The sequence below is a fragment of the Pelobates fuscus genome, chromosome 3 (assembly GCF_036172605.1).
Source record: "Pelobates fuscus isolate aPelFus1 chromosome 3, aPelFus1.pri, whole genome shotgun sequence".
Lineage (NCBI taxonomy): Eukaryota > Metazoa > Chordata > Amphibia > Anura > Pelobatidae > Pelobates > Pelobates fuscus.
In genome coordinates this window covers 155,488,144-155,697,100 of record NC_086319.1, presented here as the reverse complement: position 1 = coordinate 155,697,100, position 208,957 = coordinate 155,488,144, and the positions used below count along the sequence as shown (strand labels likewise).

At 43.2% G+C, this 208,957-nt stretch overlaps 1 protein-coding gene across 3 annotated transcripts; it reads left to right on the top strand.

The window, feature by feature from the left end:
- The first annotated feature begins 70,538 nt into the window (after window positions 1-70,538).
- On the top strand, window positions 70,539-208,157 carry LOC134600914 (solute carrier family 23 member 2-like). Of its 3 annotated transcripts, none has more exons than XM_063445295.1 (12): window positions 70,539-70,661; window positions 164,034-164,198; window positions 184,896-185,053; window positions 189,633-189,792; window positions 191,406-191,587; window positions 194,939-195,059; window positions 196,040-196,196; window positions 198,502-198,755; window positions 202,296-202,460; window positions 205,619-205,727; window positions 205,899-205,994; window positions 207,751-208,157. In XM_063445295.1, exons 1-12 carry the CDS (start codon window positions 70,611-70,613, stop codon window positions 207,978-207,980), a joined length of 1,848 nt encoding a protein of 615 aa, XP_063301365.1. In that variant the 5' UTR covers window positions 70,539-70,610; the 3' UTR covers window positions 207,981-208,157. The 3 variants fall into 3 exon arrangements, with proteins under 3 accessions (XP_063301365.1, XP_063301366.1, XP_063301367.1); XM_063445296.1 differs by lacking the exon at window positions 70,539-70,661 and adding an exon at window positions 106,948-107,119; XM_063445297.1 differs by lacking the exon at window positions 70,539-70,661 and adding an exon at window positions 113,771-113,830.
- The last annotated feature ends 800 nt before the right edge of the window (window positions 208,158-208,957 follow it).

Genomic DNA, 208,957 nt, shown 5'->3' with positions numbered 1-208,957 from the left:
TGGAGCAGGGCCCACATCTTAAATGCCTTGGGAGACGTGACCACATGCCTCGACTTCGCGGCTGACATTTGCCGCAGGATACGGGACAGTGACTGAACCTGCCATACTTTTTCGGGCTGCAAGGATGGCCAGATGTATATCACCCGCTCAAGTACTTTACTGACTACTGTTTTTGTTTTCGTTCCCTGACGTGTGCTCTCTCGCATATCGAGAAAGGGTTCATACTTTTGTGTATATTTTATGTTTGTACTATTGCTGATTATGTTCAGGCACACCTCCTGCCACATCCCTGCTAGGGCTGCACTCTTCCCGCACTCCCAATGTGGATCCGCAGTGCTCTTAATCGTTGCCTTACTGGGTGAAGCAATATACAGAATGGGGCACCTTGAATCTCTCATCTCGCCCAATGCTGTTTACGGCAGATAGGTAAATGGGGCGATAGCCCTCTCCTTTAAGTCAGAACGCATACAACAGTTTCAAGTAACCTCGCCACGTCACCTGCCCTATGCAAACTGCATTTAATTATACCTAACTAGTTCTAAATTTCAGACCCTCACACCTACCCTAATGCAATATTTAAGCCGATAAGCGGCCTCGCGCCAAGCATTCATGACGGAAAGTGAAAACAATGATAGGGTTGTTTGACCGCTCCACTTAGCCATTAGCCATACACCACACGAGAGCACTGCAGTACACCGCTCCATGAGGCGTTTAAAACACAGCCCGAATATACGTGTATGAATGTCCTATTAAAGGCCAGAACGTTTCATTTTTCGAAGCTACCCTTCATATATAACTGTTGGCAAATCCTGTTATTTTGCATTTCTAACTATCCGAGTTACCACTATATATCCGTAGAACCATAACCTTGTTCTGCATCTTTGATCATTGTACGATGTTTTTCCCAAGAGTCCCCTACAACAAACATAAAATGAGCACTGTACTTCTATGTTATGCCACACAGCAATGTTGCTTACTGCTGTATAGCGGGTGCCTGCCGTTGGGGCAAGGCACACGCAAATGTTTGTTAAATCGTCTTGACTTTTAACTAAAAGAAGAATCTGCATAGGTGTAACAAAGTCAAAATTGTTAACGTTTGCCACCCCCAGACCTGCAATGCCATAGACATAATTTTAACAATTAATTTAAAACTTAACTGTCATTACCCAGACAATTCCTAGGCTTGTATAGCATAGTGTGTCTACATTTATTTACTACTGTCATAATGCCAGATACTTGCATGTTTGTTTCCTAAAAAAAAAAAAAAAAAAGTGCTGTTTCATCTGCCACAATTTAACTTGTTATAATGCTATGAAAAGCCTGCAGCTGCTATCGTGGCCCTGCACGCCTGTTGTTATCTCATGCACAATGAAAATAAAGAATTAAAAAAAAAAAAAAAGAAATATGTAGTGAAAAAATAACTTAGCTTTTATTCAGCAACCGCCACAAAATATCAACATTTCAGTTCTTGTGCAGAACTTTCGTCAGGATAAGGTGCAAAACATAAACCAACACATATATAACAATAAATTACAAATTACATATGTACATTGTATTGAATACAGGTGGTGCTTACCCCTCTCCCATTGGAGTTCCCATGGAGATTCTCAGAAAAAACGCGGTTAAAATTAACCTCTGTATGTGTATTCTGCAGCTGGATCAGCTTTGCAGTCTGACCTCGCGTTCCAGTGGGTGCGTGGTCGTCAGCTGGAACGCGGTAGGGTTTGGTGACATGTTGCCATAGCAACATGTTGCTCGTGTCTGGCTGGGCGGGGACAATCAGTGCATATTCAGTGTAAGCAGGGAGCTAAAACGGATATTAATGGCAAAATAACCCATAGTGCTAAGCATAGCACATGAAGGGTTGTTTATGAAGAGTACAAAAAAAGGGCTCTAAGCTCCTAATGTAATAAAGGAGTCCAGAATTCATCAGAAGTCTGAATACTATGATGTATTCGTGCTAACTAATGTAGAGGTGAATGTATTAAGATGGAGGGAGACAAAGGATTCACAGTGTTTACTGACGGTGCTAATTGTATCTGTACTGTGAGGTAAAAGCAAAGACAGGCTCTATGTGTAAAACGCTGGATAAGCAGTGTATACTTGCAAAAGTGAATTATAGTATATCTTGCATATGTCCGAGTATACAGATTTGGAGGAAAATATATATAGATAATAGATGTTACTATAATACACATGCTTGTCCCCTCCCAAGAGTCCTATTACTTAGTCTCTGTGCCTAATCATGCTATGTCATACATATTATATCCAATGCTTAGTTAGTCAAAAACAAATAATGTCCATATGTGTAAACTGAATATATGCATATATTGTAGAATGCAGTACATATAAATACTGTTCACATGACAGTATATGTAAAAAAATGAAGAGGTCTAAGTTGCATTACTGACCAATGCTACAAAGAGTTCAATAGCCAAATATAATTAGTTACTAGGGAGGAATAATGTTAATATACATTAATGCCAAGAAAATAGATATAGTAAATATATACAATAACGTCCTGATTACTAGAGCTCATAGATAATATCCAAAGTCAAGGAATAATATCGCTCTCTGGGGCCGTCCAATCAAAGAAAGATACCCAATGTGTATTTTTCATTAAAGCGGCACTGTCATGCCGAACTTACCTTTCCTCAATCTCTTCCTCTTCTCTCCCTCTCTCAGGATCTGTTCTTTTCTTCCTGTCTTCTTTAGTTTTCTTTAAAATCATAAGACAAAGTAGGGACTCTTTGTCTTATGGAGGATTTCTCCGCTTGACCAGCTCAGACCAGCGGAGGAGCAAAGTGTGCTTCATTTCCGCTGGTCAGAGCAATTTTCCCATGATCCCTAGCTTTCCTCCCTGTTCCCACAATGCTTACTGTCAGTATTGCCGAACGTCCTGTCACTTAGACAAAACGCCGGCAAAACTGCCGAATTGCATCCTAACAGAATGAGAAGAGTTTCTCCATTGGTGTTAGGATGCAATTCGGTACTTTGATCGTATCGGAATTTCATTCTAATGAATGAAACTCCGATCCTATTCATTGCCGCGGCTGCATCTTGCAGCCGCTTAGTAGATAGCTCCCTGATACCGTGGGAATTAGGGAGCTATCTACTAAAAGGCTGAAAGACCTAAATTGGTCTTTCAGCCAACTTTACTAATACTAAGTAAAGATTACTTAGTATTAGTAAATAATATGCCACTACTCGCTATACCGCGAGTAGGGGCATGTCTAGTAAGCAGTGAGCAGCCTGTGGCTGCTCGCTGTAAAAAAAAAAAAAAAAAAAAAAAAAAAAAAAACCTAATAAACCCCCCCCCCCCCCCGCGCGGGGGTTAAAGATGGGGGGGACCTACTGTACTCCCCCCTGGCCCCCACCCCTGTGCGGTGGGTGGGGGCCCTAATAAAACAATAAGGGGGGGGGACCTACTGTCCTCCCCCCTGGCCCCCACCCCTGAGCGGTGGGTGGGGGCCCTAATAAAACAATAAGGGGGGGACCTATTGTCCTCCCCCCCCCGGCCCCACCCCTGCGCGGTGGGTGGGGGCCCTAATAAAACAATAAGGGGGGGGACCTATTGTCCTCCCCCCCCCGGCCCCACCCCTGCGCGGTGGGTGGGGGCCTTAATAAAACAATAAGGGGGGGGACCTATTGTCCTCCCCCCGGCCCCCACCCCTGCGCGGTGGGTGGGGGCCCTAATAAAACAATTAAGGGGGGGGGGAACCTATTGTCCTCCTCCCCGGCCCCCACCCCTGCGCGGTGGGTGGGGGCCCTAAATGAATTCCCCCCCCCCCCATCAAGGTGACTAGGGGTCCCAAGCCCCTAGTCACCCCCCCCACCCAAAACATTCTACCCCCTACCTACCCCCCTCACCCTAAAAATAGTGAGGGGGGAATAAAATAACTAACCTGTAAAAAAAAAAAAAAAAAAAATTAAACTTACCATTTGACGTCTTCTTTTTTCTAAATTCTTCTTTCTTCAGCCCCCCAAAAGGCCAAATAAAAATCCATCATACCCATCGCACTTTAAAAAAAAAAAAAAAAAAGAGCGCAAACAAAAATTAATCCATGTTCACCCATGGAGGGCACGCCGCGTACTGAACTCCACAGGGCGGGTCAAGGCTTATAAAGCCTAATTGCTAGCCACAGGCTGCTCACTGTTTAGTGGACATGCCCCTACTCGCGGTGTACCGAGTAGGGGCATTGGGGAGATTTTAATCTCCCTTGTGCTATTATGGGGGTCATATTGACCCCCATAGAGTGAGGGGGGGGACCTGGGGGGCTTATGAAGTGGTGGGGAGCTCTGCTCCCTGCCGCTTCTATAGTTACATATTACAAGGAGGGAGCTGCACGCCGGTAGCTCCCTCCTTGTAATAAACTGAACGAACAAACGTTCTATTCATTCATTCGTCTGTCTGATGAATGAATGAATAGGTGAAATTCCCGTTCGCATGTCCAGGTGTTTCACTGGGCATGTGCGGGAATCTCACAGTCTGTGTAGTGTGGGTAGATGACGTGTCCCACAGGGACTTCACCTACCCACACAAAGATGGCGGCGCCCTGAATATAGATCGGGGCAGAAGATAAAGAATAAAAAATAGGTAATGTGGGGGGCTTAGGGGCATTTGGGGGTGACTAGGGGGTTGATTGGATGTAGTGGAGGCGGGAGGGGGGGTTAAAAAAAAAAAAAAACGGGATTCGGCATGACAGTGCCGCTTTAAGTCCTTTGGGTTGAACTGTGTCAATCGTTCTAATCCAAAATAGTTCTCTTTGTAACAGGAGCTTCTTACGGTTCCCACCCCGTGGAGGTTGTGTGATATGGTCAATTGCCAGGAATTTCATTGTAGGAAGAGGATGGTTATGTTCCAGAAAATGTTTCGCAACTGGCAGTTCTGAGCCCTTGTCTCTATACGCAATACGGATACTTGATCGATGGTTGCGTATCCGCTCGCGTAGTGGTAAATCGGTCTTTCCCACGTATGTCAAACCACAGGGACAACTCAACTTGTAAACGACAAAGTCACTTGTGCAGGTTAGTCTGTGCCTTATTAAGTATTTCTTGCCTGTGTGTGGGTGAGTAAATGATTTACTAGGGATCATGTGGCTGCATGTTACGCAGCCCAGGCATCTGTAGCACCCCAGGTTTTGGTGGGTGTATGGCTGGTTATAACAATGCGTAGGGTCGGTTTTGACCAAAAGGTCCCTCAAATTGCTGCCTCTTCAATAGCACATCATTGGGCGCTGTTGGAATGCTGGTGTTAGGTTGGTGTCGTTCTGCAAAATTCTCCAATTTCGATCTACCGATTGTTTAAAGTCGTTGGATATGGTGGTATAGGTTATGGGGAAGACTAGTCTTTCAATCTTTTCTGTACGTTGTGTTGGTGCTTCATAGCATCTGTCCAGTGCTTCTGATATTTTTCTAGGGTTATACCCCCGTGCCAGGAATTTGTCCCACATATTTTGTAGTTGGAGTTGTGTATTTGCTTGGTTTGAGTTGTTTCGTATTACCCTCATAAATTGTGACTGCGGGAGTGAGCTAATTAGATGTTTTGGATGGTGACTTCCAGCATTTAGGAGGGTGTTCCAGTCAGTCGGTTTAGTGTATAAAGTATATGCTATTCTGCCTCCTTCTTTGTACAGACGAACATCTAAGAAGTCAATCTGTTCCATGCTTGTAGTCATTGTCAGGCGGACTGGTGTGTCTAGGCTGTTGATGGTGTCAAGCATTTGTTCTGGGATGGGCCCCAAGTTTTTCCAGATGATTATAATGTCGTCGATAAATCGGCGGTAGAGTAGAATGCTGTCGTGAAATGGCATGAGTATGTGGTCTTGTTCAAAAATGTACATATAGCCGTTAGCGTACATCGGGGCCATAGCTGCTCCCATTGAAGTTCCTGCTATTTGTTTGTACCAAGTGTTTTCGAACCTGAAGTAATTCTGACTGAGTACTAGGTGTAGCAGTTCCATCGTGTACTCCACCGGTGGTCCCACATACGATGGTGATGACACCAAGATCCTCCTCATGGCCTCTACACCCTGGTCATGTGGGATAACTGTATCAGCACGTTACAAATGTTGTCTCTGTTACCAATCCAGTGAATTGTTCTAATAATTTAAGCAGACATGGGGTATCCTTAATACAGGTGGAAAGCTCCTCAACAGGTTTTTTGAACAGATAATCCAGCCATTTGGAAGAGCTCCCCCAATGGGTCTGCCTGGTGGTGAATTGGGTTTTTTGTGTATTTTCGGTAGTGTATAGATCACTGGCGTCCTTGGATTCTTTTGCAATAGGAATTCATAAAGATCCTGGGTGATGTAGGAAGCTTCCAATCCTCGTTGTAGGATCTGTTGGATACTTTGCATAATTGTTGTAGTGGGGTCTTTGTTTAATTTCAAATAAGTAGTCTCGTCACCCAGTTGTGTAAGAATCTAGTGTCTATAATCAGTATAATTTTGAACTGTTTAGAACTGATGGTTCTGCAAGCTGTTAGACATAGCCCCAATGAAAAATGCATAATTAAATGCATGCATGTTTTCATTGAGGATACATCTTCTAAACAGTGATTTGTTTTGTTTTATTTGGGCAGTGGAGTGCCCCTTTAATGCTGTTCAGCATTATTTGTGTACTCACCAGAACTTGGTTGAGATGTGCTTGAAGCTGATCCACACCAGATGAAGTTGATGGACCTTGGAAGGAAAAAAAAAAAGGAAAGCAAAAAGTAAGTTCACACTTGTAATAGTGCAGTATAGTGAGCTTCAAAACAACGTCATCATCATTATAATGTAATGATGAAATTCATTTTACTCACAGAGAGTCTGATTTGTAAGCTTTTAAGACCACGTTGCATGCATTAATGAGGCCAAAACAAAATTCATAACAAATAATCAGATTTAACAGCTTTGAGAGAGAGAGGGAAAAAAAAGTGGGGGATTAAAGAGAAATCTGTTTGGAGAACATTTCTGTCAAACATGGACACAGTATCCAGGATGTGAAGTGTTTGGCACTCTTTTGGGGGGGGGGGGGGAGGGGGGGGGGGGGATCATTCAGCACCCAGAGGGAGAGAAAAATATGGGAGGTCAAGCCAATATGCCAGTTTAAGGCCTTAAGAGAGACAGTGAATTTATTTCACAATATAACTTTACTAATTAATAATCTTTCTACAAGCCCTGGATTACTGCAGTGAATTGATTTCAAATGGCAAACATTTGACACTTTCCTGTATCTGGCATGTGTCTAATTGTTTTATTGTGCCCCTAACCAGGGAGTGGAGTGATCATGGATGCTCTGACCAAACTGATTTTATCTGTTGGATCTCTGTAGAACTGGCTACTTTAATGCAGAGAACATTCTTTAATACCCTGTGTCTTTCATGCCTCCCTATCCCCCTTCCTTGTTTTCTCTCTCAAAGTCGTTAAAGGACCACTCTAGGCACCCAGACCACTTCAGCTTAATGAGGTGGTCTGGGTGCCAGGTCCCTCTAGGATTAACCCTTTTTTTTTTATAAACATAGCAGTTTTAGAGAAACTGCTATGTTTATACTGAGGGTTAATCCAGCCTCCAAATCCTCTAGTGGCTGTCTCATTGACAAGGTAAGTTTAACCACTTCCTCCCCCCAGAGCCCGGCGGGAGTGGGTCCCTGAGGGTGGGGGCACCCTCAGGGCACTCTAGTGCCAGGAAAACGAGTAGGTTTTCCTGGCACTAGAGTGGTCCTTTAACTATGATTTGTTATTAGGAATTGTGTTTTAGTGGTAGAATTTTAACTCTACTTGTTTCCTGTTTTTCAACGGCTAACATGGTACTATTTTAACTATTTTACTCACCAGCTCGCTGCTGCACAGCTGGCTCTTCCATATCCACAGCACCAAGACTCAGGACAGCCTCTGAAAGGAGCCCGTCTTTGAGACGAGTCTGCCACTCATTGAATCCCACAGCGGACTGCGACATCTTTTTCACCGCCGCCTTGCAATCATAGTACCTGTAAAAAACAGCATTAGTTATGACGTACATAAGAAATTGACAAAACGTTAACAATAACCTCTTATTAAAAACATGATGGCTTGCTTCCACTATCAGGTTAGCCTTCACACTGACTGGGGAGTATAAGATTATATAATAATCTGGGTAGAATTTTTCAATAACATTTCTTTTTAAAAAGTCTAGGTTTTTAAAGACTGACATTAGAAGTTGCATTGAAAACTGATACAAAGAGCATGTTTATTCTACATTAAACCTAGGCAGACATTAATTTACATTTAACCAAAATGAGCTTTCAAAATTTTTTTTTCAAAACACTCCTTGCACCATGACCACTACAGCATGGTTTGACTACCCTCACTGGGGCAGATTTAGGGAACGCCTTGTACAATAACCAGTGTTCTGTTTTGGTAACGGTTCTCGCAGTATTCTTTTAAACACAGTTGCATCATATCCACTGTGTGGCTGAATCTGGAGTTTAAAATCTTAGAAGAGCTCCTGTGTTGTCTTTGAGAGAGAGGGGGGGGGGGGGGGGGAACAAAAACAAAAAAACACCACAACCACCTCGTCAAATTGCATTAATTTTCCACAGAGTCTTTATTACAATCTTAATTTTCCAAGCAAGAAGATATAGGCTCACAACCGTGATCATCAGTTGAGACGAAGGTTAATATAATTTCTGTGTGTAATGTAGTAAATCCAAAAGTGCTTTAATGACACACCCATCTATATCTAGAGTGATAAAAATTTGACATTACAAGAACATGCAACCCCTCCCTACCATTACCGAAGAGGTAAATGTAAAAAAACACAAATGAAAATTAGTGAAGCCACTTCAAAAAGGTCACACAATATGTGCACCCAGTTTTAAATAGTGCAGCTATACATAACACACGTGGGGGGGGGGAACCAAAATGTGTGTTTGAAAGTGTTAAATATGTTGAGTGGTAATCTTATTACAAAAAATAAAAAGTAACTGACAGAAAAGGGTTTTTAAAAGAGTCAAAATTGTGCTGTAGGCAAGACACTTTAAACTGATCTTTAGAGTAATTATGTGTCTGAACATCAACACTAGTGCTAGTGATTTAACCTAATCAGGAGGTGCCATGAAAATATGCAAGAACAAAAAATAAAACCCCAAACATTACATGAAAGGAAAGCTCCAGTGCAACAATCCGTTTTCCTGGCACTGGAGGTTCCCTCTCCCTCCCACCCCCCAATCCCCAGTTGCTGAAGGGGTGAAAACCCCTTCAGTCACTTACCTGAGGCAGCGACGATGTCACTCGTCGCTGCCTCCTCCGCGCCGCTCCTCCTACCGATTCCCGTCGGCCGGTGGGCGAGACTGATCCCGCCCATCGGCCGAGGAGACCTAATGCGCATACGCGGCATTACGCAGCATTAGCGCTCCTCATAGGAAAGCATTGAAAAAGATTTTCAATGCTTTCCTATGAGGAAATGAGCGACGCTGGAGGTTCTCACACAGCGTGAGGACGTCCAGCAACGCTCTAGCACAGATAATCTTTGCTATGAGTCAGGAAGTTCCCTCTAGTGGCTGTCTAGTAGACAGCCACTAGAGGTGAAGTTAACCCTGCAAGGTAATTATTGCAGTTTATAAAAAACTGCAATAATTACACTTGCAGGGTTAGGAGTAGTGGGAGTTGGCACCCAGGCCATTAGAATGGGCAGAAGTGGTCTGGGTTCCTGGAGTGTCCCTTTAAAGTGTCAAGTGGCAAGTCAATTATTGATTTAGTGTAAGTTGGGGTGGGGGCACCCTCAGGGCACTAAAGTGCCAGGAAAACAAGTTTGTTTTCCTGGCACTATAGTGGTCCTTTAAGTAGTCATTTTCTTGATTAAGTACATACGTTTCTTCTTTTACAGAGTGTGGAAAGTAAATCTGAGCACTTGACTTTCTTAAATTCCATTTTTTACGCAGCTTTGAATTCTTCCTATTGGGTGTAGAGGAAAACACTGCTGTACAATCCACATGTTTGTGCAGCTTTTTAGGCAGCTACTGACCAGCCGGAGTCTTGAAGGCATGTACAGTCCCACCATATGTTGGATATAGCTCCATGTAGCTTGGTTCCTTTTCCTTGAAAACATCTTCAGAATTCAGAAGCAACTTTTCAATACCACACTGTTCATCTGGTTCTCTTAAAGCCCAATCATTGACCTAACTTGATGTCGTACTATTAGCAAGGCTTCTGGAAAGATGAAGGTCATAACTGTCCCAGATAATACTTTGCTTTGGCTCTACATATTCATGCTTATGGAATGTGCCATAGAGAGAAGAATCATGTTGTGTCGTATAGAGATCAGGAATATTTGATGGCTGGTTATCAGTTTGAACACTGCAGTGATGGCAATTAATGGAATTCTTAAGACCATCTCTGGAAACTGATTTTGTATGGATCTGGACCATGACATAGGTTTGTTGGAGTAAAGAGTAGGTTTAGCAGTGTCCTCTTTTTCATGATCGGTTGTCTGCATATGATGACATGGCATGGTTTTTGCCAAATTAAGTGGCAAGCTAAAAACAGAACTCTGTACTATTCGAAGAATATAGAGTAGCATTGTTTAAGACAGGCTTTGGAGGCAGATTTAAACACTCATGTTCTAGATTTGTACAAGGTAAGCATTCCTGTAAAATTTCAATTTGAAGAGTTAGTGGACTCCAGTTTCTAAAAGCATCTTCCCGAGCAGGTTTATGTTGAGGAGTCTCCAGTTGAGGAACGGAGCCAAACTCGTGAAGCGTTAACGTAGCAGAAGAGTTTTCTTGCAAGTTTGTTATGGAACATTGTCCAATGGGCCCGTTTACTATGTAGTTTTGAGGTTCTGAAAACTTGGGTCCTTCAATGGTGTGTAGAGAGGTTAAGCATATAGGCTTTGGTGGACAAGGTTGATTTGACAGACTAGACAGCCAATCAAAGTCATTCACATTCTTAAAGGAACTTTAAGTTATTTAGGTCATACTTGAAGTTACCAAGTGAATCAGAAGTAAAGAGGCTTTGGTCAATACAACTGGTTAGCTCAAATACGATTGCTTTTAATAGCTTGCCTGATGAGCGCTTCTTCTGAATTCCCACAGCTCTAAGAGATTCATAACAGTAAGTCATCTCACAGCAGATATTGAACAATTCCAATCAACTGCATCCAGGCTTCGACTGACACTATCCAGACTCCCCACACCGGCTACAACTTACAGGGAATGAGGCAGCTTGGACTAAGGTTGCACCAGTATAAGATTTTAAACACCACATGTAAACTGTCATTTGCTTATTAGATTGTAATTGCTAGCTACATGATAATAAGTTATTATTTTATGTCATTTAACTATTAATTAACCAATACATTTACTAATATAGCATATGTATATACAAATAAATAACATATTACAATATTTGCATTTATTATTGTCTGCTGTTAATGTGCTAAGTTAATAAATATTTTTTGGAACAAATAATATTGTGTGCCCATATGTTTTTTTGTTTTTTTTGTTTGTTTTTTACATTTAAAGGACCACTATAGGCACCCAGACCACTTCAGCTTAATGAAGTGGTCTGGGTGCCAGGTCCATCCAGGATTAACCCTTTCTGTTGTAAACATAGCAGTTTCAGAGAAACTGCTATGTTTACCTATGGGTTAATCAAGCCTCTAGTGGCTGTCTCATTGACAGCTGCTAGAGGCGCTTCTCACTGTGATTTTTACAGTGAGAAGACTCCAGCGTCCATAGGAAAGCATTGAGAATGCTTTCCTGTGGACTGGCTGAATGCGCGCGTGGCTCATGCCGCGCATGCGCATTCAGCAGATGATGAGGAAAGGAGGAGGATAGTCTCCAGCACTGAGGGAGCCCAGTGCTGGAGAAAGAGGTAAGTTTTAACCCCTTCCTCCCCTTAGAGCCCGGCAGGAGGGGGACCCTGAGGGTGGGGGGGACCTAGAGACCCTATAGTGCCAGGAAAACGAGTATGTTTTCCTGGCACTATAGTGGTCCTTTAAGAGAGTCTAATGACTAAAAAAGAATAATGGGGAATTTGCAATAACATTTCTATTCAGCTCTTCATCTAGAAAATAAACATTGGCATAGTTTTTATAATTCCCCTGCAAATTCAACTACATTTTTTATTGGTGACTGACTATATAAAGAATAATTTTGTCATATTAGTTACCTGTGCCTCACACAGTTGATGGACCTGCACTCCTCTCCAATAGAGTTTACAGCGTCCCTTATCCTGGTCCAGGCAGCCTTCTTCCCCGATGATCTGGCAGAAAAGAGTATGTATTTTTCCTGGATGACGGCAGCCACCAGCGCACAGTTTTCATTATAGCTGAAAGGGGGGCCCCGTGATATTCCTCCAAGAGGTGCCTCCTCAGTTGAGGAGTCTGTACTGCTACAGATGAGGGGGCTCCCAGGCAAATCCTGCCCAACAACCTTCCTTCTACCCTCCTCCCTGGGAGCCCCTTCCCTGCCTCTAGAACGCCTACCTTCCCTCCCACCATCCTGCCTGGGCAAACCCTCCCCAACTCCACCCCCCTCCCCTAGTATGCCTACCTTTCATCGCACCACCCTCCCTGCCCCTAGAATGCCTAGCTTCCCTGGCACCACCCTCCCTGCCCCTAAAACATCAACGTCTCCCATCACCCTCCCTGGGCAAATCCCCTACAACTACCCCACTACCACCACTCTCCCTGAGGGACTCCCTGCCAGTGCCAGCCACAACCACCCCACTACCACCACTCTCCCTGGGGGACTCCCTGCCAGCCACAACCACCCCACTACCACCACTCTCCCTGGGGGACCCTACACTGCTCTCCCTACCAGACATAATTTGCACTCTCTCACACACTCACTTGCTTGTTCACACACAAATTGCTTACTCTCTGCTCACACTCTCTCTGCTCCTAAACTCTCCACAAAGATGGTGTCACAGGGGTGGGTTTATATAGTGTGCAGAATGTTGCATGCTGGTAGTGCTCCCTGATTGGATACACTAGCCAGTAGTGCTCCCTGATTGGCTGCACTATCTGTGCAGTGAAAATCAAAATATCATCCATTTTGTAAACTGTACAATATATATTACACTAACACTACACTACTAAGTATTAGCAATTATTAACTAAACCCAAACCCCTTCTTTAACCCCTTAAGGACCAAACTTCTGGAATTAAAGTGAATCATGACAAGCCACGTGTCCTTAACCCCTTAAGGTCACATGACATGTGTGACATGTCATGATTCCCTTTTATTCCAGAAGTTTGGTCCTTAAGGGGTGAGGATTAAGTGGTCTGGGTGTTGCTGTGGTCCACTAGCAGTGTAAACATTGCGGTTAAAAAAAAAAAAAAAACACAAACCACACACACAGACGCTTATTTTTCCAAAGTGGCCGAAGTGTTGTACGATCAGATTACACACGTGTCAACTTGCCCAAATTCAATGCCGCCAACATATTTCTTCCGTTGTCACAAACCACTTTGCCGATCTCCAGTTGGTGCGGACTCAGCCACTGATCCACCTGTGCGTTCAGGGCGGACAGGAGTGCTGGTCCGGTGGGACTCTCTGCTTTCAGGCAAGTCAACCCCAAGACAGCATGACACTGCCGTATCCGGGATGTGGAATAGTACCTGGGGAGCTGGGGGGGTGCCGTTGATGTGGAGCAAGACGCAGCAGCAGAAGAGGACTCAGCCGAGGAGGTTATGGAAGAGGATGGAGTAGAGGAGGTGGCAGCAGGCCTGCCTGCAAGTTATTGCAGTGTCACCAACTCCTCTGCAGAGCCACGCATTCCATGCTTGGCAGCAGTCAGCACATCTACCCAATGTGCAGTGTAGGTGATATACCTGCCCTGACCATGCTTTGCAAACCAGGCATCAGTGGTCAGATGGACCCTTGCCCCAACACTATGTGCCAGACATGCCATTACTTCCTTTTGCACAATCGAGTACAGGTTGGGGATTGCCTTTTGTGCAAATAAATTTCGGCGGGGAACCTTCCACTGCGGTGTCCCAATAGCTACAAGTTTTTTTGAACGCCTCAGACTCCACCAGCTTGTATGGTAAAAGCTGGCGGGCTAAGAGTTCAGACAAGCCAGCTGTCAGACGCTGGGCAAGGGGGTGACTTTGTGACATTGGTTTCTTACGCTCAAACATGTCCTTGACAGACACCAGACTGTGGGCAGATGAGCAGAAACTGATCAAGGCGAGAGACGGAGTGGTGGATGGTTGAGAGGGGGCAAGGAGGACAGCAGTGGTTGACGTGGCTGAAGATGCTGGACCAGGAGGAGGATGGCGGCTTTGAGTTTGTGTGCTGCTTGTACTCATGTGTTGATCCCATAGGCGTTTGTGATGTGCGATCATGTGCCTTCGCAAAGCAGTTGTACCTAGGTGGGTGTTGGACTTCCCACGACTCAGTTTCTTTTGGCACAGGTTGCAAATGGCATCGCTGTTGTCAGAGGCAGACACACAAAAAAAATGCCACACTGCTGAGCTCTTCAATGACGGCATTCTGGTGGTGGCAACAGCATGCGTTGATTGGCGTGCTGTCTGGCTGACCCCGGGTGCCGATGCATGCTGTCTGACTGTGCCACTAGCTCCTTGCGACGACCTCCCCCTGCTTCCAACTCGTCTCCTCCTCCTCCTCTCTGTCTCCCCATCTGAACTTTCCCCCTGTTCTTCTTCTCTTCTAGCGGGCACCCACGTGACATCCACGGATGCACCGTCATCATCAACCGCTTCACTTGTATCTGACAACTCAGCAAAGGAAGCAGCAGCGGGTACAACATCATCATCATCACACCATACGTCCATGTGTGTAATGCTGCCTGCCTGAGACATATCCCTGTTATCTACATCCTCTGGCAATAATGCTTGCGCATCACTCATTTCTACCAACTGATGTGTAAATAACTCCTCTGACAGATCAAGTGAAGCGGCTGTGGTGCTACTGTGGGTGGTGGCGGCAGGCGGGCGAGTGGTAACTTGAGAGGTGCCCGAAGCTAAGCTGGAGGAGGATGGTGCGTCAAGGTTCCGAGCAGAAGCTGTAGAAGATTGGGTGTCCGGTGTTAGCCAGTCAAATATGTCCTCAGAACTTTTCGAGTTCAGGGTACGTGGCCTCTGAACACTGGGCATTATTCTAGGGCCAAAGGGAATCACAGCACCACGACCACGACGGCCCCTGCGGGGTAGCCTGCCTCTGCCTGTCATTTTTTTTTTCGATTAGTGGTACTATGCGTGCAAGCTACTGTGACAACAGATATGAGTGGCACTGTGCACTGGCAGAAGTTGGCAGAGTAGACGCTGTAGGCCTGACACACACACGCTTGCAGACCACTAACTGCTATTCATTCAATCTATTACAGTCAAAATTGTATTTTGTTTTTTAAATGTACACTACTGTTACACCAGATATGAGTTGCACTGGTGTGACACTGTGCCCTGGCAGGCCCTGAAACGCACACGTGTGAAGGAAACTGACTGCTATTATATTACAGTCAAAAAAGGTTGGTTTTTTTGTGTGTGTTTTTCTAAATGCAAGCTATTGTGACACCAGTGAGTGAGTGGTGGCACTGGGCAAGTGGGCACAGTATACGCTGTGAGCCTGACACACACGCTGGCAGGCAGGAAACTGCAATTAGATTACACAGGAAAAAAAAAAAAAGCAGACTGATGTTCTAGCCCTAAAAAGGGCTTTTTGGGGGTGCTGTCCTTACAGCAGAGATCAGATGAGTCCTTCAGGACTGTAGTGGACACTGAATACACTAGCCTAGCGATCAATTTCCCTATTAAATAAGCAGCAGCTACACTGTCCATCCTCTCACTAAGGATGCAGCTTCAGAATGAATCTAAAATGAATGCTGTCCAGGAGGTGGGAGGGTCTGCTGCTGATTGGCTGGAATGTGTCTGCTGACTGTGAGGTACAGGGTCAAAGTTTCCTCAATGATGACGAATAGGGGGCTGACCAAACATCGCATATGATCGCCATCAGTGGCGAACAAGTCAGGAACTATTCGCCAGCGAACCGTTCGGGACATCACTACCCTCAACCCCTCTGTTCCTGTGTGTCCAACTTGTCTGGTTACAACTACATGTCTGTTTGTCCACCCATTGTAAAGCGCTTCGTAATTTGAGGGCGCTATATAAATAACATAATAATAATAATAATAATTTAAATGAACAATCCAGGCACAATATTCACTACAGCTTTATGTAGTAAAGTAGTGCTGTGGTTCCCTCCCAGAATAAGTTGTCAAACCGTTATTTCCCTCTCTCCTCCCCCCCTCCCCCCCTCCTCCACTCCTTCTCGCTTTTCTTGCTCTGCTCTCTTGCACTCCCTGCTGTGATGCCGGGAGCTGGGTATAATGTCACTCCGGTACTGGCATCACTTAAAGGTATGAGGAGCAGCAGAGAAAGAAGAGCTTGAAAATTACAGGATAACAGTAGCTCCACTGGGCCCAAGGAGAAAGATTTACTCCAGTTCTCCTAAAAGTAGGGAGACTGGGTGGACATAAACTCAAATAAAATAAAACAAATAATTTGTGAGTGTGTAAAAAAAAATGTGTGTTTTTGTCAGTGAATGTGTGTGTGTCTGTTAGTGAGTGTAGTAAAAAAGGGGGGTTAGTGAGTGTGTCTGTTTAAGTGACCAGCTCCCCTCTGATCGCATGGGAAGGGTGATTTTACTCACCTTTTTTTCCCGTGCCAGTCTCCCGAGGCTTAATGATCTCAACCAATCCAATGCTTTCTCATAGGAAAGCACTGGAAGGCAATTGCACATGCACAGCAAAACACCACAGTACATAAATCAGCATCTCCTCATCAGAGGCGTAACAAGAAACCACTGGTCCCCAGTGCAAAAATTGTCCTGGGCCCCCAGGATGGGGGTTCATTCCCCACCAGCCCCTCCATGTGTCTCATTCTCCCCCCAAGCCCCTCTATGTGTCTCATTCCGATGAAGGGGGCCCGCCGACCAGCTATTCTGTGCGCAATCCTTGTGCCCATCGCTGCTTACCCGGGAGGGAGCCACAGCAGCCCGCCCGGATTTTAAGATAGCCGCAAGGCTAACAAGACATTTGCCCTGGGCATTTGGGGGTGGCTTTTTTTGCCGCCCCCTGGAAAATGCCGCCCAAGGCAAATGCCTTGTTTGCCTCACGGCTAATACGTCCCTGCATACTGCCTAAGACATGCATCCATACACACATACTACCTAATACATACATTGTACTTTGAATACATAGTTTATCGCTGTGATAAATGATGTACTTAATGCACTTGGTAAATTTTATTAATGATAAGACTAGCACAGACCAGCACACTCACTGACTGACAGACAAACTCACTCACTGACAGACACTCACTAACACATACTCATTGACAGACACACATGCAGACAGACCCTCACTGACATACATACACTAACTTACAGACAGACAGACACTCACAGACATACATACAATCACTCAATGATAGACACACACACAGACACACCACACTGACATACATACACTCACTTACTTGCAGACACTCACTGACATACATACACTCAGTGACAGATACACACTCACTGACAGTCAAACACTTACACACTCACTGACACACAGACTCACACAATTTAATTTTTTGATGCCCATCCAGCCTCCCTACCTCCCTGGTGTCCAGTGTGGGGTAGCTTCTCACTCGTCCCGTCCGCTGTTTAGTATGCCGGGGCCAGAATCAAGTCATATTCCGGCTCCCGGCATCACAGAGGGTGCGCGAGGGAGGAGTGGAAAGCTGCAAGAAGAGCCTCCCTCGCGGCCCAAACTGCCGCAGCCTGCCTCCTCTCCTCCGGCATTTATTGGCAGACCAGGCACCTGCCATCAAGGTAAGCGGGTGCCTGCTCTGCCATTCCTTTAAAGGACAGCTTCGGGGGACCCCTAAGGTGGCCAGATGGCCACCTGCGACAGGGCTCCTAACAGTTGCACCAGCCCTGGTGCTCTCCTTTTCTGCAGATGCTTGTTACCAATTCAGTGGATTTGGTTATGGAGCCTGTATAGCACCCTCTTTTGGTAGCAACAGCTATATGCACTACCTGAATAACAATGCCATGGTTCTGATCAGGTCAGATGAGATACTTATGCCGGGGTTGACTTTAGGTTCTTTATTGGAAATCTTTGACATGTTTTGACTTAAGTGTAGCAAGACTTAACCCCTTGAGGACGCAGGACGGTTCAGGACCGTCATCGGCATTTTTGCGTTGCCGACCGACGACGGTCCTGAACCGTCCTAAATTTAAAATGTACTTACCCGATCGCCGTCGTTCCCCCGGCGGCGATCGGCGGTGCTCCCGTTGTGGGGAGACTGCCTGCAGCCCAGACAGTCTCCCCATGGCGGTTTAGGACCCCTGGGGCCATGTGATTGCCCAACAGGGCGACCACATGGTCACAATAGGTGTCCTAGACTCTGCCTGCAGGGGGACTGTCTGTGCTGACAGGCAGTCTCCCTGCAACTGTAAAATCAAAAAAAAATTTAAAGTTATAGTTAATAAAAAAAAAATATATTATTATATATGTGTATATATATAATATATAGACATATATTATACCTATATAATATATGTCTATATATCATATATATAATGTCATGCTAAGTGTATTTTTATATTAATATGTACATATATTAATATAAAAATACACTTATAATTAATTTGCACACGTATATATATAATATATATAATAACTATATATATTGTATATATATATTATTATAAAATACGAATAATAAATAATTTAAATTAAATTAAAAAAATTAAAAATAATAATAAAAAATTGAAAAAAAATTATATATCTATACGAAATTTTATTCTAACTGTATTTTGATATTAATATATATATATATTTATATCAAAATACACTTAGAATGAAATTGTATATATATCTATGTATATTTAAATACATAAAAAGAATGCAAACTATTCATATGTCGATATACAAAATTACATAAATAATTATATAAATATACACGTAGACTTTAAATATATAAATATGCATATATATTTAAATTCTACGTGCGTATTTATGTAATATTTTTACATAATTAAGTTATTTTATTGATTGCAATTTAAGGGACCTGCCTGCCAACCCAGGCCGAAAGACCAGAGAATTTAATTTGCTATCACTGTATTTTACCCTGTAACGTTCTACGACACCCTAAAACCTGTACATGGGGGGTACTGTTTTACTCGGGAGACTTCGCTGAACACAAATATTAGTGATTCAAAACAGTAAAACATATCACAGCGATGATATTGTCAGTGAAAGTGACTTTTTTTGCATTTTTCACACACAAACAGCACTTTTACTGATGATATAATTGTTGTGATACATTTTCCAGTTTTGAAACACTAATATTTGTGTTCAGCAAAGTCTCCTGAGTAGAACAGTACCCCCCATGTACAGGTTTTATAGCGTTTTTGACAGTTACAGGGTCAAATATATAGGTCAAATATTTTTACATTGAAAATGGCCAGGTTGGTTACGTTGCCTTTGAGAGCGTATGGTAGCCCAGGAATGAGAATTACCCCCATGATGGCATACCATTTGCAAAAGAAGACAACCCAAGGTATTGCAAATGGGGTAAGTCCAGTCGTTTTTAGTAACCACTTAGTCACAAACACTGGCCAAAATAAGCGTTCAATTTAGTTTTTTACTTTTTTCACACACAAACAAATATGAACGCTAACTTTGGCCAGTGTTTGCGACTAAGTGGCTACTAAAAAAGTCTGGACATACCCCATATTGAATACCCTGGGTTGTCTACTTTTAAAAAAATATGTACATGTGGGGTGTTATTTAGCAATTTATGACAGATAATAGTGTTACAATGTCACTATTGATACATTTTAAAAATGTATGTTTTGAAACCGCAATATCCTACTTGTACTTATAGCCCTATAACATGCAAAAAAAAAGCAAAAAGCATGTAAACACTGGGTATTTTTGAACTCAGGACAACATTTTGAATCTATTTAGCAGTTTTTTTCATTCGCTTTTGTAGATGAGTAAAAGATTTTTCACATAAAATTCAAAAAACGTGTATTTTTTTCAATTTTTCATCATATTTTTTCATTTTTTTTAAATTAAATTAGATGAGATTATATAAATAATGGTATGTAAAGAAAGCCCCTTTTGTCCTGAAAAAAACAATATATAATTTGTATGGGAACAGTAAATGAGAGAGCGGAAAATTACAGCTAAACACAAACACCACAAAAGTGTCAAAAAGATGCCTGGTCGCAAATGTACAACATCGCAAAAAAAGTCCAGTCCTTAAGGGGTTAAAGGGAACTGGAAATAATATAGACAAAAAGGAGGGATAGCAGAACTTATAAACGAGATTACAGGTAAGTATAATGAGAGTTATAAAATAAAGAGTTTAGGCAGTAAGCCCCAGACAGGTTATAAAGAAACAGGGAAATCTATAAGAGAGATCACAGGCAAAAGCAAGATAAGGAAAACCTATAAGTGAAATTATAGGTTACAGGCAAATATAATATAAATAAACAGATTATAAAGGAATAAGGACTCAGGTTAGATAGACTTTTAGGTGATCAGTCTCTTGTTTGAAAGCAATAATGCAATTATCAGATAGTTCTAACAGGGTTATTTAGGATATATGCAAATAATAGGAAAGTTTGTTTTATCCAGGTCGGTTGTGTTGATTCCAATAGTTGTAAAATAGGTTTGCAACAAGGTAGAAAGCTAACAAAGTCCAGGATGGAATAAAGCAGGTTGGTATTGATCAGATTTTGTTGTTAAAGGAACACTACAGGGTCAGGAACACAAACATGTTTTCCTGACCCTATAGTGTTAACCCACCATTTAGTGTTAACCCCCCCTGCCCCCCTCCCCCCCTTAACCCGCTTAACCCCTTAAGGACACATGACATGTGTGACATGTCATGATTCCCTTTTATTCCAGCAGTTTGGTCCTTAAGGGGTTAAAATGAATTTAAAAAAAAAACTCACCTTATTTCAAGTGCCGCGCGTGTGTGCTGGCGCTGCTCCTGCCCCCTTGGTGACATCAGAATTGCAGATTTCTAACCTGCGCAGCGCTGGAAATAAGGTGAGTGCATGAAAATGCAGTGTTTGCATGAAAATGCCTTCATACAATGATTATACTCACCATAACAACTACATTAAACTGTAGTTGTTCTGTTTACTATAGTGTGCCTTTAAACTTCTTGGAAAAGAGTAGACTGGAAACAAAGCAGGTTGGTAGGATAAATGAGGATGGTTCAATGGTATAGCAGGAGCCAGGATCAGAAGTCTTGTCAGCCTCAGAACACAAACTAACTTCTATCAGTGTAAAGGCAAATTGTGAAGTAGGGTGTGGCCTCTTACAGCATATTTAGATTATCATGCTATGCAGGTGAGAAAAATGTGGATAGACTAGTGGCTAGGGAGGCCACTAGTGGTGGAAACTGGTAAATATAGAAATATAACAGAATAAAATAAAACAATATTTTGGTCCGGATAGCAAGGCTTGTTAATTTGCATTTTCAGGTAGATTTGCATATTGCTAATTCTGCAGGCAGGAGAAATATTTTGTGTTAATTATTGTCTTCACTGCCCCTTTATAAATGTATCATTGTGTTATAATAAAGTGTTGTATGTTGTTTGCTATGTTTTGGTTGTTTGTATTTTATTGAAGTTGTCACAGTAATCTAAGTGTAATGAGGCACATGGGCCAGTTCCAAGTAAAAATAAAGCTGTGTATATTCGTTCCTTTTGGAACTTTGTGTTCAGTGTGGATTTTTAGGGATGCCATCCACAGATTGTCGTACCTGTAGAGATGTCGCGAACATAAAATTTTCCGTTCGCAATTGTTCGCGAAGGGGGCGAACCGCCACACTTCAATAGGCAGGCGAATTTTAAAACCCACAGGGACTCTTTCTGGCCACAATAGTGATGGAAAAGTTGTTTCAAGGGGACTAACACCTGGACTGTGGCATGCCGGAGGGGGATCCATGGCAAAACTCCCATGGAAAATTACATAGTTGATGCAGAGTCTGGTTTTAATCCATAAAGGGCATAAATCACCTAACATTCCTAAATTGTTTGGAATAACGTGCTTTAAAACATCAGGTATGATGTTGTATCGATCAGGTAGTGTAAGGGTTACGCCCGCTTCACAGTGACAGACCAAACTCCCCGTTTAACGCACCGCAAACAACCGCAAACAGTCCATTTGCACAACCGCAAACTCCCCATTTGCACAAGGTTGGATACCAAGCTAGCCATGTCCCGTTCCTTGTCCTCACTGATGTCATTGAAGGTGTCTTCCTCCACCCAGCCACGTACAACACCAAGGGTCCCCGAAAGGTGACAACAAGCCCCCTGTATTTTTTTTTTAAATGTACACTACTGTTACACCAGATATGAGTTGCACTGGTGTGACACTGTGCCCTGGCAGGCCCTGAAACGCACACGTGTGAAGGAAACTGACTGCTATTATATTACTTTAGTGTATTAGCATGTTATATATTCACAAATGGCTCTCATACATTGTAGTAAAATAGAACTTCTCTTTACTTCAGTACACGCCCATAATGACATAACACAAGAGAGACTAAACACAACAGAACAAGTGCATAACTTCACTATGCTGCCATCTACTGGAAGGTGGACTGCATAAACCTCAATACATAGCACTCCTCCCCCCTAGACCTCAAAGTCTTTGAGATAACTGGGAGGCTTAATATTTCGTCTTGGGCGCCCCAAAACCGTGTTTGGAACTGCCTCACCTGGACCTTCAGTTGTGCCCATCCCTTCTTCCTGTGCTCTGTCAGATGGACCACACAGAACTGGTTCTTCAATAACAACTCCTGGAGAACTGAGACCTGTATCATCCAGTGGTTCCACATCAGTTGGTATCACAGAAAACCCAGTATGACTGGGACCGGCAGCAGGCACAATCTCATCACTCCGTTCCCGAATCTGATCGACATGCCTTCGTAATATTCTACCATCAGGAATTCGTACTTTGTATGACAAAGGTCCTGTGGCCATAAGTACTTTTGCAGGTATCCATTTAGGCCCAGAAACATAGTTCCTGACATAGACATCACTGTCAGGTGCAAATACTCTGACAGTAGAAGCATTATAGTTCTTATTGAATTGCAATTCTTGTTTCTCTTGTAACTCAGTTGTCAAATCAGGATGTAAACGATCCAAACAAGTTTTTTCATAAGGAGCTCTGCTGGACTACTACCGGTGCTTGAGCAAGGTGTCACATGTTGTTGCAGAAGGAAATTTGCAAGTCTACGATTCCAATCTCCTTCAATAATTCTCTTTAATGAGTCTTTGGTAGTCTGAACCATACGCTCAGCTTGACCATTTGATGATGGGTGAAATGGTGCAATAGTAACATGTCGAATAAGATTACTTGCCATGAACATCTTGAATTCTGATGAGGTAAATTGTGTTCCATTATCAGACACAATTGTATCTGGCAACCCATGTGTAGCAAACAACCTCCTTAGAATCTTTATGACTGTGACTGAGGTAGCAGATGTAACTGGAACAACTTCTAACCATTTTGAAAAGGAGTCAACAACTAAAAAAAACATCTGTCCGTGAAAAGGGCCAGCAAAATCTATATGTAAACGGGACCAAGGTGACCTAGTCACTTCCCAAGGATGTACTGAGGCTTTAGGTGGAGCATGACGAGTAGATTGGCATGGTACACAGTTCTTCACCCACTTTTCAATAACTTCATCCATTTTAGGCCACCAAACATAACTTCTGGCTAAAGCTTTCTGTAACGGATCACCTGGCACCCCGACTGAGTACCTCCGTTAATGGATGCTCCTAGCGCTTCCTGAGGACTCCAAGCACTCTGGCAGACACCATAATCACCGAATCCGAGAAACCTTTAAATTCTCCCAAGCGTATGAATGCTGTAGACCATTGAATAGGAACCATACGAATAGGCTTGTACTCCTAGCAGTCAACTGGAACAGCATACATTAAATCCTTCCCCCAATAATGAGACGACACATCACTTTGAGGGTAAAACAGGAACTCTGGACTGGCTCATCCAGCCTGGCTTTTATTTCCAACTCACACATACAGGCCACACCCAGGGGGAGGCATAAAATAACCAATGACATAGATGGTTCAGCCCACACATCCCCTCCCCTCAGATAACATTAAACTCAATTATCCGGTACACTTTTTCAGCCAAGTTCTGGATGTACCCCAAAACCCGGGGGTACACCTTTAAATCCAGCATCGCTGGATAGCCCTTATTCAGGGGGACAACATATCCAAAATTCAAGTAATTCGGATGAATGGTTCGTGAGATATGGGGTTCCAAAGATTTGACCGACCGCATGGGTAAAGTATCCGAAAACAGTTCCATGCATTTTGGCCCTGCGGTCGGTCACAAACAAGGGAATGAAAACAGGCGAATTGCCTGTGTTATAGAGCCTGGAGAGGGTTTGAATGAATTCCCTTGTTTATGGGGTTCTTTCTACCGAACGGCGGGTCATTCGGTAGTTTCCATACGAATTTCTGGAAGTATGGAGGTCTCAGCGGTGTTTGCCTAGTCAAGTGTCCGATTTTAGTTCCAGACACTCGACGGCAAAACACCGCTGTTCGGTAGTTTAAGATGGCCGCCGCCACGTGTTTGTTTCCCGAATGGCGGCCACCCAGAGGACAAAGAATACATTACACTGATTGCCAATTACCCGTTTGCAACATTGTTGCAAACTGTAATTGGAGGCACACTTATTCCTGGGTGGTCTGGTTGTTCGGTAGTTTCACTCAATATAATAAATGGAGTGATTCTACCGAACAATCAGATGAATGCTGCATACATATCCCAGGTTAAACTTAACACACAAATACACATATAATATTACAGGCAGTACACTAGAATATGTATCACAGTCTTAAAGGGACAGTAGTCCCAAAAGTCCCAATATGTCCATAGATGCTGTTAAAAGGGCCAGTAGCAGCAATATACAGTACAATATGCCCCAAATAACCCAGGGGCCATAGTCAGCAGGTAGGAGGCTAGCAAACAGGCTTCTCCAGGGCCCAGTGGCGAGGTTGGTTTCGCCACACTTTCATGCGAACTATTCCAGGATGTCCTTCATGAAGAGCATGCAATACTCGAGCTTGTCCTGCATTTGGAATTACCACTCTGTTTCCCCATAATAGGCACCCTTTATAGGCAGATAGTTCATGTTGGCGCACTACAAATGGTTTGAACTTGTCTTCCACTTTTGATTTTGGCCACCCCCTCCAAACCCAGTTGAGCACACGGGACAGCAAAGGATCCTTGGCAGACATACAAGCAATGTCACTTGCATGTAACGGAGGGTTTGGAATGGATTCCAACATGAGGACCTCAGACATAGGAGGAACAAGGAAGTCAGGAGAAGGCAAAGGTAATCGGCTTAATCCATCAGCATGTGTGATATCCTTGCCAGGACGATACTTGAACTCACAATCATAGGCATTCAGCAGAAGGGACCACCTGAGCATGCGTGGTGAAATTATTTGAGGAGTGGGAGTATTGCTGGTGAACAGACCCAGTAAAGGTTTATGATCTGTTATAATAGTAAACCTCCGCCCATACAAATAGTCATGAAACTTTTTTACACCGGACACAATAGCTAAAGCCTCCTTGTCAATTTGGGCGTAATTCCTCTCTGTAGTAGATAAAGTCCGTGAATAAAATGCAATAGGAGCCTCAACCCCATTTCTCAAAGTGTGGCTCAATACAGCCCCTATGCCATACGGAGAAGCATCGCAGGTGAGGTTGAGCGGTTTCTCCAAATCATAGTGTACAAGCAAACTGTCAGAAGACAACAGTTTTTAGCAGCGCTGAAAGCGGTAGTATGAACGTCAGTCCACTTCCATGGAGCATCTTTATCTAGTAGACGATGCAGAGGTTCAGCAACAGTGGCTTTATCAGGCAGAAAAGAATGGTAAAAATTAAGCAACCCTAGGAAAGCTTGCAGTTCTTGTTTGTTTGTTGGAACCGGAGCTCTATGGATAGCTTCAACCTTAGAATCAGTTGGATGAATGCCCTGTGCGTCAACTCGGTAACCAAGGAAATCCACGCTGCTTACACCAAAAACACACTTTTCTTTTTTAAGTTTTAGACCAGCATCAAGAAAACGTTGTAAAACAAGTTGTAGCTGTGCAGCCAATGACTGTATAGAATCTGCTCCAATAAGAACGTCATCAAAATAAGGCACTACACCTGGAAGTCCAGATAAGAGGTCCTCCATTAAATTCTGGAATATGCCAGGAGCAATGGAAACTCCAAACTGCAAACATCTTGCTCGGAAAGCTCCTTTGTGTGTTATTATCGTTTGTGCATCAGCAGCCTCATCATCCACAGGTAACTGCTGGTAGGCTTGAGCCATATCCAACTTGGCAAATACTTTTCCTTTTGCCAAAGTAGTAAGAATTTGATTAACAGCTGGAATTTGATAGGGATGCTCTTGCAACGCTTTATTTATTGTACATTCGTAGTCAGCACAGATTCTGACATCCCCATTTGGTTTCATGACCGGAACTATGGGTGTACACCACTTGGGTTATGTGTTATGGGTTCAAGTATGCCTTGTTCCACAAGACGTGTAATCTCAGCATCTATTTTTGGTCTGAGAGCTAATGCAATTTTGCGAGGCTTCATACGAATTGGGGGTACTTTTGAATCTAATACAAAATAAACAGGAGGGCCTTTAAACATGCCAAGACCTTCTTCAAAAACTGCACTAAATTTATCAATCACATTCTGTAGAATATCTGTGGATACATTATTAACTCCAGTTAATGAAATTCCTAAGGGTTCAAACCACTCTCTACCTAGCAAACTTGCTCTTTGTCCCTTAGTAATTATTAAACGTAAATGTCCTCTGAATTTACCATATTTTACTGGTATAAAACAAACCCCTTTAACATCCACAGCCTGTTTGTTGTAGTCCACGAGATGAATATCACAAGGTACTATTGAAGGAGAATTATGAGGCCATAACAATGTAAATGTCTCTTCTGAAATCAAAGAATATGCGCACCCAGAATCTACTTCCATTTTGCACAGAACATCTTGAAGCACAATTTCAGTGTAAATCTTCAGTCCTGATGGTGAATTTTCCACTTTATTCACATAGTCATTTGAGTAAACACCTGTAGTCATTTCACTATCTGAAACGGTTTGTGGAGTATTAAAAGAGTGCGCTGTGGTTTGTATTTTATTCACATTCTTATATTTGGTCTGAATTCCACTGGCTTGACTTTGGCAAACTGTCTGTATGTGACCTGTACGTTTACATGTGTGGCAAACTGCATTTCGAAAACGACATGTATTACGCCTGTGTTTTCCACCGCAACTATAACAAGTTCCTTTAAATGGAGCTGTGACATCAGTGTATGGTGAACAGTGTTTTGATTTAACATCAGTCTTCTTCACTAGATTTACTTCAGGTGAGTTATCTTTGCTGGAGAATTGTATCTCTTTTGAATGGACATATGCAGCCTCATTTGCGAGCGCTTCCTCTTGTGCAATAATAAAAGTTAAATTCTGTCTTGCAAGCAGTCTCCTCTGCAGTGCTTCATCTTGCACCCCACACACAAGCCTGTCCCTTAACAAGGATTCTAAGCTGGTACCAAAATTGCAATTTTCAGACAGCCTGCGCAGTCCTGCAATGTATGCTGCAATGCTTTCACCTGGTTTCTGATTTCTTCTATTGAAATGGAAACGCCTCACTGTTTCAGATGGGGTCGGTGCTAAATTATGTTTTAACAGTGCCAGTATTTCTTCAAATGAGTAGTCTTGTGGTTTAGCAGGAGATATCAGTGAGTGGACAATATCAAATGTTTTGGATCCAATAACACTCAGTAACACAGCTCTCTTCTGAATAGCATCCACCACCTTATTAGCTTCCAGGAAAAAACACTAACCTGTCAGCATATGAGTCCCATGAGGCTGGATTAGCCCGATCAAATTCCTCCATGTGTCCCAGAGAAGCCATGCTGGAAATATTTGTAGATAAAAGAATTCCAAAAAAAAAGTTTTACTTCCTCACTCAGGCTGATTTCATTTCCTTTATATATATTCTGCAGTGTCCATTTATTATAATCCCATCCTCGTCGCCAGTTTAGTGTATTAGCATGTTATATATTCACAAATGGCTCTCAGACATTGTAGTAAAATAGAACTTCTCTTTACTTCAGTACACGCACATAATGACATAACACAAGAGAGACTAAACACAACAGAACAAGTGCATAACTTCACTATGCTGCCATCTACTGGAAGGTGGACTGCATAAACCTCAATACATAACAATTACAGTCAAAAAAGTTTTTGTTTTTTTAAATGCAAGCTATTGTGACACCAGATATGAGTGGTGGCACTGGGAAAGTGGGCACAGTATACGCTGGCAGGCAGGCAACTGCAATTAGATTACACTGGCAGGCCCTGAAACGCACACGTGTGAAGGAAACTGACTGCTATTATATTACAGTCAAAAAAGTTTTGTTTTTTTTAAATGCAAGCTATTGTGACACCAGATATGAGTGGTGGCACTGGGCAAGTGGGCACAGTATACGCTGGCAGGCAGGCAACTGCAATTAGATTACACAAAAAAAAAAGCAGACTGATGTTCTAGCCCTAAAAAGGGCTTTTTGGGGTGCTGTCCTTACAGGAGAGATCAGATGAGTCCTTCAGGACTGTAGTGGACACTGAATACACTAGCCTAGCTATCGATTTCCCTATTAAATCAGCAGCAGCTACACTGTCCCTCCTCTCACTAAGAATGCAGCTTCCGGGGGCGGGGCCTAGCTGTCATGGAGGAAAGACGCACTTTGTGTGAGCTCCCTCAATATCTCACTTTAAGCAGCTATCAACAAGCGAATTTCACCCCAGAAGGGGATGACCCAGCAATGTTGCTCCTACCTGACCGACCCGACATGCCGGTCAGCAACTCGACAGAGTCTTACTTACCTCCGCGTGGCAAGTGTGGCCTGGTGCTCACCGGGCGGCCAGGAGCAGCTACTTCCCGGCAGGAGCTCCGTTACCCCCCCCCCTCGGACCGGTGGGGGTTATCCCGGTCCACCCCTGAGAGGCTGTCTGGAGCTAATGGACGCACAGAACAGCCGCCCAGGCTGACATACTCATCTGCGACTCTCCCAATATGGCGGCAGCCGCGTGTCCTCCTGGTACCAGCAAAGCATGGCAGGATATTGAGTCTAACCTGGACAGACTCTTTAATCAATTTTGGAAGCAAATAACAAGCAGGAAGCCCCAACAAGCTCCACCACAGCCCCAACAGCTAAGCGAAGCAGTCCCCATTAAAATCCACCAACACAAAAGGCATCGAAGACGGGACCGGAGGCACAAACAGAAATGCAGAGCCTGCCCCACGTCAAGCACTCGCCTCCACCTTAAGCTACCACAATCCCGCACCGGACGTGAAGCAGCACCGGGACAAATCCAACCACCCGACAAAACAAGCTTCCACCACCTCAAGCCGCGAACCCGGCACTCAGCCAGAGACTTGCCTTTGTTGTTCCAGGTATCTGCACCTGGCGCCCAGAAGGGATTGGATGAGCACAAGCAGTAAACAGCAGCCTGCCAAGCATGTCCCACTATAGCCGATCCTCCACACCATGCCTTTGATCACATGAACTGCTCTCTGCACATTAACTAATCGTAAAGTAGCAAGCGTGTAAACATGTCATGATTTCACCTCCTAAAGAGTTTATTGTCGTAGTTCCTTACATGCCTTTACCTTAACCGTTCATGTATTATGTTATTCACTAGTCTCATCTCATGGGGCGACTCACCCTTGATTTATAACTAGTGGTGGAGCTGCTGATATAAATACACAGTTGATAACATGCAAGCTACACCCTAAACATGACAGCCATCTTTCACAACAATTTACTGCTATATACTCATACCCTCAGTGCAACTAGCCATGATATACGCACGTTCAGCCTAGCATGCTCTAATATAACACACTTCTGTCTAAAAAAAAAAGAATACAAAAAAAAAAGAATGCAGCTTCAGAATTAATCTCAATTTCAAGCTGTCTAGGAGGTGGTTGGGCCTGGGAGGGAGGGTCTGCTGCTGATTGGCTGGAATGTATCTGCTGACTGTGAGGTACAGGGTCAAAGTTTACTCAATGATGACGAATAGGGGGCGGACCGAACATCGCATATGTTCGCCATCTGTGGCGAACGCGAACAAGCTATTCGCCAGCAAACTGTTCCGGACATCACTACGTACCTGTTGGCTGCCTGCACGATTTCTCTAAGCCTGAGAGCCGCAAGTGTCCTTATGAAGAGAAGAACAAATACATTGTAGTCAGAGCTGAATTCCTACCTGGAATAAGTTAAGCAGCGGAATAGACAGAGGGGATGATACCTGCATGCAGTAGCTACCTACCATGGTTGCAGGGGGCGCAGCTGCGACCGGGCCTGTCACTGCAGGGGACCGCATGTGACCGTGGGCCACCACAACTTCAGAGCCAGTGCGGCAGTGGGCCTCGCGGTCACTGGGTGACCGGCGGGAGGGCGCACTGTGTTGTGCTGCTCCCCTTCTGCCGGTCTCTCTGTGTGTAGCCACACTACACACAGACATAAGGTACAGGGGAAGAGTGGGGACAGAGGGATTGAGTGCTGGATGGGGGGAGTGAGAGGGCTTAATGAGGACTGGAAAGGGTGGTGAGAGAGTGAGGGCTGAATGTGGGGCTGAGAGAGGGAGTAAGGGCTGGATGGGGGGTTAAGTGCTGGATGGGGGGCTAATGAAGGTTAGATTGGGGGGATGGGGGGTTATGAGGGCTGGATGGAGGGTGAGGGGATTAATGAGGACTGGAAGGAGGATAAGGGGGGTTAATGATGGCTGAATGTTGGGTGAGAGATGGAATGAGAACTGGATGTGGGTTGAGGGGGATAATGCGGGCCGGATGGGAAGTGAGGGGGTTAATGAGGGCTGGGTTGGGGGCAAAGAGGTGGAGAAATTAGACAAATGGAGCAGCTTGGGGGGAGCGGGGAAATGAGCCATGGAGTAGCGGAGAGGGAGAGAATGAGACTCGTAGAGGGGCTGGGGGTAGGAAAGGAGACACATGGGGGGCGGTGGAAGGAAATTAGACACATGGAGGTAATGAAACACATGTGTGGGGGGTGAGGGAGCGGGACAATTGTGGCACCGGGGGCCCGGTGGTTTCTAGTTACACCTCTGCCTTCGTGTAAGGATAGCTGCAGCCTCATCGAGTGGAAAAGCTCTAGAGAGACTCCAGTCAAGCCTGGGGTTGTAGCGCTCCAGGGTACCTCCCCAACGGCTAAGAATTGGGTGGAGGTACTCGGTCGGAGTACAGGAGCTCAGTCACAATATCCTTTGTGAATTTCACTACTTTTGCCTGCAGCTAAATTATTACAAGTTTGGCAGTTTTGATGCATGTATGATTTTTTATAATATTGTTTTTTATTTAATTTTAATTTTTAATTCTTATCCATATATTCATCCAATTTTTTACACTATTGAATACATTTTTATTTGAAGTTGTTATACTCGCATTATGTAGTCATAACAATATTTTATGGAGTTCATCTTTGTATTAATTATTATTTTTATTCTTTTTTCTAGATAGTAGGTGATCCTCTTTTTTTCTTACACTTACATATTATCACGAATTAGACAGTTAGTGTAGATCTTTTTATGTAAACTCTTTTACTTGAATAAGTTTGTCATAGTCTATATAGTTTACATATTCATCCAGTTTCTCACTTTTATTATTATTATGGTATATATGGTGTCTCTCTTTCATTTACCATTTTTATTACAATGTTAATTTTTTCTTGATAGTTTATGTCCAGTTCTATTATATTTCTATTATACTTACATATTATTATGGATTAGACAATAGGTCTAGATCTTTTTATGTATAGGTCCTGAGGAGGCAGGCTAAAAGCTTGCTGGACAAGAAACATGTGTAAGTGTGGGGAAGTGTAGGTGTAATATGGGGGGAGTGGTAAAATAGGGGAAGAAGGGGCTGGACTATATATATATAGGCTGGCATTTGGCTTTCTTACTTTAGCCATCTTAAAATAATGGCTTGGTAAATGATTCCTGTTTGCCATTCCTGTTACTTGCTGTTTCCAGTGTTTTGGACAGCCAGGGCATGGACATTGGCTCAGTCCTTGCTGCCGTCAGGGCTGAGGCCCTCCTGGATGGTGGCCGGCACCTGCAGGCTCAGGTGGAGTGTCTGCAGTGTCTGCTGTGGTTGCCGCCTCCCCAGCCGTTTTATTCCATCTCCAGAGGACCGGGCTAGGGGGTGTAGCAGGAACCCTGTTTCAGGCTCATGGGCTGGCCGCAAGCCTTGGCTTGCCTCCCAGCAGTGTTCCAGCCTCCCAGCTCACACACTCACCAGGGCCAGGCGCCTTGCGGCCATGAGTATTACTGGGACTGGGGGGCGGAGCAGGACCCCAGTGTCGGGTTCGCAGCCCGGGAGCCACGAGGCCGTGAGCTGTGGGGAGACTGCATCACAAAGTCACAGACCAATGACAAAGTTGTTTAAATACATGACACTCCCATATATAAGCATACAATCCCTTCCCTCTGCCTGGGAGATAATTGGATCAGTAACTGTACTAATTCTAATCCAATTATCTCCAAGCACAGAAAAAACATACTTTTTCAAAACACCCCAAATATACCCTAAATACATAAAACCCCAAAACTGTTACATCCCCTGATAGCCCTGGTCTGGGTGACCAACATATCCAAAAATCACCCATATCAGTTGAGGGGTTCAGGAATTTCCTGGAAATCATTTATTTGACCGACCGCAGTCATGGTCCCATGCCCAAAACAGTTTCAGAGAAGCAGGGCCTTGGAGCTTGCTCCCCTTATCCAGACGAATGATTTCACTGAACAGTGCCCTTCTAAGTTGTATAGAAACGAATGCAGGCGATGATGGAAGTCCATCAGTGTTCAGGAGTTTTTGTGTCCAATTTTAGTTCCAAGATTCATGCTAAAACACCGCTGCCTGCGTTCATGTGGACAACATGTCTGCCACCTCATGGTTGTCCATAGGAATTGCAGCCACCCAGACGAACAATTAGACCACTGTGGTGAGAAACGTTCCAAGTTGTTAATAGGTGTTAACAAGCTCCAGGGTGGTCTCTGGTTCATGCGGTTGTTCGGTAACTGAACTATATAATCCCAATTGCACAAACGGAGACTTTAACATTATATTTCACAGGGTCCATAGTCTGTGGGCAGGAGGCTGGCAAGAAGGCTACTCCAGGAGCTCGCGGCAAACTCATTTAAAAAGGGGAGTTTGTCACAGTTGGGATCTCACTTACCTTTGCTGTCTTCACACGACCCTCCTGAGCAGCTGCTCCTCCGGTCTTCAACGATTTCAACTGGTGCTGTCCATCCTGCAGTTTCGGTTCCCATGGATACGGTTCAGCCTGTCGGCCCGGACTTGGCTTCACTGCTGCCCGCTACTCCTGCAACCATCGGTGAGTATTCCGCTGCATGGGGGAGGGTGGGGGAGGGTAGCGGGGCTGCAGGCGCTGGTGGGACACTGGAGTGGGGTAACTTAGTTAGGAGCATGAGTGGGTTCTTGGGAGTGTAACACTAAGTGGCGGCGCTGCTGCCCAAGTCTGTGGATAGCCAGATACGGGTGGGCTGGGTGGGTGGTACCCCTGGGGTCATTGTATTGTCTCTCTCAACCGGGGGGTGCCCGTTTCGGGCCTGGCTCCTGCGTTACAGGTCGTTCCACCTGTGCTTCCGGTGGTGGTCACTGAACAGCCTGTTGCTGCTGTGTCAGCCTCCGGCAGTGAGGTAGCCCAGGCCGCCCATGGAGCAGTATAGATATGTTAGTCAGGCCCACTGGGCCTGCACTTGAAGCCGGAAGTAAGGGAAAAAATTTGGAAGGGGTAGTTTGTGGAAATGTCTTTCATCTTCCCCCTGGAGGACCTACCCCCGGCAGGGAAGTTTAGACTGATTCATCATTTATCACATCCTCATGGGGGTTCGGTCAATTATGATATTGCAGCGGAGCTGTGTAGGGTGTCCTATGCTTAATTTGATGCGGCGGTGCGGGCGGCGCGTCCGGGGGTGTTGATGGCGAAAACTGATGTGGTGTCATCTCCTTCCAGTTCACCTGGAGTGTCATCACCTCCTGGGTTATAATTTTGAGGGGCAATACTCAGGTGCCTGACTCCTGTTGGCCAGTCTCTGGGGTATTATTGTTGGGTATTGTGTTGGTTCCCCCTCGGTGTGCTTTTTTCGGATTTCGAGGTGTGGTTGTTCCAGGTGGCATTCACATTTGCCTTCTTTGGGGCTATAGGTGAACTAGTTAGTCCCAATAAACGTGCTCCGGGTGGCATTCTCTTCGCGGATTTTTCATGTACGGATGGTGTGATCTGATTCCTCTTGTGGGACTCTAAAACCTATGTCCTCGGTCGTGGGGCTTGGGTTACCATTGAGGCGGTTCCTGGGTCCAGTGTGTGCCTGGTATCCTGCTTCCAGGAGTATTGTGCTGTTCGCCCACAGTCTATGGGCCCTTTGTTAATCCATGGGGATGGGAGTTATTTGTCCAGGTTTCAATTTATTAGGGTCTTTCGGATGGCGCCGGAATTACTTGACATCCCAGGGAAGGAATTTGGGAGTCAGTGGCCGATCGGGCTGATTGCGTTTTTCCCTGTTCTTTCTCTGCAGGGTCCAGCCGATGGGTCTGGTTAGTCAGGCATTCCTATGTTTATTGGGCCCATCTCTCTGCTGGGGATCAACCTGGTGGGACTCGTCTCGGCCTGTCTCCAGAGTCGGCGGCCTCAGATGTTTGGGACTCAGGGGATGCGATGGGTACAGCTGCTTCCGGAAATAGTTCACCTTGCGAGTCAATTGGGTGTCCTGGACCTTTTGGTGATACACCTTGGGAGTAACGATTTGGGTGCCATGCCAGTATGGAGGCTAGGGGATATGATCAAGCAAGACTTGGCGCGCTTAATAGTTCGGTTTCCAAAGGTTTGTTTAGTGTGGTCTGAGGAGGTGCGCACGCGATCAGAAGGCTATTGAGCGCTGCAGGATTAAATTTAACTAGGGGAAATTGTGTGAAGTGTTCTTGCCTCCACCTGTAGTTTACAACTGGAGTGGGCAGAGTAACTGGGTGGAGTGGCTTAAGTAACGTTTGTGTGGTTGGAGTGGCTGGAGTAACTGTGGAAAGGTTCGACTGGGCAGAGTAATTGTGTGGAGTGGGCAGAGTAACTGTGTGGAGTGTTTGGAGTGAGTAAAGATAGTAAACATTACACTAACCAATTGATTGATCAAATTGGAAAGGTTGGACTGGGCAGAGTAACTTTATGGAGTGGGCAGAGTAACTGTGTGGAGTGTTTGGAGCAGGGCTCGAGTCCTGCAGGAACGCGTGGGAACGGCGTTCCTGCACTTTTTTCACAGCAGGAACACTCAGGGGGCGGCATTTTTTGCCCTGTGTTTCCCCTGTCATGGGGGGGCCACCTGATTGCGCCCCCCCCCCCCCCCCGGCGGGCTGCTCTCTCCCTGTCACACGTGGCGAGGGAGCTGTGTCCTCTCTGCTCCCTCTCGCCGCGCGCCGTTTTCTGATGCAGGGAGCCGGAATATGATGTCATATTCCGGCTCCCTGCATCAGCAGACAACCCACGCGGCGAGAGACAGGGACAGGGAGGGAACCCCTCGCCGCGTGTGACAGGGAGAGAGCAGCCCGCCTCACTGCAGCCCCACTGGACCCCAGGGACCCATCCATGCCAGCTTTCCTAAAAGGTAGGGAGGCTGGGTGGGTGGGCAATGTTAATTTTAATAATTTGTATATATGTATGTCTGTTAGTGTATGTGTATATGTCTGTTAGTGTATGTCTGTTAGTCTATGTATGTGTGTGTATGTCTGTTAGTGTATGTGTGTATGTCTGTTAGTGTATGTCTGTTAGTGTATGTGTGTATGTCTGTTAGTGTATGAGTGTATGTCTGTTAGTGTATGTGTGTATGTCTGTTAGTGTATGTCTGTTAGTGTATGTGTATGTCTGTTAGTGTATGTCTGTTAGTCTATGTATGTGTGTGTATGTCTGTTAGTGTATGTCTGTTAGTGTATGTGTATGTATGTGTGTGTGTATGTCTGTTAGTGTATGTGTGTATGTCTGTTAGTCTATTTATGTGTGTGTATGTCTGTTAGTTTATGTCTGTTAGTGTATGTGTGTATGTCTGTTAGTGTATGTGTGTGTGTGTCTGTTAGTGTATGTGTGTGTGTGTGTGTCTGTTAGTGTGTGTGTGTATGTCTGTTAGTCTATGTATGTGTGTGTATGTTAGTTTGTGTCTGTTAGTGTATGTGTGTGTGTGTGTGTGTATGAGTGTATTTACGTCTGTTAGCATATGTACGTGTGTGTGTATGAGTGTATGTGCTTCTGTTAGTGTATGCATGTTTGGGTGTATGTGCTTCTGTTAGTGTATGCACGTGTGTGTGCATATGAGTGTATGTGCTTCTGTTAGTGTATGCACATGTTTGCGTGTATGTGCTTCTGTTAGTGTATGTTTGTAAGTGTCTGTCAAATCAGTGAGAGTCTGTTTGTCATTTAGTGTGTGTGTGACTATTAGTGTGTGTCTGTCAGTGTGTTTGTGTGTGTCTCTCTGTCAATGAATGAGTGTGTGTCAGTGAATATGTGTGTGTGTCAAATCAGTGACGTCTGTGTGTTTGTCACTGAGTGTGTGTGTTACTGTCAGTGTGTATCTGCCAGTGTGGGTGTCTGTCAGAGAGTGTGCTTAGAGGGACACTATAGGCACCCAGACAACTTCAGCTCATTGAAATGGTCTAGGTGCAGTGTCCCAGTCCCCTTAAACCTGCAAGTGTAATTATTGCGGTTTCTCAGAAACTGCAATAATTACCTTGAGGGGTAACTCCACCTCTAGTGGCTGTCTACCAGACAGCCACTAGATGGACTTTCAGGTGGTTAGGTGACCAAAAGTCGCCTAACTGATGCTGGACGTCCTCACCCTGTGCATGAGGACATCCAGCATCTGCTAAATACCCATAGGATTTTAACCCCATCAGTGTCGAGTGGGGGAGGGGAGGACATGAGGGAGGGGGGGGCACTATAGGGAATTATAGTGCCAGGAAAACAGCTTTGTTTTCCTGGCACTATAGTATTTCTTTAAAAGGAGCAGGAAAAGGTGGAGTCTAAAGAGGATTAGGGGGGGGTTCTTAATCAGGAAGCGGTGCGCCCTTGACAGGAAGGGGTGGTAAATTTAGATTAGGGGTTGCTCAGGTATAGTCATGCCTAGGGCAGCACAAAATTAAAATACACCACTGTGTGAGTGTCTGAGTATGTGTGTCTGTGAGTGTCTGAGTGCATGTGTGTGTCTGTGAGTGTATGTGTGTGCACGCGTTTATATATGCATATGAGTGTTTTGGTTTTTTTTGGGGGGGGGGAGGGGGGGAGTTCCAACACTTTTTTCCCCAGGACTTGACCCCTGGTTTGGAGTGAGTAAAGATAGTAAACATTACACTAACCAATTGATTGATCAAATTTAAAAAGTGCACATGGCAAACCTGATAGGGTGAGAAATGCATTTCAACTTTTATTTATTTATATAGCACATTTAATTGCAACATTGTTGCCCAAAGTGCTTCACAGTTACATTAAAACATACATTTATAAAAACATTAGCAGGTGTACAAAAGGTCCTGTCAATGGCATCACTTGCTGCTCCAGCCTGGCACAGGTCAGAGTATTTTGGCGGTTGCCATCTTCAACCGGTCGTATTTTAAAAACATCCTACAGCGAAGAGCTTTATATTGTGAGAATCACAAGACCTACATTTTGATGCATAGTATGTCTCTGAAGTATTAAAAATGAAGGCACAGTCGCAGTTTAGAAATTGCCCTTCAAGTTTGAGCTGGCTAGAGTGGAGTTTTAATGAATGTCAATGGACGGCGTGAGTTGCAAACAAATGGTCATATTGTGAAAACTATCTGGACTATGGCTTAGCCGTGGACATTTCTAGTGGCAGCAGAGATAGCTGAACGTTTTCATATAAGATTTGTGTAGGTGGGCTTGAAAATGAGGTGTTGAGTGCTGACAGTTTAGAAATCATGTCCTGATTTTTCAGCTTTTGTCAGTTCCCACTCTAGTTTTGAACATTTTGTCATTCATTCCTATGGGACCAATTTCGTCACAACAACGATGATATTCCGTGAACCATTCGGCGAAACGTTCCACAAAGTAATAGCACACCAATCGGGAACAATCCGCACGTTTCGGTAAATTACTGTCTATCTAGTGTAAAAAATGTGGGAGGAGTTAGGGTGGTAAATTTGGCTATAATAGGAATAATATATATTTGTGTTCGGGGCATTCTCATATGATATATAATAAGATGGTTGTAGCGATGTAGCTTTAGGAATAATCGGTTGAGGTGTGCCGAAACCGACGTATGCTGTAGGCCGGTAAAAAGTGGGCTTACATAGAGGAAATATGAACAATGGGAGTGAAGGGTGGGGCTATTCGTCTGACCCACAAAGGTAAGTAGGGAAAGGGGGGAGTCCCTTTTGTAGGTCTATAGCCCCTCCCACAACTTCAGGCCATGCCTTCCAATATGTGAGATAATATGAAGTGGTCTTGCTATGCAAGAACACTTAATAATATATATGTGAGATAACATTAAGTGGTCTTGCTATGCAAGAACACTTAATAAGAGGGTTACAAAGTTTGTACTGCGTACTGGGGGTCTCTCGGTGCGGCACAGCATTTTTGAATGGGAGGCGGCGGTCTATATTCACTCTGACGGGGTCCACCTTAACGATGTGGGCCTTGATTTACTTAATTTAGTGTTACAGGACGTTTTAGAGCAGGCTATAACATGGTTGGGGGGGTCGCGCCAGCTGATTCAGGGGTAAAGCAGCAGGGCTATTGGCAGGTAAGGTCCTTGCCAATCCGTGTTGGAGCAAGAGTATAGGTGGAAACAGGGCTCGAGTCCTGCAGGAACGCGTGGGAACGGCGTTCCTGCACTTTTTTTAATGCAGGAACGCCGTTCCCGTTTATGGTCCTGCAGGCACTCGGGGGCGGCAAAAAATGCCGCCCCCAAATGTCCCTGTGTTCCCCCTGTCATGGGGGGCCCAAGAGGTGGCCTAATGGCCACCTGAAGGATCCCCCCCCGGCCGGCTCTTGTCTCGCTGTCAGCCGCGGCGAGGGAGCTGTGTCCTCTCTGCTCCCTCTCGCCGCGCCATTTGCTGATGCTGGGAGCCGGAATATGACGTCATTTCCGGCTCCCGGCATCAGCAGACAGCCCGCGCGGCGAGAGAGAGCAGAGAGGACACAGCTCCCTCGCCGTGGCTGACAGCGAGACAAGAGCCGGCCGCACTGAAGCCCCACTGGACCCCAGGGACAGGTCCACGCCAGCTCTCCAGGTAGGGAGGCTGGGTGGACATTTTTAAATTAAAAAGAATATATACAAATATTTTTTGTGTATGTGAGTGTGTGTGTCTGTGTGTGAGTCTGTGATTGGATGTGTGTGTGTCTGTGAGTGTGTGTATGTGTCTGTGTATGTGTCTGGGAGTGTGTCTGTGTGTGTGTGTGTGTGTGTGTGTGTGTCTGGGAGTGTATGTGTGTGTCTGTGAGTGTATGTGTGTGTGTCTGTGTGTGTATGTCTGTGAGTGTGTGTGTGTGTAGGTGTCTGTGAGTGTGTGTGTGTATATGTGTGTGTCTGTGAGTGTGTGTATGTGTCTGTGTGTGTGTCTGTGAGTGTATGTGTGTGTGTCTGTGAGTGTGTGTGTATGTGTCTGAGTGTATGTGTGTCTGTGTGTGTGTGTGTCTGTGAGTGGATGTGTGTGTGAGTGTGTATGTGTCTGTGAGTGTGTGTGTATGTGTCTGTGAGGGTATGTGTGTGTGTGTGTGTGTCTGGGAGTGTGTGTGTGTATGTATGTGTCTGGGAGTGTGTCTGTGAGTGTATGTGTCTGGGAGTGTGTCTGGGAGTGTATGTGTCTGGGAGTGTGTGTGTATGTTTTTGTGTGTGTACGTGTGTGTCTGTGAGTCTGTGAGTCTGTCTGTGTGTCTTTGAGTCTGTGAGTGTGTGTACATGTTTATATATGCATGCAAGTTTTTTTTTTTTTTTCTGGTGGTGGGGTGAGGGTGGAACTCGAGTGAGTTCCCACACTTTATTCCCCAGGACTTGACCCCTGGGTGGAAAGAAGGAAGGTTGGGGCGGCTGATCCTTCCCCTCTGGTAAATGGTTGTCAAACAGACGTGCCCACTGAGCCAAAGGCTGGCTAGTGGTTGGCATTGTGGTAAGGTGAGGCCAAGTGGTGGTTAGGACAAGGGGGCAGGTGCCCAGGAGTACTCGTGTTTGGTGCTAGAATGGGTTGGCAAGGACAAGTCTGCGGTTAAATTGTATATCATGTTGATATTGTTAGTAAATGGTTATCTATTGGTTAAATATATTTGTTAAATTATAAATAAAGCTGTGGCCTGTTTTATACCAAATATGTCTCAGGTTTTTATTGGGGGGAGAATGGATGGTAAAAGAAGGTTGGGCGCACTACACGGAAACCACTACCTGCACACAAGTATATACTAAGCAGCTCTTATTTTATACATACAGTTGCAAGAAAAAGTATGTGAACCCTTTGGAATGATATGGATTTCTGCACAAATTGGTCCTAAAATGTGATCTGATCATCATCTAAGTCACAACAATAGACAATCACAGTCTGCTTAAACTAATAACACACAAAGAATGAAATGTTGCCATGTTTTTATTGAACACACCATGTAAACATTCACAGTGCAGGTGGAAAAAGTATGTGAACCCTTGGATTTAATAACTGGTTGAACCTCCTTTGGCAGCAATAACTTCAACCAAACGTTTCCTGTAGTTGCAGATCAGACGTGCACAACGGTCAGGAGTAATTCTTGACCATTCATCTTTACAGAACTGTTTCAGTTCAGCAATATTCTTGGGATGTCTGGTGTGTATCACTTTCTTGAGGCATCTCAATTGGGTTGAGGTCAGGACTCTGACTGGGCCACTTCAGAAGGCGTCTTTTCTTCTGTTTAAGCCATTCTGTTGTTGATTTACTTCTATGCTTTGGGTCATTGTCCTTTTGCAACACCCATCTTCTGTTGAGCTTCAGTTGGTAGACAGATGGCCTTAAGTTCTCCTGCAAAATGTCTTGATAAACTTGGGAATTCATTTTTCCTTCGATGATGGCAATCCGTCCAGGACCTGACGCAGCCAAGCAGCCCCAAACCATGATGCCCCCACTACCATACTTCACAGTTGGGATGAGGTTTTGATGTTTGATAAATATTTTTATGAACTTTAAATGTACTCAATGTGTTTTAGGAATGTAGAAATATTATAAGTTATTATTCTAAGCATATCCAGACATTAAGGGGTCATACATAGGCATATATATTACAAACATACTGTAATTTATACACATATGGCTCTAGTCAAGAATGATGGATGGAGACTTGTGGACCCTGTTGATAATAACCTTTGACCTAGCCTTGAAAGCCTGAATTCCTTTGAAGACTCACATTTCTACAGGCAATTATTCATTACATCATGTATATAGAAGTCTTTGTGTGTGTAATTTACCAAAATAATATAACGTATGGCTTTAATCAGAGATTTGGGTTACCACCTTTCTTTCTCAGATAACCAATTATTTTAAAGAAGGCAAACCTTATGTCTTTGTGTATACGCCCTATGTAACTGAATTTAAACATATAAAAAACCTTTTGCAGATAGAATTTTTACCAATACTTTTACCATCAAGCTTGGATAAGATCTAGAAGTGAATATACATTGTTTATTGGTCCATATGATTTTAAAAACAGACTGTTGTTATTTTCCGGATGAAATGTATATTGGAATAAATATACGGTTTTAACTGCAAGATACTCTGATTCGATTTCTTCAGAAACTGGTGTGAAAAACAAAGATCTCACGGAATGCCAATTTCCTACATTTAATGGTGGAGAATGCGGGCAACAACACCAACAACAACAACAACTTTGATTTAAGTCTGAATTATTACTGACTTAATATTTAGGTGTTCTGCTACAAGCTACAAGAAGACAAGAAGATAAGAAAATCACTGAAGAAAAGCTGAAATTGTAACTTGAAGAAAAAGCTGTACTACCCGGCTTGAAACAGGAAGAAATACAAGTGATTGAAACAGCAGGAGGGCATCCCAAAGACTTTTTTAAACATCCCAGATCTGATGCGAAGACAGAGGTGAAGCAGGGGAGAAGACGTTCGAACGCGGCTAATGTGTATTTCCAGCGCTGGAGGAAAATAAAAATATATATATATATATATATATATATATATGAAGATAAATAATTGAGATGGACAATTTGGATCCTTTTTATCCACACTTTATTAAGTAATTTGTGACGACTTGCAGATCGAAGATTGCATTTCGGAGGATTCTCAAGAAATAACTACATACTCCAGAAAGTATTTTTCTATCAGAAAGTGGCCATATCTGTGGAGCCGAAATACTTAATGGGTATGTGTCTGTTTTAAATCATATGTAAAAAGTGCTCTCACATATATATTGTTTTGTTAAACAAATAGTTTTAACTGTTTAAGTTAATTATGGAGTGGTTGCAAAAGATTGCTGCCAAGTCTAATAGTGATCTTTCTGTAAAAGGGGTTAATCCTGAAAATATTTGGGATGATTGTTTATTGAAATTGTTAGACGGATTAAGTGAGATTGAGCACAGCAATGTATTTAAGAAGGAAAGTCAAAAAGTTGCATTACTGGCAAAGAGCTTTTTGGAAACTAATGATGCAATGAATGAATGGTGTCAACTTAAAAAGACCAGTAATTGTTATGTGTGTAGTACAACAAAACAAAAAAGAGATGTTTTGTTAAAACAACTGAAAAATGTATGTGTTGTCACAAGGACTAGTTATTTCCCTAGCCCCCCCAGCAAAACTGTGAAATCTCCTCAAAAGCTGTTAACAGAAGGGAGATTGCCCCCAAGGCTTTCTTTTGATAGTGACTTAGACTCCACGTTAACTGAAGCAAAAACTCAAATAGAAGATTCTCGGCGATTGTTGAAAAGATTTAGTGAGGATGAAGTAAGTGAAGATATTACTATAATGAAAGAGATGCTTAGGAATCAGACTGATCTGTTAGATAGAACTCACCAAACCCTGTCTCACATGTCTAAAGAGTTAGACATAAATGTTACTAATTTTGACAAATTGCAGAGACAAATTACTAATCTGGGGAATGCTACAGATATTTTGTGGAAAGCTACAAATCAGAAAGATTTGGATTTTACTTTGAAAGAGGAAAGTGAAAATGAAATAGCTCAAAGGTTAAGTTGTGAAAACGGGCAGGCGAGAAGTGAAATAGAAAATAAATTGGGAAATGTACAAGGAAAGGGTCAGTTGGATATTCTCAAATTAGCTAAATTGATTAAGGATTTGCCTAAATATGATGAGAAGAGAGGACCTTTTTACAATATGAGTGTTTTTGAAGGTGAAATGAATAAAAGACAATTTGATGATGTGGTAGCCACAAGAGGTCTTTTGATCTGGCTGCCAACCTCATTAAGTGAATGGGTTAAAGTTAAACTCATTGATATGTTGGAAGGGAAGTCAAGTGAAAAGCCCAGAGTTGAATTGGAAGAATTGTTTCCAAATAATACACAAAGATTGCTAATGGTGGTACAGTGTGCAACTGGTGTGGAGAATTTTCAATTTTCTACTCTTGATTCATTTAAAATGGAGAAAAATGATGATATACGTGTTTGTGCTAATTTGTGGAATAAGGCATGGAATTTAATTACTGATACAGAACCGTCTGCTATGTCTAAAGAACAACATAAGCAGAGTGTTACTGAATTTGTCTCTAGAATAGCAGGGTTGCCAAATGAGATAAAATTAAGAGCTTTTGATTCACCCACAGTTGATTTTGCTGCTACTGAAATAATGAAATCTTTGCAATTGTTGCAAAAGAAAAACACAGAAACAGCTAAGATTTTTGCTTTCACAGACACACTCTTCTCTAGGGATACTTCAGCAGGTCTGGCCCCTATTAACTATGTGTCTCGTGAAGAAGGTAGAGGAAGATATGAAAATGATAATAGGAATGGTAATTTTAGAGGGAGGTCTATGAGTAAACCACAAAATTACCAAGGTACTAGAAATTATTCGGCCCCATCCCATGATAGATACTATAGGGTTAATCAGAGTAATCCTATGGTATGCTATAAATGTAACCAAGAAGGTCATGTTAAAAGATATTGTCCTAAAAATGAAGAAAAATCTTACCCAGTGAAAGGTAGAGAAAATGGCATTGTGCCAGGCTATAAGAATCAACTGAGAGTGGCAGCTGTAGAACCCGAAAATACATCTTCAAAACCCCCTCATATAGCAAATCCATATGAAGAGTGTAGACGGATGTTAAATGCCATTGAAAAGAAGGTGGAAGCAGTTACAAGTCCAGAAGTGAATTCTGCTTACCACACCTATAAATAGGGATGTGTAACCCCTAGTTGTTCTCTGGTCTATCTTACTGATATTACTCTGGGTGAAGATGGACGGCCATATATTTATGGAACACTAGAGGGGAATATAACAGAGTTTTTAGTAGACACAGGAGCTGCAGTGTCTCTAACCAACAAAAGCTTGCCTTTAAAAATTGAAGCACCAACAATTTCCCTTCTAAGCTTTAATGGAGCTCAAGCACACGCAATTCTATCCATTGATAATGACATTGAATTTGAAGGAGGTAAAATAAATTGTGACTTATGGGTCGACCTCTCCTCCCACTGTACTATTATGGGAATGGATGTTATCAATGAAAAAAAGTTGTATGTGGATTTATTGAATTTGGTTTTGTGGCAAGCTCCAGGTGAGAGCAAATCAGGTGGAGTTGTTAAACCTAATGATTTAGGATGGTATAGTCATGTCATGGCTGTAAAACAGAGTGAAGTGCCACCTTCTATACAACAAGATGATGAGTTTGTAACCTATCTTAAAGAAAAATACCCCACAGTGTGGTCTAAGTCTAAACAAGATTGTGGGAGAATGAATTTACAAGTTGTCATTGAAGGTCCAGACCCCCCTGCAGTAAAACAATATAAAATTCCAAAAGAATCAGAAGAAGGTGTGAGTCAGGTGATAGAGGCATTGGTATCTCAAGGAGTGCTGAGAGTGGGTAATTCCAAATGTAATTCCCCCATTTGGCCAATAATCAAGCCAGATGGCTCTTATCGTTTAATTGTGGACATGCGAGTGGTGAATAAGTATACCCCACCAGCAGCCCATATAGTGGCCTCCTCACCAGATATCATGGCACAAGTAGACGGCAATGCTAAGTATTTTTCTGTCCTGGATATAGCCAATGGGTTTTTCTCAATACCAGTACACCCAGATAGTCAGTATCGTTTTGCTTTTACCTTTAAAAATCATCAATATCTGTTCCAGGTGCTGCCACAGGGCTTCCACTCCTCGCCAGCTTATTTTCATAAAGCATTGGCTCAAGTATTGGAACCCCTGGGGTATGGGAGCAAGATTTTGCAATATGTTGATGATTTATTGGTTCAAACAGTTACAAGGAAAGAGCATGAGAAGATACTGTGTGATATCTGTCAAGCACTGGCAGATAATGGGTTAAAACTGAACACATTTAAAGTGCAGATCTTGAAAGAAAGTGTGGCTTTCCTAGGAGTAAATATAGATCCAGAAGGTAAAACCCCACGAACAGCAAGGGTTAAAGCGTTACAGCAATTGCCAAGGCCAATGACAGTGTCTGACCTAAGGAAATTTTTAGGTTTGGTAAATTTTAGCAGAGAATTCATCTATGATATGGCAGGGATAGCAAAACCCTTGTACAATATGCTAAAAGATAGTGCCAATACAGATAAGCTACTCTGGACAGAGGAAGCTGAAAAGAGTTGGAATCTGTTAAAAGATGCTCTTACACAAGCGCCTGTGCTAGCTGCTCCCATTGAAACAGTACCATATATTGTTCAATGTTACGCAGGTGTCTCTTCATTAATAGCAGTTTTGATGCAAAGGCAACATGGCTCCTTACGAATACTGGGATATTTTTCTAAAATCATGTCTCCAGTGGAAAGGGGAATGTTTTCCTGTGTAAAGCAGCTCATGGCTGTATTTTGGGCTTTAGAAGCCACACAACACATTGTAGGATTTGGACAGATAATTTTACAAACCCCCCATACGCCTTTAAAACTGTTACAAAATTGTCCAGATTTAGGAGTACATAGCCAGAGAGTAGCTCATTGGATATTGAAGTTACAAGATAAACCACTCAGAGTAGAAAGCAGTAAAAGATATGTTATTCCTGAATTGATAGAAATACATGGAACGCCACATGATTGTCAGAAGGAATTGGAAATTGAATCCAAATCTCCTTTTGAGAAACAAGCAATACAAGGGGCTCCTTGTTTGTATGTGGATGGTACGAGATTTTATGCTGATGGATCACATCACACAGGTTATGCCATATATGACGATCAAACAAAAGAAATGCAAAGATTTAAATTGCCAGGCCATATGTCTGCTCAGAGAGCTGAGTTAGAGGCTGTAAGGAAAGCTCTTGAAATAACAGTATATGACCCAGTGAATATAATCAGTGACAGCAGCTATGTAGTTAAAGCTTTAACACTTCATCTCCCAATATGGAGAAAACGGGGGATGGTAGATTCTCAAGACAAAGCTTTAAAACATGCAGGTATTTTGACAGAACTGTTTGACTATGCAGAAAAAAAAGGTTTAACTTGTGCTATTTTGAAAGTTCAAGCACATCAAAACAGGAAAAATGGGGATGAAATGGCAGAAGGAAACAGACTTGTAGATCAGGGAGCAAAGGAAGCTGCTTTAATAGGAACGTTGCAATATTCAGAAAATATAATGATTGCAACTGTGAGTAAAAGACCAATAGCAGATCCCTTACAAGATCTGAAAGAAAATCAGAGTAAAGATGTAGCTTTCAGTAGAGAAACAATGGATTTAGATACTGAAACTGGCTTGTACGGGGTTAAACATGAGGAAACACAAACTTTTGTACCATTTGTACCGAGTGATTTATTGCAGGAGTTGATTGTATTCAATCATCGTACACTGGGGCATTTGGGTACAGAAAACTTGTTTAAGGTCCTGCAAAATAAATTTTATCATCCTAATTTGAAACAATGGTGTATAAATATAGTGCAGGAATGTCTCATATGTGCTCAATTTAATCCCAGACCTAAAGGTCAGAAACCAAAATTGCAGAGAGTGCCTTTGGCAAAAGGACCATGGGACTCTATACAAATTGATTTTATTGGACCATTACCTATAGCTCCAGGAGGTCTAAAGTACGGATTGGTAATTGTTGATATATTCTCCAAATGGGTAGATTGTATAGCACTTACCAATTGTACGGCGTTATCAACAAGTAAAGCGCTGTGGAAATATGTATTTTCTGTATGGGGTTTTCCCAGAATCATTGAATCTGACAATGGTCCACACTTCATTGGAGAAGTACTTAAAGAAACGTGTAGATTGTTGGGGATCCAACAAAGATTTCATGTCCCATATCATCCACAGTCGGCTGGCATAGTGGAAAGAATGAATAGGACATTGAAATCTAGATTGAAAAAAAATGCTTGAGGATAAAGGGAGTAGTTGGGTAACACACTTACCAGGAGTTTTAATGTCTATTCGTGCAACTCCAAACTCTAAAACGCAAGTGTCACCTCATGAGTTAATGACAGGCAGAACCATGCCAATTACTTTCCCCAATGAACCTTTTGTTCCAAGTACTTTCAAAGTTGCTGCAGAACATGCTGAATGGTTGAAAATATTACAAGAACAGCTGCAGTCAGTTTTGAAGTTTGCTGCTTTGAATATGGCCCCTTCTGGCAAACAATGGGTTAAAGATGTAACTCAGGGGAATTATGCAGATAAATTTAAACCAGGATACAAGGTGATGGTAAAATCATTTAGAACACCAGGTCCCTGGAAAGCAGGTTGGGAAGGTCCTTATGTTATTCTAAAGAAATTAGGACAAACTGTGTTACAGGTTCAAAGAGCAAAAGTTGGTAGGAAATGTAATAAAGCAATTCTTGTGCATATTGATCAATGTAAACTCACAAATGTATAAGAATAGTAAACTGCCATCTGTTTTTCATTACAGAACCAATAATGTTTGTTCATGGACAAAGACTGTTTAATTTTAAAAAGGACAAACTGTGTGGACTTTTAAAAGACACTATGGACAAAAAGACTGCTCTCATTGATGCGATTGGAGAAGACATTACTTCATGGACTAAATCAAACCGATTGGGGTTTCTTGTAAATGTAATACTGTTATTAATCATGATAATGTTAGGTACAATCAATGCCCAAGATACAGGTACTCCAGATTGTGAAAGCAGAGATACCTTTACTAAATGTACAGCATTTCCATATGATTGTAAAGTGAGATATTGTAAGACTCCTGATGTTGATTATTGTGGATGCATTAATGCAGACACATCTGAGGATGCAATATCTGGTATGCTCATGTTTCATGATAACCAGGAACCATGTATGACATATCTATCAGTTGACGGACGAATTGATTTAATCATTAATATTACCAAGGATCGGACATATATAAGGCAAAATAATACTGAGAGTAGGTGTGTGGTACCTACTGGTATAGACAACACCCTTACCCTTACTATGTTTAATGTGAGAAGTATTAATGATGATGGGTTAAATTGCTACATGTACTTAATAGATACACTTGTTAATCCTTACACAAACGCTAAAGTAAAAGTACTCGAACAAACACAAGACAGCTCATTTACTTATCAAAACCCAGCTAAATGTGCAGGCCAAATCACAATGTGGCCTTGGCATCCAAAATCTAGAAAACCTACATGGTTATGGACACCTATTTTTGTTATGAGACATACAATAAATAGGAATGGACACACTGTTTCGCTGTCATATGCATTCACGATCATGACATTTCATGATAATTGGGCTCCAGAACAAAAAATAACAGATGATTGTAATATTGTAGAACAGGAAGGGAAAGATCCCATTAGAATATACAAAGATGATGACCACAAAGTATTATTTGGAGCTTCATTTAGTATATACACATATTCATTGAACATGTCAGAATGGGACATTACACGTACATTCCCACAATGTCAGGAATATACAGTAGGAATACAGCAAGATTTCTATTATTGGTTAAAACAAGACACCACTTTCTCGAGACCAGTGAATACACGAAGAAAACGTGAGTGGTATAACACAGTATTAGGTGGTTTAGGTGTAGGAGCAAGTATGTTAAATGGAGTAAATATAGAATCGTTAGCAGCTAGAATGAGTACACTAGCAGCTGCAGGTAGCAAATCGCAGGATGCTTCATTGTTATTATCTAAGATACAGATGCAAACAGTTGTCAACAACTACAGAACAGATATTTCCATTATTAAGAATCTCATTAATAAGAAGTATAATATCAGTGTAGGAATGGAAAAGATTGCAACGGATACCTCTTTAGCTTTAGGCTGTATAGCTTTACAAATGGACATCAATACAAATGCAAAAATATTCTTGCAAGCTCTTTTTAACCATCAATGGCCTTATGAAGTCCCACTTGAAGTGCCTAAATTAAGTTTTTACTACAGAGCTTTTTGGCATACACAATGGTTAGGATGTCTGGAAGACACAATAGAAAATTGTGCTTTTGCTATTTTTCTCCCTACTAGAGGATTTAATTACAACAGATTTAAATATATTGATTTGGGTAAAATAGTGAATTCCAAATGGATAAAAATGGATAATAAGCAAAATGATAAAATCCTAGTGGGAGTAAAAACTGTAGAGTACATGCTTAATATAGAAAATTGTTTGCTAAATGATGGTGATTATGTCTGCCCTTATGGTGTTAATGTTCTAGAAGAGGTATCATGGTGCTGGGAAAATAATGACACATGTCAAATGAAATTAAATAAAATACCAATTCAGCCTGCATGGACATACAATAAAGGCATGGTATGTTGGCATCAAATAGAAGGAAAAACAGAAATACATGAGAAAAATTGTTCTGAGACAGTAAGCTTAGCACCGGGAAGTTACTGTACAAAGAGACCTGCTTTGTCAGTAACTACCAAGGATATAAGGGGTAAATATTATGATATAATACCGCCCATACTAAAAAGGACTGATTCTATTATGAGGTATGATCAACGAACTTTGTATAATGTAAGCATAGGTTACGGAGCTGATTTCTATAAGCAGTTAAAGAACAATGAAGAGTTAATACAAGTTATTGATAAAGCTGCGACTGGAGTACATAACACTTTAGTACAAATACATACAGTGCAAGGTATGATTAAAAGCATTAAACAAGACTATATTGAAGAAACCACATCCTGGTGGCAACGGTGGTTTGGGGGACAAAAGACAGGATTAGTTATGGGTATGACACACTTCATAACTCATCCTTTGGTAATATTGATAATTATCATTATGGTTTTATTCTTATTTAGTTGTTATATGTCTAAAAGAATTAATCATATGCGATCTCAACTGATGGATGTTGAATACAGATGTAAATTTCTGACCACAAAATTAAAGTCTTACAAGGAATTGGAGTAAATTATGATGCATTATATGTACATAAAGCATCAAAGGGGATCTTGATAAATATTTTTATGAACTTTAAATGTACTCAATGTGTTTTAGGAATGTAGAAATATTATAAGTTATTATTCTAAGCATATCCAGACATTAAGGGGTCATACATAGGCATATATATTACAAACATACTGTAATTTATACACATATGGCTCTAGTCAAGAATGATGGATGGAGACTTGTGGACCCTGTTGATAATAACCTTTGACCTAGCCTTGAAAGCCTGAATTCCTTTGAAGACTCACATTTCTACAGGCAATTATTCATTACATCATGTATATAGAAGTCTTTGTGTGTGTAATTTACCAAAATAATATAACGTATGGCTTTAATCAGAGATTTGGGTTACCACCTTTCTTTCTCAGATAACCAATTATTTTAAAGAAGGCAAACCTTATGTCTTTGTGTATACGCCCTATGTAACTGAATTTAAACATATAAAAAACCTTTTGCAGATAGAATTTTTACCAATACTTTTACCATCAAGCTTGGATAAGATCTAGAAGTGAATATACATTGTTTATTGGTCCATATGATTTTAAAAACAGACTGTTGTTATTTTCCGGATGAAATGTATATTGGAATAAATATACGGTTTTAACTGCAAGATACTCTGATTCGATTTCTTCAGAAACTGGTGTGAAAAACAAAGATCTCACGGAATGCCAATTTCCTACAATGTTGGTGTGCTGTGCCTCTTTTTCGCCACACATAGTGTTGTGTGTTTCTTCCAAACAACTCAACTTTGGTTTCATCTGTCCACAGAATATTTTGCCAGTTCTGCTGTGGAACATCCAGGTGCTCTTGTGCAAACTGTAAACGTGCAGAAATGTTTTGTTTGGACAGCAGTGGCTTCCTCTGTGGTATCCTCCCATGAAATCCATTCTTGTTTAGTGTTTTACGTATTGTAGATTCGCTAACAGGGATGTTAGCATTTGCCAGTGACTTTTGTAAGTCTTTAGCTGACACTCTAGGATTCTTCTTCACCTCATTGAGCAGTCTGCGCTGTGCTCTTGCAGTCATCTTTACAGGACGGCCACTCCTAGGGGGAGTAGCAGTAGTGCTGAACTTTCTCCATTTATAGACAATTTGTCTTACCGTGGACTGATGAACAGCAAGGCTTTTGGGGATACTTGTATAACCCTTTCCAGCTTTATGCAAGTCAACAATTCTTAATCGTAGGTCTTCTGAGAGCTCTATTGTGCGAGGCATCATTCACATCAGGCAATGCTTCTTGTGAAAAGCAAACCCAGAGCTGGTGTGTGTTTCTATAGGGCAGGGAAGCTGTAAACAACACCTCCAATCTCCTCTCATTGATTGGATTCCAGTTGGCTGACATCTCACTCCGATTAGCTCTTGGAGATGTCATTAGTCTAGGGGGTTCACATACTTTTTCCACCTGCACTGTGAATGTTTACATGGTGTGTTCAATAAAAGCATGACAACATTTAGAGGGCGTGGCCTGGACACGGAGTGAGCTGGATGCGTTCGCCTAGAGCTCCGCTCCGACCACACCATAGAAAGCTAATAAAAGCGTGCAAAAATCCCTCAAAACAACTAAAATCGACAATTACTGGTGCCTGGAAGAATGGAGAAACGGCCAGCTAAGAAACAGCCGAAGAAGGGCACAGAACCGGGTTCATCCGTGGCGGAGTACTTTGCAGCCCCACATGTCGGACCCGCGGGCCCACAAGATGGCGGAGAAGCAGAAACTGAAACCACAAGTACCAACACCCAAGCAGCAACTGGGGGTACCACACAAGCAGCGGACACAGCGCAGATCCTTCAGACCCTGGCAGAAGTTAAGACTTACCTGGCGGGGGTCTTGCACGACGAAATCTGAGCCATCAGAGACCGCACCACGTAGTTAGAATCACGACTAGAAGCCACGACATCAGCACATAATACGGCAATACTGCAAGTGAACCGCTTGACGACCAGGTTAGCAGCAGCCGAGTTGGCCATTGAAGATATGGCATATAGGTCACGGCGTAACAATTTGCGCCTCAGAGGCCTACCCGAAAACTCGGGGGAAGGCCCGGTGGCAGAGGTGGTGACCGCAATACTCAAGCCCCTAGTGCCTGGCCTGCCAGACCAGATGTGGCATATTGAGAGGGCGTACCTGGGGACCAGATGCAAACGTATTGCGGGATATCATAATCAGATTCCTGCATTTTCAAACTAAAGAGGCTCAACTCCAGAGGGGCAGAGAAGGCCCTATCAAGTTCCAAGACCTAGCCCCGGCTACTTTACAACGTCGGAGGGAATGGCGGCCGATCACGGAGGCGCTACGAGCAGCAAACATGCGCTATGCTTGGGGATACCCCTTTAAATTGCTGACCTTCCACAATGGCAGGACCCACATCCTACAACCCGGAGACAATGCCGCTGCGTTATTCGCATACCTGGTGATCCAGGCACCGCCGAAACTCCCACCGACATTGCAGCAGATTTGCAGCAGATTTGCTCAGCAGATTTGCAACCCCTACCTGGAGAATGGCAAACCATCGGGGAATGAGGTACTGGGGACGCATGGTACAGGGTTTTATTTCATTTTATTTGTTTTTTTCTTATGAGAGCTGACCCAACAGATGGAAGGCCGCTGGGTCTACCAAGTTGCGGGAGGGGAGCCTGAAAATAGGGTGGGGGCAACGGGAGAGTCCACATCAACGGGAAAGGTGTCTAGAGGCTACACAAGTTCACCCCCAAGGCATAGTTTGGGAGGCCGTTCTACTACGAACTTTCTATAACACCACAAAGCGGCCACCTTGGTGCCGGGGGCTTGGGTGAGGGATCTGGGGATGGAGGTGGGGTTACGAAGCTGCACACATTGGCGGGCCACTCTACATAATACGAGACACTATGACATGTTTGGGTCCTGGGGACGGGCTGTAAACTGTTAGAGCCCACGATAAAGTTATAGCTCTCCATATTGCAGAACAGGACCACATGTTGTACCTTCGGAGTATCGGGACTGTGGTATTGGATGTTCCAAGACTGGTTTATAGTAGCTATCCCCCCAAAAAAACGCAAGTAATGAGGTTAACGTTGTGATGTAATGTAATGTCTATGTACTTATGCATCTAGTTGGCGCTGATGGTAACGTCTAGAGGCAGTTTGAAACGGGAACCGGAGGAGGGGTGACAAGTGTTGACACCAGTGGGCACCCAAAAGGTGGGATCAGTCTTGTAACCCCAAGCTCAGAGGGTATTTGCCCGAAGAGGCATAATGACATGAGGGCCCCGTAATGATCCCACGAGACACCACATAACCCACGGCCTAGGCGGGGATAGACAAGAAGGATGACCCCTGTCAGTGATCCACAAGAACCCCACCGGGTCCATCAACCCCCCCCTCCCAGATGCTGAGGTAACAGCCCTCTGGCTGTAACATAATATATATTCATTCCTCACAGCCATGTTTTAGGTGACAAGAGGCTCAATAGCAGTCCCCCCACAACAAGCAACAATTGGGACACGGACATAAATCATAGTATTGCCCCCGGTATGTAATCATAGGCCCGAGGGGAGGTGGACACTGTGGACCAAACATGGTAATGGGGCATGTTTTATTCTCTGAGGCTACATAAAGAAGAGAGAAGGATTGCTTAAATGTGTCCAAAATTATAGTATGACTGTGTATATAATGTATGGTGTGTAGATCAGGGATTGGGGGCAGTATCACTGCTATGCTCAGTCAATGACAAGGAAGATGCGTTAGCACGTAGTGCACACACCAAACGCCTTTGGGAGGGAGTAACTTCCTTGACCGTGTGAACAGACCCAACAGACCCCGCATTGCCAACGTACCCCGGAGCGGACCATTCTTACCCTCCCCCTGGGAACTGACTATTACTCAGCCCTGAGTAAATGACACAGTGCAGCCAGCCCCTCACCTCCCCCTCTTTACCCCCCATTATGACCGCTTACCGCCCCCCCCCCACCCTATCCCCGGACAGAGCGATCCCCTCAGGCCCGATCGACCCCATTTCCAGCTAGCCTTGTATATATTCCCACATGGGGGTCACCAGGGAGCGCGACCGGGCGCAAAACTAAACCCATTCCCCACAAGCCGGTACAATTACTGGATTTAGCACTTATAAGCGACCTTTATTTTTAACGGTGTGGTCACCCCCACGGTACAGGTACCCGAATACCACATCCCCTATTGTTTAGGGAAAATGGATCCTGGAGCCTCGCCCCGCACCGGACTGGCGGTTAGTAAGACCAGTCAAAACTCACAGCATTCTTATTCATTTTTCTTCTCTCTCTCTCTTTTCCCCCCTACTCTCCCCTCCCCCTCCTCCTCATACGTCAGGACTGACAAGTGGTAGTAGCCTTTAACGGAGGTCACATGGACTTTCCGAGGGAGCCCTTGACACTCGGGATGAGGGACTTCTAGACAATGGTAGGCACACTAAACGACTGCAGAGATGTCCATGAAACTGACATCCTTAAACGTTAGGGTTGAATGCCCCCCAAAAAAGGCACTTGATGTTCAGGGAACTTAAGAGGCTAGGCTCAGATGTAGCTTTCGTACAAGAGATGCACATATCTAAAAACACAACATTCCAATTAAGGAACCGCACTTACTCCACCTCATATGAAGCTAGATCAAACCGCAAAGGTAATAGAGTAGCCATACTCATACACAATAACTGCCCGATCCAGATCCAGACTTCAGAACTGGACGAGGAGGGGAAATACATTGTCCTGACGGGTACGCTCTATTCCCACCCGATTCACTTGATTAACGTGTACGCCCCAAACACACCTGATGCCACCTTTTGGGGGATCCTCACAACAAAAATTAGGGCCCTATCATACGGAATGCTCATAGTGGGAGGTGACCTCAATGCCGCACCGTGCCCTGCCGCGGACAGGAGCACTAAAGTGGGTCAACAGAGATCGCAGGGTAGGGGGAGCCAAGACAAATTACTACACAAATTTATCCGGACTTGGTGGATGTATGGCGGGCTCAACACCCCAGCGACCGTGACTACACATTCTATTCAGTCCCTCACGGGACATACTCCAGGATCGATTGCTTTCTAGTAAACAACACTAGCATGGCGAGGGCGGTGGAGTCGAGGATAGGATCTATTACATTATCAGACCATGCAGACATAGCCCTAACCCTGGGGAACCTCTGTACGGCTACACCATGGAATTGGAGACTAAGCCCCGGCTTGCTACGAGACAAAGGCACCCAGGCGACGATACGTGAGGACATCCGGGCATACTTTCTCGCAAACGGACATGTCCCCAAGCATCATATGGGCGTCCCACAAGGCGGTGATCAGGGGCACTTGCATCAAACTAGCAACAAGAAAAAAGGCACAAAAGATGAAGACACTAAAACAACTCCTAGATGTATTAAGACAGACAGAACAGAAACACAAGACAGCTCCTACACCAGAACTACTTGAACAGCTGAGAGAGACCAGGAGCTCTATAACAGAACTGCTGCTGGACGACCCCGCTAAAGCTATGGCATGGACAAAGAGGACCTACTATAAGAAATCCAATAAAATTGACACATTACTAGCCAGAACCCTACGGCCAAGACAGAATCGAACCCCCATCACTACAATCAGACATGCAGACGGCTCCATTAAATCTGGTCCAACTGATATAGCCAAGGTATTTACAGATTACTATACAAAGCGGTACAACCACACACCCAGGAACTTAAATGCACAGGAAGACGCATTGAAAATCATGCAGGAATTCCTACGAGACCTGGATTTACCGAAACTCCCGACGGCTGCGGCATCACTCCTGAATGAGCCCATCACAACCGAGGATATAGATAAGGCAATAACGGGACTCAAGGGCAACAAAGCCCCCGGACCTGATGGCTTTGATGGAACGTATTATAAAACATTCAAAGAAGACCTCTCGCCAAGATTGGAAAAGCTCTTCAATTACCTCATCGATGGTGGAACCACAGATGGCGAGATGTCCAGGGCCAACATAATTCTCCTGCAGAAACCGGGAAAAGACCCTCTACTGCCTGACAATTACAGACCTATCTCCTTGATCAATCAAGACATCAAGATCCTGGCAAAAAGTTTAGCGGACCGACTCAACCCCAGCTTGTAGACGCTGATACACCCTGACCAAGTGGGATTCATAACTGATAGACAACTTTTCGAGAACACCAGAAGGAACATTGACCTCATCTGGAGACAAAAAACTATCAACACACCAACTTTACTGGTCTCAATAGATGCTGAAAAGGCCTTCGACAGGGTCGAATGGCCTTATCTATTCAACCTTCTGGAATATCTTTGTTTCTTCGACAGATATGTTACATCGATCAAAGCAATGTACAACCACGCAACCGCACAGGTCAAGATTGCAGGGACAGGGCCCAAGCCATTCAAACTGGGAAATGGAACCCGGCAGGGATGCCCCTATCCCCACTCCTATTTGTGCTCACATTAGAACCACTTCTGCAAGCCATGCGACAACATCCTCGCATCAAGGGGATACTGGTGGGAGGTCAGGAGTTCCTCGTCTCCGCATATGCGGACGACGTCTTGCTGACCCTTACGACACCTGAGGAGTCCATAGAGGCACTGCAAGAACTTACCCGTTTCTGCGCATTCTCAGGGTAAAAGGCAAATTTAAACAAATCCAGCGCTCTCTCGATGGGCATGTCCGCGGAGGACGCAGCGGCTTTGGGGGACACCTATAACATTCCTATAGTGAGGGACCACCTGATATACCTTGGGGTACACCTGCCAAGGGATCCGAAAAAACTTTACCAACTAAACTACGCTCCACTTATTTGTACCCTAATAAGAGACATGAAAAAATGGCAATATAGACCCATATCTTGGATCGGACGCATACACACAGTGAAAATGAATGTCCTCCCCAGGATCTTATTCCTCTTCCAAGCACTACCAATAAAAATCCTAAAATCCGACCTAGCTCACTTACAAAAAAACCATAGGAAATTTCATATGGCAGAATCGTCGCCATAGAATATCCAGAAATTTCCTATACAGAAATAAGCAAAGGGGGGGACTGGGTCTGCCAAATTTGTACTATTATTATCTAGCGGCGCAACTAGCACAGGTGGCTATGTGGCACGCACCATTGGAAGTGAAGAGATGGGTGGACCTGGAGTCCCTCCTAACCGGAGCGGACCTCCCGCAATACCACATGTGGGTCCCCAGGGAAGATAGGCCCATCCTAAGAACGACGTGCCCAGCTATATTGAAATCTCTGAGAGTCTGGGATGCCTCCGCACCTAAATACAAACTGGCCTCCTTCCCATCCACCACTGACTCCCCTCTTGAGAAACAGAGCATTTCCCCCGGGTATGGCAGCGAGGGATTTCACGAACATAGAAAGGGTGGGAATGCAACGGATTTGTCAAATGTTTGACAAAGGTCAGTTGATCACGTTTGATCAATTACAACAACTAGCGCATCTTACCCCAGCCGATTTTTTCAGGTATATGCAAATTTGAGACTATGTACAACAACCAGTAGTGCAACAGGCCGCTAAAACACCACAGACCTTTTTTGAGAGGGTGTGCATTAAAGAAACCGCACAACGAGGCCTAATATCCAGCCTATACACGCACGTAAGTTCAGAAACAGAGGAATGGAGATCCCTAGCGTACACAGAAGATCTAGGGGAGGTACTAGAGGGAATAGAATGGAGAGAAATCTGGGAAGCTAACAGCTCAGTGTCCATTTGCGTATCCCTTCAAGAACAGGCATATAAAACTATGTTTAGATGGTACACCACACCGACTAAACTGCACTGCATGAAACAAACACCTACTGACACCTGTTGGAGGGGATGCGGTCATAGAGGCACATACATTCACATGTGGTGGGAATGCCCCCAAGCACAATCCTATTGGACAAGGATATACAATATGATTAAAATAATTTTTCATAGAGCGCCCGACTTAAATCCCTGGACATATTTGCTTAGCAGATCTATAGATGATTGGACAAGGAGGGAACAGAAGCTGTTCCATAAGATCACTCTAGCCGCCAGGAGAGCGATAGCGCAGACCTGCCTACAAACACAAATGCCACCGACTCGGAGGGTCTTATCCAACATAAAAGAGGTATATTTAATGGACGACTTAAACGCCCAACTAAAAGGGACCATGACCAACTTCGACAAACTGTGGGAACCTTGGCAGAATAGTGACCTCTCCAACGAAATGACATCCTCCCGACCCCCGTGAAATAGGGACAGTAGCTAATTGAGGACCCCCCAGAGGACTCGGACATACACTACGGAACCCTGCACAATGCCATACTACACGGGACTGACGTACCCCCCCCCCCTTCCTTTCCCGCTAACTCTTTACCTTCTTTCTATTCTATGTTCTGTTACCTTTTTCTCGTTTTCATTTTACCATACCATAATTTTAGCCACAAAGTACTACATAATGTACGACACCACGCGCTACTGCACAGTGAGATAAATAATAATAGCGAAAAGTGCACCGTCCTGGTGGAAACAGAGCCTGCCCTATCGAAGGGGGTAACTACAAGAACAACCTAGTTACATTAGGCACCCCTACCGCACTGTACCAATGGGGAAAGGTTGTCAAAGAGACGAACACACAGGACGGGTGGCATACTACAGTTTAGCATATACTCTGTTAGTATATCTTTTGTTAAGATTAATAAATGGAAAAAAAAACCTTGACGGTTAACTAGACAAGCCTACTACTACTGTTAAGTTGAATATGCTATGAGTTGTCAAATGTTTCACAGTGTTTAAATATGTCGCAAATTTTTAGGCTTTTGCACAAGCCATGTTGCTTATGTTATAAAACTATCCTTGTCAAGATAAAAAGAAAAGAAAAGAAAAAAAAACATGACATTTCATTCTTTGTGTGTTATTAGTTTAATCAGACTGTGATTGTCTATTGTTGTGACTTAGATGATGATCAGATCACATTTTATGACCAATTTGTGCAGAAATCCATATCATTCCAAAGGGTTCACATACTTTTTCTTGCAACTGCATTTCTTTATATATTGTTATTTTTTTTTTGTGCATTTATTTATTTTTCCATTTCACACATTTAGCAGATATTCCCCTCTGTATTCTCATTTTATGTCTCTTTTATATATCTAATATTAGAGATTTGGACTATACCAATTGTGGACATTTATATGTAGTGGATATTTTCCTCTGTATCCACGATGTTATGCCTTTTTCATAAGAGACTTTTACAATATAAAGAAGTTCAGACACATATCCAATAGTCTGTGGATTTTTATCTCTTACGCCCACATTTGTTGGTTCAAATTAAGATTTCGGACATTTGGAAGGCGGATCTGAGGAAGCCGAGTCATCGGCGTAATGCGTCATTGTGCCTCACGTCATTACGTCTGCACGCTTGGTCGGAAGCCCCACCTCCCGGATTAGCTTAGTACACAGTACCCGGTCTTCGGAGTTCCATAGAAGCCGGCAACGGACCCGCTTTCCCGGCAAAACTCTGTGAGGACTAGCTATATACAACAAGAGGTTTTACCTGCCAGCCTGCGTGTTGTTTTAAAGAGAAGCTGAATAAAGTATTTTATTACACCACGGTCGTCTCTCTGGTCACATTGAGGAGCCTTTACAGTTAGAGCAGGCTTTTCTGCTCTACACTTAAGTTTTATTATCTCCCCCCTCCCCTATTTATATAATCATTTGTAATACCCTTTATTTTTTTGTTTATTTTTTTCATGAGATATCCCTGAAGTGATTATTCAGTGCTGATTAGACGCAGTGTTTCCCAACCCAGTCCTCAAGGCACACCTACCAGTCCAGGATTTAAGGATTACCCAGTTTTGTCTAAGGTGTTTTTAGAAAAAAAAGAAAAAACACCTTAGACAAAACTGGGTAATCCTTAAATCCTGGACTGGTAGGTGTGCCTTGAGGACTGGGTTGGGAAACACTGGATTAGAGTATGTATACAGTGTTCTTATTTAGACACTATTTTTAAGCCATATCTTCTACCAAATTTTTTTGCACACTATTGTTTTTGGTTAAACAGTGCACTTTATTGTATTTAAAGTACACTTTAGTGCCAGGAAAAAATACTTGTTTCCTGGCACTATAGTATTAATAGGTCCCCCCCTCCCGCCGGGCTGGATGTAGAGGAAGGGGTTGAACACTTACCTTTCTCCAGCACCGGGCTCCTTCGGTGCTGGAGACTCTCCTCCTCCTTTCCCCGTCATCGGCTGAATGCGCATGCGCGCACGCATTCAGCCAGTCTCATAGGAAAGCATTCTCAATGCTTACCTATGGACGCTGGCGTCTTCTCACTGTGAAAATCACAGTGGAAAGCGCGGAAGCGCCTCTAGCGGCTGTCAATGAGACAGCCACTAGAGGCTGGATTAACCCATTTGTAAACATAGCAGTTTCTCTGAAACTGCTATGTTTACAGCAGAAAGGGTTAATCCTAGGTGGACCTGGCACCCAGACCACTTCATTAAGCTGTAGTGGTCTGGGTGCCTATAGTGGTCCTTTAATTGCACAGTGCACTTTTACAAGTTTTTCAGTGATTCCCTTTGTATTCACCAGGATACCAATATATGTATGCAGTTTATTATTGAGTGAAATCACTATTCACTTTGCAATATTTTAAAGATACAGCACACTTTATTTATATCTTTTTTGATTAGTTATGTGTTTTTTGAGTGTTTCCATTATGAAAGTGGCCCATACAACCGAACCGTACCGCACCATTCATGGTCGTCCTTCAGATGTAGGGCCATAGGAAATGGTACGGTACTGTTCTTGCAGAGCTACTAGCGTCACACTATACAATCCATTGATTGGCGGACAGGAAAACGTCAATGCTCACGACAAATTACACGCTATGCATTTTTTTCTAAACCCCGCATGGCCCCTGGTGGTCCGACTTGCAGTGGAAACGCTCACCTGAATAGGCTGGACCATTCTAAACCTTCCAAACTATACTGACCCGAACCGTTCCGCTCAGTGGAAACGAGGCATAATTTAGTTACTACTATTTATAGGTTACAATTCATCTTAATAAGCTAAACTTGTAATTTTTCATGACAGGTGCCTGCTACGAGTGTGTATGTACATACAGTACATTGTTTGTCCTATAAATATTTCTTTCTGTGCTTATACAAGATATTTTTCCATATTAGGGAAGATATTATGGGTTCAAAAAAAGTTTTCTAATTAGCTGCAACCCTGCAATGAATGAGAGGCACATGGCACATGGCTGCATAATTTACTCACTCAGCAAGTCACATGCTGTATGGAAGGCTGCAACCACCAGTCTGTGATTAAACAGATTTCAACTTAACCCCTGTATATACTATATTTGACCAGACATTCTTTAAATGGGTTAGAATTATTGAATATATAGAAGAGGTGGCAGCAAATCAGTTAGTCTACATACCTTTTTTTTTTCTTTAACTTTTAATTCTGTTAATTTTACTTACGTTTGCCCTATAGCCTTTACTGAAATCTTACCTTACCAGTTGATTTATTCCTTGTTATACCAGTCGGCAATAAAAAAATAAATGTTAAACGGCCTACCTCTGCTGCTTATAAACAGGGACCAGTATCAGGGCAGTCTGACCAATGCTCTGTTATAGGGCTACAATTAATGTTAAGTACAATTTGTGCCTTTTAAATGGCAATTCTGATTTTATAGTAAATATCATTTTGGCATAAATGTCAGATTAATTAAATTTTATCTCAACAAAGAAAAAAAAACTGAATCTCTATATCACACTAGATCTTTAACCCTTTCCCAAACAGTAGTCAGGAATTTGCTAGAGACTCCATTCTTGGACACAATTTCTACAGACTGATGGGCTTTACATGAAAATTACTGCCTTGAATTATGTAAACTGAATCAATTCATTACTCAAAAAGTAATCCCATAGAAATGTCTGTGTTTTAATGAACCAATATCCCTCCTACAATTTATAAAAGCTACTAAAGGACAGCAGTATTCATATGCTGCCAACTGGCATTAAGAATCAATACTACTCCAGGAAAATGCGGTCGATCTGTCAACCCAAATCTCACCCCAGGTTCAGAACCCAAGTTAGTGTGCTTCCAATTTCAGTATAACAGTACTGAATGATGGAATGATAGTTATGTTTTTGTTTCTGCTGATTGTATGGCACTTGCGTAACACTGGATTAAGTCTGCTCTGATCTGTTTCTTACTCCTATACCACTTCTCAGAGTAAGAGTGGCTTCATTGGTTCACAACTAGCATATTTCCTGTTGGCAATATTTTGCTGTCCTATATCTAATCACATACTTCCAAAATCCTTTATTCTAAAGCCAAAGGTTCCAAAGGGTCCTAAAGACCTAGGTTTTATAATCTATTACATAGCTTTAGAATGGATGGAGCTCATTTAGATAAATGCAAACAATGTCATATTTATATTCTAGCTCTATTACTCAAAACACCACACTGTTCTTAGCAGCTGGAACCACCACAGTCAGGGGTGTAACTAAAAATGTTGTTCAGTGAATACTCACAGACTCACTGAATAAACATCAGGACCTTGAGGGAGCACTTGGTAACTTTAAAGTAAAATCTTACTTTTGTTCAAGTTTGTAGCTGCTGGCTCTGCTCCTGATCTGCCTGTTTGCCTGACATCATCACAAGTGTTGTTCTGAGCCAATCACAATGATTTTCCACAGGATTGGCGTTCTGCTATTTCCCACGTTGGTGCCTAAAAACGCAGGGATAGGCTCCCTTAATTACTTACCCGTTCGTGAAATTTACGCTGTTCGTGTACTTCTGCATTCGTGCGGCTAACATCCGACTGCAGAGTACACACGCTTTTGTTTGCTTTCGTTTAAATTACATTTACCGACCGCTCATACTTACCTACGTTCGCCTGTTCTTTCGTATGTTCGTACAGTCGAACACGTACAAACGGCTTTTTTCGTGCAGTTTTTCGTTTGTTTCCACTTAAACAGACTGCAGGTGGTCTTTTATGTTATATTCCTCCCGCACGTTTGTTTAGTCAAACGCGAGAGGTTTAAGTATGTATTTTCAATATAGGTTATGTATGTACCTCATTATGGCATTTTACTGTAACAGAAGCACTCATCCCCTTTTCTCTTTATTTCTTTTTATCAATTATGTGTAGTATATGGTTCTCCCCTACGTATTTGTGGCACTATTTCACCGCCGACTGTCACATTAAATTATGAACACATTTTTCCCAGGGCAATCCTCTTAACCCCTTAAGGACCAAACTTCTGGAATAAAAGGGAATCATGACATGTCACACATGTCATGTGTCCTTAAGGGGTTAAAGAAACAGTTGGCCTCTTTACACTTTTATATTGGTAGGCTAACCCACCATCAAGCCTCTAATTTTTAACCCAGCTGTAACTTAGTCCACCACCCCCCCCCCCTTTTTCCAAGGCTCATTTCCGATCATTAGCTCATTGCAAAATCTCTGTTTCTTAAATAAAACCTTATACTCTGGTTCCTTATACTTAGAATGCATATGTTTTAGGTTCTATTACTCTTCTTCAAACAAATCTTCAGGAAGTGGTATCCAGTATCCCGTTTCACGGTTTACGTTTTTCCTGAGGCCTCATTCAGCCTCCATGGCCTTATGCAGCCCCCCCCTCTCCCCACCTCCCAAAGTGGGTTCTAAAATGTAAACACACCAGGTCTAAGACGCTTCACTAAGATGCCAACAAAAATCTCATAAACCTACTCAACCGTGTTACTATTCTATTAACGTGTCATTTCCTGTTTATCGTTTCTACATATCATTACTTAGACCTGCGCCATTTTCGCAGTTTCGCTACGCAATCATCAACCAACAGGCTACCTGGTCAGCGGCATTTCAGTACCAGGTATTGTTAATCTTACTCAATACGTTTATGTTTCTCATCAAGGCCTAACTTCGCCTTCGTACCATTCAATAAATTCACATTTGGGGAACCCAGAGGCTTGTCTCTAATTATGGACTAATTCAGGCCCCTTAGCTTACACAGGCACTTACGTTACAGTATCTCTGATACACACCTACCCATACGTTCAACATTTTCACACTTGGCATACCAGTGGCACGCCTCAGGGCCACTAGCATCTTTTTACCCTTAGGTTTCTGGACTAATCCCGTTTCCTGCAGAAGCAAATATAGATACATATATTGAAGTCCCCCTGTGCTTTGTCCAAACAAACAGGACTAATACTTAAGGTTAGTATTTACATACGTGCAAATACATCATTCCAAGAGACAAGCCCCATTAGTTTAGAGAACTGGCTTTTAGGGTTAGGTGCTGGCCTTAGCTATCAATGTTAATACCCGGTCCCGCGAGGTCTACACCCCACCTCACACACGGAGGTTCTGCCCCATGACCAAATCATAGTTAGCCACCTCGCTCGCCCTTCCTAGGGCTTCCCAAGTCACGGCCACACGTCTTCAATCTCTTTACAGTCACCGATAGGCCAACACCCTGCCACCACGTGCTCGTGGCCACAAAATCCCCTAGGCCCAAACCATAGGTAGAGCCTCTCTCCGCCACTTGGCACTAGCAGGACCTCACCTGTCACTTGGTTCTAGGTAAACTCTTTGCCTCGGCACTAGCTAGCAGGCCAGTTCTCCGGAGGTCTCACCCCCACCTCCTACTTATCCAAATCATTATTCCTTTTTCAGATGTCACAAGAACCGATCATCAATCTACCGTCAAACAAAATACCAAGCTCGCTAGTCAGGCCGGGGTCTCCGGAGAAATCCCTCACCCCTTCTACCCACCGGTCCCTGAGATACTGGACGATTCCAAAAATCTCAGCGGAGCTCAGACTCAGGGTATCCCCTTTTCTGCCACTACCAGGAATTCCGAACTATACAGGCTTATGACCACACAGGCCAACATCCCCAGGCCCGGCTGTAGTTCACTAAGGCTTCCAGCTCACACTTCGGATTCCACACGAGACACCCTGGTCGCTATACTGGCCAGCCTCCAAACGATCAATCACAGGCTGGCGAAAGTTTAATCGGCTATAGCCACACCAGGTGTCTCGTTGGGCTCGGCAGACCTTCCCCTGGCAGTCTCTGTCATATCCACTCTAGGCCCACTCTGTCCCAGATTCCATAAAAAAGGAAATTTGAGGGTAAAGACGTTAATTTGATGTCACTACTCCTGACCTCCCAAGCAACGCTAGAGACCAAAAGTTATGTACATGAGGACCTTTCAGTAGTCCTAAAAGACAGAGACACACGACTTAACTCTAAGCTTTCTATTGCTCAGTTTGTAATTGCCTTTGGCATTTATTGGGATGTTATCTGCATGGTGTATCCACATAGGAGGGAAGAGCTTGATTCTTACTTACACAAGGTGGTTGACTTGGGTATCAGGTACGGAGAGTCCTCATTTTATGATTTACATAAATCAGTTTCGGCCAAGGCAGCTTTCCATCTGGCACGGTTCAACATCAGAATCGACTGGTGCCAGATGGACACAGAACTGTTCTTCCGTCACTTTGCTGGTTTGAGGCCCCCGTCCAGTGCCGCTCGTAGCTCCTCTTCTCACTTCCCTGACTTGGGCACAAGCAAGACAGACACTTCCACTTCTCACCACTCCCTCACCCAACACACTATTCAGGGAGGCGGGCAGAGACACACGCTGGACAGTCCCATTACATTTCTGGGAATGGCTCGGGTGTGCAGTGACTTTAATGCCGGGGTCTGTAATTTCACGGCATGCAGGGCACTGCACATCTGCTCCATCTGCTTCAGAGCCCACACCAAGTCCACTTGCCCAGCCCGTCTGTCACCTAAGAAACGCCTGACCGAAGTTAACATTGACATCCTGGAATACTATCTTCAGTCACATCCAGCTAGGCATCTGGTGTATTATCTGGTACGGGTTTCGCACCAGGGTTTCACACGGGCCTTATCGCCATCCCCACAGGTACACTCAAATGCCCTAACCTTTTATCCGCTTCCACTGACCCACTTATGGTGGACCAACTTCTGTCCACAGAAATCACTGCTGCTTTCATGATCAGCCCTTTCCTGTCTTCACCTTTCTCATCTTGGCGTACCAATCCCATCGGGGTAGCCACTCACAAATACTCCAACAAAAAAACTTTGATTATAGACCTCTCCGCACCACACTCTTCCTCCACTCCCAGTATCAACTCCCTCATTCCCGCCAAGGAGTTCTCACTACATTACACTAAAATTGATGATGCCATGCAAGCAATCATATTAGCAGGTAGTAAGACTTGGTTGACCAAAACAGATATATCTAATGCCTTTAAACTACTACCTATTCACCCTTCACTATGGCACTTACACGGTGTTAAATGGAAGAACAAGTAATTTTTCACCACCCGACTCACTTTTGGCTCTAGGAGCAGCCCTAAGTTATTCGATATCTTCGCAGAAACCCTCTGCTCGTTGCTCCTAAATATAATCAGGTGTCCCTCAGTCATCCACTATCTAGATGATTTTTTATTGATAGAACCAGGTTCACAGTCACCTCACAGTATACACTCCACCACAGCTCTTTTCACAACACTCGGGGTCCCTTTGTCACCAAGCAAAACACTCGGTCCCTCTACCAGGCTTGTTTTCTTGGGCATAGAATTGGACACCACTACCTTCCATGCAATCTACCACCAGACAAACTGTCCCACATTAGGAACGAGATTGTCCTGTTCCTGCGGAGTGTTACGTGCACTAGGAGGGGTCTCCAGTCCTTATTGTACCCCAAAGCCACCGAATCTGTCTGTTTCGGGCGCCTTTGAGAAAGGCTCAACGACCCCTGAAATTGAAAGATCCACTAAAGCTAAAACTTATAGCCAAACATAGGCTAAAGCTTATTTTAATATGCCCTGTTAATAAAGCACCTGCCTAATATCGTGTAGTTTCTCCTCATCCTGCCAAAACAGCTTTGATGTGTTGAGGAAGACCTGTGAATGTTTCCTGTCACCAAGACATTAGCAGCAATATCTTTTAAGTCTTTCAAGGTGCTAGGTGGGGCCTCCATGGATCAGATTATTTTTTTCCAACACATCCAATAGATGCTCAATCAGATTGAGATCTTAGAAATTTGGAGGCCATGGCAACACTTTGAACACTTTGTCATGTTCCTCAAACCTTACTTGAACATTTTTAGCTGTGTGAAAGCAGCGCTGTCTTTATTATTGTTTGGACCCTGGATTTGCTTTGGCCTCCTGGACCATGCACCCCACTAGATACAAACAGTGACACACAAGCAGATACACAGGGGCACACACTGACACACATGCAGATACATAGAAAAACATACAGAAACAAATGCAGATAGATAGATACACATGCAGACACACACAGACACACAAATATACCGACACATAGATATACATAGGCACACAGAAACACACAGATACACAAAGATACACATATAGACACACAAGTAGATACACATACAGACATACATAGACAAACAGATACACAGATATACAGACAAACAGATACACAGACACACATGCATGCACACAGATAGATACACATACAGACAAACAGATACACAGACACACATACATGTAACTGTTTTAGCCACCCTCGTTTCTTACTTTTTGGGTGCAGGAGGGTGGCTTCCCTGTGGTCCAGTCGGCTTGCTGATGTTGTTGTCAGAGGCTCTCTCAGTCTGCACTCTGCTCTTCTCTGCCTCTCTGTGATAGAAGGGAGGAAGTGACCGGCTGTCACTTCTTCCCAGCGTTGACATCATGAAAAGGACCCTGTCGTGCTATTAAAGGGGTGCAGTTCTGACCAGGTCCATGAGGACACGTTGCCATTGGGTGGCCCCAAATGTATGGGCCACCAGATAGGCTCCCTCTGTGTGAGCGCCCCGGAGCGGCTACCCTATATGCTCCATGTTAAAGATGGCCCTGTGTGGTAAGGTGCATTATCCTGCTGATAGAGGCCACTGAGATGAAGTGGTCTTAATGCCCACTATCAATGCATAAAAAATTATTTTCAATATTTTTTTTCACCATTTTCAAATTTGCAGCTTTCTGTGACAGGCAAGCAGTCTTCACATAAAAAAAATAAAAAATAAATAAAAATTCCTTCAGTTTGCAAATGCATCTATTTTTTCTAGTAATATTAATCATTTGTCTTTAGATTGTAATCAGTGGTAAAAGCATAAAAGAAAGAGAATAAAATCTGAAAGACGAATACAAAATTTGGTACAATATAGAAAAGACAGAACAATTGTCCCTAATGTATAAAGGTGGAAGTAACAATGTTGTAGACAAGAAAATGGGGCATTTTCCCAAAACCAGAGCAAACATGAAAGCAAAAGTGACCATGTATAAATATAACCTCCACTTTCTGTACTCCTTTTAGTCCTGTTCATCTGTTTTAAAAGTCAAACACAAAAGACGTATCTATTGTAGTCAGAAACTGTTGGCTGAAGCTCTAAGTGACCCTGAACAACCCTGGTTCTGATTCCCTGAAATATTGCAAGAGAAATAATGCACTCAGCCATACAATTTTTGACAGTGTCACTTCAAATTTGGAGTTAATCATACAGTATATGGGAGAAGGTATAATGCTGTTAGATAACGGCTAATGCGAAAGCAGGGCTCATACAGCATGGTATGTGGTTTATAAATATAATGTAACGGACCTACGGTAGCCCGACTGGTTACTTACCTCCACTAAACTCTCCTCTCAGCCAAAAATGGAACCTTCATTGAATAGAGCTCTGTTCCCCCAGTTACTAGACGACACATAGTTCTGATTTTATTGTTCCAAATGCAGCCTTTTATGCACAGATCCCCAGCATGGGGTCTCCAATTAATACATACAGATTCCGCCCAGGCACCTCTGTGACTGGGAGATAATTGTGCCAATGCTTGCTAAACTAATCTCCCGGATACAGAGAGCCCAATACATTTAAAACAGAATAATAACATTTCCGAACCCCGACATGTTATACATCCTCAGATAGCTCTTGCTGGAGTGCCCAATCTGGCCAAACAGCATCCTGTTCTGTGGAGGTTTGCAGAAAAACCTTCCCATTGAAATTTTGACCGGCTGGTAGTATGCTTCTAGCCAAAAATTAATTCCAGGCGGTTACGGTAATTTGCTGGTACTTTAACAGGGTCTCTGACCAGTTGAGGAAGGGGGGATACCCCGGGCTCATAAGTAGCGATTGTCCCTTTTGATGTACTGTAACTCCCCTAAAAGAGTGCTCCCATTGGGCATTGGTAAAGGGGTGAAAACCGTGATGAAAGGTAACCAGTTCAAGGTGATACTTGTAGACGAGGCCCAGGGGATACACAGATAAGTTCCACTGACGCGTTCAGGATATTCCGGCTCATGATAGGAGCTGAAAATAGGGTAGAGATAGGCGCTTGCTGGTTCCATGTAGAGGGAAGAAGGAACAGAGAGCCAGGATAGTGTTAAATTAATTTAGTGGGGTTTTGGTGGTATCCGCCACATTTAAGTTTATAAAATACTCTGAATTCATTCAGAGATTTGGTGTCCTAATGTGATACAGAGTAAATATAATAGTTTAGGTTTGGATATTAAATAGGGTTTTGGAAGTCAATATACCTACGAGGGACCATAAGATTTACTGTTAGGCTTGATGCCTCTAATCTATTATTCCCCTAACAACACCCCTATTTCTTGATGCAACTGCTATAGCCTGCAAGAATGTTAATCTGTCTTGAATACACCATTGTAGAAAATAAAAAGAAAACATTTTTCATCAGTGATTCCTTACGATGGCAATTAGTATAAAAGCGGATATGCTTTTAGTAAATTAAACAAGGAAAGTAGTAATTGTGCTCACGTGAGACCCAGCTATTTAACAGACTGATCAACCATAGGAGGGTCCCATTCAAAATTCTCTTATGTAGCGTGAGGCGTGGAGGAACAGCCAGTATTAGATAAGAGGACATAGCAGGCACATCAGCTGATTGGAAAATGAGTGAAATGGGTAAAACTTGCAATGGATTTGAACATACAATGTTTAAGGTAAGTTTTTAAAAGACATTCTATAGCATAGCACATTCTGTATCAAAATAAATGTATTAAGCTGATAAAACAAAAAAAATACCATGCTCGTTTAAATTTTACTGTTCAAATTAGTGAATAGAACTCTAAAGTAGTAATGTGAATTTTATTTTCTTAATACAAACTTTTTAGTTACATTACAAATATTAGGGCAACTTTGATTACAACCTGGAGACATCACTGTATAAAATTTGTAGTAATGTTTATGATATAATGGGTCATATAAGTAAAATGACATTTTGGGCAATATTCCAATAATGGAGCAACCATCAAGAAAATCTAATGGGTGACAAGTTAGAGTGTTATTACTTTGAAGGAAAAATGAGGATATCCGTTTTGAGAATATAACAGTAGTTTTCAAATCTTAATAATTATTCCTTTTATAGACAGGCATGAATTGAAAGGATATCAGTTCATTATGTATAAGACAATTCACTGAACACTGGATTGTGTCCGAGTGTGCAAAATTCTGTGAAAATGCAGGAATTCCAGAATGGCAATTCTCACATTTACTAACAGCAATTCCAGCCAAAACTCAGTTGCTCCGACAAAATTTGTGTCATTTGTTCTGAAGCATTCTGTGTCATGTTTAAAATTAGTACCGTAATTTTCATATCGAAAACCTTGTACCATGTATATGATTTAGGCTATGTACTATTTTTTCAACTCAATCAGGATCCAAATGCATGCAGCAGGATTCATGTTCACAAATGATCTTTCACTTGCTTTTTGCAAGTCAATTATAATTTGAAGTACTATTTTACAGTTGGAAACTAGCAGAAAAATATATTTTTAAAAAACTTGGTGGCTTTCTAGCCAGCCAGCACATTAATTGTTACTATAAGCAGGGCCAGATTAAGAGCCCAGTGGGCCTGGTGCTGACAATTATGATGGGGCCTAATTCAGTGGTGTATCTTGGTTTTGTGCTGCCCTAGGCAGGACAAAACTCAGACACCCCCCCTCCTCCCGCGCGCGCGCGCCACCCCCACCCAACCCTTCCCCCCTGCCCCGCCTTCTAAATACACACACATTCACTGAGAGATACGCATACACTAGCTAACACACACACAGTCAGACACACACAGTCGGACACACACACACACTAACAAACACACACAGTCGGACACACACACTAACAAACACACACAGTCGGACACACACACACTAACAAACACACACAGTCGGACACACACACACACTAACAGACACACACTAACAAACACACACAGTCTGACACACACACTAACAAACACACACAGTCGGACACACACACACACTAACAAACACACACAGTCGGACACACACACTAACAAACACACACAGTCGGACACACACACACTAACAAACACACACAGTCGGACACACACACACACTAACAGACACACACTAACAAACACACACAGTCTGACACACACTAACAAACACACACAGTCGGACACACACACACTAACAGACACACACTGTCGGACACACAGTCAGACACACACACTAACAGACACACACACAAACTAACAGACACACACATACACACTAACACACACACACACTAACAGACACACACACACTATCAGACACACACACACTATCAGACACACACAGTCAGAGACACACACTCACATTAACACATTTTTTTTTTTTTATTTACCCCCCCCCTACCTTTGGGAATGCTGGGGGTGGGGGGGTTCTCCCATTCCCTGGTGGTCCAGTGGCTGCAGGACGGCACTGGCCGGCAGGCTGGGCGGCCGGCGAGGGAGCTCTTCCCCTGAGCTCTCTGCTCAGCTCCCTCGCGCGCCGCCCGCAGAGTGAGGCTGGGAGGCGGAGCCGGAATATGACGTCATATTCCGGCTCCCAGTCTCACTCTGCGGGCGGCGCGCGAGGGAGCTGAGCAGAGAGCTCAGGGGAAGAGCTCCCTCGCCGCCCGCCCGCCCGCCCAGCAACCAGCCCAGCATGTCTGTTAGCCGCAAGGCTAACAAGACATTTGCCTTGGGCATTTGGGGGCGGCGTTTTTTGCCGCCCCCTGGAAAATGCCGCCCAAGGCAAATGCCTTGTTTGCCTCGCGGCTAATACGCCCCTGGCCTAATTACAGAAACGTATCAACCAAAAACACTAAAACAGTCATACCTCTTAAGAGTCATGTATCTGATGGAGTTGGTGTTGGAGGAAAACTCAAAGGATGCAGCTATAAGAAAACATACTCTATGCTAATCTCTTTATCTAATAAACGTTTTCATCTTTCAAGTAAATCCATACCCCATAACAGCAGTGTCCAGGGGCGGGGTAAAAGGGTGCACCACTGACACGGATCACGTAACCAGAACTGCCAAAAGGGGTGAACATGCCCAAAAAGGGGCATGTCTGTCCAAAGAATTTGAAGGCCAGCCTGACATCAGTGTCCCCAATTTGCCCAGTCCCCTAGTCTCCTAGTGTCTGTGTCCCCATTTCTCCCAGTGTCCCCATGTCTCAGTGTGTCCCGTGTCACTAGGATACTAGGGGACACTGAGACACATGGGGACACTGAGATACCTGGGGACACTGAGAGACATGGGGGCACTGGGAGACATGGGGGCACTTGTGAATACAGACATGGGGACACTGGGAGACATGAGGACACAGACATTTGGGGACACTGGGAGAAATGAGGAGACAGACACTAGGGACACAGACATGGGACACATACACTAGGAGACATGGGGACACAGACACTAGGGACACTGGCTGGGAGGCATGGGGCACTTGTGGACATAGACATGGGGACACTGGGAGGCATGGGGACACATCGGGACACTAAGTTCACAGAGACATGGGGACCCAGACACTGGGTGACATGGGGACACTGAGACACTAGGGACACTGGCTGGGAGACATAGGGATACTGGGAGACATGGGGGCACTGAGACACTAGCTGGGAGTCATGGGGACACTGAGAGACATGGGGACATTGAGAGACATGGGGACACAGAGACATGGGGACACAGACACTTGGAGACATGGGACACTTGTGGACATAGACATAGGGACACTGAGACATTTGGGAACACTGGGAGACATGGGGACACTAAGGACATAGAGACATGGGGACACAGACACTGGGAGACATGGGGACACTGGCTGGGAGTCATGGGGACATTGAGAGACATGGTGACACAAAGACATGGGGACACAGATACTGGGAGACTAGAGGACACAGACATTTGGGGAAACTAAGACACTAGGGACACTGAGAGACATAGGGACACAGACACTAGGGACACTGGCTGGGAGGCATGGGGACACAGACACTTGGGGACACTGGGAGACATGGGGCACTTGTGGACATAGACATGGGACACTGGGAGACATGGGGACACTAAGGACACAGAGACATGGGGACACGGACACTGGGAGACATGGGGACACTGAGACATTGACTGGGAGACATAGGGACACTGGGAGACATGGGGACACTGAGACACTGGCTGGGAGTCATGGGGACACTGGGAGACATGGGGACACTGAGAGACATGGGACACTGAGAGACATGTGTCCCCATGTCTCCCTGCTGCCTTTCCCCCCATCCTTCACATACCTGAGCTGTAGTCTGTCTCTGCAGGCTGGGAGCTGCTGTCTGGACTCTCTGTGCTGTGTAGCTGCTCCCCCGTGGATCAGTGAGTAGAGAGAGGCAGGGAGATGCCGTAACTTCCTATCCCTGCCTCTCTCCACACACAGTGACCCCTACTGGCCGGTGCTGGTATTGCAGAGTAATCTCCATTTATACGGAGAAAAATATTTGCATTTGTATTGCTGGTATTACTTCATTACCGTCATGGCCAGGCAGTCTCCAATACCAGCTGTGCCTTAAAAAAACAGTCAGGTGGTAAACCTAATAGTCTCCAAAAAAAAAAGGAAAAAATTGTATTTTTTATTTTTTACAATGGGCCTATTCTATGGGCCTGGGCCTGGAGCTGCAGCTCCATCAGCCCCTATGTTAATCCGGCCATGACTATAAGGGAGATTTTTAACCTCCCTCATGCCTCCCCTGCCATGCCCCTAGTGGGAGCATATCTACTAAACATTGGCTGCTTCCTTGTTGTAAGTAAAAGCTAGGGAGATGGCAGCCATTGCCACCAAATAGCTAAAAAGGCCACATTCCATGCGGATTGGGCCTGTAAAATAATAGGGGTGGGGGTTTAAAATTAAATAATGGGCATGAACAAATCACGGTCCACATCTAGGATTTTTTTAAAGACTTTTTTATGTGGCACCTAACTAGCAAATATGTAATTAACCCTTGCACCCCCTAGGTTTATTTTTTTAATTTTTTTTTTGCCGCTGGCTGCTAATGCTGCCACCAGGTTAATAGTTCAGATTTTTAAAATCGGGGTCTGGATTTCTGCCACCGGAAGCTTAAGATCCGGCTCAAATTCAGGTTTATTTGGAGACTGCTCTGCAAAATACAGAGATTGTTAAATGGTGTGAACAATGTCTGGATTTTGCAGTTCAAATAGTTTTACCCCATCCAATATGGCACCATTCTGACTTTACCGGATAACTCTAATAGTAAGAAAGCAGAATGAAAAAATGGCTCTCTGTTCATAAAATTGGTATATCCATAGCAACATTAATTGTTTATAATATACAAACATTTAATAAATCTTTAAAGTAATCTTTAGCGTGGGATTAAGGGCAGCAATGAGATCATGTATTTTAACATCCCAATGTAAAGGGGAAATACTGTCAGATTACGGTACTTTGAAATAATACTATATATATATATATATATATAATATGGCATTCTAATGGAGAACTGTCACTTGTCTGGAATATATAGCATTGAAGAAAACATTGAAAATCATCCAGAACTTGTGGGGTTTTTGTTTTTGGTTTCTTTCAAATTTATATTAATGATTTAGCGAATGACACCATAATCCTCAGATTTTACTATTAACATAATGTAAAGTCATGATTTTATTAAAGAGGTGGCGGCAGGTATTATGATTTTTTCTTTCTATATTTCCCTCAGCAGCAAAAAAATAAGAAAAATCATATAAAAATTAAAAACTAAATCTGCATAAAAACACTTAGCCAATCCCAATAGAGTATGCTCCATAAAAGGTGAGTCTCCAACTAACCCCTCCTCTTTCTTGAGGGAAAAAAGCTAAGAACAAGACAACAGATCACTGGAAACATCCAAAAATAGAAAATAGTCAACCGAACCAACGTCAATGAAGATGATTCAAGCTTGAAAAAAGAAATATGCTAATATCTTGAGTCCACAACTATCTAAAGAACAATTTCATAACGACAATTAAACAATGCAATAAGATGAACATATCAAATCAAGATAGCACATCAGCGTAAAAATATATCAAGAACAACATTAGAAAAGAAAATATTTTACCTAAAAATAGGCTAAAATACAGGTAGTTTGGCGCTGAGTAATATAGTAGCAACTACCCCCAGTGTCTAAAAAAAAAATCACTCAAAAGACACTACATATATAATACAACCAAGAACAAAGTGAGGGGGTGCAAAACAAAAAATGGTTAATACTTAGAGTTGAGGGACCTCTTGATTATTCTGTGAATGACAGTAAACATCTACACTGCCGGGAAAGTCAGACTCCTCCTCCACAGACGCTTGGACGTCATCTACGTAATTATGTCAGAATGCGGAAGTGAATACAGAATGCCGGGAAAACCAATTTCTGGATTAACAGATTAAAAACGAAAGCCGTAATTGTATTTTCTTACAGTCCTTATTACTGTTTTTATTTTGTATTGTTTCTATTTGGAAGTAAAACATTTTTAACTCATCCATCTGACCATTGATATTTACCTGGGAAAGGTGATCACTGCAATATCGCTCTGATAGCCAGAATAAGATGATTATTCAACTGCTGATACAGCTAGAGCCTGCTTTTATAGGCTCTACAGAGTGTGAGTGACCCCCATTACTATTGTATAATTCATTTTATATACAGTATTATGCTATGTGTATCTGTTTACTGTCATTCACAGCATAATCAAGAGGTCCTACAACTCTAAGTATTAACCATTTGTGTTTTGCACCTCCCTCACTTTGTTCTTGGTTATATCAAGAACAACATCTACATATCGTGAAAAAAAAAAAGTAGAATTGCCTAAATTCATAATTATAAATAGGGAAGGTGGGTGGGAATAATACTAGTCTCCTTGTCTTTAAGAAAATCATGACTTTACATCATGTTAATAGTAAAATCTGGGAATTTTATGAAAAGACTCGGAAGCTTCTATTAGGATTGTTCAAAGCTAAGCAATAACTTTGCTTAGAGAAGTGAGTTGAGAAGTGATGAATGGGTCAAAAATGTAAATCTCGAAAGGTTTATTCAGCCGACTAATCAGCTGGGAAAATCAGTCAGGAAAAATTTGAATCCTTTAAAAAGTCTGCAGATAAAAAGGATGACATCAAATGGAAGAACCATCAAAGCCTTAATGGCCCACTGAATAGCCGATCTATAGAGGTTGATAGTACAATAAGATCTACCAGCTTTAAATAGATTGCTAGGGAAATGTAGGACAGTATTCAGAGGAGCCATTAGTAGACCATGCTCTTCACGTTGCCCATTAGGATCACCTAGTGCCCAGGCATCTGCAAGGACATAGAGTCATTTGTGAAACACCATTGTCCATGGTCCCCAGAAATCAGCCAACTAAAAGACAAAAGGAGTCCCTGATTGTTTAAGTCATGAAACGTCCTGTCCAGATCAAGCAGAAGAGAAGACATGTCCCGTAGCAGTTGAGGAAAATTTATCAACATTTCCAGTAGTTGTGGAAACCACTGTACCCCTGGGAAGACAGAGGTGAGCTGGGACCCATGATATAAGGTTGAACGGAGGAAAGAATAATTCCTTGTCGAAGACCAATCCTGTAAAAATGTGTCAATAGCTATGGCTGCTGGGTCCAGTCACGAGGGAGATAAGCGTTTAGTCAGAAAGCAAAGCAATCAATGTCCAGAGGCCATCCCACAGATGATAGAGTTTCTGAAATATCAATTGATGAAGGTGCCAATCCCCTGAATCTCAGAAATGATTAAAGGGACACTATAGTCACCTGAACAACTACAGCTTAATGTAGTTGTTCAGGTGAGATCTATAGCTCCCTGCAGGCAATCTAATGTAAACACTGTATTTTCAATGTGTTTACATTGATTGATAGGAATACTTCCAGTGGCCGTCACTCAGACGGCCACCAGAGGGATTTCCTATCATGTATGGCCCTATGTATGGCCCTATGTAACATGTAAGGCCATGTACACATCAGACGTATTAAATTACGTCTGACGTGTGCAGGAGAGAGAAGGCACTGTGTGTGCGCCTTCTCTCTCCTGCCTGTCAGCAGAGGAGAGGGGGTGGGCAAAGACTGCGAGCTGAGCTGTCAGTCAGCTCAGCTCGCGGCCACGCACACCGCGCACATGAATGCCGCCCTATGAAGTGTGTGCGCATGTGTGGCAAAGCCGCGCATGCCGCAAGGGAGCAATGACGCTTCCAAATGGAAGCGTCTGATTGCTTCCTGCTCGCGCCCGCCTATTTTGGCATTTTGACGAAATAGGGGGCGCGGCTTCACGAGGCTCCCGGCGCTGGAACCAGGCGAGTAAAAACGGCTGCCTGGAGAGTCCCTTTAAATACTCCAATCTACTGTGGAATTGTCGAGATCCGGAATGCATTCTGCTATAATGGAGATATTGTGTCGAAGGCAATAATGCTAAAAATCTCAAACCATAACCGCTAGGACCTTTGTTTTTATTCCACCTAGATGGTTTATATATTAGACAGATGACACATTTTCCATCTTGAGCAGAATTGAACAGGATATGCCCTTGGGGAAAATACCGCGGATGGCAAAGGAGCCCACTAGTAATTCCAGACAAACGATGTCCTATCGCCACCAGTAGGAGACGGCCAAGATGGGAAGAATGGAGTGCGCTTATACTCCGTGTGTCATGTTTTTTCTTTAACAAATGCCCCCCCAAAAAAGAACCACTCACTTTTTATTTTGAGGTAGTTTCAGCACGGCAAACTAGTGTGGCAGCAAAGCAGAGAGATAAACTGACAGTCCTTGAAAATAGAAGTTTAGGTGATGTGTCCAGGGTTAGTCCATAAGCAATGTCCTTTATCCAGTCTGAGGTCGTTCAATAGAAGATCAAGCATTATTGAAGGAAATTCCAAAAGCAGAGTTAAGGCCAGTCGGAATTAGTTAACCAGGTAATCCAAGATATAGGGGTATGAAGAGGAGATTCAGAAGGCGTCTGGTGATGGAACACACGGTCTCTCTAGGAGTGATCCAAATGATTAGCAAGTAGGTTGATACAATCAGGCAGATTAACACATTAATTGTGCCCTAAGGTATTGGAGATTGGAGTTAAAATAACCAAAGGGGTGTGTACTTCCATGCCGTCTTAAAGGGTCAGTAATAAACGAATACAATTCCTGACACCGTGGCAGGTTAGTGTGTATTGAAGATGTCTTGTTCACTCGATATGAACCACGGGTACTATGGCCGGATAGATGGCTCCTAGCTCTTCCGGCCCCTTTAAAAACTTGGGTGAGAACACATATTTCATAGAACTTTGTTCTTTGGCCAATCTTTTGTGAAGGTCTTACATCAAACTTTTAACTGATTTAGATAAACAACAGGCTTTAAGAAGATTTACCTGCCTCATTGACTGCAGTGTTAACCAGCTTTGGCTCTATTTTCAACAGTATTGCCAAAAGGCATTCTCAACTAGCTGAGTTTGCATTACACAAAAGGAAGACCAACTGTAGCCAGATCTTAGCTACTTCAAAATCAAGTTTATCTGACTGAGCAGAGTAAATAAGCTCACACAGTTTTGTCACAGGGCCCAAAGTGTCCAAGAGCTTATCCTGACAATTTTAGTCAGAAATTGAGAAATCTGGGGATCAACTTCAGGGGTTTGTGCATACCATGTCTGGAACAATAGATCACAGACATTCCACTCAAAGTTTATGGCCGCCTTCTTTAGACAATAGTTTACTCACCCATAATTCCAGATATTGAGTAAAATGCTCACTCTGGGGAAAGGATGGTGTAAATCATCCAGGAAGAACAAAGGTACACCTTGAGGATCCTTGAGATTGACATGCACATTCACATCTGTTGTGTCTGAACTAATGTGGGAACAGGTTTTTCCTATGATTCATTAGAGTCAGTATCACTCTCGCCATGGGAGTCAAAATATGGTTCCTCTGATCCTTCATGCTAACTCAAGTCTGTATCAGAAATATCTGTTTGATTTTGCCTGGCCCGTGGCTCATTTGTGCGGTGGGAGCATGCCATCTGGAACAGCATTGTGCTTGTCAATTGTGACGGGGTTTTCTGTTCCGATGCAAGTAAGGCAATGTGATTTAGCGTTGCATGTGCCTTGTGACTTGAAGGTGCAGACTTACGAGTATTTACAGTGGAAGCATGACTAGTTTGTGGAGTAATGCGCCTGCATAAAAGCATGGGTGATAGATTGCGTTATAGAGGATGACATGACTCCCATGGCCAAAGATAAGGTCTATTTTGATGGAGTTAACCATTGTAGAATCGAATAGTGTCTGAAATTCCTTTGATGCCATAAAGTTTGTGTCATCGCTGGAACTTGTGGGGAAGAACATGTCAAAGGGAAGGAAGGTTCATGGTTAAATGTAAAGTAAGTAGATAATACAGGCAGAACGGATGGCACTGACAGACCAGCACCAGTGACCAAAAAAAATAGTAAGCACCAGCAAGTGGTGATAATTTCACTCCACTCCTGTATTATGATCTTGCCCATTTGCCATGTTGGACTGTGTCCACCTAAAGGAATATTGTCAACTTTAGTATAATGACGCTGTTTTAGTGTATAATTCATGCCCTTTAGTCTCACTTGTCAATTATCTGCCATTTAGGAGTTAAAGCACTTTTGTTTTTGCAGCTCTAGCCACACCACCCCTGACTGTCATTGACACATTTGATTTAAAAAAAAATATATATAAAACCTTCTTTATACCCTCACTATTGCCCCATCCCCGCACAGCTCCTCCCACAACATCTGCCCCTCTCCCCCAACACAGAACCAATCTCTCATTACCCTTTACCCACTAAAGTCCCTATAACCCCTTGCACCCACTACAGTCCATATGACCCCCTGCACCTATTACAGCCCCTATTGACCTATGCCCCCATTAAAGCCTGTTACTTCCCACACCCACTACAGCCTCTATCCCACTGTATCCATTGAAGCCCCTATCATCATATACACTGACTACAGCACTTATTAACCCTTTCACCCACTACAACTAGGGTTAGATTTCTTGTTCAGTCGTCTAACTTGGATTCGATCCTGGGAGGCGCTCACACCACTGCAAGTCTGAGGTAGTCTTGGAAGATTTCAGAAATCAATATTATACACAATAACATACTTCACTTGTATTTCCTGTTACAAGTAATACATTTTGGTTGCTTGGTAGAAAATTATAATTAGCATCATCCATTTCAGGGAATTGAGTGGAATAATAACCAGAACCAGTAATTGTATTTCGATATAGACGTATTATTTTATTTTTATTTATAAAATTGAGGCTTAGTTTTTGCTTCCCTAGAAGTGTTTGTTTTCTGCATAACACATGCCCTGGCACTTTACAGCAGCACTCCCAGTTAATTTATGAATGAAGTTGTTCCAGCAGCAGGAAATTTAGGGGTAGATCATGCCAGTCTTTTAGAAAAAGGTTGTGTGAGGGGCAAATAAGGCCATATAGGGAGTGTACAAAGAGTAGCACAGTATAGGAAGAGAGAAGTTGAGGTGTGCCGGAACCGAGGACGCAGTAGGCCTGTAATAAAGGGCCCACCCATGAGGTGTAATGAAAAGTATAGATAGAGGGAGTGGAGGATGGGAACATGCGAATCGCTAAAGCACGTACGGGATGGAGCGACTGAAGGCCAAGCCTTCGCATTTATCAAACCTTTTGAATGGGTAAGGCAGTGGTTGAGTGACAGGCAACATAGAACTGTAGTCAATGGAGTATATTCAAAGCATGTTCTTATCACCAGTGGGATACCTCAGGGATCTGTACTTCTTTGGAATTTTCCCACGCTGTGTAATTTGACTCATAACAACACTCTGATTGGTTAGTTGAAAGTAACCAATCAGAGCGTTATGAGTCAAATTACACAGCGTGGGGAATTTTCAAAGAACTTTCCTACGCTGTGTAAAATGACAGAGCACTCTGATTGGCTGGATTTCAAGCTAACCAATCAGAGTGCTGTGACAGGTAAATGTAGAGACTTACCTGTCAGTCTCTTCATTTACCCGTCAGAGCACTCTGATTGGATGGCTTAAACCAACCAAGCAGAGTGCTCTAAACCTAATTGCTAGGAGGGGGAAGGCTTATAAAGGGGTTAATTCATTTTTTGGGAGGGGGTGACTAGGGGTTTGGGGACCCCTAGTCACTTAGGGGGTTATATTTTTATTTAGGGCCCCCACCCGCTGCTAAGGGGTGAGGGCCAGGGGGGAGGACAATAGGTGTCCCCCATTATTCTAATTAGGGTCCCCAGGAGTGGGGGCCAGGGACGAGGACAATTGGTCCGAATGTCCGACTTACCTGAAAATTGACATTCGGAACGAAACAAATTGCACATCTAGGGCTGATGTTCCAGGAGGGATAAGCCAAATGGCAAATTATTTAGGTAAACTGGAAAAATAGTCAGAGCTGTCGCAGTTGACATTTAATGTGGATAAGTGCAAGATAATGCATCTTGGACTTAAAAACCCAAGGGCAGAGTACACCTCTGAGGAAAGGGATTTAGGGGTAATTATTTCAGATGACTTAAAGGTAGGCAGACAATGTAATAGAGCAGCAGGAAATGCTATCAGAATGCTTGGTTGTATAGGGAGAGGTATTAGGAGAAGAAAGAGGGAAGTGCTCATGCCATTGTACAGAACACTGGTGAGACTTTACTTGGAGTATTGTATGCAGTACTGGAGACCGTATCTCCAGAAGGATATTGATACTTTAGAGAGAGTTCAGAGAAGGGCTACTAAATTGGTTCAAGGATTGCAGGATAAAACTTACAAGGAAAGGTTAAAGGATCTTAACAAGTATAGCTTGAAGGAAAGACGAGACAGGGGGGAATATGATAGAAACATTTAAATACATAAAGGGAATCAACACAGTAAAGGAGGAGACTATATTTAAAATAAGGAAAACTACCACAACAAGAGGACATAGGCTTAAATTAGAGGGGCAAAGGTTTAAACATAATAACAGGAAGTATTTCTTTACTGAGAGGGTAGTAGATGCATGGAAAAGCCTTCCAGCTGAGGTGGTAGAGGTTAACACAATGAAGGAGTTTAAGCATGTGTGGGATAGGTATAGGGCTATAAGATAAGGCCAGGGACTAATGAAAGTATTTAGAAACGTTGGCAGACTAGATGGGGCGAATGTTTTTTATCTGCCGTCACATTCTATGTTTCAAATTCTTTTTATATTATTTACAAAACTGTCCATAAATCATTTCAAGATTGTAATAGAAGCTTCCCCACCTTTCAATGGTTGCCCAATGGAAATACACTCCCATATCATTGAATGCCAGCTAAACAGTGACTATATGGCTTGTGGCGAAGCTTGGAAGCAGCCTCCTTCCTAAATGGAAGTATAAGGTTAGGCCCGAACTGGCCATCGGGCAAATCCCCATTGGACTGTAATGGCCATGGACTGAGGCTGACAGTGGAGATAAGATTCCCCTGCCAGATCATTCATATTGGAGTATGGAGGCATGATAAAGCATAGCATCATCCATTTCAGGGAATTAAGTGGCTAGTTTCTTAGTGAGGTACCAGTTTCTCGATGAGCCCTCAATTTGATTTCTGTGTGGACTTTAAGGCTTAAGGAATTTAGAGAGGAGGTCACAGAGAGGCCTTCATGATATCACTGCATAGTCACCTGACTTTGCACAACTTCCTCCGCATCATCTGCTGACAGGTCTACACTACCCATTACCAATGGCCCAACAGTAGAACAGAGGACACACAATGATTGTTAGCACTTGTGACTGATTTCACTCCTTCATCAGGGTGCTGCAGACACTTGTATTGTCATGATTCTGAGCAGGTCAGAGAGGAGACTTATGTCGGGGTTGACTTCAGGTACTTGGAATTATTAGACATGGTTTGACAAGAAATAATAAGAGTAGAAAGGCAAGAGGGAGAATGGAATAATACATATAGAGAAATGGAGAAAGTAGAACGAATAAACGGAGTTACAGGTAAGAATATTAAGGGATAACAAAAAACAAGAGTTAGGCAATATGCCCCAAGCAGGATATCAGGTAACCGGGATACAATTAGATAAAACTAAACAGGAACATAAAGGATAAAGTAAAACAGGTTAAGGTAGCAATTGAGGTGATCAGCCTCTTTGGTTTGAAATCAGAACTGCAGTTTCAGGGTCTTTTAGGATACTTGCAAATAATATGAAAGCAGGTAGGTTTGAACAAAATCAATATAAAAAGTTCAGTATAGAAATAAAGCAGGTTTGAATTGGAGATTGGGTTGGAATAAATCAGGATGATTCAAGGTAAGTAAGATTAGAGCAGGTTTTCTTTAGTAAGAGGCAGGAGCAGAAGACTTGTCAGGTTCAGAACACAACTTCTCTCAATGTAAAGGCAACTTGGTTTTGTCGGGTGTGGCCTTTTATAGCAGATTTGGATTATTATGCTATACAGGTGAGAGTGAGGTTTGTCTAGTAGTGGTTAGGGAGGCCACTAGTGACAAAACATAATTAATGCAGAAACTTGTTTTAAATAAACAGAAAAAGTAATGTATGTCTTAGTTGTCAGGATAGGATCCTGTCATGTATGGTTGAAGATGATTTCCATCTACATCAATTAATTTTAATTCCTAATTTTAGTTTTGTTTTTGTTTTTTTAATACTTCCCCTTTAAACCCACACACACTTCAGCTCAGGCGTATTATTCACTAGGGATGTGCATGGGCAAAACATTTGGTTCAGTTTGGAAATTCGGGTAAGTAAAAAAATTTGTCTGCTTCTGCAATTCAGACCAATGGCATGTGGCATTCGGTTTGGCACATCGGCAATTCGGAACTTCGGTAATTCGGACCCTAACCACTTGTTTTGCCACTTCAGAACTTGCGCAATTAGGAACTTCGGACATTCGTAAGCATCCGAATGTCCAAATTGCAGGAAATTAATCCGAATGTACATTTGGAACGAAACAAATTGTACGGCTTTCGTTGTTAATCTCAGGATTTGATGCCATAGGTACCTATTGAGTTTATGGCTATTCCTATCGGCTGTTTTGACTGATTGTTCATGAGAAATGGCAGTGGAAACTCCACACATTACCACAGCTTGTCAAAACAGGTATTACATAGTTGTCTAGTTGAAAAAAAACACTAAAAGTCCATTAAGTTTAAACTTGAAACCTATTCTTTTATAAAGTTAATCCAAATGAAGGCCAAAAAAAAACAAATGTAAAATTTTGTAAAAAAAAAAAAAAAAAAAAAGAGGGAAAAACCCCATAATGACAGATTTCCCCTTGGATTAGCAACCTGTTCCCATGCATATCAATTATATATTTGGATATTCTGTTTTTGAAGAAAAGCAGCCAATCCCTATTTAAAGATAGGGAGTGTTGCTATAAGTGTTGCTTTGTCTAACATACAGTGATAGGCTGAGTGTGTCACCTGAACTTACTAATAGTAAAACGGCTGAGGATAATCAATGCAACAAGCACTAGTGGAACGTTGGTGCTAAACTGTTCCAAAATAGTTTTTAACACTGCAAGATAAGATGGCACATAGGGCTAAAATGGTCCTTGAATAGGTTCAATAATTTTTTTATTTATTTTTTAATAAATATTTTATTAGATTTTTCCGATAACAATACAAAAATACGCAATTTACAGACATAAATACACAAACACAGGATGATTATCGCATATCATCCAGTGTCACATGTATAACATAAAAACATACAAACACAATTTCCTTTTTATATCAAAACAGCATTTTAAGAGGTTGGCTTATCAAGCCCAGTTTGCCAACCATGTGAAACTTCCTTGTTTGGCACTCCAAAGGGTTAAATCTTTGACAAGGCAGGAAGCTGCCATTTGCCACATGTGAGCAGCAGAGAATCTTAGCTTTGTAGTGGGAGCTGACTGAGAAGACATGGGGCTTATCTGTTTGATTAGTTATACATGCCTGTAAAGGCATATTAGAGTGTAAAAAGGTTAACATGGTTATGCACTAAAGTAAGAATTTAAAATCAACGGTCAAAATAGTAAAAAAAAATGTAAAAAAAATGCTTTAAATTTGGCTACTCTGGCTTAAATGTGAAATTCACATTGAATTCTCACTTTAGTGAATAACATTGTCATGCCAGCCAGGACACCAGCAAAATGTATTATACTAGATGCTACTAGATGTACGGCTATACCCAACCAGATATCCTGGATCAGATGACAACAAGAGTATTATACACAGTGTAGTCACACACTGAGCTTCAAAGCATCTACACTTTCGCCAGTGCTAGAACCAGCATTTCCTTTCTTACGGATTAGATCCAATTATTTACACATTAAAAATAAGAGCTCTTGTTGTGACAGAGCACCTTTAACTATTTGATCTTCATATATCTTTTTTCAGCTTCTTTTATACAGGCTCCAAAAATGTAAATCTGATTTGTCACGGTGGGAAAAAAGTCTTCATGTAATATCAGTTATATAATGTCATTTTTTTAAATTCTGTGTTACTACTTTATTTCTATCATCTGTGATAGGCAGTATGGGATTTCGAGCAACAGAGCCTTTGAATGTATATGCTGGGCTCCTATATACATAAACTGCTAAATTAAGGATAACAATAACATAACTGTGACTATAGTGGATTTGGATACTTTTTGCAGATCACCTCTGTTTGATTAAAATGTTGCCATTCAAGTTGCAATTCATTAGAATGTGCAGTGTAGTGGACAAACCTCTCAGTTACGCCATTCTAATTCTGTATGTGACCCAATTTCACTGCCAGGTCAGCATGAATTATCCATGGAATTTATAAATAATTTTCTGGAAACATTCCTTAGAGAGTTTGCTGGTCTATATTGATGTGATAGCATGACGCAGCTAAATGAGCTATGATTGCATTGAGATCTAGTGATTGTGGAGGCCATTCGAGTACACTGAACTCATTGTCATATTCATGGAACCAGGCCTGACGTGACGTGTGCTTTGTAAACTGTACCCGTAAAAGGAAACACATAATCATCAACTATTTTCAAGGATGCTGTCGCATTTAAAAGATGTTCAGATGGTATAAAAGGTCCTAAAACGTGGCAAGGTAATATTCACCTTTTCCAGGGCTCAAGTCCTGCAAGAATTTGGGGGAAAGGTGTTCTTGTACTTTTTCCTAACATGAATGCTGTTAATGTTTTCGCAGGGCTACAGCTCCTATATACACACAGTGCAAGCTCAATATACACACATAAACACACACACACACAATGCAACCCCAATATACATACACTCACAAACTGCGCCCCCTAGATGCACATGAACACACTCTAGAGGGCCCTATACACACACAGACACTATAGACACTACTCATGCGCACACACTATAGTTCCTAGCTACACCTAGTAAACCACAGACAAACCAATTTCTTTACACACACTACACCACTAACAATCCTATACACCAAGAATGTCAAACTCAAAGGCTAACATGGGCCAAACGAACAAGGTTTAAATTTATGTGGGCCGCAAAAAAAAAAACCTTCAGTTTTTTATAGAAACGTAGGTTTATTTAAAAAGTACAGTATAAAAAAAACTCCTCAGATGGCTCCTAGAGATCCTTCCTGGGTCCTGGCTGCCTAAAATGCATCCACACATTCAGTGTCTCCTCCCTCTGCATGCAGACACTGAACTTTCCTCATAGAGATTCATTGATTCAATTCGTCTCTATGAGGAGATGCTCTGCCCCTGATTGCCTCTTTGTCAGTCTCAGCCAATCCTATGGAGAAGCATTGTGATTGGATCAGGCCACCACTTCTGATGATGTCAGCAGACAGCTTGTTTTTCTGAGGCAAACAACATGCAGAGCTACAGTTTCAGTAAGATTGAATTCAAGTAAGATTTTGCTATATTTATGGAGGCATGATGGGCCCAGGGGGCCTAGATGGTGGTTTTAACACTATATTGTCAGAAATATATGTTTGTGTTCCTGATCCTATAGTGATCCTTTAAGGAGACGTGCATTTGCATATAACCAATGTTTCAGTCCAACTACCTTGACATATTAAGAAATGTTTGGTAATAGGAGTGAAATGGTGAATGTATACTGTTGCACAACTGTAAAACTTTAAATGACGTTATCTTGATTTTGAAGTCCTATGAATGTGTTATTAATTTTGGCTGAGATCATCAAACCATAGGAAAGCATTGGGAGGTTATTGTGAGGTAAAAAGCTGCGCTGCCAATCAGCATCTCCATGGGGAGTGTACAGTGCCTTCATGCAGACTCAATCTAATACACTGCTCCTTTCCCCCATTCTAATACATTGTCCCCCCAATTCAATACACTGCCCCCCTCCCTCAACTTTAATGGAATACACTGTCTCCCACTTCTAAAACTCTAATTTAATACACTCCCCTCCCCCCAATTTAATACACTGACCCCTTCACTCCCCAAATTAATACACTGCCCCATCACTCCCTCAAATTAATACACTGCCCCCTCCCTCCCTCAAATTAATATACTGGCCCCCTCCCTCTCCCCAAATTAATACACTGCCCCCTCCCTCCCTCAAATTTATACACTGCCCCCCCCTCGCTTTTAGCCCCCCCCCAAATTAATACACTGGCACCCTCCCTCAACTTAATACACTGGCCCTCTCCCCCCCTCCCCCTAAATTAATACACTGGCCCTGCCCTCCCCCAAATTAAAACACTGACCCCTTCCACCAATTGAATACACTGGCCCCCTACCTCCCTAAAATGAATACAGTGCCCCCTATCCCTCCCAGCTCTGCTCTTCTCTGCTCAAGCAGGCCAGATGCTCCTCTGGCACTGCGAGCAGGAGGGAAGGGGAAGTGGCTGGCCTGCTCTGCAGACAGACAGACACTCTTGTGCACTGTAGTCAGGACCAGTGCAAGGATTTTTGCCGTCCTAGGCAAAATAAAAATCTGCCGCCCCCCATGTGACATCACAATGCCCCACCCATATGATCTGCCATATGAACTAATGTGAAATAAATTAGAGATTAGTGTCACGAATAATATTCTAGATTGCCTACTTACAACCAGATGAGGATGGTGATGGGCTCTGGATGCAGTTTGGCTCCACTGGTCTGGTGTAGAACAGGATCTCTGGAGGCTGTTTGTAACTGTGGTCACAAAATTCAATGTTCTGGGAGAACGGGAAGCAGCTCCATTTTTTGGGGCCCCTTACACAGCACAAGGTCTGGGCCCCAGGGCCTGACGGTGAGTATGCCCATAAGGCCCACCCATAAGTCCACCTATATGTTCCACCCATGAGTTCGCTCACAGGGAGTGGAGTCTGTAGGGGATGCTATGTGTTATTGTAGAGGATCTAATGTGTGTGTTTATGGAATGTAGTGTATAGGGATACCAGTTTGTGTAGGTGATGCAGTGTGTTTGTCACATATTCACCGCTTATAAAATGTGGTTAATGGCATTTACTGTCCACACAGGAAAAGTTGTGCCGAGCAGCAACCAAATCCACAGAAAGGTTAATGCTGAGCAGCAATTATGCAAATGAGAACTTGGTAACTGCCTTTGGGGTCAAAGGCCGGTTGCAGCCTATAAGATCTAGAGGAGGGGTATTTAGGCCCAGTTCTCATCCTGCTCAGTGCCCTGTCGTGGTTTCCCTTGTGGTTGTCTGAGAGCACGTTCCTGATTCAAGTTTCTTCTGTTTTTTTACTTTGGCTTTGTTTTTGACTTCCCTGTATTTTGTATCTCTTATCGTTGTGTCTCTTTCTGTATCCCCTGACCTCGGCAAGTATCCTGACTATTCTTTGGTACGTTAATTCTAAGGCCCGGTAATACGTTACCTATTAGTCATCTGTGTGACACAATTCTACGTGCTGGATCAACTAGTAATCCTGACAGTGTTTATGTGTAGTGGAAGCAGTGTGTGTTTGTGTATAAGGGATGTATTGTGTGTTTCTGGTTGTGTGCAAGGGATGCATTGTGTGTGTCTGTAAGTGTGTGCATTGAGTGTGTGTAAGAAATGCATTGTGTTTCTGTGTGTATGTAAGAGAAGCAGTGTGTGTGTTTGCATGTGTGTGTAAGGGATGCATTGTGTGTTTCTGTGTATGTGTGCAAATGGAGCATTGTCTTTGTGTGTAAGGGTTGCATTGTGTGTGTGTGTGTGTGTAATGGATGCATTGTGTGTTTCTCTGTGTGTAAGGGAAGCATGTTGTGTTTCTGTGTATGTATAGGGATGCATTGTGTGTGTGTGCGCGTATTGTGAAAGAGCTCATTGTCCTGCCCCCTGCCCTTTAGAGCTCTCCCTTCTGTCCCTTAGAGCTCTCCCCTGCCCCTTAGTGGTCTCTCCTCTCCCCGCACCCTCCCCTAGCGGTCCCTTCTCACACCCACCCAACCACCCTCCCTGTGTTCTTCTCACACCCACCCCCTCTCCCTGTTTTCTCCTCACCTCCCATTCTCCTCACCCCCTCTCCCATGTTCCTCTCACCCCCCCCCCCACCCTCCCTGTGTTCTTCTCACTCCCCCCACTGTGTTCTACACATACATAAATGGCCAAGATGTATGCAGCCCACCACTTCGTCAAAGTACTCCAAAGTACTTAGGTGGGTCCTAACTGCCTAGATATGCATGTCTAAATAAACAATAATAAAACACACACAGCACTTACCTACAAAGAAAGGAGCAGAGGTAATGAAAACACTGCCTGCAGGACCAGACTGAAACAAAAAGGATTAATAGGAAAGGCACGGGTGTGGACACAAAAAACAAACATTTAAAGGAATCCAAGAGCCTGGGAATTCCAGGAACGGAATAAAGGAATGAACTCAGAAAACCCAGCATAAAGAAAGCCAGACATAGAATAGAAAACCAGAAAAACAAAGAAACACTAAACAAGAACTGTAAAAAGAGTACTGGATACCAGAAGCCATTGCCAGAAAGGATCCACAGCAGTAACAGGAAGTGACAATTGACTGCTCTCTCAAATGGGCTCCACAATCTTATTTTAAATGGTACCATTGTTTATTCCAGAATTGACAGATACTTACTTATGCATATTTTGGTGGCTGCCAAAAACAATTTAGCAAGATATTGAAATACTCAAGCCCCAAACTCTTTTTAACCTGTCCTGGATTGCATCAACTCAACCTGTAACTATGAGGAGATGTCGGACACGTACAGACTCATGAGGTTCACCGCAAGATTTCAGGGTGTCTGGAGTGATTTGATCAATAATAAATGCAAACTCAGCACAATCATTGCTAATTCATTAATAACTACACTTTCTGGTAGGTATGTGCATGTGGAAAATTTTCGGTTCGGTTCGGCATTCCAAAATTCGGCAATTCGGAACTTCAGATTTTCGGGCCTTAGGTTCAGTTAGGCACTTCGGCACTTTGGAATTTCGGGACTTCTCTTGCAGCCGCTTAGTAGATAACTCCCTAATTCCCACGATATTAAGTAGTTATCTACCAAAAGGCTGAAAGACCTAAGTAAAGATTACTTAGTATTAGCAAATTCTGCCCCTACTCTCTATACTGAAAGTAGGGGCATGTCTATTAACCAGTAAAATAAGGGGCGACCTATTGTCCTCCCCCCCTGTCCCCCACCCCTGAGCGGTGGGTAGGGGCCCTAAATGACTTCAAGAGGGGACCAATTGTCCTCCCCCCACCCACCCCTGAGTGGCGGGTAGGGGCCCTAAAATAAAATAATGGGGGGAGGACCTATTGACCTCGCCCCCGGCCCCCACCCCTGAGCGGCAGGTGGGGGCCCTAAATTAGAATAGGGGGGGGACCTATTGTCCTCCCCCTGGGCCCCCACCCCTGAGCGGTGGGTGGGGGCCCTAAATTAGAATAAGGGGGGACCTATTGTCCTCCCCCATGGCTCCCACGCCTGAGCGGCGGGTGGGGGCCCTAAATAAAAATTTAACCCCCCTAGGGTCACTAGGGGTCCCCAAATCCCTAGTCACCCCCTCCCAACAAAATGAACCCCTACCTACCAACCTCATCCTAAAATTAGTTAGGGGGGACCAATAACTAGGTACCTGTAAAATTTGTTATAAAACTTACCATTTGATGTCTTCTTTTTTCTAAAATCTTATTTTTTCAGCCCCAAAAAAGGCCAAATAAAAATCCATAATAACCGTTGCACTTTAAAAAAAAAACTAAAAAACAGAGCGCAAAAAATATCCAAAATCCATCTTCACCAATGGAGGGCAGTGCGCAGACTGAGCTCTGCAGGGTGGAGAAAGGCTTATAAAGCCTTGCCCCGCCCTGCAATTAGGCTCAGAGTACTCTGGTTGGTTGGTTTAAGCCATCCAATCAGAGTGCTCTGACAGGCAAATGAAGAGACTGACAGGTAAGTCTCTACATTTACCTGTCACAGCACTCTGATTGGTTAGCTTAAAATCCAGACAATCAGAGTGTTCTGTTTCATTTTTACACAGCTTGGGAAAGTTCTTTGGACTTACCCACCGATCCCATGATTTTTTGTCCTGATGAATGCTCCATGTGGGAGCTGAAACGTTGACTTTTTAAATGGATTGAATAAAAGTTACATTTTATTTGAAAATCTCTACAAAGTCCTTGGAGTGCGGTCATTTCTGCTATGTCTACATGATTCTTGCCAGACCAGCATCGGGCACCACAGGATTACACCAGGAGTGCAAGCCCTCGCTATTTATATATATATATATATATATATATATATATATATATATATATATATATACATATATACATATAGCCAAAGGAAAATCAGCACTCCCAGGGTTTATCCAAAATGAAATGCTATTTCTTTATTCCAACAGTCAACATTTCAGTTCCACTTGGGAACTTTCATCAGGACAGAATACAAATATAAATCAAAATCAAACTGGTTAAATAAGAATAGTAATCACATTTACTCACAGTTTGTCAGGGTACCTGTGGTCTCTACCTCCGAAAGAGGTAGAGACTTAGCTGTTCCTCCATCCAGACGGCCTGATGGCTCCCTTCCCCACGGTCTATCCGGTCATGCAAGGCCGGCCGCGAGGGAGTGACTGCCTTTTACAGCATCTAGGCAGGAAGTTGTCATCAGGACACTCCTCCGGAACGACCTGTCACTCAATTGCTGCAGGACCAATCAGGACGCCTTGGAGGCGTGGTTACTGCTCTGAACAGGGTATTTAACAGAGCTTCTTTCATTAGCTCATTGCCCTGTCGTGGTTCTAGCTTGTTCTAGTCACTCAGTGCTTGTGTATTCTATTATCCCTTTTGGTTTTGACCCGGCTTGTTTACCTTACTCTGCTTATCTCTGTTACCCTTGATTCGGCTTGTCTCTCGCTTACCTGTCTTCTGTTACCCTCGACCTCGGCTTGTCTTTGACCATTCTATACTGTACTACTTACGTTAGTCCGGCCATTCTAAGGTCCGGTATACGTATCTGGCTACTGTTTGTACTCTGCGTGTTGGATCCCTGTCCCGATCCTGACATTACGACAGGGCCAATGGATCCTGCAAGTACAAACAGTCAGCTGGCTTCTCCTGATCCTAGGTTTGAAGCCATGGATCACAGAATGGATCAGATGGCGCTTGCGCTACAGGCTCTATTATCTCGTGCCAATAACCCACCAGAGGAGATGCGTAATACCCCTGTTTCTCCTGTCGGTTCAGGTCTAGAGGTAGCCACAGTGGGTGCTTCTTCTGGCATTACCCCCCCAGTACGCTATGGTGGGCCTCCTGAGAAGTGTCGTGGTTTCTTAAACCAAATTAGTATCCACTTTGAATTGCAACCTCGCTCTTATCCTACAGATAGGGCAAAGGTAGGATTTATTATCACCCTACTTATTGAGAAAGCTCTGAGATGGGCCAACCCATTATGGGAGAACGATAACCCATTAGTTTATAACTATAACGCCTTTGTAGCTGCTTTTAGAAGAACATTTGACCCTCCAGGTAGAAAGGTTAATGCAGCCAGATTACTGTTGCTTCTGAGACAGGAGAACCAAACACTGGTGGATTATGCACTAGAGTTCAGGTCTCTGGCGTCAGAGGTCAAGTGGAATGAGCAGGCGTATATGGATGTATTTTTTAATGGCTTATCTGAAGTAATCCTTGATGAGGTTGCTACCAGAGAACTCCCTGAGAATTTAGAGGATTTAATTTCGTTCATCTCTCGTATAGATGAACGTTTAAGAGAGAGACAGAACACTCGAGAGAGGAACCGGAGACCTTCTTTTAGGTTAGCTCCCGCTTTTCCAAGTCCTGACTCCACGGTATCTTTGCTTCCTGAACCTATGCAGATAGGGTATACCCGCCTCTCTGAGGAGGAAAAACAGTGCAGGAGAAGAGAGGGTTTGTGTATGTATTGTGGAGCTAAGGGTCATTTACTCTCGAACTGTTCTAACCGCCCGGGAAACGCTCGCACCTAAGTCTCTCTAGAGGACAGGCCTTGGGTGTTTCTATTTTGTCCTCTACTCCTAATTATAAAGATCACAGGCTTCTGCTACCAGTTTCCTTAACTTGCGGGGGGGAAGTAGTAAGGGCTATGGCTTTGATAGATTCTGGTGCTGCTGAGAATTTTATCGACCAAGCCTTTGCTAGTAAAAACAATTTCCCATCCCAGCTAAGGGAGACACCCTTGGCCGTTGAGGCCATAGATGGTAGACCACTACTAGACCCTGTTATCTTTCGTGAGACCATACCCATTGAGTTAAATGTTGGTATCCTACACGTGGAGAATTTATCTCTTCTGCTCATTTCGTCTCCTTCCGTTCCCATAGTTCTGGGGTACCCATGGTTGAAAGAACATAACCCTATTATCGATTGGGAATTAGGGGAGATACTCTCGTGGGGCCAGGGCTGCCAGGATCGGTGTTTGTGCAAGGTTTCTCCATTAGCTAATATTAACATACAGGAGAACCCTACTCAGGCCACAGAAAGACAAATACCAGACCTTTACCTAGACTTAAGGGCAGTGTTTGACAAGAAGAATGCTGATTCTTTGCCGCCACACAGGTCATTTGACTGTAAAATTAAGCTTCTACCCGGGACTATGCCTCCGAGGGGCCATGTATATCCTTTGTCTGTTCAGGAAAACTCGGTTCTAGAGGAGTATATTCAGGAGAATTTAGAAAAGGGATTCATCAGGAGGTCTTCTTCTCCGACCGGGGCGGGGTTCTTTTTCATTAAGAAGAAGGATGGTACACTGAGACCGTGTATCGATTACCGAGGCTTGAATAAAATAACTGTCAGAAATGCCTATCCTATCCCACTGATTACCGAGTTATTTGATCGTCTTAAGGGCTCCAAAATCTTCACCAAGTTAGATCTCAGAAGGGCTTACAATTTGGTGAGAATCCAGCAAGGTCACGAGTGGATGACGGCATTCAATACCCGGTATGGCCATTACGAATACACTGTTATGCCATTTGGACTATGCAATGCTCCTGCAGTATTTCAAGAGTTGATTAATGAGGTACTTAGGGAGTTTCAGAATGATTGTGTTATTGTTTACCTGGACGACATACTAATACACTCTAAGGAGATTGAGACTCACCATAGACAGGTCAGAAAGGTGTTACACAAACTTCTGCAACATGGTCTATACTGCAAATTGGAGAAGTGCAGTTTTGATCAGTCTCAGGTAGACTTTCTTGGGTACGTGATTTCTGGGGAAGGTTTTAAAATGGATCCTGGTAAACTCCAATCTATTTTAGACTGGCCTTTGCCCAAAGGACTCAAGGCTATCCAAAGGTTTATTGGTTTTTCCAACTACTATAGGCGCTTCATTAAGGGTTACTCCTCTATCATTGCGCCTATTACCAATATGACCAAACAAGGGGCTGATACTAAGTTCTGGTCTGAGGAAGCTCTTGTTGCTTTTAAGACTCTCAAGGAACTTTTTGCCTCAGCTCCCATTCTAGTTCATCCTGATACGACTCTGCCTTTCTTGCTCGAGGTCGATGCTTCTGAGACAGGAGTTGGGGCTGTTCTGTCTCAAAGGTTAGGGGTGGATAAACCGTTACACCCTTGTGGTTTCTTCTCTAAAAAAATTTCTGGGCCTGAGAGCAGATATGACATCGGGGAGAGGGAACTGTTAGCGGTCATTAAGGCTTTAAAGGAGTGGAGACATTTACTGGAAGGGACACTACACCCTGTTACTATTCTAACGGATCATAAGAACTTGTCTTATATTGGGGAGGCTAAGCGCTTGTCCGCCAGGCAGGCTCGCTGGGCTTTGTTCCTCACTCACTTTAATTATGTTCTTACGTATAGACCTGGTTCTAAGAACTCTAAAGCCGATGCTTTGTCTCGTCAATATGAACCATCCACTATAACTGAACCACTTCTGTCCTCCATAGTTCCTAAGGGGAATATCATCGCGAACACGAATCTCAGGATTCACTCTCCATTGCTTTCTGAGATCATGAAGTTTCAGCATTTGGCACCCAAACAGACTCCTGGGGATCGACACTTCGTTCCTGCCGCTCTCCAACTGGAGGTGCTACGCTGTCTCCATAACAGCAAGGTGGCTGGGCATCCTGGAATCCGCAAGACTTATGCGCTGGTCTCTAAAGATTTTTGGTGGCCTGACTTACGTAAGGATATTAAAGAATTCATCGGGGCATGTGAAGTTTGTACCAAGACCAAGCTACCCCATTCGCTTCCATGCGGATTTCTGCACCCTTTAGAGGTTCCTGAAAAGCCTTGGTCCTGCCTGGCAATGGACTTCATTGTTGATTTGCCTATTTCTAAAAAGCAGACTGTCATCCTCACTGTGGTAGACAGATTTACTAAAATGGCTCACTTCATTCCCTTACCTAAACTCCCATCTTCGCCCGAATTAGCGGAGATATTCGCCAGGGAGATTTTCCGTTTGCATGGGATACCTTCCCAAATTGTCTCTGACAGAGGCTCCCAATTTGTTTCCCGTTTTTGGAGATCATTCTGCTCCCAACTAGGCATCAAATTGAATTTCTCCTCTGCCTATCATCCTCAGTCCAATGGAGCTGCTGAACGCACTAACCAAAAAGTTGAACAATATTTACGTTGTTTCGTTTCAGAACACCAGGACGATTGGGTCGGTTTGATTCCTTGGGCGGAGTTTGCACATAACAATCTCATTTGTGATTCTACGCATTCTAGCCCTTTTTTCTTGAATTATGGCTTTCATCCTTCCATCCTTCCTTCGGAGTCTTCTTCTCAAGGGATACCGTCTGTGGATGTTCATGTTGCCAATTTAAGAAAGTTGTGGGATCAAACTCGACAAATCCTTCTGCACAATTCTACGCTGGTTAAAAGACACGCTGACGGGGGCGGAGTCTGACCGCCATGCCGAACAGTCGCACGGGGTGAGAGCTCCTGGCGGGCAAGTGAAACGGTGGACAAAAACGGAGGCTATACAGCCCAAAAACGTCCCGAAGTGTGCTACCCACTCCGGGGGTACACTGAGGTCCCGGGGGATACCCTTTGGGAGCCCGTCGGGGCATTCTGAGCGGGGTGAATAATCTGAGGCCTACAGGAGCGGGAGCCGGAGAGAGGCGGCCGCTCTCTCCGAAACCGCACACTCCAGCAACTACAGCTAACCTCCTAACCCCCCCCCTTTGGACCGGTGGGGGTCATCCCAGTCCCCGTGAGACAAGCGGATAAACGGGGATAGCAATTGAGCTGTACTTTACACACATAAACGGACGACAAGCGGTCGGAGAGCATCCAAGATGGCCGCCCGCCAGCAGTCACAGAGAGGGACCACGAACAGCAGACATAAGCCTACCTCCATAGAGACCCTTGATCGTCTCTGCTCGGCCTTCCACGAGTTGCTATGCAAGCGGGGTATGCCCTGCCATCAAGCGGCCCGGAAAGTGGCCTCGTGGATCCGCCCGACGACCCGCCGAAGCTACTACAGTGTCCCACAGCAGATATTTCAGGCGGGCGTCCGACAGAACGAACGCAGGCAAACACGCAGGCGGGAGACAGACCGCGCAAAACCGGGCACAGGTACCTTCACTAGAGGTGACCAAACCCACGGACACTCCCAGGGCCCCAGCAGTATATTAAAACGCAGCACCTCAAACACGGGTCCACTACGGAGACTCTGGAACCGGAGCGCACAGAGGGCACTACCCAGCGGCAGTCAGACAATGATGGCGGACAAGCACACCCAAAGACCTGCAGGACCACCAGCCCACCACCAGACAAGCCAAGCGGCACCCAAGACCGCCACGGTCATGTCGGATGATCACCCCAGAAAAGCACCTCCAACGTCCAGACAGGGCGTAGGTTGACCTATACCAACGGTAGACTCACAGAGACTGTAAGGCTACACCGAACTGAGACTTTGGCTGACAGTGCTAAGCTACCCTGAGCAAGGTCATAGTGCCTTATCCCACCCAGAACTTGCAGCTATGTAAAAGCGTGGCCGCAGCCAGTTAATTTTGAATCAGTTCAATTTGCATGCACTATTGTTCTCTGGTGTCGCCACATAGTCCTGTGTTTTTCTGTCTTTGTTTTATTTTTAAGTTTTGCAACCTTTTATTGCACACTCTCTCCTCCTGCAAAAATTACCAAATACATGTCTGCCAATACTCTCTAGAGTCAACCCGAATGCCCAGCGATATCACTCATATAGCATAACACAAGCAATTTGTGTCACTGCAGTCAAGTATCTGCTTGTTTTGTCTGTGTGTTTCCTTCACTGCTTAATGATTTCTCCATTACGCAACAACGGCACCCATCTTCACAACTAGCCCATCTCGCTTCATAGTCAAGCAACCTATTCTCTTTTTGCCGCCTCATAGCCGAGACAGCGTACATCCACATACCTGATGGGGCGCACTTGTCTACCGACACAAACCCGCAGCCCTATCATGTCTCACCGCCTTAGTCATAACTATTTAGAGGGTTTCACGTTTCAAACTACATGTTGACCACGCTTTATGTCCCTATGAAACTGCTTATATCTTGTTATTTCCATGTTCTCAAACGTACCGACCATAGTGACTTACTCCTATATATATAAAACTGTGCACTGTTTATTATGCTACATTATTGTCACGGCATGTTTCTCATATGCTTGCACTAGCTGTTGTGGCAATGCAAAGCTGAATGTTAATTATATGCACAAATAAAATAAAGAATTAAAAAAAAAAAAAAAGACACGCTGACAAACGTAGAAGGGCAGCACCGGTGTTTGTTCCAGGCGATAGAGTATGGTTAAGTACTAGAAACATTCGGTTAAAAGTGCCGTCTATGAAGTTTGCTCCTCGATATATTGGACCTTACAGGGTACTGTCTCAAATTAACCCAGTTGCGTATCGTTTAGCGTTGCCTAATGCCTTACGCATTCCTAATTCATTTCATGTTTCCTTGCTAAAACCATTAATATGTAACAGGTTCTCCTCCACGATCGCCCCTCCCCGCTCAGTTCAGGTGGAGGGTCAGGAGGAGTATGAGGTCAATTCCATCGTTGATTCTCGAATCTCCCGGGGGAGACTGCAATATCTGGTCGATTGGAAGGGTTATGGTCCTGAGGAGAGAAGTTGGGTACCTCAGGAGGAGGTGCATGCTCCCCGTCTCCGCAGGGCGTTTCACTCTAGATTCCCTTCTCGCCCTGGTGTATTCCGCCCGGTGGGCGTATCTGAGAGGGGGGGTACTGTCAGGGTACCTGTGGTCTCTACCTCCGAAAGAGGTAGAGACTTAGCTGTTCCTCCATCCAGACGGCCTGATGGCTCCCTTCCCCACGGTCTATCCGGTCATGCAAGGCCGGCCGCGAGGGAGTGACTGCCTTTTACAGCATCTAGGCAGGAAGTTGTCATCAGGACACTCCTCCGGAACGACCTGTCACTCAATTGCTGCAGGACCAATCAGGACGCCTTGGAGGCGTGGTTACTGCTCTGAACAGGGTATTTAACAGAGCTTCTTTCATTAGCTCATTGCCCTGTCGTGGTTCTAGCTTGTTCTAGTCACTCAGTGCTTGTGTATTCTATTATCCCTTTTGGTTTTGACCCGGCTTGTTTACCTTACTCTGCTTATCTCTGTTACCCTTGATTCGGCTTGTCTCTCGCTTACCTGTCTTCTGTTACCCTCGACCTCGGCTTGTCTTTGACCATTCTATACTGTACTACTTACGTTAGTCCGGCCATTCTAAGGTCCGGTATACGTATCTGGCTACTGTTTGTACTCTGCGTGTTGGATCCCTGTCCCGAACCTGACACAGTTCAAATGTGTAGGAGATCAATCATCCTATCCTCCGAGCGTATGGGCGGGTGCAGAGCGCTTCCGTAATGCTAAACGCGTGCTCAGTCTACTTCCTGGTTGCCCGCGTCCTCCATCACCATGGAGATGTCGGGTGCATGCGCGATTTGTCAACACAAAATATATGAAAAGTATGTGAACAAGTGAATAAATAAAGTGCTAGTTGCATCATAACTTAAAGTGCTACTGCACCATATTTCAAAGAAATTAACAATATGTGAAATTCGTTAATGTACATGTTCTCATATAAGGCTACTACAAACTCCTATAAATAGGCATACAATGTTAGAAATTATGCTTACCCTATTCAAAAAAGAGGGGGAAAGCGGAAAAGCTTATTGTGAATGGGAACTCTCACCAGATGTCTCCTCTAAACGCTCTTCATCCAAACTTTGGATATTTATATACATATGTATTTAAATTCTACATATATATTTATATTATATTTTTACATGATTAAGTCATTTAATTAATTAAATTTTTAACATATTCATCCCATAGGCGTGCGCAGCCTATTGCATTAGGGTGTGCACCCTCAAGCACAAGCGGCGTGTGTGTGTGTATATATATATATATATATATATATATATATACACACACATATATATATATATATATATACACATATATACACACACACACAAAGCTGTGTGTGTGCTGTGTGAGGGTGCTGTTAGTGTGATGTGTGTGTGCTGGTAGTGTACTATGTGGGTGAGGGTGTTTGTGTGTGCGTGCTTGTGAGGGTGCTGTGAATGTACTGTGTGTCAGGGTGCTGTTTGTGTGTGTGTGTGTGCACTTGTGAGGGTGCTGTAAATGTACTGTGTGTCAGGGTGCTGTTTGTGTGTGAGGGTACTGGTAGTGTTTTGTGTGTTTGTGACGGTGCTGTGTGTGTGGGTGCTGTATGTGTGTGTGGGTGCTGTATGTGTGTGTGGGTGCTGTGTGTGTGGGTGCTGTGTGTGGGTGCTGTGTGTCTGTGGGTGCTGTGTGTCTGTGGGTGCTGTATGTGTGTGGGTGCTGTGTGTGTGTGGATGCTGTGTGTGTGTGGGTGCTGTGTGTCTGTCGGTGCTGTGTGTCTGTGGGTGCTGTGTGTCTGTGGGTGCTGTATGTGTGTAGGTGCTGTATGTGTGTAGGTGCTGTATGTCTGTGGGTGCTGTGTATGTCTGTGGGTGCTGTGTATGTCTGTGGGTGCTGTGTATGTATGTGGGTGCTGTGTATGTCTGTGGGTGTGCTGTGTATGTCTGTGGGTGTGCTGTGTATGTCTGTGGGTGTGCTGTGTATGTCTGTGGGTGTGCTGTGTATGTCTGTGGGTGTGCTGTGTATGTCTGTGGGTGTGCTGTGTGTGGGTGCTGTGTATGTGTGTGGGTGCTGTGTATGTCTGTGGGTGCTGTGTATGTGTGTGGGTGCTGTGTATGCCTGTGGGTGCTGTGTATGTCTGTGGGTGCTGTGTATGTCTGTGGGTGCTGTGTATGTCTGTGGGTGCTGTGTATGTCTGTGGGTGCTGTGTATGTGTGTGTGTGTGCTGTGTATGTGTGTGTGTGTGTGCTGTGTATGTGTGTGGGTGATTGTGGGGGGTGGAGGTGGGGGTACATTATTTAATATCCCCCCTCCCTTCTTACTTTATGTGGGGAGGGGGGATTCTTGTTCCTTGTCCCTGGTGGTCCAGTGGAGGTGGGGGCAGATCAGTTATCCCCCCTCCCTTGTTACCTTATGCCTGGGAGGGGGGATCCTGCTGCCATCCTTCCCTGGTGGTCCAGAGGAGAGTGAACTCTAGCCCCGCAGGGCTAGAGTTCACTCACGCGAGATCTGAGCGTTGCCGCGGCAACGCTCAGATAACCCGGCGGAGCTGCTGGCAATAGCTCCGCCGGTCCTCTCCTGCCTCCCTCCCTGCATGTGAGCCGGGGAGGGGAGGCTGAGAGCAGAGCCGGCGCTCGGATAGCGCCGGCTCTGCATGAGCCGGCAGGGGGGATCCTGAGATCTCCCCTGCCGGTCTCAATACATAGGCATGCCGTGGAGATTAGGGTGTGCCCAGGCACACCCGGCACACCCCGTGCGCACGCCTATGATTCATCCTCACCTTGCGGTGTCTGCACTCAGCAGCCATGCGTCAGTGTACCTGACTCCTGCAAGATGTTGGTGGATGCTGGCCACTGCGGTTCCACGCCAAATTATAGCCCCATGTCCGCCCATGGTGATGACGACGTAGGCGTGCGTGTAATGTCACGCGGAAGACAAAGGCCGATTTCGTCCAATCAGATTTGTAAAACGCTTATTTTTTATTTCCCCTCATTGCCCTGTCGTGGTATCCCTGAGTGGTTGTCCGAAAGTGTGTTTCTGAGCATTTATTTCTGGTTATTGACTTTGGCTTCGTTTGACTTTCCTGTATTCTGGTATCCCTGACTTTTGGCTTTCCCTCATCGTTGTGTCTCATTCTGTGTCCCCGACCTTGGCAAGTATTCTGACTATTCTCTGGTACGTTAAATCTGGCCATTCTAAGGCCCGGTAAGACGTTACCATTTAGTCCTAGGTGTGATACAGTTCTAAGTGCTGGATCAACTAGTAATCCTGACACAATTTGAGGGACTTGCCTGACAACGCAGGCAGAAAGTCCAGAGAATATGGTTCGCAAGCCCTATATTTTACCCTGTAACTTTCCAAGACACTATAAAAACCTGTACATAGGGGGTACTGTTTTACTCAGGAGACTTCGCTGAACACAAATATTAGTGTTTCAAAACCATAAAACATATCACAACAATGATATTGTCTGTGAAAGTGCATTTTTTTTTGCATTTTTCACACACAAACGGCACTTTAATTGACAATATAATTGTTATGATAAACTGTAATGTTTAGAAACACTCTCTCGAGTATAACAATACCCACCATGTACAGGTCTTATGGTGTTTTCAAAAGTTACAGAGTGTAATATAAGACTTGCATTTCCATTTTTTCACATTAAAATTCGCCAGATTGGTTATGTTGCCTTTGAGACCGTATAGTAGCCTAGAAATGAGAATTACCCCCATGATGGAATACCATTTGCATAGGTAGACAACCCAAAGGAATTGCAAATGGGGTATGTCCAGTCTTTTTTAGTAGCCGCTTAGTCACAAATATATATATTTAAATTCTACGGGTATACTTATGTAAATATATATATATATATATATATATATATATATATATATGCAGTTATTTGTATTTTATATATAAATAGATATATAAAGAATGTCATTCTAAGTGTATTTTGTTACCAATATATATATATATATAATTCACGCTGGGTCCCGCACTCCATGTGGACTCGTGTATGTGGGCAAAACGTCTAATGATCTCCATGAGAGAATGAGGGGACACCGTTCAACTATACGGACAGCGTTGGCAAACAAATGTGCAAGTACTCCAGTGGCACGTAATTTTTTATAAATCGGACACTCTTTGCCCTCATTGAGATTTATGGGGATAGATCATGTCCCAGAACTGTCTAGGGGTGGCAACCGTGAGATGCGATTGCTACAAAAGGAGGCATTTGGGATTTTTACATTGGACACTAAGTCTCCCAATGGACTAAATGAAATGAATTCACTTCAATGCTTTCTACCACGAAGATAGTTTGTGATTGTGATATGTGTTCCACGGCATAACATGTATTCTATATATTTAGTGATATTTAGTTGAACTACCCGGTTTCTAGGATCCGTTTTATTAATGATTATTGGCATTATGCCGACTAGATTATGGATAGTGGATTTGTTAATATTATTTGGCTGGTTATGAATGAGCTACATTATTAAAGGGACACTCCAGGCACCCAGACCACTTCTGCTCATTGAAGTGGTCTGGGTGCCAACTCCCACTACCCTTAACCCTGCAAGTGTAATTATTGTAGTTTTTCATAAACTGCAATAATTACATTGCAGGGTTAACTCCACCTCTAGTGGCTGTCTACTAGACAGCCACTAGAGGTCACTTCCTGGGTTCTAGCACAGGAAACCTGTGCTAGAGCGTCGCTGGACGTCCTCACGCTGTGTGAGGACCTCCAGCGTCGCTCAAAACCCCATAGGAAAGCATTGAAATGATTTTTCAATGCTTTCCTATGGGGAGACGTAATGTGCATGCGCGGCATTTCCGCGCATGCGCATTAGGTCTCCTTGGCCGGTGGGCGAGATCAGTCTCGCCCACCGGGCGACGCAATCACTGGGAGGAGCGTCGCGGAGGCGGAGACAGCGGTGAGGGACATCTCCGCTGTCCCAGGTAAGGGACTGAAGGGGTTTTCACCCCTTCAGTAACCGGGGATTGGTGGGTGGGAGGGAGAGGGACCCTCCAGTGCCAGAAAAACGGATCGTTTTTCTGGCACTGGAGTTTCCCTTTAAGTTAAGATCCAAATCCAGTTCCATAATCGACTAGTAATGTCTGATATGAGCGTTTGTAAATACTTTACTTTATTTTGTTGCTATTTTGCAGTAAGATTTTGTTGATAATTTAGTGCACCTTGTGGCCATATATTATAGTTTATACTGCTCTTATCGTTTGGCTTTTTACGAATGAGTTGTATAATCGAGTTAAGATTCAAACCTATTTCTATAATTGACTAGTTATGTCTGATAGGAGTTCCTGCAAATACGAGACTGAACCTTGTTGTTATCCTACAGTGAGAATGTACTTAATGCATTTTGTGGTTAAATATCAGAGTTTATACTGCTTTTATGTGTAGATTTCCCCCATGCTGATACATGCTTGGACCTGGGGTAGTAGGAATTAACAGCTGTCTCTAAGAGTGAAACTCTGTATCTCGGTTAGTATGTGATACCACTTTGATTGTATACCGATCGCTGTGGTCCAGTATGTATTCTCTGCTTGGGGAAAACATTTTGTCATGTTTTGTATATATGTATATAGTTGAGTTCATGTTCAATGGTTTTATTGAATACTGTATATATAATTAGTTAAACACTTTAGTAATTGGTACCATATGTTATACTCACGATGCACGTGATGTAATTGAACCTCATTAGTGTTCCTTTACCCTCCAATCAACAGTTCACAATGTTTATTTAAGTGCAATGAGTCCCATTGTTAGATTGTCTTGAAAAAAGTCCCTAGTGGACTGAAACGTCAACACTATGTAATCAACTTTTGAAGCTTGAAAAATGGCAAATTTTTGGCAACAGTATCGAGTCCTGTGAGTGCACTTCCAATGAGGTATTTCATATATATATATATATATATATATATATATATATATAGGGGACCAGATTTGCCGGGGAGGGCTGCCTGGGCTGTCAGGCAGTCCTCCCGAAGAGGATTGCGGTGGAGGTTAGTACCGCGGAGCTCCTGGGGGCTTAAGCCGTTACGTCATTGTATGCTACCGCAACGGCTTTAAAGCCCATTATAATGGGGACGGTATAGAACACCGTAACGGCATTAAGGGGTTAAAGGGTCACCCAGACCACTTAATCTCATTGAAGTGGTCTGGGTGCACTGTAGCTGTTCCCCTTAGTCCTGCAATGTTAAAAAGGAAAGCATTGGATTGGCTGAGATCATCAATTCTGATTGTCAGCCAAGGAGGCGGATCAGGGGCGGCGCTGGAAATAAGGTGCACCTATTTAGGAGGGGCAACGGGGGGGGGGAGGGGAGAGGTAAGTAGGCTAAATAGTGTTTTGAACACTATATGGTCAGGAATACACATTTGTATTCCTGACCTATAGTGTCCCTTTAAGTATCTTAAGAGGACACCCAAGAGTGTTCTGGTTAACACACAGCATTAGAGAACATTGGGGCAACAGAGGTACACTAGGTACAAACGAAGCCACAAGTCCACTAGTGTAGGTGACCTGAGAGGTGTAAGAAGAATAGAAGTATCATAAGAGAGCATATAAACAGTATTGAAGAAAGCATGCAGATGAGTGAGAAAACTATAATTAGGGGCTAAAGTTTAATACAATGGGATTTGTGTGGACTGCTGGAGTGTAGAAAACTAGACGAAAAGGAATTGAGTCACGTTTCTAGGAATTTGCATAACTGGTCAGCTTATAACACATGTATTGGTATGTTTTTGTCAACAGTGTCCACCACTTGTCCCTTGTAGACCTTGAAAAATACAATGCCACCTGTGTCTACGGAGGCATGTACTTCCCAAATGAAATGTACAATTGTACAAAAAAAATTGGCTTGCTACAATCAAACATCTGATCTCAAAAGCAAAATCTGTGCATCCGCCTGTCTATTGTTGTTATAATTACCAGACAGAACAAGAAACATCTTGTTGAACAACATGGGTGTCAACGTTGCAATAAGCCTCTTCTACTAAGACATTTAAATAGGCTTTATAAAATGAAAAAAAAAAAAATCCTAGGGACTTATTCACTAAATATCAAATTGTAATGCAATGATAATTGCCACATTTAAAGCCATTAAATCTAAAGTGATAAAGTTCTCCAACTCACCCATAGTCATAGCTTGGCTATTTTTTTCCTTGACTTTGAATATGATTTTCAGTTTACTACAGTACGCTGTTTAGTGAACAAACACCACAAAGTGTACATACCAACCACCTCTCCAAACAATGAATTCATTCAGACTTCTTGTACTCACAATAAGCAAAACATTGCACAGTTCAAGCCTAAGAGGAAGATATCCAACTAAATATTGTCTTATGTCTGTTACTTATTGACTTGGCTTGGGTTGGGAAATCCTTTGGAGTAAGCAGGAATTAATAATTTCAAAGCAAAAGTGTGGATATTTTTTTTGGCACTCACACTCATGTGAGCTCTGGGACTGGCTGGGAATAAGTCTCATCTTGTACTTTCATGCACTTGCTGCTGAGTTATTACAAGAGTTTTGCAGATTTTTTTGAAGTGTGATTTGTGTGGGCTTTTTTGGACTATCTGCTTTTACACCTGCAGACATGATCCAGGAGATTGGTGGACAAGATAATCCAACATTTGAGGTGAGTGTTTTTTATTTTTATATTTGAGGTTATTAGTGCCCCTTCTTTGAGAACAGTAATCTGCCCCTGTTGTAAGTACATGGGATTTGCCTAGTTGTGTTCCTGAAGGGGCTAAAAGTAAATGCAGAATTTTAAACTACTTTTGAAAATGCAGATGTGATCATAATTTTATTTTCTAATCTTCATTTAATAGATCAGAAATCTGCTTCTGTATGTAAATATACCTGTATTATTAAAGGAGCACTAAATGCAGAGTACTTCATATCAATAGGAGGGCAGTGATCTAAATAGGTATCAGGACACTATTGTGTTGGGTATATAGGTTTGTATTCCTAATGCTATAATGTTCCTCTAAGTGATGGATTTTAATTTAAAACCTGAATGCCCTCTGGGGGCATTTGGACATCATGGTTAGTCAGGTCATTAATTGCAAGATTATGTGGAACGGCTGCAAATGCACTAAAATCTGGAAGCTAATATGTATCTATATAATAATTGAACACCATATTTGGCCACTATCTAATTGCAAATTCAGTACACGTTTATATAAATTGAGTGGACTACATTTGCAGGTTTATAATGGCCAGGCACCTGGTGGAATAAAATGTTATGTGCGTCTTCAGATGAGAGAACTGAATTTCAATCAAATTTGCCTTTTAGTACATATGCTAATTGGGTTGTTTTAATTGAGGTTTCGTTAGCTGGCTTGTATTTGCTTCTTAAGTGAATTACCCTGTTAATGTTTCTCAGAAACATGCTCATTAGTGACTTTAAATTGCGTTTGAGGCTGTCTCTTGAGATGCACAAATGTTGAATCACTGACAAGCTCACCTGTGATAAAGCAGGGTTCTCTTAAAAGCTGAAAAAGGACCACTTCACACCCATATAGCACTTACCATTTTAATTACATTTGATAAACCAAATGATTTATATGCGAAATCAGCACTTTTATAACTCAATTATGAAACCATTCCCTGGCTGTCAGACAGCCGTGGAGATTTTATTCCTCTTGGCTATAACATCTGCCCTCACCCATAACTGCCATCAAGGGGGTCCTGATGGGGCCCTATATTACCAATGTGCATACATATGTAGCAAGTATTGTGACAGTGAGCCTGTGAGTGTTCATGTTATTTCATTATACTTAGTCCTCTCTATGGGCGGCTGCTTCATCCCTTGTCCCCCTCAGTGTGTGGGTGAGAATCAGAGAGAGATCTTTTTACAAGCTTTTTTTTTTTTTTTTTTTTTTTTTTTTTTTTAGATAAGCCTCCAATGAGAACATACTGCAAAAAATGCATGCATGTTTTTGTTGTGGGTATATCTACTAAATAGTGGTTCTCCACCCCGTTTTAGAGTGAAATGTTTTTTTTTTTTTTTTTTAAATTGTGGAGTTAGAGAACACTGTCCAAAGTATACAGTAATTTAAAATCCAAATATCAAGTTTTGAAGAAACCCTATAGTGTCACAAATACAAACTTGTATTCCTGCCACTATATTTTAAAAAACACATTTTACTGTACTGGTATACTGTGAAATTTCCCGTGGGACGTCGGCACCTGGGGCTGGGGAGACACCTGGCTAACCTGGGGCGGCAGGGGGAGCTGGCTCTTCTGGCGGCCGCAGGGGAGCTGGCTCTTCTGGCTCTGCTCCCCCGCCCTTGCACGCTACTAGATGGCTGGAAACGAGAACCTCTTTTCCTTAAAGATATGGCGATACCTACCAAACAGGAACCTATACGCTGCATAGCAACGTTTGATTCTGGTTGGGATCAATCTAAACGAATACTAGGCAGGTTCTGGCCACTGATCTCCCAAGATCCCCAACTTAAGGGAGTTGTGACTCCTTTTGTCTCTCTTACTGCAAGAAGAGGCAAAAATGTAAAAGAGGTTCTCGTTTCCAGCCATCTGTCCTCCAAATGTGCCACCACAAATTGGCTCTCAGTACAGGGCACCTACCAATGTGGCAGGTGTGTGGCCTGCCAATATATAATGAAAGACTCAAAAGTCCTTCCAAACCTGATTGATAACTCAGTACGTCATGTTACACACTTCTTTAACTGCAACACGAAGGGCATCATTTACTTGCTGACCTGTACCTGTGGACTTAGGTATGTGGGGAAAACTATTCGCCCCTTTAAGAGACTAATCATGGAACACATACATTCAGTCAGAAACCTTTATTGGATGTGAGACAAAGATGCTGTCACTTTAAGACTCACAAGTAAATAGGCTATGTTTATTTATTTTTTTCAGTTCAATGAATATCACATCATAACTTTGTCAGCATGAGACATGATTTATTAATGGACTTTGATCCATTTAGCTACAGTCATTCCTTTTGAGGTTATTGATGTGCAAGGAGATCTTTTTAATTGATTTCCATGACACTTAGCTCATTTCCAGTTGAGCGTTTAGGTGATGAAACACTAGGGATGAATTTACATGCCCTGTCAATCATTGAGTGACTCATCCAGGGGGGCGGTACTACTTTGAACGCCGTTTTTCGGCGCGCACGGGTCCGCCACTCCCACTTAATTCTGCCGGCTCGTCACATATAAAAGAGCCGGCTAGGGGTTAGACATACAATTTACCTCTGACGAAGGCGCAATTAAGCGCTGAAACGCGCGTTAGGAAGTTTAGCTAGGTGCTGCTCCACTCATGGAGATCTTAGTCAGTCTAGTTTTCTATACTAGCTCTGGGACTCTGGTGGTTTATTAGGAGGGGATTTTTGATTCATTTAGTAATCTGGGCGATAGATTTAGCCGAGTTTGGTTCTGAACAGATATATTTCTATGTGGGTGGTCTCCTCCATCTATACTTCTGGGGGGGTCGCTTGATTAATCATCCTAGTATTGGAGTGCATTCAGTTACAAGTGCAACTTTGTTGCCCTATGCACCAGATATTCTGTTACCTCTAGGCTGATAGCCTAGGATTTGTTCTCAGTGACCTAGAGGATTACCCAGGCTGTTTCCTCTTTCCCCTCCCCATCTAGTCACCAGCTGTGACGTTTTGATCTCTGTATATAGGTGGTTCTATTGGAAAGTTTATGCTTTTTCTTTACTATTTTCACTGTCCATATCCACACATTTTTTTTGGTAGCACTCCTATTTTCCATTTTTTGTTTAATATTTTTTTTCATTTTGTGTTTACATTGTTTTATGCCATTATCATTAAAGGTTAAGTTTTAGCATTACATCTAGGACGGGGTTTCCTTGATAGGTTTATCCTACATAAGGGTGTGGAGTTTCTCCATTACTCTTTGGATTTTCCTTTTCTCTTTTTCTTTCTACACGTATGTAAGGGTTACCCCCTTTTATGATTCCCCAGACACACTTACAGGCTGGTTGCCTTTGGCCAATGGCTTTTCTTCTTGTCTGTGTCATTGTGTGTGTGTGTGTGTGTGTATTTCTGTCTGTGTCATGGTGTCTGTCTGTGTCATGGTGTGTGTGTGTGTCTGTGTCATTGTGTGTGTTTCTGTCTGTGTCATGGTGTGTGTCTGTGTCATTGTGTGTGTGTGTGTTTCTGTCTGTCATGGTGTGTGTGTGTCTGTCTGTCTGTGTCATGGTGTGGGTGTGTGTGTGTCTGTCTGTCATGGTGTGGGTGTGTGTGTGTCTGTCTGTCATGGTGTGGGTGTGTGTGTGTCTGTGTCATGGTGTGTGTGTGTGTGTCTGTCATGGTGTGTGTGTTTCTGTCTGTCATGGTGTGTGTGTTTCTGTCTGTCATGGTGTGTGTGTTTCTGTCTGTCATGGTGTGTGTGTTTCTGTCTGTGTCATGGTGTGTGTGTTTCTGTCTGTGTCATGGTGTGTGTGTTTCTGTCTGTGTCATGGTGTGTGTTTCTGTCTGTGTCATGGTGTGTGTGTTTCTGTCTGTGTCATGGTGTGTGTGTTTCTGTCTGTGTCATGGTGTGTGTGTTTCTGTCTGTGTCATGGTGTGTGTGTTTCTGTCTGTGTCATGGTGTGTGTGTTTCTGTCTGTGTCATGGTGTGTGTGTTTCTGTCTGTGCCATGGTGTGTGTGTTTCTGTCTGTGCCATGGTGTGTGTGTTTCTGTCTGTGCCATGGTGTGTGTGTTTCTGTCTGTGTCATGGTGTGTGTGTTTCTGTCTGTGTCATGGTGTGTGTTTCTGTCTGTGTCATGGTGTGTGTTTCTATCTGTCATGGTGTGTGTTTCTATCTGTCATGGTGTGTGTCTGTGTCATTGTGTGTGTGTGTGTGTGTGTGTGTGTGTGTTTCTGTCTGTGTCATTGTGTGTGTGTTTCTGTCTGTGTCATTGTGTGTGTGTGTTTCTGTCTGTGTCATTGTGTGTGTGTGTTTCTGTCTGTGTCATTGTGTGTGTGTTTCTGTCTGTGTCATTGTGTGTGTGTTTCTGTCTGTGTCATGGTGTGTGTGTGTTTCTGTCTGTGTCATGGTGTGTGTGTGTTTCTGTCTGTGTCATTGTGTGTGTGTGTTTCTGTCTGTGTCAGTGTGTGTGTGTGTTTCTGTCTGTGTCATTGTGTGTGTGGGTGTGTGTTTCTGTCTGTGTCATGGTGTGTGTTTCTATCTGTCATGGTGTGTGTCTGTGTCATTGTGTGTGTGTGTTTCTGTCTGTGTCATGGTGTGTGTGTGTGTGTGTTTCTGTCTGTGTCATGGTGTGTGGGTGTGTGTGTTTCTGTCTGTGTCATGGTGTGTGTGTGTTTCTGTCTGTGTCATGGTGTGTGTCTGTGTCATTGTGTGTGTGTATTTCTGTCTGTGTCATGGTGTGTTTCTGTCTGTGTCGTGTGTGTGTTTCTGTCTGTGTCATGGGGTGTGTGTGTTTCTGTCTGTGTCATGGGATGTGTGTGTGTTTTTAAAAATAGTGTTTTTACCCCCCCTTTTTTTTCCACATCGTGCTGGTCACCCCTCAACTGGTCCTACCTCTATGGCTGAGGTCATCAAGCTTGATGATCTCAAGCAAACCGCACTGACACAGGAAGCACCTCTAGTGAGTGTCTGTCACTAGGAAGCAATGTAAACACTGCCTTTTCTCTGAAAAGTCAGTTTTTACATAGAAAAGCCTGCAGGGACAGGCTATAGACACCGGAACCACTACATTAGGCTGTGTGTGTGTGCGCGCCTGCTAATGAGTGGGCTTGCTTGCGTGTGTGTGTGTGTGTGTGTGTGTGCCCCCTAGTGAGTGAGCTTGTATTTTTATGTCAATGAGCTTATGTATATCCGTGAGATTGTTTGTCTATGAGGCTGTGTATCAATGAGCTTGTCTGTGTCTGCATGTAAGTATGCTTACTGTATAATTAAACATTTTACTCTGAAAGGACCAATATTTTATATCAGAAAAAGCAATATATATAACTCAATCATCTGGGGTGGCAAGGCATAGCCTTACATATTACATGCGAAAATATATGGCGCAATGACTTATGGGACTAGCATAGATTTCGAGGGCTGCTTTGTATCCGCAGTCCGACCCTGGCTCTGGTGCGGTACAGAGGCTGTAGCGGAAGGGGAAAAGGTAGGTATAGAGGTTCTAGTGAGGGATAGGGGCAGTGGTGCTGTAGATAGGGACTGTGGTGGGGAAACAGTGGTTGTAATTGTAGGGGGAAATGGTGTATAGGGGCTGTAGTGGGGCAGGGAAAGGGTGGAGTAGAGAGAAATGGAGGGGCTGCAGGGGTGAGGAGAGAGAAAGGTAGGAGTTGTAGGGAAGGGGGGATAGAAATGGAGTGGCTGCAGGGGAATGAAGGGGAATTAGAGAAATGGAGGGGCTGCATGGTAAGTGGGAAAGAGAAACAGAGGGAAAGCAGGGAGGGAGACATATTGAGGGGCAAGATTGGTGGGGGTAGAATGAGACACATGGAGGGGCTTTGGGGGGAGGGGTGTGAGACACATGGAAAGGCTGGGGGGAGCAAATGAGACACATGGATAGTCAACAGTGGTGGGGGGAGAAAGACACATGGAGGTGCTTGGGGGAATGAGACACATGGAGGTGCTTGGGGGAATGAGACACATGGAGGTGCTTGGGGGAATGAGACACATGGAGGTGCTTGGGGGAATGAGACACATGGAGGTGCTTTAGGGGGATGAGACATATGGAGGGGCCAGGGGGAGCAAATGAGACACATGAATGGGCAAGACTGGTGGGAGGTAGAAAGACTATTGAAGAGGAATGATACATGTGGAGGGGCTTGGGGGAAATAATGAGACATCGAGGGGCTGGGCGGTAATTTTCCCACCAGGGCCCCATGGTTTCTAGTTATGCCTCTGGTTACAACAATAGGTAGGAATTGTACTGCCCCATTTTAATATAACAAAAGCTTGTATGAAGCTCTATTACATGTGAGTGCTTATTTGTTGGATCTGTCTTTTTCTGTGATTTCATCCATACAGAGGATTTTTGTCGTCTCTGTTTGCTTGTATTTCATATCATTCCTTCGGATTTCAAAATCAAATAAGGATCAAGATAACTCTGTGATGATTTGGACATTTATTATCATGGAATATTTGCATGTATGTTAATGATATCACAGTGTATTACCTGGTTTTATTTGATTTGCTATTGGGATTTCTCTTTGGGATATAGAAGGGACAAATGTTTTTTTCAGTTTGTGCTGGCCTTATTACAGATTTGTAGCACTTTATCCATCCTGTATTTTCTGTCTGTCTTTCAAGGAACAGACTCCCCTATGAATAGACTGACACTTTGATAACTGTTGCTTACCTGGAAACCAATCACACAGCCTTTGAGGTAAAAGGAATGGGAAACAATGTTTCCTCTTGGAGATTCTGGATGAATAGTAATAGCCATATGTTGTATAATAAAATACAAGAAAACAGGTTGCGCCAAAAGGTGTAAAATAATATAATAATATTTTTTTTTTTTTTTAAAGTCCAAATAATCACAGTCCAAATATTGCAATCCCAGCTGTTTCTGGATTCTTGGGGAATGTTGGTGCTTGCAAATATATGTAGGGACACACAAAGTGACAAATAATAGTGCAGACTGTTTGGCAGGAAAATAGGACTCACAACAGTGGTATGAGGTAGCACTCACATGTTATGGAGCTTAAACTAGCTCTAATTAAGATTGCTTGCAATGGTACAATCTCCATTGGTGGATATAACTTATGATCTGAATATCTCGATATGCAGGTACATATATGAAAGAAAGAGAAAATATACAATAGTGCTCACTGTAAACATAAATATGTGATGCAGTACAAAAATGTATTCTATTTACATTTGATAGAGCCTTAGGTCGCTCAAATATCAGCACATGGGTGGTATAATCCCCATCAGGGATATGTTGGTAAATAGTTGTCCAGATCTGAAGGTGTGCCAGTAACAAATAAAATTTAAAATTGCATAAAAAGTGTAATAAATGGTCTATTACAAGAAAGTGAATTAAAACCAAAAATACTTTTATGCTTAAAAGACATAAGACATAAATGTTACAATATTACACAACATGTTTCCCCAATAAAGGCCTTTTCAAGTGTAAACAGATTTATCTGGCATATAGGGGTAAGGGCAATTAAAAATGGCTATTTTGGCGCCAAAAATACATCCTCTGACCTTTGACCTCTTCTGGTCACATGTTATGTATAATATTTGATTGTGAAAAAACATTCTTAATATAATTCGTAGTGGATACATTTGATTTGTTAATATGATAATGGAACAGTAGTAGTAGTAGTAGTAGTAGTATGTTTTGGAGGTCAAAAAATCCTTCCACAGGAAGTGGTGAATCGGCCATTTTGGATATGGGTAATTGCAATATGGGAGTTATTATAGCTGTAAAACTGCTAGTTTTGGTAATCTAGCAATAAGAGGTAGAAAAGGGTCAGCATCTGAGTGGGCAGGGATTGTTTTTTTTTTATAATAAATATGCTCATATCTGAGCAGTGCTTAAATTAATAGATCAGGCAGTACTGGAAGTGAGCCACAGCCATTATGGATGTGGGCAATACTAGAGAGTTTAGGGTGAAACTAAGGCAAACCTAATAATAGATCCAAAATACATACTGCACTTGCATAAATAGGCTTCTAAATGAAGAATAATAGATGCATAGGAGGGAGAGAGGGCATAAAATACACTTGGGAATGAAATATATGATGGTGTTAAACAACTTTACCAGGAGTGAAAATATATATAGTGATTCCACATTACTGGTATTAAAAATACAAATTGAATGGGTAAGTGTATAAGAGGGAAAATATGACTAAGAAATGGTACTAGTATTAGTGACATTGAATAAAATATTATTGTTGTGTGTAATATAAATATATGATTTATACATTTCTAAATTAAAATATATGCTTTACAAATGGATAAATACATATAGTGAGGATACATACAAAATATATAATACATTGTTAAAAAATATTTAAATCTAGTAATTAGGCATGTAAAAAATAAACTACACAAAAAAGGAAAAGGGTGGCGCTATTTAACAGAAATATTGTAGCATGCAGCAAAAACACCTAAGTGTACAGTCACTCTGTAACACTTACATATACACAAGAAAATGGAAGGAAAGGTGATTGAGCAATGTTTGTATAATACCCAGATTTTGTAGATAATCTCTAGGCTCTGTAAATACAGAAAACCAACATAGGGTAATGCGTTTTAACACTAAGTAATGTAAGTGAGAGACTTAGAAAAACTCACAATCTTTAGAGCATTTCTGAGTTTGCTCAGTCTAAACTATGAAGGCAGGGTACATCAATCAGACGCGCAGGCATCTGCACTCGGTCCCCCCAGGAGGCGCCCGCAATACCCCGCGGAGCGAACCAGGTAACCAGATAAAATGAAAGTAAAATACTGCTAGGAGGGGGAAGTTGACTTCTCTATAGTAACAGGAGGTGAGCCAAATTTCCGGCTCACCTCCTGTTACTATAGATAAGTCAACTTCCCCCTCCGAGTGCAGATGCCTGCGCGTCTGATTGATGTACCCTGCCTTCATAGTTTAGAGCAAACTCAGAAATGCTCTAAAGATTGTGAGTTTTTCTAAGTCTCTCACTTACATTACTTAGTGTTAAAACTAATTACCCTATGTTGGTTTTCTGTATTCACAGAGCCTAGAAATTATCCACAAAATCTGGGTATTATAAAAAATAAACTATACAAGTCTAGGTGGAATATTTTTGTTTGACATTAGGTAAAATTAAATATAGGATGTTATACAAGTCAAATTCTGCATTCAGACTGTAGGGTTCTAAAGTTTTATATGGATATACCCAGCTCATCTCCATTTTTCCTAATAAAGTTTTCATGTTTCCACCTCTTTATGGGAGTTTGCACGACATGCACATCGTCGTCCCTCATGGCATATTCCTGATGTTACCCAAATAACTTCATTAAATAAGTACAAACACAATCATTTTTTGGCAAAATTATTCCACGGCTTTATTAAGATACAAATTAACTTAATAAGGTCATTGTCAACAAACATTTAATATGACATGACCCAATCAAAATTAACAGTAATACATCCATATAACATAAACCGTTATCACAGCCACCAAGGGCATCCATTTCCAACGGTAGGGGCATACCAAGACACCCCTACACTCCCAGGTTCAGAGCTACTGACGAGCTTGAACTTACCAAACCAAATCCAAACATAAGTATTCCTCCTAAACTATCCCCTCTTCCAAAGCCGACCTACCTCCCAATTATCCTATCCATCCCCCGCCGCCATGACCAAACGAAAGGGCAAACCAAACATTCCACTGAAAATTCCAATCCAACATGGGGGGTGGGTGGGACAGCTACAAGAAGGTAAGAATTTAAAATGGATCCCAACTTAAAATGTCCGTTATTTATATGAAGATTCCTTAGGCCACGCCCCTTATTTTAAATCCTCCACTCACAAACCCCCTTTCTATATGCCTGCCTCCTATCTCATATCTCATTCTATTTGCCTGCCTCCTATCCTATGTCATGGACCATTCCACCTAGCTTTGCTGCTCCATGGGCTTCATTTTTGAATCCCAATTACTTTTAAAATTCTGGGATCATTATTGTGCATACTAAAATGGTTAGACACCCTGTGGTTTTTAAAACCTTTATTAATGTTTCTGCAGTGTTCTGCTAGTCTAGTTTTCAGACATCTAGTCGTCATGCCGATATTCCAGTAAGTATGCAATATTTTTTGTTACATTATTTTATAGTTTTTTTTTTCGTTTGATTAGATTTAAGTTCAATAGTTTTGTTAGTTTTGAAGTTCATTGTTTTGCATGCTATGCATCTATTACATTTTATAAAAACCAGCACAATTACCAAAGGTGCTATTTGTAGTTTTACTTGTCTTAGTATAATTTTTTTTTGTGATGTAATAATTCGTGTTTAGTGCTCCTCTAAAAATTATTTTAGGAGTATTAGGGATAAAATCCTTACGTACATCACCTTGTTGTGAGATGTGCCCGTGTCTTTTTACAATATTTTTTATGTATTTGTTTTTATTGTTAAAATCAAATATTAAAGTTGTGGGGCATCTTTGTTTCTGATTTTATATTGTAAAGGTAAGGTTAGATCTCTATTGCTGTTGTACTTCTGCTATTGATTGATCTAGACCCAGGATAGTTTTTATCTAAAAACTTTTTTTTTTTTTTTTTAAACTGAGATTGCTCATTAAAATCTTCTAGCAGAGTACAATTCCTCCTGATTCTTAGGAATTGGCTCTTGGGGATACTATTTAGCCAGGGGCTATAGTGACAGCTACCCTGATCAATAATATAATTTGAATGAACTTTTTTGAAAAACATTTGTCTTCTAATAACATGCATGGAAAACTGGTTGGAAGGAGAACTGCTGGAGGGATGTAAGCTATTGTTGCTTTTGCTGGGTGGTGTAAAATGCAACTGACAGCTTTCATTGAGCAGGGCCCTCAACCCCTCTGTTCCTATGTGTCCAACTTGACTGGTTACAACTACATGTCTGTTTGTCCACCCATTGTAAAGCGCTGCGGAAATTGATGGCGCTATATAAATAATAACATAATGATGATAATAATAATTATCACACTGTTATCAAGTAGATGACCCCAAGTTGTGAAACAGGTCACATACACAGAAAGCTTTATACAGTATTGCAGTTTTGCATATCAATTTCTTACATAGTTACATAGCTGAAAAGAGACTTGTGTCCATCAAGTTCAGCCTTCTTCACATATGTTTTTGCTGTTGATCCAAAAGAAGGCAAAAAACTCAGTTTGAAGCGCTTCCAATTTTGCAACAAACTAGGAAACAATTCCTTCTTGACCCCAAAATAGCAGTCAGATGTCTCCTTGGATCAAGCAGCTATTACCCCACTAATTAGAAATTATATCCCTGTATGTTATGTTTTTGCAAGTATTTATCCAATTTCAGTTTAAACATCTGTATAGACTCTGACAAAACCACCTCTTCAGGCAAAGAATTCCATATTCTTATTGCTCTTACTGTAAAAAAAACCTTTTCTTTGCCTTAGATGAAATCTCATTTCTTCCAGCCTAAATGTGTGACCTAGTGTCCTATGTATAGCCCTGTTTATGAATAGATTTCCAGATAATGGTTTGTACTGGCCCCGAATATATTTGTATAATGTTATCATAACCCCTCTTAGGCGCCGTTTTTCCAAACTAAAGAGATTTAAATTTTTTAACCTTTCTTCATAACTAAAATGCTCCATTCCTTTTATCAATTTTGTAGCTTGTCTCTGCACGTTTTCTAGTGCCATGATATCTTTCTTTAGAACAGGTGCCCAAAATTGCACAGCATATTCAAGGTGTGGTCTTACCAGCGATTTAAAGAGGCAAAATTATATTTTCCTGGCATATGGTGGCAGTACAATAGTACTCTAATAATACTCTTCCCATAGGCAAGCATCTGAAAGAAATCATCAATTAACATAAAAAGTTCCTCCCCTACAAGGTATAAGAGACCCTACAGCCTAAGGAACTCAGTTCTCTTTCTTGTTCCAACTGGAAGATGGAGAGCAGTGGTGAGGCACATGGGTTGCTGCCAGGGGGATCCGGCCTGATAGCCTCCCGGGTGGAGCGCTGAACGTCCATTGGACATACTGCAGTTATGGAGGCAGGTATGAAAGCCTGCTTTTATGCAGTGTGAGGTCACCGGCTAAGCAAGGAGGCGGTCCTTTAGGGCAGCGAATCCCTGTCCGTCGGAGGAGCATGCGCACAGCGGTGGAACGCACGCCCGGGTGATTGTGCATTCCACCAGAGTTCCGACCGCGCTATCGCGCATGTGCGGTCTGAACTCCCCCAAAAATTGTGCCACATTTGAAATACGCTGCCTATAATGCTGTGCAGATCTGTCTGTCAGCATGGATGCTTGGCATTGAAGATCTCCCGTGTCACCAGCTCCCCCACACGGGTCAGAGGTTTTAGAGGTAGGATCCTGATGGCTTCTATTCTTTAAAACTTTCTAGATAGATTGACTAAGTCGAAAATTCAAATATTGTTTAAATTTTGTGTATTACAGATATGTCTAGCCCTGTTTCTATGGACAATATGGATAAAGACAAGGTTCCTACTCCTCTTTCTAAAAAAGCCAGTTCCAAGTCTAAACATCTCTGTTGTAGTGAATGCTCCACTCCTTTGCCAGATGGGTTCAAAAGGAAAATCTGTAATAATTGCTCCTCATTATCGCTAGAAAAATCCAAGCAACAAGAAATGAAGTCTTTTTTGTCTTGGTTTCAGGATAATCTAGCCCAGACCTTTGAGTCTTTTAAAGAAACAGCTCAGACTTCTCCTGTTATAACTAATAAGCAGAGAGCTAAAAGGAAGAGGACACCATCTGGTTCAGAACTCTCTTCTGGGGAATGTTCCTTTTCAGATTCAGAATCCTCTAGCGAATGTTCTGATAATGAAGTGGGGTTTCCTCGTGACGAGCTGAGGAAATTTATTAAAGAGGTTACTATGGTCCTTGCTGATGAGACAGCTGATAAAACCAGGAGTAGATTTTTTCCAATCCAACAAAAGATGCTGGATTTAATTTTCAGGGAATGGAAGAAGCCAGAAAAAAGGGCCTTTATCTCCAGTCATTTTAAAAGTATTGTTAAAATACAGGAGGATGATAAATGGGAGGATTTACCAGTAGTTGATGTACAAGTTGCGCAATTGTCTAAAAAAACGACTTTACCTATTGGGGAGATTTCGGGTCTGAAAGACCCTATGGATAAGAGAGCTGAAACTTCCAGCAGACGGCCTTATCAGGCAGCAGGTTTTCAGGCAAAAGCTGCATTAGCCGGGGCTTCAGTGGCAAGAGCTCAGAATCTTTGGTTGATTACCTTGGAAGAAGGTCTGGGTGATACCCAGGACAAAGGCCTCTCCCTCCTACTCCAAAATTTGAGGTTGTCAAATGAATATCTTATGGATATTGTTGCGGAGGTGATTAAACTATCAGCTCGTATCATGGGTTTGTCATCTGTAACCCGAAGGGCACTGTGGCTTAAGGCCTGGGCAGCAGACACTGCTTCAAAAGCTGCATTATGTGAACTTCCCTTGGAGAAGAAAAAGTTGTTCGGGTCTCCCCTAGAAGAATTGGTATGACAAATTTCAGAAACTAAGAAGGCCTTACCCCAAGACAGAAAGTATTCCTGGAACCCAGGTACAGAAATTTCCAATTCAGGCACCAGAGGGGTTTTCAAGATAAACCCAGGGGTTTTCGTCAACAAAAGAGATATCAGAAGTTTGACACTCAAAAAGACAAATCTGACAGAAACAAACGTTTCTGACGCCATCAGAGTAGGAGGAAGATTACAGAGTTTCGTTCACAAATGGAAAGAAACAACTACAAATCCATGGGTTTTGAATATAATCCAAAATGGTTACCAAATAGAATTCTTGGTTCTCCAAGGTCGAAATTCCTTGTCTCCTCCTACCAGTCAAAATTAAAAAACCAAGCCCTTTTTAACGCCACTGTTTACCTTTTAAGAAAAGGTGTTATAGAAAGGGTTCCAAATTCTCAAGTTTATCAAGGGGTATACTCCCGCTTGTTCCTTGTTCCAAAACCAGACATGTATTTTCGCCTAATTTTAGATCTAAAATCCCTAAACAAACTTGTTTCTTATCAACATTTCAGAATGGAAACAATAGAGTCTGTCACTCATATCCTTCGAAGAGGAGATTTTATGGCCACCTTGGATCTAAAGGATGCCTATCTGCATGTTCCTATGGATGTGAGCTCAAGAAGATACCTCAGGTTTGCTATAAAGAAAGGAAAGTGTATCCATCATTTCCAGTTCAGGGCTTTCCCGTTCGGGCTAGCCTCAGCACCCAGGATTTTTACAAAGATCCGCACGCCAATCACTGCACTTTTAAGGCTACAAGGTATCACAATCGTACCCTATTTGGACGACTGGTGGATAAAAGCAGATACAAGAACCACGCTGAATTCAGATGTGGCCTACACTCTAAAAACCCTGGAAGAACATGGGTGGATTATAAATCTAGAAAAGTCACATCTTACCCCTTCAAAGGCCATCCTATTTTTAGGGTTTTTGATCAAGTCGGATACCCTGTCAATTCATCTTTCAAGCAAGAAGAAGACAAAGATAAAGAGGTTGATAACGAAACTTCTTCAGGTATCAGAATGTTTCGTAAGAAAACCCATGCAGGTTTTGGGTCATCTGACCTCTGCGATTCCAGCAGTAAAATGGGCCAGAGCGGAATCAAGGCCCTTGCAATGGGAAATACTTACGCAGTGGTCGAAAAAGGAAGAAGACTTGGATGCAATCATGTGTATATCAAACCATACAAAATAAAGAATCTCTTGGTGGCTGCAGGAAAAATTCCTTACAAAAGGCCGGTCCTTTCACCTAAGATCCTGGGTAGTAATTTCAACAGATGCATCAAAAACAGGTTGGGGAGCTCACCTAGGTTATCACTTAAGACAGGGTGTTTGGTCAAAAGACGAAACAAAGGAATCATCAAATTTCAGAGAAATGCTAGCAGTCTTCTACGCCCTTCAACAGTTCGAAGTTTTCATTTTCGGGAAAGCTGTAAAGATCCAGTCAGACAATCAGACTACTGTGTCCTACCTGAACAAACAAGGCGGTACAAAAGTTAAAAAATTGTATCTTCTTTGCTCTCGAATTATGTCCTGGGCTCAGTACCATCTGGAAGACATTTCAGCCGTTCACATTCGGGGGGTAGACAACATTGTTGCAGATGATTTGAGCAGATCAAAATGGTCCCATAACGAGTGGTCACTCAATCAAGTAGTCTTTGCTCAGCTGGTGGGGAGATTCGGCCTTCCAGTTATAGACCTTATGGCAAGAAGATCCAATGCAAAAGTAAGAACGTTTGCCTCCCTTTTCAGGGTAGACAGGACTCTGGTAATAGACGGTCTTTCAATCCGGTGGGAATTTCCCCTTGCTTACATTTTTCCCCCGGTAAGCTTAATACCGAGAATTCTACACAAAGTGTAATCGGATCAGGCACGTCTCCTGGCCATACTGCCATGCTGGCCAAATCGCAGCTGGTTCTCGGGTTTGAGGAATATGACTTTAAAGTACTGGACTCTTCCGGTTACGCCGGATCTTCTGAAAACGCGGATGTCCCAGTGGAAGTATTAGAGATGTTCAAATTGACAGCTTGGCTGCTGCAAGGCTGATTCTGCATCATACGGGTATTAAGAAAGAGGGGTTTCAATTGCTTTTAAACTCCACTAAGAGCTCTACCTCTTCTATATACTTGAAGATTTGGACAAGATTTCTTCACTGGTGCATTACTAAAGATTGCATTAGATCCCATCCGTCTGCTGACACAATCCTTCCTTTTTTTGCAAGATGGTCTTGAACAGGGTTTTAGTCGGTCTACCCTCAAGGTCCAAGTTTCTGCTCTTAGTCATTTTTTGGTAAAGAATTGGGCTTCTAATCCTCTCATTAGGAGATTTTTTTAAAGCAGTGCGGATTTTAAGGCCTCCTATAAAAGTCTGGTTTCCCTCTTGGGATTTGTCCTTAGTTTTGAAATGTCTTTTGTTCTCAACCTTTTGAGCCGCTAGAAAACGAAAAGGGAATTTACGGTGAGTAAAATTGCAGTTTTTCATCTCGTGAATTTATGCCCCTATTTATACATGACAAAACCTTACTGGCCTTAGCAACGGCAGATTGACATTGAGATTGACAAATATACAAGTGAAATACAGGAAGAGGAAACTATTATGATGGGTTGTGTTCCAGCTCTTACAAAGAAAACCGGAAGTACGTCAGACGCGCATAGACGTTGCGTCCCAACATGGAACGCAAAACCGGAACAGGAAGCAAACCCCCAAAATTCAGGACACCTGGAAACGGCGGGCATCCAATGATTTAAAAGGACAGAATATAGATCAAACTACAGTAACTTGGGAAGCCTCCCAGAGGGGCAAATCGCATTTTGCACATTTCAAGGACTTACTAAAACTGTAAGAACTTTTTATTCAAAATGTTATTGTTTTTACACGTTTATGATAAATAAAGCACTTAAATCAATCATTGAATTGTTGACTACTATTAATAAGCTGAAGTTACTGCAGCACACAGAAGAGGGAGTGGGACCCTACAAAATCCCACCACGCTGATATCTTGAGCCGAGAATTTACTGGCTCTTTATTTGTGAGAGTAATAGCATATTTTTATCCACTCCAACTTTTTTATTCAGACAATATTGCGCTAGTGTTTTTTTCTCTCTTCCATTTTTATAGGATTACACTTCTTAAGGATTCAACCTACTAAATGTTTTCAAAACTGTATGTAAGATACTCCACCTTGTGTATATTTGTATTTGTTGGTGTGGGTTAAGGGGACCCCACTTAGTATCAAATATCGTTTGTCAGACTCACTAGGGTTTAGTATTTTTATAGTTTTGAACAGAAATGAGCGTGTTTATTATTTAAAAAAAAAAAAAAAAACATCCCCTGGCCACTCATATACTGCTACCTCATACACCACTGTTGTGAGTCCTATTTTCCTGCCAAAACAGTGTGCACTATTATTTGTCACTTTGTGTCTCCCTACATATATTTGCGAGCATCTTAACCAAGAACCAACATTCCCCAAGAATCCAGAAACAGCTGGGATTGCGATATTTGGACTGTGAATATTTTGACTTTTTTTATTAAATATATATTTTTTTTATTGGCATATTATTTTATCGTTTTACACCTTTTGGTGCAACCTGTTTTCTTGTATTTTATGCTGTCTATTTTTAGGGTTTGCTGCCTAAGTCTAGCCAGTTGTTTCCTTAGTGCATATCCATTTTTGTGTTTTCCTATATATTGTATAATTCCTGTCTCAATATACTCTGACAACAGCCATGGTTTCATAAGCATTTGCTTTCTATTTGTGTTGGATAAGTGGTTGTTAAAGTTCATTCATCAGAGCACTGTAATCTTTTTTTACAGTGTAGATAAGTACATATTTGAATTGAATTAGATTTCATTTTATGGCTCCCTATTATAAGGGTTTACATTTTATGGTACACTGCTCTTCTTGTATAATGGCCAGTTTGTGCTCCCAGGTAAATTTTTGTATTTCATAGTATATAAATACACCTATTTTTTCTGAATTAACCCATCAAGGAAGGTTTGCTATGGAAGCAGGAGGTATCACTTAACTACAAGTGCCTTTCTCACACAGTACCAAAGAGAAAGGAGTGAGAGGATTGCTTGATAGACCCTCCACTGCACCAATATGGATATCACCAACAGCATATGGATGTATTTACTCCCCCCCCCCCACCCCTATTATTTCAAGAGTTATGCCTGCATAATGCTCATGTAGAGGGATAACCTAGTGAGACACAAAAAGAGGAACAGAGCAGCATCATGAGTTATTATAAAAAAAAAAAAAATCAGGGCAGAACTGCCATATAGCCCACCAGAATGAGGTGGTCCTTCAGGAATAATCTAGTGAGCTGACAATTCTAATTCCAAAAATCACTCTTGCACTGGGTCCATTTGTTCATTATGTCCACCGCTAATGTAAAACTATGAAGCGGGCTGGAAAAATCTGACTATTCCAAAGCAATAGGTAGCACAAATGAAAACGGCAAACCTCTTTACAGTTTAGTATTGTATTTATGTTGTCAACAATCAATTGGTGCTGACCCCTACTTCTTTGTCAAACCTTTTAGAAACAGTTTGATGAAAATAGGGCTATATCTAGTGGAGCTCCTATATCCTGGCTGGATAGCTCTGCTGGAATTCCCTCTTAGTTGGAAGAAGTGCTGGTCAGTAAATGATTAGACGCTTTTTCCCAGTCATCAGATGACACTATTCTAGAAGTACAACTGGTTTCATTGAAAACCATGCTGTCTTTTATACATGGAGCCCAGCATCGGGTCTCTATTCAATACATAGGTGATCCCGTCCTGGTGTGTCTGGAAAAAGATTGAGTTATCTATCGCTAAACTAATTATCTCCCGGACATAGAAAGCACAACACAAATTACCTACAACATTAAAATAAAACAGCACCTATGTTGGGGGGGGGGGGGGGGCTGAGCAATAATGCGGCTAGACGCATTTCACTTGAGCTTCAAGCATGAACTTCTCCTTGAGCCACCTAATCGACAGATATCACCCCCAAAAGCTCTACTACCGAGACTCGCCAAGCCTAGACATCGTCCGGGGTCCGTCGGTGTACTCCCGTGTCTAGAATCTCCTGTAATCCCCGACAGTGCGAGTGGGGCCTAGTGCTCACATTGGTCTGGCGAGGCGGGCGATCGCCGGAACTGAGTGGCACTGAGCCCCCGTGGGGTGTAAAGCAGCATGTCTTCCCCCCACCCCCTTTGGACCGGCGGGGGATATCCCGGTCCACACCTCAGAGGTCCCACTCTGACGAGATTGACTTGGGAGGATGCTGGGCAAGCCTGAAGGAGCCTACCCCAAAATGGCGGACGCCATGCGCCCCTTACTGTCTCGCCTAGATGACCTCCTTGCCAACTTCTGGCTGAAGCTGACCCAACGACAGCAGTACCTTACACAGCAGGAGTCACACGTCTCACACCGGAGACCACCAGCACAACACCAGCTCACTGCATGGGTACCAGCCCCAAGATGGGTCCGTAGAAGGCAGAGGGAAGTGCCTCATCGCTACACAGGATACACCCCAGTACTGACCGGACCCGAGCAGAGCACCAGCGACCTGCCGGGTACGACAAGAAAACGGCGGAGTGCAGCTATCCTGGACCCCGCAAAACGCTATACAAGCTGGCCTCCCACAACATCTGCCTCACAACAACTCGGAGCACAGAGGGTTGGTCCGTGCGGACCCTGCGGTAATTACACCACGACAGCTATTGTTTTCAGATGCCTCAAAGCCTATTGAAAAGCCTACCATGAAGGGACATTGGTATACCTCAGCAGGGCATCGGCTGAAAGGTGTCCGGGACTGTACATATGGCATAGGGCCTGTCTACCAAGCATAATTCCTGCTAAGTATTCGTTTCCTCCTTCTTTTATTTTTCATGCCTGCTGCCCACTTACCTTGTCCCTGATGCCTCTACGATGTCACATAGCTAATTGAAAATTACGTGGCTGGCTAGATAGCTGACATGGAAATTTATCACTGATAGGTTGTATAAACCCTTGTTTCCCCTCTTCTTTTTTTGTTTTCTTTTTTGCTACTTCATCCAGTGCAGCGAGTCAGTAATGCACACCATTTCAGTAGCACAGGCATATAGTTATCACACACAGCTAGAAAGCTTCAGTTCTTGCATTAACTAGCTTGTTAAACCATCTTGATTTTGTATTATAAAATGTGCAATGTTTTCTCATGACATTTTCAACTATGCTGCGTCATAGACCGTTGAATATCCCTCATGAAATGTCTTCCTAAACCTGTATGTCTCACAAAGCACGCAAAAATAACGAATATTAAAAAATAAATAAAAAAAAGCTGTAACAGATCCTTACAAGTCCCTGGTGGCTGTGAAGCAAGCAAGGGAATTACAGTTTAAACCTCTATTCGTTTCATTTTCCTCTGTTCGCATGGTTTAAGTGAATCCACGGTGTAAAATATAGGAGGATTCGGTAGTAAAAACCGTTCGTATGATTCAGTACGAATTCCGTGTGTAAAATATAGGTGGCTGCCATTTCGGGACTTTACACGTGTTTGCGGCCATCTTGCGCACGAACAGCGGTGTTTGCCTGTAACCGCATGGAACTAAAAATGGATACGCAAACAGGCGAACAGTGCTGAGTCCTCCAGACCTCCGTAAATTCGTACTGAAACTACCGAACGTCCCACCATTCGGTAGTTATGCTTAATCATCTATGGGGATTTCAGCGAACACCGAGATTCGAATGGATGGCCAGAATTTCGTGTCTTTTACCGTGCGAACGGAGACCGACCGCAAGGCCAAAACTCATGGAACTATTTTCGGCTAGTTGGTCTGTGCGGTCGGTCAAAACTTTGGAACTCTGTATCTCCCGAACTATTCATCCGAATGGGCTGATTTTTGGACGTATTGTTCCCCTGAATGAGAGCTATCAAGCGATACCGGATTTAAAGCTGTACCCCCTGTTTTTGGGGTACATCCAGAACTTGGGTAAAATATTGTACGTGATAATTATGTTATGTGTTTATCTGAGGGGAGGAGACGTGGGGGTGTTACCATACGTATGATTGGTTGTATTCATCCTCCCCCTGGGAGTGTCCTGTGTGTATCTGTTCCTAATAAAAAGCAGGCTGGGTGTTCCAGTCCTCAGTTCATCTTGACCCTTCAAAACGTAACCTCGTCTCGTTCTTGGAAGGGGATTATTTGGGAATGTTATTCTGCTCCTGTTACAGCTGAACCTGACTCTCGCTCTGGATATCGTGGATGGGATTATACCAGCTTTACTTCTCCACAGCAACTTGCAGGGAAAAGGACGTCTCCAACGGCAGATACCTCTCTCTACCTGGGTAGCCGTTATATTGGTGGCAGCGGTGGGATGGTCCTTTTATCCAAGGAGCAAGTGCTGAATGGAGTCTCAGTATGCCAAGCTGAAAAGACCCACACTGAAAGATCTATTGGAGAATCGTGGTAGGAGTGCCAGTAACAGACCAAGGAGAGAGCTGATAGCTGACCTACTGGAGCTGGACGAAATGGATAGGTCCATGGAGGTAACTGAACCTATTGCACCGGTCAGCGAGGAAGATGTACTCACTGCTATTGTACAGCGGAGATTAGCCTTGTATCCAGAAACAACCACGGAACTAATAGACAGGCTGTTCAAGGACGCAAAAGAGGAGATCGAGACTAAGAGGAGACAAGAAACAGAACATGTATTAGCTAAACAAGCCAGTACACATACAGTTCCTACTCCTCCACCCACTGCTGCAGAAAAGAAAATACCATTTACTGCATTTAAAGATTTTGCAGAAAATGAGGAAGAAATTGACGGATATTTGGCAGATTTTGAGCGGCAGTGTTCACAACCAGACCAATGGGTCACTATTCTGGCTGGGAAGCTATCAGGAAAAGCAAATGAGGCGTTTCGAGCACTTACTACGGAAGAGATTGCACAGTATCAAAAGGTAAAAGAGGCACTGCTTCACAGGTACGCTGTAACCCCAGAGACATACCGTCGCCGCTTCCGGGAGTCCAAAAAGAAAGCTGTGGACTCCCACATGGAATGGGCTAATGGGTTACAGCGAGTGGCATCACACTGGATGCAACGCTAGCACGGGAGAAGAAATATTACAACTATTTTTATTAGAACACTTCTTCCAAGGTGTATCGGCTGACTTGCAGGATTGGGTAAGGGACAGACGTCCTAGCAACTTAAAAGAGGCAGCTCGGCTGGCAGACGAGTACACCGAAAGCAGGAGAGTAAGCCAAAATACTCCAAGGCCGGCTATCAAAGTGGAGCAACGTTCCCCAGCTGCCTCCTCCCGACCAGAGTTCCGGGCTCCCATACCACCAGGGCCAGCTCGCCCTCAAGGACACAACAACTACCCCCGAGACTCGCCTAGGATCACTTGCCACCGGTGCCACAACCCTGGACATATCGCAAGGTATTGCCCGCTAGTGCCGGCCGCTAATAATAATTGGAGGCGCAACCCCACAGAGAACAACACACGTACCTCTGCTGCCCACTGTATAGAGGCCGAGATGGGCCCCGAGGAATGCTTGGGCATCTTGTATGAGGCGGATCCGATACAGGCCGCCTCCCCAGATAATCGCCAGCACCATAGACAGGAGGTACGCGTGAATGGACAAATAGCCCAAGGATTGAGAGATACGGGGGCTACCATCACTTTGGTGCAGCGACACTTGGTAAAACCAGAGCATTTGGCCAAACACACCGTTGCTGTCCGTGTTGCAGGGGGGCTGTATTTCGTTTACCCACGGCCCGGGTGCACTTGGACTGGGGGGTTGGGTCAGGAAAGACCACGGTGGGCATCATGGATAATTTACCCGCTGAGGTCATATTGGGCAACGATATTGGCCCTCTGACTTCAGCCTACTTGCCCACCACAGATGCAGCTTGCCCCGTAACCACCCGAGCCCAGAGCAGGCTTGCCGATGACGCCACCACAGACCGGGAGACCCAGGTAAGCAACACACAGACACGTAGGTCACACATAAGAGAGAGGCCATTAAATTGGGACACCCCAGAAGAGTTTGGGAGGGAGACTAGAGAGGACCCCACCCTACAGACGTAAAGGGAGATAGCCGATAGTGGGGGGGATGAGCATGAACGTTTTGTATGGGAACATGACAGGTTATACCGACTGACTGTAAGTAGGAAGAAGGGCTGTGCCCCTTCACAGAAACGCCAACTAGTGGTACCCAGAAAGTATCGGTTGGAGCTTCTCCGAATTGGCCATGATATTCCCCTAGCAGGACATTTGGGGGGTAACCGCACAACCTATCGGATCGCCCAGACCTTCCTCTGCCCGGGAATTTCCAAGGATGTGCGGCGCTACTGCAGTACATGCAACATATGCCAGCGGGTAGGGAAGAGAGGGGACCACCCTAAAGCTCGACTGTCACCTATGCCCATAATCGAGGAACCGTTTAGCCGGGTGGCAGTCGACCTGGTAGGACCTCTACCTAACCCCAGTCCATCCGGTAAGAAATATATACTTACTGTGGTGGACTACGCTACCCGCTACCCGGAAGCCGTCGCCCTGGCAAATATCCAGGCTGACACTGTCGCCAGTGCCCTAGTGGGGATATTCACTAGAGTAGGCTTTCCCCGAGAAATACTGTCTGACAGAGGGACTCAATTAACCCAGATCTGACCCAACAGTTATGGAAGGTCTGCGGTATTCAAAACCTCCTCAGCTCACCCTACCACCCCCAGACGAACGGTCTCTGTGAACGCTTTAATGGTACCCTGAAGCAGTTGCTGAGGACCTTTACCGCGGAATACAGAGACTGGGAGCGGTTCTTGCCGCACCTTTTGTTTGCATACCGAGAGGTGCCGCAGGAATCCACTGGGTTCTCCCCGTTCAAACTGCTTTACGGAAGAAGGGTACGAGGTCCCCTCGACCTCATCCGGGAGCATTGGGAAGGGGAGATGGAATATGAAGGGGTCCCTATTGTACCATATGTTCTGGAGATGCGGGACCGCATGGAGCAGTTGGCCCGGATGGCACGGGACCATCTCCATGCGGCCCAGGGTCGACAAACGGGGCGCCCGACAGAGAACCTTCCAGGTGGGTCAGAAAGTGCTGGTACTTAGACCAGTAAAGGGAAATAAACTCCAGACGTCCTGGCAGGGCCCTTACAGAGTAGTCGCGCAGGTCTGCGACACTACTTATGTGATTGCCAGCAATAAAGATGAGAGAATCCAGAAAACCTTTCATGTAAATTTACTAAAAGAATACCAAGAGCGGCCAGAGGATATTGCCGCTATATGCATTTCTGCTACCGAGGACCCCGATAGCCTACCTATCCCCGACCTGTTAGCACCCAGAAAATCCCCTAGCTTACTGGACACCATCCAACTAGGGGAGCGGCTAACCGCAGCCGAAAAGGGCCAACTTAGACAGCTGATAATGGAAAAGAAATGAACGTTCGCTCAGGAACCGGGGTACACCACGCTAGCGACCCACTATGTCGAGACCCCAGGACAAGTACCCCTTAGGCAGACCCCGTATAGAATCCCCGAGGCAGTCAAGGAAGAAATGAAAAAGGAAGTACAAGAGATGTTAAGGTTAGGGGTCATAGAGCCGTCGGACAGCACCTGGGCTTCGCCAGTAGTACTAGTGCCCAAAAAGGACGGAGCTACTAGATTTTGTGTAGACTATAGACGACTCAATGACCGTACCGTGACAGATGCGTACCCTATGCCCCGAGTGGATGAACTATTAGACCGCATTGCCAGGGGGAGGTATCTGACCACCATTGATTTATGCAAGGGATACTGGCAGATCCCCCTGGCCAAGGAGGCTATCCCCAAGTCGGCGTTTGTCACCCCATTTGGCTTGTACCAATTTAAGGTCATGCCATTTGGGATGAAGAACGCCCCAGCTACCTTTCAGCGCTTGGTAGATAGACTTCTTGATGGCTTACAGGACTTCGCCTGTGCGTACCTGGATGACATAGCGATCTATAGTGAAACATGGGGGGAGCACTTGCGACACGTAGAGGCTGTACTGGATCAGATTCGGGCCGCAGGCCTGACTCTGAAACCAGAAAAATGTAACTTCGGCATGGCCGAAGTCCAATACCTGTGACACAGGGTAGGATGTGGGAAACAACGCCCGGAACCCGCTAAGGTTGAGGCGGTAGCTAACTGGCCCACACCCCACACCAAGACTCAGGTATTGGCATTCTTAGGGACAGCAGGATACTATAGGAAATTTGTCCTGGACTATAGTGCTATCGCTAAACCCCTGACAGACCTAACTAAAAAGAACTTGCCTAGGGTAGTCCTGTGGTCTCCGGCCTGTGAAACAGCCTTTCAAGCCTTGAAAAATGCTCTGATCAATGCACCTGTTCTATCTGCCCCCGTCCCTAACAAAAGATTTGTCGTCCATACAGATGCATCCATGTATGGACTGGGGGCAGTTCTGAGCCAGATCGGAGAGGATGGGGGCGAACACCCTGTCGCGTACCTTAGCAGAAAACTGTTGCCCAGAGAAGTGAGTTACGCGGCAGTGGAAAAAGAATGTTTAGCCCTAGTTTGGGCCCTAAAGAAACTGACACCCTACTTATATGGACAGGAGTTTACTCTGATCACCGATCATAACCCCCTGGTATGGCTGAACCGAGTAGCTGGAGACAATGGACGCTTACTAAGATGGAGCTTAGCACTACAGCCATATAATTTCTGCATTCAGTATCGCCCTGGCCGATTCAATGGAAACGCTGACGGATTATCCAGGCAAACGGAACTTTTACCGTAGCAGCAGACCGGACAGCCCCAAGTTGACCCGAAAAGGATCAATCCGGGTCTGCCGGAGTGTTCCACAAAAGGGGAGCAGTGTAACAGATCCTTACAAGTCCCTGGTGGCTGTGAAGCAAGCAAGGGAATTACAGTTTAAACCTCTATTCGTTTCATTTTCCTCTGTTCGCATGGTTTAAGTGAATCCACGGTGTAAAATATAGGAGGATTCGGTAGTAAAAAACGTTCGTATGATTCAGTACGAATTCCGTGTGTAAAATATAGGTGGCTGCCATTTCGGGACTTTACACGTGTTCGCGGCCATCTTGCGCACGAACAGCGGTGTTTGCCTGTAACCGCATGGAACTAAAAATGGATACGCAAACAGGCGAACACCGCTGAGTCCTCCAGACCTTCGTAAATTCGTACTGAAACTACCGAACGTCCCACCATTCGGTAGTTATGCTTAATCATCTATGGGGATTTCAGCGAACACCGAGATTCGAATGGATGGCCAGAATTTCGTGTCTTTTACCGTGCGAACGGAGACCGACCGCAAGGCCAAAACTCATGGAACTATTTTCGGCTAGTTGGTCTGTGCGGTCGGTCAAAACTTTGGAACTCTGTATCTCCCGAACTATCCATCCGAATGGGCTGATTTTTGGACGTATTGTTCCCCTGAATGAGAGCTATCAAGCGATACCTGTTTTTGGGTACATCCAGAACTTGGGTAAAATATTGTACGTGATCATTATGTTATGTGTTTATCTGAGGGGAGGAGACGTGGGGGTGTTACCATACGTATGATTGGTTGTATTCATCCTTCCCCTGGGAGTGTCCTGTGTGTATCTGTTCCTAATAAAAAGCAGGCTGGGTGTTCCAGTCCTCAGTTCATCTTGACCCTTCAAAACGTAACCTCGTCTCGTTCTTGGAAGGGGATTATTTGGGAATGTTATTCTGCTCCTGTTACAGCTGAACCTGACTCTCGCTCTGGATATCGTGGATGGGATTATACCAGCTTTACTTCTCCACAGCAACTTGCAGGGAAAAGGACGTCTCCAACGGCAGATACCCTCTCTACCTGGGTAGCCGTTACAAAAGCACCATGCAGAATTTGCAAATCGCGCCTGGGACAAAGATTTGACCAGCAGCAATCAAAATCCAAGCCAAAAAAGAGTTCCATAGTGGTTGTCATTTGCCGGTCAAACAATGGGAGCTCCTGTAGGTCAAAAAGGGGCCAATCCCTCTGGCTCTTAAGGAGCGATTATTCAACTTAATAATAATTGTAACCGCAGCTGAGCCAGAGTTCCAGGGACATTGGACAAGGTCCTGCTACTCCATATGGTTCCCTTTAGCTTTCCTGAATCAGGGCAAGGTGGAGACATGCTCTTCGATGTTGGGCATGGATTAGCAGGCAGAAAGCCAAGCAGTCTTTTTGAGGTAACGTTTGAGGTAAAACACAATCCGCCACACCCAGTGATGCCCCTTCTCAGTCACATTGATAACGTAGAATTGACAGTTACATAATCAGTGTCAACTTCGTCCAGTCTGTGCAGCATTTATCTGCTGAGGCTGCTGGGCTAAACCCACCACTTGAATCCACTCCCACTATTGCAGGGGTGTCCAAGATTTTTCTGCCTTGGGCCATTTCATCAGAAATGTATTGCATGTAAATACAATTAGGCTAAGTTTTTAGATCAACTTTTCTATATCATTCTAACAATACAAAATTATTTAAACAGTAAATCCAAATCAGTCCACAAACCATTTAAAACCTGTTTAACGGGGCGGGGCCGGACCGCCATGCTGACCGGTCGCATGCTGGAGAGGCTCTGGAGAAATCTGGCCTCTTAGGCAAATCCTGCAGCTATGATACCTGCAAAGAGCCAAACAGACGCGCACACGGCGGTGGTCAAGGTGGCAGACTCCGAGATCGGGTGTTTTGAGACCCTGAAAGGGTTGAATAAAGCTTTGGGGATTGCGGCCTACTCGAGAGGGGAGCGGGGTGGACGGCCGCTTTCCTGTCTCCCCTCGCGGTAGCCACACGATGATTACCTGAGATGCCTGCTGTCCCGCTTCCCCCCCCCCCCTATGGACCGGGGGGGGTTATCCCGGTCCCCACTGTGAAGAGCTCGGGAGGAGTGGAGACTGAGGGGCACGGTCCTCCCAAGACCTACCTTCCAAGATGGTGGCAGCATGGAGACCAACACCAACAGCCCCTGCCTCATGCAGCCCCAGAGGGGAGAAGTCGCGCTGCTCACTAAACCGCAAAACCAGTCCAGCGGTGAGCCTGCTGTTAACACTGGATGTTGAGAGCTCAGCAAGGTAAAGCCACAAGCCTAAACAGCATAAGCAGAATAGACAGCCACCAAGCTTACAGAAATGCCTCACAACCACGAATGGGACACACTACTTTTAAGCAAAGGGAACCCTGAGGGCTTGCATTTCTCCACCAACTCGGACTTTAAGTCTCCAGCGACAACCTTCAGGCACTCTGTCACCACAGAGGCACACATAACAAGAGACATACAGCGTTTGGGATACCACTTACAGCCCCAGATCCAGACATCTCTAACATTCACGGCAGCCATCTGTGGCCTTTTTACTGCTCTCACCTAACCACCTCTCCAACATGGTCTTACACAGACATATGTATCTGTACAACAGAGCTCGACTCCAGTGGTCTGTATTATTATAAAACCTGTCTGATGCCAGCACGGAGACTCTTACAACCCCAGAGACTCAACAGTGGGCAGAAGCTTCTCGTTTACCACTTGCCACCTAATATGCCTTTACATACACCGCAGCCATATTGTGATGCCTAATTTTGGGATGCATCAGCTCCTGTGGTTGCTTGTCTGTTTGTTTAGTTTAGCGAATGCTGTAGAGACGCGGTTGTTAATATGTGTTTCCGCTACCTTAGAAAGCCCACATTTACTTACTTAGGCAGACATAAATGTTTAATGACACAAGCTTGTAGACCCCAATGTGACCCACCACATTAGACATGTTGACTTCACATACACTCAACCTAATACCTTATCGACAGTACTTATTTAACTGTACCAGCCTCAAGTCCACACTGACATAAGTACATGTCTCAGACTAATCAAATACCTAATATCATCGACAGACATAACTTTTGTATTGCTTTTCCTTTTCTTATACAACCTGTGTAAAGTTACGTGTAAGCATGTTTAAAAAAACAAACAAACTGTGCAGTATCTCCGTATGCCATATACTGTCTTCCTTGAGATGCTAGTAATTGCTGTTGTGGCATTACCGGCACGCATGTAGCTTTTAAGCACATCAAAAATAAAGAATAAAAATAAAATAAAACCTGTTTAACCAATTAAAACTGCACAATACAGTTACAAAATTTAATGATTGACTGAACAATTTTTGAGAACTCTGGAGTGTATTTAGTCAGGGAAAGATCTTAAATGGATCTTGGGTTTGAGTATCTTCAAAAACGAGAACATGCTTTCACACAGCCAAGTCGACTGAAATATTGCCCAGAGTTTGGCAACATAGGTCAACATTTATAGGTCAATTATTTCAGACAATACCAGCCAAGAGATTTTTCAGATACATCATTGTTTAAGGCTTTGGTAAAAAGTCATCATCAATATTATGTTCCCTCCTCCTATCTCTTTTGACTTCTTCCTATTTTAGCCTTATCTATCCTCTCTTCCCTCTCCTCCTTATCTTCCCTTCCCCTCCTCTCTCCTCTCCCTCCCCTTCTTCTACTATCTTTCACTCCTCTCTTCTTCCTTAAGTTATCACCCGCTTCTTAAGGTTCTACGTTTCGATCTTATAGGAGACTGTGTCTATATTGATAAATCAAATAATAGTAAGTAGTTAACATCTCCATTTTTAGAAGAGAAGAGAGAGGAAAAAAAAGGAGAGAAAGAAGGAACAGAAGGGAATAAAAACAAGGGAGAAAAAATCTCTATCCACATTCATTCATCAATCACTCATACATTTTCTTGGTACAGTGGTGGTGTCCCGTTTTTCTTATCTCTAATTTGTGGAAGTATATATTGGATATTTTATCTTTTTCTTATGTCAAATTATTTTCCTCTTGTTCCAACCATTTTAACCAGTTAGTCCAGATATCATTCTCTTTGAAGTTACTTAGAATGTTATCTACTCCTATTTCCATTCGTATCTGAAATTTTACTTGTTGTACAAACATCACTTTGGAAAATTCTTGTGTCTTTTTCCAGTTTCTAGCTATGATTATTTTTGACGCTATCAAGCAATGAGTTGTCAATATTTGTTTTCTTTTATTTAAGGTAGGCCATCTTAAATGAAGCAGCATCATATCTGGACTAGTCTCTATTTTAATATTATCCAATTTAAGTAACAAAGTTCTCACCCAGCTCCACAAGGGGGTTACTTTTTTACAATTCCACCATATGTGAAGATAATCTCCTCTTGATTCTCCACATCTCCAACATAGGTGATCATTATCTGCTGATATTCTAAACATTCTTGCAGGTACCAAGTACCATTTATTTATTACCTTATAATGGATTTCTATTAAATGTATACTATGCACGTATTTATTCACCTTAATTAATGTCCCATACCATGTTTCTATATCTATATTAATATGTAAAAGTTTCTCCCAACTTTTTATTGCTGTTGGATAATTTTCTGTTACCCTAGTGTCTAGTAATCTAATACTTTTTGAAAATAATTTTTTTGTTTCATCATTATCAAATATAGTTTTAATTACGTTATACATATCTCCTTGATTCATACATTTATATTTTTTAGATAGCTGTTTACTCTTAAGTATGAAAAGGCTTCTTGCGATGGAAGAGACGCTTCGTTTTTTAATATATTAAAGGATTTCACCTTATCATCCAGATATATATTTTCTACCTTTATAATATTTCCTTCTTTACATTTTTTTAGAGCGATATTAGGTATTTCTCTTTCAAGATGTTCAATATTTTGGAAACCCAAAAATTAGTTTTTAATATCTAATTTCTTTTTTATCTTTTCCCAAATAGGAACTAAATGACTTAACACGTAAGAGGTAGAATATTCACATATTTTGTTATTCCATATTATATTAGCTAACTTCTTGGTTTGACAAATTTCAGATTCTAGCCAGAACCAACCCTCTTTATATGTGGCTTCTTTCTGCAATATTGTTATATGATAAATTATCCCCGCCTCATAATATTTTTCTATATTTGGATAACTTAGCCCACCTTTACTTGTATGTTTACATAGCATATCTATTTTTATTCTAGGCTTTTTGCCTCTCCATACAAAATTAGCAAATGCTGATTTAATCATTTTTATCCATGGGGGAGGGATTGTTAATGGCAACATTCTAAACAGGTATATCCATTTAGGAAGGACGTAGGACCTTAGGGTGTTGATTCTTCCCCACCATGATAGTTCTAGTTTGCGCCATTCCTTTAAATCTTTGTTAGTGTTTTTTAGAAGGTGTAAAACATTTGTTTCCATTAGTCTGTTTATATGCTTGTTTATTCTGATCCCTAAATATACAAATTCTTCTGGTTAAAAGAAGCTATATTTGGTTTGATATTCCATTATTTTACTTGTTTCTACATTTTTATACAAGGCAATCAATTTAGTCATATTTAATTTATAGTTTGATATGGTGCTATATAACTCGATTTCTGCCATTAATTGAGAGAGAATTTTCTAGATCTTTAACATATAGAAGGGTATCGTCTGTGTATAATGATATTTTTAAGTCTCCATTAGATGTATTAAGGCCTTTTATTAACTGATTTTGTCTTATTTTTAAAGCAAACATTTCCAGAGTAATAATGTATAGGATTGGAGACAGGGGACATCCCTGCCTCGTTCCATTTTCTAATCCAAACCAGGAAGAATAAATATTTTGGCCTACAGATCTTGCTAATGGGTTGGCGTACAAAGCTCCTATCGCATCCAACATCCACCCAGAGATATTGAATGCTTCCAAGGCTTTAAACATGAATCCCCAGCTGACCCTGTCGAACGCTTTCTCTGCGTCTAAAGACAGGATCAGCAGGGGATCACCGTTTTTGTCCGACATATCCATTGCATCTATTAGCCTCCTCACATTATCACCTGAGTTTCTCCCAGGGATAAATTCACTTTGATCTGGATTAATGATTTCAGCCAATATTGTTTTTAATCTCTTGGCTATAATTGATGCAAACAACTTGACATCAACATTTATTAAGGAGATTGGTCTATAATTTTTCACTTCTGTTGATAATTTTCCAGGTTTTAATATTGGCAAGATGTTCCACATTTCTTGTGGAAACGCTCCCTTTTTTATAGCATCATTAAAAGTCTTAGTTAGTGGATCTGCTATTATGTCCTTCATTACTTTATAAAACCTATTGCTAAAGCCGTCTGGGCCTGGAGTTTTATACTGTACTAATTTATTTATTTGTTCCAATACTTTTTCTTTTGTAATATCTTTATTTAGTTTTTCTCTTTGTTCTGTAGATATTTTTGGTATTTTCACCCCATTAATATAGTTATCTATTCTCTCATCTGAATTATTTTTAGGTAAATTATACAAAGATTTATAGAATTGGTTGAAAGCTTCTCCTATTTCCTTTGGTGCTATACACGTTTTTCCTTCATATATAATTTTATCGATTCTATTATCTGCTCTTTTTTTTTTTTAGCTGATTTGTTAGGATTTTATCCGCCCTATTTTGCCGATAATAATACTTGATTTTTAATTTAAACAGTTTTTTTCTATATTTTCTAATATTTTATTTTTAATGGTCTGTTTAATTTTTCCTATTTTTATTTGACCTTCCTTATTTGGATTTTCCTTATATTCTTTGATAGTTTGATATAATTGAATATATAACGTAGCTAACCCCAATCCTTCTGTTCTTTAAAAAAAAAATTTAATCTTTATACAATGCCCTCTAATTGTTGCCTTGTATGCACACCATATTGTTAAATCTGATGACTCTAAGGAACTATTCTCTCTAAAAAAAAAAAAAAATATTTTGAGACTTTTCTCAAAAGTTCTTGATTTTCTTTATTATATAGAATTGACATCTAATTTCCAGGTTGTCCTGGAATGATTGATCTTCCCTTCTTTTAGTTTAATTATAATACTATTTTGATCGGACCATATCATTGTTTTAATCTCTATCTGTTCTACTTTTTCTATTATTCTTGAGTCTCCTAAAAAAAAAATCGATCCTTGAATAAGAATTGTGGGGCCATGAGTTAAAGGAATATTCTTTAGTTGTGGGGTTTCTTATTCTCCAAATATCATATAAGTTATTTTTTTTAAATAATATTGGAAAAGGTTTTAGTGTTCCTAAGTTTAGTTTTATCTATATTTATATTGTTTTTCCTATGTATATCCATTACTATGTCTAGAACTGTCAGGGTACCTGGAGTCTCTACCTTTGAGAGAGGTAGAGACTTAGAAGCTTATCCGTCCGGACGCCATCTTCCCTCGGTCTCCCGCGGTTCACTCGGTCGTGCTAACGCCGGCCGCGAGGGAGTCTCTTCCTTTTATAACAGGAAGACCGGAGGTAGACGTCATGACGCCAACCCGGAACATCCTGCCACTCAAATCTCGGGAGACGAATCAGGACTCGCCGGAGGCGTGTCCCCTCTCCCTAGCCAGGATACTTAACGGTGGTCCTCTCATTCACTCATTGCCCTGTCGTGGTTCTAGTCCGCCTAGTCACACAGTGCTTTATGATTCACTTGTCTTTTGGTTCTGACCCGGCTTTGTTGTTTTCTCTCCTGTCTTTCTGTTATCCTTGACCCAGCTTGTCTCTCGCTTACCTGTCCTCTGTTATCCTCGACCTCGGCTTGTCTCTGACCATTCTATTGTAGTTATACGTTAGTCCGGCCATTCTAAGGACCGGTATACGTATCAGCTACTCTTTGTACTCTGCGTGTTGGATCCCTGACCCGATCCTGACATTACGACAGGGCCATGGATCCTGCAGGTACAAATTGTCAGCTTGGTTCTCCTGATCCTAGGTTTGACGCCATGGATCATAGGATGGATCAGATGGCTCTAGCACTACAGGCGCTGCTGTCTCGCCCTATTAATCCACCTGAGGAGAGGCGTAATACTTCTGCTTCTTCTGTGGGTTCAGGGTTAGAGGTAGCTACTGTAGGTGCTTCTTCCCGAGTTACCCCACCTGTACGTTATGCTGGTTCTCCTGAGAGGTGTCGTGGCTTTTTGAACCAGATCAGTATTCATTTCGAGCTACAGCCCCGTTCATACCCTACTGATAGGGCAAAGGTGGGATTTATTATTACCTTACTCATTGAGAAAGCTCTGAGATGGGCTAATCCGTTGTGGGAGAATGATAATCCATTAGTCTATAACTATAATTCCTTTGTAGCTGCTTTTAAAAGAACTTTTGACCCTCCTGGCAGGAAGGCCAATGCAGCCAGATTACTGTTGCGCCTTAGACAAGACAACCAAACACTTGTGGATTATGCACTAGAGTTCAGGTCTTTGGCGGCAGAGGTAAAATGGAATGAACAGGCCTATATAGACGTATTCTTAAATGGATTATCTGATGTAATACTTGATGAGGTAGCGACAAGAGAGCTTCCCGAGAATCTGGAGGACTTAATTTCCTTTATCTCTCGTATTGACGAACGTCTAAGGGAGAGACAGAATACTCGAGATAGAACCGCTAAATCTTTCTCTAGACTAACACCATCATTTCAAGCTTCTGAAACCAAAGATCCACAGATTTCAGAACCTATGCAGTTAGGCCTTACTCGTCTCTCAGAGGAGGAGAGACAGTACAGGAGAAGAGAGGGACTGTGTATGTATTGTGGGTTCAGAGGTCATGTACGTTTGAGCTGTCCCAGCCGTCCGGGAAACGCTCGCACCTAAGTTTCTCTAGAGGACAGACCTTGGGTGTTTCGATTTTGTCCTCTACTCATAACTACAAAGAACATAGACTCCTATTACCGGTCTCTTTAACTTGGGAGAAGGGAACTTTAGAAACTATGGCATTGATAGACTCCGGCGCTGCTGAGAGTTTTATCGACCAAAAGTTTCTCACCAAACACACTATCCCATCCCAGTTAAGGAAGACACCCTTGGCGGTTGAAGCCATTGATGGTAGACCTTTAGTTGAGCCTGTGATTTTCCGGGAGACCACACCTCTTTACTTAACTACTGGTATTCTACACAAGGAGGAGATATCCCTACTACTCATTTCATCCCCTTCTGTTCCCATAGTCCTGGGATACTCCTGGCTTAAGAAACATAACCCCGTGATAGATTGGAGATCAGGGGAAATAGTTTCATGGGGTCAGAATTGTCAAGAGAATTGTTTAAAGAAAGTGTCACCTCTTTGTAGTGTCAACTCACTTAATAACACTACTGACTCTACCAAAGTACAGATACCGTCCTTGTATCAGGATTTAAAGGCAGTATTTGACAAAAGAAAGGCTGATACCTTACCACCACATAGGCCTTTTGATTGCAAAATTAATTTACTTTCTGGTACCATGCCCCCCAGGGGTCATGTATACCCTTTGTCCACGAATGAAAACTTAGTTCTAGAAGAGTATATTCGTGAAAACCTAGACAAGGGATTCATTAGAAGATCCTCCTCTCCTGCTGGGGCTGGATTCTTTTTTGTTAAAAAGAAGGATGGTTCTTTAAGACCTTGCATTGACTACCGAGGTCTTAACAAAATAACCATCAGAAATGTTTATCCGATTCCCTTGATCACCGAGCTTTTTGATCGATTAAAAAGTTCTAAAATTTTCACTAAGTTAGACCTTAGAGGTGCTTATAATTTGGTGAGAATCCACGACGGTGACGAGTGGAAAACTGCATTCAATACTCGATATGGGCACTATGAGTATACTGTAATGCCTTTTGGTCTCTGCAATGCTCCGGCAGTATTTCAGGACCTTATTAATGAGGTTCTTAGGGAGTTTCAAGATGACTGTGTGATTGTATACCTTGATGATATTCTTATACATTCCAGGGATATTGAGACTCACCACAGACAAGTCAGAAGGGTTTTACACAAACTTCTTCAGCATGGCCTGTACTGCAAACTAGAGAAAGGCAGCTTTGACCAATCCCAAACTACCTTTCTTGGTTATGTGATTTCTGGGGAGGGGTTTGAAATGGACCCGGAGAAACTCCAATCCATATTAGAGTGGCCTTTACCTAAGGGGCTCAAGGCTATCCAGAGATTCATTGGTTTCTCTAATTACTACAGACGTTTCATTAAGGGATACTCCTCTATCATTGCTCCCATCACTAACATGACCAAACAAGGGGCTGAGACTAAGAATTGGTCTACTGAAGCACTTCTGGCTTTTAAGACACTCAAAGAGTTGTTTGCTTCCGCACCAATTTTAGTTCACCCTGATACTACTCTACCTTTCCTACTCGAAGTTGACGCTTCTGAGACAGGTATAGGTGCTGTTCTGTCCCAAAGGTTGGGGGTAGATAAACCATTACATCCTTGTGGATACTTTTCCAAAAAATTGTCAGGTACCGAAAGCAGATATGACATTGGTGACAGGGAACTACTAGCGGTTATAATGGCCTTGAAGGAGTGGAGACATTTATTGGAGGGTACTTTGCATCCTGTTACTATTTTGACAGATCATAAAAACTTATCCTATATTGGAGAGGCTAAACGACTATCATCTAGACAGGTTCGTTGGTCCATATTTCTCACTCACTTCAACTACGTGCTCACATATAGGCCAGGTTCTAAGAATTCTAAAGCCGACGCCTTATCTCGCCAATATGAACCTGCCGCCGTATCTGAACCGGTTTTGTCCTCTATAGTACCCAAGTGTAACATTATCGCTAACACTACTCTCAAAGTTCATTCTCCGCTACTTGATCAGATAAGGAACTTGCAGCATCTGGCACCTAGACTGACTCCAGTTTCCAGACTTTTCGTTCCCCCTGAACTTCAATTGGAGCTCTTACAGTGTCTTCACGAGAGTAAGGTGGCTGGTCATCCGGGTGTTCACAAGACGTATTCTTTGATCTCCAAGGATTTCTGGTGGCCGTCGTTACGGAAGGATGTTAAGGATTTTATCGGGGTTTGTGTGGTCTGTACTAAAACTAAACTACCGCATTCGCTTCCTTGTGGTCTTCTACAACCGCTGGAGATTCCTGACAAACCTTGGTCCTGTGTGGCAATGGACTTTATTGTGGATCTGCCTGTTTCTAAAAAGCACACTGTTATCCTTACCGTAGTCGATAGGTTTACCAAGATGGCACATTTCGTACCTTTGCCTAAACTCCCGACTTCCCCTGAATTGGCGGAGGTTTTTGCTAAGGAGATTTTTCGCTTGCATGGGATTCCTTCGGAGATCACTTCTGATAGAGGCTCCCAATTTGTTTCACGTTTTTGGAGGTCGTTCTGTTCTCAATTAGGCATCAAATTGAATTTTTCGTCCGCCTATCATCCTCAGTCTAACGGAGCTGCTGAACGAACCAACCAGAAGATTGAGCAATACTTACGTTGTTTTGTTTCCGAACACCAGGACGATTGGGTCGGTTTGATTCCTTGGGCAGAGTTTGCGCACAACAATCTCGTTTGTGACTCCACGCATTCAAGTCCCTTCTTCATGAACTATGGCTTTCATCCATCCATTCTTCCCCCGGTTTCCTCTTCCCAAGGAGTGCCGTCGGTTGATGTCCATGTGGCCAATTTGAAGAAGTTGTGGGATCAGACTCGACAGATTCTTCTACACAATTCTGTACTGGTTAAGAAACATGCTGACAAACGTAGAAGGGCGGCTCCGAATTTTGTTCCGGGCGATAGAGTGTGGTTGAGCACTAGGAATATTCGTCTTAAAGTTCCTTCCATGAAATTCGCTCCTCGTTATATTGGTCCCTACAGGATCTTGACTCGAATTAACCCAGTGGCATATCGTCTAGCTCTTCCAGCTACTTTACGCATCCCGAATTCCTTTCACGTCTCATTACTAAAGCCTCTAATCTGTAACAGATTCTCCTCCACAATCGCCCCTCCGCGCCCTGTTCAGGTGGAGGGTCAGGAGGAGTATGAGGTTAACTCCATTATTGATTCTCGTATCTCCCGGGGGCGAGTACAATATTTAGTTGACTGGAAGGGATATGGTCCTGAGGAGAGGAGTTGGGTACCACAAGAGGATGTTCATGCTCCCCGTCTTCGCAGGGCATTTCACTCCCGCTTTCCATCTCGCCCCGGCTCCTTCCGCCCGGTGGGCGTATCTGAGGGGGGGGGTACTGTCAGGGTACCTGGAGTCTCTACCTTTGAGAGAGGTAGAGACTTAGAAGCTTATCCGTCCGGACGCCATCTTCCCTCGGTCTCCCGCGGTTCACTCGGTCGTGCTAACGCCGGCCGCGAGGGAGTCTCTTCCTTTTATAACAGGAAGACCGGAGGTAGACGTCATGACGCCAACCCGGAACATCCTGCCACTCAAATCTCGGGAGACGAATCAGGACTCGCCGGAGGCGTGTCCCCTCTCCCTAGCCAGGATACTTAACGGTGGTCCTCTCATTCACTCATTGCCCTGTCGTGGTTCTAGTCCGCCTAGTCACACAGTGCTTTATGATTCACTTGTCTTTTGGTTCTGACCCGGCTTTGTTGTTTTCTCTCCTGTCTTTCTGTTATCCTTGACCCAGCTTGTCTCTCGCTTACCTGTCCTCTGTTATCCTCGACCTCGGCTTGTCTCTGACCATTCTATTGTAGTTATACGTTAGTCCGGCCATTCTAAGGACCGGTATACGTATCAGCTACTCTTTGTACTCTGCGTGTTGGATCCCTGACCCGATCCTGACAAGAACACAATTGAAATAGTGCCTATTCTTGACAATTCGGTCATATCTTGAGGCTTGCATTCCAAAGTGAGGTGAAAAAAGTGAAAGCATGAGTTAAACTTAAGTCTAAAGTCCTTGAACCATTTTTTAAATTGTGATTTTGTTTAAAGCAAATACCTCTGCAGTTGTTTAAAATCTGGAATTCTACTGAGCTCAGGGAAGCTTAGCAATTGGAAATGAGTGCAATCTCCATTGCCATTTGCTCAGTCAACATGTCCAGTTTTAGTCTGGATATCTGGACTCCTTTGTACAAATCTGCAATGCTTTTGTTTCTCCGTTCTTCAGCTTTTTCTTTACTACTTCCATCACTTAGTGCAATGCACTCAACACAGTTCAAAACACAAACTCTCCTGATGTACGGTGACATGGAAGCTGGGAACACAAACCTTCTCCTTTGATGAGAACAACCTGCTGAAATCTTCATTTTTCTCTTTCATTTACCTCTTAAGGACCAAACTTCTGGAATAAAAGGGAATCATGACACACACACATGGCATGTGTCCTTAAGGGGTTAAGATGCCCCATCTGCAGCAAGTGAAGTCAGTTTTTGCATGTTTAATCCAAATCTCTCAAACTCCTCGTGTTTGGTCATTAATTTGGGACAAGGCTAGTAGCTCTTCCTTCACTTTAACGTTTTTGGTGATCAGTCTTATGCAAATGCACAGCTGCGCAGTGTCTCTCATATTGGTGGATTCATCAAGTGCAATACTAAATGAAAAGCAGGAATTCAGCTCATTTTTTCAGTAGATCCTTCAATATTCTGAGACAAATTTACGATTCGTCTTGCTGTCGTTTGTCGCCTTAATGGAAACATCTTGATTCTTTTAGTCAGTTTTTCTGAAGGTGGCAATTTGAATCATGTCACCTTTACTTAAGAATTTTCTCTTTTAGCTCTGTCTGCACATTCCTTTTAAACATTTCTAACTCCTTTCTTTCCTCAGATTTGGGCAGAAATCTCTCTTCTATTTCTGAGTGAGTTTTCATAATGACATTTCATATTGTATTTTTTACCAATAGCAAGAGTTTTGGTGGTTCATTGCTACTAATGGCACATTCCTCAGTCATGCAGAAGTCGTGTGGTTGGGATTTTTTATTTTTTTTGGTAAGCCATTTATCCATTGTCAGGGTTTAACAAGATGATCCATTGTCAGGGTTTAACAAGATGATGCTAGAAGGTTGCAACTTATGCAAGACAAAATAATTGCCATTTATGGCAGCTACAAGAAATTATTTCTCATAGTAATGTGTGATGTAGGGGCATATCGCAGAGCTCTACAAAATTAAAATTCACAGTAATGTGCAGTGTGTATGTATCACAGACAGGGCTGGCCCAAGACGTTGTGCAAAGATAAAATGCTAACCCCCCCTCCCCCCCCCCAAACAAAAAAACACACACATCTGATAAGGATAATGAGAAAAGATACAAGTTTTAGATTAGGTCCCCAGCCATGAAAAAGGGGGAATCGGGAGACCAGGTCTCAAAAATACCCCCCCCTTAGTAATTCAATTCATCTTGGTATTAAAATTGTTTAGTCTTTATTCAATTTAATTAGATCACCAGCAACATACATACATTTACAGTGAATAATGTGATCGTGAGAGTATAATAATGGTAAAAAGGGGAAACTAGATAAGCCAGAATTTGCCGCCCTAGGCAAAAAAAATTGCCGCCCCATTTGCTCCACCCACTCTTGCAGACTGACATACACTGACCCAAGCAGACTGACGCACACTCACTGACCCACGCAGAGTGACGCACACTCACTGACACACTGACCCATGCAGATACACACTGTCTCATGGAGACAAACATACTGGCCCATGCAGACACATACACTGACACACACTGATATATGCAGATACACACACTGATATATGCAGATACACGCTGACCCATACTGCAGACACACGCTGACCCATACTGCAGACACACGCTTATTGTTTTTTTTTTTTTAAATCTTTATTTTTTCTGTGCATGAAAGTAACAAGCATTTGTTATGTGCCACAACAGCACGCATAGTTTATGTATCAAGATTTGTAGGTTGGCACGAAAAGGACTGCACAATTTTCTTTTTTTGTCATCGTTGTTACAAGCTATTAACATTTTTAAACATTGTAGATTGCTATCGGAGCATAACAAGATAGAAGAGTAACCACTGTACAAAGCGTAATACGTATAAGGCTTTTGAGTGTACTGCACGATTTTTTAGAAGTGGTATAAGGAACATGCTGGTCCTAGCATGTCTAGTAAGAATATTTATGGTACGCATCTACATCATACAGGCAAGTTCCTAGACATGTGGTTATTAAACTAGAGTTAGTTATAAAACAAGCTTATGGTTAGTTACTAGCTATAGTTAGGTAGTTTTACACGGTTATATTATCTGAGTGAGAGTAGAGGAGACAATCCATGTGAGTGAGCAGCAATAAGGGCTTAACAAAGCAAATTTAGCCACATCAAAACAGCGAGCACTTTATATTAGGCTACACGCCGGCTATATGAGAAAATAATATTAATAATGTTAATGATCGTCATAACCAATTATATAGGAGGACAACCTAGTTCGACAGTAAGGTAAATGGTATTCGAGTATTGTGCAAGCTAATTTGCTAAGCAATAAACATCATTAGTAAACATATCACTACATTAACTTCGGTTGTCTGTCTCAGAGGGGTCAGGCTTAAGGTTTTAGCAGGACATAGTCCACTGTGATTGCGTAGCTGTGGTGGCGAGGCAGCAGACCAGGCCGCTGTGCGGTAGTGACCGTTAAGGAGAGTCATCTTATGCCTGCAGCCGGCATTGGTAAGGCCCATATCGAAAAGTCCCAAGTGTCGGAGCGGCCAGCATAGGGCGCGGGTCCCCACCAGCCCCAGGCCTACTTTGAGGGTGGCATCGTCTGACCACTGGCTCGATGGCTCTGTGAGGTCGAGGCATTCCCGTTATGGGTGCAGTCGGTGCCGGATCTCTTTCGCCGCCAGCGGCGGGCATTCCTCCTGCAGGGTGGTCGATGCTGTGGAGGTAATTCCCCCCTGGCACCCGGCCTGGGCGAGCTGCTTGCTTGCTCGGTTATCCTGTGGGTAGCTGCTGTGCCCGGAGTGGGACGCCCCTACCCCGCGTTTCCCGCTTCAAACTTGCGGCTTGGCCTTGTTTGCGGTGTTGCCTTACTCCGTACACCGTGAGGTCTGTTCAGCCTGTTCGCTGCCGGCTGGGGTGGCTTGCTTGCTAGCGATGCTTGAAGCCTTTGCTCCAGTTTTCGCCAAAACCTTGCAATGGCTGCGTCTATGTGCAGGTGAATGCTGCCGAGATCCCCAGTTTCAGTTAAGCGGTTTGATCTGTGAGGGTTTCTCACCGCCGCCATCTTGGGTACACCATGCGTTGGGCTATCCTGATGTTGCAGTGGATATGTGGCAGGGTAGCAGTTTTCCGCCCCTCGTGTCGTGGCATGACGGGGGTCTCTGCGTGTGTGTGTGTGCAGACCGGGATGACCCCCCCGGTCCAGAGGGGGGGGGGCGCCGGACCCCGGCCGGAGACCCGGGAGAGCGGCCGTCTCATCCCGGCTCAAGCTCCTCACGCCTCGGGGCCTTAGTCGGGTTACTGCAGGCCGCTTGAGGGGTATCCTCATGTACCTCGAGATCTGGGGATCAAGGTGGGTGCTGTTGCGGGTGGTTAGGTAGGTTGTAGCTCCAGTTTGCGCCGTTTTCTCGTCTCCAAAGCGGGAGCTCAGACAGAAGCGTCTGATCCGTCGGCGGTCCGGCCCCGCCCCCCTCACGCTTATTATTTAATCTTAATTCATTAAAGTGACCCTGGCTAGTTAATATGTGTATGTTATTAGGGATTCCAAAGATTACCAAACTGGTAACATCTATAGATACTTTACACATAAGGTAAGACTTAACTCTGAAAATTATTTGACGTCAGATTATAAATCTTCGAATACTGATGACAATAATTCTAATACACAATCTCAGTCCCAGCCACAAACTCCCACCACATGCTCAAAACAATCCCAGAAGTATATTAAAGAAAAGAGTGATTTTTTTTTTGATTTTTTTTAAGGTGGAGATATTAAACTTCCAAGTTCAATCCACATACACTTCTAAACTAAGAGTAATTAATCTTTCTAATCATGATTTAAGTGAGGATCACCTAAGACTATTGGAGAAGGGCCTGTCTTTTGTAACAATTCTGCCATTTGAGTTCAAGTTAAGGGTTTATATATCTTATTATGTTATGGTGGGACGGGTTTTGGAAGATGGGGATACCTACAGGATCCTTAAATTGGATCCAACAAATTATTTCCTCCAAAAATATAAAGAGATTCCAGACTTGGGCCTCAGTGTGGGGTTGCTGTTGGGTAACGAGTATGCATTTTTCCTGAATCGTCACCCTAGAATAGCAACCTTTTACTCCTTGCCCAAAGGTTACCCTATCATGTCAGATGTTGGTAACCTGGCACAAACCTTTTGTGAATAGTTTAGCTTCATACATTCAGGACGCCAAACAGGCTCTTGCCCTCTTTTCAAAACTTAAGGTGCCAGTCTCTGCAAGTCTTTGCCGTTTGGACGTAGAGTCACTTTACTCTTCCATCCTGCATGTGAAGGGCATCCAGCATGTCAAGTTCTTCCTAGATAAAAGGGGGGATGATCACCTTCCAGATACCAGGTTCACACTGGAGCTCCTTGAGTTTGTCCTGTCACACAATTACTTTCTTTTTAACAATACGTTTTACTGCCAGGTGAAGGGCACTGTGATGGGGACAGCTTGTGCCCCTTCGTATGCCAACCTTCACTTGGGTTGGTCGGAGGAGAATCTTATATGATCAGAAATATCCAAATACCTCCCCATGATTTTCATGTGACGTTGCTATATAGATGTCATAATTGTGTGGTAGGGTAGCCACGAGTAGTTCAACAACTTTGTGATAATTTTAAACATAAATGATGAGAATCTGAGGTTCACTAGTGAGTTTGAAGGGTCAACTCTCAATATTTGGGATTTACAATCTCAGTCACTCAACAGAATATGATTCAAACCACTCTTCTAAAAAAAATCAACCTTTTAAGATGGGATAGCTTCCACCCCAGAGGCAGGGCATACCAACTGACAATATCGGAGTGCAGAAAAATTGTAATAGTATCGAAGAATTTAAGATGAAAGCAAAACAATTAAGACAACAATTTAGGGACAAGGGTTATCCCAACAGATGTCTAAAAAGAGCATGTTCTGTTGAATTACCCCCCAACCTTAAATAAATTCAGGGAGACTATTGGGATAATAACCACTTATGATGTGGGATGGGAGGTGAAGAGAAAGTCGATAAATTGCTATTGCCCGATATTAACTAATGATGTACACCTCAAAGAAATCCTTGGCCCAAATGTAAACAACACAGCACGTAGGAATTTACACGACTTCCCAGTTCCAAGTCATTTTTAACAAACAGATACCAATGAGAACATGGCTGGGTGGAGCGATTATGATAAATATCTGAGATAGTGGGAATGTCTGTGGATTTACGGATTAAAAACGTTAAGTCCACATGGACTTAAAGGTTTTTTTCTTCCATGTTCATCTAATTTTATACTTTCTACCTATACTAAGATTTTATGTTTAATTTAATTTCATTTTTTTTGTATTTTTATACTATCTCTGATCAAATTCATTCATACTGGTGAATTATAGCTACATTCTAAAGTGACCTTATTGACCGAGAAAGTCCCCTTTAAATGAAAGCCAAAGTGTTATTACATAAGGGACAATACTACAAATTATTTCCCTAACTTGATCAAATTAAGATTATGGGGACATTATCGATTTTATTATAATATGTTTATACTATATCTGTAATACTATTGAATAATGATTATGGTTAGTCCTGTATTAATTGGAAATTAACCAAAATGCCCGATAAATGCCACAAAGATAGGCATAACTTATAAATTAGTCATGTTACACATATTAACTAGCCAGGGTCACTTTATTGTAGTATTTTTTTTTATTATTTATTCACTAGTCTTTTTTGCAACAACATGGATGTCAATTATATGTTTAGGTATTGGTATAAGCCATGGCTGACAATTCTCTTGAAGTACAGATTCTGTACGATAAATATCACAGTGAACAGTGGCGTACTTACCACGCTCACTGCAGTCGCAGCTCCGACCGGCCCTTTACTCCAGGGTGACCATGGGCCGCCTGGATACCTTATGGGCTGGTGCACAGCCACACCGGCCAAGGTCCACTGGTGTCTGGCAGGAGGGGAGAGCTGGGCTGCTCCCCTCCTGCTTGTGTGTAGCATGGCCGAGCGGTCTGTCAGGAAGTGCTCACTAAGAGAGCACTTCCTGTCAGACCGGGATGCAGCCCCCCGTGTTCCCCCTGTCATGAGGAGGCCCAAGAGGTGGCCTACTGACCACCTAATGGACCCTCCCCCCCCCCCCCCCCAGTGGGCGTCTGTGTTCCCGGCAGAGCGGCGAGGGAGCTGTGTTCTCCCTGCTCTGCTCCTTTGCACGCCATTTGCTGATGCCGGGAGCCGGAATATGACTTCATATTCCGGCTCCCGGCATCAGTAGACTGCCCGTGTGGCATGAGAGAGCAGAGCAGGGAAAACACAGCTCCCTCGCCATCTCTGCCGGGAACATAGCCGCCCACCGCACTGAAGCCCCACTGGACCCCAGGATTAGATCCACGCAAGCTCTCCAGGGAGGCTGGGTGGACATTTTTTAATAAAAAAAAATATGAATAATTTGTGTGTGTGTGTCTGAATGTGTGTATGTGTATGTGTTTGTCTGTTAGTGCATGTGTGTGTATGTCTGTGTGTCTGTATGTCTGTGTGTGTGTCTCTACTTGTCTGTGTGTGTGTGTATCTATGTTTGTCTGCATGTATGGGTCTCTGTGTGTGTGTGTCTGTATGTATGTTTGTGTGTCTGCATGTGTATCTGTTTGTCTGCATGTGTGGGGGGAACATATGGGGTGGGATGTAGATGTATGGGGGGGGCCCAGGGTTTCGCACCAGGGCCCAGTGGTTTCTAGTTACGCCTCTGACAGCGAACATCTTACATCAAAGCAGTTGTAGGGATGTTTTCTTTTTGTTTGAAATTCTTTATTTTATTTTTGCAGTGCGGGTAATTACAGTCAAGTGTGCTACGCCACGACAGCGTCAGCGGACAAATCATCATCCTACATAGTGTTACATTTGCGTGGCATGGAAATACTTTGCACTATATATTTTTTGACAAAAAAAAAAGGAACAAGTTACAAGGCACTGTTTTGCCTAATATGCTATTAATGTGCTATTAGAGAAACATGGTTAGATGCAGCTGCACTTATCAGGGAAAACATATCAGGAGTGCTGTCATGCAGGCTACAGGAGTGCTGTCATGCAGGCAGTACAGTGCCTCAGAGAGTGGGTCAGAAAGCATGCTTAAAAAAGGTCGTAAGAGTATAGCCTCTAGAGTAGGACACAGCTAAATAGTACCACACTACTTTCATGAGAATTAACCTAGTGCTAATAGTAGAACTAAACAGGAAAACAAGAAACACAATAGCATGTAACAAGGTGCCAGGCATTATGAGTGATTATTATGGTAATATGGTCAAGTAGGAAGATAGCTGAAGCGGCAGTCCGTTTTTTTGGGGGGTTTTTTTTCGTTTTTTTTTTTTGTTTGACAGCCCATTTTGTGTTATATTATGCTTATTCAAGCCCAATAAGATCGACCAGGTAGTGCCACATCCAGACCTGCAGATAACAGCATAACTTTTGAAAACATAAACATTCAGGCTAGGGCTATCATCAATCTGTAGCTGTCAGATAGACATGTAGGAAACTGACTGTAAGCTAAACAGTATTGTTGTGCTGATGAGTTACATGTAGGCAAACCACTGGAGCTCTATTAAGGTGCCCCTTGGGTCTGAACACTGAGTCTCAAGGGTGCTCTGGATAAGGTGGTTACTAAGACCAGTACATTACAAGCTAGGGGAGCCCAATTTATGCCTTGTCTGCAAGTGAACTTTTGTTGTTGATCCATAGCAGAGCCGCAGTATTTAGGGGTTAACAGAGGTGGCTTAGTTTAGTGGTTGTGTTTCTGATTAAACTATTGACACAGAAATACCATAGCGATAACTAGGAGTGTGTAACACAAAGATTATTGTGTTAGGCATAACATGCTATGTTTGTCTAGGGTTTACATGCTATGTTTGTCTAGGGTTATTGTTGCAAGCACAACTATATATATCAGTTTAACATTTCACTGCTATGTATAAATCAACAAATGTGTTTAAAACAGAGTTTTGCCATCTCAGTTAAACAAAGGTGATTCATCCTTGTTGCAAGCTTGGCACAGTTATGCAGTCATTTAACCTTTATCCCAGCTGGGCTATGAGCTTCCATCATGCCAGGTTGTCAGTATTCCGTTGGGCTACAGGTGCAGTCCTGAAGTTTGCTGGGGATGCCCAACATACAGAGCCGTATACAACGGGACACCGGCAGAGTCAGCTGAGCTGTTCCCTCTCAATAGTCACTTAACCCACGCCCTCTGTTGGTATGGTGTTGTTCCCCAGGGTGGCGTTGTGCGGATCCTCCTGCCAAGGTGAGAGCCGACCATGTGGTGGGCGGTTGAGGCCTCTGGGTATGTCGTTTAGGCCTGCGGGGTGTTCTGCGGCTTTGTTGTGAGTTGCGTGTGAGGGCCTTCGCTTGGGTCGCGGTTGCTTGGTGGCGCTAGCCGTTCTTTTTAGGCGCACACCTCCAGATGGTCCCGCATGTCGATATTTCAACCCTGAAGGGCAGTAGTAAGCTTTACAGGACTTTGGGCTGACTGTGGCTCTGCGGCTGTCTCTCCTCTCTCCCGATTTCTGTGTTTTGGGGGCTAGTTGGGCTTTTCGAGGTCCACCCGCCTCGTGTTTCAAGCCACCGGGAGGTAGGTGCTGTCACCTGTCGGTCTTCCCTGTCGTCTGTGCCCCTCTGCACCTTAGTTTCTGCCAGAAGTAGTTAAAAAATGCTTCCAGCGGGGCGGGGCCTGGGCTTCATGGCGGCTGGACGTGCTTCGTGTGAGCTCCGAGCTCAATCCTCCCATGCAGCCTGATTACCTGCACACCAGCCAGCCCGGACCCTCACACACGCCAGAATCAAGTCTCACCCACCCCAGGAACCAGTCAAAGTGCCCCGGGTCTGCCGCCCGCGGGTGCACGGAGCGCCTGTCGAGGGTGACGGGAGTGAGGCCTAGCAGTATGGCCGGACGGGTGAGGCGGCCGATCCCCCGCTCTGTGCGACCTAGTGCCCTCCCAAGCTTGCAACACAGCGCTGTCCCCCCCCCCCCTCTGGACCGGCGGGGGTTATCCCGGTCCGCACTAGCCTGCACCCGGCATCAAGCAACAACCTCATTCAGACTCGCTGAGACACTGCCCCAGCAGAACTCCACAAAATGGCGGCCAGACTAGCCCTGAAAGGCGCCAACTCCCAGCAACCCGAGCGGGAGCCTCTAAACTCGGCTCAGATCACCCACAGAAGGCTGGATGAAATCTTCACCCATTTCTGGGCCAGGTTGGAGGCACGACTAAACACACCAAAGCTCCAACAACAGGAGGACGACCGGGAGGCTGAGGGCCGGATGGTGAGTGGGCCCCCTGCGATCACCCAAGTCCCCAAACCACACAAACCTCCCCACAAGAGATCACCTAGGCCGAGGGCCACCAGGGGCAGAATCCCGCGGCACCATCCACACAGGCGGAGGATCTTGCGCTACAAGCGGCCACCTACCACCATAACCTCCTGCCTACCCCCCAGAGGGGAGGACTGGGACCCCATGAGGCCACAAGTCCGTGGCATGAAGATGCCGGCCTATCAACTGGCCTGGGGCTGGAGGGAGCCGTCAGAACGCTACAGCCACCCTCGTCCTCCACACACAGGGCTCACGCTTCCCACCCTTGGGAATAGGCTGAACTCTAGCTTGCTGCCTAAAGCTGCAACGCCATTATGGGACTAAGTGCAAACGACAGTCACCACTGCTGATCCCTGACACAGAGAACATAATGTAGTATACTCATGTTTTTTGCCTATAACGTGGACTCTACGTATATCTTGCATATGACTAGTTTACCTGACCCACCTGCACTAGCCAGCCTAAATAACTAGCGCAATGTAATCTCTTTTATACTTTACCAGCATGATACGTTGATTAAGCGCAATTTTTTTTATTATTATATACTCTAATCTCTTATTTTTTGTTTGTAATGCGCTACGAAGATATACACTTAAACGACCAGCCAGCTCCATATCTTAAGCGCAATTAACATTGTTCTATGCATGCCTAGCTTAGCCTGCCATAACATGAAAACGAGGTTTAATAGTTTGATACTCTCATTTATTCTAAACAGTCGTAAATATGGTATAAGCGTCAACGTTTGGCCTACTCGGGTATGCAATACCACAGCTATGACGTAACATTTCACACGATCTTAAACGCGACTAAACCACTCACAAGCTTGTCTAGCATAACGTTTGTAACCTTACCTAATATTGTTAAACAACCTGTTATTTTCATTTTAAAACAAAAATGTGCAAACCTCTCATGCCACTGCTAATCCTATGTCTAACCATTCAAACACGCTGTTGTGGCGTATGTTTATGCTTTGTAATCACCTGCACGTCAAAAATAAAGAATTTAAAAAATAAATAAATAAATAAATAATGCTTCCAGCCGCTGTTCGTAGTTTTCCAGCAGGCTGGTTTCAGGCATTTCAGGCACCGCTGGTTTCAGGCATTGCGGTCGCCATTTTGGATTTGGCTGTATTGCTGTGCGGTGCGCCCAGGTCAGGCAAGTTCCGCTTGTCTTTTTGAGGCAAAGTCTGTCTGCTTGTAGGTCCCTCGATAGTGCCGGGATATCCCTCACCGGCAGGGGGGGGGTGAACAGGGCTCTGATCGCCGAAGGGTTGTCCCGCAGAACCGCTGGCGGGGAGGTCGGCCGCCTCTCCCGCGCCCGCATCCACTGGTAGGCCGCAACTCTGTGTCTGCTTTAAAGTGCTCTTCCAAGCTCGGCGGTCCGGCCTGTTGGGTCTCAGGGCAACACTAGCTCTCTGTAACGTCAGCTTAGTAAGTTCAGCGTAGAATGTTGCGAATAAGTCGGTCATTTGTACATTCCAGCACGGAGCTCTGGTTTTGTGCGACCAGTCTGCTCGGCGGCCAGGCCCCGCCCCATGTTTTCTTTTTGGATTTCTATTGACTGAAGAAACAACTATTAGCATTGCTACTGTAACCATTTTTAGTTCCATAATTACCTACAATTGTAGGAATCTAATTTAGATACAATTTATATAGAATTGGCAGTGACTATCAGTTAGATAGTGATTAATACAAGAATTACCTTTGTATTTTTCTAATGATCTGTATAAGGACGCTGAAACTGAGTATTCTGGTTTATCTAGTCTCCCCTTTTAATTATTATTATTTTCTCACAATCCTGTTTTTCACTGTAAATGTATGTTGTTGAAGATATATACTCGAGTATAAGCCGAGTTTTTCAGCACATTTTTTGTGCTGAAAAACCCCCAACTCGGCTTATACTCGAGTCAATTGTCTGTATTATGGCAACTTACATTGCCATAATACAGACAGGGGGCTGTGGGGGCTGCAGAGCATTTACTTACCTCTCCTGCAGCTCCTGTCAGCTCCCTTCTCCTCCGCGCTGGTCCGGTCAGCTCCCAGTGTAAGTCTCGCGAGAGCCGCGGGGTCACAGTGCGGCTCTCGCGAGACTTACACTGTGAGCTGACAGAGGAGCTGCACGGACCGGCGCGGAGGAGAAGGGAGCTGACAGGAGCTGCAGGAGAGGTAAGTAAACTCTCAGCCAGCACCCCTCCTCCCCCACTGAACTGCCAATGCCACTGGACCACCAGGGAAGGAGAGCCCCCCTCCCTGCCATGTATCAAGCAGGGAGGGAGGGACGAAAAATAAAATAATCATAAAATATTAATAAGAATAATAATTAAATAAAATAAAAAACAACAATAAAAAATAATTATTAAAATAATTAAAAAATTATAATAATAATAAAATTGCCCACCCCCCACCAAGGCTCTGCAACACACACACACACACACACACACACACACACACACACACACACACACTGCATTCATACACACACTGCACTCATATACACACACATTGTAATAATACACACACTGCATTCATTCACACACTGCATTCATACACACTGCATTCATATACACACTGCATTCATATACACACTGCATTCATTCACACACTGCACTCATTCACACAGTGCACTCATACACACACTGCACTCATACACACACTGCACTCATACACACACTGCACTCATACACACACTGCACTCATACACACACACTGCACTCATACACACACACTGCACTCATACACACACACTGCACTCATACACACACACTGCACTCATACACACACACTGCACTCATACACACACACTGCACTCATACACACACACTGCACTCATACACGCACTCATACACGCACTCATACACACTGCATTCATACACGCACTCATACACACTGCACTCAAATACACACACACTGCACTCATACACACGCTGCATTCATTATATACACACACTGTAAACAAATATTCTATTAATATTTTTTTAGGATCTAATTTTATTTAGAAATTTACCAGTAGCTGCTGCATTTCCCACCCTAGTCTTATACTCGAGTCAATAAGTTTTCCCAGTTTTTTGGGGTAAAATTAGGGGCCTCGGCTTATATTCGGGTCGGCTTATATTTGAGTATATCCAGTAATTAAATGTAATAAAGACCAAAACATTTTAAGTTTCAAGTTACACCTACGGTCAGCAGTTGGGATATCTGAAGCGGTAATTGCACCTCCAAGAGCCTCACCTCAATGTCCGGCGGGTCACATTTGACATTTTGGATGCACTTGCACTATTGGTTTCCATTGTGATTGCCCTATTCTTAGTACTATAGACCTTTTTAGAAGAGAACACTTTGACATTTTTTTTTCTCTTCTCTCTATGCCTTCTCTATTCTGACTGTCAGAGATCTCTGGCTCTGTATGCGTGGGGTCCATCTTTAAGCCCGTAGATAGATCACCTGCCGGTGGATGGATCCAGAGAGGAGAGAACAGAGTGCCACCTGTTCTTTTCCTGCGTGGCAGCACTTGGAGACAGGGATGTCAACTAATTTCCTCCCAGCGTGAGAAGGCAGGCACAAAGGAGGGAAGGGAGAGCTCTGCAGCAGCAATGTTAAACAATGACAACATGTGTAGTCCACAAGTATCTGCAGCAAGGACAAATGTAAGGCGTGGTCTTGGGAATCAATCCAGGAAAAAAATACCCTTGGGTATAGGGAAGATGGCAAAAACCCTTAACCTATGCCCTATGTAGGAAAAAGAAGACCAAATTCCTTCCAGCACCTATAGGTGTGACAACAAGAAAAATCAGCAATTTTACCTGTGGTCACAACGGAACAACAACTGTTGCCACAACTAGGATGGCTAGGGCCATGAAAAATGGTTATATGAATGTTTGTAATGAGCAGCAAGAGCCCCTCACATGAGGTTGGAACCTGACTCATTGCCTTTGGCTGCCATGCAATTTGGCATTCCCATTGAGACTTAGTTGTAAGGGTTAGTTGCTAATTTGGATGACAGGGGTCATCCCCCATAACCCCCTCCCTAATATGTACATTATTCCCCCAGCTGGCATTAGTGAGGTTAAGAGAAGCTCCCATCCCCTAAACCATTATAAGGCGCCAATCTCCAGCAATAGGCTTAAATGAAATTAAAACTGAAAAGGAAGGACAGAAAACAATACTGGCTGCTCCCAAAGTGATTAATCAATCAAATGAAAAGTCAACTTAATTAAAGGAAAAGGGAGGCATAAAAACACATAACCTAAATGTAATGCAAAATACCCTACTTTCCTTCACTGTGATTAGTGGTTAGGCAGAATGCTTATGAGAAAGGTAGAAGTATATATAAATTAGGGCTGGTAGCTATATACTGTTTGGATAGTACACTCCCAATTTGACGAGGTGTTCTTGCCTATTTTGTGGAAGCTTTACATTTCTATTCTTTTTTTGCATCCCTTTTCTAATACCTTGCTTGCCTTATGATGTGACTTGTCACTTTGAGTGCAGTTAGTGTGGGTTGTGTACAAGACTATGACAGCTGGTTACACATTATTTTAGCATAGAAACATAGAATGTGACGGCAGATCAGAACCATTCGGCCCATCTAGTCTGCCCAATTTTCTAAATACTTTCATTAGTCCCTGGCCTTATCTTATAGTTAGGATAGCATTATGCCTATCCCACGCATGCTTAAACTCCTTTACTGTGTTAACCTCTGGAAGGCTATTCCATGCATCCACTACCCTCTCAGTAAAGTAATACTTCCTGATATCATTTTTAAACCTTTGCCCCTCTAACTTAAGACTATGTCCTCTTGTGGTAATGTTTTCTTCTTTTAAATATAGTCTCCTCCTTTACTGTGTTGATTCCCTTTATGTATTTAAATGTTTCTATCAAATCCCCCTGTCTCGTCTTTCCTCCAAGCAATACACGTTAAGTTCCTTTAACCTTTCCTTGTAAGTACATTAGTTGGGATACATTATATTCATCCTTAAGGGACACTATGGCACCCAGAACAATTAATATTATTGAAGTGGTCTGGGAGCAGAGTCCCTGTCACCTTAGCCCTAAAGCTGCAAATTTGCAGTATCGAAGAAACTGCAATGTTTACATTACAGGGTTAAGACTGCCCCTAGTGGCTGTCTACCAATAGAGGTGCTTCCTGCAGTTCCACAGAGCTTGACTCAGTGAAACGATGCTGGACATCCTCGCGCTTTGCATAAGGATGTCCAGCGTATTGAGAAACTCATTGGGGCTATATCTAAAAACAGCTTGCTACATTTTTTCTTGTCTGCTGTCTTTGCTATTTCTCCCCTTCTAACCACACCCAGAAATTCTGTGACTGTCCGATCTTAAACTGCCCAATGCAGCTCAATGAAAAGTCTTTGCCAGAACAGGTGCTCTGGCAATTGCTGCATCTTGAGTTTAGCTCCACTGAGCTAACCAAACCAGAAATTTACAGGACCTGTTGTCTGCTTGAAATCCAGGGGGTGTAACCAGGTCAAAGTGCTTTAGGGTTCTGGAGTGTCCCTTTAAACAATAAAATCTTGTAATGCACTTAGACATGGAACCCTTAAATTGAAATTTCTAAATCACACACTCAAGGATATTGAGTAAAGCATTTTTGTGGATTAAACAGTGAATTTGACATTTTTAAAACTGTTGTGACTTGACGATGGAATTTGACGTTTTAGGCTAAATACATGAAACTGGAAACATAGTTGAATTTGGAACATTTTCCTGTCCCAATGCATATTGTGTCCTAAACATTTCTAATTAAATTTTGATGATTAATGATTTAGTGTCAGCCCTAACACAATGGAAAGTCACAAAAGCAAAAACGAAAATCAAAAAGCCTTTTACGAAACTCTCTTAGACACAACATGATGATGCATCATTATTCACCACTCAGGCATGAAGGCGTTAGAGATAATATGGTAAAAAAATAAATAACCAATTAAAACAATCATTGTTATGATTGTGAAACTGTGGAAATTATTGACAAAGAGTGAGGCAACATTTTGAAAGTAGAATGTTTGTTCACATTAGATAAGCATGTCTCATTATTCTGATCATTTCTGTATTTTAAAATATTAAAGGAATACTCCAAGCACCATAAGCTTATATGGTGCAAATGTACATAGTCAAACTGATTTGCTAATGGGTGCAGCTCCTGCCTGTGTTCTTCTGGGAATGAGAGCTGGAAGCTTATCCTTGGAGCGTCTGTTAGCCCTTGCTAAGCATCAGATCACTTTAAGCAATGAGCTAAGCCCTGCACTCCAGGGCTTAGTTTTGGCAGAGAGCTTCCAACTCTCATAGTGGCAGGAAGCAGAACTTGGGAGACATCATATAGTGAGTCAAACCATCAGCAAACTCTTTGTTGACTACTTACATTGGGTGGGGGGAAGGACACTCATGGCACCATAGCCACTATGTCACACTGCTTGCAGTGTTCCTTTTAAGACTGCACGCGAAAAATGGCAGGTAGTGGGGTGAAATATACTTCCAAAATGCTAGTGTGTATATATAAAAAGAGCTTGCACAAGCTGCAGTTCTTACGTATGCAGCCTTTGTGAGCCCTCTCCTTCTTCCTTTCATTGAGACGCCCCAGAATCTGTCTTTCTTGTCTGCTCACATAAGCACTACAACATCATTCAGGGAGAATGCTGGTTTGATGTGAGGTCTGTGAAGAGGAATGGGGCGAAGAGGCAGGCCTTCTCAAGTAGTGTGTGGCTGACACTTCATGGGAGCTAAATCTCTTTTCACTTGAGCACCAACAGGAGAATGAAACATGTTCTGGGTATACTCACGACAGCAGGCCTCACTGTAGCTACAGATTGTGCCAGTTAGTGAACCTGCTCCATGAGAAATGATATGTTAGACAATAAAGTTAGCTGTTGTGGGCCAGATCAAATTTAACACAAATGCACATGGCTTCAAATGCCCTACTCCCTGATTCCTAAATCAACTGATCCCTTAATCAGCTTTAATTAAACCAGCACATTTAGTATCATTTGCGGTAGCTGCAGGGCATTAATAATTATGTTCAGAGTCCTCCTACCTTCTTCTTTGGCGTCTATAATGCGGACACATGGTTTAACCTACACAAGTTGCTGTAAGTGCGTGAGAAGTGTGGAGGAGCTAAAATAGGGGATCATTCTTTCTCTGCTACATAAAAATAAGAGCTGTAACAAGTGGAGAAGGTTTATTTGCTTAGTATAGGATATATATGCAGGTTGTTTCTAGTGAAGTGGTTATGTTAAAGTGTTACTGTTGCATTCCAATGCTGTTCTAATATCCAAAAGAAACATGAATCTATAATATTAAGTCTCAAAGAGCTCCGGTGACTTGGTCAGTTATTCCAAGTAATACAAACTTTATTTAGTAAAGAATAATATAGCAGTGCAATATTTTAATCTTACCTCCTTCAAATTCATAGTCTTCACTAATAAGAAGAGTTGACTGGAGGGGGCGGGGCCTGACAGGCATGGAGGAGAGACGTGTATGGAGGGAGCTCCTCTCCTATGCCGACTAATAAGCAAATTTCTGCCTAACCCAGCTTGATTTGGGTCGAATCCAGGGCCTCACCTACTACTTACTCCAGCTAAGGAACAAGGCAGGACCCAAAGATTCGACGTGAGCCCATCTGTTGCACGTCTCGGAACATGCGGCCTAGGTTGCACCGGGCGGGAGAAGCGGCCGATCTCCCGGTCTGGGGCTACACAACGGCACTTACTGGAAAACAGATGCCCCGTTTCCCCCCCTATGGACCGGTGGGGGTGATCCCGTTCCACCCCTGGGAGGCTGCCCTGTTCGCACAGAACCATGGGGTGAAGCCATGTCAGCTCACACACAAACCATCGACTTACCTAAGATGGCGGCTGCCACGAGGACCCCCAGCAACACGGGGGAAAGGCAGGATGTCCCGTCCAGACTGGACAAAATCTTTGAAGATTTCTGGCAAAGAGTGGAGAGCAGAATGCAGCATCCCCCCTTAAAACAACCGGGTAGCTGCTCTACATCACGGCAAACACAAACCAAGCGGCAGCCTGGGGCTCCAGCAGCACGCAGACCCCCAACATGGCGGCGAACCGCAAAGAGCTCACCGATCCAGCGCAGGAAGATTACCACGAGGGTCGCGTGGCGGCCTATCATGGAGACCCATCAACGAACTGCGGTGCCGGGAACAAACCCAATCTGGTCACAAGGTACAACCTGGGGGCACACACAGAGACTCAGAGGACCACCGTCCCTCTTAAAGCAGCAGGAAAATGCGATACCACTGTCCGGCATAGGCTGATACAAGTGCCAGGATTGCATGACGACGTACTGTTGTCCTTTTGCGACACTACTCTCCTACACCTTTGAACTCCTGTGACACCACATCTTTTTCCTACTCTCTGGTATCACCCCTGGCACACTTTTTTACCACATGCAACTAGCCAGGATCCTCCCTGGGAAATCCCACTGTTTAAAATTCATGTTGATGTATGCAGGTCTATATCTTTAGCCTTGAGAATATCTGTGTCTTAGAAACACTACTTGCCGACTATCTATATGCAGTAATTTGCGTAGACACGTTAGACTTACTTGTTTTACTAACCCAAAAATGCGTGCTAACTTACTCTAATCGCCATGCAACTGTCTTAGCCCCTTAAGGACCAAACTTCTTGAATAAAAGGGAATCATGACATGTCACACATGTCGTGTGTCCTTAAGGGGTTAAACAGTTTTATTTTTCGCAATGTATTGTTAAGCTACGATATAAGTCTAAAATAGATAACTCTTGTACTTACTTGTAACGTTAAGCTTGGTTATATATGTTAAAAATGTGCAAACAACTCATGCCACTGCCTAAACTGACTGCATATGCAAATAAACGCTGTTGTGGCGTGTTGACAATGCTTGTACCTACCTGCACAATAAAAATAAAGAATTAAAAAAAAAAAAAAAAAAAAAGAAGAGTTGACTGAGTCATTGAAGTTCTTTGATAATTGTATTTGCTTGTGGAAACTTGCTGTGAATCCCAATTCCTTGCCCAGGCAAAAAAAAAAATAACGGGACTGTGCTGTCTGTTTGTGAGAATTAAATATTTACAAACGTTTAATCTAGTTGTTGTATCATGTAGTATAATGTTCTCTATTTATTTTACAGATAGAAGATGGCAATCATTACCATATCATGTCTTCATATGACACCAAACTCCCAGGAGCCGATAAAAAGCAAAAAGAATGTGCAATTGACAATGATCGGAACAAACTTGCATACACTGTGACTGATGTACCCCCCTGGTATCTCTGCATATTTTTGGGCATTCAGGTAAAAATAAAGTCTGACGTTTGTCCCCCTTGGTATCTGCATATCTTTTTACATTTATGTAAAGAAAAGGTCTGCAGCTTCCCCATTTCTAGCTCATCTTGCAGGGAGGCTCTGTGTTTCAGAGAGAACCTTGTCAAACTACTCTAAAAGGTTTTCACAACAAAGGTGGGGAATGTAGGACATAGGCTCCTAATACCATAACCACTAAAGTGCAGAGGGAGCCAACCTCCACCGAGAGCTTGTCTGACTGTCCCTGATAGCAGCGTACTGGCCAATAGCAAGCACCCTGTGGGCAGCTGTGGGGTGGCCCTCTACACACAGTCTTCCCTAACCACTGGAATAGACATGATACACACCCCATTCCCTCAAAATGGCGAGATTATATCCATTTACACCATAAATAATGGTTACAGGAAAGACCTTTTTCCTTATTTCTCCATGACATTTAACAATAGTACAAACTGCTCACATACCATTGTGGATATGGTATAATTAGATGTATGCTTAAAGTGTGAGGTAATTAAGGTGTTGAAAGAAGGAAGAAAGATTGTGATTATCCCCCCCAGCATTAGAAAATATTGTTTACCTTATTGCTTAATGTGATATCTATGTGATGAAGCCAGATATGTGCAGATAAGACTTTGGAATGTGGCATGCACTTTAAACCAAAGCCTTTTTTATTGCAGGTACAATCACAGACTAAATTACAGAGGTAGAATAGTAAGAATAACCGTTCTGTCAAAACTAGTGCAGAGAACGTAGCAGCCCCCAGGGACACCATCAGAGGACACGGCTAGGACTAAAAGAGTGAGGTCCACTTGGGCAACTTGAGCACTATCTAGTCCAGTTCAAGAGAAATAGCTACTGTTGTAATCCAAATTATCTAACCCCCATTGTAAATCAGGTTTATTGTCAAAATTTACAGATTTTCAGCTGTTTGCAAATCAAACAAAATCAATTAAAATAGCTTAACACAACAAATGCTTTAAATGGTTTCCCCAAATTCAACTGAAAATGCAACTTATAATGACTTCTCCAGTCTCAAAATGATTCAACATCGTCATGGTCTTTAGTACATAGTAGAGCACCTGTTTGCTGTTATGACCTGTTGCAAATAAGATGCATAGCCAGACACCAGCTTCTGGCTGTGTTCCAGAGGAATCTTAGTCAAATGGTCTGCAGTACAGTAATATTCTTGGCTTTGCGTTCTGCAACCACCTTCTTCAAATCCCACCACAGATTTTCTATGGAATTCAAGTCAGGTGACTGTGATGGCCTCTGTAGAATTTTCCAGGACTTCAAATTCCACCAGGGCTTGGTTGCAGAAGAAGTAAGATTGAAATCATTGTCCTATTGGTCCAATGACACCCAACCTTTAGCTTCCTCACAGATGACATGACGTTGACTAATAGGATTTCCTGATACTGCAATAAATATATCTTGCCCTCCACACGATGCAGGTTTTCAGTGCCAAGGATGCAAAGGAGTCCCAGAGCATCAGCGAGCCACCACGGTGCTTAACAGAGTGTTCTTTTCAGCATATGCTTCATTCTCCTTCTTACAGCGTACAGCTGATCCATTGGTTCAAAAAGTTCCAGCTTTGTTTCATCCCTCCACAGAATATCCCAAAATTTCTGTGGCTTATTTACTTGTTTTTCATCATATTAGAGTCAACCTTTCTTGTGTTTTGGGGTAAGTAGTGATGTACGTCTTGGAGTTCTGGCATGGAAATATTCTGTGTTTAGTACGCACCTTACTGTGCTCACTGAAACCTCAGTGCCTCTTGCCACCAAGTCCTGCTTGACATGTACTCAAACGTGACACAACAAACCATTAGCCAGTTAAGATGTTTCAAGTGTACCAGCTCAAGCACACCTGGTGCAGCTAATGAAACCCTTGATTAGTTGCATTGGGTGTGCTTGAGGAAACACCTGTTTTGGACGTGTGCTGTTGTGAGGGATTCTATTCAGCGGATTGAATAATTTTTAGACTGGATAAGTCATTTTAAGTTGAATTTCCTGTTGAATTTGGGGAAACCAGTTGAAGCATTCGTTTTGTTGTGCTATTTCAATTGTTTTTATTTGATTTGTTCATTGGAAACAGCTGAGAGTCTGTCAATTTTGCACAATAAACCATTTCAATAGGGGTTGAATAATTTTGATTATAACTGTATTTCCTCCAACATGATAATATTGCAGATCTGCCATAGATCTGGACTATTGTGCCTGTGCAGCAGTGTTGGAAGAATGTGATTGTCAAATCACTTCCTCCCAGTACACAAGGTGCCCAAAGTAGTTTAACAGGAACCATCAAACTGCACTACCTGATACCCACTAAACTGCAGGAAAGCCATCATCCTGTTGAGTATGTGCGTGTGTTCACATTTCTGGAAGTTTATGTCAAGGCAAACCAGGTGGGTCCTGCACTAACAATTCACCGTGCTTCCTTCAGCTTCAGGGAAAAATTAAAATTCTAATTGAATCCCAATACTGTATTTATAAACCTCTACATACAGTAGTGGGATTAAAAAATTTTGGTAACCAGTTCCGAATTTTTTTTTTTTATGTTTCCAACTCCACAGGGCCTGGGTCCAAGACTCTCACCCCCATTCCCCCCCTCCCCCCGCCACAGTCATGCACACACATACACAAACACATTGTCATATATACCCTTTGGAGCAATATACAGGGAGTGCAGAATTATTAGGCAAGTTGTATTTTTGAGGATTAATTTTATTATTGAACAACAACCATGTTCTCAATGAACCCAAAAAACCCATTAATATCAAAGCTGAATATTTTTGGAAGTAGTTTTTAGTTTGTTTTTAGTTATAGCTATTTTAGGGGGATATCTGTGTGTGCAGGTGACTATTACTGTGCATAATTATTAGGCAACTTAACAAAAAACAAATATATACCCATTTCAATTATTTATTTTTGCCAGTGAAACCAATATAACATCTCAACATTCACAAATATACATTTCTGACATTCAAAAACATAACAAAAACAAATCAGTGACCAATATAGCCACCTTTCTTTGCAAGGACACTCAAAAGCCTGCCATCCATGGATTCTGTCAGTGTTTTGATCTGTTCACCATCAACATTGCGTGCAGCAGCAACCACAGCCTCCCAGACACTGTTCAGAGAGGTGTACTGTTTTCCCTCCTTGTAAATCTCACATTTGATGATGGACCACAGGTTCTCAATGGGGTTCAGATCAGGTGAACAAGATTTTCTTCTTTTATACCCTTTCTTGCTGTAACGTGTATATACCCCTACACGCAGGATCCAGCAAAACAGAAGACAGCACAGAGGAGAGATACGTCTACCGGACCTTAGAGTGGCCGGACTCGACGTAAAGGAGAAGTACAGAGTCAGGAGCGATCCGAGGTCAAGGGCACAAAGAGACAGCGTAAACGAGAACTAGCCGGGGTCTGGTACACAGGAATCAGCAAGCCGGCAAACAGTACAGACAAGGATAAAGCGAAAACGAAGTCAGAATACAAAGCCAAGGTCAAGTACGGAGAAACACAACTGAATACAACAAGCACTAAAGGGAACTGTAGCAGAAACCACGATAGGGCAAGGAACTAAGGGAAAAGGGTAAGTATAAGTAGCCTTCAAACTAACGTGATTGGCTCCTGTCTCTTCCACTCCCCCAACAGGTAAGTGTATGGGGTGATTGGCGTGACAGGAGCCAATGGGAGCCTTTTTGCAATTTAGGCTCCCACTGTCTCTTTAAGAGCGCGCCCGAGATTCGCGGCGCGCTCTTAGCTGCAGGCGGGACACGTGACCGCTTCTCGCGGTCACTGCCCGCCTTCCTGTTTGAGCAGTCGGATGAGCCGCGCGCGGCTCGTGCAGCCGCAGGACCGCGCGCGGCTTGAAGAGAGGACCGCGGCCGGCCCCCGGATAAGGTAAGTACCGCTACAGTACCCCCCCCTGAGGACACGCCCTCCGGGCGGGCAGGACCAGGTCTGGCAGGAAAACGCGAATGGAAAGAACGTACAAGGCGGGGAGCATGAACAGCATCCGCAGAAATCCAACTGCGCTCCTCAGGCCCATAACCCTTCCAATGTACCAAGTACTGAAGCCGACCCCTGAGGAAACGAGAGTCAATAACAGCAGACACTTCGAACTCCTCATGACCCTCCACAGAGACAGGAGGGGGAGGGGGTGTACTCCGGGTATAGCGGTTGCGTACGTAAGGCTTCAACAACGAGGTGTGAAATACATTGGGTATACGCAGATTTTTAGGCAGACCCAAGGCATAAGAAACGGGATTAACCTTATGTATAATGCGATAAGGACCAATGAAGCGGGGAGCCAATTTCATAGAAGGCACCCGGAGGCGAATATTCCGTGTGGAAAGCAAAACCCTGTCCCCCACAACATAGGAAGGAGCCGCTCTGCGATGCTTGTCAGCCTGAGCCTTCTGGCGGGCAGCAGAGTCCACCAAAGAACGCTGAACCTGCTCCCAAGTATTACGCAAACCAGCCAAATGCTCATCCAGAACTGGCATGCCCTGTGAGGAGAATGCAGCCGGAAGAACAACGGGATGCTGGCCATAGACAACGTAAAAAGGGCTTTTGCCGGAAGAATCATGAGTGGCGTTATTCCGAGCAAATTCAGCCCAAGGAAGCAGGTCAGACCAATTGTCCTGATGGTGAGACACAAAACAACGGAGGTACTGCTCCAGAGACTGGTTGGCACGTTCAGCAGCTCCATTAGACTGGGGATGGTAAGCGGAAGAAAATGAGAGGGAAATACCCATCTCCGAACAAAAGGCTTTCCAGAACCTGGAAATAAATTGGCTACCCCTATCGGATACAATAGATAAGGGAATACCATGTAATCGAAACACTTCTTTAGCGAAGATAAGAGCCAGTTCCTTGGAAGTGGGCAACTTGCGAAGAGACACAAAGTGAGCCATTTTGGAAAACCGATCTACTATCATTAGGATGACTGTGTTACCATTCGAAGGGGGTAATTCAACAATAAAATCCATTGATAGATTAGACCAAGGTCTCTCGGGAACGGGTAACGGATGCAACAGCCCACAAGGAACTCTACGAGAGGTTTTCATACATGCACAAGTAGAACAAGCACTTATATAGTCAGTAACATCCTTACGTAAGGTATCCCACCAGAAATACCGAGAAACGGCTGACACTGTTTTGGAAATACCAGGATGTCCAGCAGTCTTAGTATCGTGATACAGTGACAGAATATCCCGTCTCTCGGGAACGTCAACGAACTATTTATCATTAGGCCTCTCGCCAGGTGCCATGCTCTGTTTCGCTTGTATGGCCTGCAAGAGGGACGAGGAAATAGACAATATAGTAGTTGCTATTATCCTGTCTGGGGGAATGACAGGAGTGACATCAATCTCCTGTTTGTCAATAGTCTCGAATTGTCTGGACAGAGCGTCCGCTTTAGTGTTCCGGTCGCCTGGCCTATAGGTTATTATATAATTAAAATGAGACAAGAACAGTGACCACCTAGCCTGCCTGGAAGACAATCTTTTAGCTTCGCTAAGGTAGGACAGGTTCTTATGATCCGTAAATATGAGGATGGGATCCTTAGTGCCTTCTAACAAATGTCTCCATTCTTTAAGTGCTAAAATGATAGCAAGGAGTTCGCGATTACCCACATCATAATTCCTTTCTGCTTTGGACATTTGTTTAGAAAAGAAGCCACAAGGATGCAATGGCTTGTCAGGAGACTCTCTTTGGGATAAGACAGCACCTACCCCTATATCGGAAGCATCAACCTCAAGTATATATGGCAATGAGGGGACAGGATGCTGTAAAATAGGGGCAGAGGCGAACGTAGTCTTAAGAAAGTCAAAAGCCTGAAGTGCCTCAGTAGACCAGACACGTGTATTGCCATCCTTTTTAGTCATACGAGTAATAGGCGCTACTATAGACGAAAAACCTTTGATAAAACGTCTATAATAATTAGAGAAACCCAGAAAACGCTGGATGGCTTTCAGACCTTGTGGCAGAGGCCATTCTATGACCGCAGCGAGCTTCTGGGGATCCATCCGAAAACCCTCAGCGGAAATCAAATACCCTAAAAACTGGACCTCGGATTGGTCGAATAGACATTTTTCTAATTTGCAATAAAGACCATTAGCAAGAAGGGTCTTCAGAACTGTCGTAACATGTCTGTGATGAGTGTGAATGTCTGTAGAATATATTAAAATGTCATCCAAGTACACAATAACAAATGAGTGAATAAAGTCCCTTAAGACATCATTAATAAATTCTTGGAACACTGCTGGGGCATTGCAAAGCCCAAATGGCATGACGGTATACTCATAATGACCTGACCGAGTGTTAAAGGCTGTTTTCCATTCGTGGTCCTTTTTTATACGTATCAAATTGTATGCTCCTCTAAGATCTAATTTGGTGAATACCGTAGCATGTTTGAGCCTGTCAAACAATTCTGTTATTAACGGTATAGGGTAAGCATTTTTGATGGTGATTTTATTAAGACCTCTATAATCAATGCAAGGTCTTAAATCACCTTCTTTCTTCGATACAAAGAAGAACCCCGCTCCAGCCGGAGAAGAGGATCTCCTAATAAATCCCTTTTCTAATGATTCTTTAATGTACTCCTCCATGACACGGTTTTCTTGAACCGATAGGGGGTACACCCTGCCCTTGGGAGGTATAGTACCAGGCAACAAATCAATAGCACAATCGTAGGGTCTGTGAGGCGGTAATTTGTCAGCCTCTCTTTTATCAAAGACAGTCTTTAAAGTTAAATACTGAGAGGGTATAGCCGTAGATAAAGGAGGAACAGTAGGAACGTTAATAGAATTCACAGGCGTGACTTCAATAGTACATGACTCATGGCAGGCTTCACTCCATGATTTTATCTGCCCTGTCTCCCAGTCAAAAATGGGATTGTGGGCTCGTAACCATGGATACCCTAATACCAACTGTGAAGAGGGAGAGGTGATGACCTGGAACCGAATGGTTTCATAGTGTAGAACCCCTGTGTACATGTGTAGCGGTGCAGTCTCGTGAGTAACAACTGGAGATATCAATGGTCTACCATCTATGGCCTCAACGGCCAAGGGTATCTCCTTCTCCCTGATGGGAATATTGTTTTTCTTTACAAAACCAGAGTCTATAAAATTCTCAGCTGCCCCAGAGTCAACCAGGGCGTATATGTTTTCAACTATACAACTCTCTCCCATATGTAAAGAAACAGGGAGAAGCAGTCGGTTAGGAGGCAATGTAGGAGACTTAGAAATCACACCCAAGGCCAGTCCCCTATAAGGTCTTAGGTGCGAGAGTTTTCCGGGAGCAGAGGACACTCCTTTACCATATGTTCTCTCCTACCACAATATAGGCAGAGTCCCTCTCTTCTCCTATGTAATTTTTCATTATCAGAGAGTTTGGCAACCCCTAATTGCATTGGCTCCTCTTCAGATACTTTTACACTCTCCGGTGGATTAACTCTGGGGTGAATAGGCGTAACAAAACGTCTATTCCTGTTCTTGGTATAGAGCCTGTCCCGAATCCTATTATCTATATCGATGAGGTAGTCAATAAGGTCCTCTAAGGCAACAGGAAGTTCCTTAGCCGCTACCTCATCCAATATAGAATCTGATAAGCCTTCCATGAAGGCAGTAGTTAACCCATTATTGGTCCAATCGACCTGTGAGGCAAGGGTACGAAACTGTATAGCGTAATCAGCCACAGACCTAGAACCCTGTTTAACCCTCATTAATGCTCTAGCGGCATTCTTAGACCTTTTCATAGTGTCAAAAGTTCTGCGAAAAGCTGTTAGGAAACTGTGAAAGTTATGCACCATAGGTCCATTAGCCTCCCAAATAGGGTTTGCCCATTCAAGTGCTTTGTCGGTAAGTTGGTGCATAAAGAACCCAACTTTGGACCTCTCTGTGGGAAATGAACGTGGATACATTTCAAAATGAAACTCTATTTGGTTAATGAACCCTCTGCATGTCTTAGAATCCCCTCCATACCTAGGAGGAGGCGTTAAATGTGCTGTAGCATTAGGCATAGTCGATACTTCAGGAAGCAGGGGTGCAGGAGGGTTAGGTGCGGTTGCTGGAATGGTTCTAGCTAAGAGCGTCTGGAGAGCCTGAGCTATTTGATCCATACGGTGATCCTGCTCTACAAATCTAGCCTCATGGGTCGCCATCTGTTGAGCTAAATCTGCGGGGTCCATGGCCCTATCGTAATGTAACGTGTATATACCCCTACACGCAGGATCCAGCAAAACAGAAGACAGCACAGAGGAGAGATACGTCTACCGGACCTTAGAGTGGCCGGACTCGACGTAAAGGAGAAGTACAGAGTCAGGAGCGATCCGAGGTCAAGGGCACAAAGAGACAGCGTAAACGAGAACTAGCCGGGGTCTGGTACACAGGAATCAGCAAGCCGGCAAACAGTACAGACAAGGATAAAGCGAAAACGAAGTCAGAATACAAAGCCAAGGTCAAGTACGGAGAAACACAACTGAATACAACAAGCACTAAAGGGAACTGTAGCAGAAACCACGATAGGGCAAGGAACTAAGGGAAAAGGGTAAGTATAAGTAGCCTTCAAACTAACGTGATTGGCTCCTGTCTCTTCCACTCCCCCAACAGGTAAGTGTATGGGGTGATTGGCGTGACAGGAGCCAATGGGAGCCTTTTTGCAATTTAGGCTCCCACTGTCTCTTTAAGAGCGCGCCCGAGATTCGCGGCGCGCTCTTAGCTGCAGGCGGGACACGTGACCGCTTCTCGCGGTCACTGCCCGCCTTCCTGTTTGAGCAGTCGGATGAGCCGCGCGCGGCTCGTGCAGCCGCAGGACCGCGCGCGGCTTGAAGAGAGGACCGCGGCCGGCCCCCGGATAAGGTAAGTACCGCTACACTTGCCAGCCACGCTGTGGAGTACTTGGACGCATGTGATGGAGCATTGTCCTGCATGAAAATCATGTTTTTCTTGAAGGATGCAGACTTCTTCCTGTACCACTGCTTGAAGAAGGTGTCTTCCAGAAACTGGCAGTAGGACTGGGAGTTGAGCTTGACTCCATCCTCAACCCGAAAAGGCCCCACAAGCTCATCTTTGATGATACCAGCCCAAACCAGTACTCCACCTCCACCTTGCTGGCGTCTGAGTCGGACTGGAGCTCTCTGCCCTTTACCAATCCATCCATCTGGCCCATCAAGACTCACTCTCATTTCATCAGTCCATAAAACCTTAGAAAAATCAGTCTTGAGATATTTCTTGGCCCAGTCTTGACGTTTCAGCTTGTGTGTCTTGTTCAGTGGTGGTCGTCTTTCAGCCTTTCTTACCTTGGCCATGTCTCTGAGTATTGCACACCTTGTGCTTTTGGGCACTCCAGTGATGTTGCAGCTCTGAAATATGGCCAAACTGGTGGCAAGTGGCATCTTGGCAGCTGCACGCTTGACTTTTCTCAGTTCATGGGCAGTTATTTTGCGCCTTGGTTTCTCCACACGCTTCTTGCGACCCTGTTGACTATTTTGAATGAAACGCTTGATTGTTTGATGATCACGCTTCAGAAGCTTTGCAATTTTAAGAGTGCTGCATCCCTCTGCAAGATATCTCACTATTTTTTACTTTTCTGAGCCTGTCAAGTCCTTCTTTTGACCCATTTTGCCAAAGGAAAGGAAGTTGCCTAATAATTATGCACACCTGATATAGGGTGTTGATGTCATTAGACCACACCCCTTCTCATTACAGAGATGCACATCACCTAATATGCTTAATTGGTAGTAGGCTTTCGAGCCTATACAGCTTGGAGTAAGACAACATGCATAAAGAGGATGATGTGGTCAAAATACTCATTTGCCTAATAATTCTGCACTCCCTGTATATATATATATATAGATATATCATGCCAATGAACATTAAATGCGTAAACTTGGTACATCATGCCAATAAAGCAGTAAATACATAAACTTGGCATATCATGCCAATGAGCATAAATCCAAAATAGTATGCCAGTAAATTCATAAAATTTGTACATCATCCCACATGTACCTCCAAAACGCCTGCTAGTGCCATGTGTCCTCCTATAGGTCTGTATAGTGTAGTCTTCCCCAATCTGTCGTGGTAGAGCATAGGTGTGAATAGAGCATGGTGATGAGGCCCTTTTGATACAATTCAGGGTCACATGCTTTCTCAAAAAAGTCATTGGGGTACAGGCCGCCTTCCTAATGTGGGTTTGTTGGGCGAAGTAAATATCGGAAATAGTCTGAATTTGTTTGGGTCAACCTAGTTTTGAGGTAATTAAAAGCGGGAACACTATCATATTATACATGAGAGCTTTTTTCACTAATTGATACTTAAGGAGAAACTACAGACAGCAAAACTACTTAATAAATCAGTTTGGGTGTAAAGATGATGCCACTGCAGTCTTACTATTCAATTCTCTGCCATTTAGGAGTTACAAATCACTTTGTTTATTCAGCCCTGGCAGGGCCGGTGCTAGGATTTTTAGTTACACAGGCGAAGATGCATTTTGGCGCCCCCAACCCTCATTAAAAAAAAAAAAAAAAATGCATCTTCACCTGTGTGTCTTTCCTCCCAAGCCACAGGCACACAGGCATAATTTTTCAGTCACACAGTCAACGTCATACAGGTACACTGTCATACAAAGACAGAAATAATCATACAGAGACATACAGACACATACAGTCAGAGACATACAAGCAGAGATATACATGCATACAGAGACATGCAGGCATATAAAGACATACATACCGTCATACAGACACATACATACAGACAGGCATACAGAAACATACATACAAAGACATTCAGGCACATACATACAGACATACAGGCATAAAGAAACATACATACAGAGACATACAGGCATGCAGACACATACATACATACAGAGGCATACCGTCATACAGACACATACAGAGGCATACCGTCATACAGACACATACATACATACAGAAACATGCATACAAAGACATACAGGCATACAGAGACACACACGTACATACAGAGACAAACATACATCCAGTTACATACATGCATACAGAGACATACAGAAACATACGTACAAGACATACAGACACATACATACATACAGAGGCATACCGTCATACAGATACATACATACAGACAGGCTTACAGAAAAATACATACTCACACACAAACTCACAGACACATACTCGAACACACACACACTGACAGACACACATACTCACATGCACACACACACACTGACAGACACACATACTCACATGCGCACACACACACTGACAGACACACACACACACACACTGACAGACACACACAAACTCACAGACACATACTCAAACACACACACACTGACAGACACACACACACACACACACACATACACACTGACATACACACTGACATACACACTGACATACACACTGACATACACACTAATTAATTATCTAAATTAAATTTAAATTCCCCACCCAGCCTCCCTACCTGGAGTGCTGGCGTGGGTCTTTCATTGGTGGTCCAGTGGGGCTGCTGGGAGGCGTGCGGCTGAAGTGAATTAGGAGGCGGCGAGGGAGCTCTCTGATCTCTCTGACCGGCTCCCTCGCAGGCTGTTTTCTGATGCCGCGGGAGCCGGAATATGACGTCATATTCCGACTCCCGCGGCATCAGCAAAAGGCGCGCGAGGGAGCCGGTCAGAGAGATCAGAGAGCTCCCTCGCCGCCTCCTAATTCACTTCAGCCGCACGCCGCGCAGCAGCTCCGGGGATCCAGGAGTTGACCAGGCAGGAGGGAGCACTTCCCTCCTGCCGGTCACTGGAATTTTGCGCCCCCAGAGCCGGTGCGCCCTAAGGCGGCCGCCTGTGCCGCCTTATGGACGCGCCGGCCCTGAGCCCTGGTCACAACTCCATGCATGTGACTTGCACAGTCTTCCTAAACACTTCATGTAAAGTAAGATCTAATGTTCAAACTGCCTTTATTGCACATACTGTTTAATTTAGAATTTCAAATTTGTTCGCCCCTGGCCTGGTCTTGTTCCTGCCTGGCCTCCAATGATATTTGTTAACCATATTGTCCCCACAAAATAGTTAAAGCATGTGCATGTGTTAACTATCTCATAGGCACACTCTAATAAACTATGCATAAGACTTAGTACAATGTGCACACAATTTATAAAATAAAATAAAAATTCACCTGTCACTGCTGGGGCTTTGTAGAAACTCATATTTTAAGATTACAGTTTACATTCGAGTGCATTTCTCAAAATTTTCATAAAGCGTTTAGTACATTTAGTTTTTGATTTTAAAAGGATTATAGAGAGAATACATGTGACTACTCATCTTCCACCATTTTATCCTTTTCACAAATTAAACATCAATTCCACCGAAGTGACACTGACGCCCCTATTCAAGAACAGATGGTAGAACAAATTATTGATCGTTTTGAGATTTCTTGCCGGGATCCGAATTGGAACTACTAAATTTAGAAAAAAATATATATTTCAGATCCTGGCCAGAAACGTACCACCTCTCAGAGCTGTTTTTGCGGACGAACTAGGTGCAAAACAACCTTATATGATAAATGAGAGAGGGATTTGGGTGTGATGTTTACAGTTTCAGAGTGGCGTAATTTAATAGTGCCTTTAAAGGGGATTACTCGTAATATTTGGAAACCCATTTGAAATTATTATATAGATGGTACTTTTCTCCCTTTAAATTATATAGACTAAATCTTTCCAAATCTAAATTGTGTTGGAGGGGATGTGGCCAAACGGGTAACCTTTTTCATATTTTCTGAACATGTCCAAAAATTCTAAATTATTGGCAAAACATTTCAGAATGAATTTGCAATTGATTTAACCCCCAGTATGTGTCTCCTTAAACATTTCCCGGATGATCTAGCATATCATAAAAGCGTTATGTTGGGTCATCTACTTATTTCAGCCACCTCCGCTATTGCCCGCCTATGGAAATTTTCTGCTACTCCAACTGTCACCGATGTTCTTACTCACTTATTTGAAATGTACAAAGAATATAAGATCTACAGCAGGAGAAAAACAAAAATCATGGTGTACTATCTAAAACATCCTTAGAAGTGATTTCCAAAGTTGCACTCACTAGAAAAATTGATTGAAGGCACATCAAAAAGTAAAGTTGACAGAGGATCTTCTCCACGTAATAGGCATGTAGGAGAGAGAGATAATATAATAATAAGTGTAGACTGTTAGTAGACCAATACTGCGCTACACATTAAAAACACTTACAAGATTATAGTAGTGTACAGGCACATCAAATCTCAGATGACCAGGATACTAGGTACCAATCCGGCAACATTTTCATTTGATTGAAATAAAAATAAACATCTCTCTTGTGGCAAAACCAACCTCGCCACTGTGAACTGGAGAAGCCTGGTTGCCCGCCTGCTGCCTTTGGATTATGGACCGGCAGTTAAATGGTTAATTTTACTGTGCAGAAAGATTCCTTCCTTCCTTTCTGCACAGCCATTCGGTAGATGCTATCTACCGAACAAACAGCTTTCTATCAGCCTCCCCAGAGCCGTGGGAAGCCGGCCGGCGCTGTTAATTGGCCACCCAGAAGCTGGCGTGTGCCTCCTATCGACCTCCCTGAAGCCGCGGTTAACCGCGACTTAACTAGCGTGTGCCGGCAATTGACCACCCAGTAGCTGCGGTTAACCGCAGCTTAATTGATTGTTACTGGGTGGTCGCGGTTACACCTAGCCGCCACACGATGGCGGTGTTCTGGAGCTCCCCGGGCAGCCAGTGCTTTTCTGCCCGGCTTTCATGCACTAAAAGCGGACACTTTTACGTGCAGGCACCGCTGAGCCTCCAGCCCCCTGGTTCCTATTCGGGACAATTTAGCCAAACAACTGGAACTTCGGAAGTTTATTTTATGTGAATATTTTAACCCAGATAGCCATGCCATGGAGCCAATTCGTGTAATTAAAGACTTTGGCTCCATGGCAATTGAACTGTGTGAATAGGATCTGAGCGCTATTCGGTAGTTTTGTGCGCTCAGATCCCAGCTATCTGGGGATATGTGGAATGTATGTTTTATGTACTAAATGTACCAGTATGTATTTTTATGTCTTTTATTGTCCTTTGTCTGCCGTGTGTAATGGAGTTTGCCTCTGTCCTTGGAGATAATTGGATTCCTTCCCAATTATCTCCAGGCCGGAGGGGAGGGATTGTCTGTTTGTGCTGGGTGTGTTTTACGGTTCTCCTGTAAATGATTGGTTGTACTGTGCCCCACCCTGTGGGATGTCCCCTTGCATGTGGACTTGCATAAAAGCCAGTGTGTGGCCATTACAGTAGAGTTCCTGCTTAACCCTCAAAGTGAAGTGTTGTCTCATTGTTGGGGGGAATTTGACTGTATGCCGATTGCCAGGAGTGTAAGCTGTTCGTATTGCTTTTCCTGTTCGGCTGCATCCAGGGTTTGTGTGTCTCTTGTTTGGGAGTTGGTGAATACGTGCAGTTTGCAGTTCGGGAGATTGGTGATTGCAGTAGCTGCTGGTCTATCTGGAAAGGGGATTATCGCCTGAACGTTTTTTTATCCTCTTGTGAGCGAAACGGTCCGTAACAATTGGTGGCAAGCGGCGGGATCGTTCCAACAACCAGAAGGACAGCTACAGGTAACACCATCCCCTGGATTTACAAACTGAGGGCAACGTTAGTACCCGTACAGCGAACCTATCTACAAAAGAACCAACTTCAGCAGAGCAAGCATGGCGTATGACTACACTTAGGAGGAGTTGGACAGAGAGGTTAATGAGGTGCGGTCTGTCTATGGACCCAACCCCCCGGAGAGAGCCGTGCAGCTCGCCAGGAAACTAGTAGGAGAGTACCTGCAATCCCTAGCAGATTTGGCCAAAAAGGAGTCCCAGGGAGCCGAAGGTGTCATCCTTCCTCCCCAGCGGCAGTGTGTGTCCCTAGAAGAGGAGACAGTGGATCCCTCTTCCCTGCAGTCCAGTGAGTTACAGGGAGCTGAAGGTGCCGTCCTTCCTCCCCAGCGGCAGTGTGTATCCCAGGGAGCTGAAGGTGCCGTCCTTCCTCCCCAGCGGCAGATTGTATCCCAGGGAGCTGAAGGTACCGTCCTTCCTCCCCAGCGGCAGTGTGTATCCCAGGGAGCTGAAGGTGTCGTCCTTCCTCCCCAGCGGCAGTGGGTGTCCCTAGAAGAGGAGACAGTGGATCCCTCTTCCCTGCAGTCCAGTGAGTTACAGGGAGCTGAAGGTGTCGTCCTTCCTCCCCAGCGGCAGTGTGTATCCCAGGGAGCTGAAGGTGCCGTCCTTCCTCCCCAGCGGCAGATTGTATCCCAGGGAGCTGAAGGTACCGTCCTTCCTCCCCAGCGGCAGAATGTATCCCAGGGAGCTGAAGGTGTCGTCCTTCCTCCCCAGCGGCAGTGTGTGTCCCAGGGAGCTGAAGGTGCCGTCCTTCCTCCCCAGCAGCAGAGTAAGTCCCAGGGAGCTGAAGGTGCCGTCCTTCCTCCCAGCAGCAGATTGTATCCCAGGGAGCAGAAGGTGCCGTCCTTCCTCCCCAGCGGCCGTGTGTGTCCCAGGGAGCTGAAGGTACCGTCCTTCCTCCCCAGCGGCAGAGTGTCCTGAAGGGAGCAGAGACCGTCAGTCTCGCACCCCAGCAGCAGGACAAAATAATGAAAGGGGAGACAGCTGGGAAAGCACCAGCAGAGAAAGTGTCAGGGAGAGGAGCGGGTTACCCCCTCTCCCCAGCGGCAGTTTACAGTCAAGAGAAAGGAGCTTGTTACACCCTCTCTCCAGCAGCAGCCTAACCCACCAAGAGGAGATGTTACACCCCCCAACGATGCAGAGGGGACCGTAGTCTCTGCACTTGCAACACCAGGGGTAAGGACTCTCGGTCTTGTCCCTCAGCCACAGAGCGGTGTATCCAGAGGGGAGACAGTCAGTCTCTCCTTCCCACAACCAGGCTCCCACCAGGCTACTTCCGTGGTAGTGCTGGCACCAGGGCAGAGTACCGCTGGTCTCTGCCCCCTCAGCAACCCACCAAGGCAGCCTAACAGTTCCCCACACAGTCGTGGTGAGGCACCTGGACATGGACAAAGTTCTCCTCTACCCAGGTGTAGTAACCAGTTATTGTGGGTGGGCTGTACTGCTGTTTCTGTTTTGTGGGTGGGTGGGTTGCTGGACTAACCAGGACACTGACCGGCAGGAGGTCAGATACCCTGTTAGTCTAGTTGGTAAAGGGGAGAAGTGTGGCGAAACCAACCTCGCCACTGTGAACTGGAGAAGCCTGGTTGCCCGCCTGCTGCCTTTGGATTATGGACCGGCAGTTAAATGGTTAATTTTACTGTGCAGAAAGATTTATTCCTTCCTTTCTGCACAGCCATTCAGTAGATGCTATCTACCGAACAAACAGCTTTCTATCAGCCTCCCCAGAGCCGTGGGAAGTCGGCCGGCACTGTTAATTGGCCACCCAGAAGCTGGCGTGTGCCTCCTATCGACCTCCCTTATAATCTGTTTTAATAAGATAATGATATTATGTTTGTTTATGTTTTCTATTGATTTATGGCACAATGGATCTTTCCATATAATATTACCGAGTTGACAGTTGGACTAATCATTATAAGACCGCTTTAATGGAACGCAAGCGTTCTTCCTGTTTCCATGACGTTGGAACGCATACGTAACGGCGTTTGAAGGCGAGGCTTGGAACACTCATAGAGGATTACAAGCAACAGCTGATTCTCCTCCACGCGGATGGGCTGATGGCGTCCGGACAGGGCCGGACTGGCCAACCGGGACACCGGGAAATTTCCCGGTGGGCCGTCGGCACCTGGGGCCGGGGAGACATGTGGGTGTCCTGCGGCCGCATGGAGAGCTTGGATGGCGGCCGCAGGGGAAGCTCTTCTGGCGGCCGCTGGGGGAGCAGGCTGTTCTGTCTCTGCTCCCCCTCACTCGCGCGCTAGAAATAGACCGGGGCCGGAATATGACGTCATATTCCGGCCCCGGTCTCATTGAGCTGCACGCGAGGGAGGGGGAGCAGAGACAGAACAGCCTGCTCCCCCAGCGGCCGCCAGAAGAGCTTCCCCTGCGGCCGCCAGAAGAGCTCTCCATGCAGCCGCAGGACACCTATCAGTCTTACCACCCACCCACACAGGTAGCAACAAGTGTCTGTGTCATGCTGTGTGTGTGTGTCATGCTGTGTATGTGTCTGTCTGTGTCATGGTGTGTGTCTGTCTGTGTCATGCTGTGTGTGTGTGTCTGTCTGTGTCATGGTGTGTGTCTGTCTGTGTCATGCTGTGTGTGTGTGTATGTCTGTGTCATGGTGTGTGTGTGTGTATGTCTGTGTCATGGTGTGTGTCTGTCTGTCTGTGTCATGGTGTGTGTCTGTCTGTCTGTGTCATGCTGTGTGTGTGTGTGTCTGTCTGTGTCATGCTGTGTGTGTGTGTCTGTCTGTGTCATGTTGTGTGTGTGTCTGTCTGTGTCATGTTGTGTGTGTGTCTGTCTGTGTCATGCTGTGTGTGTGTGTGTGTGTGTGTCTGTCTGTGTCATGGTGTGTGTCTGTCTGTCTGTGTCATGGTGTGTGTCTGTCTGTCTGTGTCATGGTGTGTGTCTGTCTGTCTGTCTGTGTCATGCTGTGTGTGTCTGTGTCATGCTGTGTGTGTGTGTGTGTCTGTGTCATGGTGTGTGTCTGTATGTCTGCGTCATGCTGTGTGTGTGTGTGTGTGTGTGTGTCTGTCTGTCTGTGTCATGGTGTGTGTCTGTCTGTGTCATGCTGTGTGTGTCTGTGTCATGCTGTGTGTGTGTGTGTCTGTGTCATGGTGTGTGTCTGTATGTCTGCGTCATGCTGTGTGTGTGTGTGTGTCTGTCTGTGTCATGGTGTGTGTGTGTCTGTCTGTGTCATGGTGTGTGTCTGTCTGTCATGCGGTGTGTGTGTGTGTGTGTCTGTCATGCTATGTGTGTGTGTCTGTGTCATGCTGTGTGTGTGTGTGTGTCTGTCATGCTATGTGTGTGTGTCTGTGTCATGCTGTGTGTGTGTGTGTGTCTGTGTCATGCTGTGTGTGTGTCTGTGTCATGCTGTGTGTGTGTCTGTGTCATGCTGTGTGTGTCTGTCTGTGTCATGGTGTGTGTGTGTGTGTGTGTGTATGTCTGTCATGCTGTGTGTGTGTCTGTCTGTGTCATGGTGTCTGTGTGTGTGTGTGTGTGTGTGTATTAGATTTTTTTTTCCAGGGCTGCTTTGTATCCCCAGTTCGGCCCTGCGTCCGGAGGAGGGGCTGTAAGGTATTTAAACCTAGCCGGGCGGCAAGAGGATTCAGCACAGCAGACTGGATCCTCTACTCCGAATTTACCCCTGAGGAAGTCTGTAGTATTAGGCGAAACGCATAGGGTTTGGACTATTGTAGGAGATTATTTCCGTTTTTTATCTTGTTTTATTTGTTTTGTTTTATTAATTTATAATAAATATTTGAATTAGGGAGATATTTATTTTTATTTTTGTTTCAATCAAATGAAAGTGTTGCCGGATTGGTACCTAGTATCCTGGTCATCTGAGATTTGATGTGCCTGTACACTACTATAATCTTGTGTTTTTAATGTGTAGCTCAGTATTGGTCTACTAACAGTCTACACTTATTATTATATTATCTCTCTCTCCTACATGCCTATTATGTGGAGAAGATCTGTCAACTTTACTTTTTGATGTGCCTTCAATCAATTTTTTTCTAGTGAGTGCAACTTCGAAAATCACTTCTAAGGATGTTTTAGATAGTACACCATGATTTTTGTTTTTTTCCTGCTGTAGATCTTATATTCTTTGTACATTTTGAGAGGACTGGGAGGAGTTCTATTCCCGTTAGATTCTACAGTGTGGGGTATTACTATATAGGTAAAACTTCTTTCTTCTGTGTATTACCTCCCCACTTTAAGTCTTTCCACTTGTGATTTGTTGGGTGTTTTTCTTGTATTGTTCACTTATTTGAAAGCAAAAGATGCGAGCTTGCTCTCCGCATACCATCAGCCAGTAATGTCCTTTTACAACACGACTGGTCTGAATGTGAAAAGGTGATGAATAAATGTAAATTGAATTGAGTACCCATCTGGCTAAATATAATTGTTTTTTTACATTTTAAAAAAAATATATTTTCTGTTTTTGTTTTTTTTTCATCTCGGTATTGACCGTATAAAATATATAAAGAAAGCATGACCACCTAATATATATTCATTGTACACATTCATTTTTTTTTCTTTTTTTTTTGGGAGGGGGGGGGGGGAGGATTTGTCATGGACATAATATTATCCTTTTAATTTTTTTTATTTACAATTTTATATTCCTTTTTTTTTTTTCTCCCCCAGTTACATTATTACTGTATAGATATCGTAAATGCTTATTATAGGTCATTATAGTATTAATACACTTACTGTAACAGCTTCAAGTTTCTGAAATTGTCCATTATATTTTGGTTATACATGTTTATTTAAATGTATGACCACTACATGATACAGTTTATTACATTTTTTTTCCTCATATAATTCAATATATTTCAAAAAATAAAAAGTATTTGAAAGAATACATTTGACTAAATACTAGGGAAAGGTGCTTCCTTAAACTGAGTACTGTGTGAGAACTGACAAGGGCCAAAATGAAATAATTTTCAAACTTGGCTGCATTTTACCTGTTATCGACTGATATTTGCATTTTTCCTGTAGCCCATGGATCAGCGCAGCTAAGAGGAATAGGCCTTGACAGAGCCAGGAGTTAGGCATAGCAACCACAGGAAGTTAGTGACAGCTAGCATGCTGGGTAGGGCGGAGCCATAAGGGGAATATTTACACAAGCCATTATATGAAGTGGCCATTTTAACTGAACCTAAGCTTACCTGTCAGTTGTCCCTCCCACCCTCCCTGTATTTGGTTAGGTTAGTTGATTTCACGTTTTTTCACAGCGGCGGGGAATGGCCTGGTTAAATCGGAGGGTAGATGGAGGAGAAAGTGGGCATCCTGAGGTTTAGTGTGGATTGGGCAGTGTTGCACGTGGTTGGTAGGTTCGAGCCCGTCGGTGGCTCCGAACCTGGGGGTGTGGTGGTGTCTTGGTACACCCTACACTGGAACTGGTGGGTAGCGGTGTCTTGGTACACCCCTACAATGGATATGGCGGGTAGCGGTGTCTTGGTACACCCCTACAATCGATATGGTGGGTAGCGGTGTCTCGGTACACCCCTACAATTTAACCTGGTGGAAATGTGGTCATATTGGGCGGCCATTTTCTGTATTAACATGTTTTTTAGATTGTTATCTATTGTTATTATTGTGGGGTCATTGCTAGGGGTATGTTATGTATATGGGGGGATGTTAACTTTAATAAGATTTGTTGGCAATGACCCCATTTGTTATTCCTTAATTATTGTATTAATAATATAATAAAGCTGTGGACTAATTATTTCCAACAGTATAACCTGTGTCCGTGTTTTAATGGGGGTTTGGGTAAAGTTAGTGCATATGCCGGCAAATCCGACTGTGCGCCTGTCATGTCAGTTGACCTCAATCACCAGTTTAGTGAATACATTAAATACGTAATGAATAAAAAGCAGTCCAGTAGCCAGCCTACAGAGTAAATGCAAACAAAGAATATTAATCTGTATTTAATGGTCTCTATCTGTGTGTTAGATAGGTGTACTGCAGTTACATAGTAAATACACAATTATTGAATTCCTGTATTGTTTTTATTTCCACAGCATTACCTGACTGCACTGGGTGGTATTGTTGCAATTCCTTTGATTCTTTCCAAAGAACTCTGCTTGACACATGACCCATTGACTCAAAGTCACTTGATCAGCACCATTTTCTTTGTTTCAGGAATCTGCACCTTACTCCAGGTTGTCTTTGGCGTCAGGTAAAGTTCTGTTCAATGCTTGAAAATGGCAGTTCTGAACCTGGCCTTTGTGTAGCAATACTATTGAAGTCTACATGCTTCATATTACTAGCATGTAGCATCTAGACCAGGATTTTCAATCTCCACTTGCCAATACCAAGTTGTCTTTATCATGTAGACTACTTAAACAATCAAGAAATTCCAAACCTTTTCAAAAATTTACTTGAACTATCTATCTATCTATCTATCTATCTATCTATATATATATATATATATATATATATATATAGCGAACAGAGGGGGCTGAAAAAAAAACAGTGACAGGAACACTAAAGCATTAGGAATAAAGATTTGTATTCCTAAAGGCAATAGTGTTGTTTTAAAATTGTTGATGCTCACTAGCTTCATTGTAACATAGTGGAACCCCACTCATAAAGATGCAGAATTTCTATATTGTTGCCTATAGCAGCGTTTCCCAATTGGTGTTCCGTGGAACCCTAGGGTTCCATGAGAACACAATTGGGGTTCCAACAAAAGTTTAAAAATAAAATGGCCGCGGGCGGCGAGGGAGCAGTGATCTACCAGCTCAGCTCCCTTGTGCGGACAGCAGTGATGCTGGAGCTGGAATATGATGTCACTCCAGCTCCGGCATCACTAAAAGGTGCGCACGCGAGGGAGCTGAGCAGGGAGATCACTGCTCCTTCAGCGCCCGCTCGCCAGTCGCTCAACAGCCCTGGACCCCAGGGACCGCACGCTCATCACGCCAGCCGCTCAGCAGCCCCACTGGACCCCAGGGACTCCATGCAAGCACTCCTAAACGTAGTGGGGCTGGGTGGATGAAAAATTAAAAAAAAAAATATATATATATATATATATTTTGCATGTGTGTCTGTTGGGGAGTTTGTATGTGTTTGTATGTCTGTCAAAGAGTGAATGTGTGCTTGTCAGTGAGAGTGTATGTGTGTCTGTAAAAGAGTATGTGTGTCAGTGTGTGTATTTGTGTGTCAAGGTTTGTGTATGTGTCACTGTGTGTATCTAAGTGTGTGTATGTGCCAGTGTGTATCAGTATGTTTGTATGTGTGTGTGTCTGTGTGTGTGTGTGTGTGTGTGTATGTGCCAGTGTGTATCAGTGTGTTTGTATGTGTGTATGGCAGTGTGTGTATCTGAGTGTGTCAGTGTGTGTATGTGCCAGTGTGTATCTGTGGTAGCAAGTGTGTGTATATGTCCCTGTGTATTTCTGTGTGTGTATTTGTGAGTCAAGATGTGTGTATGTGCCAGTGTGTATCAGTGTGTTTGTATGTGTGTGTGTATCTGTGTGTGTGTGCATGTCACTGTGTGTATCTGAGTGTGTTTGTGTGTATTTATGAGTCAAGATGTGTGTATCTGTGTGTCAAAGTGTGTGTCAATGTGTATATGTGTGCCACTATGTGCCAGTGTGTGTATCTGTGTGTTGGATACATAAATACAAACACACACACACACACAGATACACAGTGTGTGTATGTGCCAGTGTGTATCTGTGGTAGCAAGTGTGTGTATATGTCCCTGTGTATTTCTGTGTGTGTATTTGTGAGTCAAGATGTGTGTATCAGTGTGTTTGTATGTGTGTGTGTGTATCTGTGTGTGTGCATGTCACTGTGTGTATCTGAGTGTGTTTGTGTGTATTTATGAGTCAAGATGTGTGTATCTGTGTGTCAAAGTGTGTGTCAATGTGTATCTGTGTGCCACTATGTGCCAGTGTGTGTATCTGTGTGTTGGATACATAAATACAAACACACACACACACACACACAGATACACACTGACACAGAGATGCACACACTGGTGCATATGAGCACAGATACACACACCTTGACACACACTGGCAAATCCAAAACACAGTCACACACACTTTGAAACATAGATACACACACCTTGTGTATCTGTGTGCCACTATCTGCCAGTGTGTGTATCTGTGTGTCAGATTCATAAACACTGGCAAATACAGACACAGATACACACACCTTGAGACACAGACAGATACACACACAGATACACACACAGATACACACTGTGTGTCAAAGTGTGTGTATCTATGTGAAAGTGTGTGTGTGTGTGCATTGGCGCACAAACACACGCCGAATGTATGTATGTATGTATGTATGTATGTATGTATATATAATATATATATATATACACACACATACACTGCTGTGTGTGTGCTGTTAGTGCGCTGTGTGAGGGTCTTATGTGTGTAAGGGTGCTGTTAGTGTGATGTGTGTGTGTGAGGGTGCTGGTAATGTGCTATGTGGGTGAGGGTGCTGTTAGTGTGCTGTGTGTGAGGGTGCGGTTTGTGTGTGAAGGTGCTGTTTGTGTGCTGTGTGTGAGGGTGCTGGTAGTGTGCTATGTGGGTGAGGGTGCTGTTAGTGTGCTGTGGGTGAGGGTGCTGTTAGTGTGCTGTGGGTGAGGGTGCTGTGGGTGAGGGTGCTGTGGGTGAGGGTGCTGTGGGTGAGGGTGCTGTGGGTGAGGGTGCTGTGGGTGAGGGTGCTGTGGGTGAGGGTGCTGTGGGTGAGGGTGCTGTGGGTGAGGGTCTTGTTAGTGTGCTGTGGGTGAGGGTCTTGTTAGTGTGCTGTGTGTGAGGGTCTTGTTAGTGTGCTGTGTGTGAGGGTCCTGTTAGTGTGCTGTGTGTGTGTGTGAGGGTCCTGTTAGTGTGCTGTGTGTGTGTGTGTGTGACGGTGCGGTTAGTGTGCTGTGTGTGAGGGTGTTGTGTGTTTGTAAGGGGGCTGTTAGAGTACTGTGTGTGTGAGCATGCTGTGTGTGTGAGCATGCTGTGTGTGTGAGCATGCTGTGTGTGTGAGCATGCTGTGTGTGTGAGCATGCTGTGTGTGTGTGTGTGTGTGAGTGAGGGTGCTGTGTGAGTGAGGGTGCTGTGTGTGTGAGTGAGGGTGCTGTGTGTGTGTGTGAGGGTGCTGTGTGTGTGTAGGTGCTGTGTGGGTGCTGTATGTTTGGAGGGATTGTGAAGGTGGGGGCAGATTAGTAAATATCCCTCCTCCCTTCTTACCTTATGTAGGGAGGGGGATCCTTGCTGCCATGTGCCATCCCTGGTGGTCCAGTGGAGAGAGTTCATTCTTGCGAGATCTCTCAAGAGGAACCTGGCGGAGCTTCTGTCTAGAGCTCCCTGGGTCCTCTCCTGCCTCCCTCCATGCTGCTGTGGGCCAGTGAGGTAGATCTCCGGAGATCTCCCCTGCAGGCAGCGGTCAAGTCCTGGGGAATAAGGGGTGGGAACTCTCCCAAGATTCTCACCCCGCGCGCCATTTGCTGATGCTGGGAGCCGCAATATGACGTCATATTCCGGCTCCTAGCTACAGCAGACAGCCCGCGCGGCGAAAGGGAGTAGAGAGCACACAGCTCCCTCACCGCGTCTGAGATGGAGACAGGCGCCCGACGGGGGGGGGGGGGGGGGGGGGGTGTGTGTATCACCTTTTGGCACCTCCACCCCCCCCCCCCCAATGACACAGGAGGAGGGCATTTGGGGGCGGCAGAGTGCCTGCAGGAACAGCGGGAACGTCGTTCCCACGCGTTCCTGCAGGACTCTCAGGCGTGCCGTGGGGATTAGTGTGTGCCCAGGCACACCCCGTGCGCATGCCTGTGTGTGTGTGTGTGTGTGTATCAGATATACACGTACACACACTGGCACATACAAGCACAGATATACACACCTTGACACACACCTTGACATACAAAAAACTGTGCAATTTAAAACAAATAAATAAATAATTCCCGGAGGGTCGGGGGAGTGGGTTGGGGTTCCACAATGTTAATATACTATGTCAAAGGGTTCCACAGGAAAAATTAATTGGGAACCCCTGGCCTATAGTGACAGCATTCCATGAAGCACTGGGGTGGAGTGCTATGGTGTAGACTGTAGACTGTACATCACATGGGTTCTGAAGTTCTTCTTGATTATAACATCCATCAGATATTTTCTAAACTACTGTATAACTGTTAGTTTATGTGTAAATCTGCAGTATCTGTATGTGTGCATGTTGGTGTTCGTGTGTGTGCAATGTATGGGCATAAATGGATAATGACCCTCTATTGTAAAGTACAGTTGTCAAGTGCAATTTACATGATTTTTACTCAGATTACACTCTACGCACCAAAACAAATTTAGCTTAAGTGATTTGTGTATAGATCATGCCCTGCGAGTCTGATTGCTAAATTCTCTGCAATTTAGGAGTTTAATCACTTTGTTCACACAGCCCTAGCCACACATCCTCTGGCCATGAGTCACACAGCTTCCTCACAATCTTACTAAAAAGAAGTCTCAATTTTAAACTTCCTTTTTTACACATTGTGTTTCATTTAAACGTTCTTATCTCTTGTTTGTTTTTTTTGTTTTTTTATTGCATCCAGTGTGTGAAATGAATAGTATGAAAGTCTGACAATTTTAGAATAAATAGTTTAAAGTAACTGGTGAGGCAAACTTGTTTTAATTGAGTCCCTTCTTACCTGCTACCACTACTCCTATGTTATATTTTGATTATAGATAACCATACTATATTGGATTTGAGTACTTTTCTCCTTCTTTACCGTAATCCATACTGTATTTTGACTGCAGGCTGCCAATCCTACAAGGGGGAACCTTTGCTTTTTTGACCCCAACTTTAGCCATGCTTTCATTACCAAAATGGCAATGCCCTGATTGGACGCAGAATGCAAGCATGGTGAATGCTTCATCACCTGTGTTTGTGGAGCTTTGGCAATCACGTATACGAGAGGTAACTGCTTATTGTTCCTGACAAAGAAATGTAAATTATTAAGTTACACATAAAGAGGTACCAGGTATGTGTGTGTGTTTATGTGTGTGTGTGTGTGTGTATATATATATATATATATATATATATATATATATATATATATATATAATGCAAGCAAAAAGAGCTGTCATCGCTCCTACTATTGTGAAACACATCAGAAGTAGGAAAAAGGTCATGCAAAGTAAATACATTCTCTGTATATACCAGGTATAGCTAACATGTAGATTTCTAAATGATTAGCTACAGCTCGCAAATGGTCTTTCTAGTTCAAGGGAGCAAAGCCAGAGGAAGATTTAGTTACTCAACAACTACAACTGTAATGTTACCTGATGGTTCCCCTTGATCGAAAGGGACAAAACCAATACATTAGTTGCTTTTACTTTACAGCCAGCATTATACATAATCTCAACAAGATATGGCAGTTTATCAATGTATATATTTACTATGTCTGCCATGTGCGTCATGAATCTAAAATGTGAGGTTGTAGCAGAACCTTTACGGTAAGTTTTCCTTTACTGCTCTAGTGACCTTGTCTGTAGATTAATTTATCAAATAGAAAATCATACTACAAAACAATGTCTTAATTTTTTTAACCCCTTATAGAGATGTCACACTTGCATAGGCCTATTCACTTCCTTCTAAAGACAAAAGAGGGCATAAAGCTGTTGCTAAAATATTGTATTGTAACTTGTGCCTGCTATTGAGGGATCCACTTTGTATGGAGTTCAACTCAACAAACAACTCATTTGCCTGCTAGTGAGGAAGCTTGTGTGTGTGTGCCTGCTAGTGAGTGAGCTTGTATGTGTGTCAGTGAGCTTGTCTGTAGGAATCGTGTGTGTGTTAGTGAGCTTGTCTGTAGTAAGTATGTGTGTGTCAGTAAGCTTGTCTCTAGTTAGCATGTGTGTGTCAGTGAGCTTGTCTGTAGCAAATCTGTGTTAGGGAGCTCTTCTGTAGGGAGCATGTGTGTGTCAATGGGCTTGTCTGTAGGGAGAGTGTGCGTGTAAGTGAGCTTGTCTCCAGTGAGCGTGTCTGTGTGACAGTGAGCTTGTCTGCCATGGAGCCTATTTGTGTTAATCAGTGAATGCCAATACTCATTGCATTAGTGAAATTTTATAGCCACTATCCTGTTGTGATAATAATATTCCATATTAATTAAGAATGATTGATTGATTAATTAAGTCTCTGTTAATCAATAAAGTTTGTATTGATTATTTACAAGTACTTGACGTCAGTGTCTTTTCCTTTCTCAAATACTCAATTCACTCATCCAGAAAAGGGTTTTGGTGCCCACCAATATCTTTAAAAACCTAAGGGTAATTGATTATTGCTTTTTGATATCGGCGCTTCATGAATTTAATGATTAGGCACAACACCTGTGTTCAGAGGATTTGAAAATCCAAGCTAATTTCTAATTACAAGTCAATGCCATTGCTTTTTTAGGTCACAATAATGTTATTTATTAAACAAGGAATTGTTGATAATTGACCAGAAAAGTAATAATAGCCAAATTAAGAAATTCTGCCTTTGTTTGTTTATTTTTTGTATTTTTGTGCCTGTTTTTTTTTTTCTTTCAGGTTCAAGGAGCCATTATGGTAGCTTCCTGTTTTCAAATATTTGTAGGATTTTCTGGACTAATTGGGTTTCTCATGAGGTTTATTGGCCCTTTAACAATTGCTCCAACCATTACCCTCATTGGTTTGCCTCTCTTTGAGTCCGCTGGTCGAGATGCAGGAAGTCACTGGGGCATTTCTGCTATGTAAGTGAAAAAAACAATGTTCAAAAATTACCCTAAAGGGTAGGTATTTGGGCAAGGAAACCCCACAGACCTTAAATGAACTTCTGATCCTACAATTGCAATCAAGTTGATACTATACACTAACTTTGTGATAAGTTATCTTCAGATTCACCAAATGGTAAGACATGCCTCTCTGTCAGTTCCCTATTGTCACGAGGAATAACCCCGACATGCAGAGTTTAGGATAACAGTAAGAGACTGAACTGAATTAGACATATCACAGGTCCTTACAGTGGCTGGGTTTAATGTACAATAGAGAGGAAACGTAATCAAATACAAGCCTAATTCAGGCTCACAGAGAGACAGCGAAAACAAGAACTAGCCGGAGTCTGGTATACGGTATATCGATAGAACAGGTAAACATATCAGAAAAGGGTTACAGAGAAACTTAGGTTCAGGACCAAACCCAAGTTCACCATAAATATCAAAAAGTAACAAGTAACGTACTATAGGGTACTGGGAACAGAAATCATGATAGGGCACAGTGAATGGGGGGAAAAGGAGTTTAAATACTGTTATGTGTGATTTGATTGGTCCACGTCATGTCTGCAACCCCAGAACGTGCGTGAACAGGGATGACAAAGTAAAGTGGATCAATTAGACCCGGAAATTATGTTACGTTCCCTTTGTCTTTAAGAGTGTGCTCCGAATGCGAGCAGCGATCTCAACGCTGTGATTCAAGCCTTGTGATCTGTTATTTTGTTCAGTGCGCAAAAAGCCCCCTCAGATTCCCTATCGGCTCGAGGACCGGGTAATGAACCTTACACATATTTTCTAACTTTTCATACTCCCATACATTTTCTTAATCTTGGCATCCCTCTCTTCATCTCAGAAATCTGCCCTTCCACATTTTCATATTCCTTCCATTGCATTCATATAAAGGTTTTCCTCCTGCCCTCCATTTCTTTATACCTTTCACCCGTAATGACTTGTCCATAGGAGCACCTAGGAAAGCACCATTTAATTATTTTCATAACAAAAAAAAACAATCTATTGCCAGTTGTAAAAGAGTGAAATACTGACAGTAGTTGCACATTTCCATTATAAATGGTAAACATACACCATAGGTACTGCAGTGTTATGATTTCTTCTCCCATCTTCTATTACTACACAAAATGAATCATTGATAATAAATGATGACTGTCTGGATAAGATGTTGACAGCAGCTGGGCATGGTAGAACTTAGGACATTTGTGAAATCTGTCAAGTCTGTGATCATCTCAGACATACTCAGTATGCCTCTAGAAGCGATTTTTGGAATACCTCATTTAATATAATTAAAATGTCTTAAAATAACATTCAAGCTTGGAGGTTGTGAGTTTAGTTCTTGCTCAATTTGTATTTTCAGATTTAGGGGATTGTGAGTTTATTTAATACCTGCCTTTTATGTGTGTGTGTGCGTGCGCGTGTGTTTTGTTCTGCTCGTTCTTTATTTGCCCCAAGTGTAATGTAGCCTAAGTGTAATCCCATATATGTCTATTAATATATATTTAGTGAATAACCTGATTGAAACTTGAACATGCAAGAGTGAATAGGTTTACTTATGCATTAATCTATGTAAAATAATCACTGCATGTGACACCTCATCCAATGTTTGTTTTTATCTGATTCAGCAAACTTCATAATAAATAAAGAAAAGAAGATATTTAATGTCTGTACAATAATTGAACCCCGGCTGACAGAATGAAAAACAAAGTCCTTAACTACTAGGCTATATTAGAACCCAGAAAGTAACAAAGCTCACATACAATACCAACATTATGTGTGTCTGTTGATAACCTGTCATCCAACAGCCACACATAGTGTGCCTTCTATAAATGTGTTCCTTTTCTCATCACTGTGTGTTCACTCAAAATGTGTTCCCTTAAACCCAGCACAGTGTGCTTTCTACAGATTGTTCCACCAGTCCAACACCTTGTGTGTCTATCTGTTGAAGCTTGCTGCCAGACTACCTCAAGCAGGTTCCCAAATGTAGTTCAATTATTGTTTTGTCCTGTATCTGCAAGTCTTTTATAAATTGGATTATTTTTTTGCTGTAACTGTAATAATTTCCGATTTTAGCATGATCTACAATATCAGAACAGGAGTAGTGTAACTCCTTAATCTAAGCAGTTTCCTGCATACTGAGTAACACATTATGTGTTTCTAACCATGTCAGTGTACTCTGATTGCTTTGTAATTTGCTGGTTATATCTCTGACACTCAAGGGGTTTAAACCAATGAAATAAAGTGTTTTTAAAATTAATTTATTTATTTCTTAATTTTGAGAGCTATTTCATATGAGTCCAATAGAATGGGGGGAGGGTTTTCGAGGGGGTGGGGAGAAGTCAGATTCCAAATTCCTTACAACTACATGGAATGTGCCATATATCATAGAGATACATGATATATTCAATGTAAAATATTAAGATTTACTCACCTTGCCTCTGTTTCAGCACCGCCATGACCTGAGCTTCGTGGGTGTTATCCTTCATGTAACATCCACCTCCTGTCCACCTGTGCTCTGCCGGATTATTTCTGTGATTTGCATGCTTGAAAAAACTTCCCCAAGCAGGGCAATCCTCCAGTATACCGGCATTTGAACAGAGTGATGTGAGTCAGTCAGTTTTATATTTCCTAGCCAGCAGTAGCAGTGCTGGCTAGGGAGTTACCATAGCAACCACAGCTCGTGCTCTGTAGTTGCTGTGTCTGGAGAGTAGAAGGATGCCTGTGGAAGGACTATTCTGCAAATTTCACTGAGAAGTGGGGGGAAAAAAACAAATTTTAAATGGCTTTTTCTAATGCACTATACATTTTCTAGCAAGACTACTAGCACAATGTATAGACACAAAGTTATGCTCTTTCAAAAAAGCACAAGTGAAAATAGCAATGATCAGTATCCTTTATAACTTCACCAGCATCCACTGCCTTCCACTCCCTCCATCCTTCCCTCTTCTACTTTTTCTATGCAGTCCTTCTGTTTGTTTCAAATTCACAACCACTTTGCTCCCTTCTCTTTGTTTCCCCTTCTGCTCATTACACCTCCACACTTTTTTAGCATTCTACACGACCAATTATTATTTTTTTTAAATCCATTCTGCACTATGTCACATATCTCTGGAAACTTTCCCTTTCAGAAGATGTTTCCGTATGTAAAGAAGGTTGAGCCGTTACCATTTTCAATGCTACAATTTTAGTTATTCAAAAAAAGGTCTGTCCTAAAAAACAAGTTATTTTGTTAAAAGACTTTACTTTATCTAAGGGCAAACCTTTTATTGTATATTTCTATATAATCATGGTTTGTAAAGTAGCTGCTTTTGTTTTTCTTTCTAGGACAACTTTCTTTATAGTTTTGTTTTCTCAGTACCTGAGGAATGTTCCTTTGCCTATACCCTCCTACAGCCGTAATAAGAAGTGTCATTTCTCCAAAATTTACCTCTTCCAGATCTTTCCAGTAAGTATTTTTTTTTCCATGCAATAAAGTCGATGCACTTTGTTAAAATATTAACTCTATAAATTACTCAAAAGGTAAATTTATTTAAACAATTTCAGAAATCTAATGCTTTGCCAGCGTGGCTTGTGGACATTTCTTGACAATTTTTTTTTAAAGAGACCCATCTCCAACGCAAGCAGTTGATCTACTTGTATACAAATTAAGCAGCGCAATTATTGATCACACATTTGAGCCATTACAAAAATGACATTGTAAAAGGAAGTTAGCCAAGGGGTACTCTGAAAAGGAATTATGTGGTTTAAGTAATCTTGTTAAAATATGTTCATTTTTATGAACCAAGAGGGAACTGGTCGGCCAACAGGGTAGGGCTTGGTGGGCAAGTACAAACAAATGGCCTTTGTTTTAAGCCAAAACTCAGAGAGCTGCTCTGTGGAGCATCTAATACACATTGGTGCTGGAATCGGGTATGTAACAAGAGGATTTTTAACCCTTTCAGCACTTTAGGGGACAAGGGAGGGGGAGAAGAGCACTATAGTGCTAGGAATACAATTTTGTATTCCTTGCACTATAGTTTTCCTTTAAACAGTATAAAGAGATCATAGGGAGTGTCAGGGTTACATTACTGAACAACGTAAATAAACATTGCTATGTTTAAAGCCATTAAAAGAAACAGAGTTAATAGAACAAAACATTGTTAATCAAAGTATTTAATTAGGACTATATTGGTTCAAGTGAATTTATGGAGAGTACCCCTACTCCAGAAATCTTTCCATTGTTGCTCCTTTAGAAAAAAAAAGTGAGAAACACAGAGTTAATAATCAAATTCTGACCTGACTCTCTGCAGCCCAGTGTTGGAATCCAGAATATGCTGTTTTAGGTGGACCTTGAAAACTGAGAACTAGAACAAAAATTGATGTATTTTCATTGAATCCATCATGGTTAGAAACATGGTTCATTTTTTTCCTCTCTTTTTTGAACAGGTGCTGCTTGGGATTGCCATCTCTTGGCTGATTTGTTTCATATTAACTGTCACAAATGCACTTCCTTCCAATCCTGAAACCTATGGGTATTTTGCTCGGACTGATGTCAAAGGGGATGTTCTTTCCCAGGCGCCGTGGTTCCGCTTCCCATACCCAGGTGTCACTGATTATGGTGCCAGTTCGGCAACTCTTATCCACAGGTGTACACTTTAGAGGCAAATGATCTGGCTCATTGTCTGATGAAACTTCCTGAATTGTCCTCCTCAAAGTATGGGGTTTGCAGGAACCTCCCGACACATTAGAATTCGTCACATTTTAATTAATTCAACCTTTTCAATATTTCAGCTTACTATTATACTATCCATGTAACTATAGATATGGACATAACAATTACTGAAATAAGACATGGTCTAAACCCAATCTGCTGATCTTTAGAAAGCTCTCTAGATTTTACCAGTTTATTGGTAATTAAATGGAGTTCATCAAATATGTTTAAAATACATGTTGTGCGGGTCAATGCGATGTTTCACCTTAGGAGATTTGAACTTGCTAATGGGAATTTTTACTTATCTGGTATTTACACCATTGACTAAAACACTAAAAATCTCCTATATTAAAAAAGGTTTTGCAAATTACACCATAATCTACTTCAGACAAGGCATATCCAGGGCACACATTGCAAATAAAGGGGAAAAATATAAATTTGCTTAATTTTTCTTCTCAATGCGTTTTCTATGCTGACTGTTAGATACAAAGAATGGAGTTCATAACAAGGATAGGGGCATGCTCAGTTACAGGATAAAGATGTGTAGATTTCTACATTTAATTTTATTTTTCACACTTCACAAATTCATCTGTTAAATATAGTGATAAGTAAACATAATTTGAAAAACACTAGGATGAGACAGTTCCCTTTTAAATCCAGAATACCGTATAGACTCGTGTATAAGTCGATCTCATGTATAAGTCGAGTGCAGTTTTGTGACCAACAATTGTGAAATATGCTATGCCTCGTGGATAAGTCGAGGGTAAAACTCGGGGCTATGAAATTCTGTGATTTTTATAATTATATACACACACACTCATACAAACACACACTCTGCATTATATACACACACACTCATACAAACACACACACACTCTGCATTATATACACACACACACTCATACAAACACACACTCTGCATTATATAAACACACTCTGTGTGTTTGTGTGAATGCAGAGTGTGTGTTTGTATGAGTGTGTGTGTATATAATGCAGAGTGTGTAGTGTGTGGGGGAGGGCATTTTTATTATTTTTAATTTTTTTATTTAAATATTCTAATTTTTTTATTTTAATATTCTAATTATTTTTTATTTTAATATTTTTTGATTAAATTTTTTATTTTATTTTATTATTTTTCTTTTATTATTTAAAAAAAAAAAAAATGTCCCTGTTGGTCCAGTGGTGTGTACTGTGCAGGAGGGGGGCTGGCAGGAAGCATTCACTTATCTTTCCTGCAGCTCCTGTCAGCTCCCTTCTCCTGCGTTCCGGTCAGCTCCCCTGTAAGTCTTGCGGTCTGCGTGCCGCGCGAAGCGTTGTCACGGTAACCCGTGGCAATGCTCTGATGCCGCGGCTCTTGCGAGATTTATAGGGGAGCTGACCAGAACGCAGGAGAAGGGAGCTGCAGGAAAGGTAAGTAAACGCTTCCTGCCAGCCCCCAACAGGACCGCCGGGCTTGTAATGAGCCCGGCGGTCCTGGTCTGTATTATGGCAATGTAAGTTGCCATAATACAGACATTGACTCAAGTATAAATCGAGTGGGGGATTTTCAGCACAAAAAATGTGCGGGAAAAACTAGACTTATACTTGAGTATATATGGTAGTCAAGCAGATTGAAAAACTAGGTAGCTGTTGCTCTGTTAACAGGGCTAGGTTTCCCACTATCAAGAGTATGCTTTTACTGCTTTTAATACATTTATATTGTGCCTGTTTTGAGCTTAGGTGGTCTGGTGAGAGGATAAAATTACCTGAAGCCTAGGTCAGTGTCATCTGTAGTCTAGTCAGCCTCCTATGGTTGATGGCAGAGCTACAGGAATATATGTAGATGGTGTAAATCTCAGTGCTCTCCCAGCTCCTCCAAAGTTCAATTTAAAGCGCAGGAGATAAAAACTTCTAAAGGAAGTTTACATCTGATTGATGCAGGCTGTTTGTCATTTAACTCCTAAATGACAAAGAATTGAGCAATGAGACTGCAGGAAAATGGTCTACACTAAAAGTGTCACCTTAATCTGAAGTTGTTTTACAGGATATATTGTAAACACTCAAAGCCTAAACCTGAAACAATTCTTTACCTTAATCCTAAATGTATTACTTCTTAAAAATCAAACACATGTAAAACTCAGACCTAAGCCCAGCTTCCAATTGGTAGCTATGTTAACCTTGCGTTTGAATAATCTTGAATATCTCATTTTTATTTCAGGACAATGGGGACTCCCAACAATAAGCCTAGCTGGAGTATTTGGGATTTTAGCCGGTGTGATATCATCGATGGTTGAGTCAGTTGGAGATTACCATGCCTGTGCCCGACTCTCTGGGGCACCGCCACCACCAAAACATGCTATAAACAGAGGCATAGGAATAGAAGGGATCGGCTGTCTATTGGCCGGGGCTTGGGGCACTGGGAATGGGACCACGTCCTACAGTGAAAATGTTGGAGCTCTGGGAATAACCAGGGTAAGTTTTACACATATCTATAAATTGGGATGTGCATACCTACATGAATAATTGTTTAATGTGGTTTTACAGGCTGAAAAATAGATCTTTATAATGTATAACCTTTCAAACATCCTTATTGCTGCTACTAAATGACAAAACTGCAAAAATCCACCTTCATGGGATTTCAAATTGTTCCTCAATCAGGGAAAACTATTTAGTGACTGCCTCAGACATCTGTTCATGTGGCACCATGCCGCCAGGGCCGGATTAACATAGGGGGGCTGATGGAGCTGCAGATCCAGGGCCAGGTCCATGGAATAGGCCCATTAAAACATTTTTTATATCACTTTTCTTTTTATTTACACACACTACTCTTAGGTTTGCCACCTGACTGGTATTTTACTGGCACAGACGGTATTTGAGACTGCCTGGCCGTGCCGGTATTGCAGTAATACCGGCAATACAAATGCAGGTATCTTTCTCCGTATAAATGGAGATTACTCTGCAATACCAGCACCGACCAGTAGGGGTCACTGTGTGTGGAGAGAGGCAGGGATAGGAGGAGAGAGGCAGGGATAGGATGTTACAGCATATCCCTGCCTCTCTCTACTACTCACTGATCCGTGGGGGAGCAGCTACACAGCAGAGTCCAGACAGCAGCTCTACAGCTCAGATAAGTGAGGGATGGGGGGAAAGGCAGCAGGGAGACATGGGGACACTGAGACACTAGAGGACACATGGGGACAAAGACCCTAGGTGACACTGAAAAACATGGGGACACTGGGGGACACAGTGAGACATGGGGACGCTGAGACATATGGGGACGCTGTGAGACATAGGGACATTGGGAGACACTGAGACATTGGAACATGGAGACACTAGGGACACTGTGTCCTCATGTCTCCCAGTGTCCCCATGTACTCCAGCCAGTGTCCCTAGTGGCTCAGTGTCCCCATGGCTTCCAGTTTCCCCTAGTCTCCCAGTGTCTGTGTCCCCATGTCTCTCAGTGTTCCTAGTGACTCTGTGTCCCCATGTCTCCCAGTTTCCCCATGTCTCCCAGCCAGTGTTCTAAGTGTCCCCATGTCTCCCAGCCAGCCCCAAATGTTTGTATCCCCATGTCTCCCTGTGTCCCCATGTCTATGTCCACAAGTGTCCCCATATCTCCTAGTGTCCCCTAGTCTCTGTGTCTGTGTTCCCATGTCTGTGTTCCCATGTCTGTGTTCCCATGTCTGTGTTCCCATGTCTGTGTCCCCATGTCTCCCAGTGTCCCTATGTCTGTATTCACAAGTGTCCCCATGTGTCTCAGTGTCCCCATGTGTCTCAGTGTCCCCATGTGTCTCAGTGTCCCCATGTGTCTCAGTGTCCCCATGTGTCTCAGTGTCCCCATGTGTCTCAGTGTCCCCATGTGTCTCAGTGTCCCCATGTGTCTCAGTGTCCCCATGTGTCTGTGTCCCCATGTGTCTCATTTTCCCATGTGTCTCATTGTCCCCATGTGTCTCATTGTCCCCATGTGTCTCATTGTCCCCATGTGTCTCATTGTCCCCATGTGTCTCATTGTCCCCATGTGTCTCATTGTCCCCATGTGTCTCATTGTCCCCATGTGTCTCATTGTCCCCATGTGTCTCATTGTCCCCATGTGTCTCATTGTCCCCATGTGTCTCACTGTGTCCCCATGTGTCTCATTGTCCCCATGTCTCACTGTGTCCCCTAGTATCCACTGAGACATGGGGACACTGGGAGAAATCGGGACACAGACACTGGGAGACTAGGGGACTGGGTGACATGGAGACACTGACACTGTGATACATAGGGACACTGTGAGACTGAGACACTGGGAGCAATTAATCTATACAGCAGAATCAAACTGTGTAGTTTGTTGGTAACTACTCTTCACATACTCTTGCTTAACCCATTAAGGACACATGACATGTGTGACATGTCATGATTCCCTTTTATTCCAGAAGTTTGGTCCGTAAGGGGTAAAAGGAACCTATAGGGTCAGGAACACAATCATGTATTTCTGACCCTATTATGTAAAAACCACCATCTAGCCCCACCGGCCCCCTCTTGCCTCTCTAAATATAGTAAAATCTTACTTGTATTCAAGTCTGCAGCTGCTGGCTCTGACTCTGAACTGACTGTCTGCTGACATATTCAGAAGTGGTGGTCTGAGCAAATTAAATTGCTTCTCCGTAGGATTGGCTGAGACTGTCAACTAGGCAGATCAGGGGCAGAGCCAGCACAAGTCAAACATAGCCCTGGTCAATCAGCATTTCATCATAAAGATACATTTAATCAATGCATCTCTATGAGGAAAGATCAGTGTCTGCATGCAGAGGGTGGAGACATTGAATGGCAGTGCTGCACACTAGGCAGTACTGCCCCAGGAATCACCTCTAGCAGCCATCTAAGGAGTGGCCAGTGGAGTCATTTTCTCTAAAAGACAGCAAAAAGCCTGAAGGGAATGATTCTACTTACCAGAACAAATACAATAAGCTGCAGTTGTTCTGGTGACTATAGTGTCCCTTTAAGTTTGGAAGCTTAAGTGCGATGTATTGCAACAAAACTTGTGTGGACTGGCTGACAATAAAATTAGTTTAGGTAATCCAGACTTTGGTTTCTCTAACACTGTGGCATGTCCCCTTTCTTCTACACTCACTACATACACCTTTACTCTGTCCCAGACTATATACCAGGAACTTCTGCCTGCTAGTAAGAAGGTAAGGATACAAGTGGACATATGAGTGCTAGGGGACAGTACTTAGACAGGGTGGAGTTGGCGCATCAGTTGATGCATTTATGTCACGCTCAGGGTGCTGCCTGCATAGTATGCCCTTAGTTGGACAGCCTGCATGATTGGCAGGCAGCCTGACATGCATTCATGCCAGGCTGGCCTTCCAATTCTTTGGACAAACATGCCACCTATTTGGGCATGTTCAACCCCTTTGGCAGGTCTGGTCACGTGATTTGCGCCAGTGGCCCACCCTTTTACCCCACCTATTGACTTGCTGCTTCACTGGACACTGCTGTTAGGGGATATGGATTTACCTGAAAGATGAAAGCATAAATTAGAGTGATTAGCATAGAGTATGTGTTTTCTCATAGCTGCATCCTTTGAGTTTCCCTCCAACACCATCTCCATCAGATACATGACACTTGGGAGGTATGGTAGTTTTAGTGTTTTTGGTCGATAAGATTCTGTAATTAGGCCCATCATAATTGTCAGCTCCAAGCCCACTGGGCTCTTAATCTGGCCCTGTATGCCACAATTAGTGGATGCCCATTCCCAGCGTTAGGAATTCGCCTGATGCCAGGTACATGCAAGAGGGAGAGAGGGAGAGAAAATTAAGTGTTAGAGCTAAATGATAATGCAATATGCACACTATGGCAAAGGGAAAACGATATTTAAAACACTGTCCTGACTTTAAAAAAAAACAAAACACTGTCCTGTTTAAGTGTTAATGTGCTCTTAAATTACTTATAGCTTATATTTTATTTTTTTCTAATGTAAAAATTTACGACAAATATTTGTGTAATTCTTCACCCCTTATCTTTTAGGTTGGGAGCCGGGCAGTGATTATTTCTGGAGGGATATTAATGTTGTTGATGGGTATTTTTAGTAAAATCGGGGCTGTGTTTGCCACTATACCAACACCGGTTATTGGAGGGATGTTCCTTGTGATGTTTGGAGTAATAGCTGCAGTTGGAATATCTAATTTGCAGGTAAAAGAAATATTAGAACCTAAAAATTACTTTCAAACCGAGAGAACCAAGCTGTGCATCTCGAATTGTTTTCATATTTTGTAATATGCTGTATAAACACAGTCAACATAGAAATTCACATTCGAACATTTAACTTGCTCTCATGCGGGATATTCATGAAACAGTCGCTCTTTTTAGATTACCAGATTAGTAAATTCTTGGTATACTTTTTAAGATTGCTAGAATGTTAAGCAGAAAAAAACTAACATAATAAATCATGTTGTTAAAAATATGTCACCAAAGCTGATCGTTGATTTTTCTTGGTTGTGTTTTTGTCTAGAAATGTTGAAAAAATAAATATTTTTTTTTAAATACAAAGATATGTGAAAGTAGTAAATGCAATACTTATATAGCAATGATCAAACCATATTAGAACAAAATAAAAGGTGTGAAACAATTTAGAACATATACAGCCTAAAAAAAATGAACGAGTAGATAATATATTTACCCTAATCAACTTGAGCAAATTCTGTGTGATAACATCTTTGGAAAGTGGGGACCCTTTTTCCACAAAATGGGTACTATCGTTAAACAAGTTCCTGACTGTTCAACTTGACATCATGGCACCTCCTACATTTAAACACAGCAAGTGTTCACAATTACAACCCTGGCACACCAAGCTGACCTGATATCTTAAAAAATGTTCCAGAACTGCTGAACACTGTTGGAGAAAGTCTCACTCTGCACCGGACTTCCTCCACTATAAATTTATGCTGCGCTCCTACACTCTGGCTCTTTCCTCTGCAAAAGTAAATGACTTCAAAACCCTGATAAGCACACTGTCCCGCCAACCCAAATGCCTTTTTCACACTTTTAATGCTCCCCCTGCCCTACAACCCTGTCCACCTCAAACTTTGCAACTACTTCACTGAGAAGATTTCTACAATCGGGGAAGAGATTTCTAACCTCTCTCCCTCCCCTTCCAATACATCACCCAACCCCACTCACTCCACTGTTCTATGCTCATTCACACCTACTACAATGGAATAGGTTTCTGCTGTGCTCCGGTCCTCCCACCCCACCACCTGTTCCCTTGCTTCTATTCCTTCATATCTCATCTGCACTGTCTCACTCTCTTGCACTTCCTCTCACTAAAATTTCCAATCTCTCCCTTTCCTCCAGCACATTTCCTTCACCTTTCAAGCATGCAACTATAACGCTGATTCTGAAAAAAAACAACCTCTTCCCCAACTCCCCATCCAACTACTGCCCTATATCACTACTGCCGTTTGCCTCCAAGATCCTTGAGAGAGTTGTATATGCGAGATTGACAGACTTTGTCGAATCCAACTCTCTGCTTGACCCGCTTCAGTCTGGATTCCGCGCTCGTCTGTTGAAACAGCTGTGACCAAAGTATCCAACAATTTAATCGCTGCTAAATCTCGCGGCCAATACTCTATCCTAATTCTCCTTGATCCGTCTGCTGCCTTTGACACTGTTGATCATCAACAGCTTCTTCTCATTCTCCGTAATCTCGGTCTACGAGATACTGCTCTCTCCTGGTGCTCCTCCTACCTCTCCCAGTGCTATTTCAGTGTTTCTTTCTCTGGCTCTGCCTCTTCTCCCCAACCCCTCTTCCCCAAGGTTCTGTTCTTTGCCCCCTATTGTTCTCAGTCTACACTCCCTCCCTTGGTAAACTAATCAGTTCCTTTGGTTTCCATTATCATTTATATGCAGATGACACACAATTCTACCTGTCCTCTCCTGATCTCTCTCCGCCCATCTTGACTCCTGTCTCTGACTGCTTCTCCGCGATTTCCAACTGGATGGCTGCTCACTTTCTTAAACTCAACCTGTCCAAAACAGAACTTCTGGTCTTTCCTCCCTCAAGTGTTGTTACTCCCGTGTCTGTTTCCCTACAAGTCAACGGCGTCACCATCACCTCTACCTTGCAGGCCTAAGTGTTCTCTTTAACTCCGACCTCTCCTTCACCCCTCATATCCAGTCTATTGCCAAATCCTGCTGCTTCCATCTCAAAAACATAGCTCGCATCTGCCCCTACTTAACACAAGACGCAGCTAAGGTGCTGGTCCATGCCATTGTTCTTTCTCGCCTTGACATCTGCAATCCACTTCTCAGTGGTCTTACGTGTTTAAAGACTGCACATCTGCAATCTATAATTAATGCGGCGGCAAGGCTCATTTTCCTGTCCACCCACACCTCCCACGCCTCCCGCCTCTGTCAGTTCCTACATTGGCTTCCAGTTAGATATAGGGCTCAATTTAAGATTCTGGTGCTTGCTTACAAGTCCCTACATAATGCTGCTCCAACCTACCTATCCTCTCTGATACACAAGTATGTCCCGTAGAGGCCCCTGCGCTCTGCCGAAGACCTACGCCAATCCTCTGTCTGTACTCCCACATATGATGCTCGCATCCAAGACTTCTCTAGGGCTGCACATTTTCTGTGGAACTCGCTTCCCTTCTCCGTTAGACTCTTACCCAGTCTCCCCCCCCCCCCCCCGCAATGACTCCTCTCCAGTCAAAAACAACCTAAGTTCTCAGTGAATACTTTTCTAGCAACCTATTTAATTACCCCTACTTATACCCTTTGTGTCATGCCTGTAGCATGTAAGCTCATTGAGCAGGACCCTCAACCCCTCTGTTCCTGTGCGCCCATTTGTCTGGTTACAATTACGTGTCTGTTAGTCCACCCATTGTAAAGTGCTACAGAATTTGCTGGTGCTATATAAATAATAAAATAATAATAATAATAATAATAATGAAAAGTTTAATAAACCATTGAACTTAGAACATGCTGAAAACTTAAACTTGCTTGGTCTTAGGATATTTTTAATTCTAGCTTTCCAGCAGTATGCACTGATATGTATGACACAAATCTTCTCCTCCCAACAAACTCTCCACTTTGTGTGCCGTTTCAAAGAACCTATTTTACATAAAAATCAGAAAGTTGGAGGTTTTTATTTATTTGTAATTAGCATACTTTGTTCTAAGCCACGAATGGTTAAATATATAAATAAAAATATTCAATTTCTAAAGTATATTGGATTATAATCATGTTTTGTACTGTTCAATAGAAATAACGAATTATGTTCTGTTGTTTTTTAACTATTTGGTCTTCACCAAAAATAATTATTCTTCAAATTTTGTTTCCAACAGTTTGCAGATATGAATTCTTCCAGAAACATATTTATTGTTGGATTTTCAATTTTTTCTGGTCTCACTATTCCTAACTGGGTTAACAACAATACAGAACTTTTACAAACAGGTACAAGAGTCTCTTTGGATGTGTCAAGCTGTTTTTTCATTTTATTTTATACAGATGAGTGTTTATGCACTGGAAGGACAGATGCAACCGCCCTCTCAATTTTCTTAAATTGATTGCTTAGTTTGAGTATTGTGATGTGACAATATAATATCTTTTTTTTTTTCTCCCCAGGGATAATTCAACTGGACCAAGTGATATTGGTACTATTAACAACTGGAATGTTTGTAGGCGGATTCTTTGGATTTTTCCTTGATAACACCATTCCAGGTAAATCACTGTGACACAATTCTTTGAGTAAAAGCATAATCAGGCTTTGTTTATACTGCCTTTATTGTCCATTTCCTACTGCCTGGTTCAGTTCAACGCAAGTGAGATATTGTGAAAATTAGATATTCTTAACAGGTTACTTTTAACAGACACTGTTTCAATTATATATTTTATTTTTATTTGTATTGTATGTATTGGGTCTGCTGTGTACTATAGTGATTTCTGCCACCCAGGAGTAATGTGAGTTTGAGCACATGGCTGAATTTTGTATGTTTGTATTTGCTTTTGTATTAAACAGCCATGTTACAATTCTGCCACCCACCCATGTGTTCTCAATTAAGGGTTAATAAGTGTGTAGGGGTTTAGAGAAATACCTCTCTCTGTATCATTAGAGATTTTACTTTTTAGCAAAAGCAAGGTGAATTGTTAGTGTAGGGCTCACCTAAGAGGTTTTGATGTGGCAGGTGACCTTACACTTTAATGGTCAGTGGAGTGATACAAAAGAAAACCTTTATTTATTTAAAGTGGCATTGTCATGCCGAACTTACCTTTCTTTAATCGATTCCTCTTCTCTCCCTCTGCCAGGATCTGTTCTTCATTTCTTCCTGTCTGCTCTAGTTTTCTTTAAAACATGAGACAAAGTATGGACTACTTTGTCTTATGGAGGTTTCCTATGCTTGACCAGCGGAGGATCTAGACATGCCCCTACTCGCGGTGTAAAAGGGCAGAATGTACGAATACTAAGTAATCTTTACTTAGTATTAGTAAATTGGCTGAAAGACCAATTTAGGTCTTTCAGCCTTTTGGGAGATCACTCCCTGATACCGTGGGAATTAGGGAGCTATATACTAAGCGGCTACAAGATGCAGCAGCGGCACGGATAGGATTGAAGTTTCATTAATTCTCAGTTTCTGAACAAAGTCCTGAATTGCGTCCCAACACAAATGGAGAAACTGTTCTCATTCTGTTAGGACGAAATTCGGTAGTTTCGCTGTTGTTCTGTCTAAGTGACAGGACGTTCGGGAATACTGACAGAAAGCATCACAAGATCGTGGATCAAAGGTGAGAATTGTGCGAAAATTGCTTTGATCACCGGAAACAAAGCACCCTTTGCTCCTCCACTGGTTAAAGCTGATCAAGCGTAGGAAACCTCCATAAGACGAAGTAGTCCCTACTTTGTCTTATGTTTAAAAAAAAAAACTAGAGCAGACAGGACGAAATGAAGAACAGATCCTGACAGATGGAGAGAAGAGGAATCGATTAAGGAAGGGTAAAGGATCACTATAGTGTCAGGAAAACAAATCAGTTTTCCTCACACTATAGTACCCTGAGGGTTCCCCCACCCTCAGGGTCCCCCTCCCGCGGTGCTCGCTCACTCACCTTCTTCCACCGCTGGGCTCCCTTACCTCTCCTCCCCCGCCGACGTCAGCTCACCCATCTGACGTCAGCGGAGTGGAATGCGCATGCGCGGCAGTGCCGCGTACGCATTCATAGCAAATTTTGTAGTGAGTTTGAAGACTTTACACCAGGAAATCAACAGTAGATTTAGAAATAAATACACTTTTAGAATTTAACAGTAATTATAATGGGTTTTACATACTAAGGTCTATTCAGACAATGTAAATAAAACTGCAGTAAAAATGTTTAGTTACTCGTAAGTTTGCTCCCGTAAGCTTTGGGTCAGCTTAATCTAAAGCCGATCTGTATCTCCCTGTCTTTTTATACATATTAAGATTTTTTTGTTGTTGCTGGCAAGGTACCAAGGAAGAACGTGGGATATATGCTTGGAAAGAAGTTCATGGGGAGATGTCTGATGACTGCCCAGATATTGGAGATGTTTATGACCTTCCATTTGGTATTGGGACTCGATTTTGCACAGCATCATGGCTCAAATATATCCCTTTCTGTCCAAAGCCCGTAAAGCAAACCTCTGTTGATGCTCAAGAAATTGGGGAAGTTGACAAATACAAAGAGACTGTGCACTGAGTTTTATACAAAGAACATGTAAAGGTCACTAAAGAGTTTTTACAGGGCTCTAAACTGCTAAAGTTTTGTACTTGACTAGAATCATTAGGCTATTCAATCCATCCAAAAGTGTTTTATATTGTGCCACGAAACTTGTAAATCCCACTTTCCTATAGGTACAGTTTTTTTTTTTTTTTTTTTTTTTTTTTTAAAAGCCCACTATGTCAAGTAAACTAATCATGTCTAGGTAATGTGAGAAAGTACATTGAATCTTTGTTACTAAATGTGACCTCTGGAAACCTTCCAGCTATAAGACTTAATATACAACAGATAAATCTGGGCACCCAGGACAAGCTACAGGATCACAGAAATACAAAAGGGATGCTTCATTTTGGAGTCCTGCTTTATCAAACTACCTATTCCTTGCAGGTGCCACAACATAACCAATATTTGTAATTCTGATGCTGGAAATGTGTTTCTTTTTTACAAGTGTTCACGTTGGTCACCTGTTTTGGAATAAAATGTATCCAAAACTATGTTTTGTTCTCCTAATACTTTTCAATAATCTTATAAATCTCTGAATTTTGTGTGGAGATACTAAAAATTTGAACATGGTGTAGGATAAAATAGAACCGCAAAAATGTATACTTATTGCTAAATTATAATTTTTTTTCTGCATGCTGACAGTTTGGAACATAGACACTACTCCTGCACTCTTGCACATGAAAAGAATATAATTTCTGATAATAGGCACTGTTCACCTTTAGCAATGCCCACACGTGTTAGTGGCTGTCAGACAAACGACCACTTGGGGCTCCCAACATTTATAGATTCAAATCCTAAGCCTCTTTGATGTCCAGTGTCAGCATACAAAGTGCTGTCTGTCTACATCCAGCTCTTATCTATGAGAATTATTGGATTCAATGCTTCTCAAAGGAAGTCACTTGCCTGGTGGATCTCTGTGCTGTGCTTGTGCGCTATGTCTGCAATGCTTCTCA

Coding starts and splice junctions, on each gene's coding strand:
- LOC134600914 (XM_063445295.1), top strand. CDS start 70,611: ATGAGTGAAATGGGTAAAACTTGCAATGGATTTGAACATACAATGTTT. Junction 189,793..191,405: donor GGCAATCACGTATACGAGAG/GTAACTGCTTAT, acceptor TTTTTCTTTCAG/GTTCAAGGAGCCATTATGGT. Junction 196,197..198,501: donor GTTCCGCTTCCCATACCCAG/GTGTCACTGATT, acceptor TTTTTATTTCAG/GACAATGGGGACTCCCAACA.